This window comes from Falco cherrug, chromosome 3 (genome assembly GCF_023634085.1).
Source record: "Falco cherrug isolate bFalChe1 chromosome 3, bFalChe1.pri, whole genome shotgun sequence".
Taxonomy (NCBI): Eukaryota; Metazoa; Chordata; class Aves; order Falconiformes; family Falconidae; genus Falco; species Falco cherrug.
Genome location: NC_073699.1, coordinates 43,925,523 through 44,213,880, shown reverse-complemented (window position 1 = coordinate 44,213,880; position 288,358 = coordinate 43,925,523). Strand labels below are relative to the sequence as shown.

Here is a 288,358-nt window from a genome sequence, read left to right as displayed (position 1 = left end):
TCTCATATTGTGATGAAAACATCTCTAGTGGCACTACACTTTAATTGGTATCAAAATATTTCGCAGCATAGTCAGTAACACCCACAACTTTCATTTATCGCTTCTCTCTCCATGGAGTATTTGTACCATCATCCACTTTCATACGGCAATATTCTATCCCTACTTTTTATTTCAGTGATGGGACTCCTAGTTTTCAGCAGTCCATTCTAGTAATATGTGTCAGATGCTTTCCAGAGAAGTGTCTAGAGACCCGAGAAGGGAATTTAATCCCACTGCAAGCATCAGTAGACTTTACACCAACATTTCCAATTGCACTTACAACCAGGGTCAGCAAGCCCAACACAAGACCAAGCAGGACCACAAGACAAAGGCATTCCTAAAATTACTGTACACTGGTCTTCTTCAGCAGCAGCTCTGCCCACACAGCAAGATGACTTCTGCTGGAAAAAGTCCCATGAGGGAAATAACATTAACCACGATCACATGCCCTGTGTACTACATGCTGCTAGAATATTAAAGAATTCACTGCTGTAGCAGCTTGATGAAATTTAACTTTTATATATATTACATAGGCTATGGCTGTTGAACACGCACAGGGGGCCAGGGAGAAGTCTATAAACAAATTGTAGTCTACTCAGGAAAGTCCAGGTAACAAGAAGAGTTCTTTGAACTAACACCTATAGCATTTCTCTCTCTCACACACACATGCACACACATCCACACAGTCAACAGATCTTCCAGTAAATCGTTATAAATAGGGCCTACAACAGGAAAAAGTATTTGTTTCCACTTGCTGTCTTTTGGAATAAAATGCATACAGGGCACTGCGAAAAAGATCAGTGCATCTCTTCTAGGTTCTAAATCGAAATATCTTTTTGGACTTCTTTTACGTTGATTGTCTCAATAACAGTGGGGTTAGTTCCCTCTAATTTCACAGTTCCTCTGTTTTCCAGAGGCTAAGCTCAATGAGTGGAAGGGCAGCACTTTCTAAAGAAGCAACTTGGATCTCACACTTAGGCTGTATTAGCCTGGGACTAACTTTACTTATACGAGCATAATTAAAGGGTGCAGGCCCTTACCCAGACCTCTCCTTTGCCACACTCGCCCTACCACTGGTCCACAGACCAGCCCCACAGCCACAGGAGCCGGGAGGCACTGGGGGTGCTGGCACCATCCTGTCAGGAGAATCGGCTCTCCCTGGGAAGGCTCAGGAACCAGGCTGCCCTCCCTGCTCCCAGTGCTGCATGAGGCACAGCGCAGCCCAAAATAAGAATAGACACACACAGACCAAACCTCAGCTGCTTTCAGGATACTTTTTTGTGCCTCTCACTAATTCCTCATTTACGGGGATGTTCTTCCAACATGCATTGCCATGAAAAACAGCAGAATAGGTGAAGAAGAGAGGCATTACTCACATTCCTGGATTTTAAAGGCAACTAGCAGCAAGGAGAATTGGGGCGCGTTGGGTGAAAACCTGTTGCAACAGACTTAGCGTGCAGTGCGGGTCTGGGAGCAGACCCCCACCTCGGGCAACACTGGGGGCCTGCGCGCAATTGCTGCTCTGGAGGTGGGAGCAAAAGCAATGTCCCTTGCTCTGAAACCAAAGTGCGACCTAGAAGGGGGCACTTTGCAAAAAGCCTGGGCTAAATCCTGATTTCAATTATACCAAGATCCCCTGCATTCAGGATAAAATATGATTAAGTCAGCCTGTGCATTGCTGTCAGGTAGGTCAGATTGGGACTTCTGTCACTCAAGCAGGTGATAAATAGAGCACAAATGTGCAGGTATTTACACACAAACACACAACCCCCGCTATCAATCCCATTTCATGGGTCACTAAGACTGTCTGTAGCATTTATGAATAAATGGATCGCAAAATAAAAACAGTGATCTTTAGTTAGAGGCAAAAAACTCACTTCTATAGGAAGTTTTTCTTAAAAAAAGAAAAGAAAAGAAAAGAAAAGAAAAGAAAAGAAAAGAAAAGAAAAGAAAAGAAAAGAAAAGAAAAGAAAAGAAAAGAAAAGAAAAGAAAAGAAAAGAAAAGAAAAGAAAAGAAAAGAAAAGAAAAGAAAAGAAAAGAAAAGAAAAGAAAAAAAAGGGTAAACTAACAGTGAGACCCATGTGAGAACAAAGGAAGTATCATACTCCGGCTCTGACAACCACACAAAACTGAGCTGAAAAGTGAAATAATGCATTTAAAAAAAGAAAGAAAGAAAGAAAAAATAGGAGCTGAAGATGGGGGGTGCTCTCTCGCCTTGTGTCCCCCCCGTCCCCGTCCCCCCCCACACACAGCCGGGAAGGCGTCCCGGGGCTCCGGCGGCAGCACCCGCGGCGGGCGGGCTCCCGCTCCCGCCTCCCGCCGCCCGCCGCCAACGGCACGTCCATGCTGCCATCTAGCGCGCCCGCCCCGCCGCACACGCCGCCGCCGCCGCCCGCGCCCCCCGCCCGCCCGGCCGGGCCCAGCGCCCCCCGCCGCCGCGCCCCGGCTGCGGGGCCTCCTGCCCGCGCCTGGGCACAGTGACCGCGGGAGCACGTTCCGTAGGGGTCGGTTAGCGCTCCTGCGCGCTTCATTTGCAGAGGGATTTTCAATAGAACGGTGAAACTGCGCCTTGAAGCAGGCGCGGCAGTGCTGCCCGTTGCTGAGGCCTGGGCCTACAGTCCCGCCGTCGGTACAGGACCCAGCAAACAGCCGTGGGGACGGGCGCAGGCCATGGCGGCCAAAGGGCACAGACCTGAGGTGCGGTAGAAGTGGAGCTTCCTCTTGTACAGCAGGAGATCTGCGTGGCCGGCCAGTCAATTAAAAGTATTTTAAAATAAGGCCAAAAAGACACATTAGGACTCCGAAGACTGAATTAGAAACTTGGCGTGAAATCACATCAGGGAAAGGTGGTGTTACGTCTGGTTATGAGGGAAATTTGCCCAGAGAGGCTGTGGAGTCTCCTCCTCTGGAGACATCCAAAACCTGCCTGGCCGTGGTCCTGTGCGACCTGCTCCAGGAGAACCTGCTTTAGCAGGGGGTTGGGCTAAATGATCTCCAGAGATCCCTTCCAACCCTGACCATTCAGCGAGTCTGTGATCCCATGAAATGAGCCAGTCCCACCTCCCTTTGCTCCTTCACACAGGCGGTGGAAGCACGGTGAGTGAAACAGAGACGGAGCCCCACACCGAGCCAGCACTGCGGGTCAGGGGCCTGGCAGAGGAGGAAAGCACCCTCACCCCACCACAGCCAGGGTGGGAGTCTCGCCTTTTCAAAATCAGAACTACAGAATTAGTCCGTAAAAAAGTGCCTTCTTAGAAACTTCATTTAAACAGTCATAAACCACTGAGTAGCAGCTTGGGGAACAAGGCCAGATCAGCAAGTACCAAAAATGTCTGGATTGGTAGTAACACAAGGCAAGAGTCCTTTCTGTCGGTGCTGGTGGGTTGCACTAGCAGCCACCTGGGTCCCTAGCAGGGAGAGATATCGATACTTTCAAAAAAAAACCACAGGAAAAAGGAGATTCCCAATATCCCCTCGTTTTAGCTTATACAAGAATCATCCAGGAGGGGGGGTGATACAGCCTCTCTTCATAATCTTCACATCTCAGAAACAACTTTTTGTAATTTCATATGATGTGTGGGGTAAGATTTGCTACCAGACCCCTTCACATCCAGCCTTTACATTGTGCTGCTCAGCCAACTATCTCCGACTTGAAACAAGCACTTCACGAAACCCCAAAAGAGCAGAGAAACTCTCGCCCTTTTATCCTGCTTTGCCTAGTTGAAAAGTGAGATGCAGAGTTACAGTGAGCAAAGCAAGCCAAAAAAAAAAAAAAACCAACCCCCAAAAAACCAAACCCACAACCCCGAGGACCTTGAATGTTTTACAAAACCACCAAGCCAGGGAAACGGGAAAAGGCAGCATGAAACAGCAGAATGATCACCAGAATAAAACAGGGGCCAGAGAGGAAACAAGTGAGTTAGCAAAGAAAGAAGGGTGGAAAGCTGTTTTAATCTTTTTACAGGGCTTGGGTTTTGGTTTTTTGCTTTGTTTTTCTGATGCTTGCTTTTGCAAAGCCCTAATTTGTAAGGAAGCAATTCGACAATATCGCAATTTTCATTCAAAAAACAAACATTTCTAATCCTCACAGCTGTGGAGATGATGCAAAAAAGCTTGGGACTGCACTCCAGAATACCCAAATGGCTGGAGAAAACGAGCAAGAAACCAAATGATTGGGTTTAAATCCTCTGTGGATCTAAGTCCAGTTCATGGTGGGACTTTGTTAACTACAGTTTCCTATTTACTACTGCCAGGACTGAACAAATGGAAGAGTACAATGATGACAACAACACAAGTATTATCATTAAAAGCACAAGAGAAGAATAAAGTGCACACTGGAAGAAGCACGTTTCCCCAAAAGAAAATGCCTACTTACTTGCCTGAGCATCTCACACTGTGCTGATAGGTGCTGAAGCAAGATGAGAAGTCTAGACGTACAGTCTTAGATTTATTTTGCTCTGTGAAGGGGTCTGTTAATTTTAAATGTCTGGAGTTAAGGTCCCAAAGACTGAGTAGCTCAGGTCCAGAAACCAAAACCAGTTTCCCTGCCTTAGTGCTGATGAAGCCGGTGTTTTACAGGATGGCCCAGCCACAAGCACTGCGCAATTTTGGTGAATGTCCAGTCTGCTGAACAGCTCTCCCCTTGGCAGGGGAGGGATTTAATTCTCAGTTTTTCATTTTGACATCTCACACAGCAACTTAGAACTTTGTGTAAACTTTATATTCTTTTATGACACTCGGGTATAGAGAGCGAAGGCCCCTGGTTATGCTGGGATTCAGTTATGTTGTAGGACAGTCCTAGCTATACTGCACTCTACTACAAGATAAAGAAGAGGGAAAACTCCTGGACAGAAGCCAGTAGTGGTCATTTCTGAAGAAAAGCTGGTGCAAGGAGCAATCACTAATGACCAAATGGTTTCTTCAGTATTGTAACTCTTTCCCTTGCCAGATTTAAGGGCCAGCCCCAGAAAGGCATGAGGGAAATACGTTCTTGCCAAGGTAACAAACTAATATTAGAAAAGACTACTCATGAGACACCAATTGCTTTGGGATATTACTGTGGCACTACAAACTGCTACTAACAATAAATATATAGCTTATAAGAGTTGAGTCTTAGAAAAGGGAGACTATATTACCCATTGACAAAGCCATTTTTGAAAGATTTATTTCTATTGAAAAACGTTTCTCACTAATAGCAGTGGAAGATGTTGATCAGCTCACAGACTTCTTTAAAATCAGCTTAAGGACAACATTGCAATCACAACAGCATTATGTGGGGGCATTTTTGTCAGCATTGACAATTTTTATCCTGTACAAATGGTGGTGTTTAACAAAGACATATGTTTACACAGATGGAGGAGGGAGGTTGTAGTAATCGTGTGATTGAAAGTAAATTGGATTGGTTGAGTTGCTGATGCCAGCTGCCGTTTCAGTCTAGGAGTAGGTGGGTACTCAAGATGGGCTGTAGTCACCAGGACCAGATATTGAAAGTTTGCTGGGTACCTGTTGTCATCCATTTAGGTGATCCCAAAACCATCACTCAGTGGCTGAGAGCTGGCTTGGGGCTCAGGGTTCAGTGGGGCACTTTGAGTTTGGGTGTTCTCATTCAGAAGGAAGGAAAGAAAATATTCAGTGGTGGCATTTAAGCACACATCTTTTTAGAGGCTGGCACACAGCACATAGGTGAAGGCCAAACTTCAGTATCCTTACCTTTCTCCAAATGGAGAATTTGTTTAAAGACTGCCCTCTGTCTCTTGCCCTGTGGTGGCTGACTATCCAACAAGCCAAACACAAAGACAACTGTAGCATTGTTTAGCCAGAATAGTATAGCATTGAACTTGCACAAGAAACACAGTTCTTGGAACACTAACACTTTGGCTGGTCAAAGAGGGGCTTCTAAAGACAAAAACTGATTTTCAGGGTTTGGGTCTTTATAAGCTCTCGTTACTGGAATATTAAAAGTAGTCTAGAGCTAGTGGAAACGCCACCTGTGGGCCCACCTTTTTTCACTTCATGCTATTCTCACATAAGCACTCCTCCCCACATCTCAGTTTACAGGCACTGCTGCAGTCTGGTGGTGACAGTGTCAGGACAAGGAGCAGAAAAGGACTACGTGTAGCTGGGCTACATTCAAGCTTTCACTTCGTTTTGTAGCATTAGGTTCTTTTCTTCTCATCCTCCTGCTCCAATTAATTTAAATAATGCAGGGAACTTCTACACATTAAGGGTCTTCACAAGTAATGGTCAGGTCTAGCTCTTACTGTAGTTTACCAGATTTCAATCCACTCTACAGAGAGATCAGCATCATGCTTCCTTATGTATTACCATGTATATTATGAACAGTGTCTCAATAAAGCTTTTTTTTTTTTTAATTTAGATACATTACAATTTTTTAAAGTTCTAAAGTTATTTTTCGTGGTTTCCCCTAATAACTACCATTTCCTTTTCATAATTTATAGACCCCTGATTGAATTGTGCCTGACTATTTAGCTATAGCACTAGTTACACCTGCATCAGGGTTCATTATACTGAGGGTGGTATGCGTATAGTATATGGAAGGCTGAAGGAAAAAGAAAAGAGAGTACAACATGACATTCTTAACTTATCTTGCCAGACACACAAATATAAACTGCAAACATAATATTAAAGATGTGGTGACTTTTGAGACATCCCAGGTGAAGAACTAGCCATCACCAGCTTTCATTTACAGTGTCCTAGCTTTGAAATAGGGAACATGCACCTCTGATAATATAACTGCAAAGTTATGTTTGAAGAAGCTGTTTTCACAGTGAAGGCTTATATACAAAAGCACTTTTTTTTTTCTTAGAACGAAATTTTGCAGGATAGCACAGAGCATTTTCATTGTTGAAACTACTACAATGAAAAAGATTTCAAAACCAGTTGTTATTTATCTTTGCTTATTCTGTTGAAGGGTCCAGATATAACTTCATTTAAATAGCAAGAATAGCCTTGGAGCACATGTAATTTACTGTTACAAACAGCAATGCATTTTATACACCAGAACATCTACACATATGGAGAAACAAAACCAGCTACACTGACTATAATAATAAGATTGCTTCAGCAGCCTAAATGACAGAGTTAATGCTCAACTATGTTAAATGGCCGCTATTTCCCTATTATAGTGGGTGATATATCTTCATTGTTTCAGTAATGTAGCCAACAATTGAGAGCTAAGTAGTAGCCACTCTTCACCTTCAGTAAGCTTTACAGGTATTTTATATGCAAAGAAATAGACTCCTTAAAATATGCCATTTACTACATCCCACTGAATTACAGTGTATAAACAATAATGGCTATTTGCTAAAACATTACAGCACGTATTTGTTGTAGCAAAGGAGGTAAAGCCATGAAAACCAAGGGCAACATACAAGCTTTTAGTTTTATATCAAGATAATGAATGTGAATAGCTTTGTCAATATTAAACATGGGACTTCCATATTAACAATATAGGGCTTTATAATCAAAAATCTATTATGGTAGTTTAAGTTTTTATTCAGAAAAAAATTAATCTTGCAATAATACAAATTAAACCATCACCTTTAGACAGTTTCATGTAACGTTAAATTAGTGCTGTTCCTCTAGCCAGGAGGAGCAGCCTTTTGCAAATGGAAACCGTTTCTCTGGGAACCAGCTTCCAGCTTCCCTCCCCTGCCTCCCTCCCTCCATCTCTCTCCCTCCTTCCCCCCTACTCCCCTCCCCGCATTCCCCCCCCCTCCCCCCCCCCCCCCCCAAAAAAAAAAAAAAAAAAAGGGTGTCCCCATGCTGGATCTTTTGCATGCCCTTCAAAGTTTAATACAAACCAATCAAGGTGGATTCTTCCCCAATGAAGCGTGGCCAAAAGGCCACATGACAAACAGGACACCTTGTTCTATCATTTTCGACCTGCATGATCAGGGAAGGAGGGGAGTTTAACCAAAACACACTCTTGAAAAGTAATTAAAAAGAAACATCATGTTTGTATCAGCTATATGATGGTGTGTATATGGGGAATCTGTAAGAGATCAGACATTCTTACAGAAGCTTTAGGGATTGAAGAACACTAATGACATCGATTGCTAGAAAGGGTGTAAACACCACCGTCCGGTTGGATGCTTTAACCTGCATGAAGACAGCAGATGCCTTGGGCATGTTGGCATGCAGGTGGCACTGCTGAAGTAAATCATGTTACGCAAAGCTTTTGAAATATACCATAACATATGCAAAGATAGCTAAATATTTTTGGGGAAACTAACTAGAAAGAGTATTTGTCACCAAAAGTTCTTCCCTACCCAGAACTTCAACAAATCAGTAAGGACTATTTTGAGAAGAAAATTGGCTTTCAACCATGCCTGGCTCGCAATGCGATCTTGTGTATAACTCAGTAAGGAAAGTTGCTTATGACAGGTTTGACTTTTCTACTCTAGGCCAGTCATTCAGACAGTACAAAGGCCTCAAAATGGAAGGCATTTCAGCTTATTTTTGTAACAAAGTATGAACTAAGAATCAGACACAGCTCACAAAATTTCATACTTCCCAGGATTCCTGAGCAATTTGGGTAAACAGATGCAGTTCTGCAGTCCGTAAAGTAAGGCTAGTAGAAAAACACCTTTGTAAAGACCTTGTGTTACAGATGTTCTTGTTTCTGTGGGATGTTAGGTGTGAACAGCGTGCCAGCTGCTCCCTGCCAGCTCACCATGGGCTCATATGATAGTTTGCCCTCCCCTTGCATCAGCAAACATCCAGAGGGGCAGTTCCTATGGAGAAGCTGACACGGCAATTCCCTGCATGGGTAGGTTAGCATGCCTGCATCCCTGAAGGACCTCAACGAGAAGAAGTATGAAACAGCAAGGCATTATTTCAAACTAGCAGTACTCCCTTATTCTCAGTACTTACATTTAACTTGGTGCTCCGACAGGAAATGAAAGCATCAGTCTTGCCATATGGTGGTTTTATGGTATCCTTTTTTTATACCTGCTACTTAAGAGACCCTTTTCATGCCAATCAGACATATTGCCGTACACTGCTGGCATAGAAGTGCTTTTTACATACGTTTGGTTTCATTTGTGATTTCATCCAGCTCCTTGGAAATGGTCAGATCACTGCAAGCACTGCTGGCTAACCATCCTGAACTGCAGGCACTGGGCAAGTATTAAACACTGCTGGAAATTATGTAGCTACCAGGTTCTGTGCAGTCTTCATGCCATGAAGAGAGAGAACTGCCGGGAACTTGATCCAGATAGCAGCCTTCAGATGCTAACACAACAAACAACTTCTACCATGACAACTGGCACAAAAATGTGGTAAGTGTGCATCTCCTCTGAGATGTTTTTGTATCTCCAGACAACTTCAACTGCTTTAATGGATTTTAATTTATTCCACAAGGGAAGCTCTAACTCTCTCAGTCACTAATGAGCCTAGTGCAACATGCACATAAATGAACAGCAACATGAAGAAATTTTAAAATAATGTAAATTCTGATGTGGCACATGCATCAGCTTACAGAGGTAGACCTCACTCTCCATGTTTTAACCAATATACATGCAAAGTACTGCAAATTTAAACCAGCTTTTTCAACCCTAATCAAAACCCGCATGTAAAGCAGGCTAAACAAGCAGAGCATTGCCTGCTCCACATAAACTACAATAGGAAAATTTCTTTAACAGCTTTATATTGAGCTTTAGAGCAGGAATCTTAACAGCCAGTCTCACCCCTGAGGCTAATTAGATGCCATAACTCATAGAAGAAGTCTCCAGTGACCCCACCACTCATCTCCTTTTACCAAATAATATGCCATCAACTTTTTCCCTGAAGAAACACAGTCAGAAACTGAGATGAGTTGAGAGGTTATTCTCTTCTCTACATTCATCTATTTTCAATCCTTTATTTTAACAAATAGATTGATTCACATTTTAGGAACTCAGAATAATCAGATACAGATGAAGAAACAGGAAAGACTATGGTTCAGCCTTCTGCAAAATGAATACAGTAAGGAATGCTGCTGCTAATTTTCATTAGGTGCATTTTTAAATTCCACTAGTTGACAGCTGGAGTGTTATTCACAAGCAAAAAGGAGCACCCACGTTTTATTTACATTGCAGGCAGTTACAGGAGTACTTCTCACCTGCCAGTTTGCATCTGCCTAGGTATTCAATGTTTTCTTCCAAATTAGCCCCACACAGTACTCTTCCTCGTCAGCTTGCAGGGCCTATGGCAAAAGTCAGCAACATCAGCTATTTTTGTACAGAATAAGCCATAGGTGGTTGTGGAGTGGGAAAGCTAGAGTATATTCTATTTCACAATACTGCAGAATGCTTACAGTGCTTTGACAGCTGTTCACAGAGGCACAGTTATAAGCCTCAATTTTGCCTCTACCCACCCCATCAGCATTTACTCCTACTATGAGGAAACATGGTAGTGATTACTCTATTATGGTATACACAGCTATAACCCTAGGAGAATTCAGGAGCTTAAACCATGATGTAGCCGTGGCTTCCTTGGCCATCGAGTACTCTGCAACTACTGCAATGCAATACCAGTGTTCCGTCTCCCAGTTCAGCTTCTTTTTGGATGCCTCTAATTTTACAGTAATTTTTTTATGGTCATCTTTGGCCAGAGTAGAAGGGCTTTCTCATCCTTAATCTGACCTCTGAAAAAGTACAGGCATAAAGTCAATGAATGACCGCATTGTGGGGCTGGGTTTTTTTTCCAAAAGGTTTCTCCAGCAATGTTGATTCTTCTTAATTTCCTTAATGAAATATGACCTATATATTTATTTAAAAAAAAAAGCCAACGTCCAAAATACCTCCCCAAGAATGAATTTGAGATTACATCTTCAAGTAGCTTCTACTTACCTACTTTTCACAAAAAAATTGTTTAAAATGCAAGCATGCTCTAAACATACGCAAAAGCCCCATTGTGATATGCAAAGATCTCGCTATGCCTAGACATTTGCATTCCTCTGTTAAAATGAGATGAATGAAAATAAAGATGAAAACGATATAAATCTAATACCAGAAAAAGGCACCAGCCTTTGTTTAGACATTTAAAAAGGCAACAGTCATATTTTGTTTAGTTATATTATCCTTTATTATTTTACAATATATTTCAAAAACTTTTACAGGTGCCTTAAACTGTTCTACAAGAGCTGCAATACTGTCATAAAAGCACACCTACAGACCAAATGCACAAACAAACTGTAATACCTATTGGTACTGAACCATTAATATCCAAAGGGTGTAGTCTTTTAGTAAATAGATGTGCAGTAATGCAAATGCAAACAGATGTTTATGCAGAAAAATAAAACTCTGCATTCATGGCTATAGAACAGAGGACTTTTCAAACACATTTGGTACTGTAACATTCTAGACAGCAGTATGAGTAGTATTACATATTTAAAGCAATACATGCCTTGAAAAGCCTGTATTTTCAATCTGTGCGTGTAAACCTGGATGAAAAATAAACTAGATATATTAAAAAACATGAGATATCTAGTCTGCCAACAAGCTTTTGTTTCTTTTTTACCCTAGAATGACAATTAACGGGTGGGTGAACTCTGACCTGCATTATTATTTTACATTACCATTTCCTCAGCATTTCTGTAGTATTATGACAGCCTGTGAATTTTGTTTTTCATTCCTTCCTTCTGCACAGGCACAGGGGAATAACTTCGATGCATTAATATTTTTTTTCTGAGTCTCCAAGTGGTAAATATAATTAATAGTATAGCAAATACATTACCACAAAAAAGCATTGTATAATGAGGTTTATAACATTATTTAAAAGTTGTCAGCTGTATTTCTCTGGTGCAACAAAGCAGTGGCACTGCAGTTTTCAAGCACTGTGTATTGAATCCTTTCAGGCACACAGTGTTTAGTAACAGTTCAGATATATATTATTCTCTACCTACAGAAGTTTTGCTTATATTATCACTTCCGGTCACAGAAATTACCAAGACATCTTTAAACCTAGACTGTCTGTTAAGTAACAAGGTAAAGCCAATTGTCTGCATATGTTTTTAAGCCTATCCAAGCTGATGTACTTTCATGGAAGCCTCATGAAAGACATTAGGATGGAACAGTAATTATGTATCAGATTTGTTAGGTAAAAAAATGAAAAGGTTTAAAGCCAAAATTTATGAGTGTGGCACTGTGGCAAAAGAGGCATTCAGTTCTGCTTTATTCTTCAAGTTTAAAGTTTCAGTTACCATTAAATATTTACTAACAGTGAACACCATTTCTTAACCAAATACAGCCTACAACCCTCTATTCTCTGCAGACAGAGCTGCACTGGGTCATCCCTACATTAGACCACAAATTTTTTTTTGCTAGTCTTCCCAGCTAGCCTAAACAGCAGTCAGTGGTATTTGTTAGTTTTATATATATATATATATATATATATATCTCAGTCAGTCACACCCATCATTACAAATATGTTCTACTTTACTTACTGTACAATGTATGTATATGTATTTGTGTTTATTCAATCCCTTATTTCTTAACCTCAAGCACTCCAATGGTTAAGGGCAGGCTGGAAAAAATTCAATATACATAAAAGGGTTATAAATTTCAAGTCTGTAGTGATAGCAAAAAGGGAACATCATTGTGCTCACACTGTGAACATGGTTGGCAAAAATAAAGGCAAAAAAAAAAGAGGCAGACTATTTTTTTCTGGAGTCAAAATCTAGAAAATTAAACAAAATAACATTAGTCCAAAGGGATGCAGAAATAAAAAGGGTATTTCATTTAATGCAGAACTAGAGCTGTTAAGAATTTTCTTTCGCAGAGGCCCTGAGACTTGAGTTAAATGGATTCTCCCCATCACGTGTTTCATGTGAAGCCAAACTTAAAGCTCTATACGCATAAACATTTGGTATATAACAGTGGACCCATTTTTAAAAAGTGAAGCAATAGAATCTAAATGAAAAACAAATTAAAGAGCAATTTGATTGGAGGCCTCTGGTTTTTGACCCCTGCCCTATCAGGCTAAATGTCCAATAAAATGTAAAATGCAGCATACATTTGCTTAATCTAAAATTTTTGTGATGATTTATTGCAAATTGCACTTGGCAGTTCACCACACCAATGGAAAACTGGCCCCCCTGTTGGTTCATTCACACAGTCTTTTAACACCAAATACAAGTCACCAGTAGAAAGATCTTGATAGAAAGTTTGCTGCTGTGCTGAGCCAGCTTGCTGCACCTTCTGGGTGCGACCCAACACGAGACACTGCTTTGTCCTGTTCCTTAGTAGGGCTTTCATCTTCTGGTAAATATTCAGGTAGATCTGTATTCTGCTCTACTTCTACTGGAGTATCTTGGAATGGAACTAGCATCTGATAAAACACAACAGATTAAAATTACATCAACTGTTGTAACTCAAAAGAATGAATGGAAGTTACATATATATATATATATTGAGGATGACAGACATGCATGTTGTGAGACTCCTTCCCCATTCCCCTATACATCAAGAATATAAATGGAACCTACTATATATCTGGAATCTACTATGATTAGGATATAAATAAAAAAAGCTTTGGCTTAACATGCAAGAAAAAAAAAATCAATAAAGACAGCCCTTTTACTGTAGTTGCAAAATAAAAACAGTGCAGCAACTGCAGCCAAAAAAACCCCAAAGGTTCTCTGTGATCCTTTTCATATCATTAAGGAGAGAAATATTTACAGTATTTTTGTCCTTCTTCCAAACACTTAAGTTTTGTAAAACTGTTCTACGGATACATGTCCTGACATCGGATACTCTTCATTCTCCTTCTACTGTATGTGTAGCACACTCACTTGAAAAATTTTGCCTGGCATCAGATGTCATGGGCACAGAGGTGCTGGTATTAAAGATAGAGCTGAGCTAGAACAACTGGTATTTTAAAAACATATCCTACCTCCTCGCCACTTTCACTTTTCACAACTTGCTGTGCCTTCATAACTTTGGTTGATGCTATTGCCGTTGCCAATGCCTACAAGTACACAGAAAAAAGCCAAGAGCTTAGTGTGACAGAATGCAATAACATGAGGATCTGGAGGCTTATCAAGCACTTACCTCTGCTTTTAAGTCTGAGCGAATTCGGACCACACACCTTTGAACAGCCATTTGAAAGGTAAAACTAATAACACCTTTAATTTTCAACAAGGCTTCTTCACAAAGATTCCTTCGAGACTGGAAAAGAAACAAACACCCCACAACTAAAGTACTTTCATAACACACCATGTGAAAATGCTCACAATTAATTGTTAAGGAATTCCTGTATGTCTGAGGGCAGGTTGTTACTCAACCACATTTTTGCAGAAGAAAATTGAGACTTACATTTTAGTGCACAAATATTAGGCTCTCTTGCCACAAAAAAAAAAAAAAAAGAGAAAAATTGCTTACACTTTAGAAGTCAAAGAAGGATGGAATCAACTGTAAATAATTAGAGAAAAGTGCTGAAAAGCAAAGAATGTTTTTTTCTGCCGTATGATCAGCTAAACAGTCCCCTCTGGTTAAGTTCTGATTGACTGAAGTGCTCATTGATGAATAGTTAGTGTTTAAGTTGGTATTTATCAGACACCTTGCCTCCATACTGACTGAATGCATCAAAGCAGCTGTTGTATCTTTCAGCTGCTTCATCTGTGGCAGCTCACAGACATCACTGCACAGCACAATTCTTATTTCAAAGGGAAAATATTTGGTTGATAACCCACAGAATGTTATGCTTAAAGCAAGTGACATTGCCTGCTGTGCTGTAACATTACATTGACCTGTACTAGTTGCATCTGCTCTACATTATCTCAGAATTTTCTGTCATTTATTTTTCCTTTTAATATTTGCACAGATTAGTTGTAACAAAACAGATTAAAATATACTTGGAGAGACTGCTAGCAGAAAAGGGGAAAAAAGAGGAGATGCACTGTACCAGAAATAAACAGCCTTACACAGGTTCAAAATAATGATGTATTTAACTTTTACTGCAAGTTTCTGCAAGGTTTTAAATAATAAGTTATTTCAAAGCATGTTACATTAGCTCTCAAATAATTGGTGGTCAGTATTTGGGATAGTTTCATGCACAACAAGTAAATAAAATTATTTTAATCTCTGAAAGAACTATGCAAATCAGGGGCGTTTTTTGGCAGTTTAGCATATATATTGAACTAATTTGTGTAAGTTTATGGATTTAAATAATGTTTTTGAGACTTTGAAAAATAACTTTATACCACTCATTCACAGCTTATTAGCCTAAACAAATATTTTATTCTTACATGGGTGTATAGCAATTCTGTGACAGAATTTGGCTTTTTACTCTGAGATCCCAGGTTAAATCACAGGCATATCAGTTTAATTCAAAATGAACGTTCAGTGATTAGATACCTGACAAATCACTTCTTAAAAGAAAAAGGTCCATACAGACCTTACCAAGGCCCATATAGACTCCCCAAACATCTGGAAGCTTGGCAGCACCGGTCTTGCTGCACAAATGTCCTTTACAAAGTATGTTTAACTATGGCAGTTAGGCACAAACCTCAATACACAGCTAGACATCTTTCTGCATGGTACTCCTGAAGCGTGGGCACAGGGTAGGACAGGTACAGTGTAGGACAGGTGAAGTTTAGATTATTTTCTTGCACATCAAACCCTGATCACCATACCCTAGACAAGTACTGCTAAAATGTATAGACTAGAAAACTTACTGAGGGGGGTGCCACAGACTCCTGAAATACTGCTTCATTCTTTCCTTTTTTTGTAAGCTTATAAGTAATTTTGATAATTAGATCTTAAAATAAAAACATCCAACCCCACACTAAACCACAAACGACCTTTCCCTCCTTGAAATAATCAGTATCTAATACTTGAGGTTTTAAAATCCACAGGCATTTTTAGGATTTGCAATCATTCCTAGCAGCAGCTTCTTGTTCCAAATCTAGAAGATAAAACACAGGTAAACTTAAAATATAGTGTTTATAACCCTGCGTTTACCTACTATGTTTTTTAACACTCATATGTGCCACTTTATAATCTTTGCTAGTTAAGTTGGGAATAGCGTTGAATGAAACTATGCTGTTTTTATTGTTCTCATCCTTCATTATCCTTCCAGTGCTAACTTACCGCAACGCTTAAAACAGCATTACAGGTATGTTTAACTGCTGGGTGAGCACCTGGAGTATCACTAACATTTCTTTAATCATCTGATGATGTACATAGAGCAATGTACACTAGCCATCTTCAGCCAGCGAACAGTCAGATTTTTCTTTTCTTTAACAGTGAGCTAGAAAAACATGCTGGTGCGCTCTAGGCAACTACAGGAGCCTGCAGTTTTGCTCTCTGGAGCTAAGCTTTTTCGGGATACCTTTGCCTCAGCTTTTAAGAGAGAAACTCCACAAATCTTGCTAAGTTACATTTGTTGAAAAACACAAATAAACACTTCTAAGATAGAATTAGACCATAGCCAGCATATCTAAACTCACAAAACATAGGTGGACGAAATTTCTTGCTTGGAGATACCTGTGAACAAACAAATCAACTAGAAGCTTGAAAACAAACCAAAGCAAACTTAACAGGAGACAACCAATAGGACTGAATTAAAAAAACCCCTTCAGAGCACAAAAGCCAATGGTGTTGACAAAGCACTGCCTTTTAGACATAGCAAGTGCTGGAAGGACAGAACTGTAAAAAATATTTACTTTGTATAAAGTGAGCTAGAGCAGCATGTTATTTCTAAAGGAATTAACTATGGTCTTATGAAAACAGTACGATGGGTATGCTGTTGGTAAACTGGGCCTGTGGACACGCTTACTTGGCAAAATATAAAGCAACAAAGCAAAGGATCAGGTCTGATCATTTAAAATGGGTACAAAACTGAAGATACAGAGTCCGGAGGGCACTTGTGGATAACATGCTTAAATAGTCTACATGCTGTTTGGCAGCCGTAAAAAGGCAAACATGGCCCTGGGGTGTTATCTACAGGGGTATGGTAGATAAATCCGTAGAAGTTATTCTGACATTACATAAAGACTCAGTGAGACCTCATTAACTCAAATGCCATTCTGGTCACTACAGTAGAAAAGATCTCACAGACAATGAAAAGATGTAGCAAAACCAGCTCAAAGAAAATGCAGCATTTCTAAATTAAGAGTAAGGGGGAAAAAAACCACCAAAACCAAAACCCAGTGTCTGAAATCTCCGTAACTAAAAGGAAACTTATTTTTTGTTTAACACACTGATACACTCACAAGATACCCTTAAGCAAAGCCGCTAAAGGTACCTTATTTATCCCCTTCTTTCTTGAAAAAGAAAATTAGGAAAGGCGAAAACAGAATAGTTTTTTAGAGTAATTAAAAAGCCATCAAGGAACTTACCTTAAAACATCTTCTTTAGATCTTCTGAGTAAGCTTGATTTATGCAAGATTTTATTACAGATCTTGCGATTCAAAATATAATTCATGGAAATTGCTGACAACTGATGATGCCACACAAGCAGCCTGAATACATTGTTTTTGTGGCAAAATACATCTCAGTATGGCATGCCTTATTTACATAAATGCTGAAGGTTTCCTTACCGAATCATCAAGGCCATCTATATGCAAAACCACTGTCTTGGCACGCTTATTTGTGCTGCCGAGGAAAAACTGTGCTTTCCGTCGACGATAATTCATCTCATTCACATTGTCTGTGTCTGACATGTTAGAAGACTGAAGGATATCATAGACTTCAGAAGCTAAAAGTTTAGTCTCTCCTGGTGTAGTGGTCCTTCAAGAAAAAAGGGATTAAGATTTGTAAATATTTCTTTTTACATTAGTACTCTGAACAGTTGCTCATTATGTCCTTGAAACTGGAATACTCCACGTGCTACAGAAATACAATTATACAGTCAACAAATAGCAAAGATTTTAAAAGAGGAGAAATTAGGCACAGCTATTTCCTTTCCAATACTCCAATTTTTAAGTCTGTAAATTCTAATATAATTGTAAACAAGTCTGTGTTCTCAAACAACCTGAATATAGTTTACATCAGTTTGACAACTACAAACCAAATGTTAGCAGATGCTCAGTGCACCAGTTACTTTGTCCATGTTGAGGTTTGGTTTTTTTACCAAAAGATCTCCAACTGCCTTGTGAGTTTAATTTCCCACTTTCCTTTTTACATAATAAAAATAACCTCTCTGTTCAACTGCAATCTTTCCAAATGTTTTCTTCTCTGAAGCTACTGAGCACAAACAGCTGAGCAGAATCCCAGTTCTTGAGGAATCCGAAGGTTATTTCTGATTAGACTAAAATTTATGGTACAAACTATATGTTAGCATTTTTTTAGACAGAAAAAATGTAGATAATTGAACATATATTAATTTCTTATGATTAAAGGTAATTTTAGTAAGGTACTAACATAAATCTGTTGTCTAAATTCAGGCATTTTAATTATGCCAGTGATTTAAAGCTATGTGCGGAAACAAAATTATTACTACATCAACTTGTAATTAATCTTAAAATGATGAATGACAGCTTTGCTGCTTTGTTTAGCAAACACTAAGTAACAAGTACCTTTAGACTTCTTTTTTCTTCCATTTGACTTCTTTAATTACCAGACATTAAACACATTTTCCATCCTACCATACAGACAAATAACACTGAAGCAAGAATGTTAGGAGTTCTCAGCTTGTGGAGGTCCCAGCTAGCTTCCCCCCTGCCCCTTCTCTGCACCTGGTTTTGAACCACACTCATTTGGAGACGAAAACATGAGTTCTGGTGATCATTCAGTACACTGACAGCATTCAACAAAAAAAAAAAAAGGTAATAAGCAAACCACCAAGACATAAAATAGTAAAGCATTTCAGCATACGTTCAATTTTAAATACATGCTTACATTCTACTTTCCTACAGTGAAAAAAAGAATATGTTAATTCACAGAAACAAGTGCTGGGAACTCACAAAGATTTCAACTTCAAGCTTCCACAATTTGTTAAAGTAATAGAACAAATGATAAAGCCATGCAAGCTGATGTCTTGAGATAGTAATAAATTAGCTTGTGCAAAAGTGACAACTTATCAAGATACTATGAAATTTACCTGACCATTAGTTTTAGCAAATTCTTTCAACAAAAATGACAAAATCCCTGGCCATTTCAACAGATTTACAATAGCAGACTTATTTTTTCGTAAGTTTAAATGCAGTTAACTAAGCACACTACTGAAAATATCATTATCCCACCTACAGCACCCACTATGCTGTTGGTAAGAGGGTTTTTTTGAATAAAATTTTACTACTGCATTCTAGAGTTAAAAAAAAATCAGCAAGACAAATACAAAATAAAATATACTTAATATTAGCCATAATACATAAATGCATATATACATACACAAAAGAAAGATAAAGTTATCAATATGTCTAAATATATAAAATATACAAGTACCTAAGAGCAAAAAAAAAATCAACAGTCACTTTCATACAAGTTTTGTGCTCACAACATTATAGTTGGCATAGATCTTGGAAAAATAATGAACCGAGATTAACTGTATTACTGAAACAACCTGTTGACTTGCAAACACAAATTTAAATCTCCTCTTATTCAATACAAGCATTCTAAGATATTCCCAAAACAAGTCTATACAAGTAAACGTTATGCATATGCATACACACACTCTTAAACTACTCTGATAATTTCCTGTATTTTTCCAAATAGAGGATTATTACTATCTACCACTAAGTTACAGATGGTAACTCTAGTTACCCCTTTCACATTTAAAAAAAACACAAAAGCCCAAACACAAGTCTTTAATCTTATATAAAGAGAATCTGTTGCAAAATAAGCAACTGACTGTGAATAAGCAGCAGCATGAAACTCAGACACTACACTACAAAGGCAAGAACAGTAGATGTCACATACGAATACCAGGTCGCAAAGCAATCCCCTAATAAAGGTATAAGCCAGTTTTTATTCTGCAGAAATGCAGTACTACACTTTCAGCAACTCAGTTAAAACAAAACTGCACAAAATTCCATACAGAAATTATTCTACAATTTCTAGTGCACTGGTAAAATGAGTGAATACAAGTTTTGCATCAATCTTATTTTTTAATGAAAGTGATTTATACAACAGCTACAAAAAGAATAGAAACCTTAGTATTTTAATATCAGGCTAAATCTAAGGAAGAATTTAGTGTTTTTTTTTTTTTTTTTTTTATAATGAGGGTGGTGAAACACTGACAGGTGGCAGATGCCCCATCCCTGGAAACACTGAAGGTCAGGTTGGACAGGGCTCTGAGCAGCCTCATCTAGTTGAAGATGCCCCTGCTTATTGCAGAGGGGTTGGACTAGATGCCCTTTAAAGGTCCCTTCCAACCCAGACTATTCCAAGATTCTATGATCTTTATGGATAATAACACCTGTCTAGAAGTAAGTATAATAAACCCTCTCTATTGTAAAACCAAGGTGATGTTCAATGCTGACTGTTTCTTTATACACTGTATTAGTAACAAGAAAACGAATACAATGAAACTACACATAAAATGAAAACAGAACAGTGGAAGTGTGGGTTTTTTTAAAAAATAAGGATAACACGCAGGCTCTGGTTTTGTGGCCCGAAATGAGAAAAAAAATGCAACTTTAAGAGGGTTCTGATGACACTGGCACAGGCCTTCCCAGCACCTGCACGTCAGCAGTTTGATACCGCTGCTCACAACTCTCTGACCCAGTCTCCTGCCACCACCACAGCAGTGGTGGCTCTTGCTCACCTGCCACCCCAATCACACTCTAGTATAGCACTTCATTCACCATCGAAGGTGCAGGTACATACTATAAAGTCACTGTGCAGTTAGAGATTGATTGAGAATAATCAATCACTGGAACAACCTCCCCAGAGATGTGACAGTCCTCATCACTGAAGGTTTTCAAGATGCGATTGGACAGGCTGCTAGATAGTCTCATCTAGTCCCCCTTTCCCAGAAAAGGTCAAACCAGATGATCTTTCGAGGTCCATTCCAACCTGGGCTGTTCTAATATTCCATGACTAGTGTTCTGCCACCCTGCTAGGGAAACTGTAGTCTCCAGTTAGAGCAGAGTAACAGTTGGTAAGAGTCGGTAACAATCTCTTTCAGAGGCGGTAACATCTCACATTACTTCAGCCTGCCAGAAACTCAGATCTTTATCTTTCACTGTTGTTTTGAATTCCTGTCATCCCAGAATGGTCAGTATTGGAAGGGACCTCTGGAGATCATCTAGTCCAACCCCCTGCTAAAGCAGGTTCACCCAGAGCAGGTTGCACAGAGCTGTGTCCAGGTGGGTTTTGACTGCCTCCAGAGGACAAGACTCCACAAACTCTCTGGGCAGCCTGTGCAGTGCTCTGTCACCCTCAAAGGAAGGACGTTCCTCCTCATTCAGACAGAACTACCTGTGCTGCATTTTGTGCCCATTGCCCCTTGTCCTGTTGCTTGGCACTACTGAAAAGTCTTGGCCCCATCATCTTGACACATGCCTTTAAGATATTTGTAGACATTGATAAGACCCCCTCTCAGTCTTCTTTCCTCCAGGCTAAACAGGGCCAGGTCTTTCAGCCCTTCCTCATAAGGGAGACATTCCAGTCTCTTAATCTCATAGCCCTCCACTGGACCTTCTCCAGTAGTTCTCTGTCTCTCTTGAACTGGGGAGCCAAGTTCAACTTAAACTGCTGCCAGTCCTTCCATTATGTTCACCCAAAGCTGACTGTATAACATGACCACAGAATCCAACATATTATGTATCTGTCAGAAGAGCATAAAAGAAATAGCTGTCTTTCTTCACAACTAAAAATAACTTTGTGAACACAGTCCAAGTGCTGCAGAGGTTTTATTAGCACAAGACATTTTTTAAAGTTTTAGCTAAGCTTAAAGGACACAAAAATTACTGGCTACAGCTCCAAAGGTGTATGGGATGTGGGTTGAGTACACATGCTTGAAAAGAATGCGTAAGCAGCATATAGCATTATGGCTGTACAACCACCATGTGACAAGTATACATGCAGCATTGTAAATGATAATAGAAGGGCCCCAACAGTCTTCCTAGCATAGCTGTATCTGATGTAAAAATAACATAGAAAGTTATGTTTCTTCCTTTAGAAAAAGCACAAAGTCTGAGAAAGACTAATACAGTGGATTAGGTGATAGATAGATTAGGTGAGAGCAGTGGATTTCTCGTGACATTGTCTCCTATACAATTCTCGTAGAGAAGCTGATGGAGTATGGACTGTGTGAACAGATAGCAAGGTAGACTGAAAACCAGCTAGATGGCCAGGCCCAAAAGGTGGTGATCAGGGCTGTGAAATCTAGCTGGAGTCCAGTATTTAGTGGTGTACCCCATGGGTCAATACCAGGTCCAATTCTGTTCAATATCTTCATGAACCATCTGGATGATGGGGCAGAGTGGACCCTCAGCAAGTCTGCAGATAACACAAAACCGAGAGGAGCAGCTGATACACCAGAGGGTTGTGCTGCCACCCAGGGGGACGTGGAAGTGCAACGCCTTGCCCCTGGGGAGGAACCAGCACCGGCTGGGGGCTGACCAGCTGGAAAGCAGCTTGGCTGAAAAGGCCCTGGGGGTCCTGGCAGACTCGAAGTTCAACATTAGCCAGCAACATACCCTTGCAGCCAAGCTGGTGAATGGCATCCTGGGTCGCATTAGGAGAAGGGCTGCCAGCAGGTGAGGGAGGTGATCCTGCTCCTCTGCTCAGCACTGGTGAGGCCACACCTCGAGTGCTGTGTCCAGCTCCGGGCTCCCCAGTACACAAGAGAGATGGGCATACTGGAGAGAATCCAATAAAGGGTCAGGAAGATAATTAAAGGGCTGATGAGGAAAGGCTGAGAGAGCTGGGACTGTTCAGCCTGCAGGTGAGAAGGCTCAGATCTTATCAATGTATATAACTACCGGAAGGGAGGGCGCAAAGACAGAGCCAGGATCTTTTCAGTAGTGCCCAGTGACAGGACAAGAGGCAATGCCACAAACCAAAACACAAGAGGTTCCCCGTGAACATCAGGGAACACTTCTTCACTGTGAGGGTGACTGAGCACTGGCATCACTTGCCCACTGGAGTTGTAGAGTCTCTATCCTTGAAGATATTCAAAAGCCACATGGTCCTGGGAAACTGGCTCTGGGTGGTCCTGCTTGAGCAGGGGAGTTGAACCAGATGACCTCCAGAGGTCCTTTCCAACCTCAACCATTCTGTGAGTCTGTGAATATATATTACAAATTGAGAGGTTGTTAAGCAAATTCAAACAGCAATGTACATGGAGCAGATCCATTTTTACCTACTTATGGATATCTATTTTTTCAGGTTAAGAGTATTTTAGAAGTTAGGCTTTTGTGTAAGTAAAGCAAAAATATTTTCCCCAACTACTTTCCTTACATACTGTTTTCCCTAAGAGTTTTGCATGACAGCTTAAATAACTAATGCTTCTGGTAATTAGACTAAAATATAAGCAGCTGTGTAATTTTATTTTGATTTCAGAAATTTTCTGCTCCCATATTTAGACTTATGGTTCACTGCTTAGTCCTAAATTGTTTTATATTAAGACATTATGAACTAAAGGCAAGGCTAGATGGAAAAGGAGAGGCTTTGTTCTCAAAGTCATTAAACTATTTGCTAACTGGTATTTCAAATGTTTTCACCTTAGCTTATAGCATGCTCTTACCAGCCACAGTGATCAAGGGAAAGTTATTGAGCTTATTATACCTTGTAATAACAATTTAGAAACTTCTAATACAAAACTTAAAATTCCAATAATTTACTAGATACATGGAGAAAAGCTACAGCTCATTCCCTGCACAAGGCTGAGAAACCTCTGTGAGAAGAGGGCAACCAGAGGTAGACTCTTTCTATCATAGAACAGCCCACTCCCTGAAACTGTTAAGATCTAAGCAAGCAAAATGATATACAGGAACAGCAAATTTGCAATACACCACTTATGCACATGTAATAGGCAATTTCACGTACAGAGTGTCTGTACTATATATATATTCAGTATGCATGGCCCCATAAGGGAGGGGGCATGGTATACAGCCTTACAATCAGTGGAGAAAGGCTGTGGTGCAGCCCATCAGAAAAGGCGGACATGCATTGTATGGCTCATCATTATGCTCTTGCTCATGAGTACTGGAAAACCAACACAGAAAAATTAGATTAAAAGCAAGTCTATAAAGGCAAAGAAAGCTAGTAGTGGTGAAGGGAAGATCAACTCAATCCACAAAACTAAGGAAATAGATCTCAACCTTTTAAAGCCAGTTCAGGTAACATTTCCCATACTTACATCTCAAGGAATTTACATACTAATGGAAAAACAGTACCCGAAAGCACAGATCTTTTAAAAAAAATCCACCACACAATTAAAATCTAACAAATATGAAGAGTTTGAAGAATAAAAAATGTCTTAAGTACCCAAGTTAAGGCTCATACTTGGCAAGACCTCAGCTGAATACCATACTAAATCTACTCATGAATGAAAAGTAAAACCAACTCTAGATTTAACTTAGTCTTACCACAGAAAAATCCCAAGCCAGTCAGTGAATGTAACAAAGGACTGGATGCATAATTTTTTCTTTAAAATGCCCGTTTGAGAGACTCCATTTCTAGAATGACCCAAGTACCTTTCCAACAAGTTTGAAAAAAACTTATGATCACATTAGAAGTAGACATTTTCACTTGATCCCAATCCTTTTCATACATGCAAGTACTGCTCCTATAAGGCAAACCTAGTATTTTTCCCTAGGATCCTAAGTAGTGACATTTTCAACCATCATTTTATTTCCATAATGAACCTCATTCACTGCAATAAATGTAGTATCCTGTATGACACAAAAAGCACAAGTAAGAGTTTAATGGATTGGCATGAATTCTATCTAAATACATTGTTAGGTAAATGCAGCTGTATTAGAAACCTTAAAGCATATACTTGGTAGAGATTTATCGTCTGATTTAATTACAGTTATAGAGTGGCTAACAAATTGATATTCCCATCAACTACACCTTAAGACCACTGATGTATTTGTTTCCAGGTGACCAATCTCTTTCAGAGCCCATTCTTTCTATATTTAAAAACAGAAATCATCTCTAGCAACTAACTAAAGGGAGCAGCAAGCTGCAAAGAATTGCTACATTCTGTAAGGGGCAGGAGGGGGTTGTGGGGAAAGCACTAATCCTTGATTCTAGAAATGAGACACAGTGATTGACATGGTTTTGATGAAAACTTTGAGCATGAATGACAAGCCTAAAGAAAGAGCATGGTATTAGAGAAAAAGCAATCTGTTTCAAGACAGTTATCTGATCTGGCTGTTTTTCTGGCTGTTTTGCTCCAGTGCTAGGGCAAGATTCTTTCTTATCTCTAAGAATGCTGCTCTTTCTTTGAGCTTTTAGTGCATCCCATGATACAGTGGGATCACAAGCATATAGCTGCTCTCCTGATGCATCCCAGGCAACATGCAAGTAATTTGAAAACAACTTGGAAAGGAGCATTACTTGAGCACATACTTGCTCACAGTCCCCGTCAGTGCTATTACTACGCTACCCACTACAGTACACCTCAGCTCCCTCTAGCCCCAAAACACCTAGAAAAGACCAGGTAACTTTATACAGCAGCTGACAAAAAGGATTACCACCTGCTTTCTTAAAAGAAAGAAGTCAAAATCCTCTAGAATATAGACAGCAGGATCCTTATGCTGGCCAACAACAACATATCAAGCATAGTAGTGGGTTAACAATAGGAAAAAAAAAATCATAGGCATAGAACAGGAAAAACAATAGAACCTGTAGGACTGGGCAAGTTCAAAGTGGCACAATGAGCTGCAGTGCTATGAATCTCCAATCAAAAACCAAGCAGCTGGACTGCCCAATGAATCTACATGCAGCCGCAGTGCTGTTGTGCTATGTGACTGCACTCCGATGATATCAACCCTGTGCTGACCACATATTACTTTTATTTACTTCTAGGTTGTTGTACCATGGAAACAAGACAAGGTCAGACAGACTTTCCTGCAATGCTTTCTAGACCTCCAAGATGCCTGCCACTTGGCAAATCTTCCAGACTCTGCTCACACCACTAGCTATGACAATTCGACCAGGAGACACCAAACCAAGAAAAGGTTGGAACAGGACAGGGAAACCTGATGTCTTGAAGTTGATTTTGTACTAAACAAAAGACAACTCACTGAAATTAGGAGTCAGGATTGGATTACCCAGTGCCACTTCCACGTCAATTTAAGACATATGCCTACTGACCCTGAAAATTTAGAGAAACCCTATGTAAATGTTGTGATGTTCTGAAGACTCCTGAAAAATAAAAAAAAGGCTAAATATTAAGTTGTAAATCTGAGTAAAATCACAGTACTATCCCATATCAACTGCTCTAAAATCAGTGACTGTGATACAATCTTAAACATTTAGCAAACTGAGTAATTATCCATGCTTAGAACATTTCCCTGATTCATTCTATTGTCCTCTGGTCACAAGAGGAGAACGAACTTTCAAGAATGGGATAACAGATTTGAACATGTGCCATATGTTTAAGCCAGCTATTCATCCAATTTTGTTTAACTCTTGCTATTTACATGCTAAATGGAAGATCAACGTTTGATCTTCCACAGCTTGGTATCTACCATATGGACATATTCACCATCTTAAAAAAGGAAGAAATCAAGTTTTGTTACTCAACTAAACTCAAAAGGCTTTAGAGTAGTGTTTGCTAGACAGGAGTCTGCACAACAGACACAAACTCCAAGTTGAATTTCACAGTAGCTATTTCCAACATCTTGCCTGCTAATGAACAGTAATCATTTCATGGGTTTATATGGCAGAAATCATGTTTATTATATGGCTTCAAGAAAATGCATCAGGTTTTAAAAAAATAATAATAATCTTAAGGGTAAGAACTGACTCTGATCCTTTCCAGTGGAAGACAGCAAATATTGGCATAAAAAAGCCAATCCTTCCTGGCAATAATGCCGTAGCAACCAGGTAGAAGTATCAGTAGTGCTGGAATTAGGCTCTGTACTACAGCATTTTAGGACCATCTTGAAAGAAGCCAAATATCACTTCTTGTATTATCAGCATGCTAACAGCATTAAGTAAATCATATAGTAATATATGATGATAGTAAATTATCTGGAAAATCCTTTTAAGGCTTAAAACCCCCACTGTTTATTTTGATTTTGAGAAACGGGCTTTATCTAGTTATTTCCCCGAAATTACTAGAGAAAGAAAAAAAGCTTGCAAACTTAGAGATAAAGGCTTCCCTAAACAAAACCTGTGTGAATAACAGGAATTAAACTACAGCACCAACCTGTTCCAGGGCAAAAAATAATGCAGGTTTAGTCTATGCAGGCATATCTGTGTATAAGCTTTGTATCTGACTCATTTGCTAATATAGTCAATACTAATCTATTCAGCAGATACTTGAAGTAGTAACTTTGAAAGCAACAACTATTGAAACATCTTATTTTGATATCTTGAACTACTTATTTGTTGGCAAAGGATTTTTTTTTAAAGCAAGCCAGTATTAGCAGCTTCACTGCTAGCCAAATGGACAGCGATCAAGCAAAATAGGTTGAAGCATCCGCCAAGGTTTAAAAAAAAAAACCTTTTGTGCAAACTTGATGATATACTGTGTAGTTACAGAATGCACTAACAATTTTAATTTGTTCCCAGTTATTACATAGGACTTCCTACCTGCAAAAATCAATGGAAATCTTGCAGAAAGTTACTTAGCATGTACTGCAAAACAATGAAGTATAAAAAGCCATTCCTGAATAGAAATACATCTAATTTAGAATAACATATTCACTTTGTATTAGTTGTTCCAGATAAAATCCACTTTCTTCTAAAACAACACCTCCATTCAGAAACTGCTAATGAAGACTGCTTAATCATTAATATTTTTTTGAGGCATCTCCCCCTGTGGCACTTATTGCCTGTAATACCCACAAGAAACAACACTTATGGTTTAATAGAAAAAAATCTGCCATTTTTTTGAGGTCAAAAAAAACCAGCGACAAGCATCACCTGCGCACAAGCGCACTGTAACTCAGAAGTAGACATACGATACTGGCAAGGCAAGATGAGGAACCTCACAGCACTAAGTATCCATCTACTACCATAAATGGCTCCAGCCCACAATACTGTCAATCTGCACCTGCACTAAGTATTAAATACTTCACAACTCGCTACTTTGATTTCAAAGCATCTTAAACCTTCTCTGCGCTTTATTTCAGTAAGCTGTCTGCAAAAGTCAGCATATCGAAGAACCTACATCAGCACTTTTTCTTGTAAACTCAATAGTAACTGGTAAAGGTCACTCTATTCCCAAAATGCTTCCGACACCAGCTGACAACAAGGCTTATTGAGTGTTAAAAGCACCCTGTGTTGCCATTACTATTCTTGACTCTTCTGCCAATCCACTTAAACCTCTTCCCTCCCACCTCAGCACTGAACCCCACTATAGAAACAGAAGACACATGTCAAGTCGGTCTTGAGGCACTGAGTTCAGCATGATGGTATTTTTTTCTCTACCACAGTCAGCAATTAGTTAAACATCAATTCAGATTCTGTTCCTTTTAGCATATCAGAACATTGTGCCACGCTCTAAACCATTTCATTTTTTATAATCAATGCTTCTCAGAGTTCCATACTTCTTTAAATATAAAATCTGCAGGAAAAAACAGGAAGTAAAAACACATTAAGCTTATACTGCTTTCTAAAATACCTAACTCCCTGCTCCAGCCAATTTCTAAATGAAGAAGAATGTGACTAAGACATAGAGCACACAGAAGGTTCTCTTAGATACGTATTTTTATTAAAGTTCCTTTATACTTCACACAGTTCCTGCCCCGGGTATTTCAAAGTTCTTTTTTCATTCTATAATACTCTTCACAACATTTCTTGCCTACAGTGAGAAGCTGCTAATTCATTTTCTAACTTCCCAACTGATTTCTTCACATTTAAATACAAAGCACTTAGCCATTATGATTGTGCCCCTGTCTCTGCCAGAAAAAGCAACACCAGAATAATGCTTATTCACTCAGTAACAGGTACTGAAAATACTTTTCCATGTTTAGGAACCTATGATTTGGTAACACAGCTTTTCAGATATTGTTATAAGTCACCATTGTAGAACTCAGGCACTTCAATGGTTAGTTAACAGGGCATTAAACTTGCTTAAGAATATGATGACAAGTAGTGCTAGTCATTGTAAACCAGCTGAAGGCCATGATTTTGCAGAACTTACAGGTAGTCTGTAGATCTTACATTACATAAATGACCAACCAAAACCACTGTGTTAATGGTTACTAACAAATAGTGAGATAACAATGTAATAGTTAAGTTGGAATTCACTAAAACCCGAGAAAACAAAACATTTAAATCTAAGGAAAGGGACAGAGAAACTGTTGAAATGCAAGTATTGTAACATCAGAGCTGTACCAAGAAAGCTGTGCATTAGCTGCAAGTCCTATGCAGAAGCCAGTAACACAAGTAGCTGGTCCGCTGTTTCACTGATGCATTGAACTAGTATACTAAAAGCTACTATATTGAACTAGTATTGTATTGAACTGGTATGCTAAGAAGTCTATGGATATATAGTATCTGAATTAAATTGAGACAGACATTAGATAATGAGAAGCCACACAACCAACAGTCCTGATGCAGATGCCAGATACCAAGTGGAACGTCGTAAGGTAAAAGTAGTAGCTTGGAGAGCAAAAAGTGAAACCAAACTGTATTCCTGAGCACAGTCAAAAACATTGTAATAGGAATTACACACAGATGACAGAACGAAAAAAATAACAGAAACACACAAAAGCCAAATCTAGAGGTTGACAACCACCTAAACTGCTGAGTACAGAATCAGTACTGATTGCGTAGAGCTCACTAAGCAAGTAAGTTGCATGCAAGAAGAAACAATGACTTTGTAATACCTCTGACTACAGAAAGGTCCCAAGATAAAAAACCCACAACCACCACCACAGAACATCAGAAGTACACTGAAAGAACATCAAGTACATCTTGTAGGGCACAGGGCAGAACTTCCATTTGGTCACACTTTCGTATTTTTCTCAGTGACCAATTCTACACTCATAAAACCAATAAGCCCAGCCTAAATTGCATCACTCACAATAAAGTTATATGACGACTAATTTCTATTTATCCCTGCAAAACATAAAACCACAGTAATATTTCAACATGTAAAATACTAGTTACATTTGAATTGTCAGCAGTCAGGTCTTGGACTATTCTTACAAATGACATCCATCTTTCCAAGCCTTTAAACCTTATTTTCTTATCTTACAAAAGCCCTAAGATCCTCCCAGAAAGCCCATTATCATGATCAAAGTCCAGGTTAACACCAATACTGTAAAACTAGTATTTTACATGATCAATACTTTGTGTTTTATTTATTGTTACCATTTGTCCCTCTGCCTCATCTCTGTGTTGAGATCATGATTTCCTATATCCTCCATAATGCTAAATATACTACTGGAGTACTGAAAAACAAAAACATTTTCAAAAACAATCACTGAACTGTGAGAAAGTCTGAACTCTGGTTAGTTTGCCACAACCCAACAGCAAAAAGAGTAACAACTTTTACCGGGTATATGCCTTACTGACCTAGGTAGCCCACACCATTGAACCCACCCTGTCCCCTATGCCTCCATTCCTTCTGATATATATGATCTCCTCCAAATACCTGGAAGCTGTAAAACAGACAAAAGGAGCATTCAGCCACTTGGAACAAATAACGTGGTATATTTAAACAGGACATACTGGCGTTTCCTACATTTCCTAATATTTCATTGGGAGGTTTTTGGGCAGAGGATGCTTTTTCAAAAATAACTTCAAAAACCCCCTGTTTCTGAAACTTAAGATTAACAAAATATACAATAAAAACACTGCTTAAAGAAACCAGGGGTGGGGGAGGGGGATATTAAGCCCTTTTGTTTAACAAGGCTGAATAAAGCAGCCTGCAGACTTCCTGCTGTGACCATCTATTATTAACAAGCCCATTGCTTCAGCACTGAATAGACTGGAGCCCCACAGCCCAAAGAGACATGCCAGGAACCAGCAGTGTAATTTTCTAGAAGCACTTACCTTCTAATAGACAAAATGTAACAAACGGGTAAAACAAGGAGGCTTGGGAAAATAACAGGAAAGGAAAGGCCAGGAAACTTAACATCGAACAGACAGAGAGATGTGTTTATTACTCTTGTTCCAGGCGATACACTGCAATTTACGAATAATTTCTAACACCAAAACTTTTGGAACCTCCTGCTCGCAGGAATATTTAAGACATAGGATAACCATGCTTTTCGTCAAAAACACAGCTTCTCAGTAGAGAAATACAAGTACGGTAGAGTACAAAAATAATCGTGCAACAGAATCATGCTTCCTATTACCCAATCTCAGCTATTTCTCAATTCTGATGCGTAAAAAAATGCCACATACCAAGGATTACTAAAATAACATTACTAAGCAATTGGGGTATAGAAAAATAAAATCTCTACAGTCTGTAAAAAGCTACTTCCTTCTCTTTTGCAGATCAGAATTTTAAGTATCCCAATCAATAGCATGAATGTATAAATGCAGTAAATGTGAAAAATATACAGAATTTTTTTAGGTGTGACTTCTCAAAGTATTACCTGTAAGCCAGTTATGATATGGCAACATCCCCTTTATCATCAGATAGCCCTTTAAATATGTAGTTTGCTTTCTTGCTACTTAATACATGGCCTTTGCCCTGTCTTCCTTCAACCACTCCTCCTTTCTCACAAAGGAGAAAAAGAAGTCCATAACAAAAATGGTAAAAGTAGATGCTACATCCCTATGATTTCAGGAAATACTACCTGAAATACTTGGCTTTTTTTTGTCAGACATCATAAATTTAAACTTTGCTGTTCCAATGAATAATTAAATTTTCAAAAAGTATAGGTAATTAAGACTACCAAAAATTAAAATTGAGTAAGAAGTCAGCAATTATAGACTGCATGTATTTTACCAGATCTGCAAGGGACTCTAATTAAACACATATTAATTGCCCTAATCTTCTTAGGCAAGTAATAAATTGGAAGAGCTGATTAATGCACTGGATTTAGTTCAGCTTGTTAAATCTGACACCCTGGCAAAGGAAGACTATCTTGAAAAGCTCTTTTAGCTAAGTAATTGGAATTTTACTCTCAGTAATTTGCCGTTCCATAATAAGAGCTATTCAGTATATTGACTCTTCATCAGGTTTTTTTTTTTAAATACATGTTAGTTATATTTAAACAGTACCATTATGCTGCTCATAAAGATTATGAAAAATTATGAACTTTGACCTTTACTGTCCATCAAAAGTCACTTTCACTCTGAACACAAATTAGTATATTTCCTTGTAGGCTATAAATCCTAATTAATTTTAATTCTAGAAGCTGCTATTAACATTTTATAAAGTCCATACGGACACATTAAGTCCTCCATGTAATTCATAAAGCCAGCAACTAAACCAGTTTTCAGTATTAAATAACTGCTGATGGCTGCCAGAATACAATGAAACACCATTCTCACAACGGGCCTCAATTTCTCCTCTCCTTTTTACCTATTTACACAAACACATCTACACATATGCTTACAGGTACTCAGTCACCTGGCAAAGGAGTGAGACATTTTTGTGATAGCAATAAAGCAGTATCAAGCATTTTAAAAAAAAAAAGTTGGGAAACCTGCAGGTAGAGATTTTAACTGATTTCTCTCCAACACAGTTACTACTCCTAGCTTATAACACGGAAAGATGCATCAAGCTTCACTTAAAAATAAGCAGATGTGAATTAACAAAAAAGAAACCTCCCCTGCTAAGGAAAAAACCAGCAAGTATAGAATAGGGCAAAAGAAACTTTTACATTTGAATAATGTTTTGAAGTATTCCATGCAATTTGAACAGCTTCTTGTATGTCCTAGAAAACGTGGAAATGTACAAAGCCTTTCACATGAAGTATCTCAGAAAGTCATACATGTTCCAAATCAAGTTCAGTCTGAAAAAAAATCCTAAATATATAAATATCTCACCGCCTTCAAATCTTTATTCTGTACTCCTCAGAACTGACATTTCAAATTTCTGCTCTAGAGGCTACAGGCTCTAGTCTCTACATCTAAAATCTGTTACTCTTCTGTTAACAAAAACTAGTGTTTATACATCTTGAAAAAAATCACTGTCACTGTGAACCTAAAACCTATCCTTTGTTCCTTAGGTGAAACGTAGCAACAACTAAGGACTCATCCAAACATTCATTTAAAGCAGCAAAATTATTTTCATAAATGACCATAATGCTGCTTATAAGCAAACAGCAAAAAGGTGACTAGATAATACTAGGGGACTGGTAAGTCATGAAATGAGACATGAAGGTACCTCAAAGAGCTACAGTTAAACTTGAATGTCTCTCAAATATTTCCTACTCATTTTCCATGATGCAGTACAAAGTATAATTTACTGCTTATCACTGGATAAGCAGGTGGCACTCAATTTCAACTCTCATCCTCAGTAGTCTTATGAAGGAAACAGTACTTTACCTTCATGATAAGTATAAACAAGTACTATATTCTTCTTCCATTGGTTGCGTATTACTTGCAACAAAAAAGTTTTGGCTTGGGTCTGAGGCTCCCATGTACTATTAGAAGAAGTCCTAAGTAGCAAATCAACTCCAACTATTTTCCAGTTGATGGCATCGACCATTTAAAGATCAGTTAAGACTAGTTAGCTGTAGGCAGGTCACAACAAGAAATCCCACACCTGAACTTGAGGTGTCTATTAGAGACCTTCAGGTCTTATAAAGAGACACTCACATGATGAGAAAAGCCCTCAAATTTCAGGATTTACATAACTGAAAGCAAAAGAGAATTGAATTCTAAACAAACTCTTGACTTCCTAAGCAGAATGTCAGCTCAGTGCAGATGGACATCAAGTCTGAAATGACATTCAGTTTGAGACTTGCGTGTACACGAGCTCCATTTCATTGCTTGAAAAGACGTAACACAGCTTTACCAGTGGCAGAATACAGCTTGTCATAATTCAGTACTGAACAGGGAAAGCCGCTGAATGTTATTTGGTTAAGTGAGAAGTCAAGGAAAGTAAACAATGAGTTACAAAATCCTTGATGAAAGGCAAAGATTCAGAACACAACATGTGCTGAACCTGTCAAAAGCAAAAAGCCAGTGACTAAAAGTTTGGTCCAGAAGATGATGGGTTCTGTCCTACTTGAAAGAACCGTGCAATAACTGGAAAACCAGAACATGGACAGAACGTCATATCTCTTTGTATGATTTGCTTGCATTTTTATAAACACATCACCAAAAAAAAATCTTAACCCCAAATTAAATTGATATAAATAAGTAACCAAAAGAGATTAGATGAGCTAGATACACAGAATCTAGAAAGTGAACTGGAACACACAGCATGAAGTCATTAAGACCAAAGCATTTATTACTGTGTTTATTAATGGTTAGTTTCAGTTTAGAAGACTACAGTATCTTCTGGTAAGCTGAAATCACATTAAAAGCTAGAATCTGCATTTTGTAAAGCAAATCTGAAGGTGGAGACCTTGTTTTCTCTCCTACAGACCTTCTAACAAAAAAAAAATACGATCCCAAAACCCTGGGGTTTTTTGTGAGAAACTTTTCCACCATCTTTCTTTATATTTCTGCAGGCAATACAAAACTTAGCTTCAGCATTTCCTGTCAACATTAAAGCCTAAAATCCTGACAAGTGCATGACAAAGTCTTGTGTCTGAAGATGCTATGTATTTAAATTTTCATGATATCACACTTTCCAAATGTTACAAGCATACAAATCAAATGCATGTTCTTACTCTTGCCAAAGAGCTTTCTAGAAAAAAAGAACACCTACAAGATTTCCAGTTCTTACTGACTGCTCTCTCCTTTTCTGCACATTTCTGAACTTCACATTCTTTTGGTCCTTGAAACTGAGGAGTAGAAAAAATGTTGTCGAAGAGATTTCCATAACATTCTTTAAACAAAAGTTTTAATTATGACTGTTTCCAGAGTAATATTTGTAAGCTGCAGAGACTGATAATGAACTATGATTCCCCTTTCAACAACTTAAGGATGTCTCTATGCTCTAAATAGACACATAATCTATACTAAAAGTAAGCCCTCCAGAAATACATGCTTCTGTTATTACCTAAATATTTCAGTTCCTACTGCTATTATAAAAGTACCAATCAAAGGCTTCTGTCTATTTTACTTTAATTATGCTTGTCCTTAAAAAAGGTGTATACTGTAAGACTTAATTCCATCTTTTCCCCATACATCCTATTAAAAACACCTATCATTTCAAAAAATTCTAATTACATTATTCAAAAAAATTGTGAATTATTATCTTCTGCATTCTAGTAATTTGGCTCAGCATCCAAATTAAGACATTTGTTTTAAATCCTTGTGTTTTGGGTAACTGCTGAATAATAAGATGATATTTGGGCATAATGCTAAATTTCATGTCAATACATAATGTTGCTAGTTTCAGCTTTAGAATTAATGTTTCTATATAACTGTAGAATTCAGTTTCAGAATTAATGAAGTACTTCAAGGAACACAGTTTTAATCTTTCTTAGATCACACAACATGTAGGATTGTGAACAGACCAGAATTTCCTCTCCAGTTCTTCAGGTTCACACCTTTAGATAAGCAGTGTCAGAAAGAGATATAACAAAGAAAGAAAGGAGGGGCTATGAGATAAAGGAACTACCAAAGCCTAGCCTTGTTTTTTTCTAAAAAAAACTTGTAACTTATACCACAAGTGATACATTAGAGATTCAACTAACATTATCAAAGATTCAAAAGCTTTCCATTTGAATCTTTAATATACAATTTTGCTTGTGTTTCATCCTTTTCTAAATATTTGTTTCAACCATTCATCTAAGATACATGCAGCAATATGACTTTTCGCCTCCCTCACAGTCTCTCACATCTGAAAAGTCCAGTTAACTAGAGCACTATCAAACTGTGTGTAAAATCACCACTTTTTGATAATGTGATGGCAAATTAATTTTTGCTATAGAAGACTAATCTTTGAAGGAGGTTAGGGTTGGGTTTTTTTGCTAATGATTCATCTTAGCTCATCATACTTTCTATTAATGATTAATCATATAAGATTATATATTATATTCTATATATTTTCTATTAATATTAATCATATAATTTCTATTGATAAGCACACGTGCATCTTCTTCAGGGTGCATACACCCACACAGCTTCCAGCATTCAAGACTCAACTGTCAGCAATCTTAACGAAATCCAACAGTCACAAATTTTAAGAGGCATAACCCAGCTGACATGGTCTACAAAGAAATTAGACCACTAGGAACCTCACTAACTTCAAGTCCACCTGCAAAATATTTCCTCCACACAGAACTGCAGATACATACCTTCAAAAATACATCAAAACGAACACACTACATATAAATTTCCCTTCCTGAAGGTGGGATTCAAAGAATAAATGTGGCAGATGCCAACCAATTTCATTAAATGCACTAGTACAAGGCAACCTTAAACAACGAGAACAATTGTAAAAGAAGCTAAAGGGAAGAGACAGTATTAATTATTAGTTAGGCAAATTACTTTCAAATGAAGATTTCTTGTAGACTACAGTCTATATAAACAGTCAGGGTTTTACTTTGCATCAGAATGTTATGTTTACACTGCTTTTGGATACAACCCATCATAAACTTACTTTTGTATTACATTCTGTAGGCTGAGCATCATACCCAATTCACTTTTCATCTTTTCTCTGTTGGCACGGCACTCTGCCAAATAGCGAAGAGCCTAAAAGAAAAGAGCACAGCAAATCAGCAGTAAGTCCACTACATTATCATTCATTTTTATTAGTGTACATCTGCAAAATATTCACAGTGTGAGTTCTAGTAAGAACATAAAGACTATTATCACCTACTGTGAACATTAAAAAATTGTTTTATTCTTATAAATGCACAGAAAGCATAGCATATCTAATCTATGAGAAAAAGTTGAGAGACTGGGTTTGACCAGCTAAGCAAGTCTAAGGGACAATCTAACAGCTGTTTACAACTACTCAAAAAGCCTTTACAAAGATTAAGCCAAACTTTCCTCTACAGCAGCAGGCAATGTAACCAGAGGGAGCAGCCACAAAATTATAGCTTGGGAAGTTCAAATCAGGTATTATGCAAGTTTTTTCACTCTGAAGGTAGTTCAACACTAGAACAGATGACCTAGTGGGACTGCACAATCAATGAGACAAAGCTACAACTGACCTGATTCAGTGCTGGTGATAGTCCCAATTCAAGCAGGAAGCTGAAGTGAATGACTTCCAGAAGTCCCTTCCAACAAACATTTAAGTGATCTGAGATCGAAAGTAATTTTTACATGCTATGCTTCTAGTTCCACCAATTCTATGGGCTCCCCCAGCACGAGAAAACTTACCACCACCAAGTTTCTACTGTCTGCAGAAAGAGGTCTACCACATTTATAAGCTTCTGAAGACCAACTGCAATATTCATCACTCCATGCAGGAATAAGGACACAAGCAGTGGAAAGCTGCTTAGGTTATTGTTGCCTAAACTGGGAATTTACACTTACTTGTTGCCAAAGGTTTTCCTTATTTGACCTTCAAGGTAGACTCTTTGTATGGCTTAACAATGCTGACCCCAGTCAGCAACTGTGCATTTGCACAATCACCCTAACATAATATTCTTAAATAATACAGTTAAACTGTCAGTCCTGCTTTTCATGACACATCTCTCTACTGTTAGACCTGACAAAGTTTTCTTAGAAGGAACCTCCAAAGGGGTACTGTGCTGCGTCATGCTCTAATCAATGTCTTACTGATGTAGGTACAAGAACTGCACTTGCAAAATTCTGCAATACATAAATACAATAGTTTATAAAATAGGGTTTGTGATAGCAAGGTTTAGAAGTGTTTACAATTCTTCGTTCTTTAAATACAGTCATATAATAGCTATGCTGCTCAATAGCTCCTTTAAAAATAATATGCTCCTTAATTCCTTCAGAGACAGAGAATTTATTAATTATCTGAGGGTTTTTTTTCTACATCATCTTCAGCACATTTGGTAAAATTCAAGACCATTTTATTGCCTTTTGAGAAAGTCCAGCTGCTGTCTGACATAAGAACTCTAAATGTAATTTTTGCTATTTCCTGATGTGGATCAGTAGTAATAATTGCTATTTATATAGGCTGTATATACATTTATTTTCTCACTTCTTGGCTATGGAAAAATACCTGAATGATAGCTCTGAATTACTAACTTTCATTAGTTAGGTGGAAAAAGTTTCTGATCTGTTCAGACAATTTAGTAAGGTTATAACATTGTTGGATGAAGAAAAACATGTTCTTTCAACAGCTAATTATTTGAGTCAAAATGTAGGCAGTCTCTTTCCATCTGTTACATACTCTACACACAAATGTGACCTCCATTAAAACAAAACCAAAGACAAAGTTATCAGAACAACTTAAGTGACCCGACTTTTCAGGTCTTAGTCCACCTGCAAAGGTCTACACTTTCTAAGAAGTACAATCATTTATGCTTATTAAATCACAGACTATTGAAGGCATAAGGAAGATTAGTATTACGGATTTTGGTTCAGCCTGTGTTCAGCAAAACACCTATGTTAGCTTTAAGGTCACACTGTAATTTCATGATAATCAATAGGACTATCTCCATATATATAAAAATACACTGTTGTCAATATTATTAACAAAAGACACCTTTGATGTTTTATAAGTGAAATGTTCATACAGTTTCTTAACGTGAGAGTTTTTTTTATTTTAGTCCAAACTTACGATGAAAAAAGTAGTATTGCCTGGGTTATTTCTGATTTTTTTTTTTATTTAAAATATTAAAAAATTTTCAGCATTTGAAGGGTACCATAAAGAATTCCTGGAATCAAAACTAAAAGAAAATTATAGAAAAACATACCACTTCTTGATCAGATAGAAGAAATTACTCAGCTGAAACTGTATATGGGGAAGAAAACATCCTCCATGAAAGATTCTAAAACATATTTTTAAAAGTTACATAGGGAACTATTGTGATGCATACAGATTATTTCCACTTTCAGCTATGGGAATCGCAGAACACAATAAGAGATTTAAAGTCAATGCTGTTCATCCTTCTATTATGTACAAACTTAATGGAAAATCATTGCATTTAATGATTCCCATTTAAATGGAAGCACCTTTTTGACCAATGGGATGGCTAGAAAAACAAAACAAGATGACCTTCCAGTATGGAAAAATACCAAAAGTGAAGACTAAAAAGTTATCAGCAAAGATATTAAAAGCTACAGAACCTAAGAGGTTTCAGAACTCATGAACACAGTGTCTGAGTAGCAGAACAAAAACACGTTTTCACAGTAAACAGACCTATTTGTGACTGCAGCCAGGATCCTGGAATATAGCATGGTCTCTAAATCCTGATTCTTAATCCACTCTAACTGCAGGTTATCACTAAATAGAACACAACTGTCTCCCATTCCCAGCCAACAAGATGCCCTTACACAACACAGCTTGAATAATATCTGAGGCTGTGGAACCACACTGCAAACTGGATTAGCCCTCATCATTCTGACAAAGTCAGTCCTTTTAACACAGTTAATTTTTGTAAAGATCACAGACCGATCACTGAATCTTGTGCAGGCAGTGAGAATACACAGCCGAAATGAGCAAAGAAAGGAAAATGAGTGAGACATCTAAACAAGATCCTTTTTTAAGAACGCAAGCTAAGGAAACTGCACTGGGAAGAAAACCAATGCAACATATTCTTAAGAACCATAAACTCAACTCAAAGTTCTTCCAGTGAAGAACATTATAGTCTAGCAAATGCTATGGCAAAGCTAACCTAAAAACCAATTAGCAGGACACAGGTCTCCTGAATTATGGGACCTCATTCCTTGAACCCAGAAGAGCATCAGACACACCAAAGTAATTCCAAGAAGTCCACTAATATCCACTATGAAAGTTAAACAAAAGAAAAATACATAATTATGGTATAGACAGGTCTTAATGGTATAGAGTATAACACGTGTGAAAGCCAGAGCTCTTTGTTCTTTAGTTTCACATTGTTCATAATTCAATAATGACAGGAAAATGGAAAAAACACCATCACATAAATTTCAGTAACTTAAAATCTTAGAGGAACTGAATTAGACTTAAAACAAAAATTTGTCTTTTGTTTGTCCTGCTTCTAAACAAGAAACATGCATTTTTTTAGTATTTAGATTCGGCATGAGAAGCACAGACTTGAGGATTTATGATTTAGAACAAGAAGAAACGGACAAACGCTGGAACAAGTTGTATTAGATACTAATAGATTTGGGGTTGGTTTTGGGGGTGTGTGGTTTGTTTTTTTTAAATACCATGAGGGCAGTCAAATGCTGGAACACAGTGCCAAAGAGGTTACGGAATCTCCATCCTTCAAGGTGCTCACAGATCAAGCAGATACAACCCTGAGCCATCACCTCAGCATGCTTAATTTGAGCATGGGACTGGACTACGTCACCTCTGGAGGTTGTTTCTAACCTTAATAATCCTAAAGGGGTTTTATTTTCGTTTTACAATATGAATGTGGAATCACTGTGTATATTTACCATGCTACATGACTTCATCTTAAGAAAGGGATTTAAGGGTGCTTAGCTCCCTCCACACAAAAAGTGACATAGCTGTATTAGGGGAAAAATGCAAAGTAAATTAATCTATTTCAAAAAACCAAAATTCCCCTGGAATAATCTGTCCTTGTTAAACAACTTCTGAAATACGTGGTTTTTTTAAAAAAGTATAACGAGTATCAATGTAACATAAAACCAGGTTTTGTTACATGTTTACTTGTTTAAAGACACATTAGCAAACTTACAAAATGTCCCACTGACATACAAATTTATCTCCAGCACTTACTAGTAAAGCTGAATGAACAACTGGAGGGTTGGGATGGTCCAAAAACAGAATAAGACCTGGCAGGCATCCTTGATCCTGAACAATGGCCCGTCTGTTCAATGGGTCAGCTGCTAGATCTCTGAGTTGGTTAACTACAGATAATGCGTCAGGCTCCTCACTCATAGTAGAATTCATTTTTTCTGCAGCATGCATACAAAGTACCTGCTGAAAAAAAATTTAAATCATTATTACTAATACTTATTTTTAATTGATAATAAATGGGGTAAGACAAAAGCACAAAGACACTGATCTGTTATAGCCACATAAGTATAAAAAACCAAGGACTAGGATTCACAGAATGTGGATCAAATTGATAAGGATGTGGATCTTGAAATTTGTAAACTGGAAATCTAAAATTCCTATTCAGAGAACAGGTAGGTTGGGTTAATGATATTTTTATTTGTTCCCTATAGATAATTTCAGACCGGTCAGCCTTTACAGGAGTGTATTTGTGTTGGGTTTTTACATTACTGACAAAATATTTCTGAGAAATCCATAGTTTTCTCACAAGGCACTAGAATTCTATAAACATTCTTCTGTATAAACATGTGTAAAATCAAAATACACATTTTCTGAGTACCTTTAGCAATAATCAGATTTGACACAAAAATGAACCAGAAAAGCCAGCGTAAGACTAACACTGCATCAAACACAGGGAACATGAAGTTTTAATCTGGACCTGTATGTCAAATAACTAGTGTAAGGCCATACTCATTTACTCATTCAAAGGCAAAAAGGGTTTTAGAGGCTGGGTTTTTGTTGGTGTGTTTGTGGGTTGTTTTTGGGGGGTTTGGGGGGTTTTGTTTTGTTTTTGGTTTTGGGGTTTTTTTTCACTAGCACCCTTCAGCAAAAAGAAAGCAGGTCACGCCTTGTTCAAGCCAAAGTCCAAGGCACCAGATCACTTTCAAAGGAGACACGTGTTAGCTTCAAAGTATCAGATTCCAGAGTTGTTTAACAAGGAATAACTACTTAATAGCCACAAAAAGCATACCTTTACTCAGAAAAAATACTACATCTTGGTAAAAAAACCTGGTTTCCTTCAAAAGGCTGATTATGTGCCTCTGAAACCATGAAATACTAACTGTGGTCCTGGCCCAGTTACCAACTCATGCAAGTAACTTTTCTTAAGGCACCAAAGTGTGAGCAAACACATAGTTAATTTGTGTTCCCTCACTTTTCCTCTGCATAAAAATAAAACAAATTAAATCCATAAGCTGTCACAGTCTTTCAACATCATTTCCCAAAACTATTCCACAAACATATTGTTTCCTTACTGAAGGCAAGCCTTTCAGCAACACAAAATAATCATATTCATCAAAAACAACAAACCACAAACACACATTTTGGCTGTGATAATTTCTCACATTTTCACATAGAATAAAATGCTGTTAATCTCCAAGTCACTGGTCCTTCCTTCAAGACAGAGCGCTAATGTTAAAAGTACATGCCAATGATTAGTCTCCAGGCTATTTTTCTTGACTATCACAAGCCAAAAGAGATCAACTGGGAAATAGAGCAGCTCAACCAATGAAAAATAATTTATATTTCCAAAACAGACAACTCTGGATAGGAAAAAAAAACGTAACTAACTTAATACTGCTTAACAGAGAAGTTAAATACTTTTCATAGGTGACAAAGGAACTTATTCAAAACTTAAAAATCAAGGCAGTTATAGAGTTGATGTTAACCAAAGTCTCTGACTTCCAGTTCTGCAACCTGAGCACCTGATCATTCCTACAACTCCCTCCATCCTGACATTTTGCCTTTTTTCTTTTAAGATCCCAAAAAAGCACTAAGCCAAATTTTACTCCCCTCCTACCCCACAAGGCCACTCATGTCCTCCCCAGACCCTTCTCATTCTCTCCTCAGCCACAACTGAATCCTTACCTTCTCTGTCACCTACAACAACCAATTTTATGCAAACTAGGACCTTAGGCAGCCTTTAACGTAAAAAACAATTAAGCTGTTTAAAAAGTTTTACGAAGTTATCTAGAATTTGGGGGCCTAGCAGAGAAGTTAGCCAAGTACCGACTCCTTTCTCCTCCCTGTAGCTTTGAGATCACATTACGGCATCTCCCTGCTTCGGTCTCCCGTTCCACTCTACGCCCTCACCGGGGAGGCCCAGGAGGGGCACGGCCACAGCTTCACACCTCCGCTGTCACATTAAGCGTTCCCTAAGCGGCGGAGCTCACAACCCGGCTGCGACAAGGCCCCGGGGCTCAGTTCCTGGGCCCATCGCCCGACGGAGGCACAACCCTCCAGCGTCCGGGTGACGTGAGCTCCGGGATGCGGTTAGGGAGGGCAGGAGGGACCCCAGACGGCCTCGCCGCCCCCCTCTCACAGCCATCCCCCGCTTCCCCAGTTCCCGCCCCCCAGCGCGGCCTGTTCCCCTCCCCGGCACCGTACCGCCGCAAAAGACGTCCCCAGCCGAGCAGCTCAGCCCCGCGTCCCCATCGCCCGCGGGGGCGGCACGGCCTGCGGAGGGCAGCGGGAGGAGACCGGCAGCCGGGCCCGCCGCACACGCACCACCCGCCAGGGCCCGCTCTGACCCCGGCACCGTCCACCACCCCGCAACCCGATTGGCGGGGGCCGCCCGCGCTTCTCCGCCACTCGCGGCGCGCTTTGTTCCTGCCGAGGTACGATTGGCTGCCGGCGGCCGCCCCGCTGTGCACGCCGGGAGCTGCAGTTCGGGCCGGGCCGCAGGACCGCTACTGGGAGGGAGCGGCGGAGGGAACGTGGCCCCTTAGTCCTATTTATTTATAGTAACTTTTTTTCCCCGCCCCATAGATGGCCACCACCAGAACTTACTGCTCAAGTGAAGCGTATTGTAAAACAATATAGTGCGAAATACGCCTAATTCCGCATGGAGACCCAGCGCCTACGCCCGTTTTGAACCCCCACGCGGGTAGTCCCCGCCCCACGACGCCCAGACAATTAACATTTCTTTTAGCATAAGCACACCTTAACCCTATCTGAAGCTTTGGGTTCCTCCCCGCCCCAAGCGGCAAAGGCTTTCTCGTTTTCGCATTCCTCTGCTCCACTCACGGCAGTTGGTCTTTGAAACGTTCGAGTACAGCTTCCAGGAAAGTTTTTAAAATCTGAAATGCCGCCTCAATAATCCTTAAACCTAAATGCAGCACGGGGGAACTTCTGCGGTGCCCTTCGCCCCGGCACCGTCCTCCGGCTGTCCGGGCGTCCCCCGGCCGGCCCCACAGAACCGCCTCTCGCCTCGTGGGCGCGCCGCCACTCGCTGCCCTTCCTTGCCCGTTTGCGCGGGACACAGCCGGTGCTACCCACAGAGACAACGGCGGCACCGCCGCCGTACCCCCGCGCCCCAGTGCGCCATTAGTCGGCAGCAGCCACCTGCCAGAGCCGTTAGCCACCGCCGGGGCTGCGGAGGAACGCTAGGAAAAGCCCTCCCTTCCCCGGCCGGACCCCAAGCACGTCCGACACCGTCAACTCCCCCACGCCACCGGATCGATAACGCCCCGGTAGCCCCGCTATCCGCGGTGCCGCGCTGGAGAGACCCCGCCCCCTTCCACCGACCAACGACCGGCAGCTCCGCCTACTGGAGAGGCCCCACTTTATTGGAGACGCCATGTCACGTGATCCGGTGGAGGGGTGGGGCGGTTTCACCTAGCTCCTCTGGGCCCAGTGGCTGCCGGGTAGGTCACCGCGCCGTAGCTGTACCGAGGGCACTCGAGGTCCTGCCTCCACGAGCGCGGCTGCTATTGGTCGGGGTGGCGCCTGGGAGGCCGCGGGTTGGCTGCTGGGGAGGGAGTCGCGAGCCACGGCGGAAGAAGCGGGTCAGAGAGCGCGGCCGTGGCGGACGGCGGGTGAGGCGCGGGTGGTGAGGCGGCTGGCGCTTCTTCCCTGAGGCGGCCCCTTCCCTGAGGCGGCCCCTTGCCCCTTGCCTGGGGTGGCCCTTGGGTCTCCACTTCCTCCTGGGCAACGCCTCTCCTCGCCTTGGTCCTGGGTGACGGGTGGTGCGTGAGGGGGAGCGCGACCCGGACCCGGAGGCTGCTGCGCTTAGCGCGGCTCTCCCCGTTTGCTGCAGGCCGCTGCCGCCGCTGGGCTGGGCGGGGCTCGCTCCGCTCCTGCGGCTCAGCTCTGGCCCCTCAGACCGGGAACCCTGTGCCTGGGTGGCGGGGTGGGGTGGGTTGCGGGGGGTGTCCTGCTGTGAGGGGCCGTAGGGGTGCTGCTCGGCTGTAAGTGTGTAGCCGAGGGCCGACCCGGGGCAGGGCAGGTAGCGGCCTTGCGAAGGTGCCGTACTTGCGCTGCTTTTCCAGGGAAGCAGAGCAGCGTGGAAACGGCTCGGGGTGTTGGGCTCGGAGCTGTCGTTTCTGCAGGCAAGCTCACCGAAACTGAAACCCTCGTAGGTTGCTGTGATGGGTTGGAATGACAGGTCACGGGAAATCACGTAAATAAAAGATGAACTTTGAAGGAAGTTTTTTTAGGAGGCTTTAAAATACAGAGGCATATAGAGGGAAAAGGAGGCTAATCTTAAGGGGTTTGCTTGCCATCAAAAGTGGTTCCAAAGAATGTTTATCAATATGATGATAGGCACTTTATACATATACATATAAATATAAATATTTTCTGTAAACTTTTGATGCTTACTTTGTGTACCCTTAGTGATACTGCTGCAGTGCTCAGGTTCTTCTGCAATTGTTATAAATAAGTAACTTGCTAGATACTTGGGTTTATTTTCCTTTGTAAGCTGTCAAAATTCCAAATACTGAGTGTGAGTACGGTTTGAATGCTGATATCAACTGTAGTGCATTGATCTCTGGCTGATAGTGTCAGCAAGACTTTGTTAACTTTTACATGCTGTCCTCAAGACAGCTGTAGTCCTGTAGCTCTTGTGAAGGCAGGACTTACAAAGACTAAATGAAAAGGAAGTAATTGTCTTCTAATACCCACCGTGGTTTACCTAGGTGATAAAGAAAAAAGAAGGGAGCTGAGTTTTCTGCACATCACTTCTAAAATCTCCAGTTAATTGTTGCTGAATCAAAATGATTTTTTTTCATAGAGGTTGCTAGCTGAAATAAGATCAGTATGTGTAGAAACTCAACATTGTTAGAAAGAGGGATTTGGGGAGGGGAGGAATCAAACGTTTTAAATGTTTTTTAGACAGATACACCCTTTTGTTAATAAAATTTGCGTGCTCTTGTTTCTCAAAGATACAGCTGAAGTACTGGCATTCATAGCAATGACTAGGATGGTCTATGTGTCTGGCAGGAAAGCACAGGTATATGGTTATGTCTGTATAGTATAATACTGTATGGGTTAGAGATGCTGAAAGATTTCACTTACCTCTCCATTGTTATCATAGTGCACCATGTAGGTATAATCTCTTCTGAGCAAAGGCTTTTGATTAAACTAGTCTTGAAACTTGGATGTTTTGTTCTCTGTCCTTAGTTGGCAAGATGTGGTAGCATGGGTAAGATGTGATGAATACAGTTTTGCACTTTGAGGTATATATGATTTGGCTATACTTTTAAGAAAGCTTTAGCAGCTTGTATCACAAGTGTGTGTTATTTTCAATTCTTGCTTTAGATTTCATGCTGATACTAGTTTAGATAAGCCCTTGATTGTCTCTGTAGCGTTCACTGACTTTTATCTCTCTTTGCGTGTCTTTCCAAACAGGTGTTTCTGATAGTAGGGTACTTCATTATTTGTGGCTTCCAAGCCAAAAAATAGACCTCTGTATTTGGCTGTGTGATCTTTGCCAAGTACTTATGTTACTTGTAACTTGTCTATGTTGATTTGGGAGGGGGTCTGGTTCTTTATCAGAAGATTCTTCTTGCCTGTTTGGCTTGCTTTTGCTGTGATAATTTTTTTTTTTTGCTTTGTCTTTCTTTATTACTTTTTTAATATGATTCCTTATGGATGTAATTTCATGAGATGAGCTTGAGTCATGTGTCTGTCTCTTTAAAGACTGTGAAGATACGCATGCCCTGTTTTCCTGCTAAAATAAGGAGGAACCTGCTTTTTTTGCATGTGGTTTTTGATGTGGTTGGTATTCCTTTGAAACCATGCTGCTTTGAAAATTCTATACTCTATGTTATACATAACCTTTTGATTTAGAGACTAGACCTTTCATTTTTCAGATTTCATGCATTTGTTTATGCTTTGTTAAGACTGATCTGCTGCATCAAGCCCATTAAGTCATTCTCTTATTTTTGTGTAGATCTTACATGAATGCAGGAAACTTCCTTCACTAAGAAAAATATGAATATCATATTTCTTTTTAAGAGCGAAAACTCATAATTTGAAAGGGACTTGGACAAATACAACATTGGAAAATACATATAGAAGAATTTCAATTCAAAAGCAGTTCTATCTGATTTTTCTTTCTTCTCAACTTTCATGTGTAGGACTCGCTAGAAAGTCTGGCAGAGGGCTCCATTTTGTGTTTACCTAGTATTATGCCTTACATCTACAGCCTCCAAAGCCCTTATATTTATTTAATTAACAGTTTGTAATTTACAAGTGGTATTATCTCTCAGCTTTGTAGACTGATACTTGATATGACAACATTGAATGAAACCTGCAAGAGTGGTTAGGAAAGTAGAGTCAAAAGAGAGTTCAGGGAGGCTAAAGTAAGAATCCTGATACTCAGAAATATAGACCTCCTCACTTCTGAACCAAGGAATTCCTGCATATTTCCATATCAGAAAGAAAGTTCTTCAGCATTGCTAATTTCTGTTTAAGTAGAGTTTTATAATTGAAGAACCTATGAAATTCCAACTCCCATGTGCTTTATGCAGTGAAATTTTGCAGTAATTCTTTGTGTTACTACTCTTCTAACCTCTTTTGGTAATCTTGCCTATGACTACTGCTTATTGTTGTAAGAGTTTTGCTTAAGAACAGCAAAAGGACCATATTTTGTAGCAATATTACTATCACTCAGGGCATTGTATTGTAGTAACTGAGTTGTGGAAATTTTAGGGTAGTTTACTACTATTTTTAGTTTAGGTAGCATAAAGAAGGTAGAGAATAAATAAAATAACCATCAACATTTTAAAGGATGTATTCTAGCTTAATAAAAACAATAAACATGTAACTCCTGCATCTGAAATTGGCATGTATACAGAGCCTTACAGAAGAATTTGCTAATGTTTTCATTCTTGCTGTCCAGCAGTTTCTTTTGGAATGAACCCTTTCTGTTCTTGGCACATAAAATAATTGTGAAATAACTGAGATTAATGAAGAAGGGTATAGTGCAATATAGTCTGGAAGAGGTGGGCATGAAGTTTGCCTGGGGATAATTCTGGAGAACTAATAGATCTCATAAAAATACCAAGCTGTTATACTTCGAAGCATTTTCCTTTCAGATCTCCTTTTAGATAACAAATTAACTGGAATCTCTTAAAACTTGGTAGTTTTCCTTCGTGCCAGGAACTAAGGAAACTAATCCAGGAACTGGTTGGTACTCTGTACTCTTAGAGATTGACTTCGGTCACTTTCTTTTGCAAAAGCAGAGAACAAGTAATTGACAAGAGCAAGGAGTTGATGGACCCCAGTCTTAGGTACTTTAAGCATTTAGACTACAGAAGAAACAAGTGATTTATAATATGAACTATATTCATATAGATCTTTTTTCCTGAAGTAGTTGTTTTGTTAAATGAATGCTTTTTGATGTCAAGTCATCTAAGTCTTGGAACCTGGAATTATAAAAGGTCACCTAAATGTTTTAGGACAGGGTAAGTATTTTGGACTATTCCTGATGCTTTGTGTCATCACACTCCTTTCATTCCTGGGTCACTGAACAAGTTTCTAAAAGTAATCACTAATCTTTCAGAAATTGCTTTGGCTAATTTCAGAGATGTTCAAGGTGAATTTCATTTGACACTGTTATCCTGGATGTTTATAACTTTTCAGTTATCTGTAACCTGTTCTAACATCTGTCTCTCTCTTTTCTACCATATTCAAGTGAAAACAGAGAATATACTGACTATCTGTATCACTGGTTGAATTCTTTTGTCTTCAGTTACATTGTGCCTGTTATCTCTTGTCTCCTGCTTACTCCTGATACATGTGTAGGATTTTTTTCTTACGCCTGTAAGCTGGAACCAGTTTTGTACCTTAGCCTTTTTTAACTTAACTACTTCATATTCACACTATTCCATCATCCTAATATTATGCTAATTTTTTCCTGCATCTACTTTTGGGCCTTTACCTGGTTATCTCGTCAGTTTTTGTCTCATTCTTTTACCTCCTTGCCTCTCAGTTTCTTGAGCTCATGGAAACTTTTCAGGCCAGCTCGAATTCCCTTAGAAGAAGTTCTAACACTCTTCACTTCTGTCCAGGTTGTCTCTGTTTAATTAAAGACTCTGTCCTCCTTGTTGATCAGAAACAAAGTAATACCTTTTCTTCATTTCCTGAAAAAAAGTGACTGACTGCATCTGGGGATTTTTAAACTAATGACCTGGCTATCTACTGAAAGAGCAATGTATCAGGATGTAGTCATCACTTTATAGTCCTATCATATGTCTTTTCCTGCCAGCCCTGTCCTTGCAGTAGCTCAGCAATACAGTCTTTACCCTTTTTTCTCTGTCATTCGAATGTCTAGACATGGCTTTCAGTTTTCTTCTCTTTGATTTCTACACTACATGTTCAACAAGTCTGAACTTTGGAATGAGGCGGAGTGTATCACATGTATTGCACTTTTGGAACAGGTTTCCCCTTTTAAAGGAGCATTCTTATCTCTTTTATGTCACTGATAGTCTACAGTGCCAGATATGATGCCAGATCTAATATGGGGCACATAGAAAGACTTGTATTCTTCCTGTTTTAAAAATACAGCAGGTGCAATGTGATCAAAGATCCGTACAGTCCATAGAGTAGCTTGCCTACGGGAAGGGTAACAGATGCCTAAAGGAAGAATAGATCATGTAGATAGCAATGATTCCTTGACAGGCTTTTCCATCTTTCCATAAAGAAGTCTATGGCATATTTATTGTGTATGACTGTACCTTATATTCATGGCTATCTGATAGATAGCTCATTATTCTTCCCTATTGTTTTTCTTATAATAGTTGGAGTTTCCATTCTAATCTCTTGGTGATTGTTTCAATTTTTTATTATTATTTTTAATTACTTTTTTAATCTTACATTTCTATTAGTCCTCCTTTAGGTGATAGATTAGTACTTTCTTCCTGGTTTATTCAGAAACAAAAGTAAGTCCTGTTAGGAAATGTCTTTTACTTTCTGTGGGCATGAGAAACTAGTATCAACTTTTTTTAAGTCTGTCTTAAAAAAAACCACAACTGTAGAGCTGCACTGTTCCTGCCAAGTTTCCACTAAAAGCAGGTTATTACTAAGGAACTGTAAACTTGAAAAAAACATTTGTAATAGAAACGGTGATGGTTTAACTGTAATGCTTGTGGGCACTTCTGAACAGCTTAGCTTTTCCATTGCCTGACGAGTACCTCCTTGCTGCTACATTGTTTTAGTCATCACTGTATGTACATATATAGTGGCTTCAGCAGCACTGTTGTTCATACTACAAATACGTTGCTCAGGGTGGTTCAACAGTGTGTTGTTTATATCCTGATAAACAAAACAAACAAACCTAAATCTATGGCTTCCCTTTTGGTTTTGGTGGCATATGTATCTCGGTGGCATCCAAGTTATGACTGCTGTAGAACACAGTTGAAGAGCTACACTATTTTCACTGGAGGAGCAATAAAACCATCTTGATTTAAGTAAATGGTAGTACATAGACACAATTTGAAATCTGGCCAATTTTATAAATCACTTGAATATTTTCAGGTCCCACATCACTACTTATTGTCATTTTCTTGCATTAGTCATTTTTCCTTTCCTCAGTTGTGGGAAAAAGGAGGGAACAACAAAGCTGTCGGAGAATGTGAATGAATAGAGGTGATCAGCTTTCTCTAGTTTGTTCCTGCATGGAAATGAGTTTTAGGTAGGAGTATGGCCCTTTAATCTTAGTGCTAGTCTCCAGCTGCAGGCATTCCATAGGGTTCAGTGCTCACTTAGAGTTGTTGAACACCATCACATGTCTTAAGTTCCAGTGAGCAATCATTTCCCCAGCTTTTTAATTGTTAACTTTGCAACAGCTTTGATGTCTTGAAAATGACACTACTAAAAAAACATTGACACCTGTATGTAAGAAAATTCCTTCTGAATGCTTGTGCTTTGCAGTACTAGCAATTGTTGACACCTAACGTGTCTTGGTTTTGTAACTGTTTCTAAAGGTTGGGGCTTTTTCAGGACTGCTTGCAGCAGTTTACTTCTATATATGTTTGACAACATGCATTTAAAATTCTTATGTTTCTCTTTTCAGAAGTACTATGGAACCTCTGCAGTCTTGTAGGTTTGGAAGGATTAAATCCAAGTTTGGAAAGGCTTTTTCCATTCCAAATGATTTGCTGGCTTAAGCGCTTAATTAGGATGGCTTTTGAACAAGTTGGATTAAACATGGAATCAGTAAGTGTTTCAAACTTGTTTGATGTTTTCAGAAGATCGGGTGTAGAAACCACTTTGTCTATTTTAGCTTGTGCTTAGCTATTCCATGAGAACACTTTAAGTATACGCAACCTGCGTATGATTCTGTGATGCTGAAAAAGTAGAAGCTTACTACTTGGGCTACTTGGACACTGGCGTATTGAGTAATATATGTGTTAAAAATACCATGCGGTTCCTTCTAGCTCTAATAAAAAACCGTTTACTTTGTAAACACCGTTTTTCATGTTGAACTTCTATGTGTTTTTTGAAGCTGAAGGAAAACTTTCAACTCTTTTTTTAACAGTGATATTAATTCTTAAATAGTCTTACTGCTTTGCTCTCACCTTGGAGATATGAAAAGCCCCCTGAAACTGAGAAGATTATGATAATTGTGCTATATTTACCTCTCCTGAAAGTGTTACAGTGTTACAGAAAGCAAGATGGCTGTATTCTTTACTGGGGAAACAGAAGAATGTGCATGCATAGCTCTCCTCTTGGAGGAAAGTGTATACAGAGTTTTCTTTGAATGCTTAGAAGAGAGTGAGATCTGCTACGTATTGACTCCTTTGTCACTGAGACCTTTAGGAAGCTATTTTGGGTACAAGTATTGATCTCAATGCAGTAATCCCTATGAACTGTCAAAATATTTTAATGTTTTAACAATGGAGAAATCCTTAACAGCTGTGTGTGGTACTTAGAAGGGCAGTTCTTACCCTGCGTTGTTGTGGTAGAACCTTTTATAAATCATGGGAATCTATGGAAAGCAACATGTTTATATGTTGTGAATTAAAATTAGCAATAAGAATCTGTATTTTAGGATTTTATTCAAACTTTGATCTGAGATTTCATGCAGTATAACTTTAAAATTCAGAGTATGAGAATATGCTGGACTACCATGGGTGTTGCTGTGGTCATTGTCAGCAACATCTTCCAACCTAAATGAATGGGGGAAACAAGTTTTTAATCTGTTTACCTCCATTCTTTACTTGTATCAAGCTTGTGATAATGCAGTTACATTTAAAATGTCAGCTGTTTTGGACAAGAGCTGAACACTGATGCAATAAGAGGGTATGACTAAGTAGTATTCTGCAGACTTGCTCTGCCAGTGCGTCAAGTCAACAAGAACTTGGTAGAGCAGTACTGAGACTTACTAGCTCAGCTGAGCAGTATGCTGACTTCATTTGCCTACCTTGTGACACAGCTTGCATGCAGTTTTCTGAAAATATTGTCCCGGCATATCTTGAATTACCAAAACTGAGTCATTAAAGTTTTGGTGCACCAAACCACTGTTGTTGAACAACCCCGAGGGCATTTGAGCACCAAATATTTTTGAGGATCTGGATGCTAGTCAACATCTTGTCTGTGGTCAATCTCTAAACAAGTTTTGCCACTTGTTTATAATATGCTGCACTTATGTTGGTAATACAGCATCTAGTCTAGGCTCTTTTGCTGTTGTGGAAGTAATTCCATAATTAACTAAGCCTTCTCTTGGCTAGTAGTATTTTTTTCCAATGCAGCATCACTTTGAGGCTATTGCCAACAGTGCTGCTTCTAACATCAGAATCTGGTGTGTAATAGTGATGCTGTGTTACTGCAATACTGTTTGATCAGTAGCCTTCAAGAAAAAGTCACTGACTACCTGCTATTTGCTCAGGCATATAGACAAACATTAACATGGTAGGCACAAATGTGAGGTGTTTGTTTGAGGCATCAAAAATGCAGAATCAATAGGGTACTCTATTGAAAAAAATTGTGTCCAAACTTAGCAGCATATTAAACAAGAGAAAGTATGTTTCATGGAATGGAAAAAATGGGTCCGAGTGGATTAATGACAAAGTCACAACTCTGATGCCAGGATCTAGCATAGCATACATGCTAGATATTTTGTCATACACATTTATTTTGTCAAAATTTATACATTCCAGTAAAGCCAGAGGGAGGAAAGATACTTAGAAACAGGCAATGTGTTTGTGTAACGTTTCTGAGAGAACATAATCTGGGGATTCATACCATGGAGCATAAATTTTTGGTTTTAATGGAACCTTCAAAATCTAAGAGTAGTGACCTTTGCGTAGTATATCAAAATGTTATTCAGCTTTGTGTTGTGAAACTCCCACAGCTGCACTACACTAATCACACGGGCAATATTGCCATGCCAGATGAGGGTTGTTCCGGTATTAATAACCTGGATTTTATCTAAGTTTTCCTTGTTGGGCAACCTTCAAACAGGATGTTGAGTTTTCTTGAAGCTATGAGCCTTTAAAAACTAAGGTCTGAGTAGTAAATTTATATCTACAGCCATAAGTAAACACTAGCAAAGTTTTTGAAATTACCATGGAGTGTTCTAGTTGTTTACTAACTACATACTCTGAGTTAGTCTTCCCATTATGCTTTTTCTTCTTTGTGCTGTTTTTGTTGCCTTTTCCTATGCTGAAATCTTTCTTGCTTTCTGGGGGGTGGGGGGATGGTTTGTTTTGTTTTTTTTCTTCTGTCTCATTTTGCAGTATTCTTTAATACTCATTTGCAGTATTCTTTAATAGGATTAAAGTCTCGTTTTATTTCATACAACTATGGTAAATATTACAGTAAACATTCCCATCGTTAAGTACAACAAAAGAAAGCACATTCAAATCCCTGTTGAAACAACGTAGAAGAAACCTGAATTGCAGTAGAAACAATTTTTATGAAGCCAGGTGTGTTGAGGTGCTGTGGGTGGTTTTCTCTAGGTGAATGTATATGTTTATTTTTAGGACAAAGTTTCATTTTTACATATTTATTTGCCCCCTTTTCTTTGCTCTTTAATTTTACAGTTATATTTTTATGCTTTTGCTAGCTTATAGTTATTTTTATTAAGATTTTTAGATACTGTTCCAGAGTTAGAAGAGCTCTTAATTAGAAAAAAGATACTTCAGGAGATGTAAAATTACATAACTTCATGGATTTTTCATTATTGAGTGGCTTTTCTTGAAGCCCATTAAAAAGAGGTGCCTGACCCTATGCAGATTCTTTATTGTCTTAAAAATGGACAAATTATGCTTTTGAAGATGCTTCCAACTCTTGAATCCTTCTGTGTTACCTGATCTACTGCTTTGAATTTAAATTTAATACAAAGGCTGTCTTGAACTTAAACGGCCTTAGCTAAATTGTAATGACAGAACCAAATTTTGTGCCAGTTTGGGTATAGTATGTAAGGAGTTCACTGATAGAAATTTCATGTATGTAGATTCTATTCTAGCATGAAAGGAATAACTTTATTTATATTTATATATCAATTTAAATATATATATTTGTAGATAAATATAAATATATTTAGCACAAGCATAGTATGGAAGGATAAGGGAAAACTATTCCAATACGATATAAAAATCAGTTACCTAACAGCCGGCTTCTTTTTCATTCCCATCTAGGTGCTTTGGTCCAGCAAGCCTTATGGTTCATCTCGGAGTATTGTAAGAAAAATTGGTACTAACCTCTCTCTCATACAGTGTCCAAGAGTTCAGTTTCAGGTAGGTGTTCTCAACAGTTTAGAATATGTATTTCACTATACTAATAAAGGGATTTGCTCTTGCATCAAGAGATTTTAATCAAATATGCAGTTCATTTAAATAAATGACCATAGAGGGTTTGTAAAAGCAGAATATGATAAACCAGGCGTGTAGGAGAATTAGCTTACTTCAGTTCTTCCCACTTGCAGTTCACGTTTTTTCCACATATGGATTCTTCAGCTTCTGTACTGCCTGAAGCCTGAATCCATGTTGCTGTAACACATATAATGAAACCTGAAAAAAAATTTTCCCTAAGGAACTTAAGAAACTCTAAAATGAGGCAATACAGTATTAAAAAGTTATTCTTGTAAAAAAAAATACATTCATAAAAGTGAAGAGTTTGAAACTTATTTCTATGAACAGTATTTACAAGCTAGGCTTACAGTGTTACTTAAAAATATTTGGGAAAATAAATAAACTTTATCAGAAAGTAAAAAATTAGTAACAAGATAACATGAGTACCTTGTTTGCTTTTGGTTTAAATACAAGGCTAACGCTGTGTGGTGATAGGGGAACATCAGTTCTGTGCAGCTTTCTGACTTCTTTGCTTTTAACTTCAACTGCATATAGTGGGACGGTAAAGAGTGAGGGTAAAAGCTTAAGGAGGAGAAAACCCCTGTTCTTTCTAACAAGTCTTTCAGGAACAGATGGGAAAGTGGAAGCTGTTACACATAATCTCTGTGTGTGTTAGGGATAGGGGGTGGGTGTAGAATTGGAAAAATCTAGTGTTTGAAACTCGAGCTGAGAGAGGAACGTTTCTTGGGCTGAGCAAGGGTGGGGAACATAAAGATGAATGGTGGGAATCATCACCCACACTAAGACAAGGTAATTTCCACATAGCTAATTTTTTCACTGTTTAAATTAATTTCTTTGTTTTACATGAAATGTATGAACAATATGTAGACTTGAAATTACGGTAGCAAAATCACATAGTTCAGATTACTATAAGAAGCCTTTTTGGTGTGATAGTAAAAGTCATCCTGACATTATGCCTCTCTTTAAATAATTACATTGAGAAACGAGAGGTGCAACCATCTCCCACTACTAGTGGCTTGGTGAAACTTAAAAAATAAGTATATACATTGTGGGGGTAGGGATTTGTGCAGGTAAGAAGGGCAACAAAATGACACACTGGATTTAAACTTCTCAGTATATGATCAATAGTAGCTATGGCAGCAATAAGGCTCCGTGTGCCTCAGGTTTGAATGGAAGTGAAGTCCTCCCATAACGTGTCTGATTTTCTGTACTGTAAAGGCCATACAAGGGAAGATGATGCTTATTTGCAGATAGTTAGCCAAATACTACCTTCTCTTAATATGGAACATAAAACAAGACATTTCTGTTTTGCGTTCTTGTAAAGAGCTGTAAGATACATCTGGGGAGTCTGTTACTGGGTATTTTTGGTGTTGAAATAAAAATATGTGTATGTCTTCGTCTGAATTCTGTGTTACAATAAATAAAATATTTATCTTTTTTCCTCTTAAAGAGATGTTCAGTCAGTTTTGTGTAGATTTTATGCACATTGAGTATAAACATTCCTCTTCTATTAGATGAAAGGAAAGGATCCTAAAAATAGAAGTACAATTGTCGGTTGACGGAATTAGAAATACAAATTTCAAAATACGAACCTTGAAACACATTAACTATTGAAACAAATTAACATTTATATGGTTTATGCAGGCTTTAAACACATATATAAACTGCTGAACATGTAGAAGTGTGATGCTAACATCTGTTTTTTATGTCTTTATCTCAGCACTAAGATTCTATAGTGAAGTTCAATACTGGTCTCGATCGTTTTTATGCTGTTGCAACTGACGCTTTCCTATAGCTGTCTCTTCCTCTTTCTTTCTTGCCAGCTTTAGCTATATTATGAAAGGACCATGCACAACCTTGCTGTAAGTCATTTTATTTAAAAACCAAAGCAAATCTTATTTGCCTCATCTGAGGATGCATGTATATAATCAGTGTTTCTGACTTTATCTAAGAGCAATAAACTTTCCACAGATCTTCATTTTCCTTATTATACATAGATAAGAGATACTGAAAAAAAATCTCTGTTATGTTCATTCTCTTCTAGCATGCTTTATTTCAGCTAGTGTGGAAAAAAAGAGTAGTAGCTTAACATTTTGATTTTTGAGGTCTACTGACTGTTGTAGTATCTATCTCTATGGATCTCGCCATAGTCAACATCTAAATTAATTGGTAAATGCTGTTTATTCAACAAGTGATGGCAGAGCTTACCTTTATATACTGTATATGGCATGAACAAATGAAAATAGTTCATACAGTTCTTTTGTATGTCATATTTTTTAGGTTTATCTGTAGTTTTTCGGAGAAAATAAAGTTAAACTTACCAATATAGCCTAGGTAGATTCAACCTAACCTACAATACTGTCTCTCAAGATAGTATCCTCCGGCTAGAGCATCTCTGTTCTGTTCCTGTGCTTCTCCTATTTGTCTGATGGAAACCTGGCAACTCAAAAGAAGTCTTCTAAGGAATTGGTGTGCATGTAGGAAACATCAGAATTTACTGGGCTAATTGGAAAAATCATAGCAAGTTTTCTTACTTGAAGAAGTATTTCCAAATGTTTAATATCTAACTGTATTAGTAATTTGAAATGAGTTTTTATTCTATCCTTAAATGTATATATAAAGGAATGTTTGCTCTACTTTGTATTTCCTGGAGTCAACAAAAAGTAGAGATCCTGCTTTGATGTCCTGTTAAGCAGTGTTTCTCTAGTGTAGTGGTTATTATGTTTGCCTGACATATGAAAGGTCCCCAGTTTGAAACCAGGCAGAAACACGGGGCAAGACTGACTCTTTGGGTGTTGAACTTATTTATGGGTCCTTTCCAACTCGAGATACGATTCTATGGCATCAGCCAAAATTGTACTGTATGTGTAGTCTTTTCTTCAGAAATTCATGGATTAATGGGTCTGAAACCCATAGGTGTGCATGTGTGTGTTTGCAAAACAGAGGCACACTAAAATAGGCCAAAAAGCCTCTGACGCAAGAAGTGGGGGAAGCAACTACATAGTTTCCAGAGAAGGAAAAGCGGGCTGCTTTCACTGCCATCCAGTAGAACTGGGCCTCTGTTTTCAGCTCTCTGTTCTCCATGTAGGTGCTGGCAGAGCAGTTATCCAAGTTTTCTTTAGCTGAAATTGACTGGAGGAATAGGGTAATCACAGAGTTGTTTAAGCATCAGTCTACAGACAGGCAAAGATTTTAAGAGTTTGATGTTGGCTTTTAACCTTTAAATTAAAGTAAAAAACTAGCATTAACTTGAAATTCAAAATCTGCTGCTGTGGAAGGCTTTGTTGTTTTTAGGGATAGAGAAAAGAAACATCTGTATATGGGGTAACAAAAAGATTCTGTTTACATATAAATACTAATAGAAAAGGAAGAAGAAACTTGCATCACAATATAACAGAAGGCTTGCTACTAAGTATTGGATTGGAACTTACTTGTCTCATAATGCAGGAAACCTGGCAGTGGTAAATGCATTCCTTACTGTTGATTTATAAATTAATTTTTTTTATGCAGTTATGTGTAGTGCCTTTATTTAAATATGGCTTCAGTTTTTCATGGTAATAGTTCCTCATGTGGCCATTACCGTCAGGAAAATCTGTATCATCTATAAGAAGTAGCTAATGTACTACAGATTTTTAAAATTGCCATTAGTATTAATACAGATGCTGTGGTCATGAAGATGACATTTTATTTTAAAAAAGAAAAAATCCAAGGAAACCTCAAACAATGGAAATCCTAACATGCAATAGAGTATTCTCTAGACTGTTTTAAAGAGAGGCAGAATGTGATGGTATTAGCCACAACTGTTAATGTGATAAACATATTACCATCTGTGCTGATGCTACCTGGAAAAAACCCTGTTGTTTCCAAATTATCTGATGGTGCCAATACACACTCCTGGGAGCTGTGATAAAGGCTTGCATACAAGTTGCAAGAGTGTGAGGTGAAGATGACTAATCTCAATTTCCAAAGCTGTTTGTAACAACTCCTGGGGAAAAAACAACCCCACACCCACAACTCTGGACTGGTGTATCAAAGGCTACAACTAAAATATTTGTGGCTGTTCTTCAGAAATGGTTTCACCTCATCCAGACTGCAGTCCTACTGTGATAGGTCTGCTGCAAATTCAGATTAATGATAACATTTCACAGTTGCTACTACCTAACAGTTTCCTCTGACAGAGGTGAGTTGCCTTGAAAATTGACAGAAGGGCTAACGGGCTGGATCCCGGCTGTCTTCACAAACTGTTATATACTACCACCGTGCTTGTCAGTATCTTGGCCACTACCAGCAGCAGGCAGCACTTAAACAGCTGCAGTGGCTCGTGCAAGTTTGGCCTGTGGATTGTACATAATACAAGCAAAAGAGGTGGCATAGTTGCACTGGAGATAAGTAACTCAAGGTGACAGACTGAGCAGAAGAAATTACCGGAAGATGTTTCAGTAGCTTTTATCTGCTAAAATACTGAGCCCAGGCTGACACCGAGTCCAGTGTCTTGAGTACACATGCTCTTGTCTAACCTGGAGAAGCGCCCAGTATTTCAAAGCAGGTCTGAAACCATTTTGTATAGTTGTGGCTATGGAGCATGTATTGATGGTCCAAACAGTTTTTCAAATCTCCATTCAGGTCAATTAACTGTAAATCAAAGACGCGTTCCAGCCTCTGGAGCTCTGCTCACCTTTGGCTTCAAACAGCTATGAAGCTAATGGCAGAACCATGCTGGAAAACGGTCAACTTGTTTGGCATGCTGTAAATAAGATTGTTAGCAAATGGTGTGTTCTGTTACGACTGCATCCTACCTCTCACTCTAAGTCTTTGTGAATAGTGAACTAGTGGAAATGGCTTTTTGTCATATTTTTTTTTTCCCTGTGTGTAATGTGCACACGTTTATTCTTGTACAGAAATTCTGGCAGGGTAGGGGAAGAGAAACACACTTCAACAGAATTTCACCTTCAAAATAATACTAAATCAGAGCAAAAGACTTAAGAAGTAGTAGTAGCCTTAATGTCTTTTTTTAACTATTGGTCATGCATATAATTTAAAAACATATTATTTGAGTTAATATAGCAAAGTGCTTGAGAATGTTGATGTTTGTTTTTCTTTAAGGTAACGATTTGCATTGGCATTCACTAGTGTCATGTGATAGTATATGTAATTAGCTGTGAACCTCTGTAAAGTGTTCAGCTGACTAGATTGAATAGTTTGAAGTCAGTGAAATTGTTCTGGACTAAGTCCAGGACAGAAATAAGTGTGCTGCACCTACAGATGCGTTTCATGCATGTATGTGTTAGTAGTTACATGTAACCTCACTAAAAGTGTTGGATAAAATAACTGTGGCTTGAGCTGGGAATAGTGATGCTAAAACCTTTAATCTTGTCTTTAAAATTTAGCTTACTTCTCATGCCACAGAAGGAAACCATCCTAATCAACTTAGAGAAGATGCAGTGGCGTCCTTTGCAGACGTGGGATGGGTTGCTCAAGAAGAAGGTGAAGTCTCTACAAGGCTCAGGTATGCTCCTCAAGTCTCTTTGAACTTCTGAACTGAGAGGAAGAAACCTAGCCTCTTTCCAGTGAGAATCTACTGTGGATTGCTGTTAATGGAGAGCACTTGAATGCTGGGGGAAGAGAGAGGGAAGAGTGACAGAAAAGGTAGGATCTTGAAGTAGTAGGTGTTAGACTAACAAGATTTTGGATGAAAGGCAGGTTTGAGAACATATACAGGGAAGACTGGTTTATTTGCTTATTTATTGCAAAGAATTGTATGTGGCAGTTTCAGGCAACCTTGTCCCCACAGAAATGTCTGCTGTGGTATGGAACAATCGATAACATTGATTCTCCAGTTCTCCTGAGATTTTCATTAATATGGGGTGGTGTACTGTACAGCTTCCTAATTAGCAGCAATGGTCATTCTGACAATCCAATAATTGGCATGCCTGCTAAAGACAGTTAAAAACTTAGGGGTTATATTTGGTCTTTAATCTTCATAACAAAAACTGGCAGGGAAGCCTGTGAACAACTCTGTCCAGAATGATGGGATTGATACTGTTGTGTTGGACCAAGAGTACTGCACAGCACTGTAACTGCATGAAACAGGTTGGCTGAAGTAATGAAGTTCTCTACTCCAACTTACCCAAATTGCTGCTCAAACTAGCCAGAAACAAAGGTACGGTTCTGTAGTGCAGAGGAAGTTTTTCTTCTAAACAAACTGATCTTCCAGAGAAAGGCACAGATTGTTGGCTTCAGAGATTACTGGAGGATACTGTTCTTAATTTGAAAGCACAAAATAGGTTAGTAATGACCTAGATACCCTCCAACATGACTTGCCACAGTGAAGCTTTGCATAACAAACATTCTGGCACTGCCACGTTAATTTCACAAACTCAGAGGGGAGTCACAGAAATCAGTGCTCGTTGGGAAAACACTATTGGTAAAGTCTGTTTGATGTGAAGGAAATTAGCCGGCCAATACTACTTTTGTTTGCACAGAAACATTTTGTTTAAGGATTGAACTGTAAAGCTATTATGTTTAATGAAGATGACAGAGAGAGTAGCTCTTTGTTGCTTCAAAGAACCTGTTACAAAAGATGTAGGACTTACATATTTGCTGAGAAGACTGCATGTGAAGGGGGGAAGGGGGACAGATGGATGTGGGATGGGACTAAAATAATCCTGCAGATACATGGTGACCTTAAGGCAAACAGCTTATAGTGGAGCATGGTAAGTGAATTACTTAGCAAATATGAGTATTTTGATGTGCACTGGTTTATTACACTGTGCATGGTATTATGTAGTTGAGCTAGTGTGCATTAGGTGTTTTCCAGACATTGGAAATTCTCTGTTTCGACAAGATCACAGAGGTGTTACTGTTAAATGTATATTCACTGTATAATTCAGTAAACAGTCTTGCATAGTTTTTTCTGCGAATGCAGTTTTATAGAGGAAGCAACAAAATGACAAGCCGTTTCACCCTTACCCCTAGTCAGAGCCTTAGGGGTCTGTCTAGAGCAGTAGGGCGGTCACACCAGACAGCTCAGGCATATTTTTCCAAAATGTTAGATTCCAATCAAGGCATTTCCTTAAAACATCATTACTACTCTCAGCAGAAAATACTCTTTGTTGTTTAGCTATTCTGTTCCTTTAAAGAGTTTCTAGAAGGCAGGTTTTAAAGAGTGAAGTGACCACTGGTGCCTTCCACCTTACTTATTTAGGGAGAGCAGGGAGATGGCTGCCATAGGAGGTATCCTGTTCTTTTCTCAGCTGTAGTTGCTCTCTATTTCTACCTAGATAACAATACCTGAATTTTAACATCCTTGATAATAGTAAATTCTGCTTGATCAAATTTCTGCAAGTTGTGCTGATGTGTTCTGTCAGTGTCATGGGAGACTCACATGTGTATCTGGTCCTGGATTGAGGTGGTCAATATCGGGCTTGTTTTAGCCTTAAATCTTGGCTCTTGCTCTGAGTCTAGTACAACTGCAGATCTGACGTGGTGCACATTCAGAGTACTTAACCCATGCATCCAGAGCGATGGGGCTCTTAAGCTGTATTAGTCTGGAGCCACTCTACACATTTTGAGGAGTTGTACCACTAGCCACAGTTCTTGCTCTCATGTTTGAATAAATAATGGAATCCTGATGTGCCTGAGAAGTTTTGGGATTGAAGTTAAGGAAGATTGAGGAGCTAAGTATGTGGTCATACATTGCAGTTATAATGTTTGTGATAATCTGTTGTCATTTATACTTATCTGTATTCTACTTATAGAGTAATGAAATAGTTTGGGGTTGGAAGGGACCTTTAAAAGTCATTTAGTCCAACCCCCCCTGCAATGAGCAGGGACATCTTCAACTAGATCAGGTTGCTTAGGTACTAAATAAACAGATAAATTCCAACAAAAAATACAGTAGGTGTGAGGCAGACAAATAGATTGGGAGTGAGAGGGACTGTATTCCCTTTTTCTCCTGAAATCAAGGATTCCAGAAAAAGCTGGCTAGGGGAAGAGAAAAAATACAGCTAGTGATGCAAACGGAAAGGATATGAAGCTCTTACTTACTTCAAGCTATATAATGTCTTGGTGGAAGTGATTTGTGTAAAGACAATTTTGAAGTCAGGCCTTTAACTTGTATGCCTGGTTTGTACGTAATGTTGCTTTAGTTTTACCTATTACAAAGCCTTTAGAAAAAGGAATATTATGATATTTTTGTTACAGGTCAGAAGTTTGGTCAAAAACAGCCCAGCCTTTTTCAGGTGAACTACATCATTCTGGAAAGTCCCCGTGCAGACAGAAGCTGTTACCAAACCCATTGGTAGAAGAACCAGTGTCCAGGAGCACAGTGACTGCAAATGAAGAAGCTCTGCAGAAGATCAGCGCTCTCGAAAATGAACTAGCCACTTTAAGAGCACAAATAGCCAAAATTGTCATCTTGCAAGAACAACAGAACCTGACAGCAGGTATTAAACTTGCTTTACTTTTAGCAAAAATTAGTTAATGAATTTGTCCCTTCTATAATTAATAATATTCTAAATTGTTTTTGTGAGATACTGCAATGCTGAACTTCTCCATATTGTTTTGGTCAGTTTGATAGACAGACGTAGCATACTAACCAAGGGATACATCATAGGTCTTGAAGACGAGAGACCTGCCAGATTTTCTGTATTTTCTAGTATTCCAGAAGTTTGTCACGTTTGTGTGGAAATCTGCCAGAATTCTGAATCTAAGGATGCGTAAAGAAAGTATTAAACAGCTTTCACATCAAAGCTCATGATAAACATGATGGCTTAAACCAACTAGAAGAATGGAACTTAATTACTAACACTTAAGTCCTCCCATCTAGTAGTGAAATAGACTCTGATATCATGAAGTAATCATACAAGATGCTGATTACGCTTTTGGAATATGTATCATACATCTCAACGTTTATGAAATAAATAACCAGAAGGGAGAGTAACTGCTTACTGGAATCATCTCTGGGATCAGACACATTGTCCAGATGGAACCAAAAGTGGTGCGCTGTTTCTGGTGGTAAACGGAATAATTCTTCTTTTTCTGACTTTCTTCTTTCCATCACCTTTGACTGCCTTCCAGTTCTAAGTCTACCATCTCCAAAGATTAGTGGGAGATGTCTCTTGTTGACTGCTGATGACAACCATTGTTATTCACCCTTTCCCAAGGTCACTTAGCAAGTACAGTTTTGCCTATGTTTACATATAAAACCATATCCTGATCTTCAGATGATTTTCTTTAGTTTTTGTCTGTGAACTGACAGCAGTTACTTTATTTCCTTAACTGTTTGTGTTCAAAAACTATTAAATAGATCACATGGTTTCTTTCCTGAATTATAATTCTTCTGTGAGTTTTGTGAAGTCACTAATAACTTTGTTTTTCATCATTTTCCCTTTACCTTTATTTATTAGGAAAATTAATTTGGTGTTTGATTTTATCATCTTTACCTCCCTCTTCTGGTAGAATATGGTAATGACACTGCGCGTACGCCTGCATGTACACAGGCTCCTATATATTACCTATAGATATATGTTTACACACTTTATACTCTAAGCCTCAAAACTCTGGTTTTGATCTGGTTCTGGTGGTTTCTTTAAAGGTGCATTTGAGCAGGGGTTTCTTTATTTGTCAAGTTATTGCTGCTATTATAACATCGGTTTTTACCTAAAAGAGTACAAGGAACTTGAAATCAAGATTATTGTGAGAATATCTGTCTTCAGACAGATGAATTAGCAGGCCTAAAAATCCGTAACGCCAGAGAGCTGGAATAAGCTTCAATTTAAGCAGTATTTGAGTGCTGAAATTTACACTTAAAAATCTTGTATGGAAATTTCTTATTTGTGATAAATAGGAAGAAACACTGTTCACATGGCATATTGTATGTGACTTCCAGCTCAGTACCTGCCTCTCAGAAGAAAGTGAAATACTGGTAACATTAGGAAGAGAATATAACTGAAAGACATCATGACATCTGTCCCGTTGCAGTAAAGATGTGAATGCACCTAGAATATGAACTGGAAATTTAAAGAACACTTCTCACTCTTTGAGAAGGACTTTTATGTGGCTTTTCAGTTGAGTCTACGTAGGCGGTTTAGGAATGAAGAAGTTAATGGGATAATGTAAAGTAGGCAGAGGGGAGGAAATTGAAGCTGTTTTAGTCATATTCTTACCTGACCATTTGTGAGCTATAAGGCGAATTTACAAGTAAACTGATGTGTAATGCATGTTTTATTTGTAGTTGGGTCAAGTCCAGTTGCTTCAGCTGCTGCCCCTATTGCACCGCCGCCGCCACCACCACCTCCTCTGCCACCCCTCCCTCCCCCGGGCCTACAACAGAGTATGTCTGCAATTGAGCTCATTAAAGAAAGGAAAAACAAAAAAATGAACTCTGGCCAGAATCTGACAGAAAATGGGCCAAAGAAGTCTGAAATACCAAACATGCTAGAAATCCTCAAAGACATGAACAGTGTGAAACTACGCTCGGTGAAAAGGTAATAAATATAAATAAATATCAGTGTATTAACATTTGCATTAATGATTTGTTTTTATGGCTCAGAACTATTTTAGGGTGAGATGGATGCTGACGCAACACCTGACAAACAATGCAAAATCATTCACAACTTCCAAAGCTCTGTTTTGGACTATGTTAATGCTTCTCATTTTGTTTTCTAGATCATCAGAAGGTACAAAAGCTAAAGTGGCTGACCCTACAGATCCTGCAACATTAATAGCAGAAGCGCTCAAAAAGAAATTTGCTTATCGATACCGAGATGATAGCCAAAGTGAAACAGAAAAAGTGATTCCAAAGACTGAAACAAAGACTGAGGTGGTGCTGGTGAGTATTGTAATTGTGGACACATGCTCAGCCTACGTAATAGTTGCCATGAAAGCCAACGTGTGTCTTTCTGCCAGCATATGCAGATACCTGCAAGTTAGCATCCCTGTCCACCAAACCCTATGATATGCTATGATTTGTGGGTATCATATGTTTTTAGTATCGAGTCTTACGATTGTGTGCTCTTTTGGCCCCAGGTTTAAAAAGCCCTGTCGTGTATTTTCTAAAGAAAAAATCTTTTCTGTTGCCATGAGCATGCAGTATTTTCTAAACTCAGTTCTTAAGGGCTCACAGCAGAATAAAATCTGAACTGAGTTTCCTGTTATTACCAACATTAACCATTCAGATAGTGCACGTGAAATTTTGAAGCAAGATCCTGAAACGCATCAGCCATTCTTATGAATGCAAAAAGCAAACTGTTCAGAATGCCTGCTGGATCTTGGTATAGGGAGTTTCTTCTAATAATTGAAAATGCTAAGTAAATAAAAGCAGTTTCTTTATAGTGAAATTAGGAGATTGTATTTAAGATCTATGTCATGGTACAATTTAATGGCTTCTAGTTTATTTCAGATTTATTTGAAACTGAAGTAAAGGGCGGGTTTAAGTAGTGAATGTTCAAGATGCAGAAGCTTCTAGCAATATACACTTAAAAAGCGGTAGTTTAGATCAGTCCTTGAATCCTTGTGCTGTAGAACCAGAGATGAAGAGTAAAGTTACTTTTTCCTTTGTGCATTTGGAAAAATGCGCATAAAACTCCGAAAGCTGGCTCCACTCTGAATTAAGTTCTGAGGAAAATAAGCTTCCCAAGCCACAAGTCTCAGGACTTCTGAGTAGTACTTCCGCTTATTAATGTTGACTCACTTGCCTTCTGGTTTAAGTTTTTAAGGTATATTCCTGTAACATTCAGGCTGTTCTTCATAACTAAAAGGCTAGATACTCCCCAAGAATCAGCCACTTCTTTGCAAGTATTGCTGGGGCTTCACGGGAAAGAACATGAGCTGGCAATGTTTTATTCACACATAGGTTTTCCGTGACTTTCCAATTTTAAAATTTACAGTCCATCTTTTGAGATTAAAGATCATCAAGTCCTCAAAAAGCTAAGAAAATTGAAGGTTTGGATTTGTTGAATGCTAGAATGTTGATTAATAAACATTATCAGATGTGTATCGATATGTAACTTTTTTGCTAGATCAGTCCTCGTATGATACCCTTGTATGATACAGTTTTTAAAAGGACTTGCACAAAAATGCAGGAAAAGGTTAAACTGCTGTTAGAGCAACTAGTTGTCAGCCTCTGAAGGTAACTGCATCTATCTTACTTTGCTGAGGCAGAGTGAACTATCTCTAGTCAGAGCTGCTCCAGCAGGTGGTTACCTGCCTCATCTGAGCAATTTCAGCCGATTGCTGACACAACTTTCCCTTCACTTTGTGGCTATGAAGTGGGTAAATCCACACGCAGAGAGGCGGGTTGATAAAGGAATTCATCTCCGCCCAAGTTCTAGTTTTACTTACAACTCGGACGGATACTAGTTCAACCAGGTTTCTGTTGAAAGCAATCTGAACATGTTTCTGGTTTCCTTCTCAGTTCGGACCGCACATGCTGAAGTCGACAGGAAAAATGAAGACTTTAATTGAAAAATCTTAATACATTAAGATCACTATGTGAAAGATCTAAGCTGTTTTGTCTGAAATTTTTTATATTGCAGATAGCACTAGTGCCGAGTGGTCTCTTACAACACAGGAAAAAAAAACTAATGTGAAATGTACAATTGGGACACTAAATATGTGATTTATCAAGGGCAGTAAATTTGACCGTTATACTCAGGTATTAATTCTGTATTCAAACCTGGCTTTCTACTCAGACTTACGTGGTGGTCTTAATTTAACACTAAGTTATATGTACACAACATCCTTTGTGCATAACTGATCCCTTAAAAATTTATGTACATGTTAATAATGATAGTGATACACCTTTAAGTTAATATCAGTTATTTGAGCTCTAACTATGACTTGCACTACAGTTTATAGTTTGATACTGAACTTTTCATGTGAAAGTCTTTCTTTTAAACTTAACGAATTTTTAGCCCAAAGAAAACCTGAATGCATTCTGCTTCCTCCTGAAAGAAAGTTGAAAACTTAAATCTGCTGCAAAGGTCACCTGGTATGAGATATTTTTAGTAGTAGCACATTTTTGTGGGGAGTTGGTTGTTTGGTTTTTATGTGTTCTGGTTTCTTTTGGGGGTTTTTTTGTTTAAATGAGCTCGCAAGGGTAAGAGAGGAAAATCTACTTGTATCATCTTGTGACTAATGTAAAGAGTGCGTGACAAGTGAGTAAATCATGCTGTGGGAGCCTCTGAATAGGTAGTCCAGTGACTTTGAGATAACCAGTAGATAGCAGCAGAGTCAAATAATTAATGTCAGTGTACGTGTTAACTAGCGTAGAAGCGATGCAGGTAAGAAAAAAAAGGTATAAAGTACTGTGAGTGCAAATTGCCAAAAGTATATTGATCATCAGCTGTGCTAAGAGATGTTCACGGATACCTTTTTATCCCCAGTTGTCTTGGGTCCCTGGGTAGGTTTCTAGCAGCTGCGGACTGCACAAGCCCTCGTGGCCCTGTTTGCAGGGAACAGATAGTCATGAGCTGTTCCACAGAACCCGTTTGCCGGGGAGGCCCTTCCGGGGACTTCCCAGAGCAGCCATTTGCTGCCAGACCTGCACATCTTTGTCTGTTCATTCATCAGCCACCTGACTGAGCTGATGTCTCCAGCCATAGTTGTATAAAAGGCTCAAGTTAAAAATAATTCAGGTTTAGGCATCAGAAAGCTACACCCTGGCTGCACACTTGAATGAAGCCAAGGTTTGCTCCGACTGTAGATGAGGGTGGAAAAAGCCGAGTCCGGCTATGTCAGTGTTCTAAGCTGACCGGCTGCTTAGCCTCCAGCGAGACCCGGAACAAGTACAAGTGCCTCTTGGAGCTTCTGTTTTCTAGGAAAAGAAAAAGGCAGCACTTCTTAAATAAAGATAGCTAAATGGCTCCGACAAGGTTACCGAAGATGACCGAAGCTTTGCTGCTTGTGACTGGAACATAGAGCGTACAACCGAGGAGGATGTTTTCTGGTGGGAAACTTGAAAGGGTGTTGATATGTACACAATGTAACTTCATGCCAAAATGCTCTGCTATCAGCTAGCCTTACTGATAGGCTATTAAATCTTTGGCGGGTTTTTTAAATGCCTTTAAAACACCTTTTTGAAAGTTTATTTTGGTTTCAAGTTTTATATTTAATGCTTTATTGCCACTATATAAAATTAAAGGCTGTTTAAAAATAAACATTGTGTATGTGATCTGTGGTACTCTACGTGATAGCAGCCGCAATAAAGTATGGTTTACATTCTGTTATAGTGACTATAAATCAGCGGAGTGACAACTTGCATCTCCTTCAGGACTGGAGCATTTACCTTGCTGTGCAGCAGAAGTAACAGTAGAATTAGTCATAGAACAGCACAGCGCTGTTAATTCAGTTACATTTGGGTAAAAAAAAAACATCAGGAACCAGGGAGAAGTTTATGCCTCACCACAAATGTAACAGGAAGGTAGTTGGACAGCCTCTCTGTCCCCTGGTGCTCTGGGGTCCCTTGATAGGCCCTTGGTGTGGCACAACCACCACTACCCACCCCCACTCCCCAAAGGCCACAGCTTCAGAACAGCTGGCCCAAAAAACCCTCTGCTGTTTCTCTTTCAGAGACAAAGCCTCTGTTGAAAGTGTTTCAGCTTACGTTGTGTCAGGAGTTCAAATGAAGTAACTCGGTGCAATTGTATCATTAACTCGTAAACTTGAGAGGGTCGCTTGACCTATTAAACTAGGCTCAAGCATGAGAAAACCCCACACCAAACATGGTCCGTTTGAACTGCGTATGTGAGGTGCAGACATCCATCACCCCAGAAATATAAAAACATGTGGCAAAGCTTATTAGTGATGTAAAGTGATAGCAAAAGAAATGTCATCTGCGCAAGGAAATGGAATCACAAAGCTGCCGTCTACTAATTCTATTTCATACTTTTCTGTACCTTCATTTGTATCTGTCTGCTTGAAGTCTGTCACCCACACAGTGCTACCAACCATGGAAAACCACCTCAGGCAGAAGTACTCAAACTACGGACACGGACGTGCACTGGGCAGAGACCTGGGGCCTGCTTGTATCTGTCCATGTGTGCAAGCGAGTAGTGCAGCCCGCTGGGACCAGATCTGTAGATTTAAAAAAAACGATGGCGAGGACCTGGCCTCCATCCTGTAACACATTTCTGGACTCACACAGGCTGGCTGGCAGCAGCTGTAGCACATCAGGCACGCTGCTGGCGTACCTGTGCTCCCAGCTCTCACATGAAACTTCTAAGCTGTAGGAATGCTGAAGTTCAGTGTAGATTTGCAGAAGGCTAGCATGTGCAAGAAGAGGCTTAGTCTTTTCTAAATCCAGTCTAGCAGGAAAAGACAGAAGCCCGTTTCCAGGAAGGGTGGCTTAAAACAAAACTACTAGTGTTTTACTCTAGCGCTTTGATGAGCTGTACTGGTTCCTATCAGAGCAGATGACATCAAGATTGCAGCATGTTAAAGCATCACAGGTTGCTTATAAATATTAATTGGAATATTGCTATTTACATGTTTTTAAATTCATTAATTTTCATTTTCATTAAAATTACCTATTCAAATATGCTAATAGCCTGTAACAAGTAGCAGAATTTATATTGCTGTTGAGGCCCTAGCTTTAACCAAGTCACATTTTTAAAAAAATGTGAGTCACAGAAGACATGAGGAGATACTGGTTTTAGTGATTGTTTTGAAAATAGCTGCAGGCTTGGCATATGTTTTATTCAAAAATTGGGATGAATCAGTACTTTTCCACACTTAACCCTACAAACCTGTACAGGCCGTAAGGAAGCTTAGCTGCAGTTCTGTAGCGAGGTACAGCCGTTACCTCTGTGTTCTGACAGCTCCAACCACCACTGGCGCTGGCAAGTATCACCCTTGTGGAGACAACCTGTTGGAATAAGGCTTTTTTGTTACTGCAAATTATAACCAAGGCTCCTTACCCCATCTGATCCTTCTCTGTTGAAGTCAGACAACGGCAAGAACTTGCACTGACAGCAAAGGAAGGAAGTTCACGCACGTTCAAAAAAATGGTTTAATTATAAATTTATTTCTCTAAACATGGCCACTCTGAGATTAATGATACTACTCCAGGGAACATGAAAGAATAGTAAACAATTTTTAGAAGGGAAACAATTGGGGAAGTCGGGATTTGTTTTTCAAAACAGTAAAAGGCCAAGCTCCGAGAGGCAATAAATCTTGGCATACGAGGACTAGTATTTTCAAATCCAGAAGTTGGCTTAGTTTTACAGTGGAAGCTGACTGCAGCCTTAGCTACCTTCCCATAATGCTGGACTCAGTCATAACTTAAATGTACAGGAGCATGATGTGAAAAGATTTTTTTTTTATTAATTAAAAGTTAACAGCAACAGGCACATATTAAAATGAATATGGCAAAGCCTTTACAAATGGCTTTACGCTGAAGCTCTCTCCCAAAAATGGCTGTTGCAACAAACTGTAAACAGAATTAATAAACAGTCTTTTACAATAATAACAGGGAAATACAAATGAACTAAAAGAAAGCACCAGTTTCTCAAACTAGATTACAGTTGTGCTTACTGTACTTAAAACAATGTAAAACAAATTACAAAAATGGAATGTTTTAAGTTTAAAATTAGTCCTTTAATTTTGTCCTAAAAAACATTTTCTCCTTTTCCCATCAAATACCCATCAGTGGGTAATGTTTCAGTAGAGGGAGGAATACGTAAACAATGCACTTTTTTATTATTATTATTTTTCAAATCAAAAACAAATTTGGTCACTTAGCTTTGTGCATAGTTTAAGGCATCTGTAGCAATTTGTTACAGTTTCCTCCCCAGTGTGGCTGTTCATGAAATTGTCACATTCTAAAAGAATAAATTAAAAAAAAAAAGTTGCCGTTCAAACCCTTCCCTGTACCCTCCCGCCCTCCCCTATCCCAAACATACTCACACACCCACACATACACACACGCTGCAGCGAAAGGGGCATTTGTACCCTTGTTCTGAAGGACACGCTTCCCATCCCACTTTATTTCAGATTGGCAAATACCCTGAGCTGATTATGGTGTTTAGACATTCCACCTTTTTCTTGCATGTGCAGTTCAAGTGTACAATAGTGAAAACAACATGCGATGTTTCCACTGCAGAATCGCAATGCAGTTCGGACACTTCCCCCCCACCCCCACCCCTTCCCTTCCCAAATTCGGAAGTGTTTTCCGCCATTAAAAAATTGCATTCCCATATAGCACTGGAGTAAAGCTTGGCTGTGCTCTATGATGAATGCTCAGTTCCCAGTGCACAAACAAAATTATGGCAAATGGGAGGCTTTTCTGGCATCCAAAGAAACAAGAGCTGCGGTCTCAGATTTGATCTTTTTCTTTTAAAAAAGCAAAAAACCAAGTTAGTGGTTCCTTCACAGCCATGCGCAAAGGTTAAGTCTAGAACCAATAGTTTCAGAGTACATTTGTAAACATCAAGTCTTGCCAGAGGCAGCAGAGGATGGGCACTTCACATTTCCGTATTAAAACAGGGACTGAGTGGAAGGTATGCTTTGAACACATTTATGCAAGTCTTGCTGAATTCCGAGGAAGTGGAACAATCCATCTCAAGTCTTAGATTTGAAGACTGTATTCCAAATTCCACCAAAAAACCAAAGCCATGTGGCACGGTGAAGCTTTCGTACTGTTCCTCCAAGGCTCAGTCACTGCTGTGCTTTGCATATTCAAGGTTCCGAACGAAAACCAACTGAGGCGTATGCATATTGCTCTATGTTCAGATCTTGCAGTTAAAAAAAATTCTGGTTCAAATGGTCTGTGTCAAAGGAAAACTTGGAAATAAATAATGCTGGCATCATTTTACCATTTTACCAAAACCTTGGGCTGGCAAGTATCTCCTTTAATCCAACCATGCAGATACCAAGAGAAGAGGCAGTTTTGTCATGAAGATTGAGGTCAGGACAGTCGAGGTTCCTGAGGTAATATGTCTGAGTCCATTTCCTCAAAAGCGGGGTCAACGTCGTCACCACTGCCAGACTGTTCCCTCTGCACCCCCTTCCAGCTAGCCTTGTTCAGTCCCAGGTGGCCAAGCATTGTCTGTGACAGCCTGGTGTTTGAAAACCGGGCCCATTCCCCAAACAGAGGTTCCACTAAGTAGGTCATAAAACCTTCAAAAAAAGGCAAACAAACATCCAGGTGAAAAAAAAAAATAAACCAAATGGACGGACACCCACACCCCACCCCCCCCGATACTCCGATATTTTAAATAAAATTCAGTAGCAAAAGATAAACTGCATCAGACTACTCTTCTCCAACATGCACTTAAACATTCATTTCAGTATTTAGGGCATCTTTACAAAATAATCTCTCAAAATGCAAAAGATTTTACTAGTCACTCAAAAGAACAGCATTATATTGGATAACAAATTAACCTGTCTTTCACAACGATGACCAAATAAAGGAAAATACTGGAGAACATGGGGTGGGGGGAGAATCTAAACATCAGCAACTAATTACTTTAGAAAACCTACATTTCTAAAAGAAAGATTTCATGACAAAATATCCCACAGACAGTCTGAACTATACTACAGGAGGGGAATAAAAGGAAGGTATTCTTTTCACGATATTAAGTTGACTAAGAATACTTAAAAATGTAAGTGATAGAAATTTTTAAACAAAAAGGCCACAAAACATCAGCACACAAACATTTATATACGTATTTGTGTGTATGTGCAAGTGCACTTATTTATAGTGTCTATTTCCATGAACCAAAAAGTCAATTTAATTCTGTCAATTACAGAAATGTATGATTTTCTAACATTCTAAATTAAACGGTGCATCTGATTTAACAGATCAGGTTTTGTCTCTTAATTTAAAGCACCAGTTCGTACTGTGCTTGTGGTTAAATGTATCCTTTACTGTGTTTTTAACTGAGCCCCACTCAATCTACATAAGCAACTTTATTAAAAATAACTATAAAAAGTAACTTTACTATTTAAAATCCAATCCAGTTAGGATTAAAATCCAACAAGAACAACAATAAAAAAGGCCATTCACCATTCCCCATCAAATCTCTGCCCACTACCCTTCTTACGGCTGCATTTAAAAGGAACGCTAACATTCCAGAAAGCTTAACCCAGAGAGCTGGAGCCCTGTTGTGGCAACCTCGCTGCAAAAGGCACCCGAGATTGCACTGGCAAGGGCAATGAACATGCCTCCTCCCGAAGTGGCCACTTCAGGTGAGGAAAGTTCTGGGCAGCAGCACAAAAAGTCAGGAGCTGCTTCCCATGCTGTACCTGCTCTGTGAGGAAACAGAAGGGCTTCGGTCGCCAGGACTGCCAGTGCAGCACCTTTCATGAACACTGAAACTCCTCAAATTCAAGGGAGGACTGTTACCAAGCACATTGAAAAAAAAACGCTGCCACACATACACACAGAGCAGGTACAAGCTCTAGGAAATGTATCTAAAAGGTAGTGTTTTCAAATTGCATCCTGAAAGAAATCTACTACAATAAATTGAAATGCAGTTACCAATCTGAATGTTGGCAATAGTTTCCGTCTGTCGGTCACAAAGCGGACTCACACCCAAGTGATACTTCTTTTCAATATCTCCTACAGAAATAAAAGTATATTACAACTGTTAAGTCATCAAGTCCAGACCCAAATGGAGCGACCAAATACCAAGACTGGCAAGCTGTGGAAGCTGGTTAACAAGGACAGTATCCTGCAGTTGGTTGAATGCGTTTACTTCTCTCCCCCATCTCCCAAAAAACCCAAGTAGGTCTCTCAGTGAGACTAACAGTACTTTGTATTTTTCATCAAAAAATAATGAAAGAAAAAACATAAAATCACAGGTTTCCTGAGCGACTAACATACTTCCTTGCAAAACCTCCTAGGCTGCCATAGAACGACAAATTAAAATCCCCGCCCTTAGCAATATGGAAGTGAACAGCTTCGCCTTCAGCAATTTCTCACCAAAGCCAATTTGTTGTTCTGCTTCCCTCTCACCTTTATCTAAGAGTAAGCTTCACATGACTATCACCAAATAAAGCAGTCTGTTCCCCATTTATCATATCCACACACAAATTAGCAAGTCTCAAGTCAGCTAAACTAGCCTTAAGAAACGAGAAGCATACTTTATTATTAAAACAATAGCAATGGAGAAAATTCACTCCATTTGTCAATTAAAAGCTTTATTAACTGCTTACGTAAGCAGCCTTAACTATGTGGTAATTAAAAATCTCCTCCCTAGCTCTTACCTGCTTACCAACAGGCCTCACGGCTAAAGTTTAAAAACTACAGATACATGATGAATATGTTTCATAATTTATTGAAACCACTAGGTAAATTTAAAGTGAGCATATTTATTCATCTGAGGCACCTTTCAGGCTGATGGATCTATTGCACCAGCCATTCCAGGTTCAGATTCTAAGATTCTTTATTGGGTTTTCGTAACATCTACCTTTTGCAAGTACATCCCATGAAAGTAAAAAATTTCGCATACTGTACTGTAAATCTCTATTAGCCCTAAATATAAATCCCTTTATTCGCCAGAAGCTATGACTCATGGTTGCTCTCTCCACAGTAAATACATTATGGACCAACAGATAGGTCTACCCGTACTTGCCTTGATGGAAGAACTCCTCTGTTACTTTTTCACTCCACTGCTTACTCAGTTCCCACGTCCGACATGGATTACAAATATCAGCACACTTCAAAGCCATCTAGTAAGTTAACACACAGTGTTAGATCACCTCTCCCTCCAACAGAAGCATCTGCGATTATTTATTTCCTGACAGCAGATTATTTTAAGTTTTGTGAATAACAAACCTACCTACTATTTGTGCTTCTCTCTAAAGTCACGTTCTGTAATCGTTTTTAAAAAATGCCCAGGGAACTATCAGATCTCATGATCATCTCTGAATAATATGGAAATTCAGTGAAGTCAAAGTATTTCAGTATATTAATAATATAAAAATATTCAGTATATTCACTAGTACAGGAGACAACAATAAATACAGAAAAAGAAACATCAAAGTAAACAGCATTTTCCATTTCTGGCTCTGAAGGTCACGTTTTTAGTAATGGTTTGCATTCTGGTCTCATCTGTCCACTTTCTTCTATTGTCCACAATATGAACCTAATAATAGGGATTTCTATAAACCTAAAGAGATTCTCAAGGCTTTTGTTTTGAAAGCTTGCTAAACCTCTCCCTAGCACAGCTGCAAACTGATTCACAACAGTATGCTTTCCCAAAATATGTTCTGACAAAGCATTTCACAGTTCTGAGACTGCACTGGAGTCATCAGAAGAACTAAGCCTTGTCTTGGAAACACATCTCTCCTTGCTGTAGCAGCTCTAAGTTATCAGACTTACCAAAACACGACATCACTCGGGAGAAGTGCTGAGAGCGGGGGATATTGAAGTAGAGGGAACAAACTTGTAATGAAACAAAATGACTAAAAATTATTTCTACTTCACTTTGAAAGGAGGAGATAGCCTGGCAGAAGTAGTATTTAGCATTTTAAGTAAACTACTTTTAACACTAAAATGATGTTTTAAAAAATATTACCAAAAAGATCACCTGTAAAATGAAGTGACGATGGTTTGCATTCTCCAGACATAGGTCTCCTCTATCCAAATGGGATCGAAACATGGACAGATACTCATTTTGCTGACTGATGTCTGTGGCAAGAATGAGATCACCTATCTGGCTTTCCATCAGCTGCCTGAAATCAGTGATACCACACATTCAAAGAGCATAACAATTAAGAACAACAGCCTTCACTAGAATTACGTCTTTTTATCACATTCATTCTTACACAAAAACAAGCTTTATAATCAGTGTTTTAACTGCACTGTTTCTTTTATTCGTTTTCCCTCTCTGAAAAATTCCTACAATATCCATAGAAATACCAGGATGTTTCATTGGCAGCTTTCAGGAAGACTAATAATTTTTCTTCTGTGCTGTTTTTTCCCCCATTTAAAAATGCACAAACTAATTGTTTAAAGCTTATTTCTTGTTAAAGGAGGTGAAAAGGGTCTGTTTCAAACTACAGTTGTGATGGCAGAATGGGAAAAGGCTGCCAAGTTTAATCTGAACGGGTGCTTGACTAGACGAATACACTTCTGCAGTGTGCTCACAGTAAATGTTATGTTCCGAATATCACATTGCACCATGAACTGCTCTACTCCAATAGCACAGTAACCAGGAACTCTTAAAATAGACAGTAATCTACATTTTGTATTCAGAACTGCCATGCAATAATTTAGTTTGTTTTGCAAGGCTGCCTTACTTAAGTAACAGTTTGCAAACATCTCATACTAATATATAAAAATAGTTTAGATATATTCTATGTATAGAATACACATATTCTGTGATTCTATACCTAGAATATAAATATTCTATGATACTATGATTTTGTGTGAACATACCTGTTTTCTAATGACATATGTGCAAATAAACCAGACTCTCTCAGCAATCCCACTGCTGATCTCCAGTGATGGTTCTCTAATACTGAGGTATTCTGTGAATGGAAAGGGTATTACAGGTATCAATTACTTTTTCTTAAACTGAATAGCTACATACTAAGAGCGGTACCAGACAGTTTTGATGTGTTTTGGGAATGGTGTTTTCCTTTCTTCTTTACTATTTTTTTTTTCCAAGGAGGTTAAAACTCACAAGTCCTGAATACTTTGTTAGTTTGCACAGGTTTTTTATCCCAGTGACAGGGAAGCAATGTCTGGATTGACACCCACCACTAACTAAACACATCACAATTTATACTCCTTTTCTGTACTCCTCAGGCATTCCCCAAACCTGGTTTTCACAAACAAACCAATTTTGTCCTTACCTTATACAAAGTTGCTAAGTAATGATTTGTTTTAATTAGGAAAGGTTGGTTAACGCCTGGGTGATCCAAATCATGTGTGGCAGCTGCTATTAAACTGAGCAGAACGTCCCATGGAGTTAAAGATTTGGAAAGCTGTAAGATAGTAACAACAAATGTAATTCTGTAAGCAATACAAGTATGCCCTCAGAAAAGGGCACAGATAACTATTAAAAAAGACAAAAAAGTGACAACAGCCAATAGAAACTCAGAGAAAATTTTAGTAACATAAAACTAATATTCCTCTGACTTCTCACAGTATTTCCCCCTCAAAAGCTACAAAATTTCAACAATGGTTTAAGCACTATTCTTACTTAATGGGAAGGTTCAGTCCTAAAAAATGCTGGCACACAAAACGCTCCTTTATGGCTACTATTCCTAACCAGATCCTGTAAAAGCAGCAAATTCTTAAAATTAGCTCTCCATCTCATTTACCAAGCTTATCTGTATGTGTCAATTGTGCTTTAAATACTGACTACATTTTAAAAAACATAAAAACCTTTCATCTTAACAGGAAGAAAGCAATGCTCTGGAACACTTTAGAACTGTTCAGAATGGATTTCTACTCTTAGGCAAAATTGTATTTCAAAGTTGACCAGGAAAAGAACCAAATCTGCCAAAAAGAAATATTTTCAAGTATGTGCATGTAGATTAACTCATCATGAAACTGTATGGACTTATTTTCACTGCTCATAGCTGCTACTACTTTTGGTTGGAGGTCTGTGAGTTAAATTCAGTAATACAGTCTAGCTTGCGCTAAAACAGAGAGGACAGTTCTGCCCACAAATGCAGCAAACACCCTGCAAGGACAGAAGTTCGTATTTCCTGTTGCATTTGCCACATATCATGCCTCGCATGTTTATAAAGCACTTTGGTGCAACAGAACCAGTAGCTGTATACGTTACTAAAAATACGTCGTCTATACTTGTATCCGAAGCATTACAAAACTTCCATCACCGGTATTAAATATAAAATGCTCATAGCTTCCAAACTGCATGCATAAAAAAGCTCATCGTGTACAGCTCCGATTTGGCTCACTGCATCAACAATTGATCAGAGAGCAGCACTGAGAAACCGTGTGGGAAGAGCGGGCAAAGAACCTCTGAAAAACACCCATGGAGCCAGATCTTCTTTGTTGTTACCTCAGAAGCAGAATAAAGAGCTATTCTTTCCACGGGAATACCAGATGGGTGATAATCTGCATCAAGGCAGATAACTTGTCTCACCTAGCTAGAGAGGACTACAGTTCTCAATTTAATACAGAAGGACAGGATGTAGCCCTGAAATTGTCTAAGACATCACTTACAGCAGACTGCCAGCAGTCCAAGTAGTAAAAAACACTCAACTAGCTCAACTCCTTAAGGTCTGTCACACTGCCCTTTTTAAGAAAGGCCAAAGACAATTCCTGATGTCTTGCTATAAGGTGCCTCTAGCAGAAGCACACCATTCATTAACATCAGATGAGCAAAGCAAGCGTAACAGCAGTTTCTGGGGGGGGGGGAAACCACCAAACAAAACTACCCTACCCCAAGCAACACACACACAGGTTTGTTATTGTCGGCTCTGACTCAGGCTGCAATTCTATGTAAATGTCTCTGGGCACAGCACTATGTTAAACAGCTGCAATCTTAATTCCCTATTCTGGTTCAACACGAAATCACACAAAAGACAATGCCAGCTCGGAAGGGGAAAAAAGAAAAGCATAGTGCCAAGTGTGAACCCACAGCCTCAGCAACATGGGGAATCACTGCCTGACTTTTTGTGTTCAAGAGTGGGTTTTGCTGGGTTTTTAGGTTTGTTTGCTTTTAATTAAGAGTGCGTGTATGTGCATACACATATATTTATATATGTGCACACACACAAATACATGTATTTCTGCATGTGATGTAAAAGTGAGATCGCTCCCTTACCTTGGGCTCTTTTAAGTAACAGTGCATGGCCTGAGTCACATCAGCAGCATGAACTGCATTATGGTAAGGGTTTTGACTGTGATAATCTTCTTGAACCATAACTGCAGGAAAATAACAAATACCCAAAATCAAATAAAACAGCAAGGTTTCAAGTACCATTTTATATGCCCTTTTTAGGCACAGAAATATGCAATATCACAAGTTACATACGCGTAAAAGTGTCAAAGTCAATAAATTGTCAGCTGAACGATGACACAGATATAAAAGATTTTTATATGAAGAAACAGTATTTTCTAAAGAAAATCAACTACACGTAAAATCATCTCAGAGCAAAAATTAAACAACTTGAAATCAATATATAATCTGAGATACTTTGACTTTGAGAACTTCCCCGGAAAGGCTTCCTTGGTTAATTTAGCCTGCCTGAATGTTGAGGCAACCTGGAATACAAAATGAAGATAATACTATTTACCAAAGCATCAGGATGACCTTCATATCATGCCTCGAAAACAGACAGGATTAGGTATTGCTTTCCTGCCACATGAAGTGCTTTCCTTTCCCCTTCAGGAGAGTGGTCATGGAAAGCCACCTCTACATAGTTTAGGGATCTTCTCATACTTGTACTCAGGCAAATGTAAGCCTATACGCAATTTCGAAAAGAATCTCATTTAGATGATGGTCTGACTAACCACTCCTAGATTTAATTTTCCCTATTTAACTTCTTCCTTGCTCTCCTCCATCTTCCTGGTTGTCTAAACATTATAGGTAGAATACTTTAAAGGGCATCAACATTAGCTCAAGTATGTAGAGTGAAAGAACTATAATGTTAAAAAAGATGTAGGGGGAGAAGATCTGAAGCACAGCAATCAAACTATATTCTAAAGTTTTGCCTGACATGACACATCAGCTCTTTCAAGCAAACCTCAAAAGAGCATTTTCCTGGCTGACTACAGTCTGTCAATCCCATTCAAACAACTATACTCACAACCTCTTTTTCTACTCAGTTTACAATCCAGTACCCTCCACCAGGCAACTGTGACTGTAATGCTACAGCATAACTGCCATGGCATTTGTGAAGAGCTGTGGTGCATGAAAAGTTAAAATACTGTAACCATCATGGAATCTAAATAGTTCTCAATGCACAGCTGACATCTCATGTGGAAAATAATGAAAATAAGCATCTTTGGGCTCTATGAACCTGCAGTAGAACTCCCTTTCACCTATTCCTCACATCCAGTGCATGAACGAGGATTTCCTTGGCTTACTCAATTTTTTTGTGGCTTCGTAGGCTGGTCCAGCTACCTGAAGTCTGGAATTTTCTTGATTTATTTATTTTAATAAAGCAGACCCAGGAAATATTTTGATCACTCTGCCAGAACCAGAATGGAACAACCATCCCATGTTTCCAGGAACGCACTGTTTAGTATTTTCTCTCTCCCTGTTCAGGTCTGGAATAAGGAATTGAAAACACACAGTAGGAAGAGACAGATCTCCAAGTAACCTTTAGAAATCACAGGAAGACTCTGTATGTGTATAAACAAACATTATATATATATATACACACACACACATATGTGAGATTTTATATATATATATACACACACACAAAAAAAAATAAATGGCTAAAATGAGATTTCTCTCCTTAAAAATATTCCAGTAAGTTCTCAAAAAAGTGAATTTTGTGTGGCACTATGGACCACTTGAGCTTTCCTAGTTTTCTGGAATTTGATCTTCAGATTACTTTGGATTAGGGTATAAGAGGTAGCAAAAGAAAAGAATTAATTTGGTTTATGCTAAGAAGCTGTATTTGGAAGAAAGGTTCCTTGATTGGACAGACGGGCTAGGACAGAGCTAAGAAATGTTCTTCTCACTGCTAGTAAGGCATTAATGAAAAGGGAAAGGGTGGTGAATTGCAAAGCCAAAATAAAATTTTGCCTTCTTCCAGGTCTAATCTAACTTTAGTGACTTATGTCTTTGAGTAGCCACATGTAGTTAAGAGTACCATTATCTTTTGATAATTGATTAACTAATTCAGTCATTCGTAACTGGTCTTTCATTCATTTCAAGTACTGCCATGTGCTAAATCTCAACTAACCAGGAAATAAGCATGAAGGGAAAGACAAAACACTCAGTTACAGCTTGAGTAGCCAAAGACCAGATTTCTGTAATTATTTGCTTCACATTCCAATGCATCAGGTATCACCAAGGTCAGCCAATCTACCTCTTTGAAACTGGAAAGAATTGAGACCACTTTAAAACAACACGAAATGCAAGACAGAACTGAATTTTTTTAAAGCTGAAGGAGAACTAAATGATGAAAACAAAAACATTCCTCTATTTGAAAGGGGAGAAAGGCCTTCCAAATGCGATTTCTCCTGTTAAATGGCAAGCTTTGTAACCACAAAATTGTTTCCTCTGAAACTGTGACAGCCTGGTAACAGGGACTAGAAACTTGTTGCTCCTGCTCAGTTAAAAAAAAAAAAAAAAAAAAGCTTCCCAGTCCACAAAATTAAAGGTTCTGTCACACAAGAACCAAAGGAAGGAAATCTCACACCAGCATCTGTGCCTACAGTACAGGGATGCAGAAAGACAGCTCTTTCAGCTGTTAAGTGTAAGTACCATTTGGTTTGAATATTATGCATCATATTTACAGCTCTTTCTGTTGAAGCATTCCAGTGCCATGGGCCCAAACATTCAAGCAAAATTGCTGTGCACTCTGTCTATACGTCCACAGTACAGTGCTTATTTGTAGGAGAGTTTGAGCAAGCAAGGGATAGCATCAAATTGACACCATTAAATATGGTCAAGCTGGCATGTTCAACACAGGAAACTATATCATGAACTTCAGAAATTAAGAATAAAACAGAACTGAAAATCAAAACAAAGAAAAGAGCTGTCTAGCCTTTCCCAATAAAAATGTCATGCAGTCTCACATATATTCCCGATTATTTAGATTTAATAAATACAATACATCATCTGCTACAAAAATACTAAACTTGTTAATACTTGCTTGGATTTAACATGGAGATTTCCATATTCATAGAAACTTTGAGAGATTTTTTCAATCAGTATAATTTAAATCACTGCACAATCTTGACTGCATCAGTACTCTTCAAACCTTATTGCTAAACTCTAACCAGCACTTCAGTTAAGGTATAAAAATGCGGATAAACAGCAATATTCATCATAATAAAAAGCTGTATTTACCCAAAAATCTACGAAGTTTCATCGTATCTAACTGGAAGTGTTCAATTAGTCCATGAAGATTAAACAGATGAAAGGTTAAGCTGACTAGACTGTTTCCTAAAAATAAGATGAAAATACTAATTCATTGGAAGCCATAAAATCAGTGACACTTTCATAAGAAATCTATTATTTCAAACAAATTGGTCACAAAAATAATACAAGCAAATTTCACTACACCAATTTATGATAAATATTTAAATCTTACTGCACGACAAGATTCATTAGCTATCTCCGCTAGTAATCACCAGTGGTTTTGCATAATTATAATGCATTCACCAATTGTCCACTGTCAACTGATAGGAGGAAAATGTTACTGAACATTAAAAAAGGAACAGGTTTCACAACATGCAAACCTGTTACAATGGCATTCAATTTTATAAATATCATGGTGGAACATATCACAGACAGACATACAGCTTAAAACCAAACACAAAAATAATCAGGTGAAGAAAAAAGCTAACCAACACTATCAATTAGCATACATTGTATGTATGCTCTCATTTTCATGTATTTTGCTAAACTACTCCTTATTTCACCCAGAACGCAAAGAAAAAGCTTGAAGTTTTTCTAGAAAATGTATACTGTTACAAGCTTACAATATACTTCACCTACTTATAGCTATAATATTATAATCTCTTGCAGTGGTAAAACAACTAAGAGGCAGAAATACTCTGCAAATGTTTACTTGAAACAGCTTGCCTGTTACTTGCTCTGCAAACAATAGGTACTGGCAGATAACTTTCCATACACTGACTGACAATCTTCATTTAGCAGGAATTAAAGAACCTAGCACAGACAGAAACTGAAGTACAAAAGGACAAAAATTTCTGCTAAATCTAGCTTATTACTAGGGTTAACGTATTTACATGTGCATGCCACTTCCTCACAATAAGATACACAATTCTTTGAACAACATTTACTGAGTAATTTGTTTCTTACAGGCTTGTCCAGGGCAGCTCATCAAGCAGAGTATTTTATGTACAGCATTTTCCCCTTACAAATTTCCAAGAGCTAAACTGCCTGTTCAAAATGTCCTCCCAAAATGACTAAATACCAGCAAATCAGCTGGTATAGGAAGGCTACCACAATAGAAGCTGTTCTGGTATTATCTAAAATTTATTTGAAAAAAGCATATTTAAGAGGTAGATAAGGCCTCTTATAAAAAGATTATTTCAGATTACTCCAATCTGATAAACTAATCCAAAATAAACTGTGCTTACAAAGAAGTTAACTTTGCACACATAGTTTTTTCTCAATTCAGTTATCTAATCCAAAGTTTATAATTAGCTATATAAATGTTCTCTTTTTAAAAATCCTCATTGTTTTCATTTTTTCTATCCATTTTCTCTATTAAATCAAACTCTGAGGATACTACTTTTACACTAGATTAAGCCAAGCGTCTCTTCAACAAAACAGGAGAAAATTATCTTTTGACATCACATTTTCCTTTCTGAACTTCATTTCTCTTTCTGCCAACTTTAAACACTCCAACTGCATCTCTGCTACCAACTCCATTTGACTGATGTAAAACCTGCAAGTGCTGCCCTCTGTTCACTTTCCACACTGGCACAAATGTCACCATGATGCTGGACTGACTCACCTCCTCTTTCCATTCTATTCAAAACTCAGCTTCCATTCCTGTGATTATAATATGAAACTTCACTCTGCCCACTGCAGCAGCCCTCCCTCCTCCTTTCCAGCACATTTACACATCTTTTTTCTAACTGCCTGTCCCTAACTTAAACTATACTTTTTTTTTTTAATCAACTACTTATGTAGTTACCTGTTTGTAATGGGTGCACAAAACTAACCACAGTATTCCCTTCCTTTTTGTGTTTTGTAGAAGCTATGCATATGGCAGCTTCTGTCTGCTCAACTTCTAACTCTCTAGGTATTCTATTCTATGTCGTAATTATAATGCATTCATACCAACATGCCTTCTTATTGCACTATGAAGTAACAGAACTGTTTTATCTAATATTAAATTTATCAGAAAAATACTTGTTCAACATAAATGACCATTTAGACACAACATAAATTACCAGCACTCCATAATTTAAAAAAAAAAAAAAAAAAAAAGACTGTTAGCAAAATTATTTGGTAATTTCTATCCAATTACTTCTTCAAATTACTGAGAGAGAATAGCAACCTACAAAGTACAAGAATGGCCTCTTCTACAAATCAATTATTATTATCAGTACTGACAGTAATGGCATTTTAACAGAGTGATCAGGCAAACTAGAACTTCGATTAAAGACTATTAAATCAAAAGTACTACCTGAGGAAACTTGTGCTTTTTAGTGAACAAGCAATCACATACCGCAACATAAATGCAATAGTTAAGTTATGCAAAGAGATCAAACACAAAATATCAAAAGTAAACTCACCATTTGTCAGTCTATCAAAAAGAAAAATATCAAAATTCCAGTTTCCAACCTTCTCCAGCATACACTGAAAGGAAACACAAAAGCTGTCAATTTTTTCTCAGTATGCGCCTATTTTCCTGTAGCCCAGAGGACTATTTAAGATTTCAGAGACAGATGAAAGTCTTAGGATTTCTACATACAAAAACAGTATTAAAAGAATAATTAAATTTGTCTGATAACTGAAAACTTTAATACATGTTACAAATTAAAAAACTGGAAAAAATGATAAGTGCCTTGACAGAATTGGTTGCAGATTTTCCTTTCATCCTTTAGTCAATTTCTTAAAAGAACTAAGACATAATTTAAAACAATTAGGTTAAAACCAGAAACAGTATGACAGAATGACTCTGTATTCAGACTTCTTCCACTTTTAACTTTTGCAATGACCTAGTAAATTAATCTCTGTGTAGTCTTTCATCTTGTTTTCTCTCTTTCCCCTGTTGTTTATAGGAGAAATAGTATCTAGATGCTTTACTAGACATATGAGCTTTTTTTAAGAAACTTTTGACTTTCTACCTGAATTTGCACTTCTTCACAGCTGCTCCACGTGAACTGTTCTTCCAGCAACAGGGATAAACAAGAACAGCAAACAGCACTGGAGGCCTCAACAGAGTTCAGCAGTCACAATCTTTGCCTCCCCTACCACTATCACAAAGACCTGTCCAGCACATTTTACAGCAAATACTTGCCTTCTCCTATTCTCATTAGGTTGGTAGAGCTGTTTTGTGATCCAATTACATATTCTAGCTTTTCTTTACCAGCCACTAAAACTCCACTACCAGAACAAACAAGAGCATTAAGAAGGTCTTTTTACTATTAAATTACATGTACATTTTTAAAATCCATCCTCCAGGTTATCAGATTCTTCCTACAGCGCAGCCTGACCATATTCAGCATGGACACAATCATTGTATTACAAGTGTATTCCTCTTCTGCATCAAGATAACAAACAAAAAGCACTACATGCAATCAGTGAGACAACAGCGCCTTTGGGATCTTGAATAACCTAAATAATCTTTGTCTGCTCACTCCCCTCTTCAGCACCATGCACCCTCCGTCCCCAGTACACTAGCCTTTCATCCAACTAACTGTTCCCTTAGAACTGCCCATCATTCCAGCACTTGCTCTCCCTGCTTTACTGCAGCACAGGCGTATTATAGCTATCGCCCTTTTCTCTTCTAGGATTGCCTACCAGAGAAAAAGTTGGTTTGGTATAATAATATTCTGATAAATCCATTTACTGCATATTATTGAGTTTTCAGTTGGTAGGTACTCACTCTTCCACATTTTCAGTAGTGAGGTTAGACTAAAAATGAAAAGAAATGAAGCAGGGGTTGTGGTGTGTAGACCCAGTTGTCCAAATTGTTCCATTACATTTCTTAGATACATTTTCCTTTCCTTGTTATCTTCAGTTATGAAAGTGCATCTTGTATTCATTAGTTATTAAAGAACCTACACCAGCCACATAAGCTCTAAAAATCATTCCAGTAAACTTGTGGGTAGTAAAGGAGTCTGTTAGAAACCATGTAATTTTGGCTGAACTTATTAAGACAAATACATATATGTACACACAGGGAAAAACACATACATATATATAAAGAATATGTGCTTAAAATTTGTATTTGTTTGCACTTTTAACATGAGATAGTTATATATTAGCAAACTTTTTTAAAAACATACTTAAACAAAAATCAAGCAACCAACCTTTGCTTGTCCATTATAATCATCATCTAAAATGTTTGAAGAATTTGGAACAGTGATACCACGGAAAAACCGGGAAGATCTCAGGTATCGCTGGAAACTAAGCAACCTTCTCACATTTCTCGCAGACACAGACACCTCGATTTCAGAATTTGCTACAAAAAACAAGAAAATAAACACTCTCTCTAAAAAACCTTTACCGAAAAGAAAACTGTTCAAGAAAGTCTGGTACAACAAGGGCAACGCAATTTTTTTGCGTATCAAATGTTACTCTTAATAAAAATATGGGTTTTTTTGGAGAAAGTAAAGAGACATGGCTTAGAAAAGAAAGTTTTCCTTGTAAGTACCCTGTAAAGAAAAACAAATATTTAAATCACAGCTGAGACTTATCTTTTTAAGGAACTCTGTTATTGAAAGGACAAAAATATTATGGAAATTGTGTAAACACACACACAGTACTGCAAACAATTTCTTTTTGGAAAACTGCTCTCATGTGCACACATCAAATCCATGTCCCTAGCAAATCACATAAGATATGTACGCCAGCAAGAGAATATTAATAATTGTGTGTTGATACAGCAATTACAAGTAGGTTTTGAGTACACAAGTAGCCTTTACATATACTTTAAAGCTCAGAAATTCTCCTAACTTTACTGGCAAAGTTTTGAAACAAGTGATTTTGGTGCTTTTGCAGATAATTATGCTCAGAGCCTCTCCTGTGCCAAACAAGCACCACGTTTATTTTCACAGCATATGTAATTCCCTTTCCCAGTACAGTGCAAACAATACAGAAAATAGATTTAATCTGTTTTCAAAGATTAATCCAAATACTTTTGCTTTACTCTTCTTAGGTTACCTGGTTTATTCAAATGACTGATGCTAGCTTATATTCAATTCCACTTGATATGATTAAAGTGTCTTAGAAACCTAAAGATCAAACTATACATAGCTACAGTTTCTTTGCAACGGGCCTGGTAATTCAATTCTGAAATATATAAAGCCAAACTTAGCCTTTAGGTTCTTTTCAGCAGTTTTATATAACCAATGAACAGTCAAAAATCTTCATATTCCCTTATTATGCCCAAAATTACTTCAGTTTAAAAAAAAAAGAGAAAAAGAAAGAAAGATAAGTAAGCAAGTCAATGCAAACATGCTCTTCTCCAAAAACATAGATCCTCAAAACCAACATGAGTCCAACTCTGTAGTATAGACCTTATGTCCTCCCAAGAACAAGGCACACTAGAAACTGGTGAAGTAAGTTCTTAAAGTCAGTCTAAAATACTGTACAGGGGAAGGTGTGGCCTTAACAACCTCAGTTAAAAACCTCAGTGACTTCTAGTGAAAGCAGTTATCTACGTAAGATAAATCTTTGTCCATATAAACTCTTCTCCCTGCAGAAGTTTCAACGTATTTTCTGTTCTAAAGTAACTTGTTAATATATAATTTCCAATCTACATTAATGAAACTCCTCTGAACAGAATTGACAAATGCACGAACATACAGTATCTAATCAAATGCAGCAGCATTTCACATCAACAGTCTGCGCTAACAGACGTTAAATTGACAAAACCTGAACGTTCTTTTGGACATGCCTGAAATACTCCATCAAGACACTGAAGTTCCCATCAAAGGTCTAACACAGACAACTTCACATGAAAAATCCTTCTTCAAGCCATCACAATGAAGGCCAAGGGCACTTCCTCTGAAGACACTGGTACCCATGTGCCCCAGTTACGCAAGCAGTTGTACTACATATGATAAAGGCTGCTTATAAAGCAACATTCACATGTACAGCAGGCAAATAAATAGATTCTGTCATACTGCACTACTCTACCAATATTTCTAACCACATTAACATGGGGTTACAGTCCGAGTACTGCCAGCCTGTGGAACAGAGAAGCGGGACGCCACAAAGCTACTCCAGGGCATGGGCTTCAGCTAAGTTTTCCCCCCTCCCCAATCTTCATTTAGTTCCTTAAACCCCAAATTTCAGAACAGAAGTCATCAGGTTGGAAATAATAAAATGTCCACGGTCACATACAAAATCCAGGAACTCCACTAAATCTCAATGAAACGAAACATTAAGTAGGAGAAACCAGCACTCTTCTGGAAGTACAGATAATTTTCTTGATCGTAAGTACTCTTTTACAGATCTATAGTTAACAAAAACCTACTTTTTTGCTGTCACAGATGCCACCCATTAATCTTTGACAGAACAGTATCACATAGGTAATACAAGGAAAACAAGCTTCTGTCAGCAAAAGGCACTACAGAACAGCTATGCAATAATTCAGCAGCATAGGCCTGCGTTCCACCTATATTTGCGTTCATAAGTCATTTGCGGGGGGGTGGTGCATATATTTTTGCTTCAGTATTTTTTTCTGATGATAATGTGGGTACAGAGGCAAATGAATTACTCAGTTTTCTGTGAAGCTGAACAGTCATTACTCTTTGCAATATGCTATTGAGACATTAATCTTAAAAATATTTTTAAATTCTCTATAAATTATCATCCATTTGTATAGTTCATAAACTGCTACTCTTACACATCAATCCTACTTTTTCTCCCTCATTTAAAAAGAAAGAAGAAAAAAAAAGAAAAGATCACTGATCCAGCTCACGTAATTCAAACAAACAACAAAACCCACTTCATTTCAGCCTTCTTTGTAGCAATGCTGCTATTACAGAATCACACAACAGCTGAGGCAGGGAAGGATCTCTGGAGGTCATGTGGTCCAACTCCTCTACTCAGGCAGGGCCATCTAGACCACACGGCCCAGGACCATGTCCAGGTGATTTCTGAATACCTCCAGGGACGGAGACTCCACAACTCCACTGGGCAACTGATGCCACCGCTCAGTCACCCTCACAGTGAAAAAGTGTTCCCTGATGTTCACGGGGAACAACCTGTGTTTCAGTTTGTGCCGGTCGCCTCTGGTCCTGCACTGGAGACTGGCTCCATCCTCTTCGTTCCCTCCCTTCAGGAATTTACACATATAGATAAGATCTGAGCCTTCTCACCTGCAGGCTGAACAGTCCCAGCTCTCTCAGCCTTTCCTCATCAGCCCTTTAATTATCTTCCTGACCCTTTATTGGACTCTCTCCAGTATGCCCATCTCTCTTGTGTACTGGGGAGCCCGGAGCTGGACACAGCACTCGAGGTGTGGCCTCACCAGTGCTGAGCAGAGGAGCAGGATCACCTCCCTCACCTGCTGGCAGCCCTTCTCCTAATGCGACCCAGGATGCCATTCACCACCTTGGCTGCAAGGGTATGTTGCTGGCTAATGTTGAACTTCGCGTCTGCCAGGACCCCCAGGGCCTTTTCAGCCAAGCTGCTTTCCAGCTGGTCAGCCCCCAGCCGGTGCTGGTTCCTCCCCAGGGGCAGGGCATTGCACTTCCCCTTGAACTACCATTTATTGCACCTGTATAGCCCAGGTTAGGTAATAACAGCTTGACCAAATGTCTTATCATTTGGATCTGCAATGGTAAGAATCACTTCCAAATGAGAAAAGAGATCTGGAGCCCTACCAGCCCTCTACAGTTCCAGAACACCTAATTCAGGGGGACTCCAGCAACCCAAAAAGTAAATTGTTCTCTCTCTTTAACAGCTAAAGATTTGCTACAGGACAATTCAGAATAGGTGAGTCAGATGTGGAGGTTTGACAGGTAATTAATTTAAAAGGGAGGCTAAAAAAGAAAATTGCTAGCTTTCGGCGGCAGGGGAGGGGGGGAGCGGGGGACGACACCAAAAAGATAGGTTCTTCAGCTTCAGGAGCACTGATAGCACCCATGCTTGCAGTTTACTTTTCCCCACAGATAAATTATGAAGGATACAAAAATAAACTGCTTTATGGTTCTGGCAGACAAGCAAAGACAAGTTCATGGGAAGGACTGGTAAACTGAAAGACATAGTTGTGCAATGGAAACCTGGTTTCTCCCTCCTGGAACAAGAGGAAAACTCATTCCCTTTATAATGCATGATTAATATGAGAATGTCAGCCTACCCTCTTCTGTCATGAGTCACAAAATGAGATACTAATTTCAGACACCCTACCAAAGTAAGGTTCAATAACGTACTTATGATGGAAAGAACAAGGTGAAGAGCAAAAAGAACATCACATTTGCTCAAGAAAAAGCATACTGCAAAACCATTCCTCCTCCCAGCCCAGATGTCCTTCATTTGATTTGGAGCTTTCAGTGTCCTAAATGCTGTTCTAATAACCAACAGTGACCATTTGCTCTTAAGTGATAAGGACAGTTTAAGGACAAATTAGAATGAGAAAATAAATGTATGTGTCATTTACAGCCTTGAGAACTGAAACAGAACGAAAGCAAAATCAGTATGCTGGGCATGTTAAGAAGGAATCTACAGCATTCAGAAGTACCTTCGATGCAAGGAACCAGAAGACTCAAATTATAGACCTTTGTGCCTAATCAACAGCAGCTCTATGACATTCTTCTTCCCTTCTTAACTCTTCATGCCCTACTTTAACTTCAAATATCACCCAAGATATTTATTACTTCCAAGTTATTTTTTCATTAAAATGATCATATTCTTGTTTCTAAGCATCTTATGCGAGATGCTGGTATAATAAAAAATGCCTTTCTCTAAAAGAAAAAAGGAATAATTCTGTTTAGTAACATCAGTTATTTTGCTAGTGTTATGCACATACACCAAGAAAATAAAGCAAGTTGCCTTCATGCAACAGATTTCATCTGTATTCCAAGACACTTATTTTAATCTCTCTTCCCACTCCCAATCTTGTGTTGTACTTCATGAAAATCTAAAAAAAATAATTTATCATATTTCACAGTGATATTAAATATTTTTCTCATACTGAAATAAAACCACAAAGTAAGTACAGAAGAGACCAGTGACAATCACTTACAAAATCATAATATACTGATGTATTTATTCACAGAATTTTTGCATCTTCCATACAGTAAGGACAGGCAACAAAAGGAAGAATGACAACTTAATTATGGTTTGGTTTATTTTTTTATTAATAGAAACTTTATATCCTAGCAAAATGCTTCAACTTTATTTTAATGCAAAAGACGACGACTCACACCCTCTGATGGAGTCCTGGTCGAAACAAGGCTATCCAGCATAGGAGCTATACCTCCATTTCTTCCCTGCTGCGGGCCCAGAAGGTAAACAGGAAATCATCATGATAAAAATAATTGAATTTTACTATTACTAATAGAAAGAGCTTAACTAAGGATCTCAGGTATCACTGCCACTAACAAAAAGGAATTTTAAAAAAATATTTGAGAGGATGGATCTTTCTTATGTTTGAACATGAAAGCTGAAATGTAAGGTGTGTAGGGCCACCAGACGAGTTTTTTTCCTAAAAAAATCATGGAAACCTCTTATTTCTTGGAATTTATCTCTCACAATTCTTCCATATTAAACCCAACTACACATTAATAATTTTTACGTAACAGATACTATCACCAAACCTGACAATATCTGAAGTTTTTCACTACCTGTAAATAAGTTTGAAAGAAAATTCAATTTCACAAGCCAATTATAATTGTATTTCTAAGGCCTGCCAGAACACAAATGATTTTCTATTTGTGAGTAATTGTTAAGTATTGTCTAGGATTTCACACCACTAGAGGGACCCATAAGCATTCCAATGTCACATCTATTCCCATTAAACCATTAAGAAACTGATTAGATCCATGTAGATTTAAAAAAAAAAAAATGTTTAAGTCCTGTTATTTAGCTTCCCAAACTTCCCACTCATGATTTGCATTCTAAAGTACTTTTAAGACATTTATATACATAAAGCTATCTATAAAGCTATGATTTCATTTGGAAGATATAAATTTAGCAAGGATTTAAAAATTACATATGAAGACTACTGGTGTCTAAATCACCTCATTATACTTCCTGGCTTCTTTAGAACCATTCTGAAGCCCTGTGTAGCATCACTGTAAGACACTCTAGCCTGCCTTTTGCTTAAAAGAAAGAAAAAAAAAATCAAGCCAGACTGTTTTTAATGTATCATATACATGTATTTACATAGACATTCATAATTTTTTTTCAAAATAATGATCACCAGAAAATATTATGTGGATTAAGGATCAGTTAAACATGGCTTTGAAAGCGTCTTCTGACTGACTGGAATCAGAAAAAATTGTTAAGTTTCAAGGAACTCTGGTAGAACCATAGAATCATTTAGGTTGGAAAAGACCTTTAAGGTCATTGAGTCCAACCGTATCACAGCTCTCAAGAAAAACTCCAGTATTCAGCAGATCCTCTCTGATGGAGGGAGGGCAGCTGCTAGGCATCACTAGCACCAAAGATAACTCCTGAAGGGTCTTACAGACTGAAATACTGCCTTAGCGAAGCATAGGGCCACAGAACAGTAGAATAATTCAGGTTGAAAGGGACAGAAGAGAGTTCTAAAAGTCCTTTGATCCAATTCTCTGCTCAAAGCAGAGCTAACTTGAGAGAAATTACTTAAAGTGCAGGAATTACGCTACTTCAGCATGAATTAAATGCAAGTTCTCCAGTTGCACTAAGCCATTACACAGCAGCAAAAGTACACAGAAAACACTGTGAAAAGGTGCCTAAAGGAAAACCCTTGAATTTTGGCTCTTCTTCTGTAAACATCTCAGGAAGGATATAAAATTAAGTAAATTGAACAATGTCATTCCTGTGCTGGACTGCATAACATTCTGCAGTTATTTTAGGACTACGAAGCAGTATATACAAGGTATATTCCTTCCCTACCGGTTCACTGAATCATAACCCCAGCCATCCTGTGCTTGTGCACTTATATAATCAGAATATGCATATATCCTTTAGAAAAATGGGTTACACTGTGTTAATTAATTTGCTGATGCTCCTGAAGAACAACTATACAATACATGATGGTTCAGCTCTCTTCCCAAAAGAAAGATAATATATTCCAAAACATCACCAAATCCTTTTCTTGAAGTCTTCCAAGAAAACACCATTCTCTGGTGTTCTAGAAATCTTCAGTTCTAAAAAAGAACCATTAAGTAATCTATTTTGGCTATTTTTCACCCCCAGAAATGAAAGAATTCAGAAGTAACACATTATGGTTGACAGAAAAAGAATATCACTTAAGAGTCTCTTATGACTTAACATCACTTATGACTATTAGGACAAAAGTCAAACTGGGACCAGAGATGAAAACAAAAGAATTCTCACATACTTTATCCTACAATGTGGCTGTGTCTAAGGTCAAACTTACCTCAGCAATAGAGTGAGTTGTACCAGTGCAAGGCTCCAGAGCACACACGCTGTTTTACAGAGATTTGAAAAGAAGAAATTGTAGGTAAAACAACAATCTAAGACAGGAAAAGGGGGGGGGGGGGGGGGTAAGAAAGAAAAAAAAAAAGAAAATCTGTCCTATATTCTCAGTTGGAAGCTCTTACCCTGAAATCTTCCTTAACCAAAGTCACTTCAAGCTCACTTTTCACTTCAAGTTTATAATCACTGTTTTCTTTTGGCCAAAGCTGTACGTCCTAAAGGACATTTTCTGTGACTTCCCCTTGTGTGACTGCATACTCCACACTCAAAGTCAAAATTTCTCTCGCATTGAGGGAAACTATTTACTTGAATAACCTGGATTGTGAATAACTAGGTCACAATTTCAGAATGCATCCTTCACAGAGAGGCAGCTTTTAGAGAAATCTCTGGAGTACAAGCTTTTCACTCTTCAGTGCTGGTATTTTCACAGGGAAACAAATACTTCATTCAACCTATGACCACACAGAAATCTTCTTGCATGACTTCATTGTGAAACTCACCCTTCTTCACAATAGACTGTTGAACAAGACAATTACTCTTAACCAGATTCAGCTAGGTAATTCCTCATTTTCTTGAAACAAAAAAGGGCATTCAGCTTCATCTGGACTATGCTCATTTTATTGCAACCTCTAGATAGCATTGTTAAAAGTGTGATCAGGTGCTTTTACACAAAGATTTCCAAAACTGTTTAAGGCAATCAATGTGGATTTGAACTCTTCTCTCTTCTTTGACTTCTGGCCTCTTACCCAAGGGAAGTCTAAATTCACTGTCCAAAGTAAACTTTTTCCAATGATTTGTGAGCAAAAAAATGGAAAGTTCAAAACAACATTGTTAATAGTAGATGCTGATATCTTTGCCACATCTCAAAATTAGCATTTAAATGTTCTGTGAACTGCAATTTCCACATAAACAGTCTGAATGTTTACCAAAGAAACTCTGGAACTTACTTACCTGTTTGCACTCTTAAAAGAAGAGAATTAGGTTTATCCATCACCTATAAAAGTCACTTGAACTCTTCTTTTATTTCCTTTCCCTACTAAAAAGCCTCCATATACAACTAAGGAAAAGAACCATCTAAGTCTCAATGAAGTTTTGAAGTTCCCATCACATCGTCTTCTCTCCTATGTGAAGCACTTTAGTGTATGCAAGCATCATTTTGATTCAAAATTGAGTCATTACTAAATGTTTACAGAAACATACAAAATAACTCAAAAAGCCCTTTCTTCTAAGATATCTTAACTCAGACATGACATATTTCAGTTATCTATGAAACACAAAATAGAGCCACGCATGTTGGCAAGATCACCATCTCTCCACAGAAGCATGCTCAGACTAACACAAGAGACTCCCAAAAACCTTTTAACAAGATCTTATCTATTCTGGTGCAGATACAACAGGAAAAGCAAGAAGAAAGAATGTTTCCCCTCCACAAAACTGAAGTATTTGGTTTTTATCAGGTTCTTCCAGACTACATGCAATAACTGTTTCCTAAAAAGGAAGTTTGAAAGCATTAATTTAAGCTGTATCTGCATAAGACACTTCCCAGTATTTTTGCAGTTACCTTAATTATTCATTTCAGCTTCACTTAATTCACTTCGGCTTCACTTCCTCACTATAATATACTATACACATCACCGAGCACATTCACCAACTTCTTATATTTTCTTCTTTTTTTTAACCAGGTGAAACAGTGATTGGGTTACATTATATATTATTTTGTTTGAGCATGCCAGAAAACCCTCACAAACATAATAAAAGTTTAAGTGTATACGTGTGTTTATATATACACACATACAGACACATGCATATAAAAAACAATAGACATTAACTACTTCTCAATAGCAAGAAAACAAAACTAAAAATTTTATTATTGCTTTGCTATTTTGGAGAAAGGGAGTATTTTTATATTGTCATTTACCAATTCTTCTACCAAGGATTTTGTTTTGCATTAGTTTTTATCAACGTGTTCTGCCAACACTGCAGACTGAATTACTATCCATGTCTTCAGTAATGTAAAAAAAATTAAAAAGTAATGACACTAACTGTAGTCTATTTGTAAACCAGCAACAAGAGTAGTTACAACCACTGCGATCACTTTTTCAATAACTTCCCTGAAAACCAAACAGTACATGCTGGATTGTCAGACAGTAAACTGCCGAACTCCTTCCTTGTTACCCAAGGAGCAAAAAGTAGATCCCATGCTCTTTATTCAATTCAGTGAAATAATTTTTTTTTTTACCATGCAACTATGAATTACGTACATCCACTGAACAAAACCAAACCATTATATTTAAGATAAGAAGTTACTTCTGAGGAAGAAAGCTTTGCAGCTGCTCTCTCCTCTCCAGAAATGGTAGCTTTGAGCTGCTAATTTGAGTTTATGCCCATAGTCCCACACGGACATAACCAACAGACCATAGTAACAGGAAAACTACTAATGGATTTGTACATTGGTCCCAATATTAACCAATTACCAACCAACATGAAGAACACAATCTCGACTTTCCCCATGCATCAGGAAGCAGTCTTGTCAAAACAAAAATTTATTGAGCTACTTCTCCTGGCTAGTTCCTGCAATCAGCTATAAAAATGTGACTTCTGGAATAACAGAAGGAAAATACCCCAAACTTAGTTTGATCGTCAGTCAAATCTTGCATTTAGTAATCCTCAGATATGACTCTTATACCACGTTCTCTAGCAACAACAGTAAATTTTTCCAACCATCATTTTAAGATCAATTTTCCTAGGAAGAAGTTACCACTGAGAATACTTCTAGACAATTTAGAAACTTGAATATTCACGTGCCAATTACAGAACTCTGGAATGAAGATGCAAACACTGAGCTTAAAAACCTTAACAAGAAACAGAAGTGGTCTTAAGAACCAAATACTAATAAACTTGACTTTGGTAACACTAGTTGAAGTTGTAAGTAATAATAGCATTATAAAACAGAAGTGATTATTAAAAAAACAAAACCCAACAACAAAAAAACTGTAGCCTCCTGAAGATACAGTAATGCATTTAAAATTCAGTACTCTTCAAACCTACCCATAAAATACTGGGTAGAGAGCCTATTAATAAAATATTGTAAAAGAGCAGCAGTCAGCAAATTATTAGCTGGACTTCCTGAAAGATATTCAACTTCTTCACAAAACATTGTTGAAAAAAAAAAAGAAAATAATGCTAAACAACAGAAGTTAGCAAAGCAAAATACAAAATGGCATGAATACTTCAACACTATGAATGATAGCCTATTGTACTGGGTTTGCATGGCCAGGTTTTGATAGCTGAGGGGCTACAGAGGGTGGCTTCTGTGAGAGGCTGCTAGAAACTTCCACTACGTCTGACAGAGCCAATGCCAGCCGGCTCCAAGATGGACCCACTGCTGGCCAAGCCCAAGCCCATCAGCAATGGTGGTAGCACCTCTGGGACAACTTATTTAAGGCAGCGGGGGGGAGGGGGGGCGAAGGAAACAGCAATTGCAGCTGGAGAGAGGAGCAAGAATGTGTGAGAGCAACAACACCGCAGACACCAAGGTCAGTGAAGAAAGAAGCAGAGGAGATCCTCTGCTCTGGGGCCTGGAGCTTCCCCGGCAGCCCATGGTGAAGCCCGTGGTGAAGCCCCTGGCGAGGCAGGCTGTGCCCCTCAGCCCGTGGAGGGCCGTGGTGGAGCAGATCCCCACCTGCAGCCCACGGGGACCCCAGGCCGGGGCAGGGCGATGCCCCGAGGAGGCTGTGCCCCACGGGCAGCCGGCGCTGGAGCAGCTCCTGGCAGGGCCTGTGGCCCCGTGCAGAGGAGCCCAGGCGGGAGCAGGTTTGCTGGGCCCACGCTGGAGCCGGCTGTGCCCATGGGGGGGACACAACTGGGGCAGCGTGTGAAGAGCTGCAGCCCACAGGAAGGATTCACATGGAAGAAGTTCAGGGAGGACTGTCTCCTGGGGGAGGGATGCCATGCTGGAGCCGGGGGAGAGTGTGAGGAGTCCTCCCCCTGGGGAAGAAAGAGCCGCAGAGACAATGTTCGATAAACTGACCACAACCCCCATTTTCCATCCCCCATCCCTGCTTGGGGGGAGGAAGTAGTGAAAATCAAGAGTGAAGTTGTGCCTGGGAAAAAGAGAGGGGTGGGGGGAAGGTGTTTTAGGATTTTTTTTCTATTTTTTTATTACCCTACTCTGATTTAATAAATTATTTTTTCCCCAAGACCAGTACGTTTTGCCCGTGACTGTAATCGCAGAGTGATCTGCCTATGCTTATCTCAACCCACAAGCCTTTCATTGCATTCTCTCTCCCCTGTCCAGCTGAGGGGAGCAATAGAGTTTTGGTGGGCACCTGACATCCAGCCAGGGTCAACCCACCACACCACTAAGTCATCTGCAAAACAGTTAAGCAATGATCACTGCAAAACATTTAGAACCACAGAGTAAAGTTAGTGGATAGCAGGAGAAAGTTACAGTGAAACTTTACAAACACCATGAAGGACACATATTCATGCATTACTGATGCTCAGTGTGTAGCTGTGGTGCAGAAAAAAGAGCCAACATTCAGATGTTTAGTCTGCTTCAGCTGCAGAAAATACCCTTTTTAGTCTCGTTTTTGCACCAAGCAAAGAAGAACCGGCTGGCTCCTCTCACATGCTGTCTTCCACTCGTATGGGTGAATATTTTTCAGCCATGTAGCTCTACTTGAAAAGTCCTTCTAGAGGTACCAGGGGAGGGCAGGGAAAATATCCTAAAAATGAGGTCAAACCTGATGCCCACAACTTCTCTCTACCCACAGTCTGACAGGAAGATACTAAAAAGTCTTTTGCTTAAAACAATTAAGGAAACACTGATCAAGACTCAATTAGCATTGCAGAGCAAAAGAAAAACATTTTACTGATTTTTAAAAAAATAAATCTGTAAATTAATGGATGATCTAGTGAGAGATGCAGCTGAATTCCTTACTGACTTTGAAAGAGTCAAAGAGCAACGCTGCAGCAGGCCACAATCCTGAAGTGGAAAAAAATCTGACTATAATATGGCAACTCTGAAAACTGCCACAGCAGCTGACTCAAGAGGGAAGTTAGAGCCAAAGAATTTTTTTTTGGCCTCCTAGCAACATTCTTTTCTGTCATCAGACACCACAGTTGATGTTGCTAAAAGTTGGTGCCTGCGCCTGAACAAGTAGTGGCAAGAATAAAGGGTGTGAAACTCCTTTTCCCGATTAGTCCAGATCTGCCTGATGCACAATCAGGATGGAAAGGAACAGCATGATGAATACCACAGAAAATACAGTTAATTTGACAATAGCCGTAACACCGTGTTGATGGCCTTTTAACCGGTAGCTCTTTTTAATACTTCTGTTAATATCTTCCTGTTATCAGCATGAAATGCCACATACATACAAACAAAAAGACACAGTTATGTAATTCATCAATCATATGCTGCTTCTAAAGGATTATTACACTCAACAGAATTATCAGTACTTGAAATCGAATTCTTACCATCTTTATTGAAAAGAATTAATATAGCATACTCTTCAAACTTTGTTTTCTCACCTATGATACAAACTTTTGAATGAAACTAAGAGTTTAATAGTTTTAAATTTAAGTAGCGATCTACTTTTAAAAGCAATAACTTCAGTTAAGATCAGAATTAGACCAGTTTCTGCCACTCATTTTTATTAATAAGGTAATTACAACAACCACACTTGTTACCATGAAATAAGCTTTTCTAAATCTCTCCATTGCATTCAGAATACTTGGAATTGTGCCGATACAATGTTGGTATAGATACTTTATGACACTTAATACACTAATACTATTGGCATAATTTAATTAAGACTTAAATCCCCTGCACTCTTGCTGCATATTGGTTTGATGGTTATTGAAGTTTTTATATTACAACAACTACTGACATTTAGTAACAACAATATAGATGTAGAGAAAAAAAAGTGAAATTGTTCAAAAAATATTCCTGTAACATTTCTCAGAAAAGTTTCCTAAAACATGTAATCAAAAAAATTAGTTTGCCATTTTCTTATAACACTTTATTCTTTATTTAAGATTTGTCTATGTGTAAAAATTTTAAGTTCTAGCTACATTTTGAGTAGATGTAATGTTAATTGATTATTATGAGGTCAAAAATATTGACATATACTGTAATTCTCTTCAAACATCACCCTGCACCAGGCTCTTTTGCTGCTTTATAAAAGCAGTAAAGTATTCTTTCTCAACTCTTTGTGTCTGCCAGCCAAGAACTCAGCGCACACATCAGTAGCTGTACATAAGATAGTCTTCATTACCATAGGGATTCAGGTCCAAATTCAATACTCAAACTATGTTTTTAAAAACAAAAATTTAGCAGTGAAGTTTTTACTCTTCTGTTTTTGGTAATGAAGTACCATGAAAGATTTTCTTAAGTAGTATATAAAATGGTCTTGCTACGTAAGCCGCTAATTTTATTTTTAGAGGTTCAGTAGTTAAAACTATTGGAAGCCTTTGTTTATTTGTTAATTATCTGCTTTTAAATACTTACAGTGAAAAATACGGAAATCAATGTATGGATGAGAACCTCTTCTCTCTGTTTCAAATCCTGCCCGACTTCTTACTCGCACATCTCCTAGAAACAGGGTCAAGAGTGAAATAAAAGTGTGGAAGAGTGGCAGAGATAAAATGCAAATGAACATAGCCTGGAGGGGTAAAGATTCATGTACTTAATGGAGGAGGATTATTCAAACAATAGGCCTACTTCAATGCTTTTTGTTTTAAAGGTGAAATTCAAAACAAAGTTTGAAGACTTGTTAAACATGCAATTGCATGCTTTCTTGTCAAAATCTCTCCTGCCTAAGCATACGTTGCCAGAAGCATGTGATAAGCATTCAGATGAAATTAGGAACAGCTTGCTACACCAGTATGGTAAAAATGCACCTTAATGTGACAGGAAACAAGAACATTAAAAGTTGATTTGTTCTTCAGTAACACACATAAAACGATAACATTTTGTATAATACAAAAAAGATTCAACTTCTAGAAATGGTAGCTTTTAGCAAATAAGCTTGTTACAATATGGGTTTAATATTACATAATAGAATATTTTCCCACTAGCATTTACTTACTTGTGCTCAGCTGTTTGAATATTACACAAGAGCCTATTAAAATACCAAAACTCAGTATTAAAATTTTATCAAACTGGTTTGTACTGCAATTAGCTTCAACCTGAATCTTTTAGCATGCTAGTTGATTTATACTTATGCATTTTACCAACTGAAAGCTGATCAGTATTCCTTCATTAGGTATTTGTATTCATTTAAGTAGCTCTCTGACTAAAAGCTTTCACTTAAAATCCTTTAGCACTTACAAATTTAGGCAAACCTTTGAGGATCAAATGCAATAGTGTTTGCCTCCCCAAATACTAACAAAAAAGTGAAATGTAAGATGCGAAAATGTTCTGGTTTCTAATTATGGAAATCTTTCAAATGTAGTATACTCCTCTCCTCAAACACAATGATTTTCATATGAATCAAAACTAAGTATTTAGCACAAGGAACCAAGACTGATTTTATAACAAAGTAATAATATAGCTATTTAATTTCCAGCAACTTATATATTGAGAGTGTTTTTTCCTTTTCCCTTCCAACCTGCTAATTAGTAATGCTGAAGCAGGCAGCTTGTCAGAAAGTAGCTAAAGATACTGACTAAAACTTCAGTAATACACTTTTAATACACAAAAGGTATCTTTCTAGAGATACTTATCTAAAAACACTCTTATATCTGTAGTGACACACTTCACCTGTATGTTATCTTCTGAGACATGCTTGTAAGACCACAAAAAAACAAGGCGGCCCAGGGCTCCCCAAATAATGAGTCTAGTATTTTCTATCAGTAAAAACATACCAAAATACATGTGGTTATTACTCCTTTTGAGTTTTTCAAACTGAAAATGTTAAGAGAGATGCAAGGGAAAGTAACCCAATTACTACCTGTAAATAACATTTTTCAGACCACTGACAATATATTACTTATAAAGTGTTCAAGCATTCATCTAAGCAGAGTGCAAGAGGCTTGTCTTGTTCCAGGCAATACAGAGGCAGCAAATTGTAGAACTCTTCTGTTAGGCACAAGCAACTGGTGAATTTATTTATAAAATAAATTAATAAAAAGAAAAAAATGGAGGAAATTTTGGAAAGGAGGAGGTGAATGCATTAGTAGCTGTGTATGAAAATACCAGTTTACACCAAGGAAAATGCAGCTTTCATTACCTTTCACTCATCTTTAACTGGGAAATCAGCCATAGCTACTACAGCTGTGTGAATGAGTTCACCAGCTGAATTAAAAGAAAAATAAGAGGTTCAGCTTTTTTGTTTGTTTTGGTTTTTTTTACAGAAGAGGTGATATACTTTTGTGAATTATATTTAGTTTTCAAGGCAGTCTTAACTTTCAAAATTTACCAAACGTAACATGAATTAGAAATAGTTTCAGTAAGCATACAACTAAGTTTTGGTCAACGATTTACTTGCTCAAAGTGTCAAGAACATAAAAAGTTCACAGAAGAATACCTGAAGACTAACGTGGAATTCTGCACATAACAAAACAAGAAGGTTCATAGGATAAATGATATCCAGAAAATTTCTCTGTGCTTTGGGTTTTTTTATTACTAGTGCCTAGTCTAACAGCATAGATAAAAGTAAAAGCATCCTTGTTACCCCTGAAATGCCCGCAATGTTGTGAATGTTAAGTAGGAAAATGAGAAAAACTGTGTACAAGTGAAATACAGAAGTGCAACTAACTACTTTGCTTTTAACAGGAATTATCAACATGTCTTATCTACAGGAATAATTAGCCAAAGGAAGAAGCAATATACTAAAAATACACATGACAAACTATTAAAAAGGCAATTATAATAAGATAAAGGTAAAATGAGGGTATTTACTTGTATACATATGAAACAAGAAATCCCCCACACGGAAAGCAAAATATTTTCATTAAATAGTTAAAGAAATTTCTCCTTGATCTTCTAGAAGCAGAGGATATTTTGTTAAGAATCAAGATCTCTACAATGAATGATTTATTTTTTTTAGAATACGTTTGGATTTATTCTGGAAAAAGATACCACTTCTACAAGACTGGAATTTGTTGCAGTAAACAAAGCAGAAATTCCTATTTGGCCAAAACAAAGGCAGAAGAGCTGTCTACATTATTATTCTACAGAACTACTGCAATTTTCAAGATTTCAGACAATAGATGTGCTTGGGAAAAAAGTGGAATTCAAAGATGCCACGCATCCATCTAAAGTTTCTATGTATATAGAAGCATAAAAAGAAATAGCATCAAACTGGCTGCACATTAGCACATTAGGAAATGATGTGCTATTAGCATAGTGAAACTAATCCCTACTGCGTATGTATAGTTAGTCCCAAAACATCCAGAAATACTGGACCATCATTATACATTCACTGTTCAGTTAATCTGACCTGCAAAGATCAATAGAATCCAAATGCACCCACTTCATTGTGCTAGCACACAACATAATATTCACATAATTTTGCTTGGGAAATCTTCCACGAGGTTTTTGTAACCCTAAGACTCTGAAATGATACAAATTTAATTTTAAAGAGAAGACATGTTTATCATCATAGGCAACTTAAAAAAATGCACAAGACACTTCAAATTTAAGATTACTTCTATCAGACAGAAGGACACTGTTACATAATTCCTTCAAACAGCAACAGAAGTCCAAACTCAGAGCCAATCATCATTATGGCAGCTGAAAGATAACAAAATTTCAACACCTAAAGCAAAATAATTTATTAAGTTTTAATTTATGCAGGCCTTAAAAAAAATACTGAAGTGGTTACAAAATGTTTTGAAACCACCATATCACACCATTTGCTTATAGGTAAATTTCCTTAGGAGAGGCAGAAGTGGTAGCAAGCGGATGTTTTTTATCTTAAGTGTCTCTTCTTTACCCACTTTAGACAGCCTGAAAAGAACTCCTCTGTTTCCTTAGGGGAATACATTCAAGTCCAGCATCTTAATGACAGTGGGCTTCCAGGAACAATTTTTTTTCCTCTTTGAGAGTTTCTGTGAATCCAAAGAATGAAGAGAGATATAACAAACATGAAGGTTTCCTTTCAAAATCTGATTTTATGCACGAGCATGAAAAACATCTGTTGGCTGAGTATTTAACTAATTTTTTTTCCAGAATACTTCTATGTCAGCAGGATTGCTTGTATTTTTAAAAGCCATGCAGGCAGAAACTCAACCGAAGACCGAATGAACAGTGGAAGAAGGAATGCAAGAGGGAGATTTGCAGCTACAACCAAAAACCGAGAAGGAATCAGGGCTGTAACAAAACTTACCTTGAGACATACCGTTTTGTTCCTACCCCTCTCAGATTCCTGCTCACACCCGCAAGGACAGCTCCAGTACTTACGAGGCAGCTGAAATGCCATAGCTGACATCCCTGTGTGTTAGGGTTACACCGCACATACTTTATGCTACCCTAGTACTCCAGTGTGGCACAGTAACAATGCAGCAGCTGCTTGGTGAGCTGCAGCCTTCTGGAGCAAGGGCAGAAATCTCAGAGATCACGGAGGACAGCTGGGAGCAGGAATTATGGCAGCCACCTCAAGGTAAACCACCCAAGTCAAAGCCATGAAGCTGTGAAGAGCAGGATTTCCAGAAAGAATTACTAGCTTCACAAATTAAAGTTCTATTAAATTTGTTTGAGAAATAGATGACAGGTCAGCTGAATATGCTGAAATTAAAGCAAAAGGAATACAACCTAATAACCACTACCTAAAAAGAGTGTGGCACCTGCATTACACTAGCTTGCCTTCACTGTTTCCTATTTGAAGTGATCAAGACCTTTAAAGAAAGGTAAAATGCTCCAGTTTTAGTTAAGAGCTGCATGCTCCCCAACACAAGCAGTCAGTGTCCCGTGTCCCCCCAGCCTCTTTCTACCCCATGCACAGCATCAAAACTTTCAGGCAATATAAAACAACAAGAAAAAGAAACCAGAAAAGCAAACAGAAATCAAGAAAGTATCAAGATTATGCAAAAGCACTTACAAGAAATTCTGAGAATTCCTCATAGCTGCAGAGAGAAGTGGCTGACAGAGGCGATACATCAGCCCTTCCAAGGTCTTAAAAGAAAAATTCTACAATGCTGCATCTGTATCTATATTTTAACATAGTAAATAAGCCACTGCCGAGTGGCTTAGTGTATATTTTGGGAATGGGGTATGACAGATGAGTCATTACAGTCAACACTGTTTGTTTATATCAACACTGATGAAGACAGTTAAGAGTTAGGTGTTTATTCTGTGTGCTCCTAAAATTTGATTTTTTTAATTGAACCTGGAAACACTGCCATAACACAGGAATCTCTATTTATTTTATGCAAACAAGTTTCCATTGGATTCCCATTGGAACAGCCTGAAAAGGTTAAAGGAAACAACTCCACAACCAGCACAGCTAAACAGAGGGAGGTGTCCTAGACACTCTTAGCTTTACATTTTTTGGTCTTCTAAAATAAACACCTTACCAAGTTACATTTTATTAGTAGATATAGTCTGTTTGGAACAATAACCAACGAAGTAAAAGGGAAAACCTCTCATGACTGTGCTTAACTTCCCATTAAGTTACACCTGAGAATTCCTTACAGCTTACTCTGCTGAAGTGTACCAAGAAAAACAAAAAAACAAACCCCTCACAATACTGTATGGGAAATGCAATACTTCACATTTATTTCAAAAAATTCTATTGAATATATTCATTATTGAATCTACTCTGATATGAATGTTTCTACACACTGATGCATCCAACTGTTCAGCTTTCAGGCTGGTCTTTTTTACAGTCCATTTACAAATACAACAGTAATAAGTCTATAAATAGTTGCTACCTTGTACAGTATAGCATACATAATATTCAGGAAAACAAAGTGATCACCAGCAACTGTGAAACTAATATAAATTTAACACACTGATTCAAACATCCAATGAGCAATTCTTTGTTTGCTTGCTGGTACCCTCCTCCCCCCAACCAAAGTTAAAGAGGTCAATCCTTTAAAAGCCTTACTACCTCTGAATAGAAAACATCACTGAACAGCAACAAATGCCAGCAAGAGTTACACTATTCATAACAAGCACCAATCAGGTAGTCAAATAATTAATTCCAATGAGAGAACAAGTGAAAATTTAATTTATCTAACATCACATCCTGAATATATTCCAATTCTGCCTATGAGAATAGTCAAAGAAAGATTTCAAACTAAAATAGGTTTTCCCCCTCAGTTCACGTGTCTATACCAAGAACTACAGGAAGTCATGCTTTGCTTTCCTCCCGATTTACATGAACATTATCACAAATCCTTTGCAGAAATGACGGGCCTAACCATTTCATGTTACAGTTACACTTCTGAAGTAGCAAAAGAAATCAGACTATCCGCCCCAGAAATTAAGAATTATTTTTTTACAAGGTAAGCTTCTATCACTAGCAGATTAATTTTAAAAAGATGAAACACAGGCGTATAACTTAAAAGTACCTCTAAATCAAATGTATCAGTGCACTTTTAAAATAAGTTAATACATATTTCCCCATTGTGGAATTAAAAGCACTCAATTTGTAGGACTTTGAGGTAGAAAAAAAAAGTATCTCTTCAATTACAAGACAAAATAAATGTAGTTTAAAAAGTATTACAAAAATTAAGAAAAGGAAACTACCCCAGGCCTGAATTTACTTTCTTATGACTAGAGCAGAAAAATCACATTTTGAATAATTCTAGTGCTCATCCTGCAAAAAGGATGATTAAAAATGAGAGTTATTTTATGTTTTGGAAGTGAAATAAACCTGTTTACAACAACAAAAACCCTAGCAATTTTTTCTATAAACATTTAGAAGCCAGCAACTTCTGCTCCCCTCCTAACAAATCTCCAAAGTAATTACATTCTCTTATCAAAAATCCTTCAGTAGACAGTCAGTGCTATAGTATTAACAGCTTCACAAACCTAAAAAAAAAATCAAAATAACTGAAAAACAAAAAGGCAAAGATGCTAAATCAAAATTGGATTTATACACATATGCACACGTACGCCTACATGTGTACGTTATGACTGAATTCATATATACACGCATGCGTACAGATGCATATAGTTTACAAATGTAAATTCATAGACAACACAGTTATGCATTTCTGGGGACTAACACGTACAGTATACAACTAAATTGAAGAGACTCAGGGCAAAAAAGACATTTTGGCTGACTTAGTTGGAGCTGGTTAAGTATTTATAATCATTACCTGTTGATGTTCATTGAGCCATGCAAGACATCATGCAAGCATTCATAGTCCATTTCAACATAAAATCATAGCTCAAGATGGCTTAAATTAAGTGTCATAACTTTGCAGTGAAACAGACTTAAGAGTGTATATACACAGTCCCCATGCCATCTGCACCACCAGCAGCCTCCAGACGAGGTGCAGGAAGTACTGAATCCAGCAGCTAGATCTGCACAAGCCTTGTACCTTTCTCCTCTCAACAACTGACCTCAAGTCCTTCCATGCACTATCACTGAGGGTCTCCCCTGGATGCCTGCCCCTCCCAATACCGTGAAATACAAATTTCACTTCTGCTCTACCCTTTTTCTAGTTGCTACTCTGGAAACATTCTTCAGTAAGTTGACTGAACTACTAGCCCTGCCAGGCACCCTTTCCCTTCTCAAGTCATCTTCTAGGGTAAAAGAAGTATTGGTTAAAATCATATCATTCTTTTTAGAATACCTTGAGCATTTCATAGCCTCAGTACTGAGGTTTTTAAAAGCGTGTGATATCTCTCACACAAATGTACTCTAAGCAACGATTTTAAGCAGAAGGATACCATGCAGAGGTGATAAATTCCAACACAGAAATAAAGATCAATCATGAGTCATTTGGAAAACTTAGCTTCTACCAAACACATTAGGTTAATTATAAGAACTTTTTATTTTTAACATAGGAGTAAAACAACCAAAACAATGCTTAACTCAAGAAAAAAAAGAGAAAAAGAGGCAAACAACCAAAAAAACCAAGTCAACACAAAAGAACACAAATTATTCTAAAGAATGTAACCAGAATATTAATCCAGGAGAAAGGGAATAACTTCGAGAATTCAGCATTTAAACATTAAAAAAGTAATTATTTTATATTATTCACAAACATTAGAACTTCACAATATAGAAACTGGTATGCTTACCTAGCATACGAATGTACAATGCAGTCTGATCAGAGCTGTCATAGGAAATTGCTCCACGTCTCTGAAAAAAAAACAAAACAAAACAACAACCAAAATATACCTTGGTGTTTATGCAAGTTACAACTGAGTAATTTTTAATTCTAAATGAAAATAAAGTATCAATTGTCCACTTCCAATTTAACTCAAAATTAATTTTGGACATTTGAGCAAATATATATATATATATATATAGCGCGTTCATTTTAGGAAGGGACAAAAGAAGGACAGGAATTGGTAGTTAGGAGATTATGAAAAACAGGTCTAGAGCATGGAAAAAACAATTGCCCCTAAATTTCTTTCCAGATGCTCCTCAATAATTCATCACAATAAAAGACACAGAACAAGATCAAGCTGACAAAACCACGCTCCTTAGCCTTCTAGATTTACTTGCATCTATGGGGTATTTCCATCTTTCAAAGCCAAAAGTGGTTTTAAAAGAAGTAAAAGAACTCAAATGACACCATTACTGCAGTCCTAGGAATTCAACCTATATTCTGCAAAGGCAGGACTCTGCTGTCTCATGCTACTTGCATTCCACCCAGTACTTTCTGTAGGCAAATCAAGGTACCACTGAAGCAGGATGTAACACAAAGGTATTTTAAAGAAAACAAGCAAGTGGTATTTCACATTTGATGATAGAAGCCTGAAAGAGTCATCACACCATCTATGCATGACAGTGAGATACACCCATACAGGCTGTATTTCTTAGCTACACAAAATACGCATGTTCCACACACACTCAGCTAATGCGATAGTTATAATCCAGGAAGTCTCGCACAAGTGTGGTGAACTGGTCCTTTAACAGCTAAAAACTGGAGGAATGTTGTCAGACACAACGCTGGCATCACAGAGTCTTAAAAGCTTGGCACAACCTAGCACCCAGCCTCACGCCTTGCCTTTACTGTACTTTCAACATCTGCCACTTCCTAGGGCCTTCACTAATGCTATTTTTTAACCCTAGGATCAGAGAATCACCCTCACAATCAGACTTCAACTTGACAGTTCACAACACTTGTTTTTTTAAAGAAACAAGATTTCTTGTGTGCATTAAAAACTCCGAAGACCTTTCCTTATCCACCACGCTTATTTACGATGAGGACAGTGAAGTCCTCAGTGTCACAAAGGGTTATCACATCCCTTTGAGAGCTTCAGATAAAAGCCAACCTGAAGGTGAACATAGTCACCCATTTTTTACCCTCTGTGTAGCAGGAGCAACACTACACCAGGGACACACAACAAAAATGTGCAAGTTCAAAAGATGGGAAACCAAACCATGTTAGGAAATGGGACATAAACACAGATGTTGGCTATTGAAAAGAAGGAATTCTAGAAGAAAAGAGATAAATTACTTGGAAGGGTAAAAAAGTAAAATTGCTTCTACGCATCTATCTACACAACAAATTGAATGTATGCAAAAAGACTAAAGATTAATAACCTCCATCAGCATGATTTGTACAACTGATGTGCGAAGACTCCAAAACCAGAAGTTACACTGAATTGTTTTAATATTTTTCATGTTAAAACAAAAAAGAAAACCTTACACTTGAAGTCTGAGAAGTTTTTCTGAAGGTAAGCTTAATATTTAACTACAGAAATGACCAAAGACCTAGCTTCAAATGGGGTCCGATTACAGTAGCTGTTGTAAAGACTACAAGTTCCGAGCTCCCTGTACAGCACTTCTATGTTATCTTGGCTTTTGTTCTGTATTTCCTTGGAAGATCATAAACCATGTAAATAAACCTTTCCTCAAAATATGTTCGTACAGTATTTCTCTCAGCAATACGCCTGTCCTGATGGGAAAGGCAGCAATACAACTCATCAGCCAGAAAGCGATGTTGATTTCCCAGTAATATTTTCAAATTTCTTCATATAACCTACCTTTGAATTTCAGCAAGTCTCAGCTGAATGTATTTTCAGTAGCTTGGAACATTTCATATCACTGGCTAGGCAAAATCAGTGATGTAATTTAGTGCTAACTTGCAATTTGCACCTGTCTATCACAGATTTCTGGACATGTCCAGTACAGTTCTGTAACCTAATACAGGAGAAAGCCAAGCACACATGCAGCTAGAAGAACCATGCCCAACTGGAGCATTAGTCTCCGAGAAGGAAAACAATATGTAAAAATTTACTGAAAAATAAATCCTTTTGATATGTTGATTCTAAAATATTACTTGGGTCTCTAAAATCTAAAATATTCTTTACTAGATAAAGCAGTATGTTCATGTACGATATGAAACAGAAAGCACATTTTTAAAAACATTAACTGGTTGCTTATACAAGTAAGTGATTTCGTTCTGCAAGGACTCTGGAAGATCTCACAGGTATCTCTGAACAAGTAAATCTTTTAAAACTGCCATTCAAAATTTGGTTTCCTAAAGAAAGAGAGACAATTTGTTGTGTAAACCTTACTAATACTTCACTAGGAGGAAGACAGTTTCAGCTAATTTTGCTAAAAGGGTAGAGGTCTTAAAGATACTTCATTCCTTGAAATTTGTTAAATAAAACAGGTAAGAGGAAGACACTTCTTTGCAAGCTCCACCAAGGGACAGATACAGGCTAGGTGATGAGCGGTCAGACCTCATACCTTTAGACCAGGCAAATAAGTGAGATATAGATAGTTAGGAGCCCTGTAGTGGACAGAGACAGGAGGGAGCTAATGGTACAGAGGTTTTTAGCAACATGTGATAGGTAGGTAAATTAAATAATAATAATATGCTCATCCAGCCACAGATTGCTTTGTGTCAGCTTATGTTGCAAATGGGTAACAGACTGTGTACCACAGGTTGAGGTATATCACCTATTTTTCCACTCCAAATAATACTGTCAGAGTACTTGTTATACAACCCCCTACACTATTCCAGAAAAATGCAAGGAAAAAAGCAACAACAACAACAACAACAAAAAAAGAAGTAATCTCATCTACCCTGCATGTAGCTCTTTAAGATACTCTGCCCAGGTTCCACTTTTTAAATACAGCAAACAAAGACCAGATCTAATGCATGGGCTTCTACTGAAATGTGAACTGTCACGTGCAGCAAATTTGCAAGTAGAAAGGCAAATGGGTCTTGAACTAAAGTTTCTGTAAAGCACTCAACAGTTCAAACAATTTAATCACCAGGATTCTACCCTTGTTGACCACCAAGAACACCTCCTCCCTCATTGCTAATCGGAGGCCCACTCTCTTTAGCCTATGCTAAGACATCAAGACTATACCCACACTAAAAATTTACCTTAATTACACAGTTCAGATGACTGTAGCATACACTGTATCAGCCTACAGAAACATTGGCTAAAATCTTCACAGACAGAGCCTGACTTCCGGCACTTCAAAATATCATGTTATTGTTAATATTTTTAACTCATTTAGCATAAAATTTTATTTCTAGATCTCTGCCACCTCTTTGGTTCACCTGAAGCTTTGTATCTGTTAATAACCACGAAGCACTGAACAGATAAAATAGAGCATTTAATAACCAGAAGCCAAAGAACTCCTTGACCCTCTGTACAAGTCTCAAACAAACAAGCATCGTTCCAACAGAACTACTAGTGCTCAAACCAAAGACAATCCTGATGTCTTTAGGCAGGTTACCTTTTTAAGCACAAGGACAGCTTGGTCCAGTGGGAATGTCTGCTGGACTCCAAGTAATTCAACAAATTCCACAAATTATCAAGTGATGTTCTCAACTGCTCCACTCCTTTACAGACATGATCACAGCCATTTGAACTGGGTGGGCTGTTTTGCTTCAGCAGTGAAGACAGATGTTAAAAAGGTAACTGAGAAGGATTCTGCCCTGCCCCCCCCACTGGATTTCAACTTTGAAAACCTCACCTTAAATTTCAGTTTCATATTAGTATCATTTACTCTTCCAATGGGCAATAAAGAAAAGCTTCCACTTCTCCTCTCGTCACATCTTTGTAGAGTTAATGGAAGAAGTTCAAAGTAAAGTGAAAGATCCATTAATCCTTCAAGAACACCACCACCACAAGAACTCCCTAAAATCAGGTGAAGGGAGTATCTACCAGAAAATAGATTTAAATCAGATCTTTCTGAAAATCTTTTCACAAGAGTACAGGAAGTTAAAAGCCATGCCATGAGAATGACACGCCAAAACAGCACAGACACATCTTCAAAGGGAAACTGCTTCAGTGATGCTGGGGAGTACAGCATACACATGTACACTTGGAAACACAGCACCTGCTGCTGTTTGTGCCAAACAAATGTTTCCATTGATGTATCAGTTTTATCACAAGGACTTCCCAATCCTATTCAGAGCAGAGCACCAGCATTAGCGTTGGGCACTTCATTGTGGGGAGTGCCAGCTAGCCAGCTTTCTGACTGTCAAGAGAAACAACTGCTGGTCTCATTCTGTAACAACAGAAAGAAACCGGTAGAACTGTTGGCCTTCCAAATTCGGTACCTCCCATGAGAAATAACTATCTATGCTTTCTGATGGAGTACACAGCCTTCATTTTGCAAATCAGCTGTTTATTTAAGCAGCTGGGAAATAAAAGCCAGAGGACAGCAACACAGATGGCCAGGTATTTTTACCTACTTGGTGTTCCTGCCCAAGTTACTTGCCCAACAATCAGAGGACTATTTTCAGAAAGAGAAATTGAGAACAAGTTTGGAGAAGTTGTTATATCATGGCAAGTGCAATTTACTGGTTATGCCTGCCTCAAATACACACACTTGGAAACTAAGATTCTAAGACAGTTTAACAACTAGAACGACAAACTAATTAGACTGGATTATTGATTTCAAAAGAGAGACTATCACGTATCATAATTCTTAGAATTATTTCAAGTAATTAAATAAAAATCCATGCTAATATAAGATTTTCAGTTTTCCACAAGGCATCACTAAGTTTTTAACTACTAAAGCACTGGAAAATGTTCTTTTGAAGCACTTAAACTGTCACTGAACTCTGGCAAGCCACTGCAAAATGGTCCTACTACTATTTTCTAAACATTTCACTGGACTTCAAAGTAGTATTTTGAAAGTTTATCAAACCATTGATAAGAAAATGTAATTTCAGGAAGGCAATACTAATTAGCAATAACACACACACCCCCTTCAAATACCCGCACTTAGTATTTTCTTCCATATTAGCTGTTTCACATGATCATCTCCCAAGACAGCAATCATTTATAAACTTGGACGCTGTTTGAATGACAGTTATCGATGTTAGCAATACATACATCTAACAAGCATCTGTAAGGTATTTTCTCTTATACATCTCAGATGTATATCAAGTGGCAACATAAGATTTACTTAAAAACTTCAAGATTTAACAAAAATATACAAAAGCTTGAAAATTGATCAGAAAAGAAAGTATAGTAAAAAAACCATAAATGATTGACTTCAGCAAAGAGAAATACACAGGGGTATTGCCTTTAGAAACTAAATCAGATGGCAGAGAACACAAAACCAATAGAAAAATAGGATAATTGGATGTACACACAAAAAGTAATTCTTCAAAAGTAACAACCATTACCACATTTAAAAAGACAACCATAAATAGCAAGAGGTTTTTATGCTTAACCATGTTCCAGCTACCTGGAATTCCTATTTCTCCCACCTTAACAGAATCTTTGACCAAGCTGAATTACAGACTTAAGCAGGCTTTTCATGTCAAATTTCAGAAAATCAGCAATTCAACAGTTATCTGTAAAATGTGGATGATGTACTAAGCCGGCACACTGGCCATACAACTTTGGTATTTAGGATCTCCCTTGAATCACAAACAAACATCCATTCCAGGGTATCCTGGTCTTTTTCTTGACATGACAAAAGTTATCACAAGTGCTAGCAACTACACTGACCATTTTTGTTTTTATTAATTTAGAACTGTGTTACTGACAATAACCAAACAGTACAGGCATGAATACCTGATGAAGCTTGTTTTCACAAGTTCAGATTCATATGTGTTAATACGTAAATTAGTAAGTAATTAATTAATAACATACAAAAATGTTAAAACTGTTTATTAATAAGAAATATCTATCTATAGATAAAGGCATGAACTCTGATTTCCCCCTCTCCCCCAATTCCCCCTCGTTCTCTCCAATGATTCTGGCCCTCCTTTACAATCCTAAACTTATTTATTCCTCCTTTTGATATTAATTCCAGGTTAGGCAGTGAGCCATAGTGAGAAGAGCCTGGTCTCATCTCCAGCCACCAATCCCACCCATATTTACTACTACAATAAACATTATGGGGATATTACATTCTTTAGAATGAGAGCACAGGAACTCCTAATTTTGTCTAACATTAGCATACATTTCCAAAACACAGGCATCTATAATGGAAAGGTTACACAGCAAGTGAAGTAGCCAGTATTTCACCTAAGCAAACAAAACTGGTATTTCCACTCCCTTAACCCTGAAATCAACAATACAAAAAGGATATACTGTCCAGGAAGCAAAATACGCTAATTTGTATTATTTTCACTATGTTTAAAATTGTTTTTCCTTATTTTCACAAAGCCTTTAAAGCACTACAAAATTGAAGACCTGTTAGTAAAGGAGGCAAGTAAGCCCCTGCCATTCAGAAGCCATTTCAGATTACTTTTCCCGTCTCCTAACTGGCACTGCTACAAACACAGTCTTCCCACTTCAAGGCAGACAAAAGTCGAAAGCTATGAAATCATGTATGAACACTTAACAAACACAATCTTAAACGATGAATGATGTGTTTCCAAAACAGATTAGATTTTAAAAAGAAAAATAAGTACTCATGAAGTTCTTAATAACTTGTTTTCTCCCAGGCTACTTATAAACCCAGTTAGTCAAAACAGAATAAGATGGCCTACCTTAGCAGTAATCCATTTGATAAGGATCAGAGCTAAACACCAGATCAATGCAATTCCCATTGGATCACCCCGAAGACCTGAAGCATAATCTCCTCCCCGATCCCCGCCAGTGCTGAAAGCTGTGTGAGGAGGGTTTAACAGCCTGAGAAGTAGCGCGCAGTGGTAAGGCACAAGGCAGGCAGGCAGGGGCTGCCCGCACTGCCAACAGCTGCGCCAAGGCTGCAGTCACCTGACAGCCCCAGCAATTTGCTCCGCGTGAGCAACACTGCCCTGTACGCCTTGCTGCCAACTACATACTCAACGAGAAAGTTTTACAACTAGAGGACACAGCAAGCAGTAAAATCTTACCAAACCCTACAGACACACTAAAGAAAATGAAAAACCACGATTACGTGCTTTTATAACACATACTGTAATACAGCAAAGCATGCCGCTCTACAGGATCAAACTCCAGCACCCAAACCACCTGAGCTAATTCAAGATACTGCCTTGCCTTTAAATGCTATGAAGAGGTGGTTTCCAGCGGATTTCACCACAGCTGATATTCACAAATTCCTTTTATCTCTGCCACCTGGAGAACTGCTATGAACTAACTTCAAAATCGTGTATCAAGGTTGCTTTTATAGCAACATACTATAAATAATGCTAATGTAAGAAAAATAACACACTGAATACATGCAATTGCTGAAATCAATCATGGCTCTCTGATCTCTTCTTTTGTCCAGTAAATACTAAGCCATCCTTCATGCTACCTTTCTAGCCACACACACTCATGCCTGAACTGGCATGTTGCTTCGGTTTATTGCTCCAGGGTTGAACTTGCCTACAATCCCCCTCGAACCGCCTCCGGCACTTTTCAGAGTTGGAAAGCAGACTAACTTCCTCTAAGAGCACTGATTATGCAGCCAATCTTATATACTTGGTGCAGCTTTGAGATTCATTTTAAATTTTGTCATTTTAAGCTGACAAAGATGTTTCATTTCAGAAATACAAAGGAATCTCAAATAGTTTGTAAAGCAAGTAGCTACAGAGGGGGGGAAAGGAACAGAGTGTGGGATATGGATGAGTTTTCAAAGCATGAAATTTAATAATTGAAAACTATATGAAGATTCTGCTCTTCCTGTAATTATTATAAGATCATATTGCAAATTCCAGTATGTGCTCAAAATACAAAAGTTCGCACAGATTACCGAAGGAGTAACTTTAGCACTGAGAAATTAATTTCCTCCTATCTACAACAAAAGGGGACGCATACCACAGTGGATGTTTACTGAATAAAGACGACTAACTGGGACAGGGCTTTTTTTTATAATAGGGCCCTTTTTATATTGATTCCCAATATCTGTGTTGGCTTTTAAGCTATAATCATGGTCTCTGCACCAGCTGCAGGTTGCTACATCACCATTCCATTCCAAACACTTACCTCCTGCTCTCTCCCCTCCCCAGGCCCCTGAAAACCAATCAGATCAAAAACAGAGGCAGGAACATTCAGAATAGACCTTTTGGTACCTCACTTAATGAATACAGCGCTTATCTAAAGGTCTGTCAAGTTCCACCCGAAATACAAACTGTCACACAGTCAGACCTAAAAACATTACCGTCTCCAAACACTTGACAAGGTTAAGACATCCTGACAATTAGTCATCACCAGTCTGATACTACTTTAAAAACAAACCAACCCACAATAAATGGCATTAGGCTATATGTGCATTAACAGTTTGGCACAACTGGAGCAGATGAACACACAGCTGCTGCTTCTAAGGTCTTTACACCTATTCTCTATAAAGCCCAGGAGGGTTTTTTTGGAGGCTGTACTTACTCAAACTTCCTGAAACAGACCCTACCACAGGAGGTTCAAAGCTGCCAAAAATGACTGATAACTAGTCAAACCTCTACAACCCTATCAAGGATTAGAGTACATTTGGTGAGTGCAAGGGGTAGAGTGGCTTAGTTTCTTTTGAAAGGAGTCTAGTTAGCACATACCGAAACCACTCTGGAAAACAAACAAATGGGCATGATAAACTGGGACAACGAGGTGATTTGCTTCAAGACTGAAGTCTCCTCCACATAAAACTAACACAAATAGCCTTATGCTCTTTGAAAGGTCAAGCGTTTCTCTGTCACCATTATTTTCAATCCTTGATCAGTCTTCTCTGTTTTCCTGTCTCAAAACACATAAAGTGTGTGGATGGTCTTAGCTCAAGTGCATGGAGCAAGTCTTTCTTCCACCCACCGATATCAGAAACACATTATCTTAGAAAACACAGGAATACAAAGTAATCACCCTTTCCTCTTTTGTCTTCCAATACTAAGTGGTTTCATTAATTAGCCACCCCTCTTCCTCAAAGTTTTCCTTAGAACTATTGTCTCATACATAATTTAATACCAGAACACAGGAATAAAAATATTTGCCCATCTGTTAAGCACTACTACAGCATTATTTGTTTTAACTATGGCTTGGAAATGGAAGGACTGTTTCAGATACAGGATTCTGAATTTGGAGACAGAGGAAGACCAAAAAGCACACTAGTTTGTATGATAGTGTAAGAAATCAACAAAGAAACTAAGCTGCTTCTTTTGCAGAAAGTACTGCTTTGAATAACCCCATTAACAATTTTAAGGTAAAGGTGAAGTGTTGTTTTATAAGCATATGAAAGAAATCATTCAAGGTCATAAACCCTCCAATACAAGACTCCATAAAAATGAGTAGTACTAAATTTGCTGTGTGATAACATACCACCTATTATACTACCTAAGTTCTGGAAGTGCAGTCAGTGGGCCTTGGGCTGTGGTCATTACCACCCATTTCAGCTTCATCTTAACGTGAAGGAACACAGCAAAAAGAACAGCTATCATACACTGCATTTTTTGTCTTTAGAAATTATGGAAGTTCCTCAGGTTGTTTTTCTTCCCTGGTTTTTAGCAGAATCTTTTTCAGTTTTTCTCAAATTCATTTTCTCAATGCTGCAGAGATATTATGTTTGATAAGGCAAGTTTTCCAGTATTTAACACTCATACACGCAAGTCATAGCATACAAGTCATCATCTTAGTTCCTCTGTTACCATCAGCTCAAGTGTACAAGTGCAATTGCTGTCTCTATTTCCAAAGAAACAAATATCCCAATGACTTCAACGTAAACTTAGTGATATGCAGCATTGTAGATGCATCTAAGCAGTCAAAGGCATGTTCTGCTACAATTTTTGTATTTGCCGAGTCAACCTTTCTGTGTAGCTAATAAGACAAGAACTCATTATCAATACAGCAGAAAGTACCTGGGGTCTTGCAACAGTTATTACAAAGATTCCACTATGGAATTTGCTAATGATACCAGTTTGCTTTCATTGTGAAACTGGCATCACATGGGACCAGCTCCTACTGATTCAAAGTAGCTCTCCATTAATATGCCATGACGATTTGCAAGGTTTCAATTACTTCCATATACACTCCTAGAGATCTGCAAGGCTCCACACGGAAACCCATTATTTCCTGTTAGCATATACTCTGTTATTTGCAGTACCAACTACAGGATTCTAGTTCTACTTGTATATTTCTCAATACCCATCTGTTCCAATCCTCCTTTTTTTTTTTTTTAAATAAATTTCAGCAGCCCTGAATAATGACTCAGTGTTGCTTACAGACCTCAGTAACTACTACATGTACAGAAGTGTCTTAAAAAGCTCCACCCACCCCCCAACAAGAATTTAAACACCACCTACAGGAAATCCAAAGCTGAAGCAACAGCACCGTATTTCACAGACATTATGATGCTCCTGTTCAAATGCAGCCAGACTTCACAAATCTCCATCACCACATGAGTTTTTATACAGATGTTTGAGGCCTGTTGCTAATCACTCCTACTTGCCAGAATGACCCGATTTCACATGCATGCACTTGCACACCTGGCCCAGAAATGAGATATCCATGGAGTCTTCTTTGCCCCTTCAAACAACCCCCTTCCAGAACAGGCACAGAACAGTGGCTTGTGGCACGCTGATTTCTAGGATATGCTCCTGACTGACATATTACTTGTTACGGACCATTCAGGAACTTAACCATATTTATATTAACTACATATAAAGACGGCAGAGGAATAAGCGTATCATTTACCAATTCGTCAGCACATAGTAAAGCAAAAAAAGCCCAAAAAATAAACACCAAAAAAAGCAGTAAGCAAACATGAAAAGTTAGACAGCAAAATTCACCTTCCTTAGCACACAAATAAACATTACTACCTAACTCATTGCAACTAAACTCAAAAGGCTGGCTGTTCTAAAACTAAGGGCTCAGAACTCCAGAACATGAACTTCCAAAGCCAAGGACTGCTATAAATCCAGAAGGCAGAATTTAACAATTTCCTTATAAGACCACTTTTAATTATTAGAAATCTTCCATTTCAGTCTTCAATAAGACAGAAAAAGAACAAACCTTGCTTCGAAAAGAAAAGGATCCAATCTCAATGAATGAAAGGAAGCCAATAGTCTATATTTCCATACCACCACTCATTCACCAGCTACACTAATGCAGCAATAGAAAACTATCAGGATCATCCTATATGCACTGCATTTCCAAAAGGGGTAAGAGGCATTCTATATTTTATAAACAAATCACATAAATCTTTGCCAAAGCAAGCACATTACTAAATGTAGCATTTTCCCGATGACTGTTTTTAACCTTTCATCTCATTTGCTCAACATCATGTTTATGCAGGTTAATAGAAATGGCCATGTAACACCGAAAAAGTGATTTGGCAAAAAAGCATTTATCTTAGTTGGGGAGGTGGATAAGAAGGCATTTTTAATTTCCTTGCACAAATTAAGCATCTAGAAATAGATTACTGCTTTCTAAAATGCTTCTTTTGCAATACAAATTAAAATACTCTCAGTGCCTCTGTCATATCCTGAGCTTTAGTTAATCTGGTGATTTGTTTTACCTAACATAGTAAATTTCAGAGTTTCTACAAAGAACATGCCATTATACACTTAAAGGATCTATACTGGATCATTTGTCAGTGTGCCAGTTTGCACCAGATAAAACTTGTTCTTATGAAAATGTATCTAGCCAAAGAAGAAGTTCTACAACGCAGTATTTTGTCTCAGTTTTTTCCAGACACCCATTTTCTGAGACTGCTTACTTACTATTGCATTTTAGGGCTTTGTTTAAATCCACAGAACATAGATTTCTGCTTCTCTCCAGAGAAGAGATGTTGGCAAGAAGCTATACTCCACTTCTACCAAATCCTCTTTAAAGAAAGAAAAAAAACATTAAAAAGCGAGGATGGCAGTCTACAAACACATATTTGTCATTTGTTATTTAGGAAATATTTATTTTTCAACTTTCAGTCAGAGTGAAGCTTATTACCTTTGACGGAGAACCATTTTAACATGGTTGTACATGTTTCAACCAGGGCTGGTCTACATCAGCCTCTGTCTGTCCACACCTATTTGCAGATACTGCCATCTGCTCATTCACAATAGGTCTGTAGCACAGCAAGAAAGTGGACCAGCTTTAGATTCATCATGAATGCCTTCATCCATGATTTTGAAGAGTTAAAAAGTGGTACCATTGTTATAAGACAGAGCACCATCAGGGCCTCAGACTGCAATCCATTCAGTAAAGATAAACTGTTCTGAAGGTGAGATGCAAGAAGTTGAGGTTTACAAGTTACTGTATTTCACTTATTAAACACACTTTCAACAAAGATTGAATGGTATACTGGAAGCAAATAAAGAGTAATTTCAATTCCCACATACTTCACATGTTGCAAGTAACCTGGCTATGTAAGTAAGAACAGATGAACAGTAACGTGTGACAAGAAAAGCTACCAATGTTTTAGACTTCGTAATAAAACATTGATGTTCTATTTCTAAAGCATACCCTTTGAACAGTAAACGACTGTCTTACGATTAACTGGAAACCTAAGTAAAAACCATTGAGGTTCAATCTCACAGAAAGACATGACAAAACTGTCAGCTAATCACCATATCCAGAAAAGGAAGTTACAGGAATTTGTCACAGTAGTTGCATCTTCTAATTCTCCATAAATTATCTACAGAAGATATAAAGGATGCAAGAAGTTTGTCCTCTAAATTCAAGGCTTACGCTTTTTTCCTTGGAGAGAAGCTTCTCCAGTAACTTTCATTCTTATACGAACATAATAGCTCACCTTCGCAGCTTCACAGCTCCTAGAAGCTTGTGTGGGGAAAGGGGAGCACAGGAATCAATCGGGGCCTCCCCAGACAGCAGCTGTATATATGAATTTTCAGATGTGCCTGTCTAGCTCATGAATCCAAAGACAAGAGCAACGCAGTGCAATGAATGAAGGCTAAAAAGCATGGGGGCAGGGTACAATGTGAGCTGTTCCTTTTCACTTGCTCCCTGGCTTATCTCTATTCAGACATGAAAATGGATCAGAAATTACTAGATTGAATAAATAAATAAACTAAGAGTTTCTGTTTGGCTCCTAAGTGATGGGTAATCCCCCATAAATATAATGGCTCACCTCCCTCTAAGCCTAAAAAACATACGACTGCCTGGTTCTTGACTAGCAAGTCTTCCCTACTCCAGCACTGCTAAAGATACATTTAACCCCTTCTTAAAGAGTAGTTTACACAAAATTTAAAAATTTACATCTATTGAGACTCCCCAGGCAACACAGCTTCCATTTATTATAAGCAGGTATTTATGCAAGGATTTTAGATGTAATTGTCAAATTCTATTTAAAAAAAAAATAATTAAGAGTTCCCACAGAAAAAACACATTTCAGCATTTCCCTAGGCACACAGGCATATGCTGAAGCACCAAAAATATGCTCAACATTAAAAAGGCAGTAATAAAATCATCTTTGTTTCTGGCTCCTTGCTAGCCATCACATGAAAATACTATGTTGTCAAAAAAGGTTAAATTTCAAGGGAAGAGCCAGAAGTTTCACGTTAATAAATTAAGCAGAGATGGCAACAGAACATCTGAAATAAATCAAACCTAGCTTTTGTTTTCCTACTCTGTGATCACTTCCACTAAACTAACTGAAGCATCTGCTGTCAAATCCAGAAATCAATATAGCATTTTATTGATAATATATTGGCATTACAAATGTGAATAATTAACTTAAATAGTCATCACAGAGTTTATAATGGTTAAAGAGATTCAAACAAAGATCACATTGGCTGTGCATTTCACAGAAAAGCAAAGCACAAAACTAAGCAGCAACACAGCATCTGAAATACAAAAAAAGGTTGAGAGAAGTTACATTGGCCAACTACACTCAACTTCTTTCCCCTAAATAATCTAATGTTTCAAGCTTCACCACCACCACCACCTAAAAAAACAAACAAAAAAACCCACCCACAAACAAACATTATCAGACCTACACTTTCTGCTACAACATTCTTTCCAGAGAAGATTCATCTGGACACTAATCTGCAGTAAAGACTTATTTCAGAACTTGCTTATGCACCATACACAAAAATGCTTGTAGTCTCCCATGCGTTTTCACAAGAACTAATTAAACCTATACCCATTAAGGTTAAGCTGACCAATTTCAACTGAACTGGTTAAGCAGACCAATGTCAGCTGAACTACTTAAACTTGGAAAGGCTCTAATGAGATGGCAAACTGAAAACCCTGGCCTTCCAAATGCCACCATTCAATACGTGCCATTGCAACACCTTCCCTCACTTTCCAGGTGTATAACTATCAGCTTTCCACCTTTTATTGAGCTACCAATACAACCCTGTCTTACGCACTTTCAAATTCTCCTTCTCTGACCTGTAGCAGATGCAAATTCCTTATAGCTAATGCTTTAAAAACTTACTACTGAAGTTTAACAGAATTATTTTCATGCAAAATTGGTATTTTAGACACACATTTTTAAAACATGCAGTTATTGCCTTCCATTAATATTCTCTTAGCACATGGGTGCCAGCAAACGATGCATCCAAAAACTTTTCATCAAAAACCTAATTTATTTTTTTCAGCATCTCTCTCACTATAAAGCTGACCCAGTAACAGAGAGAGCTTTTCAGCAGCGTTGTGGCTTATGCCTGCAGGTGTTAAACTGAAAAAGCGAGCAGTGTTTGACACTGAAAAGGTTCAGCCTTCTATTACAGAGATATCAGCAATGGGTTTTTTCTTGGATACAAAGAAAGAGGTTGTTAGTTTTGTTTGTTGGGGTTTTTTTAAATACATCAGTACTAAGGAAGAGGTAGCTGACAAAGGAAAAGAATTACAAGCTCAAAACAAGTATAAAAAGATTCCCAGGCAAAAAATTCTATATGACTGCAATATCCTGTTAGGGGGAGTCTGGGAAGAAGGTATGGAAACAGGCATACAAAGAAAGTGTTCTATTAATGCATTAATACATTTTTTTTATACACTTCACAGCTGACACATTGACATAAAAAAAGGTGGAAAGCTAGCAGAAAAAAGTTTAGGGACTTTAACTGCAACTAATATCTTTCTACAGCCTTCTCAAGAATACAATTTCCCAGTAGAGACTTCTCATCATTCAACCTGAGTGCGCATTTTATCACATTTATAACATTCCGAGGCCTCCAACAATTAAAAACCCCTTTCAAGTAATTTTTCTTAGAGGGATTTCACAGCAGCATATCTCAAATTTAGTTACTTCAAAAATGGAATACAAGATGCTATTTTCATTGTCAAGCCTTAACATTAAACAGAAATTGAATTTAAGAATCTAGCATAAAGAAGTTGTATCAATAGGATTTAAAAGGTTTACATTTGTAAAATTAAGTTCTGTTTCCAGTTAACCTGCAGAGATGCTGAAAAAAGCCACACAATTATTACATTGTTTCTTAAAGAAGCAAGAATTGTAGCAGTACCAACAAGAATGTTTATCTCTGAAGCTCCTTGCCACCCACTGGACACCTGTCAGTCTTGGCACTGGCCTTTATGTGCCCATGTAAAGAAGATTTTGCATGGCATAGCCCTCTCTTGACCAAATTAGGCTAACCTCATCTGCATTGACATCAGTGCCTACAATTTTGGAATCTCATCGACAGAAATAGCTTTATCACAGGGCCCAGCATACAAATTAAGCATCTGTATAGGGCATGCTGAACTTGTGGAAGTGATGAAAAGCTGTAGTGGAAAAATCTTAGCATACACTTTGAAGCTCTATCTAATTAAGGCAACAGTTAGCTACTTCGGGTGAATTAATTATTTGAAATCTTGAGTTTAGTCCGTTTGCAGTATTCTCTACACACAAGCTAGCGTTAAAACCTTTCATTTTAACGAGAACCCTGAACAGTAGTAGTTCAGCTTAGTATATTTGAAATAATTTAGTATTTCGGGTATCTAGAAATCATACAAATTTTTATTACCAGATCCCAGTTTTGTCTTCAAATTCAGTGTTACTAATCATCCCATTGTTCTGTGAGAAGCAATTCTGGCTTGCTACAGGATTATTTCCAGTACTAAATTTGTGCTGTCTGTGCACAGCAAACTAAGAATACCAAGAGACAATTAATTTCATTAAAGTTATATGACTGAGGCAGTAAGAGAAAAGTCTAATATATTGGATCATCATTTCCTTATGAATGTAGTGATCTAATTTTATAGAGGGACTTTTGGAAAGAAGCAGAATGACAAAACAATTAAGCTACAAAAGCAACCTCTGAAACACATTTGGAAATGAGGGAAGAGAAAGAGGAATAACTTGCATGACTGTAGCATAATTCCAGGTTCCTCATCACACTGTCAGAGCTGGGAGTTTACAGATCAAAAGGCGTACAGCACTGCTTGCCCCATTCTCCAGGGAAAGGAGGATCTGCTGTCAGTTACTTCTCCCAATAAGATGGAAGACAGACGTGAGCCTCAATATAATTAAAGCCTTTCTCACCTTATAAAGGAATTTTAAGACTTATGGAAATATAGACTAGCACATAGAACTAAAGATCAGAACAAAAGAATAACAGAAAACACTAAAAACATTCTTTGCTTTAAAATAAGTTACTGAATATGGATGGCATTGCTCCTGAAGGGAACAGTACTGGAAGCGCTGAGCCTATGCCCAAAGACTTAGCTAGAATAAATAGAAAGAAATGCAACCCAGCCTGTAGTTCAAGATCCCTGTTTTTTGGGGGGAGTGATAGGAGAAGCCAACCTGCGACATATGCAGCGCAGCCTTGCTTCCCATGCTATAAATCAGTCTACCCCCCAACACAATTACCAATTTTTTCTTTATTGTTTCCTACACAAAATTACAAATTGCCCTCGTACTTCTAACCATAATATTCCACATGTAATTGAACAACTCACTTTCATCATACTGTCCTCTCTTTTGTATCATAGCCCACCAAATAATAGTGTAGAACAGGAAAAGAAAGGTAGCACATACTGTGGCTGACCCATCAGCCTGGTCAAGGTCTTCTTGCATGCCATGCCAGAGGACTTCTGGACATCACTGGTGAAAAGCTTAATTCTTGGTCTTTCATTTACTTTCCAAGTTATGAAGAGCAAAAACTTCTCAAATCCTGAAAACAGACTGGTTTTCAACACAACTTTAATTCTGCTTTGAGAGGTATGAGTATTACTATCGAGTAATTTCTATTTCTTTCAAGAAAGTTTCAGACATGTTCCTCTAGACAAGTGATAAGAGACATTTTGGAAAATATCCTGCACTGAAAGATATTCATAGTAATAAATTGTTAGCCAACAGTAAGCTGTTTATAGCCCATACTTATGATGTCCTTAATTTTAATCTCACCACAAAAAATTACAAAAAAAAAAAAAGAGTGAATGGGATGCATCTTAACTGAACTCTCTTACAGCATGTACTTTTTGGTTTTTTAATAGACCAGGAGTAAGATTCCATGCTGTTTTTTCACAGAGTTCCCAAGTCAATTTATGCACACAGGTTGTTGCTCCCATAATTAAGCCATAATTCTTTACTTGCAAAGAAAAGGGAAAGGTCTGAAATGGCAATAGGCTTCATGTATTGTCAAGTACTCAAACTCCAAAGGCAGAATTAATTTTCTCAGCGGCTTCTCTAAAGCACTCATCAAAAATACCAGGGCACTTCACAAGTACCCATCTTCAAAACCTCAGCCCAGCACAAAGAGATCAGAGCCCGAACACCAGTTTTTCTGGGCACCCAATTTAACGCTGCTAGAATTGTATTATTCTGGAGTTTTTTAACCACATACAGACCTCATGTAAGCATAGCTCCCTGGCCTGAGCTTTTTCCTATGTTGGGAGTGGGTGGAGGAGAGGAAGAGGGCAGGAAAGACAAATCAGGCTGCAAGATCTCACATCAAGCACTTAAGTGAGAAGCATACAGTCATGATCTAGGAAAAGCTTGATTTACGTGTCTGCACTAATAAGCAATTACAAGATGGAAGCATGAGAAAAATCTTTTTCTCCAGAATGGCATTTAACTGCCTTATATAAGTACACACAATCCTCCATTATTCTTAGACAAAAAAACACAAGGAATGGTTATAACACTTCTCATAACACAAGCAAGTACATTTTGTGCAATAGAGGCGGCAGAGATTTCCTGGAAAATATTAACAAAATTAAAACCTCACAATGGATCAATGTAAGGATGTTAACATGGAATGCACAGGCAATCCAAATGTGTATTTTCTAAATGCTGTGCTTGTCTATAGAATTACATCCATAAGGGAAGAACATTGTTGTGTCACAGTTTTTTTGTCTTCTTTAAAAAAAAAAAAAACAAAAAAAAAAACCCCAAAAAAACCAAACCCACACAAATAAAAACACAACAAACCAAAAAAAAAAAAAAGAAAGCAAACCAACCAAACTATGAAATTCTAGCAGGTCAGAACATACTTTACCCACATAACTTCCTAAAGAAGTTAAAACCTTTAGATTCAACTCAGAGGCCCCTTCTGCTATTTTAAGAAATAAATTACTTGCATAGCTCATCACTTTTAACAGTACAAAACAAATTACAAATCTACTTTAAAAATTAAAAAATTGAAAGTGTATCCCAAGCAACGGAGCATTAAATCTTTAGAGATATACAAATACACTCAGCATAAAAGCTGTATTTGGAAACAAATGCACAAATATAAAGCAATCATTCTTAAACAGCAAGTACCAACTTTTTACAGAAAGCAGTACAATGCAAAAAATAGTTATGTACTTTTTATCCTTCTAGATCTAAGCTACTTACACTTTTCCCTGAAGAACTGAACTTTCTACACTGTTTTGGCTGCTTCTACTACCTACAAACCCAAAAGTTCAATAAAAATTTTTAAACCCCCTGGGTTTAGGACTTGTCCAAAGTTGCTTCCTCAGGCAGGTTAGTTGAGCACACAATGCCTACTAGAGTTGTAAGTGGTATAGTAGTCAGGGCTAGGTGTGGACAGGGTGTTTGCCATAAAGCAATCTGTCCTTAGTGATAAGAATAAATTTTCAAACACACAGTTCAAGTCAAAATGCCTTTGAACCTGAAAATTTCATGTTGTAGAAAGCTTTGAACAGGTTAGCCACAAGAGCACAGCAGAGTGCTCAAGAGCCTCCTAAGAATCTTTGCAATAATTACAATGAGACTAAACATTGCTATAATTAAGTTTCCGTGTTTAATAAAAATAATTGTTTAATGTTTTAAACTGCTCTGTACCTGTGGATGTTATCTGAAAAACCGACGCCTCTCATCATCAGGTTATGGCTTGTGTTTAGTGGTACAAGACTACTATCACAAGTACTTCAAGGATCACCTAGAACCAAAGATTGCTATGCTTTCTGTTACAGTTTGCATGTGTGGCATACAACATCCAGAGCTGGCACTGACTTGAACCTCAATGTATTGACATTGTTAGATCTTTGTATTCCCTAATTTAGCAAAAGAGGTTTGAATACAACAACACTTGACATTCAAGGAATAGGGAGAAGTACAACTAAAGCTGAACTCCTTTCCTGGCTCCAGCCTCCCACATATCCATGGACATACAATACAGGAGGTTCACTACCCTTCAGATACACACCTTTCAGCCTTCTATCAAGGTATGGCTTGCCCTAAGGCAATATATATTATTCCACTTCTTCCTGATCCCATACGTGTCGTGAAGAAGTGGGATAAGCTCATACAAATACAGGCTCCTGAAATAAGACACTGGAGTCAAAAACTTAAATGTTTTGCAAGATGGCATCTATTATTATACGTTGGACTAGAACACAGAAAGACAGCTTTGAAATCAGAACTTTAACTTCTTCAAGGCTTAGAAAGGTAAGTCTCTTGTTGCATTGAAAAAAAACCATTTATGTTTAAAAAACAGTACACAGCTGTGAAGCACTCAGGATAAATCTGTTTGCATCAAAACAGTACATCTTCATGTTAATACTATAGCATTTTCCTTTTTTGTAGAAAAGGAATAGACACTTCTAGAAGCTAAAAAATTTCTTTGAACGCAAAATTATAAAGGTCACAAAAATACCCCCTCCCAAAACCAGCTGAAGGGACAATAAGCTATTTTCCACTGGCAGATAAGATTAGCTGGATATTCTCGTAATATTTTCACAGAAATCATTTCATATAAAATGGAATTCCATATGCAACAATAAGCAAGTAGCTTATCAGCCCTCAACCCCTTCCTCTCTCTAAGTCAGATCACAAACCCCTCAAAAGGGGAATTTAACTTTTATTCTATAACCAAATAAAATAAAAAAAGGTAAAATAAGGTAAAATATACTTTTTTTTTTTTTACTTTACTTATTTTACCTTAATTTTCATCCTGACAAACTCACCTGACTGATTACTTTGGCATTTCCCTTCCCCCCCCCCCCCCAACTTTTATGGTTGATTTCTGTGCAACAGTGAGATTCTTCTTTTAAAATTGAAAGGGTGGTGATTTCTATAACTGCCAGTATTTTTGTTATTTCAAGTATACAGAAGGGTTAAAATGTAAGAAACCCAATGAACAACTGAATTGAAAGCCCCCGTTGCACTTCAGATGAGACTAAAAATAGGTGAGAAAGTTCAACATCAGAGCAGTTTATCATACTTGCCTGCACTTAAGACAGAAAAAAAAAAATGGGAGGCGGGAAAGGTCTGAACAAATTTTTAAGATAGAAATAAAAATGTTCAAGGAACCATATTTGGGGTTGATTTTTTCCACTCACGTTACACCATCATTTCACAGAGGTTTGGTTACTCAGTTTCAACTTCAATAGGTTTCACTTCCTATCTTTTTCTTGCACTAGCCAAAGTACAACCAACCCACAAATTTCTGAAGCCCAAGGAGCAGGACCCATTCAGCAGTGCTACTTAGTTACTCTTACCTTTTAGCTTCCCTGCTGCAAGTGAAACTGGTTTTAAGAAGGTCTGGAAACTGTTCGGGAAACCAGACAGTAAGTTCATTAACCAAAAGTTTAAAAGATGGGAGGCTGGGGAAACCCGCCTCAGGCTTGGAAGGAGGCATAAAAGCTCTCCTGAAATAAGATAAGCAAACATTTTACAAGTCAGAAAAGTAATACAACTCTTTGCAGGAGCTGGGAGAAAAGAAGTGACTGAATTCACGAATCCATAAATGTACACAGTAAGTGTACCCTAAGAAAAGAGAAGACAACATCCACGGGTTTTTCTTTAACTGCCACTCGTGACAACTAACTGCAGGTAGGAGCTGAGCCTCACCACCACCAAATTAATCCAGAAGAAACCTGCGCTCCACTTCTGCTTCACAGTTCACACAGAGAGGGAACTAAAAGAGAGGCCAGGTATATTCTTGCCTCTCTCAACAAACAGCAAGTAGACTGTTTTTCCCCCCATTGCCTTACAGTTTCCATTTTGGACTGCATATGCAATAGCACATCTATGAACTACACCTGTTTGGATAAAGTAACCTATCCAATTCCCCTAATGCCAGATACCTGGAAATCCTTCAGAGAGCAACTTGGTATCACACATAGCATATCAGCACTTTCTGAGCACTGAGATCGTTTGGTATGATGAAGTCTAGAACAGACACAGTAAGGTTATGAATATGGGAACAGCCTACACATATGCACTAAATTTGTGCATGTCAAAGCATGCTACGCATGTGCAGAAGGCTCCTCAGATTCCTAACCACTTTCTCCAATAGAGAATACTAGGTGACTCATTTCCTTGATGCGTACATGCATCATTTTGCTGCAGGTAAGAGACCTTTTCTTTTTGAACTGCAGGTGTCAAACTCCATCAGACCAAATCAGCATCATAGCAGTGGTATCCCTTGAAATGATAACAGTGCTGCTAATAATTACTTGGCATATCTGATACCAATCCACACTCCTGAAACAAATTATTTTGAGAGGGAGAGGAAGACAATCTGGCTTTCTAGAATAACATTTTTCATTTCTGTACCTATGGTCAAAACTGACAAGGCAAGCTACCAAAAAGTATACAGCACCAAAAGCATCAAAACATCATCAGATCAGGAAAGAAAAGAAATTAGTAACTAGAAACAATGCACAATGTCAACCATTACAGACTCCTATCTTAAGCTTTACAAATAGCCAAAAACTGTAATACACCTAAAATGGCCTAACAATTCTGTAATTATCATCAATGAAGTAACAAGCCTATTATACCTGTTGATATAAAAGGCTAATTCACTTCCTATAAAGACAGTTTAATCTTTAACAGCATTGATAAAACCATCTTCACTACAGTGATAAAACTATATTTACTCCTTTGATACAGATGCCTTCTAAATCTACAAACCCTCCTCAGGTATGCCATGAATATTTTTTTTCCTTGTACCCCTATCCCGACTCCAGAGAGTATCAACAGCCTGCAACTTAATGTGTCTGTCACAATGAAGGTCTCTAGGATATCAAGGATGCCAGATTCTGGATCTGTGTGATGATTACTTTATATTAGCTTCTTTATTGTGCTGGTAGAACAGCCTGTCTGTTGATGGAACTAAAACCATTAATCTACACAAGAAGTTTTTCATAACAGTACAGAAGAAATGTACTCAGCATTAGCTGGTGAGGCTCTTTCCATCCCCCAGCCATCCCCAAAAGAGCAGATCCTCAAACTCTTAAAAATTCTCTATCAAGAGACTGCTTTCAGGAACAGCACCAACCCACCACGCCAAAATACTATCAGAACAATATACTTGTTTATAATATAACAGCCAAGATAAAAATCTATTTTAGAAAGCACAGAACACGTGAAAACATAATAATCACCCACCAATTTTATGATGCAACATCTATCAATGTCTATAATTTTAGAGACAGTAAATAAGACTTTCAATTTCACTTTTTCCACCAAGAGAAAAACACTAACCAAAGTTAATTGTTACAGAAATACTGAGAAATGGATCCAAAACGTTGAAGAGTTACTGAAAACATGAAATCCTTAAATGGAAGCTGAAAACCGAGGGGCAGAATAAAAAAAAAAAGCCTCCACTAATAAGAACAAAAGCCTGGGAACAAAAAATTTGTGTATTCCAATAGCTGTAATTATGATGCTTTGCCTATTGTACTTGAATGAAAAAACAGGATAGAAAAAAAATATTTGCAGTGATGCACAAAGCATTTTTCTAATCAGATTGTTTAAGTCAATACTCTCTGCAAATAATAATTAATGTATCGTACTTGTGTAACAGTTATGTGAACTTGGAAGCACTGAGAGAGTAAAAAAATATTCAAGTTGCAACTAGAGTTATTTGCATTTGTCAGTACAGATACAGCTTCTGGAGTGCCGCTCAGCAAGCTTTCAATGCCCAGCCATGCCTATATTCCAGGTAACACCAAGGCAGCTAGTATTGCCCATAAAATCAGTTACTTTGCTTTTGCAAACAAAAAACACAGACCCATCAAAAAAATGCCTAGCAGTTCACCTCAGAAGAAAATGACATATATTTTTCACTTCATCTGCATACCCTGAAACCTGTTTGCAGAAAAAGACCCAATACTGAAAACATTCTGTAGGTCTCACCTTCCAGAAGGGAACTTAATCACCAGCTTCTTCAGCTGTCATTCTTTCTGTTTAGTTTCTTATAACCACACTTTCCTTGCCAATATGTAAGGTACCACAAGTTAAGTAACTGACATCATTTCCAAAGACAAATCACCTAGATGGCTGGACAAAGCTGATTTAAGAAGATAAGAGTACAGCCATACCAACTTCATTTGAATGCGTGGGAAGAACTGACGTTGGTGCCAACACATTTGTGTAATGTGGTCCCGGCAGATGTTCAAATGCTTTGAGTTGTCAGCTGGCTTTGGAGATACATATCACAAAGCAGACTGGCAATTTAAAGAACCCTCCAGGTGGTGTTATGTGGATTTTAACATGGCAAGACACCTTGAGAAACATGCTGGGATATCCACCTTATAGAACAGAAAGTTTTAAAAACCTCAATGACACATTCCACCATGGGCTAATTAGAATTAATTTGTGCCCCATGGCCTCAAAAGCTGCTCTTAGAATACTTAAAACTCCTTAATCATCCTCAAGAAGGCATCCTTTTGCCATAATATGGTCTTTGATTGCAGGACAATTTAAAGTAGCAAATGTGAAAATTCTTAATTCCAAATCTTGCCCATCCACACATAACATTTTTAAATGACTATTTCTTGTTAAAGTGTGTGCCTGCATATGTGTGCCTGACCGAATGAATGCATGATCTAGTCTGTCCCTTTACTGGCAACCAAAAGCAGCAGAGGGCTACACTTGGGCCACCTTTTGTACCCTTACAAGGAATCAAAGGACAAGCCAAAAGCATGCATAGTTCTTAAATACCACTATATAGAACTCCTATCTCAAATATTTGAAAAATCTACACAAGAACACCACCACCCCCCATATTTTTTTTCCTTTTAAATTACAGGTTCTGCTATGCTTTTTACCTACTTTTCCTGCTAGTTTTACACATTCAAACAGCTTTTTTCTCCTTCACACTACTGTTGAAATATTTCACCTCTGTGTATTTAGCATCAAAAAGCACAGCTCACACTCCTCCTAAACACTACATATTTGCTTGATAACTTCTAGTTAAAGTTGTGAGGTTAAAAAAAAAAAGTACTCCATTTTGTGAGTATGAAGGACCAAACTGGAGTTTTCACATAGTATGATAAAGTCAGCATTACCAAGCACAGCTCTTACGCGTCCATCCACTGGTTACCTTCATTAAAACATTGCTTGAGAACTTAAAAAACAAGCAGCTTGGCAGTCCTTCAGTCTTCCCTTAGCACAATGCCTGTTAAAAACAGTCCAACAGAGTAATTTGATACTTTCACGTACTCAGGAAAGTGAAAATTCATGAAAGATAAATGCAGTTCCTTTAGCAGGCCAACAGCATTTTAACATCCATGGAATATTAAGATATTTTATTTTAAAGCCCACCAACCAAAGATTCTTTCTCCAGTCTGAAGAGGTATAAGTCATCATGTTGCTCTCTGTAGCAAAAAAACATGCCAAGTAATTGGAATAATCCAGTGCTCAGAATAACTGCTGCTGGAGGCTTAAATAAGTGTTGGAGACCTAACATAAAGTTATTATGAAAGACATGCTCTTGCCTCACAGTAATTTTTCACAAGTAAGCATAAATGCGTTAATTTCATTTAGTGAAAAAGGAATATACTACTACCAGAGTATACCGCGTTAAAAAGTGGAAGCAACACCGAAGAGTCTAGCTCTAATGCCTACTACAGTATCGGCACCAGTAATTCTGTATTGCTTACGGGTCCTGAGCCCCAGCTTGCATCATCAGACCCCAGCATATTTACCTATGTGTTCACTCTCAACTCTCTTCTATCTCAAACAGCAGTTTGAAGGATTACAGACTGACCAGACCCTTTTCCCTAAGCATGAGTCCCTCTTCCTCTCAAAAGTATAGGAGCAGAACTGCCATATTTTATGGTAGACAGAAGAGCCTGTAATACTTGGAAGGGGCAATTATGAAGGAGGAAAGATTTCAAAACCAGCTAAGTGAAGGGATACACTTCCGATCATCTGCATAGCTGAGACAGGACCACAGATGGCAGAGGAGATGGACACTTCAGCAGTGCCTTTCAACCAGATCACACAGGACACAAGAGGTCACTGCTGTTAAGGACTTTGTCGTCTGTGTCCTATCTCACCTACAGTCCTTGTACAATTCTTCAAGCCCTAGAGCGAAGGATTAACAGTAATTTGATTCCGATTTTATTGTAACATTATTTTTCATAGCAGTACTGAGGAAGATTTAAAATGCAGACAACTCTTGCACATTTCAGCCAAGTAACTAGCTAGAACACACACATTAGCTCAAAACTGCAAACTGGAAAGAAAAAATTATTTAAGTAGGGTATAACTTACATAATATTTAGACCTGCACACTACAAAACTAAAGAACATAATGACTTCACTAAATACTACAACATTTCATCTGCCTTGAGAACTGCAAATCTCCTATCTTTGTTGAACCCAAACATTACACTGTGAATGTACCAATGAATTTTCACTAATCCTGAACTAGAAAATGTAGTACCATGGACTGATAAAACAGTAAAAACCTGCAGGATGCCTGGGATTGAATATATATAAAAAAAAAAGGTATTAAAAAAAAAAGTGCTGCAATGATAGGACATTAATTCCTTTGCCCGCATATAAGATTTTTTTGCCAGGTCAGTTTGTTCATAATATGAAACCTGACTTTGAATCATTTTGGTTCATTATGGGTCTAATTAACCCACATTAGTAGCTTCCTTGTTAGTCCTCTGGGTATCGTTGCTCTGGCGCTTTTACTGAACACTTTCCAATCACTAAATTATGGACTAAGGACAAAAGCACATTTCACATTCCCCCTTTATAAACTATTTCAGGCCCATACTTTCTACTGGTTGACTTCGGTGTTCAGAAGACTCACAGAATTCAGAGGAAGAGTAGGGTTTCAGAAAAAAACCTACAGAAACTAGAAACTGTAACCATACTGTCCACCTGAACACTCAGCAGAATCAGGCTCATTTCCAAAACCAAGATACTCTCTCTTTCCCTGTTTCCATCCTTTTTCAAGTTAAGTCATTCCATCTGTAACTAACAACTACCTCTCTCCCTCAATTACTGAGCACTTTAACAACTATGCTCTAAAAGACACTGTCACTCCATAGTAGGAGCAAAAGTTCTTACACCTAGTATTGCATCCTGCACCCAAAGTCAGCCCACAACCCAGAAGCAGGGCTGCTGAAACTGCTGGTGAATTACATGCTAGGCACACCTCAAATGCAGCCCCTTTATCCCAGTTGCGTGCAGACATCAGTCCTGGCTCTGCTGGAATCATGAGGTAAAGCAGCAGCACAGGGGGCCCAAACTCGGAGCACAGATAATTATATCATCTATGAGACAATACCACTGACCAGATGGATGTGAAGCAGTTCACATCCTTGTGAGGCCCCAAGAGAGGCTTAAAAGACCACTGCAACAAAAGAGCAAGAGCTGTTTCACTGCTCTAGCAGTGCTAAAGCCCACTATATGGTTTCAACAAGGGTAAGAAAATTGATACAGAGACACTGAAGCAGCAATTGAGAAGCAAGCTCAACGCTGGCAACGGTAACTCAGCAACTATTGCCTCACTGGAGGCCTCTCTGTATTGTGTAGGCGCTGCCATACTCTCTGCAGCGTGATCTTTTTTTCATCCCCTGCAGAGACTCAGTGGCACAGCCCATAGCCAGCAAAGAGCATTGCTTATGGGAAGCAGGGATGAAGTTATACACAACCACATAACACCACACACAAGCCTAGGTATCTATGGAAGCCCCGTAAGTCCACAGCTTTCTCCTCCTGACCAGAGCTACTTCCCTCTTTTTCCCAAAGCAATGAAATCAGTGGAATTCATAAAAAGCAGAGGTCTGCTTAAAACTGTATTATATATTACTATAATAAATAATACATGTTTTTGCAACAGATCCATTTCCTTTATTTACCAAACTTGTTTTCATTGGCACTTTTGGAGTAAAGTGAAGTACTGGGCCTGATAAAGACACCTGAAAACTTCAACAGGGTTTTGAGAGGCTGTAGCTGGGTCCAGGCCACCATGTAGGAACATGACGAAAGCAATGCCACAAACCAGGCAGTAGAGGTGAGAAAATACAACTTATGAAACAGATGGGGATCAATGTGTGAATGCAACAAAACCATACTGCTTTCAAAACAATCTCACAAAATGCAAAGGTAATATTCTGCCATCAAGCACTCCACACAAATTGTCTGATCTTCACCTTCACACAAGGGGCACAAACCCCAGAAGGCACTGATGGTACAACTTTTGTACGCTGCCTTTAGTCAGTCCTCATTCTTTGCACTCACAATTATTACAAAGGAAACTTCAGACAAGACCTTCACACAGCAGCATCTACAGCAAACATGAAGAGCTACTAAGAAAGGATTCCCATGCACACCACTTTTTCCATCCTCAAGTTTTACTTCATCTGCAGAACAATCATCTGCTACAGATCAATTCTCTTCTCACAAATGCCAGCACACGTAAAACGGAAGCCAATATATTTCTTGCCACAACTTCTTCTCTTCTATCATGACCCAGCAAATGCATCAGCAGTACAGCTATCTAATCTCCTATATGATGACAGTTCCCAGGAACATCCTCATGGTGCTGCACTGGGTAGGCTGGCATACGGCATCCAAACTCCCTCAAGGCACTTCTCCTAGGACAGAGGTTGGGTTCCATACAGGCCCCAAACAAACCCACCCACAAATACCTCCACAAAACTGGATGTACTTCAGGCTGCGATTCAAAATAATTCTGCCAATCAACATAATCAGCATACTGTGTGCTCTACTAAATTCAGCAGAAACGGATGGCTGAACAACTGTGCACACATGTACTCAGTCAATCCAATTTGTTTGACTTGGCAACTCAGTAACATAGAGAAAGCTATTACGGTATGACTGTCCTTGGCCTAAGACACGCTTCAGGGCAGGCTCTACAGAGTTTGAAGGAGATATCTAACAACTAGAAAATCTGGAGAAGGGAGAGAAAGAAAAAAAAAATTACTGAAAAGAACAATCCCAGCAGTTACCTAACATCACCCTGAACCACTTACAAGTATAAAACTAACATGTCTGTCTATTGTTCACTCTCACCAAGTGCTTCTAAAACCTTACTGTAAATGATAAAGGCAAGTATAAACTTTTTGATTAGAAAGATCAAGTGAAAGCAACAGATATTCCAGAAATTGATATAATTTAGTTATGATTTGCCCTGTGACTTGCCAGACACAGGACAACATAGTATCAAGTAGTACAAGGAATACTGGGGTTTTTTTTCCTCTTTTCTGAACATATGCAACACCCCCATACCCTTATTCAGTTGCCACATTTTCATATGTATCTATGTATTTTCATATATATACACATACATACACACACGAGCCTTTGAAGTATTCTAAGCAGTTCTCCAAAGACAAGACAGGATGGATCCTCATATTCTTGACACATTTCATTTGTAAACTGTAACAACCATAGCTATTTTTCAGTAAAAAAATGCAGAAAGACAACACACTTTCAGTTTCACACGAAAATAACCTTTCATTTGTACCTTATTTCTAAATGTACTATTCATATACATAAGAAAAACAAAAACTATTTCTATTTTCAAGTATATTAATCCAAATTTCTAAACAGATGTTTTATGGTTAGAAAAAGAGGAAGAAAGATTCTTTTGACTTGATGTACTTTATACAGCATTTTACAAGGACTGTTGTAAACCTTTGAAAAAATGTTTTTTTCACCAAGTTAAACCTATTCAATATCTGAAAAATACAGAAGCATGAACTCATCTAATTAAGATGAAATTAGAAATTTTGAAGTTATATGAATACTAATATATAGAAGACATGGGGTGCACGATACTTTTTCAAGAACACTAAATAGCAGAACACAGTGCATTTGAATAACACCAGGGAATTATTCAGCCCACTCTTGTTTGGGGAGAAAGCGAAACAATTCCACACAGTTGTCAGCTGCTCTGGACATTCCTCCAACTGCAATGGAAACAACTTGAGTCAGTGTTGTCACACATTGTGCTGCCTCTGACTGCACGTCCCTGCGCCTTCCCTTGCACCAACGCTCCTCAGATCCTGCAAGAACACCAGGGAAATCCAAATCAGCAGAAAATTACTGCTACAAAAAAGGAATGGGCTTTCTGCTGCTGTAGCTTGGTAAACTAGCTTTCTGCAGGGTCAGAGGAGTGCAAATGTCAGCATAAGAGGAGAAGTAAACATATGCAGCTAAAAGCAATTACTGTGCAAGCAATACAGCTTACATTTAACACCAAAAGCACCTTGGAACTATGACTGCAAATGTTAAATAAAATTCTTATCTGACAAAGAATAATTTCTGTTTAAAATAATACTAGTAATAAAAACTATGGCTCCAGCCAACAATAATCATCAACCACCACGCCTCACCAAGCACAGCATCATGAAGTGTCAAACAAGGTAGCATTAAAGAAACTGCCCTCCTGTTTTTCATGACACATTAAACCCCAAAACCATTGTACTTAACTTTAACAATCTCAGCTTGAGGAGTGTCAGAAACAAAAGCCTTCTGTAACATGTATTATTACATTAAGAAATGAGCTTAAGATGTATTCTTTAATTTATCAATCTTTGCCTCCTCCCACCCCAACCAGACCCTCTGCCACATTCATCCTGAGAATTTGACCTCCTAGTTCCCAAATCAGTGTCAAAATAATCAGATTTTTCAGTATATAGCCTCTTCCCTATAGTGTCATATGAATACAACAGTATTAAGAATAAAGAAAAAAAAAAGTCTTAAACTTCATTAGTCATAATAGTCTTTCCTACTTAGTCAACCAATCATGAATAATAACTTCTTGTCTAATCCCATCAAATCATCTTTCCTAAAAAGCTCGTGAAAATGGATTAGCCTTTCAGTGCACAGCAGATTATTTCACTTAGGACCTACTGTATCTAAAGGTGGTAGGTGAAGAATTTTAACCAAGGGCCTTTTATTAAGACACAAAGCATCCCTTCGGGCCTCAACTTAAGCTGGAGGTCACTGGCAAAAATAATGCCGTAATAGCACATGAAAAAGAAAAACTCCAAGGTAACCATAGCTTTAACCACTCAACACTTCCAGGGAAATCAAGCCTTTCTCCTCCTTACAGGAGCCTAAAACTCAATACAGATCACAGAGTACAAGTCCAACACATCCCATGCAAGCAAAACTTAAGGAATTTAGTACCTGCAATTTGCTATGTTTAACATCTAGTCTTCATTTATGGTAGGCTGCAAAATTATCACAATAATCCAAGCAACAAAGATATAAACAAAGTGATTACATTCAGAAGAGAACCAGTATCCTTTTTGAAAGAAGGGAAAAAAACTGGGGGGACAGGCCATAAAGTCCTACCATCTCCTCTGTCAATTTGTGGGCTAAATACTAGATATTTTATCTGGACAAAGATGTAATCAGTCCAAATGAAAACAAGCTAGGAAGAGCTTATTAAACATTGTTTAAGTCCAGTGAAAAGTGCAGAAATTCCTATTATCACCATGCTAAAGGAAATGGAGCTCAGACTTTACAACAGAAGAAATTACAGAATGGAACTCCATAAAGTTATTCTCTAGATCTCTCATAATAAGCAAGAACATCAAAGAAAACTCCCTGCCTTTACTTCCATTCATAGACATTTTTTATTTAACAGTTTCACACCACATTTGCAACTGTAAAAGAAACTGTATGGATTTCTCTTTGCCCAACAACAGGAAGAGCTCAATTATTGCAGCTGCTGAAATCTAAAATTCCACAGATAATCAAGGAAATTTAAGTACTCCAGACTTTACTGACAAGACCCCCACCACCACACATACGCATTCAGAAGATTACTCTTGCACAGGAACTTTAATGAAAAGTTTAAGAAAATGGAAGTGTGAGTTTATGTCTGACTAAATATGAAACCTCCACAGCACACTGTCAACTGCAATATCAATATACTGCATGTTTTAGCTACAAACATAAAGCAAGAACTAACACAGGGCAGTATCGCTCCTGCCATGACAGCTACCGCCCCTCCACTACCAGACTATACTATTAAAAAATAGAGTATTTTTTGTAAAAGCATTAACTTTTTCTCATCTAGATGTATAACCGAGTCCCTCAAGAAATCACTTGCTTGTCAGCATCTCAATACCGTATGTACCTCATTTTCTAATACAACGAAGAACCACCACATCAGACAGAGACTGCACACAAAGATGCTGTACCTTTCCTGTTCCAAGGCTGATCAGAATACTGAAGTCTCAAGCTTCCCATTATAATCTTTTCCCTCAGTCCTGGAATAGGTTCCTGTACCTTTTCCTTTTGATTTTTTTTTTCCCCCTTTGGGATAGAATTGACCTCTTGCCCTAAAGTGGGCAACAGGCTGTATTTTGCATGTATTAAATATCCAGTTTTACTCATCAGAGTAGCCTCCAGCTAGGTCTGCTATGAGGGAGGATTAAATAAATAAAAAAAAAATCACTGGTAGAGGAAACTGCCACTTTCTCTCCACATACCTCATCTGGCAGCAAGGAGTGGGACAAATAATAAAAACTTCCGCTAATACAGAACTATCTTCATTATTCTCCTTGAAGCATACTCTTTCTTATGCTCAGGCAGGCAGAGAAGGAAGGCCTGCTGCAAATTTTGGCTCCTTAATGTTTTCAGCTAGGAGTAGAGAAAAGAATTTGCTTTCTACCTTGCAATGAAAAGCAGACTCCAGGAATCTCTTTAATTATAATTACTGTGGGAGTGTGGTCAGGAAGATAATAAATCAGATTGCTGTATCACAGGTGTACAAAGCGAGGGGAAGTGGGAGGAAAACAGGAGTTAGACTGCTGTAATAGAAATAAAAAATTCTCAGGGTATGGAAGGGAGGAGGGCAGGGAAGGTAAGATAACAGCCACAAACTTATTTTTGACCCAGAAGAAAACAAAATATTTGGCTACAAATTCCTTACAATACACCTAGGACGCAAACATACAAATAAACAGTTTCCCAGCTAATCCTTACGTCCAGCTTTCCAGAACTGCATTTTTTACAATAAAATATTTTGTCTTTGGCAGGCTGCCTTGCTGGATTACATGGACTGCTTATTTACACTGCAGTTACTTGTTAGTGACATAATCAGAACAAACAGAGGAAAACTTCGCATCTAATGAAACACAAACTCTTCCAAGTTTTCCTATGAGGACTTCTGTGCATAAGACTGAACTGGAATTTGAGAGATCTAGGTTCAATTCCTGGTCCCAGACACATGCTTCCTGTAAGATCCTACATGCGTGTGCCTGCACACACCAAACATTTGTATTTGCTTATGCAAAAGAATTTTCTCAAGTAGAATTGAACATTTCATTTAGCTGTGAATGCACAAAGGACTATTTGCACTAAATGTATTAATCAGTATGATTTCCAAGATTAAGATTAAACCTCAAGTTTTTAGCATGGCCATCCTCAGTCCTTCACTTACAAGGAAAGGACATTCTAACTAACAGAACACACTACATTCTTTTAATCATATCACAAGATACATTAATTTGTGTCTTAGACACCCAACTGTACAAATTCACATGTTGAAAGTACTGATGCATGTTAAAGATTTTCACAATAAAGGACAACTTAGTTACTTGAATTTCACACTTGGGGGGAGAGGAGGGGGGCAATAATCTAATTTGAGCTGCCAGGTTACTCATTATTTCCATGTAGATTCAGTGCATTTAAGAAAGGCAAATACAACAGGTTTAGTCCAATCCAAAAGGTATTCCTTATACATGAGCCATAACCTGGCAGGACCTGAAAATACAGTCATGAATTCAAGATCCTCTATGATAGAAAATGACCGAGTACTTTCAGACACCTACAATTTTAGCAGAAAACCAGTGGAAATTTGTAGATACTGAGTGATGAGGGAAACACAAGAAAACAATAAGCCAATGGTCACTGACATGACTGCAAACTGTTCTAACAAATCATTCTATTACCAGGGCTTTTGTCCCCCGTAGGCTTTGCAGAAAATAAAAGAACTGAAGAAAGAAGGATTCAAGTGCAGATGTCCTCAAAGTTATTTTCCACATGCCAAAACAGTAGAAGAACAGAAATATAATAAAAATCATGTAATTTTCTGACACTTTAATTCATAATTCAGCATATTACCATATTGACTCAGAATTAACCCAATTTGATACTGCTGCTTTTCTCAAGCAAACTAAAAACACCCAGACATACTTAGCAAATACAAGGGTTTTTTTAAAGAAAAGCTGCGGAAACAGACATTCCATACAGAATGCTTCTAATTCCAACCAACAACCTGTATTTGTGTTACATTACTACATAGTTCATTTAGAATATTGAATATTCATATACTAATGCCAAGTTCTTGTAAAATTGTTTTACAGTTAAAATTCACGATTTCACAGCTTAAGGGGCACATAGCTACAATCTCTCTTTTCAAACAAACTTCTCTTTAAAGACAGCATCAGAAAATTGAGATTCATACAAAGCACAAAACACACTATTACACAATCTGGACAACAAAGAATTGACTTCTGGTGATTTAAGACAATTTAATTAATGGGGACTTTAAAGAATTATTCTGCTTAGATATTACATAGGCAACTATAGGCCATGAAATAAGCTGCTATGACCTTTTGCAGAATGAAAGTACCAATGTTGCATTACACTACAGCATATGAAAAGTTAATTGGTCATAAAACTCAAGAGAGCATTTTAAAAATGAACTGCCACAAAAAATTACATAGTGCATGAAATGCCCATCAGAACTTGTCCATGCTATGCATAGCCGGAGTCAGTCTCTGCCTCTCATATTAATAGATGCAATCTCAGCAACCAGACACAATAAATACAAGACGAAGGGTATGGCAAGCATAGCAGCAACACACAGAATTAATTCGAGTCTAGGAATCACAGCATGAAAATTATTTCATTATTTTAACTTGTTAATTATTCATGCAGCAAAGATACAGGAAACAGAAGGAGAAAGGTAATAAAAGACCATGCAACTGAGAAATGCTGATTAGAAAGGTACAGAAGAGTTGTGCAAAACAGCAGATGAGCAAGAAAGGAGTTTAAGGTAACGTTCCACAATCAATAGCAGGCCCATCCTAAGGCATTCCTTCTGTCTCCCTGCTGCTCGTTACTCCTGGTCTTCTAGCATGGTGGCATACTGCTTCCTCCTTACTAACAGGCACAATCATTTGTGAAACTGTACTATGAGTCAGCCAGGGCTGAAAAATAACCTGACTGGAAAAAAAAAGTTGACACAACTATGAAGAAAATGCAGGAGCAAAAATGAGCAGCTGCAAGGGAAAAACAGGTCATGCCAACACTTCTCCCAGCAAAAAGGTGCAACTGTGGGATTAAAGACGAATGCCTATGTTCAGATCATAAAAATATACCTCCCAACTATGTCTTGTAACTTACAATGTTACATGAAGAGCAAAACATGTTTGGATCACATCAGGTGACAAAAACTGAAAAAAAAAGAGGAGTTGCACAGCAAAGGGTGGCCAAAACACCTGGCTCACATTCAGAATACATTTTTTAGAGGAAGCATGTACCTTTCACTGAAGAATCCACCAGTGCAGTATACTACCAGCTGCTCTTAGTGACTTTTTCCCCACTACATCATCGTTAAGTCAAATCTAGGATTCCGTGTGCACAATCTAGTCCACTGCTCAGGTATATATCACACACAGAGTCACAAAGCATGATGCTATATTGCTTAAATGCATGAAATGGAGATGCAGTAGAGGGATCATGAACTAGGTAATCAAATACCAGGTAGCAGTACATGGTACTACCTGGTACACAGTAATACTTGGTACTTCAGTTAGAGACTTAGTACCTACATTTCTCAGATTCAAATGGAGTCTTCTGTTATCTGTTCCATTCCCTCTTCATGCAATTTCATCCCTAGAAGATAACTTCCTTTACCACCACCAAAGTCAAACATTTAAGGACAGAATGGCCAAAACTACATCTTTACTTCTATTCAGACACAGCTACTAGGTATCACTGATGCCATTTTTGGAGGCACTGAAGAGAGCGTAGAACCAGTTACAAGGTAGACTGATAGAAATGAGTCAAAAATAGCAGGTTAGGCCAAAGCTTTCTTACTTGTTTGTGGTATGTGTGTCAACTGAACTTGGGGGGGGGGGGGGGGGGTAAAGGCAGAGGGTGCAACACAGGACACAGTCTAAAAGTGCTCACAGCCACTTTTGTAAAGTGGTTTTCATTATAAACCCTTATTCATTAAAAATAATCGGACTAAAAATTTTCATATAAAGCACAATTTTAGAAACACTTTTTTACTTCTATTAACAACAGGAGTTAAAAACCAAATAAGGCAAAGTATCCCAAAATTTTCTTCTGAAAGCCCAGCTTTAATTTTAAAAATGTCATTTTGTAACATTTGGAACGAACACCCTGAACTTATGATCCAAGGTACTACTTAACATCCACTTGATCTCACAGCGAACTTATCCCATGAGTGTGAAATGTCCTACTTGCTTCAACAGTTACCCATTCAAGTGCCCTTAAAAACAGCTTTTCACACTAGCATTTAAAATTATTTCATGTTGAAAGACAATTATTAACCCAAACAATTCTATAAACCCATACAATAGCACCTTTTCGCTTGACTGGACTTGAACAATAAATATCACAAATAACCTCTAGGTAACCAATGTCACTTTTACTATTTTTTGTTGTTAATACTTTGAAATTCAAGACAACTACAAAGAAATAATTCATACATAAAAAGAAAATTTCAAAGAGAAAAGAAATAAGCTTTTCTCTACATTTACTGGGGATGGTAAAAGGTGTACAACACCACAAGGAAGATCTAAACTCAGTACTAGGAAAGAACTCTCCTATGGCAGGAACAGTTAAGCACTAAGCCAAGAACTGTTGTCTAGTGACATTGCATAATTTCTATTATTTGAGGCTTTTATGGGTTTCAAAAGCTTAGCAGTACCATCCTTTCCTTTAAATCAGTTCTGCCAAAACTTCAATAAGCCTATTTTATTCAATGAGATGGCAGGCAGCTGCCCAGTTTCCTGCTTGTGTTAGTTTTCTGCTGTTTTGGTTAACTGAATCAGCAAACACCTGACAAGCATCAGAGATGGCATAAAGGAAGTAGTAGTAACACATGCCCAATGTCAGGACTTTAACCTTCAGCAATAATGAGTTATGTCAGCTCACCACATCTCATAAGACTGTATCTTAAAAAACAGATTAAGTAAACAGATTAGACAAACATCTGCTAATAATACTGTAAGTACAATTTATCCTTCCTGAGGCTGAGAGGAATAGACCAGAATTCTTTAGACGATTTCCAGCACCACTCTATTCAAGCTTTAAAAAGCAACACATAGCCCATTTTGAATCCATTTAGTGAAACTTTAAGTGAAATTTCAGTTTGATGATTTGTTAATACATTAAAAGAGATCGATATTTGCCCATTTAGCATTGTCACAATTAAATGCTATGTTTAATGTAGCATGCCTTTGTCTCAAATCAAAAATGTCTTATGCCTCATCATTTCACTTTCAATCTATAAGTGGTAATTCAATTTGCAAGGCCTTACATTTTTTAAGGAAATCTGCCAAATGTGTATTAACTGTAAAATGCTGGCTGTACATACCAGCTTCTTGAGTCTGCTGATACACATGTCCAGTTTTACTCCTATTGCTCAAAGCTAGCCTGAGCAGAAGACTGAAAATGACAGACTGGTAAGGGTGCAGACTTTGCACAGCAATGGAACTGGAATACTAGGGAGTCTTACAGGAGACCTGCAAGGTGAAGTTAAGTTCAGAAGTTACGCAGAATCATTAATCTCACTGGTGATGCTTCCTAGTCCATCATTTACACTGGCTTGTGATTACATGTCTGGTAAACATTCACAACCTGTTTGCAAGAGACTTTACCTTTTTTTTTCCTCCTTTCCCTAAAGACAGCAAAGCATAGCTGTACTCTAATCAGCTGGCTGATATTAGCGAAGACTTCCTCACTTAAATATCCTAATTCCCTTTTATTAATGCATAAACTTACTTCTCTGCTTTACTCAAACAAAATACTTGGCCAAGCATACATATAGTTTTCATTTTCTTACAAGTTCTTGAAGAACCTCTCCCTGTGATCTACTAATATACCTGCAGCAAATGGTCAGAAAACAAGGAATTCATTGAGAACCTTGAAAGTTGGAAAAAAATACTTAAATGTCAACACCATATTTAATTTGATAAGCTTATATACACTTCATGCATCACCTGCTGTGGTGACCACGCAGAAAAGAATAAATAAAATACATCACCTTGACCATTTCGTCTATTTCTTTTCCCAGAAGACTGTTTCAAACAAGAGACACTCTTACTTGCACAGGACAAAACGTGCCACGTTAGGTTGGACTTTCAAGAAGCCTTATATATATGGAAAATTCACCATCACTAAGTACAACTCAGATCAAGCAGTACAAATGGAAAACATCCTAATCTAGCTGCTACACAGAAAACTAATTTCTCATAAAAATAAAGTTTTTGTCAATTAGTACATTCTTATTTGGGGAAGGGAGGGTTGTCAACATATGTTCATCTTCATTTGCTTACTAATAATTATTTCCATATGCATTCAAACTCCTGGTCATTAGCACAGTATTTTGCTGATTCTTCCTTCCTAAATATACACATGCCTAACGCTCACACAGAGACACACAGCTTCACTGCTACCAAACCAGGGGCAAAGCCAAAAGAGACTGGTAACTCTGTATTTTCTATACATGCATAAATGAAACAGAGCAAGTCATGAAAAAGCAGAATAACTTAGTAAGACACCCCAAGAACATAAATAACAAGAAATGACCATTACTCCTGTAAAGAGCAAACACAACATCTTCTGTAAAGGACAACATACATCAGAGCACTGAAACAGACCTTTCAATCTAAAGGCTATAGGAAATACCTAGAAGCCAAAACCAGCTGACTTTCCACCAAAACACATGCTTTCCACCATAATTCCAAATTTTCTCCAGAGACTTCAGCCAGAATAGAATTTTATCACAGTTTGCTGGGAAATCATGCTAATGCATATTCAGAAATTTAGGGCAGCGTTCACCCCTCCCTTTCTGTCCTGATATTTATAACGACCCTTTTTGTAACATTTCCAACACGATCTGAGGAAACAAAATCCAGCATAGTTCATCTTGTGACTGATGTAATGTGGGCAGGGAACAATACCGTGGAAATGAAAAAGCCAAGGATCTTTGTCTCTTTCTAGATGGATTGCCAAGTCTTAATAGTTGGAGGGAGAAATGGCTTAGCATCCCAAATAAAACACTGCAGTGCATGTTCATTATTACAGTAAAGTCACTGCAGCTTTTGGCAACCCCGCAGGAAACTTAGACCCTTCAAAGAAAGCCAAAGCTAAAAAGCTAGAAAACAGCCCCAGTTTAAAAATTACAGAAGAAACAAATAGTTGACTGGCTCTGGAAATAAACCCCAAGGAGTCCAGCGCTCGCATTGCAACCAATGCCAAAAAGATAACCTCGACAACAACTAGCCATAAACCTATAAAACGCTGCATTTTCTCGTCATCGCCACCGGTATGTGGTAGCGGGCAGGGAAGGCACGACCGGCGGCTCCGCCGGGGAGGCAGGCAGGCCGCTCGCCCCTGCCACCGCAGCCCCCCGGCCGCCCGCGGGGACAGCCCCACCGCCCCGCGCCGCCACACCAGCTCCCCGCCGCCACCGAAGCAGGCCCTGGCGCCCGGCAGCGGCACGGCGCGGTCTGGCCGGGGCCGCCCGCCCAGGCGGGGACCCGCGGGACGCCGAGCCGGCGCAGACCCCCCAGCCGCGGAAAGGCGGGAGCCGGAGGGCCCGGTGGCCATGCCTACCTGCGAGAGCTGCCGGGGGTTGGGGCAGCCGAAGAGCGCGGAGCTGGAGCTGAAGCTGATGGCCCCTCTGCGGCTGAGGACGTGCTGCGGCACCGGCCTGTCCAGCGGCAGCACCGGTAGCTGGTAACATACTTCCATCGAAGAAGCCTCCGTGCGCCGACCCGCCGCAGGGCAGCGGCCTCGCCCGCCGCCGCACCTGCCCGCGCAGGGCTCGCCGCAGCGGGGCGGCGGGGGGAAGCCCGCGGCAAAAGCCCCGCGGGGCCCGGCGCCTCCTCACCGCCCCCGCACCCCCCGGGGGGTCGGGCCGGGCCGCGCCGGGCCCCGGACCTTTGTCCTCCGCCGCCAAAGCCTGGCGGGAACCGCCGCCGGGAGCGAGGGGGAGGCGGCGAAGCGGGACGCCTCTGTCAGCGCCCGAGGCGGCGAGTCCCGGCCCGGAGCCCGGGGCCGTCACCGCTCCCTCGGCCTCGCTGCCGCCGGCGTGAGCCGCTGTCAGCCCCGCTGCCAGGCGCCGCGCATGGAGGCGAGGCCGGCCAGGGGGGGCCGCTTTGGGTGAGACACACGCCGCGCTCGCCCCTATTGTCCGGCACGGCCGGGAGGAGGAGGAGGAGGCGCCGCTGCCGCACGGCCCTACTCCGCCGGGGGGAAGGGGCAGGGCCCTCAGCGAGGGGACCCAGGGGGGAGGAGGAGGAGGAGGAGGGGGAGGAGGAGGGAGAGGGAGACGAGGAGGAGGAGGAGGGAGGGAGGAAGCCTTCGCCCCGCCCGCCCCCACTCGGAACAGCCCCGAGCGCACTGGCCCAGGAGGAGGCACAAGCCCGACGGACTCTGCGTGGGTCGTGCGAGTGGCGACACGCAGAGCGTCATCACGTAACTACCCACTCTCCCCTGCCGCCCGCCCGCCCGTGCGCAGCAGCAGGGTGGCTCGGCGGCGCCAGCGGGCCCCGCGCGCCGCGGCGGGCGCATGCGCGGTCCTTTTCGCGCCTTCGGTGACGGGCGAGGCCGGGGCTGAAGCCGGCGGGGGGACGGGCGGGCTGGGTTGCGCCGCGCCACGCCCCGGGCCGGCCGCGCTGACCGCGCCGGGGCCGGAGGTGCAGCCGCCTCGCTGCCTCCCTGCGCCTGCCTGCCTGCCCGCCCGCCTGCCTGCCTGCCCCCGGCTGCCGGCGGGCTGAGCACGTGCCGTGCCCGGCGCTGCTCGGGCGAGGCCTGCGGGGACCGTGGCCGGAGCCTCTTGGCGGAGAAGGCGGTCGTGGGGGGATTGGCTCGGTGCCCTCGTTCTCTGCCAGCCCTCGGTTCCCCCCCGCCCCCAGGGCCGAGGGAGCCTTGCTGAGGGCGCTGCGGGTTTCCCCGAGCGGGAGCTGCCTCTGCCGGGCGGTATGGCCAGCCTCGAACGCCCGGCTACTGGAAAATCAAGCACAGAAAGACAGTTTCGTTTAAAATGCTTTATCTGTCGAAAGAAATACACAGAGGAGTTTGCTTTTGAATTATTGCTGTTCATTTAAGAGTGTGGAGGGGTGAGTTTATGCAAGATGCAGAAGCAAAACCGTGCAATTTTTCTTAAGTTAAAAACCAGGGTTCCTGGAAAACCACACAATTTGGGAATTGGACGTCAAATAATTCATGAGATTATCTGGTCCATAGCTATGTGCATCACATTAGCTGGGACACTCAGAACTAAACTTTGTTTTTTAGGACTAAGCCTCCCTTTGTCTCTTCCTGCAGCTGCTTTTTTTCCATCCTTTCATATTTTTTATTTCTCTGTCACACAAAAAATCCTAAATATAGCATGATAGGTAAGGGAACATTTCTGTTCTTTGAATAATATATGAAGTACCTGTACCCACTTAAAAATCAGATTTTGCAAAATGATTCATATGCTTTAATTTTGCATAATACATTGTTCTTTTAAGTGCTTGCTTACTGGCAGAAAGGTTTAGATTTCACATGATAACGGTTATTTATAGGTAATGACACAGCTTTGGAGGAACCCATTTGGAAAGAATAGGTGGTTTGTATGGAGGATTTTCATCTGAACTAGTTGTTGAAGCAAGAAGTTTTATACATGTGAACTGATGGCCATTTTACTCTGAGCTCTGAAGTGAAATGAACCTCATTCTTCTGCAGAACTGCAGTCCCACATTGTCTCATGGATAGCCACAAGGATATCTGTACACATGAGAGAGGACGTTGGATCAACTGCCTCATCCTAAAGGCTTTCTTCAGCTTTTTTTCTCCCATTTCTTGAAATAAAAATGTCACAAGCATTCACAATATGATTTTATAATGTTTGCATGAAATAATTCAAAATATAATAAGCAAATAATAATTCAAAGTAAAATAACGTACTCAGCCTTTTATTTTTTCCAGCAACTAAGGTATGTCAGGTTTTCTTCCACATTCTTTGACAGTTTACTTATATTTGGCCTGCTTACATTAAGTCAACAGTGCATTTAAGTTACTGATAGAACTCCACCAGTTTCACTGGAGGCAGGATTTCCCTCCCTCATTCATTTTTCAAAATTACTTTTGGTTCTTTCATACTAATACAGGATTAGTTTTCTGTACTCGGGTAAGATGGATTTTTACTCTAGTCAATCTAAAATTCATTATATGAACAACAGATCATGTTTTGTGGGGGGAAAAAAAGAATACTTTCACTGAACATACATAGTATACATTTCAATCCTACAAGGTCAAACTATAAATAAAGATTATCAATAATAGGTTTCATGGTTTCTATCAGCTTGATGTACTTTACATCTGACTGGTTGAAACTAATTATTTAAGGTCTTATTAGCATTTGGTGTGAGCCAGTATATTCTTAAAATAATGTAATCAGCATTTTCCCTCGCTAATAATCAAGTTATCTTTGATCTTTAATTAATGTTTATGTAACATTTTTAAGGAATCTGAAATACATTATTACAAAGTAAGCATATATTTTCCAGGCAGTGACTGATTCCATAGGTGTTCTGCTTTCAGGACACAAATTACTACTTTTAGTAAATACAGAAGTTATTAAAATTAGCCAAGTGATGATTTCTTGTACAAGTTTATAAGGAAGAATCCTACCTCAGAATGACAGACAAAGCCTTAGAGTTACAGCATAAGTGACATATTTTCAGCCTAAATAATGTTTCAGCCTAAATAACGTTTGTTACAAAAAGAATACACATGCCATGGCCGTTCTGTCTGCTCTCTTGTCTTTCTGCAAGTTATCATACAGTCATCATAGAATCACAGAATGGTTTGGGTTGGAATATGACCTTGAAGATCATCTAGTTCCAAACCTCCTGCCATGGGCCGGGATGCCTTCCACCAGACTGGGTTGCTCAAAGCCCCATCCAACCTGGCCTTGAACACCTCCAGGGATGGTGCATCCACAGCTTCTCTGGGCAACCTGTTCCAGTGTCTCACCACCCTCATAGTGAAGGATTTCTTCCCAATAGCTAATCTAAAAATACCCTCTCTCAGTTTAACGCCATTAGCCCTTGTTCTATCACTACGTGCCCTTGTAAGGCCTGTAGGCCCCTTTAGGCACTGGAAGGCTGCTATAAAGTCTCCCTGGAGCCTTCTCTTCAGGCTGAACAACCCCAACTCTCTCAGCCTGTCTTCACAGGAGAGGACCTTATAGTACAGGAAAGAGGATTCTATTTATTTTAATTTTATTTTTGTTTAGAGTTTTTTCAGAAGTACAGCAGCACCAAAGTGTTCATCTAGAGCATTTTGTTTGAATTGTTTTCCTTGTGAACCATGGAGTTTTTTGAGCACCACATTGCTGCACTTCTTAAATGCATTATATGACATCATGAGGTGCCATAGGTCATCCATGTAAGCCCTGTGGCTTCTTTATCATGGCAGATACAGAACAGATTACACATCAGAATGTATTCCAATTTAGGGAGCATTAATAAAGTTTCAATGATTCTTTTCCCATTTACACTTAATGTCTTTTACACATCATTATTTTCAGGGTGTTGTCTACCAAGAAAGAAGCGTTACTGATGGCCAGATTTATTACGAAGAGGGGAATTCAAGTGAAACAGGGGAGATGGAAGATCAAAAAGTCGGAGTTAGTTTACTTTCCTGGTTACTGTGAAAAGAGGATGAAATCGCATGAGTACTCCAGCAAAACATTCTGCTGGGCTCACCAAACGGCACGGAGTGCCACTCTGGGGCACAGCCAGCAGAACTGAACAGTCTGAACAGAAAGGGATGCTTTTCCCATGTTCTTGTACAAAATGGAAAATAAGGATCCTCAAAGGCGTAACATACTTGTACTTTGAAAACACTCTGAGAACACAGAAAATATTTATTTGTACAGGTACACAATCAAGGCAAGCACAAGAGAGATTTTAGCTTCTTACCTGGAGAAGTTACATGGTATAAAAGGCAGGGTTATTTCTATAGAAAGGAAAAAGGTCTTTTCATTTCTTACATCCTCAGTAGCTGCGTTTTTAAACATTGTTCTCTGGCACACGATCAGATAAATCCTTTTTTTCCATCCAGAGTTTCTGTCTGACTACTATATATTTCCACAGGACTTCTAGTCATCTGACAGAGTGGTTGAAGCGTAGTCCTGTCCCCATTTGGTGTGTCCCTTCCCTCTGCCTTGCCCTGGATCTGTGTTGGACTTGTTTGAATTTTTGTGGTAATATGACAGTCTTGACTTGCCATCCCCTGCACCCCCAGATCATTTTCTGCAGAACTTTAAGCCATCCTCTCAGTATGTTTGTCTTTGCTGAGTGGGATAATTTGCATTTGCCTTTACCCAAATGCATTGTGATTTCCTCAATCCATTTTTTTCAGTCAGTCAAGACTGAATACTAGTCCTGTTCTTCAATATACTTGCAGTCTTTTCTGGCTCTTTGTCATCTGTAAATTTCATAAGCATGCTCTGAAAAATAGTCAGGTCAACAGTGAAAATTCTATGAATGAGAGAGTCCAAGATCTTGAAGAGACCGGAAGAATGGAATTTGGTATATCCTGTCAACCGTTGCTAACTCCTCTGGTAATGGTTTCCAATAATTTTTGCACCCATATTGCAGTAGCTTTATCTACTCTATGTCCCAAGTTCATCATTCTGACTTTAGAGGTTTAACCTAGAGAGTAGTTGCCTAAGGCTAATTTCATAGTCAATAATTAAGGGAAAGACAGCAGGGCATTCAAGTAGTTCCCTGAAGTAGCCTTTCTCTTCACTGAAAAGAGGGAACACAGCACAGCCTTTGTCATAATTTAGATGTTTCAGTTTGTGTCTGTGAAGTCGATCAGGTGAAGTGGGATACGTGATTTTGTTTATGGTAGTATTGGGGTGGACCACGTAGAAGGGCAGCGTCGGTGAAGAGGAGCTGTCATGTGTACCATGTTCCCATTAGCTGCAGGTTTTGTCACTCTGCTGGAGAGGCAGATTAAGTTCGTTTGACTTGCCTGGGCAGACTGCTTGTTTGCTTTTGCTTCAATTTCTGGTGTTTTGAATATCATATTGAAAACTATTTAGAATATTTTCAATATTTGTAATGACTTCAATTTCACTAAACTGACATTGGCTAATGGACACATACCAATTCTGTGCCAAAACCAGCAAGCTGGAACAGAAGTTTTTAACTTTTCAAGAGTGCTCCCAGAGGATTTCAGTTTTTCTTTGCTTCCAGCCCTAAGAATCCCCCTCCATGCTTAATTTAAGACTAGCGTTTTACTGACAAGTTATAGCCTCCAGGAACAGGGACTGACTGTGGAAACAGGCTACCAAAAGTCAGTTCTGCACCCAGCTGCAGACTATCAAAGTTGTAATATTGGTTCAAACACAGGTTTTTCTGACTCCACTGAAGATATTACAGGGAAAAAACAGCATGAAAAGGTGAATCTTTTCACACTGTTATTTTTTCTTAAATGCATGTCTAGAAAACTTGTTACAGTGCACACAGCTTAAATGGTCTCAGCCATTGAAGTTCTGGATTTCTCAGTGAGTACAGTTGTCTGGACAAAAATCCTCATACTACAGTAGCATTAAAGAGACTAAGGGCATTGGTGTCAGCATAAGCCTGTACAGAAAGCTTATCTTTGTGCCATTTTTACAAGCCTAATAACAGCTGATGAGGAGAATATTTTTAATATCAGAGTGGGAGGATATGAGAACCCCAGGTGCAGTTTCAGAGGTGCAGCTTACAAGTTTAATGGTGTTATTAGAAGCTGAAAATTCACAGCTTTTTATCTTGGTAATGGAAGTGGGTTTGGACCCCTATGAACAGATGTTACACACATTTGCCAGCTGAATCATTTTTTAATGTACCGTTCAACTTACAGAACCTGGTAGCCTCCATGATAAGCTGTAGATCATCAATCACCCATTCTGCCTTTAGAAAATGTAGTGGTTTATTTTGGCTTGGTTTTGTAACGTTTTTTTAATGTTTTATGTGTTGCCCCAATACCTCATTAAAATTGCACATCCTTTCTAGATTTCTTTAAATGAAGGTGTAATTTTCAGCACAGTCTTAACCAGGATATTTTAAAGCAATTTTGACTTGTATTTTTTTTAAAAAATAAGCCGTCCATAATTAGAGCCTGAGAGTTAGGTTTGAATTTGGAAGTTGTATTTAGGTTCAAAAGTTTGCTGGTGTCCCACCTGATTCTTTATTAGTCTATTGGCATATGGTAAGGGTGTCTTGTAATATTAAAACTGAGAATATCAAATAGTGCTAGAAACGGAATAATGAGCTAAAGTTCCTGAAGCAACAGTGTCTTATTAATCTCGCTGTGTTGTGTTGCCAGAAAATAAAGGAAAGCAGTTTGTTGTTTAAAGGTCAAAAATGAGATCTTATTAACACTAGAATTTTTCAGACAAAGACCATTTTAATTTATTTCTGGTTATATTAAAGATGAGTGCATTGCCTTGTCACAGAAGCTTATTTGTATGAGAATGCAGAATAGTTGCATTTTTATATATGCTAAAATTAGTGGAAAGTTTCTAAAACCAAAAAGGACACATCAACAACAGTCTCCCTTTGGTGGATGAAGAAAATCAGAAATGCAAACTTGAGCGACTTGCAGCATTTGCGCGTCTGATAATCTGGATGACTACATGCAGGAGCCTGGCAGTCTTTCTCTTACACCTACCTTCCTCTTGCACGCTGGCTTTTTAACTATTCAATCTTATTTTTATTGAACTGCCATTTTTTCTGCAATTATTCCCTCACAGAAATACTTATTTTGAAATAAATATTAACTACAATTAGAATTAACACTTATATTCAGAGGATCACATTAGTAGTAAAAAATGTATACTAATTAGTATTCAAATTAAATTACTCCATTATAGTCCAAGTAGTTATTTTTTCAGCCTTTTCAAAAGATGCTCAAATATACTACTTCAGTTTCTCCATTACATTTGAGCTTGCATCAAAAATTAATCAGGCGTTTCATCTTTTTCTGGTTGCTTTTTAGCTAACTGATGGGACTGCTTGTCTATCAAAACCTATAGCAGTAGAAATTAATCCTATTCATATGAATAGAAGTGAGAGGATTAAATATTTTCAGGAACTCATGTTTTTCTACGATGTAGCATCTTGACATTTCTTTGTGAAGGAAAGAATGTGCCGGGGTTAGCATTAGCATGACTTCTTCTTGAAAGTCTGGAAAAAACATCTGTCATTCTGCCAGTCTTCCCATTAACTACCTGAGCAAATGCAGCGAGAAGATTTCATTACTTTCAAGAGACTACCTCTGGTTTTATTTAGGTGTATTCTTTGCAGACCTTTTGTTTTTAACAATAGCAATAAGGTAGCTGGAATCTTGTCTGTTTTACAACTCACTAGATTTCTATGTGCTTAATCCAATTAAAACTGGAAGGAATGTTGCCAATATGTCAACAAAAATGCAACAAAGGATGGGAGGGTTAGTTTACAGAAATTCCTGAATTCCTTTGTCTTGACCAAATGAAAGAAAATTGTTCTTGTAAGACAAGTGCATACTAAAAGGATTAACCCTGATAAACTGACTTTTATGTTCAGATAAAAGCCAGTCTGAGTACTAGGAGAACATTTTTTCGATCAATTTCTTAAAAGCAGCTTTGCATTTAGTTAGAGACAAGTCCCTTGTTTAAAAGCTGAGAGTGTGTGTGTGTGTGTGTGTGCATTAAAACACAGGGCCTGAGCCTCTTAATGGTGTGGAGTGCACTGGAAATGCGGTTTTAAAATACATCTGTGCTAAGCTAGATGCTGCTGTGCAGGGGGCCATGCCCCTACATCACACTCCTCCTGGCTCTTCACTCCTACCGGTACTGATGCTCAGCTCTAGGGTAAGCCAAGAGAGTTCAGGGAGTTAAGCTTGCAGAAAATGAACCTTACCCCCCCCCCCCCCCCCCCCCCCCCCCCCGCCAAAAAAAAAAAAAAGTGGGACCAGCCAAACAGCACAGCTGGTACAAGGTGCCGGTATGTAACTGGTGATGGGAGTGCAACTTTTTGAGTCAGCCCACAGTTAGACCACATCATCTGTATCATAAAAACTCACCTACATGGTGTAAATCAGGATTATGCAAGAGATTAGTCAGATACTATATCATTCAAAAGTATTTCATTTTAGAAAATCTAGTTTTAAAATATCACATAAAGATATTCTTTGAAATATATGTGTAACATTGAAATATATAACACATGTGGAATATATAACATATCTATGGAATATATATGTGGAACATATATAACATATTTTTCATATAAGACAGGCATAGCAGAATTTCTGGCAGAAATATGAGTTAGTTGGCATAAAGTGTTAGTGGTACAAAGTATATACTTAATTTTATGCATGTTCTTACATGCTTTGCTGAGTTGGGATTATGTAGAACACCCTCTAGTCATGTGTCAGAACATCAGTTAAATCTACATAAATCAATACCACATCAGCAGTTTTCTAGGTTAAACTGCATGAATAGAAGTTTCTAGACTACATTTTACAAGCGTAGGCCTAAGAAAATAAGCAACTTTTATACTGTTTAGTCTCACCTTGGACTATGAATATTTGTTAATACAATTCTTTATGAAGCAATTTCATTCCAAAATGTATAAAATCTGAATAAATATACCAGTTCGCAAAATTCAGTATACTAGTTTGCAAATTCAATTCTTGCAGTTCAAAACCTGCAAGACAGTGGGTTTTATAGAATATCAAAAACCAGGGAAAACCATGACATCTGCTTAGCTGTATGCAGGAGGTTTTAGTTATACACTCACAAAATAAGTAGAAAAAACACATTCTGCAGTACCTGTAATTTGTCAAAAAAGGCAAAAAGAGTGTAAAGCCTCTAGAGAAAGATCCTGATACTTCACTGCGGAGCCCAAAGCTTTGAGAACCAATAGACCCAAGCAGCTTAATTTGGTGAAAGATTGCGTATATTGCTGCTGGTGTTGAATTGGATGATCTGTGTGCCAACTACACATCATTGCATCTGCAGCCAAGATAATCAATTCCTCAATAGTGGCAGAATTTACTTTAATTTGTTAGAAGTCAGAACTAATACTAATATACCCCAAGTCAATACAATTTGCATTGCAAGTGACTGGTTTATTGCAGGATATGGGAAAAAATATGCAGCATGAAGCTATGCTTCCTAAACCACATATGAATTCAATGCATAATTGCTTTGTAATTCAGTTTTCAGATATATTTTTGTTTTCTTGTCCCTTTATTATGTCTATGTGCATGAATGTCCATCTGTGGAAACAACTGATGAAATAGATGAACAAAAAAAGATGAACAAATGTTCATCATGCAAACTTATTTATAATTGCCACTTATCAAATGTAGGAATAAACATTGTTTTGTATGTAATTCATAATACCTATAATACAAATTGTGTATGTAATCCATAACAATACATCAATTTAAACTGCATGTGACACTTAAATAACATGAAAAGAGGAAAAGGAAGAACTGGTGAAATCTGTTATTGCAAATTGTCTGTTTTGAATTGCGACCTCAAAAGCTGGCAAATGTCAGATGCTTAGCACCAGCAGAGGAGATTTCAATATGAATGAACAGGAGTAGCACGTACTGACTGTTACCAAGTAATACAGAAAACGGATTCTGTTCTACTCTGGTATGACATACATACTGCAGCAAGTAATTTCCCCTTTCTATGGTATAGACTGCATGCACACACTAGAAGTCTTTATAACACTGCCACATTCCAGCCAGAGGCTGCTGGTGGCCAGTTTCTACTTGCTTTTGCCCTGCTTCCCAAGAAAAGCTTCACATCTCCAGGTTTGTGATTTTGGGAGAGAATAGACACATTACAGTGCAAATTTGGAGAGTTAGCTGTTATTCGGTATTCTAGTTTCCATTTGTTAGAACTGTACGAAGCTTTATGCATTAGCTGACACAGGGTTGACCTTGGCTGGGGACTGGTGGTGCAGCAGGGCAGCAGTAGCTCCCAAGGGACTGCACATGCCTTCTCAAGTAGCTTAGGTAGTCCGGAGCTAGGATACCACGGTTTGGGAACCCCTGTCTAGTATTTGTAAATTGTTTTGAAATAATATTTTGAGATAACATTAAACTTAAAGTTTGAAGAGCTGGTTTTCAAGGAAAGCAAGAAAGTAAAGTAGCTTGCTTCCCCTGAAGTGAATCATCTTCCCCCCAGCTTTTGGAAAAACAACAACAACCCCCCTGTGGAATTTAATGTGAGTAAAAGCCATAAGGTTCCCCAGCCGCATGGAGTAATGTATGGAAAAATTTATAAATAAGAGCTGCAAATGATTGGGTGCTCATTTTCCATCAGTCTCAATTGGGAGTTCTGTCACTGATTTATAGGGGGCTGGGATCTCACCTTCTGAATCAAAAGGACATTGAACATTATCTTGTAGGGTTTATAGCAGCCATGCAATTCTTTATTGAATTCTGTATGATTTCCATAAAGTCCATAGGACTCTTTGATATAAATAAATGGCTTGTACTCAATTTTCCTGAACTAAGTAATATGACTTCTGCTAAGGCCTGTGAGTATTTACCCCCAAAGATTGTTTCCTGGTAAAGCATAATTCTTCATTTATTGATAACAATTACCACTGAATTTTGTGGCCTGAATTTTCTATTGCAATCAATAGATACATCATAAGGTTGAAAAGCGCATGATGTTCTTTAGCAGGGAATAAATGCTAGCGCTCTATACCTTTACAATTATATTGACCTTATTATGGACAAATCAGGCAGCTTGGAAATAAACAACTACTAAGCAGTGGCCGTAATTTTAATACTGGTTTCTTGCTCGGAAAGACAGCCTGCAGTCTGTTGTTACAGCTGGCTAATTGAAGTTTGATCACACAGCTGGATCATGCACCAATGACCGCTCCGTGGCTTTGGCAAATCATTGCTCTTACACTAGCTTTTTTGTTTCTCAATCATAAGCAAATTAAAGCAGGCAGCTGCAAAATCATCAATAGGTTAAATTCATTAGCTGTTCTCCATATGAAATAAACAGGAAAATGAAGCTTTCCTTGGTCTTATAAAAGTTGGCAGGGAAACAAAGACATTTGTACACTCCTTTATTTTTGTAAGAGACTTGCCCGAAAGAAAAACCTCAGACATGTAATTTCCTTTTTTTTTCTTCCCCCTCCCCTGCTTAATGCTCTCAGTCAGAGGCCAATGCAGCACCCTCCCTCTAAGCATAGAAAAAAAGGTGGTTTGGCAAGGGGTTATGCTATGTCTCTTTTGTGCGCATCGGGGCATGTTCTAGGGAGCCCGCACAAGCTGTTTCCACAGCGACAGGCCACATTCTGTATTTACAGTCTCCCATACGGGTAATTCATCTGCAGGAGAAGCCTTCACCGAGCACTGTGGTTCCACAATCATTATCGCTGGCTCTGGGCCATGCCACATCACCCAGCAGTACAAATTTGATCTGGATCAGGTGTGGGCACATGATTACATTTTTGTCAAATTAGCAGAGCACTTCGTGAGGATTTTATGCTGCCTGTCTGCTTTCATCCTGGTTGCAGAGGAACATGCGGTGCTGGAACCACAGAGGGTTAGGGCTGTGTGGGCAACCGATGCCTGTTGTAGCAGTCATCCTGCCGGGGCAAAGTTAGCCTGTCAAAGTTTTGTTTGAACAAATTGAATTGGCAGAGAGCATTTCAACTGGAACAGCACATCGTGTCGTGCAAACCATAGCACTGTAAAGCTGACAGCAAAGCCTCCAAAATATTTAATATGCTGTCAAACATTGCCCTGTCCTATAGCCGCAGACTAGTCTGGAGGAGTCTTAATTCTCCTAATCTGTGCCATTTTCCACATAGTTTACTTGCGCTTCACACTTGTATGGTATTCTGCCCCCTATATACTCTTTAAGCTGCAGTTTTGTGGTGAGCTGGAAACAGTGTAAGACTTAACTGATGCTGAAAAGGTGTGATGTCACCACTTCCATTGCATCAGCTCTAGTAACGATGCCAGTCACAGGGTGAGTCAGACTAGCAAGTTGATTTAGCTGAAAACTAAGAAAAAAAAATCAGTGAAAGTTTGGACCGCCCCTTTGCTGGCAGCCCTCAGATTGACTTGAGTCAACTGTAAACCCACAGGTTTACTTTGAGTTTCAACTCTGAGTATTTTCCAGCTGAAAAGTCTTGTTATAAGGGGGGGGGAAAACCCTAAGAACAATTGTGAAAAATGGTTAACAGCGAAGCTACTAGTTTACTGAGATATTAGTCTGCTGAATTATTGGGAAATATTGCCAGTGGCTTTTTCTACACCTAGTGCATGGATAATAGCATTCATGTTTATGATTTTGCTTCTTTATTGGTGAAATATTTTTGCTAATTAAATACATTTTTAGGATTTTTTTACTTTCTCCCAGTAAATGACATTCAGAAAAAAAAGTATCTGAGACTTCTGTCTTCTCATCCCTTAATCTGTAATTCCCCTAGTCCTGGGATTGCTTATTGCTTTAATTCTTTGATTTTTAACTTGATCACTGAACAGACATTCCTTTCTGGATCTAGATAAGATAGTTACTCATCAGCACTTTACAAAGAGTTTACCTTCTCAGCCATCAATTAAGTGAGCATTTCTATGACAGGGTAATAAATCCTACATGAGGATTAATGAAGCTTTGAAAAGAAATGGCTACTGGCTGCCATCTCCCCTGCTGCATGCTCTCCCTCGTGGGAGCTATATAGGTGAGGAGCCAGCTTGTAGGAATTTGGGAGAGAATAGTTGGGGGGTAGGTGCAGAATGGAAATGAGGACTATGTTGGGGGTTTTAGGAAAGAGCCTGCTTAGACAAAGACTGCAGGAGATACCAAAGGGTGGTTGTTTAATGAGAAGGAGGAACCAGTGGAGAGAACTGTTAGGTACTGGAGAAAGCTTGTACCTGCTGGGGAGGACTGAAAGCAGCTGTTGATTCCCAAGGAGCAAGTACCAAGAAGATGTGGTACTGCTGTTTCCTAATCTGTTTCTAGTAAAATAACCTGAGAAATAGGTCAAAGCACTTATTATACTATTCAAGCTAATATTCCTCATTCTTAGCTGTAGCTGATTAGGCTGTGCTCAAAGAAATAACCCTGCTAGCAGAACTGTGAGTTTCTTAACTTACAATAAGAAGTGGTAGAATACAGTCTTAAAGTGCTACAGCTGTTTGCAAAATAAATTACCAAGGCACTACCTAAATAAGGGATTAGGAGACTCTTTCTTCACTTTTACTTGAAGTCCTAGATAACTCACTTCTAACTTGTCAAAGCTATATAAACTAAGGACTTCCTATTCTTTGCTTTTCAGAAAGAAACTGAAATTAAAGCCAGAGAGATTATTATGATTTACATCATACTTATGGCTACCTCCATGACCCACTTTAAATTAGGGACAATAGAAGAACTTTCTTTAAACCACAGATGAAAATAAGATTTCCAGTGTTCCACTGACTATCTCATTAAAAAAGTTAAGTATAGTACTATTGCTGAAAAAAAAATAATTAAGTCTCTAATTTAATTCTGAGGGAAAAAATGTTTATATCATGTCACTTAAGCAGTCCACCAAACCTTTGAATTGGTTTTACTGGAATGACCTAGGAAGGTAAAGTTCTGGATTGCTTCTCTGTGTCAAACTGACCATGTAAATGCATGAGCAACTTGGATATGCAGCTGACTGTTCATTTAAGGTTCATACTTCTTGAGTTTGCTACTTTTTTCCAATACTGCAGTTGTTGAAAGATATTAAAAACTCAACATATATTTAAATTGAGATATTCTATGTGAATAGTAACAGAAGGTCACAATATGTTCAGAGAATTCAAATATATGAATGTTCTCTTATGAATACTTCTTGTATAGATGGAGTTGCAGATGGGTTACCAGATGGAATACCTTCCTTCCAATATAGTTATATGTATTTAAAAACGGATGCAATGCAATCATATTATTTAAATCAATTCTGTTATTACTTTTGAAGCCATAATGACAGTAGCTATTCTGTAACAGAGAAATGTGGCAAAAGGAATGTAATTTCTTGCCGCAGAATTGTTGGGCTTGTGTGAGATCTAAAAAGGCTCACGCTGAAGAAAGGACCTTAAACCAATACTCTTTTCTTTAGAAGACTGAGTATCTCACAGGTGGCATGCAGTATAGTTCAGACAGGGCACTAGATATCCAGGAGCATGTGAAGCAGAACTGGCTAAAAAGAAATTACAAGAACAATATTTTGGGACATAGCTGCCTCAGAAGTACTCTTCCCTTCTTAACAAAAATCAGTCCCTGTGCCAGAGCCAGGGGTCCAGCATATCTTAGCAGCAGCATCCTTTTCCACTTGCTTAGTCTTTTGCCATTTGATTAGCTTGCTCAGCTGGGTGTTATGAATGTTGACATCACCATAGCACAACATTAAAAAATTAAACAAAAGGTAGATCCTGCCCAAAGAGTGAAAAAACAGCACACACTGCCGCTGTATACACTCTTTATTGTTGTACATACTCTCTCATTTCATCAGTCTACTGTACTTTACTCATATCCTCATGTTTTACTTGGGTTGGGTCATCTTTTTCAGACTGCCATTCATGTGCCTGTGAAAAGTCGTCAGCTAGCAAGAGCTCTTGTTTCAGTCTGCTCAGCTGCCTTCTTTCTCTGGTCACTTCTGGTCAGTCACCAATATAAATTCCAACATCCTCACTAATGTTCTTACCACCTGTTTGGCAGAACAAGGCACAGTAATTAGTGATAATAGTAATCACAGTAGGAAAGTTTTGGTGAAAGGAAGCAGGGCCACTTAGAGCTGGTTGCCCAGGGCCATGTCCAGGCGGCTTTTGAAGACTCCAAGGATGGAGACTCTACCACATCCCTGGGCAACTGATGCCACCGCTCAGTCACCCTCACAGTGAAAAAGTGTTCCCTGATGTTCAGGGGGAACAACCTGTGTTTCAGTTTGTGTCGGTCGCCTCTGGTCCTGCACTGGAGACTGGCTCCATCCTCTTCATTCCCTCCCTTCAGGAATTTATATATATATTGATAAGATCTGAGCCTTCTCATCTCCAGTTCTCTCAGCCTTTCCTCATCAGCCCTTTAATCATCTTCCTAACCCTTTGTTGGACTCTCTCCAGTATGCCCATCTCTCCTGTGTACTGGGGAGCCCGGAGCTGGACACAGCACTCTAGGTGCGGCCTCACCAGTGCTGAGCAGAGGGGCAGGGTCACCTCCCTCCACCTGCCGGCTTTACTAAAGCATGTCAGCAAGATAATTTATTTCAGTCCACAAATTCCTCTGAGTAAAATCAGAGATTTTCTTTCCTTGTCACTATAGGAAGATAGAGTCAGAAGCCATAGGCTCTCCATGAAGGTCAGGAGTGCTCTATCTGACCACTTGTGTCTCCTACATGCTTTGATGATGTCATTATTAACTCTGCCAGCTTCAACAAACTAAGAAAGCAATTCAGCTTTTAAAAATTGTCTTTCCTTGCCTTGGAAGCTAGAAATTCACACCATGGTTGAGCAATGCTGCCAGTCCTTTCATGCATGTCTGTCTTTCAGCTCCAGGCTCTTAGTTCCTGAACTTGCTATGAGCCAGGAAAAGGAGGGAGTGGTAGGAGTAAGGACTGGAGTGACTCAGAGTTCTTCAACCCTTAGCTCTGGTTGTGTGTAACTGGAGGCTTCTGAAGCAGCCCCAGACCTCCTGCTCTGTCTGGCCCATATTTCAAATCTTTTACAGGCTGATACGCAACTTTGCATTTCCAGACATGTTCTGATTTGTCTGTTTTGAAATGTATGCAACATATAAATGAAATGTAAAGTGTAAGTAAGACTTTTTAGATATAAGTTCCTTTGGGACTAGGACTGTCTTTTCGTTTTGCATCTGGCACAGTGGTGTTGGGGTGCACTATCAGTTGTTATGATATGAAAAATAAAAATCAATTAGAAGAGTGAACAGGTATTAAATGCTATGTTTTACTCTTCTAAATTACGTAGCTCATCTGATGAAAGAGTTATGCCAATTTATTAAAGTCTGAGTCTTTTAAAGATTTATTAGAATGTGCTTAGGATATAGAATCCTCAAAGGAAAAAACTAGGTTTGCAGAGATTGTGTTCCTTCAAACAAAACAAGAGTGCTTATAAGAAGCAACTCAGGTTACAGAGCAGTGTCGGCTCAGCACAGCAGAGGGAGCTGTATTCACACAGAAATGCAAGTCTAGGTCTGTGACGGGATTGCAGAACAGTGCTGCTTTCTAGGTAACAGGATGTATACCCGTACAGAGGATTCGGGTAAACCCAAAGTGATTTTATTTTCTTCCTTTTATATTTTTTCCCTTTAATTTCTTCTAACCATTAAAAAGTGTATTTTTGTTTTGGTTTGCTTTGCAAGAATGGCAAAGGCATTTCAAAAACTGAGATCAAGCAAGTTGATTGAATAATCTGGTTTATTGTGTTCATACAACGTAATAGAATTAGCTGTACCTACCCTCTTGTTAATGTCCTGGGAAAGGTATTTTGACTTCTCATAACTATGAAAAACACATTTTGGGTTGAAATGTGGCTTGCCTTGTCCCCATCCAAAGCTGAAATTTAAGGGAATGTTTGAAATTAAAGAATATACCTAAGAACAAGAGAAATGTTAGAATCACATACTTCACCTTAAAAAAGCATCCACCTAACAAATTTTTATATCAGCTGTCACATTGTTGCTTCCTTTTTCATAAATGCTTGTTTTATATGATTGTAATTAGTTACACTTTTTTTTTTAAAAAAAAAAAATAATGCTGATTTCTAATTCCAATCTTGCAGTAGAATCCAAGAACAAACTCACTGACTCTTGCCAAAGCGGACTTTACTGGGTTATGGAACTCCATGAATCCATTTGCAGGACTACATAAAGCTGTACTGGTGTCCATGGCAAGATTTGGGTAGTGGGGCATTGCAGGGAGGCTTCTGTGGGAGGGTGTCAGGGACTGGGTACAGCTGGCTCCACCACAGACCCACCGCAGGACACAGATAAGCCCATCAGCCGAGCTGGTAGCACCTCTGGGGAAACACACTTAAGAGAGAGCAAAACACTGCATGGCAGTGAGGAAAGGGAAAAGTATGAGAAACAGCCCTGTGAACGCCTAGGTCAGAGAAGAAGGAGGAGAAGTAGGAGGTGCACTGGAGCAGAGATTCCCTTGCAGCCTGTGGTAAGGACCATGGTGGAGCAGGTATTTCCATTCAGTATGTGGAAAGGGCCATGGTGGAGCAGGTATTTTGCTGCATCCCATCCACCCCATGCCAGAGAAGGTGGATATTTTCTAAAGGAGCTGTGGTCCATGGAGAGGAGCCCACGCAGGAGCCGGTTCTCCTGACAGGAAATGTGGCCTGTGGAGGATTCCCACAGGAGCAGTTTGTGAAGGACTACAGCCTGTGGGAAGGACCCATGCTGGAGCAGGAGAAAAGTGTGAGGAGGAAGGAGCAGCAGGGAGGAGCTGTTGTGATCTCACCACAACCCACCATTCCCAATCCACCCCGTGCCACTCAGGGGTGAGGGGTAGACAAGCTGGAAATGAAGGAACGAATCTGAGTCTGGAAACAGGGTGATAAGGGGAAGGTGTTGGTTTAGGTTTTGTCTTTGTTTCTCACCATCCAAATCTATTTTAATTGGCAATAAATTAAGTCAGTTTTCTCCATATTGAGTCTGGTTTGCCCATGACAGTAATTCATAAGTGATCTGCCTATATTTATCTTGACCTATGAGTTTTTCATCTTACTTTCTTGTCCTGTTCTGTTGAGGAGGGGAAGTGAGAGTGGCTGGCTAGGGGTCTGGCAGCCAGCCGAGATCAATTTACTACAAAAACATGTATTTTGGAATTGGGTGATCTGGGAAGTGAACTTTTTGAGTTCAAAGGATGAACTATTTTGTTCTAAGGGTGACATATGAAGAGCAATTGGTTTTTTAAGTCTCTGGCATTTACAGTTTTTTTCTTTTCCAAATGGAAAAGAATGGCTCTCCAGACTTTTTCATGGTATAAGTTAGAGGAGAAGTTCCATCAGAATAAAAGAAGACACCCTACATCTTCTATTTTGATATAAAAGTTTACAAGAACTCAAGAGTCCTAAAAGGACTTCTTCAGTTAATCTTGTTCTGGAAGAGACTACATAGTAAACCTAATCCATGGCTGGTCTCAGAGAAGTGAACTTTAGAGCAAGACTGTTGCCTCTTTGAACAAATGTAATGTATTTGTGGGGGAAAAAAGACAAACTCAAGATCCCATCAAGAGTAAAGCACAGAAGAACAACTAACTAAATATTAAATACATAGTCGTCCCATATTTTTTGGTGTCATTAACTCTCGGATATATCAGCCTTTAGGCTTATGAATATTTTATTTGCTCTTTCATAGATCTTCCTGAAAGATAACCAATTGGATACTGGACAAACAAACAAAAGGAGTAATCAGACTCCACTGACCTGTTTAACCTTGACTGAGAAGGATGAAAAGCAGCAGCCACTTTCTGTGGCTTCTTTCCTTTTGGATTATATCGGCATAAAAACATCAAGACATTGAACTGATAATGTTGTGAGTTTATACATGCCAGGCTGTGGTCCATCACTTTTTGAAGCAGGTATGTTATTGGAATTACCTTGCCCTATTTTTCAGCACAAAGCAAAATGAATTATGGGTATTGTAGAAAAAAAGGCATATTATTACAACCTCTGAATAAGGTAGTTAAACCTGGATAGTATAAAATTTGTGCAGAAACAGATGAAGTTAACTGAGGTTCCATCCTCTTAGGAGATGTGGAATTGTTATCAGAATTCAGTTTGTCTTTTAATATGTTTTATTGTCATTCAAGGAAGGAAACTATTTTCTTGACTCTGTTCTACTGGAACAAAAATATGTAGATTGAAGATAGGATTCTAATGTAATTTCAGCCATCAGCAATGTATCTAGTACTCAAATTGTAACTCTTATATCTTCCTTAATAAAGAGAGCATAACTTTTTCTACAAAAGTGTCATCTCATTGTACTTTTTCTATTTTATAGGACTGCTTTAAATAAGTGAGAAATAATTTTGAATCCTTAGACCTTCAAGGTGATTAATCACTAGAAGACTGAATAGGCTAATGAGTTAGAATTTCCATATCTGACTAGGTTATTAGCATTATTTTATAAGAAATTAAAATTTACATGACTTTTTAGTTCTTCAGAATAAAAGCCATCGTAACTTTAATTTTGTTTTATGCTTCAGGGTTGCCATGTATCTTATCAGCATTATGTAATGGAATTTTAAAATAATGCTGTGCAACTGTGAGTTCACACGGTTGCCTACCATTATCTTGTACATTAACAGGCTTGATGTGCCTGGCATGATGCTGGTGTGATCGGGATAGATCCCAGGGTTATGTTAAATGTGCTCTGGACATACCATTGTTAACAAGTAGCATTGTAACTACTGTAGGTGGTAAAGTAATATCTAGATGCTTATATATAATCTAATTCTTAATTGTTAATTTAGAAACAAAAGTTTAGTCCATTTAGTTGATGGTTTGTGTACAACACTTAAAAATACAAAGGAATTTCTTTTTCAGCAGATCACAAAACCCTAAATTGTGTGTTAGCTTATTAGAAAAAGAAAACATTAAAGTAAATATTAATAAATTTAGGTCTTTTAGTAAATCAGACACTATGTCCCAGAATTACTCAGTGGATTGTATTTCTGTGTGTACTTACATGGTATTCGTTTTTCTTTTTGGTACTGAACAGAGCTGAAGAACTTAAAAGTTTTACGTGGCTGGTTCTGAACCAAAATGTGGCCTAGTAAATAATATATGAATAATGGCAAGATATCATTTCTAACTCAGCAATGAGAAAGGTGAAATAGCAGAGTGGGTAGTCTTATCTAACAGAACAACTTCTCAGAAATTTTTTTTATGGCTGGGCTTTCAGCTCACTTTTAGGCTTTTGCTGTGGTCACTTCTCAGCATTTGGAGAAGGGTATAACATAGAAATAAGGAGGCTATAGTGAGAGATTTGTTGCGGCAAGTCTGCCATCAAAGAGCTACAGCTTTATCTTATGAATGATAGGTATCCATGTCTGGTGTTTTAAATTATGGTTTATATGAGTTTCTTCATGTCATTGCCTAGCATAGCTAGGTCTGGTTTAAAAATGTTTGGTTCTTCAAATCCAGAAAGATGAACTATGAACTGTGAAAAGCGGAGAATCACTTGTTTGTCTGCCTTGCTTCTGTGATGAAGGAAGGAATAAACAATAGATCTGAAGAGGACTAAATCTGTCAGCCTGTGTTTAGCCTTTATTTGCACCATACTGTAAAGGCATTTTGTTAAACTTATCGGAAGCTCATGAATTCAGCCGAAAGTCTTGTATATCAAGTAAGATGGGACCTTGACTGATGTCAGTATTTCCCACATAAGTTTGCAATAAACAATTACTTTTATAATACTGAGGTCAATTCTTGCTATCTGGCCTTTTGCCTACATCCAGATTCATTCCATATGAGTTGAGAATGCGGTCATCCTGAGCACACTGTAGAGGTAATACAGAGAAAGTGCTTGGTCAGCTGTCCTCTGAGCATGTACCTCTGTCTGCTGGCAATATAAAGAGCCTAGTTTGACTAAGCTTCAAATTTAATCACTCAACTTAGGCACCTAAAAATGATTAGGCTGAATCTGAGACCTTGTGTTGAGAAAGCAGTAACTCACCACTGTGTTGCATTAGGTTATACAAAGAGGTAAAAAGCTCTTATCCCACTGCAAGAAGCCAATACAAATGGTACAATTAGAAATGGTAGAATTATTCTTCCAAGACTTAGAAAAAGTAGATGCAAACAAACACAAATAAAACTAGGTGGAAATACTATGTGCAAGCATTAATGCTGCAGGAAATTTAGCTGTTCATTGCAGTGAGAGCAACGCTGAGTCTTTAATATGAATGGTGATACCTAACACAAGAAGTTCTGTTTTATGGTTTTTGCTTTTCCATTTTCTCAAATAATTATAAAAAATCTTAAGGGACAGAGGATAATTTAGAGAAAATTTTATTCTAGTTTCACTTTCATGTATTTTTAACCTTTCACTACCTGATTAAAATCTAATAAAACAAACAATAACAAATACTATCCATATATACTTGCAGTCCCTGCAATTTTAAATTCTGTTCTACATTACCAGCTTTGGTAATGCACTGCTAACATGGCTGAACAAAGGCAACGTGCTTTGTCAACATCAGGGGAAGCATTATATGAAATCCTGGCTCTGGAGAAAGGAGCAACACGTGATGAGATTAAGAAGTCCTACAGGTATGTAAAATGTGTTTTGCAGCATGTCTAAAAATGCTTGTGTGTCTGGCATGATTATGGTGGTAAAACCTTTTGAGTTACCTGCATTGTAACATTCATTGTTACAGGGGTTTTTTGTGCCATGAGCCTGAAAAGAATCTGAGATGATGCACTGTGAATCTACTGATTTCATCCCACAAGCAATCTCTGTGCCTCATATAAAATGTTTTATTCTAGCTGAATGAGAGGTTAAACTGTTAGGGTAAAATAGCACAGACTATGCTTGTGAAGTGCAGTCTTCAAATACTGCACCCAGTTCTTGTGTTAACATTTTTTCCTGAAGTATGTTGAAAAGTAAAGTCAATGCAGAAAAGTGCTATAATAACAATTCATAAACTAGAGAAAGAGACATAAGGAGTTTGATCAGTTTTTCTTGTCATAAAGAAGATGACTGATAGATTATTTTATTATAGTGTGTAATATATTTGACAAGGAAAAATGCTAGGTGTGACACTGTTCCTCACTTTATGAAGGTAGGCATAAAAAACCCCAATACTTGGAATCCAAAAGCAATTTGAGCTGAAAAAAAGGTACATGGTTTTAACAGTGACCATAACCAACCACTGAAACATAATGGCACAGGAAATGGGAGGTTGTCTATTGAAAAAGAAGAGAGGACTTTAAGATAATTTTTACTTAAATGCAAGTTTATGGTGTAAAGTATTTTATTGTTGAAATGTAACAAGACCTAGAAGTAAGACTAGAAGATTTTATGGTTCATTTTGCTTTTAAGTCTGTTCTGCTGCTATTGAAAGAGAAAGAACTTTAAATGTCATGAGTGAAACAGACGTTCTTGACATCAAACCATGCCAGACATGTACTTGCAGGTTTAATGAATATGGTAAAATTTTTATTGCAGCATCATTCTGAGTGTTGGTGGTCACGCTGTATTACCAGCTGTATTGCTTTTTGTATCAAATGTAAGAATATTTTTGAACTGAAAAAGTGATTATGAAGTAGATCTACTTGTATCATTGTTTAGCTTAAACTTTGCTGGGACTCTGTCCTCTGTGTTTTTGAAGAAATTGCATCTCTCTCACCTTCTGTTCCTAAAGGCATATATGCTATGGAGGCAGAAGTAGTGGATGTTCAAACTCTTCACACACTGAAAGGAAAACTGTTGACATCTCATGGTTCTGTTGTCTTTAAAATTATAACACTGGGGGATAAACTTACTACAGTATCAAATTCAGTCATGACTTGTACCTTCTCTGTCCTTGTAGTATAGACTGGCTGCAGAAACAATCTTCAGTATCAAACCTCATGTTTTCCTGTTGCTTTTACATTTCATTTTCTGGAAAAGAGGCCTAATTTAATCCTCAAAGGAAAAAGTTGCCATGGAAGAATGTAGAATGGAATTAATTTCATCTAATGCTAAACATTAATATGGATGATTTACAGAGTGATCTATGGTAAAACAGACAGTGGTGCTTTATCCATCTTTATTAGTAATTACAGAAAAAAAAGGCTATTTCTGACTAAAGTGGAAATGTCAGAGGGATTCAATTTTAATGGAGTAGCTGTAAATATTTGCAAGATAAAATGATGAGTCAGGCTCATAGATTTGCTTTAATTATCTTTTAATTTATGCTAATCCAAAAATCTGCTGCTGAACTGGTATTCTGCAGTACAAGGTATAAAAGCAGTGATACTTGATTCTGAGTTTCCTGCCGCTATTAATTAAGTCAGTATTAATCATACTACCAGAGCCCAGGGCAAAATTTTCTTTTTAATAAACATGACAGAAATACCTTTCTGTGCTTTTATTTGGAGTTTGGCAAAATCAGATTTATCAAGGACTAAACCCAACAGGCTTCTAATCAGCAGAGTTTCAAAAGAGACCTGTTTATCTCCGTTACTATATAAAAGTGATATTTAGAAATATTTTTCGTGTACTAACTTAAGCTTTTCAGTCTGACAGTGAAGTAATATGCAGAGACACCAAATTTCTTATGTTTTCTTCAGAAGTTTGAAGACATCCAGTTTGATAGAGTATTTACACAAAAATAATTACGTTGACACCTCTGTGACCAAGAAGACATTGGAGACTGAGAATTTGATTGACAATGTGTGCAGTACTCTCAATGCCATTTAATGCTTACCAAACAAAAAATTATAATCATTCAAATATACTTATGATGATGGACTGTGCTACTCCTGATACATACAGGATGATATATCCTGTGAACATGCTATGATATTCCCAAAGCCCCTAGAAGACGGAGGCCGCCAGAAAAGGTCCTTGTCTCCAGGTAAGGAGAATGAAAAGCGTTGGAGAATGCGGGCATCGATCCCGCTGCCTCTCGCATGCTAAGCGAGCGCTCTACCACTTGAGCTAATTCCCCAGCCCATGGCCTCTGACTGAGGTCCTCTCCCCTCCCAGGCACCCACCCATGGCACGGGCTGCCCCGCACCCAAAGCCTGGGCCTGCCGCTGGCCTCACTCTCACACCACCAACAACGCACCCGCTCTTTGCCTTGCCGGAGGTGACCCCTGAAAAACACAGCGCCTCAGGACCACCATCCCCTGGCCCAGGCTTCACCGCAGGCAGCCTTGGCTGGTCGCCTGCCCCACCGGTGGCAAGAGCTCCAGCCTGGGCACACCTTCAAGGGCAGCCGCCCGGGCAGGGTCAAGAGATAGAGGTGCCACAAGGTCTGGGCCAGAGCCAAAAGGGCACTCCTTCGAGCCGGAGTTGAACCAGCGACCTAAGGATGGCCGTGCAAGGGAGCCTACAGTCCTCCGCTCTACCAGCTGAGCTATCGAAGGAAGCATGGGGCCCTGCCCAGTACCTCTGCCCATCACACACCCATCCACAACTTCCCTATCCACAGCGCAATGTGATGCCTCTATTCCAACATCCTGCTTCATCAACAGCCTCAGCTCCAGTGTCACGCTACCTTGCTCCAACCTTTAGTACCTGAAATCGTGCAAACCCCAAAACAGAAAATCTCCGCAAGCTACTTGAGCGTTATCTTCTACAGCTCTTCCCTTGATTCAGATTCACAGCCCAGTCCTCTGGTCAAGCACCAGACAAATGGGCAACCATTCAGCTACTACTCCGTAACATTCTCCTAGCAGCTGGAAGGTCATGCGTAAGCCCTTTGATCCTCGCTTTCTCCAAGCTGAACATGCCCACTTTCCTCAGCCCATCCGCACATATAAACCCCTCCATTCCCAGAGCTGTTTGGTGGCCCTGCACTGAGCTTGCTCCATTTCATTGATGTCTCTGCTCCACGGGGGAGCTCAAAGCTGGACATAGTACTGCAGATGACTTTTGACAACAGTCAAAGAGGGAGAAGATCAAGTCTTCTCTTGAACTGCCTGTCCCACTCTTGATATAGCCCAGGGTGGCATCCTCCTCTGTAAAGCCTGGGCACACCATGATCTCCCCACAGCCCCCAGAAGAGGTCCTTGTCTCCAGGTAAGGAGAATGAAAAGCGTTGGAGAATGCGGGCATCGATCCCGCTGCCTCTCGCATGCTAAGCGAGCGCTCTACCACTTGAGCTAATTCCCCAGCCCATGGCCTCTGACTGAGGTCCTCTCCCCTCCCAGGCACCCACCCATGGCACGGGCTGCCCCGCACCCAAAGCCTGGGCCTGCCGCTGGCCTCACTCTCACACCACCAGCAACGCACCCGCTCTTTGCCTTGCCGGAGGTGACCCCTGAAAAACACAGCGCCTCAGGACCACCATCCCCTGGCCCAGGCTTCACCGCAGGCAGCCTTGGCTGGTCGCCTGCCCCACCGGTGGCAAGAGCTCCAGCCTGGGCACACCTTCAAGGGCAGCCGCCCGGGCAGGGCCAAGAGATAGAGGTGCCACAGGGTCTGGGCCAGAGCCAAAAGGGCACTCCTTCGAGCCGGAGTCGAACCAGCGACCTAAGGATGGCTGTGCAAGGGAGCCTACAGTCCTCCGCTCTACCAGCTGAGCTATCGAAGGAAGCATGGGACCCTCACACCTCACAAGCTCATCACAGCCTCATAAAGACGTTCACTTCTCACACCACTCCCGCATACACGCATGACTCTCCTCACAGCAGGAAAAAAGAAACACTTGCCTTAGAGCACATTGCCCGCAACCTCTCACGCCCGTGGCACCAGTCCAGGGCAGACACAGCCATGGCAGCTCGCTCCAAGCCAGTGTCCAGAACAGAAGGCACTAGCATCCTGGTGAGGCAGGCACAACTCCATGGCAGGAAGTCACTGCATAGGCCAGCGTGGTGATCATGCCCAGTGAGCGCCAGGCAGGTCCAGGCTGCCAAGCCAGGGTTGAGGTCAGGACAGAACACCTGTCTGCATGTCAGCGTCTGGATCAAGCCTTGCTGTGGCTGGACATCTCCGTGGCTCTGGCCATGGCTCAGCTAGTGACCAGGACTCCTACTGCATTGCTCAAAAAGAGAGTGAAGGCCCACAGCTGAAAGCTAATAGAGCTCCTGGACCCCATGCGTGAAGTTGAATGCCCCACGTGAAGATGCTCAGGGCCATTTCGGCCTGTTAGGGAACTCAGGGCCCACACGAGACGTAATGGCAGCCATGCAAGGGACCCGGCATTCCACTGCTCAACCAGCAGAGCTACTGATGGACCGCCAGGGCCCTCTCCCAGCTCTGCCTCCCTGACAGAGTTCTCAAAGCAATCAGCTTGAATGAGGCCCAAGGGCATCTCTACACAAACCTCCCCGTCCAAGCACCCCAATCCCAGGGAATGCAGCAGCTTGCTGAAGGCTTCAGCCAGTCAGCCCATGCCAGTCTCCAAGCATGGAGACTGCACAGCCCCGCGGGCACCCTTCGTCTCCTGCCTGGCTGTCCTGAGGGAAGAAACAACTGAACCTGTCCCGCTTCTGTTCTGGCCTGTTGTTTCTCAGTCCTCCACCAATCATCACAGTAAAAGACCTTAACCACTGAACCAGTGAAAAGTGCTGCCCATCTCCCCCAAAACCCTCTCTCCTCCAGCCTCTGGACAAGCCCGCATTCACTGGCACCTCCTCACAGGGCAAACGCGCCTGCTCCCAAGTGTCCCAGTGGCCTTGTTCTGAGGTCGCGGCTCTTGGTCAATGTCTGTCTCCTACAGAGAGGCCCAAAGCTGGGCACGCTATTCTAGATGCCATCAGCCAAGTTTCAAGTAAAAGCAGAGACTCTGTCCCTCGATCCAGAGACTGTGCTGCCCTTGGTGCAGCCCTGGATTGCTCTCCTGTTCTGTGCAGCTCAGGTGCAAGGTGAGCTCCCCACAGCCCATGGAGGACCCGGGACCCAAGCAAAGGTCCCTGTTGTCCAGGTAAGGAGAATGAAAAGCGTTGGAGAATGCGGGCATCGATCCCGCTGCCTCTCGCATGCTAAGCGAGCGCTCTACCACTTGAGCTAATTCCCCAGCCCATGGCCTCTGACTGAGGTCCTCTCCCCTCCCAGGCACCCACCCATGGCACGGGCTGCCCCGCACCCAAAGCCTGGGCCTGCCGCTGGCCTCACTCTCACACCACCAGCAACGCACCCGCTCTTTGCCTTGCCGGAGGTGACCCCTGAAAAACACAGCGCCTCAGGACCACCATCCCCTGGCCCAGGCTTCACCGCAGGCAGCCTTGGCTGGTCGCCTGCCCCACCGGTGGCAAGAGCTCCAGCCTGGGCACACCTTCAAGGGCAGCCGCCCCGGCAGGGCCAAGAGATAGAGGTGCCACAAGGTCTGGGCCAGAGCCAAAAGGGCACTCCTTCGAGCCGGAGTTGAACCAGCGACCTAAGGATGGCCGTGCAAGGGAGCCTACAGTCCTCCGCTCTACCAGCTGAGCTATCGAAGGAAGCATGGGGCCCTGCCCAGTACCTCTGCCCATCACACACCCATCCACAACTTCCCTATCCACAGCGCAATGTGATGCCTCTATTCCAACATCCTGCTTCATCAACAACCTCGGCTCCAGTGTCACGCTACCTTGCTCCAACCTTTAGTACCTGAAATCGTGCAAACCCCAAAACAGAAAATCTCCGCAAGCTCCTTGAGCGTCATCTTCTACAGCTCTTCCCTTGATTCAGATTCACAGCCCAGTCCTCTGGTCAAGCACCAGACAAATGGGCAACCATTCAGCTACTACTCCGTAACATTCTCCTAGCAGCTGGAAGGTCATGCGTAAGCCCTTTGATCCTCGCTTTCTCCAAGCTGAACATGCCCACTTTCCTCAGCCCATCCGCACATATAAACCCCTCCATTCCCAGAGCTGTTTGGTGGCCCTGCACTGAGCTTGCTCCATTTCATTGATGTCTCCGCTCCACGGGGGAGCTCAAAGCTGGACATAGTACTGCAGATGACTTTTGACAACAGTCAAAGAGGGAGAAGATCAAGTCTTCTCTTAAACTGCCTGTCCCACTCTTGATATAGCCCAGGGTGGCATCCTCCTCTGTAAAGCCTGGGCACACCATGATCTCCCCACAGCCCCCAGAAGAGGTCCTTGTCTCCAGGTAAGGAGAATGAAAAGCGTTGGAGAATGCGGGCATCGATCCCGCTGCCTCTCGCATGCTAAGCGAGCGCTCTACCACTTGAGCTAATTCCCCAGCCCATGGCCTCTGACTGAGGTCCTCTCCCCTCCCAGGCACCCACCCATGGCACGGGCTGCCCCGCACCCAAAGCCTGGGCCTGCCGCTGGCCTCACTCTCACACCACCAACAACGCACCCGCTCTTTGCCTTGCCGGAGGTGACCCCTGAAAAACACAGCGCCTCAGGACCACCATCCCCTGGCCCAGGCTTCACCGCAGGCAGCCTTGGCTGGTCGCCTGCCCCACCGGTGGCAAGAGCTCCAGCCTGGGCACACCTTCAAGGGCAGCCGCCCCGGCAGGGCCAAGAGATAGAGGTGCCACAGGGTCTGGGCCAGAGCCAAAAGGGCACTCCTTCGAGCCGGAGTCGAACCAGCGACCTAAGGATGGCCGTGCAAGGGAGCCTACAGTCCTCCGCTCTACCAGCTGAGCTATCGAAGGAAGCATGGGACCCTCACACCTCACAAGCTCATCACAGCCTCATAAAGACGTTCACTTCTCACACCACTCCCGCATACACGCATGACTCTCCTCACAGCAGGAAAAAAGAAACACTTGCCTTAGAGCACATTGCCCGCAACCTCTCACGCCCGTGGCACCAGTCCAGGGCAGACACAGCCATGGCAGCTCGCTCCAAGCCAGTGTCCAGAACAGAAGGCACTAGCATCCTGGTGAGGCAGGCACAACTCCATGGCAGGAAGTCACTGCATAGGCCAGCGTGGTGATCATGCCCAGTGAGCGCCAGGCAGGTCCAGGCTGCCAAGCCAGGGTTGAGGTCAGGACAGAACACCTGTCTGCATGTCAGCGTCTGGATCAAGGCTTGCTGTGGCTGGACATCTCCGTGGCTCTGGCCATGGCTCAGCTAGTGACCAGGACTCCTACTGCATTGCTCAAAAAGAGAGTGAAGGCCCACAGCTGAAAGCTAATAGAGCTCCTGGACCCCATGCGTGAAGTTGAATGCCCCACGTGAGGATGCTCAGGGCCATTTCGGCCTGTTAGGGAACTCAGGGCCCACACGAGACGTAATGGCAGCCATGCAAGGGACCCGGCATTCCACTGCTCGACCAGCAGAGCTACTGATGGACCGCCAGGGCCCTCTCCCAGCTCTGCCTCCCTGACAGAGTTCTCAAAGCAATCAGCTTGAATGAGGCCCAAGGGCATCTCTACACAAACCTCCCCGTCCAAGCACCCCAATCCCAGGGAATGCAGCAGCTTGCTGAAGGCTTCAGCCAGTCAGCCCATGCCAGTCTCCAAGCATGGAGACTGCACAGCCCCGCGGGCACCCTTCGTCTCCTGCCTGGCTGTCCTGAGGGAAGAAACAACTGAACCTGTCCCGCTTCTGTTCTGGCCTGTTGTTTCTCAGTCCTCCACCAATCATCACAGTAAAAGACCTTAACCACTGAACCAGTGAAAAGTGCTGCCCATCTCCCCCAAAACCCTCTCTCCTCCAGCCTCTGGACAAGCCCGCATTCACTGGCACCTCCTCACAGGGCAAACGCGCCTGCTCCCAAGTGTCCCAGTGGCCTTGTTCTGAGGTCGCGGCTCTTGGTCAATGTCTGTCTCCTACAGAGAGGCCCAAAGCTGGGCACGCTATTCTAGATGCCATCAGCCAAGTTTCAAGTAAAAGCAGAGACTCTGTCCCTCGATCCAGAGACTGTGCTGCCCTTGGTGCAGCCCTGGATTGCTCTCCTCTTCTGTGCAGCTCAGGTGCAAGGTGAGCTCCCCACAGCCCATGGAGGACCCGGGACCCAAGCAAAGGTCCCTGTTGTCCAGGTAAGGAGAATGAAAAGCGTTGGAGAATGCGGGCATCGATCCCGCTGCCTCTCGCATGCTAAGCGAGCGCTCTACCACTTGAGCTAATTCCCCAGCCCATGGCCTCTGACTGAGGTCCTCTCCCCTCCCAGGCACCCACCCATGGCACGGGCTGCCCCGCACCCAAAGCCTGGGCCTGCCGCTGGCCTCACTCTCACACCACCAGCAACGCACCCGCTCTTTGCCTTGCCGGAGGTGACCCCTGAAAAACACAGCGCCTCAGGACCACCATCCCCTGGCCCAGGCTTCACCGCAGGCAGCCTTGGCTGGTCGCCTGCCCCACCGGTGGCAAGAGCTCCAGCCTGGGCACACCTTCAAGGGCAGCCGCCCCGGCAGGGCCAAGAGATAGAGGTGCCACAAGGTCTGGGCCAGAGCCAAAAGGGCACTCCTTCGAGCCGGAGTTGAACCAGCGACCTAAGGATGGCCGTGCAAGGGAGCCTACAGTCCTCCGCTCTACCAGCTGAGCTATCGAAGGAAGCATGGGGCCCTGCCCAGTACCTCTGCCCATCACACACCCATCCACAACTTCCCTATCCACAGCGCAATGTGATGCCTCTATTCCAACATCCTGCTTCATCAACAACCTCGGCTCCAGTGTCACGCTACCTTGCTCCAACCTTTAGTACCTGAAATCGTGCAAACCCCAAAACAGAAAATCTCCGCAAGCTCCTTGAGCGTCATCTTCTACAGCTCTTCCCTTGATTCAGATTCACAGCCCAGTCCTCTGGTCAAGCACCAGACAAATGGGCAACCATTCAGCTACTACTCCGTAACATTCTCCTAGCAGCTGGAAGGTCATGCGTAAGCCCTTTGATCCTCGCTTTCTCCAAGCTGAACATGCCCACTTTCCTCAGCCCATCCGCACATATAAACCCCTCCATTCCCAGAGCTGTTTGGTGGCCCTGCACTGAGCTTGCTCCATTTCATTGATGTCTCCGCTCCACGGGGGAGCTCAAAGCTGGACATAGTACTGCAGATGACTTTTGACAACAGTCAAAGAGGGAGAAGATCAAGTCTTCTCTTAAACTGCCTGTCCCACTCTTGATATAGCCCAGGGTGGCATCCTCCTCTGTAAAGCCTGGGCACACCATGATCTCCCCACAGCCCCCAGAAGAGGTCCTTGTCTCCAGGTAAGGAGAATGAAAAGCGTTGGAGAATGCGGGCATCGATCCCGCTGCCTCTCGCATGCTAAGCGAGCGCTCTACCACTTGAGCTAATTCCCCAGCCCATGGCCTCTGACTGAGGTCCTCTCCCCTCCCAGGCACCCACCCATGGCACGGGCTGCCCCGCACCCAAAGCCTGGGCCTGCCGCTGGCCTCACTCTCACACCACCAGCAACGCACCCGCTCTTTGCCTTGCCGGAGGTGACCCCTGAAAAACACAGCGCCTCAGGACCACCATCCCCTGGCCCAGGCTTCACCGCAGGCAGCCTTGGCTGGTCGCCTGCCCCACCGGTGGCAAGAGCTCCAGCCTGGGCACACCTTCAAGGGCAGCCGCCCGGGCAGGGTCAAGAGATAGAGGTGCCACAGGGTCTGGGCCAGAGCCAAAAGGGCACTCCTTCGAGCCGGAGTTGAACCAGCGACCTAAGGATGGCCGTGCAAGGGAGCCTACAGTCCTCCGCTCTACCAGCTGAGCTATCGAAGGAAGCATGGGGCCCTGCCCAGTACCTCTGCCCATCACACACCCATCCACAACTTCCCTATCCACAGCGCAATGTGATGCCTCTATTCCAACATCCTGCTTCATCAACAGCCTCAGCTCCAGTGTCACGCTACCTTGCTCCAACCTTTAGTACCTGAAATCGTGCAAACCCCAAAACAGAAAATCTCCACAAGCTCCTTGAGCGTCATCTTCTACAGCTCTTCCCTTGATTCAGATTCACAGCCCAGTCCTCTGGTCAAGCACCAGACAAATGGGCAACCATTCAGCTACTACTCCGTAACATTCTCCTAGCAGCTGGAAGGTCATGCGTAAGCCCTTTGATCCTCGCTTTCTCCAAGCTGAACATGCCCACTTTCCTCAGCCCATCCGCACATATAAACCCCTCCATTCCCAGAGCTGTTTGGTGGCCCTGCACTGAGCTTGCTCCATTTCATTGATGTCTCTGCTCCACGGGGGAGCTCAAAGCTGGACATAGTACTGCAGATGACTTTTGACAACAGTCAAAGAGGGAGAAGATCAAGTCTTCTCTTGAACTGCCTGTCCCACTCTTGATATAGCCCAGGGTGGCATCCTCCTCTGTAAAGCCTGGGCACACCATGATCTCCCCACAGCCCCCAGAAGAGGTCCTTGTCTCCAGGTAAGGAGAATGAAAAGCGTTGGAGAATGCGGGCATCGATCCCGCTGCCTCTCGCATGCTAAGCGAGCGCTCTACCACTTGAGCTAATTCCCCAGCCCATGGCCTCTGACTGAGGTCCTCTCCCCTCCCAGGCACCCACCCATGGCACGGGCTGCCCCGCACCCAAAGCCTGGGCCTGCCGCTGGCCTCACTCTCACACCACCAGCAACGCACCCGCTCTTTGCCTTGCCGGAGGTGACCCCTGAAAAACACAGCGCCTCAGGACCACCATCCCCTGGCCCAGGCTTCACCGCAGGCAGCCTTGGCTGGTCGCCTGCCCCACCGGTGGCAAGAGCTCCAGCCTGGGCACACCTTCAAGGGCAGCCGCCCCGGCAGGGCCAAGAGATAGAGGTGCCACAGGGTCTGGGCCAGAGCCAAAAGGGCACTCCTTCGAGCCGGAGTCGAACCAGCGACCTAAGGATGGCCGTGCAAGGGAGCCTACAGTCCTCCGCTCTACCAGCTGAGCTATCGAAGGAAGCATGGGACCCTCACATCTCACAAGCTCATCACAGCCTCATAAAGACGTTCACTTCTCACACCACTCCCGCATACACGCATGACTCTCCTCACAGCAGGAAAAAAGAAACACTTGCCTTAGAGCACATTGCCCGCAACCTCTCACGCCCGTGGCACCAGTCCAGGGCAGACACAGCCATGGCAGCTCGCTCCAAGCCAGTGTCCAGAACAGAAGGCACTAGCATCCTGGTGAGGCAGGCACAACTCCATGGCAGGAAGTCACTGCATAGGCCAGCGTGGTGATCATGCCCAGTGAGCGCCAGGCAGGTCCAGGCTGCCAAGCCAGGGTTGAGGTCAGGACAGAACACCTGTCTGCATGTCAGCGTCTGGATCAAGGCTTGCTGTGGCTGGACATCTCCGTGGCTCTGGCCATGGCTCAGCTAGTGACCAGGACTCCTACTGCATTGCTCAAAAAGAGAGTGAAGGCCCACAGCTGAAAGCTAATAGAGCTCCTGGACCCCATGCGTGAAGTTGAATGCCCCACGTGAGGATGCTCAGGGCCATTTCGGCCTGTTAGGGAACTCAGGGCCCACACGAGACGTAATGGCAGCCATGCAAGGGACCCGGCATTCCACTGCTCGACCAGCAGAGCTACTGATGGACCGCCAGGGCCCTCTCCCAGCTCTGCCTCCCTGACAGAGTTCTCAAAGCAATCAGCTTGAATGAGGCCCAAGGGCATCTCTACACAAACCTCCCCGTCCAAGCACCCCAATCCCAGGGAATGCAGCAGCTTGCTGAAGGCTTCAGCCAGTCAGCCCATGCCAGTCTCCAAGCATGGAGACTGCACAGCCCCGCGGGCACCCTTCGTCTCCTGCCTGGCTGTCCTGAGGGAAGAAACAACTGAACCTGTCCCGCTTCTGTTCTGGCCTGTTGTTTCTCAGTCCTCCACCAATCATCACAGTAAAAGACCTTAACCACTGAACCAGTGAAAAGTGCTGCCCATCTCCCCCAAAACCCTCTCTCCTCCAGCCTCTGGACAAGCCCGCATTCACTGGCACCTCCTCACAGGGCAAACGCGCCTGCTCCCAAGTGTCCCAGTGGCCTTGTTCTGAGGTCGCGGCTCTTGGTCAATGTCTGTCTCCTACAGAGAGGCCCAAAGCTGGGCACGCTATTCTAGATGCCATCAGCCAAGTTTCAAGTAAAAGCAGAGACTCTGTCCCTCGATCCAGAGACTGTGCTGCCCTTGGTGCAGCCCTGGATTGCTCTCCTCTTCTGTGCAGCTCAGGTGCAAGGTGAGCTCCCCACAGCCCATGGAGGACCCGGGACCCAAGCAAAGGTCCCTGTTGTCCAGGTAAGGAGAATGAAAAGCGTTGGAGAATGCGGGCATCGATCCCGCTGCCTCTCGCATGCTAAGCGAGCGCTCTACCACTTGAGCTAATTCCCCAGCCCATGGCCTCTGACTGAGGTCCTCTCCCCTCCCAGGCACCCACCCATGGCACGGGCTGCCCCGCACCCAAAGCCTGGGCCTGCCGCTGGCCTCACTCTCACACCACCAGCAACGCACCCGCTCTTTGCCTTGCCGGAGGTGACCCCTGAAAAACACAGCGCCTCAGGACCACCATCCCCTGGCCCAGGCTTCACCGCAGGCAGCCTTGGCTGGTCGCCTGCCCCACCGGTGGCAAGAGCTCCAGCCTGGGCACACCTTCAAGGGCAGCCGCCCGGGCAGGGTCAAGAGATAGAGGTGCCACAAGGTCTGGGCCAGAGCCAAAAGGGCACTCCTTCGAGCCGGAGTTGAACCAGCGACCTAAGGATGGCCGTGCAAGGGAGCCTACAGTCCTCCGCTCTACCAGCTGAGCTATCGAAGGAAGCATGGGGCCCTGCCCAGTACCTCTGCCCATCACACACCCATCCACAACTTCCCTATCCACAGCGCAATGTGATGCCTCTATTCCAACATCCTGCTTCATCAACAGCCTCAGCTCCAGTGTCACGCTACCTTGCTCCAACCTTTAGTACCTGAAATCGTGCAAACCCCAAAACAGAAAATCTCCACAAGCTCCTTGAGCGTCATCTTCTACAGCTCTTCCCTTGATTCAGATTCACAGCCCAGTCCTCTGGTCAAGCACCAGACAAATGGGCAACCATTCAGCTACTACTCCGTAACATTCTCCTAGCAGCTGGAAGGTCATGCGTAAGCCCTTTGATCCTCGCTTTCTCCAAGCTGAACTTGCCCACTTTCCTCAGCCCATCCGCACATATAAACCCCTCCATTCCCAGAGCTGTTTGGTGGCCCTGCACTGAGCTTGCTCCATTTCATTGATGTCTCCGCTCCACGGGGGAGCTCAAAGCTGGACATAGTACTGCAGATGACTTTTGACAACAGTCAAAGAGGGAGAAGATCAAGTCTTCTCTTAAACTGCCTGTCCCACTCTTGATATAGCCCAGGGTGGCATCCTCCTCTGTAAAGCCTGGGCACACCATGATCTCCCCACAGCCCCCAGAAGAGGTCCTTGTCTCCAGGTAAGGAGAATGAAAAGCGTTGGAGAATGCGGGCATCGATCCCGCTGCCTCTCGCATGCTAAGCGAGCGCTCTACCACTTGAGCTAATTCCCCAGCCCATGGCCTCTGACTGAGGTCCTCTCCCCTCCCAGGCACCCACCCATGGCACGGGCTGCCCCGCACCCAAAGCCTGGGCCTGCCGCTGGCCTCACTCTCACACCACCAGCAACGCACCCGCTCTTTGCCTTGCCGGAGGTGACCCCTGAAAAACACAGCGCCTCAGGACCACCATCCCCTGGCCCAGGCTTCACCGCAGGCAGCCTTGGCTGGTCGCCTGCCCCACCGGTGGCAAGAGCTCCAGCCTGGGCACACCTTCAAGGGCAGCCGCCCGGGCAGGGTCAAGAGATAGAGGTGCCACAGGGTCTGGGCCAGAGCCAAAAGGGCATGGCTTGTCTCTATATGGCACTTCTCATTATTCCATAGCATATATGTGTTTCACTGCATACTATGTACTTTCTTCCTTTCAGAATGTTGATCAGTCCACATAGATGTACTTTTGTCATACCCACTTCTGCAGCACAGTCTGTCCTGATCTCGGCTTTCACCCTAAGCCTCCCGCTGACAGAGATTCTGACCATATTTCTTGACTTAATTTCCATGAATCCATCTTGTATGATAGCTGTTTCTCTGCTTTTTGTCACTTTTCTCTCCCAAACATGTTACATAGCTTGCTGCTGGTAAGGGCTGCAGAGTTCCATTGTCCCAAGGTGTTGAAGAATGCCATGCATCATGAAAAAATTGTTATGGACATAAATCCTTCTGTATGTTATGGGAAGTACTCAAGAATCTCCTATATTCATTTCAGTGTCCATTTTTTGGCTTTTTCCTTTTTCTCTACTCATACCGAACCACAATTATCACAATACAGGGAGTGTCAGTTTTCCAGGGACCCACAGGGAAGATTCCATGTAACTGATACTTCATGTTATGTCACATAATTCTTCTCCTTACCTTTTTTGTTTCTTTGATTAGGCCTAATGGAGTCATTTTTCTCAGTCAAATGAATTGTACTATTACTATATATATCTGTTTCCCATTACTAAATCATCTCCCATTAATATATGTCACCTTCATGTGCAGGAAGGTTTTTTGTTAATGTAGTGTTTTTTGTGAGGACAGTTTTCCCAAAATCAATATAAGAACATATCTCATCTTTGGTTAGCTGTACTTCTTGAAATTAATTCTGTTAGTATTCTAAAACAATACTGAGTGAAGTGAGTGTGCAACTGATGTTTTTGACCTATTTGAAACTACATTGTGTTCAGTTTCTTATTTTTTCTGAGATTGTTTGGGATATGGAGAGGGCAGAAGATATTTTCAGGTCTGTGGGAAGAGAAAGAAAGGCTGGGAATAGATTGTCCAATACTTGCATCCACACATGGTTTTTGAATGTAATACCTCTCTTGTTTTTTAGAATTCTAATCACTGGGGTTTTTTTCAGCTAAGAAAAGGGATAGATTGCATAAGCTACTTAAATACTTGGATGGCATATAATGTCATTAGTCATGTAAGATTCTAGCTTGTTTTTCCAGTTCTCCTATTTCATCTTTTATTATGTCTAAGGTGCCACATATTAAATATGACTGAAAATTTATATTTAAGGTACTACATGCACGGTATATTAAATATGACTGAATGTGAACCCCTTTATGCTATTAGAGCCATGTTTAAAAAGTTATTTATGATCTGTGAGAAGATGACTTGAGTTCAGCATACAGAACTGAAGAAATCGTTGGCAGAGGTTGTTCCCAGGCCCATAACAGTCTTGATATTTGCAGAATGTTTCTAAGGCAGGAACTGTCATCAGGAGCAAGACAGTTATATTTTACTGGGGGAATAACCTGTACTGGGACTTTAGCGGAAAGTCAAGCAGCACTCCACTCTGAGGATACGTTTGGTAAAGGAAGTGTGGGCACACTGCCTTTGCACCACAAATAATATTTTTGAGCATAACGTTCATGGCTAGCTCCTGAAATGCTCAGAGAGAATATTTACAAACTGCAACATAGCTTGACTGAGGTGAGAATCACAGTATTTAATACAATACTAAATCATTTTTATGCCACTAGATGTCAGCACTAGTCATTAAATAAATGTCTTGGGAAAATATTGTCAGCTCTTCAAAAGGAGTGGTGATTTTTCAAATGATACACTTCTGTCTATGCTTGTTTGGCAAGTGCATGTGACCTCACACTGCCAATGCCTCAACTGGTTGGAAACAAACTCTTTCTTGAGTTGTTCTTCCCCAATGCTGTCCATGAGCCAACTGTACCACAGTGTTCCTTTCAAGCTGCACCTGTCCTTGGATGTTGTAGTGCTGAGTACAGCCAGGGAAAAAGGCAGTACTGGGCCCTCTCCTAGCAAAGGCTTCCCACCAGCATAAACAGCCCAAGCCAGCTGACAATCAGTTTCCACTGCTTCAAGGACTGTCTTGGAAGTGTGACTGTCGGGAATTAGGCCCACAGACAGGCCCATAGACAGTTGAAACTGCAACTAACTCACTATGCTTTTCCACCTTGTGCTTCAGGAGGATGTTTTTTTTCTATCGCAGCTCCTGTGTTTTCTACTATCAATGTCTGGGTTTTTGCAAACACAGACACTGTTTACAAAATTTTAATATAGCAGCTATTGATAGGCAATTGAATATGGGATTTCCTTTGCTATAAAGAAGATAATGTTGATGGGATAAGCAGTGTGATAATCATGTTTTCAAACAACATTTAAAAAACCTTTATCTTTGTTGAGACCTGCTAAATGATGCAAATCAGTTGGCAATCATAATGCAACAAATGCCTGTGATTTATTATCATGCTGCAACCTGTGCTTTCAGCATATGTCACTGTCTCCTTTAACATGGAGGCTGACAAGGTATCAATACGCAAAGTAGATGCTCAGTGTAACAGGAACACCTCTTTTACCAAAACTTTCAAGTTCAGTCACTTTGTATTATTTTTCTTCCACTGAGTACAGCAGAGCTGAAAAAAAGAAGGCTGAACACAGTGATCAGAATTATTACCTCTGTCAAAATATTTTGTAATATTTTGTAAGTGTCCATATACATGCACACATACAGATGACCTATTTTTCTTCTGGGTTTTCTTTTTTTCATGTTTAAGAAAACTGGCTCTGAAATACCATCCCGACAAGAATCCAGACAATCCAGAGGCTGCGGAAAAATTTAAAGAGATCAACAATGCTCATGCAACTCTGACTGATCTGTCCAAGCGAAACATATATGACAAGTATGGATCATTAGGGCTTTATGTGGCAGAACAGTTTGGTGAGGAAAATGTTAACACATACTTCATGCTCTCAAGCTGGTGGGCAAAGGTAAGCCTTATTTTCTGTTGGAAATCAAATGTTACAATGCACACAGACAATTACATACACAAGGAACCCCCTGAAAAACACGGTCTCTCTACAGGCTTAACGAATCGTAGGATTTGAACCTAAACCACTACTAAAAGCTTATTTAAAAACCAACATTATCTGGAAAATTGACAGTGGCAGAATGTAACATAAGCTCAGAATAGTGCTAATATAGAATGTTTTCTTTTTGACTTGGTAAACAGTTAAATAGAACACGTTTTGTAACACTTTCAGACATTAATTAAATTAGAATCTAGTGCTCCAGGTTAATTTTTACTTTCTTTTCAGTAATGACTAAATAAAAATGACTCATTATTCAAAAACAAGAAGTCCCACTTATGTGACAAGCAGTTAATAAGTGTATTACAGTACAAACTTAGCTGTGTTCTTTGCTATGTACAGAACACAAAGTAAGTGATAATAATACCTAACTCTCTGTGATTATGGTGTCATATACGTGCCCTGGTGAAGGGATGAGAGAAAGGAAGTGGAAGAAAAGATGAGAAGGGTGGAGTGGAGGAAGAGTAGTAAAGGAAGACAATGAGACATCAAAAACTGGCATATTGCTCAGGGAAAAACACATCATGGACTGTTCTAGTCATAAAGGAGCTGTGTTTGTGTGCTCTTTTATGTCACTGGCATCCTCTGATGTTTGCATATGTCAAATTTGAGTGTTTCTGCAAATATTGAAATGTTACAGAAATGTAACAAACCAACAGAATTGTAAATGTGCAAAATCTATGCTGTCCTCACCCATTTCCAGAAACAGAAGTATGGGAAAGCAAGGACTCTGCTGGAATACACAGGAAAATGATCTGTACTGTGTGAAGCAAGCACACTATGACAGCTTTGATCTGAGAACTGTGGAACATGGATTCCTGTGTTCAGCATGTATCAGGCCAGTGCTTCACTGCCCTGCAGTCCCCCTTCAAATGGGGAAGTCACTTGGGCACTTTGTGGGTCTGAGAAACCATAATTGTTTCAGGATGAGGTGGAAGCTGCTTAAAATGTGGAGCAGTGAAATAAACTAATGAATAAAATACCGGTGCTTCAACTACACTTGCAAAGGCACAGTTGCACACTCAGAAGCAGGCTGGAGGCTGCCTGCTTGTAGCTGCTGTAGCTGACTCCTGCTGCAGGCTGGACTCCCCACCACAGCCACTGTCTTCTCCTACCGGATCGTTCCATTTTTTCTTTGGTGTCCACCCTCTTCTTCAGCCTCTTTGTCACAGTTCAGGTGCGGGGAAGCATTGCCTTACAGCTCAGAGAGCAGCAGTACTGACTCCTTTAACAGTCTTGGAAAACAAGGGGTTTTTAACCATTTGCTGCTTTTTTAGCTTTTATTTCCTCTCCTGCTTACTGATCTTTAATGGAGATTTTCTGGAGTATAAAATCCTCTGTGGTTAGAAAATCAGGAACAGAAATAACCACTGTGGCTTTGACTCATAAGAGCAGTGGAAAGCACAGACAGAAGTTACTTAAATTCCTAACAGCTAAAGGAGGAACGTGTGGATTGTTTCAAGGGACCTGTATCCCAGAGGTGAGATGAGGTATGCTGAATATCCTAGCAAAGGTAATCACTGCTTCCTGGTTTTTAAGAATTCGGTACAACCCCCCCCCCCCCCAAATACGCATATAGACTTATTTGAGGATTGTCACAGGCAGTCTCCCTATCCCTCCCCAATCCAAAATCTTGCCACCTCTAAAGCATTAATAGGACATCAAGTGGTTTGCTGAACCACCAAGTTGCAAGCTGAGCTCACTATTCCCCGTCTCTTTTTAACTCATGCACAAATACTGGGTCAGGCTCAGATTTTTACATTGTCCATCATAATACTATTTGAATCTGAGGCAGATGACCTCTGGACCCCTAATTTCCTTCATTCTGGTAGAAGGTGGTAGGGACCACAGCTTTCATTCGTTTTTTTCCCCTTCAACTACAAACATTCCTGGTAAATCCTTTTCCCTAGAACACTCATACTCACAAAATCTGACAGTTGTGAGGATGCATGTTATTAGAAGTGAGGAAATTCAAATGAAAGGTGAAATGCAAAGTGAAAAAAATATTTTTTTTGGAGTCCCAGGCTTCTTAGCAGGCATATTAAACTGGGAACATACTGACATAGGTAATGGGAACTTTAATTGCTTCTCCATTGGCAGGCATAGGGGTTGTTCCTTTAACTGTTATTGATCCCATCAACAAACTGATTCTTGATTTACCAACTATGACGATAAAAGCACAAGAAATCTTGAAACATTTAAGGTATCATGAATAAATTCAAGTATTTTTTCCCTCTATACACTTTTATTCTGTCTTTTATCATTCTATCTATTATGGTAATTTATTCTCCATTATGGCATAAATGATAAACAGTCAGATAATTTATTTTAGGGGTTCTATCATTTATTTAGAATGGTTTTGGGTGTCTGTTGGAAGCAAAACATTTTAAAACAAAAAGTTTGAGTCATTCTTTTCATTTAAAACCACCTTGCTCACTCTTGATACATGCCTATATTAATATTAGGCATGTACATAGTCTTATTACCTTCAAAGATGCTCCAGTCAGCCCCCACTAACACTGCCTGAGACATGCATACATAACAACGTTATTTACATAGCTTCATTGTCAAAGTTTGACAATATCCTGACGTTTGTGCTTGCTTTCTTTCTCAGCGGCATCTTTTCTTATGAATATACTGAATAGTATAATAAAGGGCAGACTGTATAACTGTAGTGTTAAAGCCTGGCTATACCTCCAACCCATACATAACCAGTGGCCACAAAGCTGTGCTGGCTTTACATACACATTCCACATATAAACTCTGATTCACTTTTCAGGAATGTCACTGGCCTTCCTTTGCTCTTACACCACTATGTCCATGAAGAGACACGAGGTTTCTCCTCTGCCACAAACATCTTGGTGCAGGCCTGGATCTGCCCCGGGTCACGAGCCAGGCTGCTGTCATGTCCCCATGGAGCACGGGGTGGCAATGGCAGCCTGAGGGCTCCCTGCTGCAGGTGCCCTGTCCCATTGCTGCAATGCAGCATGCAGTCTCCAGCGCAAGCAGCTGTGGAGCTGTGCTGTGAACCCAGGCAGTGACCTGGTCTGGAGAAAGAAAAGCTCTGTAAATTAAAGTTTTCTGGCTGTTGAATCTGGTTGAGATCTCTGGTCTTGGCCCCAGGCAGTTGTGCTGGCCCTGCTGAAGCCTCCTGCCTTGTGCCACTGGAACAGGAATGAGCAGAGGGCAAAGCAGGTGGGAACTTCTTGCCTTCTGAGTCCTCAGATCAAGAAACCACAGCCTGAGGAGTCTGATTTAGGAGATGTCACCTGTGTGCTCCTGCACAGGCTAAGAGGGAGATAAAGACACCCCCATGGGCAATTCAAATCCTCCTGGGGCTGAATCACCCTCTGGAAGGGCTTTTAACTTCCCATTGACTACGTGGGGAGCCCACAGGGGCTTAGAGACCTAATTTGGATGCCTTAGTTCAGTGCCCAAAGTTATGTGGGACGCATCTGGGACTTTGCTTCTTTTTCTCCTGGTTTTGTTATTGGCAAGAACCTGCCAGTAAATAAGTGTTTGTGAAAACAATCTTGGGCAAATGAGTCATTTTTAGGATGGAAATGAGTCATGTTAAGGTGGGTGGGGTTTTGCATGTCGTCTGGAAGTTTTTTCTGAGGGCCATCAGCTGCAGACAGACTTTGAAAAATCGGGCATGAGGGGGCCTGTTGGTTGGTGTTATCTTTGTGGACATGGTTCTGAGCAGCAAGTAGGAGCTCATGGGTGAGGAAGACTGTGGAAGACCTGGCCCTTGTTTAGGCACTTGGCCAGCAGCTGGACTCTTCTGAGTGCCAAACACTTGAGAACTCAAGTTCCTTTGATGATCTGCCTTCAGCTGTAAGAGGTTGCCACAAGTTTGAGGAAGGTCATTGCTCACTGGGTTTTCCTCCCACTGTGTTTAACCCAGGGCCTGTTTGTAGTCTGTGGCCTGCTGACGGGCTGCTACCTCTGCTGCTGCCTCTGCTGCTGCTTCAACTGCTGCTGTGGAAAGTGTAAACCCAAAGCACCTGAAAGGGAAGAGCAGGAGGTTTGTGTGTCTCCAGAAGATTTAGAAGAGCAAATAAAGAACGACATGGAAAGAGGTGTGTATTATGGGGGCTTACTGTGTGGCAAAACTGTTCAAAACAATCTTTAAAGCCTGTAGGCCAGATGTTCTGCTCACGATGCTGAGGCTGCTTCCAGACATCAGTGAAGATGTGCCAATCCACTGTGGCTAACATCATAACCTGATCAACTTCCCAAGTGGTATGTTAATGAAAAACTAAACTTAAGGCACTAACAGTTAAGTATCTCCTGTGTCTCTTATGAGACACTGAAACATTACAAGTCTCAGGGCCCCCATGCCCAGTAAGGCTGCACAGTAACCTAAGAGAGTTTGCATGGGAGCTGCCGTGGTCCTGCCCCTCTGCCATCCAGCCCCCAAGCTGCTCACTCTCTTCTGCACTGGCAGTAGCAATTGTGCTGCCTTACCAGGAGCAAGATTTTGGATACAATCCAGGTGAAAATTAATCCTCTCAGAAATGCATATAGTTCTCTGCCCGCTTAACTCCCTGCTGTGCTTCACGGTGGCACAGGCTGAGTGCTAATGCCAGCTCAAAGAAGGGAGAAAGAGCATCCACCCAGGAACACAGGCTGGGGGCAGTGGGACCCCCTTCACAGCAGGGTCACCCTCTTTTCTTGACTTTGCTGCATCCCCCCAGCTGCACACTCAGATTTTGGCTGTACCAAAGGATGATGGTGGTTATTTCCTGATTTGGCATTAGTGTGGGCTACATATTTTGAACAAAGAGCCCTGTCCGAATCTGCTCAGTGGGACAGAGTTTTGCCTTCATCTTCAGAGGAAGCAGAAACATCTCAAACGGGTTAGGCTGGACACTTACAGGACGGGCTGAGAGAGGCTATGACCCTTGCTCCAGCAATAAGAGGCCAAGATATCAGGGGAAGACATAGGCCATTTTTCAGTTGCAGATTTTTATAAACTATGGTTAGGATTACTCCTATTTTATGAGGAAGGACCTAAGCAGTCAGTTCACTCTTTTTCTCTTCCATTGTTATGGAAGGTCTTACGCTGTTATATTCTTACATTTATTATGCTTAAATTAGCACTGCCAGATTGCAAATGTCATGTTCCCTTAGCAGGAAGAATTTTTTCCCCCCAACTTTTCACACAAATTTACCCTTCCATAAATATGTAACAAAACACTTGTAGTAGTTGAAACAAATGCTATTTATATAACTGATATGCCAACGTATGGTGGTGTTTTTAAATTGGTTTCTCCTAAAGGCATATCAAGGTAAATACAGTCAGCTTTAAAAATGATCACACTTGCTCAGTCTCTGCAAAGGCAGAAAAACTATTAGTGAAAACTTCATAACCACAATACATTATTTGAAATAAATGTAATATACTCTACAACATTAGGCACCTGAAAAGTGCAAATCTAAAATAGATATTTAATGGGTCTATGACACCAAAGCCAAGTTTCAAGTTTGAAAAATGAAGATGGAACTTTGAAGGATAAAAATCTTTTAATTTTGCTTTTTTTCTAGTTTGGCAGGTATTTTGCTTTCTCTCATAATCCAGCACAGAATTCCCCAGTGGCATAAAAAATTTTCTCCCTCCTTCTGACACAGATGGTATTTATTGGTATTCCGTAATTTCAGGCCGCCTTCCCATCCCTTTACTCCCACCAAATCTCACTGAAATATCAATTTTTAAAAATAATTTTAAATGTTTAGCAAAGTACCAGTCTGAAACATTATGTGGAATTATGTCTTTTAAGTGTTTTGAGGACAATATTAAGTATATAGGAAGGGCCTGAAGAAAACTAGATATTTGTACCTTTCCTACCCTTCTCTTCAGTCTTGGTATATTTTCCTACCAATCAAATCCAGCTTGCCTAAGTAGAGAAGAATTCTCTGTATTTTAAAATAAGATGAAAAGAGAGCAACATATAATGAATAAAAGGAAAAACTTCATGACAGAGGACAATGTGAGCTTCTTTCCTCCACCTGAAAAGAAAATAGACACTGTATTTAGAAAAATAAGCAGTTCAAACTGCACTTACCCCCCCCTCCCACCTCCACAAATTTTAGGGATGCTGGCCAAAAAGATGCAGGTGACTTATAATGGCAAATATTGGGCTTTTCCACCAGACATTGTAAAATGTTGGGCCACAGAAGTGAATACTTGTGCCTTCCTTTATGTAAATAATAGAAATGCTCCTGTAGGTAATTCAGAAACAAACTGTAATCATCACTCCTGCAGCAGATTTCATTTTGGAAGAGGAAAACCTATTAGGATCCAAATTCTTTGCATGCCCTCTGCCCACAGACTGAGCATTCTAGCTTTAGCTGGTAATTAATTTCTTTGCTTCCTGCTGTCCCCAGTATCTATATTATTGCTAGCCAGAACTTTTTTGCTAAGGTCAAAATGTAGGTTCTTAAGCTAAGGCCATACTTAAATTTATCCAAATATTTTGTAGTTACTCCTTGCTTTTCTGAGGAGTTCAACATCAATAAAACATCACTATTCCTGATGCTAAAAAAATATGAGAGTCAGTCTCCAGCAGTTGTTGCTGCACTCAGTGGGAGCTGCCTAGAGCCAGCCATACTGCACAAAAGAGGCAATATGTGTATTGTGGGAGTCAACATTTAGACTTCAACTTTCAAATTGGCACAACAGTAATAATTTTCAGAATCCCTCACATTTCTCCTTAACAAAATTAAGGCGTTACACAATTGATTTCATTCCTCAAATTAACATACCATAAAATATAATTATTAGTGGAAAAAACCCATGTGAAGCCAAAAATTCAGTGATCCATTCCCTAAAATGTAAAAGCAAAGTGAGTTGTCACTGAAATCAACACAATCATGTCAAAGGCTTCAATTCTGTTGAAATGACATATTCCTCTAGAATAACATTTTAAACAAATACGTTTGAATAGTTCTAGTGCTCAGCTAGATGAGTATCTCCCATGAGAAATTTGTTTTACAGCATGTACTTCCATGGGTAGCATGATCATAAGAACTAAAGGAACTTAGGGGTTTGCAAGCCCTGGCCTGTACTTAGGTTCAGTGATTTCTTCTCATGACTGTTGGTTTGTACCACAAAGCACTGTGGCCTAATGTACAATGGAAGACCAAAAAACCAAAACCCAAAGAAACTACAAAAAAAAAAAAAACCAACAAAAAACCCCTTTTATTTGTATTATTACATTTTAAACATAACATTTTTAGGTTTCAGATCGACATGACATCAAAAACATGTGAAGTCAGGTAATCTGTGGTGTCATGCCACGATGTTACAGGTGACGTGCAAAAATATACTGGTATAAGGAAGTATCCCTCACTCGTCTGCAGCACAGACATGTGCAACAGTTCATCACTCACACATATGGGGCAGGCTTTCAGATTTTTCTTCCACTGAAGTTGATGGCAAACTTTTTGTTGACTTTTGTGGTCCCAGAGGAGGTGCCGTTGGAGTCTGGATTGCCTTGGTATTCTAGGATGTAATGATGCACTCAAAGCAGTTTGGCAAGTTTGTTCTCCTTTCCTGGTTGGTTATCATTGTAAGAACAAAGCAAGGCATTTTTAGACCAACTTTCACTTTACAGAAAATGAAATCTGGGAGAAAAAAAGAAAAAGAAAAAAGAAACTGAATAACAAAATACTTTCCCAACTCAGAAGCAATAAGCTTTTAGCACTTCATTGTCTCCTCCACACTCCATATGATACCAATGTAGGCGAACAGCAAGCAAAAGCTATCTATAGAAAGCAGTTTAAACTGTGAATTCTGCCACACCTCCATTCTGCAGCTCTCCATTAGCAGGCTATATTTGTACAGTTTATTATACCATAGGTCCCTTTTCTGATAAAAACCATCACAAATCTTAGAAGGGTGCAGGCAGCAAAATGCCTGGTGAAGGTGTCAGCTCAGAATTGTCTGCAGATCAGATGGAAGCAATGCAACAGATTTGCAGTGGGTCCTGTTCTCTTCTTGCACATCTGGGTATCAAAGCAAAATGAACTACTAGTCTCTGCCCTCCATCAACGATCTTCCAGAAAATGAACAACTTGGAGGCAGCAGAAGGTGGGAGGGAGTGCTGCTCAGAAATCTAGAAAATACACAGCAACTTAAAAATGGGTAGGAACTGCCAAACTAATCTGAGCCCGAGCAGAGCTCGAAGCATTAATTACTCATATACTTTTAGAAGTTATGAAACGTGTCTGTCTTTGACCTTGTGTCTAAATACAGAATTGCCCATACAGAGAAGCTGTTTGGCATTTCATCATTCTTGCCTTTCACCTTGACAGAGTAAAAATTGTTCTGCCCCCACTGAGGGGAAGCCGTATGGCATGCAATTAGATTCCTGCTCTGGGTTAAGTTACTCCTGTACGTTACATCTTTTGCCCATGATTCATCCCATCAACTGTCATGTAAACAGGAGGAAATGTCAGATGAGATTTTTTTTCTGAACATTTGGTCATTTGGCAAAAAATGCCATCATTTGTATTCAATTACTGTGAAGGCTGTGCTAGTATCAAGATATAGATAGTCCAAAATTTTTCATATGAAAACACTTCACTGATACGGCTGAACCTTTAGAAGTCAGTCTCTGAGTCTTGAGTCCCCTCCTCCCCCCACCCCCAAACGATGGGTTGGAAAGAGGCCCAAGAGAAGGGCAGCCAAACCTTTTTCATTATCAGAGGGAACACAACAGCCATCAGGGAACTCTATAAAGACTTCACTTTCCTCCACTCTAAAATCAAACACATTTTTTACAGATACATTGGGAAACCAAACACATAACTGCATGGAATAAGAAAGTACAAAGCAGTAAGGATTTATGTAGTGATAATATGAGGTTTTGGCAGTTCCAAACTCATTAAAACAGTAATTCTCAAAATCCTACTGTATATATATTACATAAGACTTCAAAATGCAATTTAACATTTTTATTTAACAAACTGCCTTTCAGGATATATGTGATTTCTTCCCTCTCAAGTATATTACTGATCACTATTTTTTTTCTTTTAACTCTATTCTTTCTATATTGTTAACTTTGCCTTCTTCAAGAGTAATTTCTGGCCCATTCTTACAAACATTGTCAAGGTTAGTGCTTGCTGACTCACAACAGCACTCATTATATTCAGACATTTATAGGAACAAGTACTTGCCATTGGGACATGAACCCTTATCCTGCAGTCTCTGCAAAGCACGAGGTACAGCTAATGTCCACTTTAATAACACCACCAATAGTCATCCAGAAATATGCCACTACACATGGACAAGGAGTAAGAGCATTTGTAGACTCGTTGTGGGCATTGCTGCTTCCTCAGTACGCACACAGCCATCTGCAAAGCCAAGGTTAAGTTGTAGCCAGAACAGCAGATGAAATGTGGTACTAACAAGAAAACTGATTTTGGTAGCAAGTAAAGGATTCTTAAAGTATTTTTTGTCCTCCTCCTCCCCAATTTAGATGGAGAAACTCCTATCATGCTTCAGCCGACTAACGCAACTGAGAAGACACAGCTAATAGGGGACAGCCGGCGCAGCTATTGCACAGACTCCTAGAGTTGGCAAACACGACCTGTTGGTGCTTCCCACTGAGTGTCACAGTGAGAAAAAAAAATAGAAGCTCTGCACCCTGTATTTGTAGTTGTGTTTAAGCTAATCACGAGTAACCTAAGAGTAACTGCCTGTCAAGGCAGAACCTCCTCCCTCTAGGTCACTTCCAGTAGGTTGATATCTGCACTCTGCGAGGAGATACCTATGGTCAGTACAGAACTCTACACACCAGCACACAGGTCTCTCACAGCTTCAAACTGCCAGGCTTGGCATGGTCTTTCCCTCTAATAATACTCCCTTGGGTATAGTTGCTCTCCTCCCTGCCTTCAGCTGTGGTTTTGCCTCCCAGACACAGTCTCAAGTCCTTTTCCGGACACACCGGCTCCATCTCTGCCTGCCCCAGGAACAGTCCTCACATGCAGCGTTTTGCTGGATCTGAAACGTTCCTGTGAGGGACCTCTGGAAACGCTCTTTAGCAGACCTCAGAAGGAAAGTTGGTGGCAAGATGGATGGGGTTGTCCTCCCCAGAGAGGAAACACTCTGGAAAGCAGCTAGCAGCTTGTTGGGGCCCAGCCCTGGCAATTATAAACATGAGCCAGGGCAAAGTGCTGGAGGATCATTCTGCCGGTGGTTACAATGCAGGTGACTCCAAATCCAGGAGCCTCATCCAGCACCAGAGGCACATGTAGCCTCTATGTCTTCCCCTGCACAAGTTACAAACCCAGGAGATGGTGGGCAAACACCCCACCAAGGGGGGGCTGCCCCTGGGCTGCCCCACAGCTTCTCTCCTCTCCCCATACCTTGTGATAGACCCTTGGCAAAGCTCCCCCGATGCTGCCTGGACGTGCCTGCTGCCCATGCCGGGCGGCCCCAGCTTCTCCAGCTGCAGCTGCAATGTGCTGAAAATTGGTCCTCAGCCAACAGCTTTCTGCCAGCTTCTTATTCCACCATGCCCCTGGCTGCCAGCCCCACTGCCCCGCTGGCACTGGGCTGAAAGCCATCACACCAGTGCTGGCACTGGGGCTGTGGGAGCAGCAAGGACTTGGCAAGGCAGGCAAGCAGCAGAGGAGTGACCGTCCTCACAGCCCAGCTCATTGGGTTGAGCCTGGGTCCTCACCTCTGCTACAGGCACAGGGCTTTAAGAGCACATGGTGTGATTTTAAATAAGGAGGTAGGGATGAGCTGTATGTTTAGGTGTACTGCTACACAAATCAGTGGAGACGTGTGTGTATGGCTAAAGCAAGCATGAAAAAACTAGGACCCTAATTTGTAAGAACTAAAGAAATACCTCTTAGATTTTAAACTTAGTACATCACTGGTTTGACATAGTTGTTTAAGCCTTAGACAGCTGAGTTTCTCCTTATTGATCATGTTACATCAATCACTGTAAATTCTGTGCATTTGCTATTCTTGCTTCTCTAATCACAGTGCTGTGGTCCAGAGGGGGACATAATGTTCCACTAAATTATATGGACCAGTGAACATACAGCTAGTCAAAAGTGTTATTCCCTTCCTTAAAATTGGATCTTGTGGTTGTGAAACACTATCTTCCTTCTATTCTCACCTTTCAGATCAAATGTCATTCAGTGGCAGCTAAATATATGGGAAAAGAATGCGTTTCATAGCACCAGTTATAACTCCAAAGACAAGAAATACTACTTTCAACATCACTTTAAAGTTCCCATAACACATGGACATTTTAAAAGCCATTAATTCCAGTTCATGTTATATATCTGTTCTCCAGGTGCAGGCACTGGGGCCAGCTAACGCTCCCATTGCCCTCAGAAATATCCTTATTTTTCTGCTTCAGAGAAGAGGGGAAGTCCTGGCACAGCTTGGGCTGTGCACAAGCACCCACTCCTCTCCTACCCATGGGCTTCTCTTTGTCCTCGTTTGTGCATTGCAAATAATTTCAAAGGCTACTCATATGTACATAAATCCAGACTGCCATCCTGCCTGCCCAGAGGTGCCAGAGGGATGTGCCCATCCATCCCGGTTGTCCCAGGGGAGAGGGGTTGGTGACACCATCCTGCCACTGAGGAGATGTAACCCCAGAAGGCACATTCCCAGTTGTAGCCAAGTGCTGCACATCTCCCTGCTGGCTGGCCAGATCAGGCAGCATGCGCTTTGGGGTGCTAGTGCTGTGAGACGGGCAGAGTGCAGCCCACTCAGTATGTGCTGGGGGACACCCGCACCCACTCGCCCCAGCACACACACACACATCTTTTGGCTTTCTTCACTATTGCACTTTGCACAGTGTTTGCTCTGGTGTAAGATGTTACCAACAAACAAAGGAGTAGGGAGAGCACATAACTCTGCAGGTGAGGTGATTTCCTAAATTTTACTGTCTGGGAGAGAAATTCACTGTGAAAGTGTGCAAATGCTATGTCGTGACTATTTCCAGCAGAGACCTGGAAAAGGCATTGAAAGAAAAGTCTAGTGTACAGCTGCACGTTATACGTGGAACCCTTTCCCATGTGAGTCACTGAGAATTGCACCCCTGAATTCAACAACGGCCACAGAGTAGGCCTAGAGCCAGGGAGGGAAAGGTAAATCACAGATTAACAAAAGCAGTTGGGGAATTTTTTCACATACCACACCTTCGATATCCCTCAGAACCCTACTCTATGGGCCAGAGCCAACATTTACTGAAATGGAGGAAACGATCTCCATGGGCTTGAGATGTACCCAAGTCATGTGGTTCTCACTTGCTCTTTCTAAATGAGAGATTTTTCTTGAGAAAGGTTTATGACTTGATCTCACAGTGTGATGCAAAGATGGACAAGCTGCTGCGTGTTTGCAAAGCCCTTTTACAGACATAAGGATCTGTACAGAAGAGGCAAAAAATACTCAGCCAAAAACCTCAGAACAAACCAGTGACCAAGCCTCTGAGTGGTTTCTCCAGGACGTGCAGCTTAAAAATCTGGGTGTCTGAACCCATGGTCTTACTCCAAAGAGGAAATGTAGTTTTCAGAATACAGGACATTTGCCCCAATCACTGCTGTCAGGATCAGCTGTTCTGAGCTGGTGAAAGGACGAATAAGGCTTTCAGGGCTTAGCTCTTCAATGTGATTTTATTCATTTGTTTGCTTTTCAGAAAAGTTCCTAAGGTGAACATAGCTGTGTTTACATGATCTGCTTCTGTGTAAAGTTCAGTTGCACACCCATTTCTCAAAATTTTCTCAAATCCCAAAGATCCTCAAATCTTTGTTCTGTTTTGCTGCATTCATTTATACATAAAGTACTATATATTCAAACCTACCTTTGCTGTCAACCACTCTAAGTAATAAAAGTCATATGCATGATTTGTAGCACTCCCTTTACTTTTCCGCTATCAACAACTTAATTCCAGTAACAGCTAGAGAAGTGTTGAGACAGCTGTCCAAAATTATGGCTTTGCACCCGGACAAATGGCAAGTGGCAACTCGGGTTTTCCCTGAAGAGGAACTAGGTCTCCGATTGCAGCAGATGCACCAACCTATGCAAAGCAGCCAGAGCTATAGCTGCACATTGCAAATCCTTAATATAATGCAGAATGATTACCTACATAAAAAAATATCAGCAGTGTGATGAAGTGAGTGATACGACACAGTAGTTTTAATGCATCATTTCCTGTATGGAACAATTTCCCCCAGCAAAGGGCGTGTGCAGAAAGTGAAACCGTGATGCTGCTGAGGGCAAAGGCAGCTGTCCTGTGAACTTCCCTGGGGCCTGCATCTCACTCGGGGGTTTTGCATCTGTCCAAGAGCCAGTGCAGAGTGTCAGATAATCTGGACCTGCTATGAGACAGGAATATTTCTCACTAGGATGGTATCCAGTCTCTGTGACCACAGAAGCACAAGCATTTGAAAAATGGACAAGGGCAGATGTATTCTCAAAGAGCTGTCCTTTTGCGCATTTATATATTAACTCATACCCAGATTCATTCAAAATACCAAATGGAAGAGGCATCGTAGAAGATTTAGGTCTACCATCAACATAACCAGTTATTTAGCTAGTTTGTGCACTTTCCTCCCCACAACAAGTTTGTGGGATAAACCACTCTGTTTAATCCAAAAAACATTAAACATAATTGTATGTCATTTAATTTAATTACCTAACCTTCCCTCAGAATGAATACCCAAGGTATGGGTATGATTTCAGTTGAAAAGAATTGTATTTCTACCTCTTCTTAGCATAAAATCACTAAAGAAAAATGATGAAGCATGCAAAACTGAGCACAATTAAAATTACTGATTTCTTTTTCTATGCTGTCATTGTCCATGGAGAAGGAAATGTTCATTGTGCTGTTACAAAGCAGAGAGAAAGACCACAGATGACAGTAAATCCCCTTTCTTCCCTCCATGAACTAAAGTGAGCTAAATCATCACATCCAGCATCTCCTTTCACTTTGAGAGAGATGAACAGGTACGGAGTTTCATACAAGAGGAGTCAGGGGTGGAAAAGCAGGAAGCTGCACAGCAGCCGACACCAGCAGGAAAACAGAGAGACACTGGTGAAGACACGAGATTTCCCGCTAGCGGAGGATGTTAACATGTGCCAAGTATCACCTGGCTGGGTTTGGAAATGTGTTGCTATTGTGGCTGCATGCAGGTGTATCGATACTTCCTCATTCTGGAAAAACAGCGTCTAGACATTTGAGGGAGAGGAGGTTTGGAAAAATGACCCTCGTAATTTCGACATCCTAATTAACTGCGACGAGACACAGGGTTCTCAACAGGTATCCTCCTGCACTAACTTGTTTTGTGAGCATTTGTGCTAAGTCGGGGTAAGAACACACATCTTGGTTTCCTTTAAAAATCAAAGCACTGTTGGCAGTCACGCAGCGGCCGCCGCTCCCGCAGCAACAGCTCCTCCTGGAATTCAGCGAGTCGCAGCAGAGAGACTTGGTTTGCGATGCAGCTGGATCTCTTAGACAAAAACAACCGCATCTGCAACCACTTAAAGACAAGCTCCTAAAAGCAGTTTGGACAGAAAAAAATACATGCGTCTCCTTCGAGCCGGAATCGAACCAGCGACCTAAGGATTCCCGTGAGCCAGTGCCTCTACAGTCCTCCGCTCTACCAGCTGAGCTATCGAAGGGACTTGAGCTACACTTCTCCGCCGGGCTACAAGAACGCAGCATGGCTCACGTAATCGCCGTGCACGAGCAGGGGCGTTAGCCCTGGCTGGGGGTGGCCGCCTGGCGAAGCAGGGGCGGCCGGGAGCGCCTCTTGCCGGCGTGCCGTGCCGTGCCGTGCCTTGCCGTGCCGTGCCGTGCCGTGCCGGCCCTGCAGCGGTGCGGAAGGGGGCGGTGCGGGGCTAGGCCTGGCGCGCCGGGGCGGGGCGGGGGAGCGGCCGGCGAGGCGGGGCGAGGTGCGGCGTGGCGCGGCGATCGGGTGCTGAGGTAGACAGCAGAGCGAGAGAGACATGGCCTGTAGTTGGGCCAGTGGCGCAATGGATAACGCGTCTGACTACGGATCAGAAGATTGTAGGTTCGACTCCTGCCTGGCTCGTATGTGTTTTTCGTTCCGTGCCTGTGACACACAGGGAGGGGATTGTTTTCATTTGAGCTCATCACTTTAGTGTTACAGCCGCACAGTATTGGATTTATTGCGTCTTCCAAACCAAAACACCATTATAGGCTTAAACTTTCGAGTGCATTAGCTGTGCCAGCAAATTAACCCCATTAATGCGCCAATAAACTATGTGGGGAAAAATCCTTTAGGCGCTGAGAGAGGAGCAGCATGCTCATCGTTGCCCTGACAGAGTACGGTTAGTCTTACAAATGACATCACAGTAAAATACCGTGAGGTCGTTGAAGGCAGCAAGCAACACTGCTGTAAGGAAGACTATTATTTTCACAGTGATTATCCATTAATCTGGAGAAGCACAAGAGCATCCTTGTGCAGTTGAGTGAAAAACGTGTGATTTTGCAAAACCCCATTTTCAACATAAGTAGCGGCTACGCCACATGTAAAGAACAGCTTGCAACTAGGCGAGGCAAGGAAGGCATCCCCGGTCATCAGATCTCAGAATACTCCACAGCTTCAGGGTAGCCACAGTCTGTGGATTCAGCGCAAGTTTACTATAAAAAGTGGTTCATGTCATTATGAATAAATAACCGAGGTAGCTTGTTAGTGCTGCCAACATGTGAAATTGCCATCCTTTATTTGCCCTGTCTGCGAGCGGCTCTGGTGGCGGTCACGGTGTGAGGGTGAGCGGAGAGGTGGCACAAGGAAAGGGCGTGCACTGTCCTTGACAGTGCTGTTTTTTCTGCTTGTTGCGCACAGTCGTGTAGGTCAGTGGGAGTCACACCTGGAATGCTTTCTGGAGCGCATACAACTTGGGAGATGTCTATTTAAAAGGAAGAAAGGGGCGTGCCCATGCTACCGCGCTGTGCTCTGCAGGTTTTTGTGTGTCATGGGGCTTGGCCCCCCGCCCCAGGATGTCTTCCGGGGAGTGAGGGAGGCCATGCCAGGCCTGTTTATTTTTTCTCTCAGCAGGCCACAGAAAACACCGTGGGGCGAGGCAAACCACGGGCCAAAAGCTACGCGAGCCAGGCAGGAGTCGAACCTACAATCTTCTGATCCGTAGTCAGACGCGTTATCCATTGCGCCACTGGCCCCAGACGCGAGGTACTGTTCGGCCGCCGCCCACTCAGCGAGGCTCACACCCGCGGCAGGCCCGCTGCGCGCATGCGCTGCGCAGCCCCCGACCGCTGCCCTCGCAAGGCGCACGCTCAGAACACCGCGTTTGGCGGCGCGACACCTTGGGCGCCACCTTGGGCGGCTGCTGGGCGGCGGCTACCGGCTCCCTTCGATAGCTCAGCTGGTAGAGCGGAGGACTGTAGAGGCGCTAACCTGCGGGAATCCTTAGGTCGCTGGTTCGATTCCGGCTCGAAGGAGAGGCTCTGTGTTTTCTTTCCCTCTTGGGTTAACGTGACTTTTACGCTCCTCGGTGATGGACGAGGGCGTGGCGGCCGCGCCGCCCAGGCGGAGGCTCCTAAAGCATTTTCAAACACTTGCACTATAGAAACAAACGTGGAGGAAGAAAAATAAAGCCGAAATACTGAAATGAGGTGGCAGCCCTACAGCAGACATTGAAATCCATGTTGCAGTGATGCTTTTGGAAGTTTTTAATTGTTTTCTGTAATAATAATAATTATTATTATATTTAATATCACTATAATTGATCTTTGTCATTAATATGATGTTAATAATATGTTATTAATAATGTGTTACACTAATAATATATATGTGGCATTCTCCTATATGAAGCCAAAAAATTAGGTGTTCCTAAGCTCAGTCTTGGCTAGTTTTATTAGGTCTTCTTTTCCACTGTGATCCATAGGGTGCTAGTTCAGCTCCTCATTTTGCACATTTCTTTGCGTGGTGCCAAATAATCCTTATTGATTTTGCTTTAAATTATACCAGACAATCCTTATGAATGAGAGCTTCAAGCATCCTGGCTGATGGGATGGGAGCTGATAAAGGTGCTCCACAATCTCTTGACTTGAGGTGACGGAACTTGATGTTTGGTCTTGGCCTTTGGCTGTGCCATAAACAGGTACGTCTAGGATGTACATCTGGGATGATCTAGGAGCAGTGGGAGAGGGCATAGAGGTCCTTTGTACAGAAGGACATAGGCTTGCTTGGGATGTACTAAATAACAGGGCCAGCACTCAGACTCTTGCCCCCCCCCCCCCCATTTTCTCTTCTGCTGTATTGCCATCCTCTCTCCTTTATCCTTCAAGTTTTCTTTTCCATTACTGGTGCTATGTGGTACGCAGGAAAACATGCTTGGCAATGACTCCTGGCTTGGAGAGAGCAAACATGTCTGAAGGTGGCCAAGTCTGTCCTCATAGAAAGGAAAGAATGGAAGTTTTCTCCTTCAAAAGAACCCAGAATGACTGTTCTCTGTGTGAGAGAGTGTTTCTCTGGGGTACATTTCAGATATAAGAGCAAGGAAGACCCACTATCTGTGGGAATATAGTACAAGCAAGATTATCAGCAGGGAAACAGATTTGTGAAGCTCAGCAGGAGTCAGGCATGCAAGCTTCTGCTCTGTAGTTAGATGCTTTATGCATTACGTTCCTGGGCCCAGCTACTTCTCTATTAATTAGTAAGCTCTTGTGTCCATACACACACCACCAACTTTTTATCCTTTCTCTTCCAGTGTGGTGCGGTGCATCCATCTCAGGTACTGTCTCAGGAGAAATCCAAATGTGAAAAGCCTGCCCAGCAGGGAACGGAGGCACCCCATTAAGCAGAAACTGGGGAAGACATCCATTTCCTTAGATGCCCGTTATCCATACATGTTTGCACTCACTAGCAGTCAAATCTGCATCCATAGTCCAAAAGTACATCCCTGTGCAGCTGCCCAGTGTGGGACAGAGCACAGACTCCATCCTGGGCCACAAGATTAATTTTTTTTTCTTGGTTAAGTTTCACCCCTTCCTATGTAAATGGTTCTGCTTCTGCTTTTGTAGAAGTTCAGGCAGACTCCTTCACTCCTGTTCACTCATTCAGCGACGCCCCTTTTTCCTTTTCCTAAAGGACAGCTCGCAAAACAAAAGCACACCCAGAGCTTTTTCTGCAGAAGGGACCACCTCCTTTTCCCCTCCATCTTCATCTCAGAGGCATTTTTTTTCTCTCCCACCCACCCAGAAAGTATTGACATGCATGCGTGTCTGTGTAGCTGTATTACCCATAAGGGAAAAGGAAGGCAGAGAAAAAGAGGATAAAAATACAACAGAATGAAAGCCAGGAAAGAAAAAAAAAAAAAACAACCAACCACCAGGACTTATTATATGCTAAGCAACTATCCTGCCTCTTGACCTATGGCCCTGTTACATTAATGTAACTGCTCTGCTCAGCTTCCCGCTCTTCCAGGACATGCTTGTGCATCTAAAAGTACTAAATGCTTTTTACTACAGTAGTAGCCTATTCAGTGCTTGGATGATAGTGTAGCTTGCTAAATGCTTCATTTAGGAGCAAACTATTAGTGACTGGTTACCTGCAAGTGTTTAATTACTTCTGTATCTGGTCTCCAGCAAGGGCCAGTAACAAGCGATGTGCACGTATCCTATTCAACCATTTGTATCACTTAATAACAAAAGATGCCAGAGGCTATAAAAGCCCCATTTATAAGGCAATTTACTCTGATACGCTGGGTCACCCGCGTGAGGCGAGCAGGCAAACAGATGGATCAGGTGTTGTTAAATAGCCTGACAGGTACAAGGGGGACACCTGCTCCAACAAAAAGAAATTTTCAGCTCCCGTGTTGTAAGAAAAGGTTTGCATTTCAAGCAAAAGCTATTTCTTCTTCTGGAAAAGGGGGAAATAGAATAAATCCCAGGGGAGTTAAGAGTATGAGGATTAAAATTTTCAGACTGCTTGGAGGATTTCAAAGGAGAAATAGTGAAAATGTTCCCACATAATGAGGTGCTGGCAGTTTGAGATATGTGGCATATGCACAGACAAGATGTTTAACTGATCACATAGGTGTGAAACCACTGGAAGTGAAAGAGCATCTTTCCTGATTTTGTTAATATCTGAAACTTTATTGTTTCTCGACTTAGGTACTCCTCTTACTGTATCTATTTTGAATATTGTAAACACATGCTTCTGTTTGTACCTACTTTTCACATGGCTTGAGTTAAGTGGGATTTCAGGGTCACCAGATCTATCTAATTATCACTCAGCTAACAACAGCTGTCTCAGCTGACACCCTGGGCACTTAGCCATCATTTTTAGCTCCCCAGGATGTTCCCCAGGGCAGCCAAACCTGCCCTCTTTCAGCAACAGGAGCCGGGTGAGTGAGCATCCTTTAGGGTCAGCCGAGTCAGAGTGTGACAGTAGAAAACTGGAAGATGCTGGGAATAGACTTGGGAGCTGGAGGTTCCCAGTGGGCTTGGGAAAGATCCATGTAAGATTTTTTAAAAATAAATATCTTTGGGGATAGGCTTGACCCAGCTGAAAACTCCCAAGGATGCTGAGCAGGATATGTGGGTACCAACTTAACTAAACGAAACCCATAGTGAGGAAGCTTGTATCTTCAGCTTTTCGACCGCTTGGGATTTTTTTTCTTCAAGCTTCCCAATTTTCCCTCTATCCGTGCATGGTTGGGTGGGAACCTCAAGTGAAACGCGGGAGAGGAAGAGTAAAGGCGATGTAAAAAAACGGTAAGAGCGAGCCAGGCAGGAGTCGAACCTACAATCTTCTGATCCGTAGTCAGACGCGTTATCCATTGCGCCACTGGCCCCTAGCTGCAGCGAGGCGCAGCGCGGGTGGTTGTGAGCTGGAGCAAAGCCCTGCACACACCGGCCCCGGGCGCTGGGCCCCCGATGCTGCTGCCATCCCTAACCTTGGCTGCGCTGTTGCTCTCGGCAGCGAGGCGGGGGGGGGGAACCAGAATTCCCTAGCAGCGGGTGGAGGTTGTGCAGTGGAAATCACGTTGTCCCACCAGCGTCCGGGTCCGGCTGTATACCTGATGTTGCTTCACCGCAAGGAAGAGCTATGCAACTACAAGCTGGGAACAAGTCACATCGTGTCACCTGCTGCAATACATGTGCTGAAAGGCGAAAAGAAAGATATCATAATATCCTCCAGTTCCCAAATGCTGGGAATTGTGTCATGCCCTTTTGCTCATAAACTCTGTTCCTCGGGCCCCCAGCCACCACCGGGGCCAGCAGAGCCTGCCTGCTCCAGTGGTGTCTGGAGGAGGAATCCCAGCCGCTAGGAGAAGGAGGTGGGATCTGCCTCTGCTTCCCCGATGCTGTAGCAGAAGAGCCTTGTAGCCTTCAGCCCATGCTTGGTCCTGCCTCCACAGAAGGACCCCAGAGCAGACAGACAGGGCCTGCAGGGCTGGGGCAGGCTGCCTGACATGGCGCAGAGCTGATCTGTCCAGAGGGATAAGGGCAGCTCTGAAGGCAGCAAGACAGCATCAGCACCTTCTCTTCCAGTTAACCCCCACTCCACTGTCACACTGATACCTCTCCTTTTATGATGGGCCTGACTCACATCTGCACGTTGGTTCCTGCCCCAACCTCTGAGTTACTTCTGGTCTGTGCCCCGTGGTTTCTCCCTGCAGCTCAGCTGTCAGAGACAGCGTTCTTTGACTATCAAGATGGGCTTTGCTTTTGTATCCATACAAAGCACCACGCTGGTGCTTCAGGAAGGAGACCAGCATCCTGGTAACTGTGGTCTTGGTCATTTGGTATGCTGTGTAAAGGCCACAGCATCCCAGAACCTGTTTTCCAGTTTTTCCTTGTCAGTCAGATGCAAAGTAAGTTTTGCTTTTCCAGGAAGAGCCAGGGAACACCTCACAGATTTGTAACATTTTGAATTCAGTCTCAGGATTTCTTGCTGCCTGAGCTTTTCTGACCTTACAGCAGCCAATCTTGTTGGCCCAACACTGATAATAACCTGAATGTCAGCGAGCTGCTGGGTTCTTTCCAGTGCTGCCCTTCAAGTGCTGTTGGATTTCTGGCCTGACATTTGTCTATTCAGGCTTTCACAAACAGGTCTGTACCAGAGGGAGCCCTCCTACTGAAAACAAACTCTGCATGTTTAGCCCTAGCTTCATTAGGAAAGAAAACAAAACAAAACAAAAACCAGTTAACCAAGCTGGACATTAGGGAGCATGAAAAAACCTGAATAGCTCTTTTTTTCCATTCCTTAGGAGTAGGATGGGATTCATGTAACCTGCTGCCAGGGAAAATGCTGGGAGCTGTTGGAGACAGACAATAACCCTATCTGAACATGCATTGCTGCTGTAGCTCCCTCAGCAGCAGTGATTTTGCCAGACTGCTGTGATAAGTGATGACTTTTGGCTTGACTTGCTTGTGAGCACTCCTTCAAGTCATGGACCATCTTATGGGGTACTGAATGTACTATGAATGAACAAGGATGTTGAGGGTGAAGTCTAAAAGGAGGATGAGACAATTTAGCAGCTCCTTGCTCCAGAGTAGAGAGGTCCTTCTCCACTGCACTTAGCTACACAACCTGCCTTGTCTGGTGTTCTGTGGTCATTCCAGGCAGGTGAGTCAACTTGATAATCCAACAAAGAAATGAGTAATTTTCTAGAGGTCAGGGAGGTGAATCAGCTCAGCTGGTGCAAACAAGGGGACCAGACCCTGCAGCCAGGGCCAGCACAAGGAAGGCGAGAGGCACAGGTTGCCCAGTCCCACTGGCCAGAGCAGCTCAGCCACCTGCAGCTGCTTGTCAAACTGCAGTCTGAAGGAGGAGTGTTGTACTGAAACAACAAAGCAGAAGACATGGAGTGGAAACAAGGTGTGAGAAGTATAGAAGGTATCCAGTAGGTGAGAGGTAGTGCTGCTGTCTGGCTCCACAGACACCTCACTTTTGATCAGTTATTTCCATCCTCTCTTCACTTTCTTTCTTTCTTGCTGTCTTTATTTTCCACAGGTGCTGGTAAGGTGGGCGGTGAAGATGAGGCCAAATTCCTCCTGGTTGCCTCAGGCCAGTGCAGTGGGGTAAGCACTGAGGGGAGTGGCTCCTTCATAAGCAGAGACTTGCAAATAGCTCCTCGTTTGCAAATGGGTTTTGGTTTTCTTCCCCTGAATTAATCATGAAAAACCACAAAGTGAATGAAAGAGGGTGAGCATGTCCAAATGGCTGGTGGGCATATAACAACAGGAAGAACGTAATTGCAAAGAGGAGTTTGCAGGGGTGGAGGTAGCGCCTTTTTCTAGTCGGGCAGCTTAGACTTGCACCTATTCCTCTAGTTGGCAGCCAGAGAGATGATCCACCACATGCCCAGGCCAGGCTGGGTAGAGGGCTCCCATGTATTTGCTCAGAGATCCCAGGGATGTTACCCCTGATGCCATGACAGGATGAAGGATGATGTTAGAAAAGGGTAGTTTCTCAGATTTCCGTGCACTTCTAACAGAATTGCTCTGAGCAAACAAGGCCACTCAGTTTTGCCTAACAGAGCACATACTGCAGGCAGGAACAGCTGTGTTGTGGTGCCCTGTGATTCGGGAAGCAGGTTCCAGTGAGATGGACTCTGCTTGAAACCAGGAGAGGGCTGCAGGAAAGAGTAATGATTTGACGGGAAACCTTGGTCAAGCAGGGAGCCATCCTCATGCCTGGAGGAGGCTGGACCCAGAGCAGGGAAATCAGGCTAGCGGCCTGGGAAGGGAGTGAATACAGGTAAAAGCTGGAAATGAGAAGGGGTGGTACATCTCTAGAAGACACTTCCCCCCTCCTGGCTATTGCCTGTCCAGGGCAGGCCTGCAGCTGAAGGGAGGCACGTTCAGTAATACTTTGGAAATTATGGAGAACAAGCTGGCAACCCAGAGTGCTTGTAAGCTGCCCAAGCTCTGCATGGAGATTTACCACATCCTTTGGCAAGGAACGAGTCATTAGTATCCAATTACACTGAAATCATGCTTAATTCAAGACAGGTTAAGACAAAAAGCAAATAAAAACATTTACTTACAGCTGCCAAGATAGATAAACTTATAAAAGGGGTAGGTGGAAAAATGAGAGAAAACCAGGCTCCAGTTACTGGCTTTGAAGATTAAATCAGCAGGGCCATTCCCTCATATCCAGGCATTTTGCCTCAGGCTCTCCTGCCACAGTGAAGAGCAGGGAGCCTATCTTCCTCCACACCTTACATCTTAGGCTGTGTTGACCAAGAAGTAGTTCCTCTTGGGGGAACAAAGCAATTCTCATGTCTAATTTCCTCCTAAAAACCCAAATTCTTCCCTTCCAGGGAGGTCCACCACTTTAGTGTGGAGCTCCTCCTATTTCTTCTCTATCCAGGAGACACACTGGCCTTTCCTCTTGGCAAAAATGAGAACTATTTCATTCCTTTGGCATTACCTGGCCAGCTAACAATACCTTAGCTCAAGTGTTAAGCCAGAGTGCCATCATGGGAAAGGCACTGGCTCAATGCCTGAATGCCACCATTTATTTCTTCTCTTTTTTTCTCTCTTTATTTTTTTTTTTTTCTGTAATAAGGTGAACACCTTCTTTGCCCTGTCTGATATCATTATTCTGGTGTGCATACGGCCAAGTGTGTGCACCTAGTCAGCCTTTGTTTGGAGGAGATATCTTGCTTCAAGCTGGTGCTGGGAGCAGGGGCAAGGGGAGCGGTTTCTGTCTGCTCAAGCGGAGGCTGCTCTTTGGTTGACAAGACTTGTCTTTTCAGGGAGAGGATGAGACAGTCCACTCCCTTCATGCAAGAGGAAAAAAGGAGCTGAAGGTTGATGCCAGAAGGAAAAGCAGGTTGCTGTCATGCTGCAAAGTAGAAGAGGAGGTGAGGGAGTTGCACTGGGCTTGAGGAATCACTTCAAAGGGCTTGTTCAGTGCAGAAGACATCCTGGGACTTACTGCTATGCATGCACACATGGTCTCCTTTCTTACCCCGTTGTTGTGTCTTTTTCCCTTCCTTTGCCTTTGCAAACTGTCTCCTTCCAGTTTTATGAAGCGGCCTCGCACAGGGACCACACGGAGATGCCCATTAGCCAGCTGGCAGCACAGTTTCCTCCCAAGACTGGAAGGATATGTCCCAGCACCCTTCTGCCATCCTGCATGGCTCCTACAGCACGTGGGGCCAAGGGAGGAGTGGGGACAATACCAGCCCAGGGCCGGAGAGCAGAGGCACTGATCCTGCTGCCTCCCACATGTTGGATGGGCACACTTCCCTCAGAAATGCTCCCTGACTATAGAGTGAGGGAAAGCATGAAAAAGAGATCACCAAGATAGAAAAAGGTGGACCTTCCTGCTTGACATGTTTGTCCCTTCAGGTGCTTTATTTCTCAATTGTCAGCTTGGTGCAACCTGTGAGGGTCCGGTGTAAAGAGCATTTCATGTGGGAACACATTAAGAAGTCACCAGAGAAAGGATGGGAGAGTTGCCAACTTCTTCATGCCTGACTGGGTGACACCTGGCTTGATAAAGAGGCATACTCCCCTGGAGGTGAATGATGGCTGACTTCAGTTACTGGGAATGAGTAGCCAGTCTGGACACATTTCAGATTAAAGTCTGCCAGAGGCCCAAGGAATTGACTATGAGACCTGATATATCAGGAGCATCCTAATGAATGCAACCTGAGCCATGACACACAGAGGAAGCTTTTAAGGAAGCACTGTACCTTCCTGGGGCAATCACCTGCACACCAGCCAGTGATGGGTGAGAGGTCTTGCTGATTTAGATGAGCAAGGGTATGAGTCTGTTTTGCTTTTTTAAGTATTCCGTAAATACTATGTATTTTGTATGGATATTAATGGATTTTTCATGGCTAATGATTTTATTTGCATTTTTGCTTCATCTCTTCTGGATTAAGTGGGATTTCAGAGTTACTGGTTGCCCACTGGCATTGCTTGCTGCAGGTTATGGTGAACTGTTATTCTGTGGCCACCTAACTCATGTCAGGCTCCTTGGCATGTTCTCCAGAGCACTAGACAGTGGTAGCCATGCCTGCCCCATTTTGGCTGCAGGAATGCAGAGGCAGAGGTAACTGGGGACACTGGTGTGGAATGAGAGACCGGCCCCAGGCTCAGCTCCTGAGGTTCATCAAGGTGTCTGTCAGAAGTCCAATAAGAAGCCCAGTGATGAACAGGAACCTTCCTCCCCACCCCAAAACCCTCTCCCTTTTGAGTTGGAATTGGAACCAGTGACTAAGAATTGCTCTGAAAGCACCCTCCACTCTGGGAGCTGAACTTCCAAAGGATGAGAGATGTGGTCCTGAGAGGGACTCCCATCAGGACCCTGCAGCAGCCCCAGGCCTGGCAGCATGATGGCAAGTGGCAGATGCATCACTCTGGGATATGGGGAACCAAGGCCTAAAAGGCACCTTGAACACAAATTTCTGTGCAAAGTGATGCTCTGCAAAGTTGTCACCTCACTGTGAAGTGCTTCGTAGCAATGATGAGGGATGGAAATAGCAGCAAGGCCATACTGCATGGGTAACTGGAACAGATGTGATTTGTAGTCTACTCATACATAAATCTATTATCACTCCTCTCATGTTTGCGTTACAGTCTTCGGGATTATCAGAAGCAGCAGAAACATGCTGTATACTGCTCCAGCTTGTCACCTCCCAAAGTTTCGCTGAAGTAAGAATCCTTGCACACCTGCAATGGGATAGAGATGAGGGAGATCCAGCCTCATGGCATTAGAAAAACAGCAACACAAGTGACAAGAGGAGGAAAAACCTGCAATAAGCAAACCCATCAGAGGACTGACTTTGCACCACCTCTTCTTTTTTGTAGACTGCATGCAGTTGGCCATGTGCTTCACTAACAGCTCAACTGTAAATGCTGTGATAATGGAAATGCACAGCAGCTCTGGCACCAAGCCTGTGCTCTACTTTGCCACCACATCCAGGCCCTCTCTGCACCCCGTGTATGCCTGTCCTCTCCCCCCGCTGCCTTCTCCTGATCCAAAGGGTGGCTGTGGCATGGGATATGGGGTCAGCGGTGCCCTGTTCTCCCAGCTTTCCAACCACAGTGGTAGTACAAGGGAGGTCAGGCATGTTCAGCTCACGGCAGCACGCCCTCCCTTGCACACCATGCCGGAGCAGTCTCCCTCACTGCTGGTGGCTGGGGTCACTGGGAGTCACCCTCCAGGATGGGGAAAATCTGTGCTTGGCTGGGTGAGGTGCAGGCAGGGAGGCAATTTAGGGTGGGGAAGAAGAAGTCACCAAACTCTTTGTCTTCTCCCCAGATTGTGGTATCAGATCACTATGATGCGGTTTACTGCCATGAACTGTTCTTTCATATTGCCCAACCCTGTCTGCAGAGGGGTAGGACTTCATGGTGAGTTATGTGCATCCTCAGGCAGCCCAGGCCAAACACAAATTTTACTGCAAAGCTGCTCCTTCCATGGGAAGGTCAAAGCCTTTGAAGAGGTGTCCAAAATCTGGTTTGTTTTGTGGCTAAAGGACTTGCTGTCTGCCCTTTCTTTCCTTGCATTCCCTAAACTCAGCCAGAATCAGAAAGGCTGACTTGTGGGAAACAGCCTGATGGGAGAGGGGGACGCAACACCACGCATGTGGACATGGGCCAGTGTGCTTGAGATGCTTGCTGAAGTGGTAATTCAAAAGGACGTTAATCTAATAGGCTGCTGCTTGCTACAATGAACACAATGTCACAGTGGAAGACATCCCAGATCATAGCTTGAAGTGCATTCATTCAACTCCTGCCTGGCTTGAAGGTGTTTCAAGCTGTTGACCTTGCAAACACCTGCATCTCTGTCTCATGCATTATGCTCCCCTACACTCATGTGAATCTCATGTCAGGGAGCAGAAGAAAACTTGGCTGGAAAATGGCCAAAAGACAAACTTGCTGCTCTGATCTGGCTTTCAAAAGAAAAAAGGTATTTGGATTCAGAAATGGATAGTCATGCTGGTTTTGCTATATGCCTAAAGAGCATTTGTAGGGCAAAGGAACACGTGAAAGGAAAACAGGAGTTGTTTGCAAAAAAGAGGTACCACCTCTGTCCCCAGTCACGTGCTAAGTAGGTGCTTGACCGGTTCAGGTAATGTCCTGCTGTGTGAAAACCTTCCTGTCCCCCCACACAGTATTTTTATTTAGCTGTAATACCATAAGGTTTGATCCTTTATCTTCCAGCAGTGAATATCTATTCTGTCCTGGAAGAATGACCCTCAAGATGGGCATGGATTAAAACATAACCTAGATCAGCCTAGGGAGCTCAGCAGGTCTCTGACGTGGTGTACAGACATGTGCTGAGTACATCCTTAAAAACAGTCTCTCCTTTGAACTACAGACCTCAGCATTGTACTGGAGAAAAAAAATATCCCCACTCCTCTGCTCTGCCAGCTGAGCTATGGAGGGGACATACTGAAATAGCATCAAGAGTGGCTTCTGTTGAGCAGACCAAAGCTGGGGAGAAACCTGACACTGGGACAGAGCTGTATCTCTGTGAAGCGATGAGCTGATGCCAGCTGGGAAGCCTGAGCTGGATCTGTGCAGTGAAAGGCAAGTCGCTTCTCTATTGAACATCACTGTCCTTTCCTAATGACAGAGCTGGGGTTGTGGCAGTGGGGTTTAAAGGGAAGTGCTAAGGCCTGTTAAGGCCAGAGCAGAAATCAAATCTGTCCTCGAGTCAAAATTCCTACTGCTAAAGCTCTTCAGTTGCCTTTTCATTAAATTCTGATATGCTCGGGAGGCCACCTAGCCCTACCCCAGCTGTGCCACCTGTGTCCAGGCCTGCTGCCAAAGGACCGACTCCTCGGCTGCTAACCCAGCAAACACCTGTCCTATTCCATAAAATGCAGGAACTCGGGAGGAGCATTCGTTCCTTCCTCCCTGCTAGCAGGGTAGCGATGATCTACAAACAGGGTCCCGTGGGACACTGTGGTAGCAAAGTAAAGTGGAAAGGGTTGGGGCTGCATGTAAAAAGTGGGGGGCTGTGTTAAAACAGTGAAGCATGTGGTCGCTTACTCTCCAATAGGAAGAAGGATTCTCCTACTTTTCTAACTGGTGTGTTCTCCCATTTTTCTAACTGATTTTGTTTTATTTATATCCTTTCTTCCTTCACATCTCATTATCACTGCAGGGCATATTTGGGGATGTGGAAAAGCAACCCTGTGCCTGTTATCTGTGAAACTTGTCCCGAGCCCTGGAGAGGACCTATTTTTAGGTAGGCAGGAGTGTGGTGCTGTTTCTTCCCCACATGCAGTACTTCCTCCGTGCAGTGCTTTGGACATACTTTTATGCCTTGCCTGTGAAATGTGCATCTCTTTCTAGCAGTAATGTGTTGAGACAATGAGGGTTTGGGAACCTCTGGGCTTGTTAAGTTCAGTATGGCTCAGGGAGATGCTGGACCACAAATCTCATGTTTGTTATTCCACAGCACCAGCAGCCTGTCTTTTCAGGCTCACTGATTTTGAGACAGATAATTGTAGGGAAAATGATAAACACCTCATCTTAATCACTGTTCAGGGTCACCCTGCCTCCCTGAAGAGTAATGCCCCACCACCATTTCTCATCCTGATCTTGAGCACTGTGAGGAAACCATGGCTTTCTGTTGGGAGGGCTTTCTCTTTCCCTGTGGCCCCTAAAGCTTGGTGGCATTCAGGTCCATGCTGGCCTGCTGGCATTGCTGGAGGGCAGCAGGAAGCCACAGGACCCTCCTTCTCCCAGGCAGGCAGAAGGGAGCAGCAACCCCATGGCTTGGTGTCCTACCAGAGGCAGAGATGGTGCATGGGAGTGACTCCCTAAGTTCATCCACAGACTCTCCCTGTTTAAGGGTCTTTTAATCCAAACCTCTGAGGTTTGTCTGCTATAATTTATGTTCGTACTGCTGATGAATCTGGAAGAGAAGTTATAATCTAGGTCATCTGCACTTTTATCCCATGTTTCTGTCTTTGCTGCAAACCATAGAAGATCCTTGAGTATGGATAAGCCCAGAGAATGCTGCTTTCCAGCATGATTTAGCTCAGGTCAGTGTCTATCCCCTATTTGAAAGAAAAGGGCAGGCATCATCCCTCTGACTGGTCTTTGTAGCTTGTCCCTGAAATCCTGTGCTCCTGCACGTTTGATGTGCTCCCAGTGACTCACCCTTAGAAATACTTTGAGCTTGCCCCTGCTGCTGTGATTTTGTATGTGCAAAACGAAATTTTAAAAGATATAATTTTCTTCTGCACTGGTCCTTGGTGGGTTTTTTTGGTTGGTTTTTTTTTTCCTGGAGATCTGAAACCGTTTCTCAGGTTGTTTTTAGAAGGTCTCCAAATACTGACTGCATATGGTCTACCATCATGTATGAGGTACACAAAGACAAATATATATGTCTTGAGTTGAAAAATGTCAGTCTCAAAAGGCAACTGTTTTGGAAAGCACTTGCCTCTGTTGCAAAGGCTCTCTTTGGCTGCATAAATTGAGTCATGTACAAGGGTAGTTTTGGTATTTATCGTAGGACGTTTAGTGATCACAATAAAATCATGAAAGGCAAGATACCGTTTGCAGTTTGTACTTGTATAGGTAGGAGGACTTCATCTTATAGCTGGCTCATCAGCTTAGTAAGTTGTAGCAAATGTAGGTGAAATCCGCATTTCTGCAACATGCTGGCTGTAGGTGGGAATGCCGGTGCTCACCATCCACTGATGAGTGACTGCTCACTACAGGGTAAATGGGCACAGACAAAAGGTGAGATGGATGGAAAGCCTCCCCTTTACAAATATTTTTGGTCAAAACAACAAGCAGAGTTTGCAGGATGGGGAGAGGGGAAGCCTGCATTGTCATTTTACTCCGAGTCCCACATTTGGGTGGGCAGAAATGCAGGCAGCAGCCTCATTTTTTTTAGAATGTGTTGCTCGGGCAGCCAGAACTTCTCGCCAGAGCTGAGCAAGGCAGGGCAAAGCTGGATGGGAGACAGGTGGTGTGGCTGGGGGTCCCCCCACGCAACAGTGGTGGTTGCTCCCCTCTCTTGCCCCACAAGGGCACCCACCAGCCCAGTCCTCTTCCAGCAGCTGAGCTGTTGTGCAAAGCCCTCAAATGAGCCCTGCCGACCCCAGGAGTGCAGCAAGCTGCTGGAGGCAGCCAGGTGCGGGCAGGTGTTGATCATTTCCCAGGGGATAATAGGCAGCTGCCCACCTGCTTCAGGCAGCTGCCAGTGGAGGGGTTTGCCTGCCCCTGGGCTGGGTGGCAGGGGTGCCAGGGTGCTTTCTCAACCCCGAGAGCAGGCTGGATGTGTGGGGGGGGCAGGCCAGGGGTCACCGTCACCCCATGGACTGGGATGCTCTATGCCACCCACCATGTCCGGGTGAGGATGCCTGGGCAAGGAGCCTGGTGCTTGCAGAGTAGGCTTTGTCTCTGATGGGCTGTGGGGAGATAAGTCACATGCGGGTTCTCCTCTGGCAAGAATACGCTTTTTCTCTTTGTTTTCCAGTCATGCAAGAGAACCACAGGGCAGATTTTCTGTGACTGACACACAAGAGCTTCACAGCACTAGTACAAGATAAGAGGTTGCAGAGGGGAATTCTGTGAATGCAGAACCCAGGGATGTCATTATGGCATTGAAACCTGAACCTGAACGTCGCTCAACCTCTCCTTCCTTCTCCAAATCCCTCTCCTAAACCCACTGCTTTGCAGCCAGCCTTCCAGGCTCTCCTGGCTGTCAGTTCACAGCCCACAAGCCATTACTTGCCTGCAAAAATAGAGGAGTTAAAGGCAAGTATATCTCTAGTAATTAGTGTTCTGGTTATGTCGTCAAAGCCAGGTAACATTCCCAGGCAAGCAATACCGAAAAACATTTTCATTAAGAAATGGTATTTCTTCTTGGTAATGTCTGGCATATATCCAGACTTTCTGTCCAGGAGTGGGGTTAAGGCAGGTCCTCTTGCCCTTTGTTAGTCCCTTGAGAGATGGCTTGGTGACTCTTTGGAGGTGGACAGCTGTGTGTGCTGGTGGTCTTCCCTTGTGGGTGTGGAAGGGAAGGAAAAGGACGGTGATGGGGCTGCCAGGGAGAGACAGGAGGGTGCCGGGCTCTTTCTCAGTGCAAGTTCTTTGAAATCCAGCCTAAGCAATCCCTGCTGAAGATTACCTGCGGGACCATCCCATGGCTCCACAGCCTCTTGGGCTTTGCTCTTCCCTCCTTGCCACAGTGAGGTCATAAAATGCACGGCTTTCCAGGCACTTCTCATTGAGCCTTCACGAGCACAGCTGAACCTCTGTGTTTCTTTACCTAGTAATCACTGCTGTGGTTCCTAATACTTTGACAGAAAAACCTGTACTAATTCTTCATGTGTCTGAACTACATATTCCTGCCAGAAAAATATTTCAGCTTAGGCCTGGCTGCAGAAGGTGGTTTTGTTTTTGTTTTGTCAGCTCCTTTTTGTGGCTGTGCTGTTTATTATCTGTTCCATGTTAGCGTGCTTCAGCACACAGAAAGGAGAAAACCAGCAGTAGGCTGTCCCTCATGTTGTTGCCATCAGATGTCCTCTGCAGATGCATCAGGTGTCACGCTCAGCCTGTTAACAGAAGCCTTCAGTGGGCTACCACAGGTAAGTTAAATTCACCACCTTTACACCCCAGTGGCACATTACACCCTGAGAGGTGTCTCAGTTCATTGTCCAAAGGTCAGCATGACCCCGAAGCTTTTTTCCATGCAGTGAACAACGCCTTCCATACATCACAGTATGCAGGTGTTTCTGTGCGCTGACTTTTCTAACCTTCAGCTTTTTCTCCCAGAATTTCTCTGTTTTTGTCTGTGAAGGGAGGCAGAAGTGCATTCCTCTTTCCCATGGGGATGGCTTTCCTCATCTAATTCAGAGCCCCTTAGTAAAGGTTTTGATGCGCAAGGGCCAGCTGACTCAGAGCTAGGAGGGTAGGAATGAGGCATTGAAATTCCTCCAGATGCGAAAGTCACCTCTGACCCAGCCACGAGGGGAGGGGAAGAAGAGAAATATCTTCTGGCTGCTGCCAGGAAAGGCTCCCTGCTGGCCCTGCCAAAGCCCCAGCTGTCTCTGGCTCAGCTGCTGAAGCAGCTTCTCCTGCTCGGCTCCAGGCTGTGGTCTGCACCAGGCAGTTGAAGCAAAGGTGTGATTTCAAACGGATTTAACTAAGCTGTCACAAATTTGCCTTGAATGCAAACGTTCAGAAAAATGTATTTCTTTCTATGTGAGTGCTGGCAAATGTGTATGTTTACACAGGGGAAATTCCAGCTCGGCATGCTGCAAATGGGTGAGCATTTCACCCAAGCAACTAAAAAGCAAGCAAGGCATTGAAAATAAAGTAGCCAATAATACATTTAATTTAATGTGATTCATTGCCATTGCATGGAGAGAACAGTATTCATTTTCATGTGGAAATCAATGAAAACCTTCAGTTTTGTGTTTTCCTGAAGTACACTGTTTCCAGACTGGTGCTGCATGCAGATAAAGGGCCCTGCACTGGAGGTGGGGTCTCCCCCAGGATGTGTAGGGGACTCACTCAGCCACTCTCCAGCATATTTCAGATGTAAGCCTATACAGTCATGAGGTAGAATAAACATGAAAGCTTTCTCCAAGACACTTAACAGAGAAAGTATTATATTTATTGATAGAAAGAGAAGACAATATTCTGATTACATGTACGGTACAGTAGCAAAGTGATTTTGTACAGTACAGTAGCGAAGTGATTTTATACAGTACATGCAGGGACTTTGGCTTAAATTTGAGGATGAGATATTTATTGCTTGTACAGTTGTGTGATAAATTATTGGCAAGTAGAAGCACAGATGGCTTTCCCTTAAGATCAGGCATCGCATGCCACAAATTATCTGGGAAATTGTAATTTTAAAAATAACTCTGGAACAAGTGCCAAGCTGAGAGGGATATCAGTGTCTAATAAACAGATATAAACACAGCAGTGCCCAAAACTGAAATATATTTGAATTAAACTATGCGGAGAGAGAGCATGTACAATTAGCACCTATTCTTTAGCAGTACAAATGAAAGCTTTTCATACTGTATTTCTTCTGTTGCTCTCTCATCAGGAAATTCAAATGAAGTTTTTCATGCATATTTAAGTTGCTGTGGAGTTAATAACGAGTATTTGTGTTAGATTCTTATGTTACAACTCCTAAAAAAAAAAAAAAATCACACCAAAAGAAACTTACGCACAGTAATAGGCAGGCAATTTTTTTTAACTGTTTTTCAGGGTGGTGATGTGTTTACACCCTGAAGTGTCTGAGCTCCCCTGCAGCCATCACTCCTATTGTCTTCTCCAGCAACCACGTGTACTTCCCACCTTGGAAAGGCAAGATCCTGGAGCCTGCTGAAGCACTTGGGCCAAATTGTGCCCTGCACCTCACCAGCATGGCTGCTTGCAAAAGAGGGCACTTGTCAGCTGCAGCATGTGGCTGGGCAGAGCGGGGCAGCCCTGTGCTCTCTGCCACCATGCAGAGATAAGGGGGGAGCGGATTGTGTTTGCTTATCACTTGGCCTCCTCCTCCTTAAGGGGTGAAAGCCACCATGTGAGGGTGAGGAGAGCCAGGGCCCTGCTGGCAACCGCCCCCCCCCATCTCCCCCCCCAAACCCACCCCCCCACCCCCAGCCGTCACCTGTCCCAGCCTGTCCTCCTCTCACGCGCTTATATGGGCACGGCAGGATGGTATCTTGTGACGCCACACTGCTAAAAACAGCCCCGGCTCCCTTCGGCCCCTTGTTTAAACAATGTCCTCTGCCGGGAGCAACCCAGAGAGCCTCTGATCGCAGCACAGCCTTGGACTTATTTCAAGGGAAATTAACCCGGAAACCCCTCCGTGAGGCCGTGATCCTGAGCGTATGCCCCTGGACAAGCTAGGAATGAGCACCTCCCTGAACTACAAGTCCTTCTCCAAAGAGCAGCAGACCATGGATAACCTGGAGAAACAGCTGATTTGCCCCATCTGCTTGGAGATGTTCACCAAGCCTGTGGTCATCCTGCCCTGCCAGCACAACCTCTGCCGGAAATGTGCCAGCGACATTTTCCAGGTAGGTTTCTTCCCACAGAAAGTTCTGCGTCCTGAGCAACACTGACTGAAATGAATGGAAAAGCAGATTTTTCACACATTTTGGTTGATTGCTTTTAACAGTTGGTAAGATGGGGTGGGGGAATCATTTAAAGCAGAAGTTGAGTGTCCCCAGGGGCTAGGGCTGAGCTCAGAGCAGATTAAAGTGTCACCTGTTAGCTGCAGGGACGTGGCCGTGAGTGCGAGCTGAGGAACGAACTGGTCCCTCAGCCAGCAGTCACCAAGTGGTGGTGACTTTCCTGGGGGTGGCTTGCTGGAGCTACCTTCTCCTTGGGCATGTTGACAAACAGTTTCCTACAAGCATGGTTTTGCACTGGTGCTTTTGAAAGAGGTTTTTGTGGTTTGGCATGGCCTTACTCATCTCTCCTTGTGCTGCTTGGCAAGCGCAGGCCTCCAACCCCTACCTGCCGACCCGGGGAGGCACAACCATGGCATCGGGAGGTCGCTTTCGCTGTCCCTCCTGCAGGCACGAAGTTGTCCTTGACCGGCATGGTGTCTATGGGCTGCAGAGGAACCTGCTGGTGGAGAACATCATCGACATCTACAAGCAGGAGTCTACAAGGTAAAGAGTGAATCTGTGCCCCTCAGAGGAGGTTTGCCACAAAAGCAGACGTGGCTTAGGAGACTGGTGGCCTTTGGTCTTTCTGCTTGGCTCACGTGATGTTGATTTAGTTTTATTTCTTGGAAATGCGGAAAGGGATCGTGCTGCCATGCATGCCTATCTGTGTGCTGTGCAATGAAGTCAGCTCTTGCTGAGCACAGAAAACCATAACCAAACAGATGCTGAATTTCCCTGCTTCCACTTACAGCAGAGGATTGTGCTGTGCTGATTCACATGAGCAACACTCACCCCTGCAAGCAAAGCCCTTGAGGTCAGCATGGCTACTCACGTGAATAAGGAAAAAGTAGCTAGGTTCACATAGTTTGTTTTAAAAAGAGTTCAGTCAATTCTTACTTGTCTTTAACCTGTCTGTTCTTATGCTAAAGAAGGGAAAGAAATTTCAAATCATGGTAGAAAATCCTGAGGGACAGACAGTGCAAACAAGAAGCAGCCTGAATTTCACAGAGAAAATACCCTGCATCACAATGTCAAATTAAAACTCAATAAAAAAAATATCTTCATTCCTGTCACCTTGGGATGTGAACTCATGAAATCAAGTCTTACTTAGGACTCCCTAAAAGAGAAGGAATTGTCAGAAATAATACGTATCAGTGCTGAGGAATGGGTTAATCCTGAAAAGTGAGATTACTCCTGAATGTTTTTTGCCTTAGTTGGATGGGTAATGGATCCAGCAATAGAAAAATGTTGCATTGTATTTTGTCCTTCTCTGGGATGGGTCAGAGGAATGGTATCACCATGGGGAACTTAGTAGGGGGAAGCTAAGCCTGGCCCCAGGCCACCAAGCAAGCAGCTCTCACCCAGGGAAGCTGCCTTTTGTCACCCGCCTGGATCTGTAGGGCCGGTTTTGCATGGCAAGGTGTTTTGTACACCTGAAAGAAGGTGTAATCCTGGTCATGCTCACTGACAGTCTCCCCATCCCAACCCAACAAGGAGCTGGGTTTTGCAGGGACACTGAGATGGTATTGCTAGAGCAGCTGGACACAAACTTTCGAGCCCAGTGCCTGGATTGGCTTAGGGCATTTCTCCCCCCTTCTGGCAGAGGAGGACAGTCACCAACAAAGACAACATTTCAGAGCCCGATGGTGGCTTTGGTTATTCCTCGTTGTTTGAATCCCTTTGGGGACAGCTGTAGCTGGGCATAGGTTGGAGCTCCAAAGCATCGGAGAGCACAAAGTTGGCTTAAAATTGTCCTTTCTGCTGTCCTTTGCGCTCAGTGCCAAGGGAAGGTCAGCTACCCTTGTGTGTGTCATTGATACCCAAATATTATTTTAGTCAGGAAAAGCTTGGAGGAAATTACTCAGCAAAGCTATGGTGGTGGACTTTGCTTTCACCAAATAAGCTGGACATGTGTGACCTCATGTCTTTCTTGGTCTGGGTTTGTTTTCAGCTCACAGTTAAATTTAACTTAAAAAACAAAGAAATGCAGCTCCTTTTCCCATGTAACTTCATGGGCAAGTGGAACAAAATTCAACAGAACTGTAAGAGATTTAGTAAATTTTTTTGGAATTCCATAGAAGTAAAACACATGATGAATAAAAAGGGAGAATAGGAAAAAATACAAATATGAACATATTTTTCCTTATATATTTGTCCAGAAGGTTTATTTAGTTTGTTAAGGTGTTTAATTAACTTTTTTATATGTCCTTAGAATGAAAGTTATCCTCAGGGTTACATAGCAGCAGCAATGCATAGCAACGTTATCTAAGCTATTTGCCACTTTGTAGGCCTCAGCTCCTTATCTCTCTCCACCTAACATACCTCAGGCTTCCATGAGAGCATGAGCAAGATCAGCCATGGTTTTACCCTGTGCTGTCCCACCAAAACCAAAAAGTCAAGGGAAATCAGGCCTTCTCCAACTCTTCCTTTTGTACCAGTCTCTACTAAACTGAGGGCTGGGGCCTGTCAGAGGCACGTAAGAGGAAGGGTGAGATGTGACCTTTGCCTCCTTGTTTCTTCCCAAGACAACCCTTCAAACTGGCAGTACCTGTGATTTCTAACTAGGAGCCTCTTCCCCTCAAGTCTTCCTGTGGGTATAATTTACCATAACAGTGTGTGCCAGAATGACGCCAGCTCCCCGCTGCATTTCACATGAACTAAGGAGATTGAGGGGAATTTAGCTAGGGAGCAAGCTTTGCCTCCTGCTTGGACAAAAATAATTTATTTCAAAAATATTTTTTTTAAATTTGAGTTTTTACATGTATTAAGGAATTGTGGTTTTAAAAATAAAAGCTGGGGCAGGAGCTGGGCCATGGGGTTGGGAGGCTCTGCCCAAGCCCTCACATGCCCTCCTATTACTAAAAAACCCACCATATAGTCACATCCATTGCTCATCAAATTCCAGCTGATGGCAACGTAGCCTGTTGCCCAATTTAGACTCTATTAGCAACACAAGGAAAGAAATCTTCAAGCAGGATGTGGCTCTGACAAAGCTTTGAAGGACTGAACCCAGTGAAAATAGAGTTGGCTAAAAAATTAAACCAGTCTTTGAAAGTCTCTAGGTCACTGATTACCTGAAATATCCAAGGCTCATCAGGGTGCCTGCTGCCACCAGGAAAGGGTAGCAGCAAGAGGCTGTGGCTTCTCACAAGTTCTGGCAGCCTCTAATGAGCTCGGCCAGCTATTTCTGATCAATAGGTGTTTTGGGCTTTGTTACCAGCTGAATCCAGATCAGGGCGGGTTGAGCATTCTTTCTGCCTTGCACCTACCAGGGAGAGCCCTGGGCACAGGCAATCCCTGCAGCCCAAGCACAGACAGAGCAGTGTGTGCAGCAGCACGCACAGCAGAGACCAGGTGATGTGCTGAGAGAAGTGTGCATGGGCTCTGCGACAGGGTAGCCAGCACTGCCAGGAGCAGCTATCCCTGACACCTCAGAAGCCTCAGCTGGAGCTCCCAAGGGAAGACCTGGCTCTCCAGGATGGGCTTCAGGTATGCCTGGGGATCTCAAATGAGCTGGCCAGGCAGATGGGATCCCTGCCCACATGTTGCAGAGCAAGGGAGCTGCAGGAGAAGCGCCACAGATTTTGCAGAAAAAGAGATGAGAGAGATCACCTGGATCTTCTCCAACTCCCCATGGAGACAAAGCCCCAAGCTCACCTGTACCAATGGCTTTCCTGGGCCAAGCATTCAAGATAGTACTAGTGTTAATGGAGCTGCGAGAATCTCTATGTCAATATGAACTGTTATGATCTTCTCATTTTTCAAGCCCCATTTCTACCCTGAGTGTTGATGGGTTTTTCACTGCTTTTGGGAGAGTACATCATTGTGGTTGATTTTCAAGGACCACCTCCTCCAAGCTCAAGAATGGTCTGTCCCCACATACAGGAACTCAAACAATGGTGGCAGGATATCTGAATTGATTAACAGGGGGCTCCTGATCAAAATAAAACATTAAAATAGAAGCAAAAAGAAGGTAGACAGGTGACTCAGGAATATTTTGAGACACTGTCCAAACATGTACAGATGGGGTTCAGGAAGTCAAAGCCCACCTGGAACTGAATCTGGTGAGGGACATGAAGGCTATTAAGAAGAGCTTCTACAGGTAAATCAGCAGCAAGAGAAAAATCAGGGAAAATGTCGGTCCACTGCTAAACAGAGCCGGGGCTCCTGTGACAAAGGGCAGAGAAAAGGCCAAGTACTCAATGCCTTCTTCACCTCAGTCTTTTCTGGAAAGATCAGTCCCAGGTCCCCAAGACCAATGGGAAAGTCTAAAGCAAGGAAAACTTACCCTCGGTGGAGAGGGATCAAGTTTAGAGAACATTAAAAAGAACTGGACACCCTGATGGGAGGCACCCATGAGTGGTGAGGGAGCTGCTGATGTCATTGCAAGGCCACTCAATAATCTCTGGAAAGCTGTGATAATCAGGATAGATTGCTGAGGACTGGACTGGAAGAAAGCAAATGTTACTCCAATCTTCAAGATGTGCAGGAAGGAGAATCCAGGGAACTAAGGGCTGGTCATCCTCACACTGGTCATCCTCACACTTGTCCCTGGGAGGCTGTTCAAGCAAACCCTCCTGGAAGACGTTTTCGAACGTATGAAAGATGAAAAGGTGATTAGAAATAGTCAGCATGGATTTATGAAGGGGAAATCAGCCTGAACAACCTGGTAGCCTTATATAATGAGACAACTCAGCAAATGAGAGGAGAGCAGTGGATGTTGTTTATCTAGATTTTCAACACTGTCTCCTGTAACATCTTTATTGACAAACTGATGAAATAAGGTCTAGAGTAGACAGTGTACAGTGGACTGAAAACTGGCTGAACTGCCAGACTCAAAGGGTCATAGTGAGCAGTGTGAAGGCAGGTGGAAGCCAGTCATCAGTGATGTATGCCCAAGATTGATACTGGGGCCAATACAGTTCAATATCTTCACTAATGATCTGACTGTGCCTTACACAGTCACACAGATTCTCTCTGACCAGATGCAGGCACTAGGTGATGTGACGGTACAGGAAGGGCTACAGCTATATTAGGGTCCTCAGTAAAAACACTATCAAAGTTGGATATATTATTTCAGTAGACACTTTTTGGATTTGTAAAAATCCTAAGGAAAACATGCCTTCTAACTAAACAGCAGTTTTCCTAAGGTCTTACTTTTTCATTAATTAAAGTGTGCTCCTTTATGTGCCCAGCAACTTTGCATTTCATCACTAAATCACAGAATCACAGAATGGGTGAGATTGGATGGGAACTCTGGAGGTCATCTGGTCCAACACCACTGTTCAAGCAGGGTCACCCAGAGCTGGTTGCCCAGGAGCATGTCCAGATGGCTTTTGAGTATCTCCAAGAAAGGAGACTCCACAACCTCTCTGGGCAACCTGTACCAGTGCTCGCTCAGTCATGCTCACAGCGAAAAAACGTTTCCTGATATTGAAGGAACCTCCTCTGTTTTAACCTATGCCCATTGCCTCTGATTATGTCACCGGGCACCATTGAAAAGAGCCTGGCACCATCCTCATTACACCCTCCATTCAGGTACTTAGATACCTGAAGGTACTGAGAAGATCAAGGTCATTGTTAAGATCTCTCTGAACCTTCTCTTACCCAGGATGAAAGTCCCAGCTCCCTCAGCTTTTCTCCACAGGACAGATGCTCTAGACCCTTAATCGTCTTCAGAGTCCTTTGCTGGGCTCTTTCCAGTATGTCCATGTCTCTCTTGTACTGCTGAGCCCAGAACTGAACCCAGTACTCCAGGTGTGGCCTCACCAGTGCTGAGAATCCTCCTCTCCATAAAACATGCACAACACACTGCACATTGAGGTCCAAACCTGGCTTTAACACAAAAGAATAAGCCTGTAGCAGTCAAACACAGGCTTAGCATCTCAAAAAGCAGTCAGACAATGAGAGCACAAAGCTGTTAGGCCATTTCAGCAACCTGCTGCTTCTTTGGTCACAAGCACATCTGTGATCAATGTTTTCTTCTACTAAAGCCATACTGCCATTTTCCTATCGGCTGCTCTTTAATATCCTGTTTCAGGAGCAGCCGCCGTTTTGAACTTAGTGGTTGTATTTTGGCCTTTGCTACACCAATATAGACCCAGAGGATTGCTTCTAAAGTCAGGGAATGTTGTGCTAAAAACCTCTCCTTTTGCACAGCCTAGAAAGGAGGCTGTAGATCTGTTTACTTCTAGTCTTCTGTCGCTGTCTCCAGGGCCCCACTAGTTCAAGGAGTTCTGCCAGGTTTCTTCCAGCTCTTTGCGGCACCTTTGAAGGTTGGCTGCTTCTGGCTGAACTTGCTTGACACTGTCGCCTTTTTGCCCTGCACAATGTGTTTTTCATGCTAGCAGCACCATTCCAGTGTCAAATAACATCCTCGTAGTTTCTAGTTCTGGTCTTGTAAATATTTGCATAAAGAGCAGCTATTTCAAGCTTAATTAATCACTTTGACATTCATTGTCTGTTACTGCCTTCACATGTAGGCCCTCCCAACGGTGCACTATCACATGAATGTATTAGGGGCTGTTTGCAGTCATCTGCAAACAACGTAAAGCTTTTTTTACAATGGAGACACACCTCTTTTGACTACCATTGGAGTCCCTTATGTAAATGTGTGTTAGAAATCTGACCTGTATGACACAAGCTTCCTTCAGAAGTGTCCGTCTTGTTTTATTCCAGTATATTGTGTTATATTGCAGACTACAGATTTTCATTATGATCCCTTTAAATTCCAGTGCCCTCTTGAAATTAAAAAATATGAATGCATGAGACATTTTGTTTGTTGCTTGATCTTTCTTTAAATGCATCTAATTGATCACATTCCATTCCTTTCAGAAGAGAAAACCTGTACTTTGTTATTAAAAAGTAAACACCATGTCCACTCTACCAAACTGTATGGAAAAATTCTACTGTAACGTAATCTAAGATAAGGACTTTTTCATACATTTTAAAACCTGAATAGAATGACTCCTTACTACAGAGCTCTGTAGAACGGCTTTTAATAAAATATTTCCATGTAATTCTATTAAATTCTGTAGTTTTGGAAAATATTTTCTAATGATAAAAAGATATATTTCTATGATGCCACTGCCCCACTTGCTACAGGTAAGTCATAGTTCTCCTTCCAAACGGTAGCAGAAGGGGATAATGGCTTACATTGGAAATATTTAATGTTGCTACAGTAGGAGTGTGTAGGAGTAAAAAAAAACATAGTAGGAATAAAAAAAACAATCTACTGACCCTGTCATCTGGCACCACATCCTCACCAGTCATGTGCTTGCCACAGATGTGCTCAGGGTGCTAAGCCTGAAGTGTGGGCTCAGAAAAGCATCAGCCTGCCTATGCGGACTGGATCAGAGCTTTCACTTACACCAGGAATGTCACTTAAGTAACTGTCTCATTTAAAGGAAGCTACAACTAAATTAGTTCCTAAAATAGCAGGGATTGACTTGTGTGTGTATGGCTAAGTCATTTTGGTGAAGATATCAGGACCGAACTACAGTCTAGTGATAGCTCCTGGCTTTGCATAGGAGAGGAGCGCTTCTTGTGCAACCCATGCTTTTTGTGGTAGGTGCAATCAAGTCATCTACTGTTAAAAAGTCTGACACTGTGCAAGCTACACACATGCCACCCAGCTAAAGTTAATTCATGTGAGACCTTGTTTTGGTTGCTGGCCTAGTGTCAAAGCCATAAAGACCTCGTCCTGTTTGATATTGACAGTCCTGACTTGGGCCTCACAAAGCTCGTCAGCAGAGATACAGAGTTAAGGGCATAAAGGTCCATCAATACCTACAACTCTTGCTTCAAATTAGGCCCCTGCATAAGAGCTTGGCTACATTAAAGCCAGGTGCCTCAGTGGTGAACCTGAAAGAAATTACATATGTTTCCTATTTCAGACAGATGTTAGATAACATGCTAATTAAAGCACACAAGTAGCCTGAGATGAATCTTAGTGAGGTTATTTACATTTTAAAATATGAGCAAGAGTTCAGTCACACTGCTAGCTGGAATCCCCATATGAAGTCATGTTGCTATACTGTCTTCACACCCTGTTGTGTCAGGACACTAAGTGGTGCCGCTGTCTATTTAGTCACTCTTTGGCAGGTTTAAGTCTGTGCTGCGTATTCAGGTCAGCCACGGACACTGCTATACGAACGTGCTGTATTTCACGCTGATACCCTACATGTTGTCATCAGGAACCCATGAGCACCAAGTCTGTTTTAAAAACTCATTTTCTTTTGCAGGCCTGAAAGGAAGTGTGACCAGCCAATGTGCGAAGAGCACGAAGATGAGAGAATTAATATCTATTGTTTGAACTGTGAAATGCCCACCTGCTCCTTGTGCAAAGTCTTTGGTGCCCACAAAGACTGTCAAGTCGCTCCTCTTACAAACGTTTACCAGCAACAGAAGGTAAATATTTTTTGTTTTTCATGGTCTTCCCAGCAACGGACAGGACCATCAGCAGGAGAGTATTCCCATGGGCTTCCTGCAGGTTTCCAAAGGGGCCTGGGGTGCCTTTGCCATTCCTGCGTGTGAGTGAAAGGCCCACATGAATCTGTAGGAACTGTTTAGAAACATGGGAAAATAAATTTATGAGAGATCACACAGAGACCTATTACAGAGAACAGAACTATTACCCAATTTTTGTTAGTATAGTGAGTAAATATTTTAGATGATTTGATGTGAAGCTGAGGATCTCTCTTTTGAGGTTCCTAATCTCCTTTTTTTCAGTACTTTTAGGTCAGAAAAACAAATGTGATTTTCAACACATGAAATGGAAAGACAACAGATCATTACAAATCAAATAGTTATCTATCAGACACTTTTGCTTTTAAGCATCCCATTTTTAAGAAAAGTTAAGTGAAAAACCTCCTCTTCCAAGTGAATGCAGGAATATTCAATAGCTGGCAGCACAGGATGTACCTAACATCCTCTGCCCTTGCTGTCACCAGTAAAAGACTTGTTTATTTTTAATACAGTATTAATTTAAAGCCTGACTCACTGGGTTATCCTCCTGAGATAAACAGCTCATTTTTCTGGAGGGCCCCAGTGGGGCAAGCAATCAGACAGGCCAAGTTTGCAATCCCAGCCTCCAACGTTGTCACACAGATGCTTGTGTGTGGAAACTACAAATGAGAAGTCGCTTTAGGAAAGTGGTTACAAACATCCTTTTCAATCAGAAAAGGAGGGAGAAGGGGGAGAATTTTCTTGCACTGAATCCATGCCCCTCCATCACTCCCTTTGCATGGAGATTTGTAAGCAGTGATTTCCTTCCCAGAGGACCTTGGAAAGGGGATGTCACACCCAAGACTGGAGGTGTAACCTGGAGGCTGCAGGATGCGTGCTTCAAAGAATCCTTTACAAAGCTGTGGAGGCCACAGACATGGTTGCTTCTGTCACTACAGCAGTGTGCCAAGGGCACCTCGCCCTCCCCAGCACCCTCACCAAGTTCCCTAGGGACTAGCTTCTCTGTCTCTCATCTTCTAAGGATACCTCACAGTCATGCCCATTCCCACACTCAGGCTGTTCCCTTCTTCCACTCATTTCTCTCATGGCAATGGCTCAGCCTCCATCTTCTCCTTTTCTCCCTTTCCCTCTCACCACAGCCCCAGCCCCACTGCCCTCACTCCAGGAGCTCTGCAGTGCCCTGGTACCTCCAGGTCCATGGGCCACCTCTTCCCCATTCCAAGGCCAAAAGCTACAGTCCTCAGGGAAATATCACAGTGGCATGGCTAGACCCAGACACTAAAAAAAAAATCCTCCAGAGATAGTGTCTTTTCTCTCAAGAAATCCAAAGTGAATATTTTGGGGCTATTGAAACAGCACTTCAGACAAAAGCACCTAGAAAAGCCTCCTAGAGCAAAGTGTTTCCTCCTTTCCAAACTACCGTTTCTTCTCCATTAAAAGTTTCAAAAATGTCAGTGTTGTCATAGTGTTTTGGGAGAAGAAACAAATGCTAAAGTACTAGCAAGCAGGTGGTTTGGGGACAGGTAAAGCTCCGATTCTCCTTGGTTCTGGTGGAAAGAAGAGCTAATACCCTGGTACGGCTCATTCACCTCCTGCTCCTCACTGTTAGATGTGCCACCCTGAAAGTGGGATGGTGTCTAACACTAACACCCTCCTGCTTACTCTCTCATTACGTCTAGTCCGAGCTGAGTGATGGCATTGCAGTCCTGGTGGGGAGCAATGACAGAGTGCAAGGGATAGTCACACAGCTGGAGGAGACCTGCAAGACAGTTGAGGTAGGTACCACCTCTTTCAATGCAGTTATTTCAGTGTGAAGTCGCATCTTTGGACTGCTGGTAATAATCATTCTTTAACAGACCTCACTTTACCCAAATGCATTCCTACATCATTTAGCGCTAAACCATTACCTGTGGCTTTGTACAATATCAGCTGTACAGCCTCAACCAAAGAATATGTCCTGCTTGGCACCGTGCCTCTAACATTGGCCATGTGGTTGAGAACAAAGAGTAAGGATAACCCGTGTCAGCACATCTTGCTAAGCATTCTTAGTAACATAGGATATCACTGAAATTAAAGCAAATCCAACAAAATGCCATCAACTCCCAGCTCATTTAACATCTAAGATCAGGTTCTAGAGCTGTAAAAGACCAGTACTTGTCTAAAGCCTGACTGGTCCTGTGTGCAGAGCCTTAGTCTCAGCCACAGCGTAGCCACAGTGCAGCTCCCAGGTATGTCAGCGAGCTCTGTATTTGGTTGTTTTGCCTTGTGCACAAGAAGTAATTTTTTAATGTACTTATGTTGTCCTTTAAGGAGTCTTGTTTGGTGCTTACTGGATTGTCTGGTAAAGTTCTTGCTCTGACAAAGCTGGTATTAGTTTTGTGGCATTCGATAGCAGAAGTGGCTTTCGTTTCTTTCAAGAGGCTTGTACCAGCAAAGCAAATATAAATACCATCTCTGACCAATTTGAACCTCACAGAGCAATAGGCTGAAAGGAGCTCATATGAATTGATTTTATGATCAGAGTTTGATGAAGCATCTAGTGAAGGAGTCGCATCCCTTTCAGCCCAATTAGAATTATATTGACCCTTCAGAGCCGGAGCAGAAAAGAGAAACAGCACAGAAAAAGACATTAATCCAAGATGTATATATTCTAATTGGTAAGGAAAATTGATTCCACAGTCTACGTACACAATTGCCTAAGGCTCCTATTTCCTCAGAGCAAGAAAAAGCAGAAAATGTCCAAATTTGGCTTAAAGAACATAAAACCATTATCCCAAGTAAATGAGAGAGCATGTTAGTAGCAGTCAGAACTTTGTAGTCAGGAAGCCTTCACATTGCAATGATGAAATTGGCTGCTATCAGGGCTTTGCAGACAGAAACAAGCCTTTCAAGTAGGTTAACTGCAGAAATTTGAATGATACAAAAGCAAAAGCTTCTACTCATTTAAGTTGAACTAGCTGAACCAGAAACAAAACTTCAAACGTCTAGTCTGAAGTATGAAGAAAACATTGTGCTAAAAATACCTTCACAAATACAACGGTTTCTGAAACTAGCTTGCTTCCTCAGTCATCCACTCAGTTTAAAGTCCAACCTTTAAACTCAAAAGCCAAAGAAAGTGCAGCCATTTTACCTTCAGATGTTTTAATGGGCTTTTCACCTTTTAAGTCAAAGAATGCAGAAAATAGATCTTAGACCATACCTTGGCACTTCCATGTTACATTTCAAGCAATTTGACACATTTCCTACCATTCAAGAGCTTTGTATGAATTGGCATCAGTTTGTCCTTGAAGATGAAAAGCTGCAGCTGGAGCTGAGAAATGTGCACACATGGAAATAACACTTATAACCTAGGATGGTCTCTTCTCTCTGCTTAACACTTTGCAGAGAACAATAAATATCTGCTTTAGTAGAAAATAACATGATCGTTTTCCTTTGAGCTGGAATAAACAATAGCCTACAGTTCTAAATGTAGCTATTGCTCCTATCCAACCCTAAAAAGCAGAAAACCAAACAAAAAAATTGATTAATAATCGTATGGCTTTTAACTGATTGAAAGGTAGACAAAATTCACATATTATACTGAAAATAAGAAAAGGAATATAAAACGCGAAATACTGGAAAACGATAATAAATCACTAAGTACTGTTTAGTCTTGTAAACAATGTGAGTCAAATAATGAAGGAAAAGAAATTACAATGTTTCTTTCAAATGCTAATAACGTAGGCCAGTCAATACAGATACTTCAGAACAAGCAGCAAAACTCATGCTCAGTGGCAAGGCCTCCTCTTTTTTTTTTTTTTTTCTGTAGCAGTGCTTTAAAAAAAACAAAAAGACTGAGAACTTTTTAGAATGAAAACTCATGTATTTATTAACCTTTCTCATTATGCAGAATCTGATTAGGGTAATTCCATCAGGCAGAGACCTTGTATGGGAACATTTTATACAGAAGGAGAATATTTCAGAAATATTTCATCATTTGCAATTAGGAACCTGTTTTGCACTCTCACTCTTGAGGTTTACAGCTCTGTAATACCTGCTGGTGGCAGGAAATATTATATATTAGAGCACAAAGATAGGGAAGGATCTCTCAGGGCACCCTGCTGTCACTCTTTTGGCCCTTCTTCTACTAATGCTTGTCCTGTGTCAAATAGCAAAGATAGCACACACCTGTCTTGAAATTAAGACTGTTTTACAAGTGATCTGAATGATATTTTAGAGGAGGTCATTGTAGACTAAACTGCAGAGGAGTCCGGAGCAAGCAGGAGTGCAGGAAACACTGGGAGAAAGCTAGGAGAAAAGGTGAAAAAGGAAGAAAAGAGTGGAAGAGGAGAGCTAGATAGGTGAAAGAGGAGAGGAAGATAATTTGAGATCTGAACAACAGAAAGACACCCAGGAACTGTGACTCAGTTTGTGTGAAAGCTTCCTTATCCCCACCCTATAATTCACTAATCAGGAATTTCTGGGAAGTGGCAAGGACCTCCAGAAAAGCAGGACAAGCCTGCTCCATTGCAAGGAGTTTTAAATTAGGAGTGCCTGTTTAGCCTAGTCTTCCTCATCGGGAAGCAGAGGTGGATACTTGAGACAGTGCAACAAGATCTGTATTTGCTCCCCACCTCTCAACACAGTGATTTTTGGCCACACATCCATCTCTGAAAGGCTTTCTCCTTTGTATGATACAGAGCAGACTGTCACCACTGGGAGGAAAAAAATCTGGCTGAAAGTCAAGAAAAAAGTGGGATTCTCTCTGGCCAAGTGCTATGAATAATCAGTCTTATCACTTCCAAAAGTACTGTGAGACTGTTAATAATCCTGTGCTGCCAGGATCTCAGCATCATGCCTCCAGGGATGAAGATGAGGAATTGATTCAGCCTCAGTTCCTAGGAAAGAGATTTAAATAATCACGACTATCCACAAGCAGATATAACCACAATAAGGTTATGCCCATCTGTGTGCCCTGGGGCACACAGATGACTCAGGTACTTCTGTTTGGTAGACCTCAGACATTATAGATAACCTATCTCAAATTTCCTCTTCATAAATCCTCTCTTGCAAACGCAATGTGTTCTTGTTAGAGAGCGCTCAATGAAGCAGTCATCAAACCCATCCTCCTTACCTAGTGAAATATGCTGTGTTATCTGGTTGGAAGGACAATAAAAGTGTCTCAAAAATGATGTGAAAACCATTGCCTGAAGGTAGGGGTTGGAACCTGATTCCTCCTTCTTGTCTTTGTGCTTTTGTCACACACCATTTTGTTTGTGGTACCTCTACCTCCTTCAGTGCACAGTAAATGGAATATAATGGACGCCGACTGTCAAAATAGAGTCTAAGAGGGCATATGTGAAAATCAAGCCCATCCAGGACAGTTCCAGGTTCTCTGGTAGAAAAAAGAAATTTCTCCAGAGCCAGTTTGAGATGATTGCTCCATTAAAAACCATTCTGTTCATGTAAATGAACGCAGCTGCTAATATGTGGGGGTTTTTACTTTTTCTGCAGACTTCAATGTATCACTACAGACATCATAAATACCTTTTAAAATTTTTTATCAGACTGACAAATTATACAATGACCTGTTTGGGAGCTTTCTGTGGCTTGAAACTCAGTCTGAGAGCAGTTTTTAAACTTTTGTTTGAAAGTTATAAAAGTCTCCAGGGTCATTCAGAATCCTTTGCACTGTTCAGAAAGAGGAATTTCTCTGACGAAAATGCTTCCAAGTAACTGTGAAAATCAAATCTCTTTTTAAGAACACAACATGTTTAACATAAACCAAATGTTTCACAGGAATGCTGCAGACGACAGAAAGAGCAGCTGTGTGAAAAATTTGATTATCTGTATTCTGTACTGGAAGAAAGAAAAAATGAGATGACACAAATAATTACTAGAACCCAAGAGGAGAAACTGGAACATGTCCGCTCCCTGATAAAGAAGTATGCAGACCATTTGGAAGCTGTGTCAAAGCTTGTTGAATCAGGAATTCAGTTCATGGAAGAACCAGAAATGGCTGTGTTTTTGCAGGTATGAAGTCTATAAGCAGAGATAGAAAAAAGAATGATGGGTTTATTGAAATACTATTTAAGCATTTCTTAATTTTAGGCACATTCAGAGTTTGGTCATCTTTGAGTGAACATTTATACAAACTCATTTTTTAAACACTTGCATCAGCACAGACAAATGGCTAGTCTTCTTGTGAATAGTATCCAAACCATGAATGTGAGTATATGCTATTTGCACCAAAGTATACTATTCTGTGAATGAATTTCTAGTCCCCAAAGAAGAAACAGGAATTTTAACATTTTCCTACATATCTTTATTTTCCCACCACTATAATACATATATGTATATGAACTTCTGTGAGTTATAGGTTTCATTTGCATATTGACAGAGTGATTAACTTTCCAAGAATTAAATATGTATGTTCTAAGTCAGATTTTTATGCCTTTACTTTATTTTTTGTTATTTCTGCTTTCTTTCTGTAAACTTAGGAGAACTGATTAGGAAACCATTAACAGCCCATCCAGTGAATTCACTGGTGTAGAATTTCTGTCCTGCAGGTTTACAATTCCTCTATAGTAAAGGCTGAAACAGTGTTTTGTACAAAAAAAAAAAAAAATCCCTCAAATAATTGCCTTTGAAGAGCACAATATTCTTTCCAGACAAATAAAATTTTGTGGCTCCAGAAGTATACCCTTATGGATAGTCAAAGATGTAGTTACTGTGACTAAAGATGGTAACGGAACAATTGCTTTTCACCACAAACACACACAAAAAAGAGCAAAAATATTTCCATTTCATTTTTGTAGAAATTGTACGTATTTCTCATCATATTCAGATTTTAATTAAAAAGTCTTCAGTGAACTAAAAGGTTTACCCAGCTGTATTCTAATTACCATCCAAATTTGATCTCATTCATAGATCTCATGGCTGTCATTTCTGAGATCCATTATTAGTGCGTTTAGAAGCAGCCAGTGTAAGAATTAGATCTCAATGTATAAAATCTCTGAAAAAAATGGAACCATTTAAGAAGTCAGTTATTTCCTTTTTGTTTTCACAGAATGCCAAAACATTACTACAAAAGTAAGTATTTAAACATGAGACTCTTGATCTTTATAATGAATTACAAATTATAAATTTATCTGGAAATTCAAATGCCAATAACCAATCTGTCTGTTTTAGAATTACTGAAGCATCTAAAGGATTCCAAATGGAAAAAATAGAGGATGGGTATGAAAACATGAACCAATTCACAGTAAACCTAAGTAGAGAAGAAAAAATAATACGAGCAATTGATTTTGACAGAGGTACGTAATTTATTTCACATGAATTGCAATCTTAAATTGCAGCTGTGTGTGATTTACATGATGATACTGTGTAGGAAAACTTGAATCAGATATTTATCTCCATCCCAAAGTGTAACTAGACTATTTTGATTCAATTGTAATCAAAAGCAAAAATCTATCACAGTTAAAAAATCACATAACCTGTTTCCACCATTAATCTTACCTTTTACGTGGCCTCACCTCAACACTTTCCTAAGCTCATGGATTTTTACTGACTCCTCATGTGAAAGGACCACAAAATTAATTTTTTATCTCTTTCTATAAAGTCCTTTTTTCCCTAAAAGATATCATTATTGTATGACCTGTCTGCTCTACAAAGTCATTAAAAAAATAGAATGTTTATTACTAAAAGAAGTACTAACAAAAGATACATTTTTAAGCTATTATAAAAATTGAGAACTATAACAGAAATATAATCAAAATTGAAGATCACAGAGTTATAGAGGGAAGAAAAAATTGTCATCATCTTTCATACATTTAACATCTCGTGTCATGTCATTAGTCATGATGTCATGACATTAGTCATGATGTCATGACTAAACATGCTTAATATGTCTTTATAATAATGTGAAGTTGTAATTCTGCATTTATCAAAGTAGCCTGAAATCTAGGTTCACCTATGCTTTACCTTACAAAAGAAGCCACAAGAAGTTAATGAAAATAAATGTTTCAAATCAGATGTCTCCTATTAACAGGCACCAGTAATAGTCATCTGGATGTCTCTAATTTTCTTGCTAGCATTGGATCCTGCTGATACACTTACATTGACCTTTATCAGCCCAGTTAAGTCTCATGCAGATGCCACGCATCATGTAACCCCCTGCCACGACTTGCACTAACTTCAGAGTGCGTGGCTGCTCCCTGCATGGGACCCTGTGTACCTGCTGTGCAGATCTTGGTCTGTAGGTTAGAATCCATGGACTAGCTGTACTTGGCACAGGGGTCCATGTAGCAGGACAGCAGCTGTTGCACCAGTCAGCAGCAGAGGAGCAGGTGCCATCTTGCATGGCCATGAACTTCCAGGGATTTGTCCTGGGAGGAACAATCCCTACTCACAGCCTCATGCCCAGTTCATCCCTCTGATCAGCCACAGCTGCCACATCCCTGCCACACACATGCATCTGCCAAGGTCACGACCTCATGCTCTGGACACACCACCACCACCACCACCATGTGACAGGGAATGTGACCCCCACCTCTTGGGGACAAGGCATTAGCAAGAGCTTTGGTAATCAGGAGTTCAGTCCTGCATTTGAAACTCCTACTACAGTCAATGAGGTCCTCTCCAGCCAGGGGACATGGAAGCAGAGGTTCAGCACTCTGTTTATAGGAGTGGATTTGCCTGCAAAAACATCTCTCCATTATGAGGGTGTTTCTTAATTTGCAGATCTACATTCATTCTACATACTCAGGCAGAGCCATAACCTGTGCAAAACGCGCAGACAATTTGGAGCTTGGGTTAATGCATCCATCTAAGTTTATTTCTTTGTAGTGCTAGGATGGCTTTGAACAACATCTGATGTTTGTGAGGATGAATAGTATGATTATGCAAAAGAAAATGCATTGTTAGAGAGCTCCCTCTGGAAAAGAGCCGAGCCATGAATGCTGTCAACAGCATGTGTCAGATAATGCAAAAGCGACAGTTTGACAAAGTTGGACAGTCTGGTGTTAGGGAGGTTGGTATCCCAAACCTCCAGTCATGTATTGCAAAGCACAGACCTGGTAAAGATTGATTATGATGACTTCAATGGTGTTTGAAACAAACATACAACCTAAAATTGCAAGAGGGACCTTTCTCTGGCAGATTGTGCCAGAGCAGGTATCCTCTCCCCCAAAAGTGCAGGGTCATGCTGCACATCCCTGAGGAGAACTTTCTGTCCTCCTTCCCATGGAAAGGGTCAGCTTAAGATTTTAACAAGCCTGTGTGTTTGGTGACCTCCTTGCTGTGAAGCACCTGCTGGCAGCTCCATAGCAGTGCCCAAGCCAGGCTGGTGAGATCAGGCTCCTCACCAACGCTCCCCCCCCGCCTGCATCCTCTGCCAGGCAGCAGATTAGCAGTAGCTTTGCCATGCAATTGTAAATGACTTTTTAATTACATAAAACTGCAGCCATCTTCACATGGCACTCAGCCCTGTCCTTTTATGTGTGTCCTATCAGAGGAGGAGGGTGAAGAGGAAGAGGAGGAGACAGTGGATGGTGAAGATTTGGATGAAGTCCACACAGAGTCATCAGGAGAGGAGGAGGAGGAAGAGGTGGAGGAGGAAGGTGCTGAGAGAGCACCACAGCCACCTCAGCAGGACCCTGAACCACAGAGCACAGCGGGAGACCCCTCTGCTGAACCTGCTCCGGTGCCACTACCCACCACCCTGGCTGGTCAGGTAGGTGCCCCCCATGGCCCCCTGCCCTGCCAGCTATGGCTATGCTGGTCATTTCCTGGCAGAGCAGCAAAATGCTCTCCATGACCTGTAGGCACCATATGTCAGGAGCACAGCTAAGGGAGTCGATGCACTGGAGAGCAAAATTGTGTATTGCCCTTGTACCTATATATACAACTGTACCCTGTCCTCTTGAGTTGTGTATATATCACTTGATAGGCAAAAAATTATGCTGCTAGATAAATTGAGATATATATGGGACCCATAAGATATAAATAAAAGAGATTCAGTTTGGGAGTTAAACATGTTATGATGGATGTTGTGCTTGCTGTGATTTAACTCAGACTAATTACTATGAATGAAATGGTTTTTGAAATATTTATACTAAGAGAATTTGGAATTCCCTCTGAATTTAGTGAGCTTTCCACCACCAATTTTTAGATCATACTTCTAATCTGTGAATGGTGTTTTCCTTCTTCTGCTCTGATCATCCTAGGGACATCATCTAGGTGGATGCAGGAATATCATACACCAAACAGGAGAAGAAGCTGCTTCTTACAGCCTAGCAGCAAGCAGATGCAGGGTATGAATAATTTAGGCCAGCACTTTTTCTTAAGGAATGTGGTTAGCATGAGACCATAATTGCCGTATATTCTAAAAGACCTACATAGAAAATATGCTTCATGTGCTACTTAGCTGGCCTTACGTATAATTAACTTAGAAAATTTCTCCTCTTATGCAATTGAGTCCTTTTACACACTGAGGTTGCTGAGTGCCTAAAGGCTAATGTGAAGATATTTGGGGAGGCCAGTATGAAAACAAGAGAGTACATAAAGTATTATTGATTGTCGCAAGCTCACCACCTGAAACAAGGGAAAACAAATACTATAGATTCATTCTTGCTTTGATTTAAAAGCATAGGTGAGTTTGTACCAGTTGTGTGGAGATGCTCTTAAATCAGGCTTTATTAATTTAACCAAAGTTTGTCTTTTAGGGTTTGCAGTGACTTAACCAAACTTATCTAAACTGATGTAGTTTTTTATGCAAACAAGAACTAGACATAAGCAATCTGGCCCACTAACATGAAGTCCCTCACTTCTAAGGCTAAAATGGGAGGTGTACAACATGCTGCTGTAGCCGTTGTAAAATGCCATTAGGAGGTGGTCAGATTGGAGTCAGACATGGCATGTGGGTGTGGCAGTGTGTGGGATAGCTGTATTTCAGCTTTTGCCTTCTGGTGTAAGAAAAGCAAAGCCAAAATGCTGTGGTGGTAGCAAGCACCTTGTGGGTGAGCCATGAAAGCCTGACGCAGGCAGAGAGGTGCAGTTCAGGTGGCTGCTCCTCTTCCTGGCAGAGCATCTATCTGTGTTTGGCTTGTAGCATCGATAGGAATGCTGGTGGGCAAATGTTTCTCTCCAGTGTCTTTGTATTCCCCATATTCTGACTGCTTATATCAACAGACTCATTGGCAAATGCGTTGTTCTTAACCCAAAACCCAACAAGCCATTTGAAGGTACCTACACCTATCGTTCATAGCTGGTATCAGTTCATGAGGGTCTTATGCAGAATTTCTTATGTTTTTAGGATTGAATTCGCTGTTTATCTGAACTAAGAAACCGCTTGCTCACTCCTTTCTTAGTCAGCATTCCCTTCCTAGATAATTCTACCCTCCTATTCCATTTTTTGGGTAACTTAATTTCTTTCCCATATCTGTGTTATCCAAATGATACTTGCTTTTTCTTCACATTTTGATTGTAATTCTTTTGGACCATATATTAGGACAAATCTACTCCTTGCTGTGAGATATAGCAAACATGGTATGCAGAGCAACGTGGCTATGGCAGGAAGGTAACGTAGTGCACTCTGCTTGTTCTTCTTTTTATCTGTCCTAATTAAGGATGATGTTGTGACACCAAGTGGTTCTCCACAGACCCCAGAGTCTGACACTCAAGTGCCGGCCACAGCAGAAACCATCGACCCCTTGCTTTACCCTAGCTGGTATAAGGCTCAGTCGCGGCAATCAAGCAATCTGAGCTCAACCCCGGTGAGTGGGTTGGGGAAAGTAGGGCCTCCTGTTTCTCTGGAAACAAGTGCAAAGAAGGCGGAAGCCCCATCAGCGGCAGCAACTGAGGAGAGTGCACTGGGGAGTGGTAAGGAAAGTAATGCCACTGCAGCAACGTCCAAGGTCAGTGCTACCGAAGTCACCGCAGAGGGCTGTGATGCACAGCAAGGCGGGATCAGCAACTGTTAAGGGAAATGTGTCTTAATTTTCCTCTGCATGCTAAAGAATAAGAATAATTTCAGAAATACGGAAACAGCATAAAATGTCATTTCAACAAATCCACTGGATTTAGAAATAGTTTCAATATGTGACAGGCTGACTTTTTGGCTTCAGAGTTAGCATGCTGACGGTGGCTTGTGCTTAACTGCCAGTGCACCTCGCTTGTGCGAGCTGTTGTGCAAGTTGCTCACACACATGCTCAGGAGCTGTTGGAGAGGCTGGCAATGTCTCTGCACATCAGACATTTGCATGCATTAGTTGCAGACAAATCCCGTGCATGAGATTGTTCTTATCACCTGTTGAAAGCCTGTGTACATCACATGCCATCCTATCATTGCTGGTTGAGCAGCTATGGCTTGGCTTTGCCTTCTGCAGCTCCGTGACTGTATCTGGAGTGTAGCGCTTCCCCGTGTGAACATGAAGTTATGCAAACAGCCAGAACCTTCTTATGTGTTTGACTGGTTCTCAGTAGGCAATGTGATTTCCTGGGTTCAGAAATGTTGCAGAGAGTTTCCTCCAAGGATTCTTGGGACTTGATTAAAGGACAGTGTGAAGATAATATATCCCAGTCCTGTGATAGAGTACCAGCATCATGATGGGATAACAGACTGAAGTGTTGAGTATGGGAGAGTGTTTTCCTTAAAATTACAATGTTAGAGTTCATATAACGTGAATTTGAATATCCCTTCTTCTGCATATGTGTACAAACTCCACATGGGTCAAAGATCCAAGGAACACAGCTGGGGTTGCTGTGTCTGGAGGATTTGCAGACTACACCAGCTCTTGCTCTAGTGCCTGGCTACCAGCCCATGAGCAGCATTCTCTAAATTAAAACAACCTGATTTACAGGCTAAAGCCGTATGTTTTAACAGAGCAATTACCTGTATGTGTGCGATGAGAGGAGATTATGTATGTGTGTGAGAAAAAGCACAAGTGGGTAGTAAGTATTTCATGACGGTTCCTTTAAAGTTGGAGTTGACCATTTAGCATACATAAGCAGCCCTACCATGATAAACCATCACATGGCGTGGAAAAAGTTCAGGAGAAAGAGTTTGTACAGATATGATAGAAGGAGCACTTACTTTTTAGCTGGAGGCTGTAGTCAGTGACGCTGGAATTTGGTGGTGAAAGGATTCTTGTTGACTTCAGTCTCAACAAAAGTAACATTTGACCCCAAATTTCAGTAGCTGTTTTTCAAGTCAGGGTTTGATTTGAGAATATTTGAGTGGAATTTAAAAAATACTTTAAAATTATCAAATCTGCTATAACCTTGTCTTCTTAAGTATATTCCAAATGAGCTGGCAAAAAGAATAAATTCACAGTGAAATTTATTGCTGCTGTTTCTTCCTGTCAGTTCCATTGATGACTGGGCAGCCAAACCTCACTATAGGCAGGTAAAATCTGTATTGGGTTGGTTTCCTGGGAGCTTGCCTGACTGTGCTCTGCTTCCTTGGGTCCTAATTAAAGAAGAAAAACTAACATTTGATGTGGGCAACTGTGTGAAAAACAGCAGCGGTCTTCTGCTCTCTTCATTGTTGGGTACCAGGAGTAAAACCAGGCACATGGAAAAGATGTCGGTTCCTGTTGGCATGTGAGTTGGAGGGTGCTAGGTTTTAATGTTTTCCCAGATCACAAGCGACACTGACATTTTGGGAGGAGGAGGATGCTGGGAAGAGTAGCATGTGGCTCTGGGGATGCAGGGAGGAAGGATCAGGGGCCGCAGCTGAGTATGGGGTTTCCCCTTAGCTGGAAACAAAGGAAGGGATAGGAAAGCTCAGGAAGCAGAAAGGTGTAGAGTATACTGAAAAACAGAAAAAGCAGAGTGACCAAGCTTGGAAGGGTGATCCTGTGAGATGATGCTATGGTCAGATTTACGGATCTGAGCTGAAATGTGTCTGTGTCACAAGCAAAATGACTGCTGTCATGTGGCAGTGATCATTTTTAAGTCTGTGAACATCAATTTTGTTTTTTCCTGCATGTGATTTGACACAACCCATTCTGAAATGCCGTATTTGTTTATTTTTTCTAAAACCCCGGCTGATGTTCTTCACACCACTGTTTTTACTCCCTTCCTCCAATTAAAGAATATTATGGAAAAGTGCTGTGGAAACAGCTTTTTCACTGAACATAGTGATAATGACTAGTTCATGTTATGACAACACTGGTGAAGCACTCTTCTTATTTTCTCACAGGAGTTAGCATTCTGCATATCACTTTTGGCATTTCTTATCATACTACATCGTCTTTGGAATCTGATTCAATACATGATTTGTACTTTCATGGGTAGGAAATATTTCATTTTACCGTTAACTAACAGTTCAAATAGTGTCTCTGGTGATGTTCCTACATGGTTTTAAAGGACTTTTTCCCTTTCTTCCCATCCAAAGACATCATGCTAGTTCACAATTACAATCTGCCTAAAACATCTCTTTCTCGCACCTTCGAAATGCCACCCTTCAGCTTACCCCTGCATGGTTAAATATTGCATCTCCCTGGTTCAAAATGAAAAGAGACATTTACTCCCTCAGATATATGGGCTTATATTTCAGTTGCTGATCAGATGACCAGCAGGATGGAGAACCTGTGGGTTGACAGTAGATGTGAAGAGTCCCAAGTTTGTTCAGTCCAAGAAATGGGGGAGGAAGATCTGGAGAGTAATGGTTGCCATCAGGAAGAAAAATCCACTGAATAATCCTTCTGCCTGGATTCCCACCATGAGCAAATCACTGGTGGTCCCTCAGGAGGATGGCTTGAGCCCTGCTCCTCGGAGGTCCCCATGGAGAGAATGGAGAGAGTCCCCTCACACCCCAGCCCACATAGCACACCCCACATTCTGGGGACTGCTTTTCAGGTTCTTTTCACACCAAAGGCATCTCCCACATTCCCAGTGAGCATGGAGTACGAAACATGGCCCTGAAATGCATCACCATGCAGCTGGGGGGGGATCCCAACCCTTTAGACACACAAGGTTGTGTGTGCACTTTTAAATATCTATGCTTTAAAAGTTTTTTCAGTAGGCAAAGGCTTTTTTTGTGTCACCTTAAGTGACACTAATTAAGAGCTGAAATACCTACAAGATCAAGGATTAAGAACTTCACTACCTGGCAAAATTGTCCCAAATGCAAATACTGTAAATTAAACCTTAATTATTCTATAACATCTCTTCTGGAGTAGCTCCTTTTTGGTAGACACTGTCCATGATTTAGTTCTTCCAGCTCCAAATTCACACCCGTCTTAGTTAAAATATATGTATATATTCAATTTCCAAAGTTATATGGCTGATCTGCAGAGAATTCTGCATTAACATTGGGGCATTTAATCTTATTTATTGAAGACCAAAGACCATGATGCAAAACAATTGTAGTTACCTTTGGGTGTTTGCTCTAATGACAGAAGAATTCGATTTTGCTCTATTCTTCAACACAAAAATGGGGATTTTCCCCCTACTCACTTTCTGTACTGCATTCTAAGCACTGTCCGTGATATAGTGCATTTATGAAAAATAAAAAATTATTATTCAGCTTTTTTGTGCTAAAACTCCAGCACTATGACTGAAGTCTATCTCTCCATTTAAAAAAGGGAAAGGAAAGAAGCTATCACCTATGCTTTAGCTACATAAGTTATGCAAAAAGATGCACTGTCTGGTGGTAATTTGAGTTTGAAAATCATTGGACACTGTGATTCTCAATTAAATTTATGGTTCATAGTTTAATTTTAATTTATTTGTGTTTGGTTTTGAAAGTTCGTTGTATTATTACAAGAGGACATGGAGCTTGTTTGTACTCCTGGGAAACATGCGAATAGCATTATGCTCTTTTTTCTTTTTTCTTTTCTATTTCTATGAAATAGAAAAATGCAGAAAGATCTCATTTCTACAGTTTGAGACCTCTTTCTATGTGGTCTCTAGTGACAGCTTTATGATTTATTTAATCATGAAATAGAAAGGAGGTGAGGGAGAAAGGCATTTTGGTCTGAAACTCTATTTGCATAAAAATTATTTTCTTCTCCATGTGTATTGAGGTGGCCGTTTAGACAGTTTACATGTCTTTATCTTTCTTGTAAGGTATTGGGTCACTGCCTTTTTTTCTTTTTGTGTGATAAGCCCCTAAAAGCCAAATAACAAAATTACTTGCAATAACTGTAATAATAATTCATAATAATAATATTTCTGCATGACTGTCATCAGCAGTCATGTAGTGACAGTATATACTTTAATTTTTATATAAATAAAAATATAATTTGTTTTCAGGCTATTTTAAGAGAGTGCACTGATAGGGATTTCCTTGTATTTCAGCAGCAAAGAGAGGTCATTTCCACCTAGTAATTCCCCAAATTTACTTTGTTTAAGCACCACTGCACTCTAAGAACTCTAAGAAAGTGTATTGATGCATCAAGAAATATCATTCAGAGTGTGGGAGGGTGTATCAACAGGGATACGGCAACAGGAGGTGCAGCCCACAGGTGTACTGATTTCTTGGTCTGAGAAGGGATGGAAGGAGATGATTCAGCATGAACAAAATAGATAACTCCACAGCAGAAAGCCTTACCCCGCCTCAGGGAGTGCCTGAGCCAGAAGCATAGTCACCACAGGCTGCTTCTGTGTCTGACAGAGGACAAGAGGCATCTCCAGTAAGAGAGACAGTCTGCCAACTGCTGCTGGTTCACACTTGGCACGTCTTCACATCTGCCTGCTGAGTGTAAGGTGACATTGCTCTTAATTCAGATGATTCTGTTCAGTTTCTAAAGTTGGGGGGGGTCTCCTGAAGTGAATCTGAGCCTCTGCGGGTGACAACCAGGAGTGAACGATTAAAACACAGGGAGCGAGAATAGCATTAGCGAGCTGCCTTGCCACCATGAGGTGTAATGTATTACTGAGGGGTGACGCAGACCTTAATAAGCAGCCCTTTCCAGTACATGGGAGAAACAGATCTTGGAGTCCAAACCAAAAACTTAGAGGGCTTAGAGACAGCCTGTGTAATGGGTTACGGAAGGAGGTGAAGCAAGCCTTCACCAAGTACTAAGCTGTCTTCTTGTGTTCCGTCTCAGAAGACAGACTAGGTGAGCTAGGAAGAAGTTGTGTTTTGTGCATTAGAGTTCAGAAACTCGTTCACCTATTTGGCATTTCGGGACTCAGGCATGTGGTTTTGTGCTTTTTATACCTGAAGGATGTTACCAATGGCATATAGGTGTGGAGCTTTAGGCATATGAGCAATGTTGTGTGTGTTTTGTAAACGCTCACGTGGCATCTAACTGTTAGACTGATACACCTGAAGGGCCATGTGGCCCTTCACGCTATTGGAAATCTGACTTCTAAATATGCATTAAGTCATCTTTAGTAGTAAGATTAGTCTGCAGGAGTGCTCAACATCTATCACGTTTAACAGTGCAAATGCTCAATACTCCCAGCTAACAAACTGGTTATGTGAGCCCCTCTGGCTGCCCAGCTTTAAGCAACCGAATGTGAAAAGCTGGCCTTAAGTTCTGCCCTTTGATTCCCTTGTGCAGACCTCACTCTAGAGAAAGCTAGGCACATCAAGAACAGTAAAACCACTTTCCAGGAATATGTAGCCCTTAGAAATGTCTTCACATGCAGAACCACTCTATCCTTTGGCTTGTAATAGAAGAATCCCAAAAATCAGCAGTGACAGTTATTTTATAATAAAACTTACTGGTGTTGTCACTGGAAGAAGGCAGATCCTAAAATACCTTGTATCTGCTCAAATGATTTCAGTCTGGTTAAAATACAGAGGGCAATGGATGCATAAGGAAAAGTTTGTTCAGTTTTTACCCTAATCAGATTTTTGTAGGCAGCATTTCTCATGCAGTGACACCATATACATTTGTGAGAGTTTATTAACGTCTTGTATTCACCTGGGTCTCTGGCTGTCCAGTTTATTTCACCTAAGATGAAGTACTGGACCCTATATTCTGTTGCTCAAATTTGCCTTCAGAGAATTGGCTGTCTGTAGACTCCAAAGGACTCAAGCAGATAGATTTAGTTTAAAAAGAAATGCAAGTTAATCATCCACAAACAGTATTCTGATCTAATTTCCCTTTGCTGCCAGTAAGTACAATGCTTTAATTCCATGAGGATATAAAATATAATCAGGACTGAGCTGTTTGGGAGGAGAAATACTAATGGAGTGGCCTATGTTAATCTTGTTTCATTAGTTTTAAAATTTTCTATTACTTGCTTGCAACCTTATGCCATCTGCCAGAATTACCATAGGGACAGTCCTCTCTGTATTCATGTACTGTAGTTCTCTTTGCCCTGCTGCTGAATACTTCAATTTCAGCTGGTGATCCTTCAAATATTTTTCCATGAGACAGTTAAATCACATGTCAGAGAGGTCAGTACTTACCTAAGTTTTAGCCAGTTGGTTGTCAAGTCGATATGCAGACAACACAGACAAAATAAGATCATTTAAAACCAAAATAAGCACAAGATGGATCATGGAGATTGGCTCACTGCCAATGTATCTCTATTTTTTCCTCGGCTCTGTAAAAGCAGGGTCCCACATTTTAGCGCAGCACTGCTCTGGACTGATTTCACGAGCGTGGCGGTGGGACACGAATAGTTTCCTTTCTTTTTTCTGAATTGGAAACTCAGTCTTGCCCATTTGTTGGGGCAAGGAATCTAAGTCCCCACTTCAAGCCAACTGTTTCAAGCAAGGGGATCGCTTGCTTAAGAGAAAGCAGTCTTGCAAGGCTAGATCTTGCAGCAATGATACTAAGCGAGGGTCTCTTTCCTCTCTGGCCCACCCGACACAGCCTTTCCACAGTTTGCCCCCAGAGCAGGATGAGAAATTTATTAGCATCAGCACCAGACACAGCCCAGGCAGCTCTCTCCTAGGAAGCCAGCTGCTGCTCCAAAAACTCTCTGCTCCCTGCAACAACTGTGTTTAGTGCTAGTGAAGGGTCTGGGAATGCAGAGAGCAAAAGTCAGCTTGTTGTTTACCATCCAGGACTTGATATACTTGCACTGTGTCTTTCCTTAGGTAGAAAACTGGATGGGTTTATTTCTGTACAGTTAAAAATTCTGCAAGGTTTGACTGAATGAAAAATGGGTCATCTATCCTCTGAGAAGCCAAGCCTTTTGTAGGAGACCCATGAATCAGCTAGTATACAAGCCCAAATTAAACTCTGAAGCTACTTCCTAAATGTCTCTTAAATTTCACTTAGGGAAAAAAAAAAAAAAGTGTTCAGCCTGTAGCTGAAACACAAGGCAAACACTAGATGCAAGGAACTCGGTTAACAGTCCAAAAATTCTGCCTTTGCTTCTCTGTAAATTGACTTAATGAGTTGGCAGTCTGTTATAGCAGCTGGGTCTGAGGCCACTCAAGCTGATGTTCAGCTGGCGGCAAATTCTACCTGTAAATTTCTGTTTTGTATCTTGACTTGTGCTTCAGGTGAGACTTTTTTTCCCCTCTCAGTTTAGCAAATACATGCAGAGAAAATCAGGGAAGTCTTGATTGTTCCTTTTCTACAACCTCTCTCTCCTTTGCTTCTGAGAATTATCTGGGTGATTCAGAGGCAGCAGTGGCAAGTCATGAGGGCAATGCATTAAGATCAGCTTTCGACAACAGTTTCTCATAATTAATATGAGTGGCAAATACTTCACCTGAAGTTTTACCTCAAATAGTCTGCTCCATGATTTGTCTGGTGAGTCACAGATACCATCTGATTTATGTATATTTCATTTTTTTCAGTCCATTACTAACAAAAGGACTCCACAATGACAACGTGGACAGAATTATTTCTCCTGTTCAAATTAATACAAAGCCAGGCTCACCTAGACTTTGGCTTTCTGCGACTAGCTCATTCAAATACTGAATTCTACTTCTACTTGGCCTTCTCCTCCAAGCATTGCTACTACTGCTCTTTGTTAAGGCATTCAGAAAGGAAAAAAGAGTGTACAAAACCCATATTTCTTCATCATGGATGGACTGTTGCTGTTTCACTTCACATTATGGTAGATTTATGTCACAATAACACAAGCCATCCGTTTGTGAAATATTGGGTTAATTGTCATCCTACTGCCTTGAGACAGTTCAGGCTTTCAGAGTAGCCATACGCTCATCTACGGAAAGCAGTGCTTGTAGTCTGAAAGCACTGAAGATGAATCAATATTTAAATACCAACCTATGTGACTGAAAATCCCACTGATAGTAATTAGTAAACTGGACCTGAGAGTCCTTGTGGTTGGATATTGTATTATGCCACTTCCAGGCTTTCCTGACTTGTGAGCAGCTGAGGAGCTGGACTGCAGCACCCTGCAGGATTCAGTGCCCACCTGCCTGGAGTTTGAAAAGGAGATAAAGGTTGGGGGGCTGCATATACAGCCAAAATGAAATGGGTAAAAAGGAGAGGCAGTGTTGATTCGGTCTTAGATCCCTGTTCAGGTGATATATATTTCTGGCATCTTTACAATAATCTTCAGGTCACTGAGTAAGAGACCAGTGACTACTTCAGAAAACCTGTTATTCCAGGCTACTGGCCAATGATGTTCAAATCATGCCACAGATGTTGAGTAGATGTCACACCTTTGACTGAGCAGAGAATGAGGATCTCACAATCCCAGAGAATAAGTGAACTGAATTTCTCATTGCTCTTTTTAATTTAGGGAGCACCCCATGAAATCTGAGTCTATCTCAACCACCAAAGGTCGTGATTAAAATACAGACCCAGTCTTTTACAGCACTCCTGGCTCAGTACTTCTGCACACAGAAGAAGTAGCTTTTTTTCGTGATGAAACACTTGCTGTATGACTTACTCTATTAAAAAATGCCTTACTGAGGAAAGGTAGCTGTGATTTTCCCCATCAGTGCTGGTGAGCCTTTTCAACGTCTGGCACCAGACCTATTTTTTAAAGTACATTGATTTTTATATTTATGCACAATTTCATAATTAAATTTTATAAAAATAAATAGATTTATTTTTTTAAAAAATGGGGCTGGTGTCTGCCCAGGTGCAGGTCAGTTGCAAGCTTGTCTCTGGTGACAGTTGCCCGTGATCTATGCTTTATATTCCATAATAACTTGGTCAATAACCATCTCTGAATCCAAGGCTTCAAGAGCATTTATCACAGCTTCCTTGGACTTCACCTGGGAACAGTGTGAGATGGGCAGAAGGGAGCTTGATTTAATATCTTGCACATCAGCTGGCCAAGTGCTGTAAAGCAAGCCAGCATCACTAATGGGCAAGCAGAGATTACAATGTGAGGTGTGACAGGACAGGTTCTGTCAAGGAAGTCACGGTGCTGCTCACTGAACAATGTGGTGTTGGAGTAGAGTCAAGTCTTGGCTACCAGCTTCAGTTGCTGTGGTTGTAGTAAGGAGAAGATTCAAGCAACTGAAGACGGGGACAAACGAGCACACAAAGGGAAAGGAGCAGGAGCAACAGGTGATGAGGCAAAAAATGTTTTAACTGTGGGCAAGACTTTGTTTTTTCTGTAATGTGGTGGCTTTGAAGAATGGCAACTGGTTGCTTTAGCTGACGTTCCAGCTTTTCTTCTTGCATCTCCATCAGTGTGGTTTTGTCTCTCAGAGAAGGTGTGCTGTGTCCACAGCTCACTTATACCACCCCCTGCATACATGCAGACCCAGTCAGTCAGTTACTCGCAATGTAAGCAGTGCTCCAACCTCAAAGCTTGCTGTGTCCACATCACCTCACAGCTATGCTGGCTCCGTTACCTGATCCCGTGAATGGAGCTCCATGGTGAGTCACAATCTGAACTGGTGCTCTGTCTCATTCACTAGATTTACAAAAGCACCATTTGCAGAGGAAGAAAAAGCTTTCATATACAACAGTTCATATTACTCAAAGGAAAGACTACCTGACAGAGACAGACACAATGTTAAACCATTACTAGGTTTGGCTATGTTTCCCTGAAAGCTAATATTTTTTCTCTGACATGGATTGGATGGGTTACTGCCACAGAGGAGTTCTTGGAAAGCCTTCACCTCACATTTAGCTTAATCTGAAGCCACATCTACTTGTCCAATGAAGCAGCAGTAGGAGGAAAAAGGAAGAACTGGTAGCTGTGAGTAGTGGTGGCACTGGTGGCCAGTGCATACCACTTACTCCTACAGCCTCTCAAGATGATCCCTCCTTTGCTAGACAGTTCTTCAGCAGGGCTGGAAGGGCACAAAAATGATAGATGGCTGATGGATCAGGAGGTCCTCAAAAACTTCACTCCAAGAGGATCAGAGAATGATGTGTGGATAGATCCAGGAAAAACTGTTCTGGTGATGCAGCCTGAGCAATCATGTGTGTGTAAGACTCTCCTCTTGGGTTTCCCTCATTTTCCTGGACAGCGGCAGGACTAGGTTTTATGCATATCTGTAGGACTAGGTTTAATGCACATCTGTAATTAATCGCTCTCAACAAAAAGTTGTGGGGTTTTTTTGCAGTGACGTGCGGCAGTGGGTGAAATATTACACAAGTATGTTATTTCTGGCTTTTTTATTCAAGTCATGGAAAAATTAGGTGACATAAACAAGGGAATTGTATTTCCTTTGTCCCGAGTAACAGTTAGAAGAAAGCTGCTCTCTCACACCGTTCTGTAAAACTGCTTCTACCACTGGTTCAAGTGTCTGGACCTCCATATCCCATGGGAGATGTGTGGATCCTATACCAAAATAAGCTAGCCAGGCTGTTTTCTTCTGAAATATATTTGGTCTCTTTCAGGTCGTTATGTAAGAGACATTGCATTAGACATTATCCACATAATGTTAATTGTAATATAATGAAAATCTATTGAAGGAAGACATTTCCTCCCAACGGGCTTTTCAAATTCATTGCTGACCACTGTTAAGAGAGTGACATATCTAGTCCTGTGGCTGATGGAGCTTGTCTGCGCATATTATTTTGTCTGCTAACATATGTATTTCTGTGGCAGGTAATCGTAGCAATTATTTTAGAGAATATTTTGTTGTTTCCCACTATTAAAATAGAAAAGATCCATACAAAATAAGCAGCCTCTTAGCTTGAAACAATATTGTTGTGATACATGTGACAGCTGCCAGGTGTTACACTGAAGGAGCTAGACTGCATAAAAATATGAAAACAAAATGCTTGAGCTAAAGTTTAAACTATTTAAAAATAACCTGTTGTGCTCCCTTTGTTTCTGCTGACTGGAAGTGCTGAGTGCCAGAAGTGTAACACTTGACATTTGAGGCAGACAAACATAGCCTACAGATTTTGTGATTGCTTTGCGACCAGCTAGCATTTTTTAATCATGCCTGTTCTTGTCAACACTAGGGGTTGTTTCCAAACAAACCAGCTAAAATATGGGAATTATCTTTAATTTCTCACTCATTTTCTGAAGCAACAGAAACTGTAGAAGCAAGAAGCTTGTATTTTCACTGCTTCTCTCTCTAAGACCCTCATTTTCCGACAAATTCACACTCGCTCTCCTACTGGATCAACAGGAGGCAGCAAAGGGATTGGGTAGTTCACATGCCTCTAAGGGTGTAGATCCATTTTTTTCTCTGGCAGCAAAGGTGATTTAGGAGTTTCTTGCCAAATGGCCCTGCTTCTTATTCCTGCCCCGATCCCAGATGCCACCACTCACATGGCATTTGTGCTGAGTCAGCAGTTTGTTGGGCTGTGTTGAAATCAAATCATTCAAATGGTCCAGGTTTACCTTCCTTCACCTGCAGAAACAACAAAAAATTGATGTCATTCCAGTGACATTCCCATTCTTAGCACAGCCCTGCAAACAGCTGCAGCAAAGCAAATGGACAGCGAACCATGGAGGCAGAGCTGGAAGAGGCGAATGAGGAGCCAAGGGGCAAGACCTACTTTGGTTAGCATTGTTGCTCCAGAAGACATTCATATAGGTTGTAATCAACCATCCCACCCCTCTGCATAGTTGTAAGAAATAACCCCCTATAGTAGAGCAAACTGATTTCTAATAAGCCACATGCATTCTTTTCTCGCTCATTTCACTGTAAATCTAGACCTTTCTAATTAATTTGGTCAGAACTGACACCATGACTCCATGAGATGGTAAATATAGTTTTGGAGAACTCAGCAATAGGTCAGAAATAACATACTCATGTGATCCAAAGTGTTCAATTATTACAAAATCACTCGGTAGAATTACATTTTCATTGTTCAAAAACATTGTTCAAAAAATGTGAAGAGGTCATTTTTGCTTTGCCGGCAAAGGTATTATCTAGTCTCCTGTGGCCGGCATAAAACCAGCAATCATTTTTGTTTTCTGATTAATTACAAAACGTTGTGATCATTTACTTATGCTCAATCCAGATAAAATACACTACTGCGTGATCTACAGCCCTGGAAGAAATGACCATTTCAGTCTTCATTTCTCTTATTTGTCACATCTCCTTGCAAGCTGGTGTGATATAACCTCTGAGACAGACATTATAATAACGGTTCGTCCAGATCCTACCTTATCAGAAGTCATCAAAATAAGCAAAAAATTGCCAAAACAAAAACCAAATTAAAGAAGACTATGAAGACCCTTCACCTTTCCTCCCCACTTCCTAAACGTAAGAGTTACTGATCTTGTAAAAGTAATAGTGCAGTCAAAGTTCTCAATTCCTATCAAGTAGTTTTCTGATATCCCGAAGTATTTGGCTGGAATCTTTCTTGTGTAATTACCTAAAAGCCAGATCTAGTCTAATCCAGCCACCAACAGCATCTCTAGAGTAGAAAGAAACAGGTACCTCCAGAGGGCAACCCCCCCTACAGACACTTCTTTTAGGATGGGATAAATCACCCTCTGGTTGTGCCTTTCTCTAATCATTCCTATTAGAGGGGATGAATACAATTTGCTTGAGTGGATATCTCATTTCTGGATGACTCAAGTTTGGTAATATGGATCGCAGTCTTTGTACCTAAAGGCTATGGAGATTAGTGGTGGTAAAGCAGAAAACAATGTGTAGTCTTCACTGTGTTTCAAATACCTAGAAGGCCTTGACTGCCTATTTTGCCCCAGCATAGACAGGATGACTGACGGGCATTAATAAAGGAAAACGTTATGACAAAGCCATCCCACTCACCCCTTTCCTCCCCTCCACACCCTTGACAAGAACCTTACACAGATTTAAATAGTGCTTTGGTTAAGGTAGCAAATGTTGAAAGACGCTGAAGACCTGCAACTTTGATACAACTCATCAGGTTAAACTCTGAGATCCTTATACTGTTTATTCATGCAAATTCTGGCCTGCCAGATGCTGAGGAGTGCTGAATGTTGCTCAGTGGGAGTTGTGGTTACTCAGCACCTCCAAAGAATTGGCGTGTGAACTCCAGCCTGGACTTTACTTATGGGAAAAACAAATCCAACCATCAGTCATGCAGGGTGTGCTTCCCTCCCTGCTTCATGAGCTGGCCTGGTGAAAATTCCTGGTGCTTATTGAAGGCATCATCTGATGTCACTCGACACCACAGGGGAAAACATAAATCAAAGTGTAAGTATTCAGCACTCTCTCAGCATTGGCCTAATGTGATTAATGTAATCTGAGATAAACACTTTAGTTATTCTTTATTAGTGTTAGGGACCCAAATCAAGGGTTGGGACTTGTTATTCCAGGTAATGTGAAAAACAAGCCCTACCCATGAGATCTCCAAGACTAAGATAAAGCTTGGGTAGAAGCTTGACAAAAGTTACCTAATAGCAATGGATAGACACAATGAAGTGTTGAATCTGAACCGTCTGAAAGGCATGTGGCAAGGGCTGTGCCCTGCTCAGCAGAAAGCTTTTCTCTGGCAGCAGAGTAGGGCTGTGGTAACAGGGAGAGCGAGGTGATCTGGGGTGAGATCGCAAGGGCCTAAAAAGGGTCAGATGCCCAGATCCCATTGACCTGACAACACCCGCTTCTGCTTTCTGCCTTTCAGAATCACCCCTTGGTTCAAAAAAGTTGTTTTCTGTGAAAGTCTACAGCTGAAATCTTTGTCTTAGACAATCACAGCACACTGTATAACTAAGTTGTGTGGGCTGCTGTTTAAAGGGTGGAACAGACTTAATAGCATGAACAGAGTTTCTCCTGACACCTTTTGATGGTCTCTCACCTCACATGAGGATAGCGTACCTCAGTCACTGTATGACTCAGAGAACAAATACAAGTGTCAGGTGTGAAAACACAAGTCTAAATGCCCAGGAATGGCCCTATTGCCAGTTTTGTGCTTGCTTCACTCCTGGCTGGGTGTGATGGCAAATGATTGCTCTTGGAAAGGCACATCGAGGTATTGCAGACTGGCAGCCTGCTGAATCCAGTGAGGTGCGGGAACTAAATGCTTCATCCAGCCAAACCCAGTGGGAATATGTTGGAGCTCCAACATTGTTTTGCTGACACAGGACGATGTCATCACAGCAGAATATGAAGGAGTTAACACATTATGAAATGCAGTTTTGGCAGCGATGCAGACAAAGATTGTTTTGTTTGAAATGCAGTACCAGCAGTGTTGGTTAACAAGGTAATGCAGTCACCTTGCCAGTCTAAGTCATTACGTTGTGGTTTTTTCCTTCCAACGTGTTAGGTCCAAATCCTAAGACACAAGCTGCTTAGGTAGTTCTTCCCTTCCAAGTTAACTTTGGTTTAATGTATATTTCTGGGTAGTGGCTGGTTGGAATAGCAAGTGGAATAGATAAAGGAAGCCTGTCTTGCACAGGAAAAGAAACGGCAAGGTATGAGTATGATTTTAGGTAAAAAAATAAGAATGCAAAAAATAATTTTTTAAACCTCTTGCCAGTCTTATGCAAGGTGAGAAGTGAGGAGGGCTGTCCCATGCCTGCTTACACACACTGCTGAGGGACTGGTGCACAAAATTGCACAACCAATTTCAAAATTACTTTTAGCTAGTCCAGGCACTCCAGTTGTCCTTCCAAAAATGAAGGGCAAAATTTTCAACATCACAGAAGACTAATAAACCACCTACGCTTCTGTGTCTACCAAGATCAAGAGAGTGCAGAAACCCTTACAACTCAAAAAAGTCTAGCCATGTATTTACTGCTGATACGTGACTTCTATAATCAGGCTGAATAGTTTGCACTCAGCACTTTCCACGGCTGAGAGGCAGGTCTTCTATAATCGGGACTCAATTAGCTACCTGCCTTTTCAGCTGAAGATCTGGCCCTGTGGGCCCAATTCTTTACAATACTTTTGCATAAGCCTGGGAGATGACCCTTCTCACCAGCACTGCTGAAAATGGACTTTTGTGTTCAAGGAGGCATCTGTTTCTCCCAGATTTTTCACCGTGCTTGTGCTCTCATTAAAGTAAATGGTAAAGTTAAGAAGCAAAAGTTATATTCTCCTGCAAGATCCTTGTCCATAAAATCCTTTCTGAGACCTGTATTCTGCAGTGAGTAGCAGTGAGTGCCTTGCTTTGAAAATATGAATCTAAGTCAAAGAACAGTCCACATTTAAAATGTTATAGCCTGTTCTCAGATAGTATTTCACTGGAACAAGTAGGGCTGTTCCAGTCTAGAGCAACTGAGGATCTGGGTCTAAAAAAGGAGCTACAAACTCTAATTAGATATAAATAAAGAATTAGGGAGCTACTTTTTTCATACCTCCATGCTGTCTTGTTTGTTGGAGTCACGACACTTAAATAGGTAGTAACTGGAATGAAGCCCAGTAGCCAATTTATGCTTAACATACCATTAGTTCTTACTAACTCCTGTGGTACACTTTAACATTAAGCGCTTACAAAAATGCTTAGGAAAATCATCAACCCCATGCTTCAGTTCCTCACAAGCATCCCTGTGTCATTGTTTGTTTCTGGATATGTGTGTTAGCATCATTGCTTTGGTAACTTTCCATTTTAGGACAATGCTATAAATGATAGAGACATTAAAATTCAGAAGACACCTCTATTGTTTTCCCTCTGTCAGGTAGTACCTTGACACCAAATAATTCTCCTGAGATCATGCTGAAGTTCCCAAAGTAAGGTGAAATCCTGCACAGAGAAGGTTGGGAGTATGACTATTTTGATTTTAAGATTGTACAATAATGTATGTGGCATATCTAGGAACATAGAGGGGAAAAAATAATCCCGTATATTGCAAGTTAAATTGTGGGTTTAGTGATGAAGACACGAGGCATCCCTCAACTACCAAACTGCACATTTTTATATATTTTATCTTTTATAGGATTTCTGATACTAACACAAAGCCAATCTTCATTCTCTGGCAAAGGGATCTGAAAACACTGGAGCTAGTAAAATATTTCTACATATTATACTGGTCTGTTAAATATTCAGCTAATTTTAAAATAGTAATAATTCCTGTAATTAGCATCTATAGCATATCATGTCCAGATTCCTTTTTTTACAGTAAGTATAGGATATCTGTGGAAACAAAAGCAGAGTTTAGCCTGGGATATAAGCAGAAGCTTTATCTCTGTATTATTTATTTCCTGTTCCTGGGCTGAGTGAAATTGAAGTGAAATGAATCTCAAAAGACTTTAAAGAAAAAAAACAAAACACACCACCACCAAACATCCAAGGCAGATTTCATGACAGCAGAACAAGTATCATTTTGAGTGGCAATGCACTGACAATAACTTTTGGCATTGGTCTGCATCAATCTGGAGGCCCAGCTACACAAGCCAAGCTGGCTCAGGATTGCTTCTAAACAGGCAGTTATCACCTTCAGTGCAGTAATATTCCAGAGGTCCAAATCAGGACTAAGCCCTTTGCACAGATGCGACACGCTCACCTGACATGCTCCTTCCTCTGCCCTTGTCCATGGCAAAAGTCCCTCCAGCTTCTCTGGCGTTAGAAGTCTGGCTGGCCTCCCCAAATTGCCATGCTCCCTGCCTTTTCCCCTCTTTCCCACTTCATTCTGGTTTTCTGCGTGTTGTGAAATCTTAAGGATTTTAATGCAGTTCATCTTTTCCTCTTCCATTTGTCAACCTCTCCTTCCTTTACAGACTGGTTCTGAACCAACCCCTCAAGGACGAGTGGAGGAAACTCTTGTGAGCAACGAGAGGGGTGACGAGCCGGCTCGTCATGTCTTCTCCTTCTCCTGGTTGAACTCACTGAATGAATGATGACTCACTCTGGCTGGCTTCTGGCATGCTTCTCCTGGGAGGGACCATGAGCGCAGGCAGCCTGGCTGCATTCAACAAAGAAACTGGCCTGGAAAGGGACATCCAAGCAGGCTTTGTTCCCAGGAACTCAGCTGACCTCCACATCGTACCCAGCCCTTGAGACGACAGTCCTGAGAGGGGTGGGAGCATGAGGACAAATTACTATACTGTCTTGTAGTCAGAGTGTTTTCCAATAATTTCTTGTTTCCAAGGGGAAAATAGCATCACTACAGCTGTAGGCTGAGCACTGCTAGTGTTTTGTTACTTTTTGGCACGTCCTTGTGTAGGTGTAAATGCTTCACCAATGTTGTTAGCTAAAATGCTGGTATGATATTCACTGGTAGCATCCTTTGCCAAAACAGCATTTCTCCTCAGTACCCTCCTGCGTCACCGCTTGTCCGTGCTGGTGACTTCAGTGACACTATCGCACCCTTGGCAGCCCCAAGTCAGGGCTGTGTCTAAGCAACTCCCTGCAGTCCCTTGTAGTCCCCATAGCACCAGTGCCTCCTTAGCTGCAGAGGATGAACACAGGAGGGGAGAGGGAAGCTGCCATTTCTTCCTTTGTGCTTGCCCTTCCTCCTAAGCCACAACAGATGACATTCACATAAACAGATTATTTGTAGGGAAGGTGCCCAACAGCAGGGGTGAGGAAGATGCACACGCTGGAAGCACTGACCGTGTGGGGCAGATGCTGGAGTGCTGCTCACGTCTGTCCAGCTGTAATCTGTGTCTATTGTCTTCTCAGTCACCCACATGTGTAGGAAAAAGGGCATGTTCTTGCATGAAAGCAGAATGCCCTGGGATGGTATTCATTCAAGGTTTAATTTGAAGGCCCCGTGGTGCACTGCAGAAAAGGCAAATGCTGAGTGTCCTGTTCTGTGTTCATGCAGATGTTGAGCCGTCTAATGAAATCAAATTTATGTCTTAAAAGAAGCTCCACAAGTTGTACCGCAGATGACACTCTGCAAATTTTGTCACTGGGGACAGGGTGTCAGCACTCAGTAGTGTTTGAGAGCTTGGCAGGTCACTGGGAGTGCTCGGTGCCATAGGGGACCAGGTGTCAAGCTCTGCACTAGGGTTAAGTGTGGATCTTTCCCCGAGATCTGAGCCAGAGGCCCTGACCACACCATTTTGGCAGCGGGCTGTGCCGGGCCGTGGGGCTGTGCTGCACCCCAGCAGGACCTGTGAGCTGGCCGTGCAGAAGCAGCGCAGCACCTGGTTAGCAGGCTGCGAGGGGTCAGCCCCACTCCTGACCACCCCTCACTACAGGGCTGTCACCCCTCGCCTCACCTGTATCCGTTTCCCCTGGAAAATGCTCCCGCCGGCGCAGTTTTGGAGGGCTGCACGGGCGAGCTCGGCGCGAAGCTTTCAGGCTCGCACAGGCCAGAGCGAGTGCTCCTCTGCACCGCCGCTGCCACCGCATCGCCTCCGGCTGCTGGAACAGCTTTTCCCTGGGATTTGGTTTGAGGTGAGGGATTTCCTATTTTCTCCCGGTCGTCCTGGAGAATTTCCCCCAGTTCCTTCTGGGAAGTTTCTCCACGCCCACCGACGCCTCCCCAGCGACCCCCGGAGGGACCCGGGTCGGGCGCGGCCTCCGGGACGGGGGAAGACGAAGCGGGGGGAGCTGCCCGTTTGGGGTGCGGGCGGGTGAGCAGAGCTGGGAAGAAAACACAGAAGAGACGCGGGAGCGTCTCGCCCGTTTCCCATCGCGGCGCTCCGGCGGGAGGAGGCTGCCCGGCCGCGGCCGCAGCGGCAGGAGCCGGGGAGCACCCGCAGGGTGCTGCTGCGCTGGGAGCCGGCAGGGCTGGGGGCGACCGACCGGCCGCCCGCTCCCCCCGCCCCGTCCCCAGCTCCCGGGCGCAGCTGTGCCGAGGGCGGCGGCGTGGGGCAGCCCCTGCTGCGGACGGGGCTTCGCGGCGCCGGGGGACACCTCCCCGGGGGGAAGGGGGGGGGGGGGGGCGGGGGGAGGGCTCCCTGCGGCTCTGGGTGGCCGTGGCCGTGGGTGCCCCCCGGCCCGGTAAGCGCTGAGGGAGGCGGGGCAGCCCTCAGGCGTCTCGGCAAGAAAGTCTATCAAGCCATCTTTACTTTGCAGCTTTTATTAAAAATATAAATATTAAACATTCTCTTACACAACCAAATCGACCGAGCGCTGAAAAGATGTTTTATTGTGAAAATGTTTACAGGAAAAAAGTGGGTTTAAAGTAGCTTACAGAGATTCCCCCTCCCACCTCCCTGCCCCCAGCAGAAAAGTTATCTGTCTTCTGGGCACCATTTCTTCCAATGCTCACACATCCCTACGTAGCGATGGCACTAGAATAACTGGGAAATGGAGAAATAAATAAAGGTAGGGGAGGTTACCAACGACACTCGTGTTTCTGCACTTGGTACACGGTTGTGCATGCTAGTCAAGGGACAGAGGCTGTTCGGAGTACACCCTTCTAGGTTTAAAGCTATATAAAAATAAAGAGATGACATCAGAGCAGCACTATGGTACATCGGACGGTGTAATTATTCTTGTGCTAACTGCGGAATCTCTTTGGCAAGGCGGGGAGGGGCCGTTTCATTTCCCGATTATCTCCATCAGTTTCCTGTTGCTATGAGCTTGCTGCGCTAACTGCTCGGCTCGGGCCATCTCCAAGACTTCTCTCAGGAGGTGGAAAGTCAGATCCAGAGAAATAGGGGGCTCCTCGGACCGCTTCTCCCTCTCCACGGCCTCGCCCTCGGTTTCGCCCTCCTCAGGGCTCCCCAGAGAGCGCTCGGGCAGCTGCTGCAGCTGTTGCACCGCCGCCCCGAAAAAGTTGCTGGCGGAGGCTTCGGGATGTAGGTGGCTGGTGCTGCTGGAAGAGGCGGAGAAAGAGCCGACGGGTCTCTTGTTGAGGTTGCCCAGGCGCAGGAAATACTCTTCTCCCATGCGGAGCAGGACGGGCAGAGTTTGCTGCTGCTGCTGTTGCTGCTGCTGCTGCTGGAAGAAATCTGGCTGGCGCAGAGCCCCGTGGGCAGCTGCCGGGCTCTTGCTGAGAGCTCTGCACTCCTGGCAGGGCAGGAGGGCGACCAGCAGGATTCCCGTGGAGACCAGCAGCGGGATCTTCATGGTCGGGGCCCAGACCTGCGGGGGCAGACGGGGGCCGGGGAGGGGGGGTTACACAGCCGAGCCGCGGCGGCGGGGAGGGCATCGCGGGGCCGCGGGAGGGGCGCCCCCCGCCGCCGCTGTCCCGGTGCTGAAACGCGCTGCTCCGCGCCCCTCCGCGCCCCGCACACCGCGGCCCGGCCGCGCTCAGCCCCGGCCCGGCCGTCCCCCGCCGTCGAGGCGGCCGCCCCCCGCGGAACAGCCCCGGGGCACCCGGCTGGGCTGCGCGCCTGCGGACAGAGTCAAGGCGTGTGCGCGGACCCGCGCCCCTTCACGCACCCGAGGCGGAGGGGGGAGCGTGGGGTGCCTGCGGCGGGGCGGCTCTCCCCAGGAGCCGCGGGGTGCGAGCACCCGGCTCCCCGCGCCTCCCCGCTCCCTGCCCGGCCGGGGGAGCTCCCCACCTCCCGCGGGACGCCGTGCTCAGCCCCCCGCAGCGCAGCGCAGCGCAGCCTGCTCCGCACCCGGGCGCGGCCCCGCACCTACCCGGGGCGGCGGCGGCAGGGCAGGGCAGGGCAGGCGGCGGGACTCGGCGGTGCTCGGCGTCCCTTCCTCTCGGTCTGCCTCGGAGCCGGCTCCTGGCGAACTTGGGATCAGATTTGGTCCTAATCAGAGCCGGGGCGCGGGATTTTTATAGCTTAGACCCTCTCCTGGAATCACGCAGAACTTGCCTAATAAGCTGACGCTCTCCTGACAGCCCGATTGCGTGCCCCGATCCACTGCTGAATAAATCATGGGGGCCCGTCGGAGCGGCGATGGGCCGAGTTTCGCTATCGCAACCCCAAATCTCACGTCCAATTATATCAACAGATATTTATCGCCTCTGCAGTGACGTCAGCCGGGCCGGGGGCCGGGGAGCAGGGTGCCCCCCCCACCCCCACCCCATTGACAAAAATACTTGAATGAGATTTCCAGGCGGGCGCGTACTATCAGAGGTCACTCCGGGGAAACTTTCCACCGGCGGGCCGGCGCGCGGGGAGGGACGCGGCCCGCCCGGGACCAGGGCTGCTGCCCCGGCGGTCTCCTGCCCCCACCCCCGGGGTCCCCGGCACCGCGCCGCCCCCGGGCGCGCCCGCACGGGGCGGCCGGCGCGGGAGGCTCCGCGGGGCGCGGGTTTTGCGTGGAACCAGGCCGGGGCAGCGCTTCCCCCTGCAAAGCGGGTAGGCACGCAGCCGAGCCCCGCGGGGTAGGGCAGGGGCGGGCGCAGGGGGGACCCGCACGTCGCACGGGCTGCTCGGGGCCCCGCCAGCGGGAGAGGGGCGGGAAGCCCCCGGAGGCCGTGGGGAGGGCTGGGGGAGCCGCCACCTCCGGGGCCGCCCCGGGAGCATCTGCCGGGACCCGGACCGCAGCCCGGGCACCGCTCCGCCCGCTCCTCCGCTCCTGCCACCTCCGGCACCGCCGCCTTCTCGCCCCGGCCCTGCCTCCGCGCTGCCGGCTCCCGCTCCCTCGTTCTGCCCCTCGCCGCTCTCCCCTGTCCTGCCGCTGCTGGCGTGGCGGTAGCAGCTGCTCGCTCTTCCCTTCGCGGCTCCGCTAGCTGATCTTCCCCACCTCGTCAACCCCACTGCCACGTGCTTCCCTATTTGCTCTCCCAGCTAAGGCCCTAGCCTCCAGGGCATCCTAATCCCACCTTGAACTCCCTTTGAAGTGCTCTCCTGTCTCCATAAGGTCTTCAGGCTCCAGACGCTATTCCACCAACGTCTCCAGCTGGGTTGCTTACCTTCCGATCTTCTCTTCCAGGAGGTAGCGCTGCCTACAGAAACAGCTCCTGCCCGCTGCCTATTCTATACATAATCTGTGTTCTTCACTTTCTGCGTCCCATCGTCTTTGCCGCTGCATCTCGGTCCTGCTTCTCTACTGCCTCAGTTGCAACATCAATCATGTACATCCCTTTAAACTGGAAAATGTTACAGAAAATCTACTGGGTTTATCCTTCCTAGACTGTAAATGCTTGGTGTCATGCACTTGCATGTCTCCCATCATAGCGAGGAGTTGCAACAGACCACAGAAGGTGGTCATATGCTGTCGATGCTAAATCAGTGTTGAATCTGAAATCCATTTCCTTAATTAAATAACAAAGTTCAAACAACTTAATATATGAGGTTGGCCACAGCCCAATTCTGGGCATCTCCTTAGGAATGCTATACACTTCAAATTTTGTTATACCTACCTCCAGCCTCGCATGCTGTTGGTGAAGTGCCAAGGAATCAGATCTTGTGCATCATAAAGAAACAAATGGAAAAACAAGTAGTTATACCAGAGATTTATCTCCACATTACTTGTGTTAGCTCAGGCATTCATGAACTGAAATGCGTCTTACAAGAAAAACAGAACAGAATATATTGTGTAGATAGTGGCAGCAGAAGCTATTTGTATGCTTTTAAAGCATGTCAGCACGGCTTTCAGTGAGAACAACAAGAGGTTCAAAGGCACAGGAGGTAAGTTCAGTCAGTTGATGGAAAATATGAGAGGCACTTATTAAATCCTCTGAATGTGCTCTAGGGTGGGTTTTATCACAGTGTCTCCATTCTTAGGTTTAATATACCTTTTAAAGACATGAAACCTCTTAAAATAATGTGATCATAAATGTAAAGAAGGAAGCATTTTGATCCAAATAATTTTTTTTTAGTGTCGTGGGTGAGATCTGAATAAGACACAGAGCTGCATGTCTCCAAAAGATTGATGCCAGTGACAATTGGCTCAGATTATTTTGTGGTTTTCATCATCTACAATATTATTTAGGTTCCTTTAGGCAGTCAGTTTTGTCCCTTGAAGAAATCTGAGGAGAGCAAATACAGCATAAGAATGGGCTAGGAAAGCTCCTGCAATTTTCACAAGGGCTGTACAACCTGCCAGGTTCATGTCCCCTTCTTCCTGACCCCTGGCCCTGAGCAGAGTCTGCAATGCCTCACACATGCTTGTTTCTAATCCAACATAGTCATATTACCCCACTTCCCCACAGATCCTGGGTGATGTGTGAGAGGGCTCGCAAGAGTTTAAGTGCAGGGAAGACTGTGAGACACTTGGAGGCCTTGATAATGAGGAAGAGAAAATATTATAGATACACAAACCAAAAAGTACTCCCCTTAGCACTTCAAATGCAGAACTGACTGCCTAGGAACATTGACATCCTTTGTCCGGAGCCACCAGTTTCTGAGTGAAATCTCAGCTATTATTCCTGAAGGAGATTGCAACAGAAGAAATGCTGGGGTCTCACCACAGAGGAGTGAAAGAGAGACACAAAGCAGATATCAGGTATATTTGGATTAGAGTTTGATGTTTAGTGATATAGTTTGAGACCAGCATACCCTACATAAGAAAAATATTCATACTTGATTCATTCTGCAAACATCAGGGACAAGTGTAATTTTTGCAGTGAATCACATAATAATGTCTAGAAATGCAAAATGCTAGTGAGGCCCATCTCCTCTCTGCTGACTTGGGCTGGGTGTACCTGCCCTCCAGCCTTAGTGATCTCAAACCCAGGCACCTCAGGCAATTGTAGCTACTCTGAGATAGCTAATGAAAAACAAAAGCATGCCCAGAGCATGATATATCCTATCACAAAATAGTACCTTCAGGCTCCTGGAGAAGCTCACCTCGTTCCCTTGTCTATAAAGGGAGTGCAGACAACTACCTTAGCCTAGTCACTGAATTTTTATATAGCTAATGTGAGGCGAGAAGAATCTCTTCCTCACTGACTGACCATAGCAGAGAGATCACACAGTTCTAAAAATACCAACACAGAAGGGATGATTTTAAACTGAGGGCATGGCTCTTACCCCAGGTATTTTTGAAAACATCCAGATACAAACATAGAAGAACTCACACTAGATGTAGATCAGCTTTCTACCATGGTACAATACTCCATTTACCACTCCAGCCTTCGTCAGAAGGCAGCAAGGATTTCTGGTGTTGTTGCATTCAGCAGACATCACCACATCACCTCGCATAACCACTTCATGTGATCGCCATCACTACTTGATCCCTGTGATCAGCTCTCTAACATGCCATCCTACATTTTGTGACTATTTCAGGTGAACTCAGTGCATCTTGCCTTGCCCCCTGTGAGGTGCCAGCAATCATACACTGACACATGTATACATTACATTTCCATCTCACCTTCCAGTACTCCTGATAGTAAGAAATCTCAATCTGATGGTCATAAAGGTTATGGATTCCAGGGAAATCTAGAGAAAAAGATAAAAAAAAAAAACAGGGTATCTTACTATGCCTGAAGGTGATAAGTCATTTTAAGAAGAAAATACATTTGCCTGTTATTCCTCGTCAGACGGAATTTGCTAGAATAATCATAGAGAACTTGAATTCAAGTAAGTTATAAAAATAAATCAATTAAGTGCAACAGAGTATGTTCTAGGCTAGGACAAAGAACAAAACTGATAAGGAGCTCAGCTATGTGCCCTTTCTTCTGACCCCAGGAGTCTTCAAAATTCCCTCATTCAGTTTTAATTTCTCTTTCAATTTTTCAATGACCTCACCCCAGGAAGGAGGTCACATGCTCCTGTCGCAGGGATTTTCTGTGGTACATCTCACCGTCATAGCCGAGCTCCACTTATAGCTTATAACAGGTTTCCCTACAGTCCTGTGTGAGAGAGAGGAAAGCACTTTGATTTTCCAGACTTTCCAGTAAGGAAAAACAACACGAGATGGTGAAGAGATTTATCCAGCAACCCTCAAGGATTTGTGTACAAGGCAGGAGTGAATCTTATGTTTTTCCGAGACCAGGTTCATAAGCTCAACCAGAGGACTATTTTCATTCACAACTTGATGTTCATACTCTCAGTCCCAGATGGCTGCCCACAAGACACAATTTTATGGGCTAGGGGTGCCAGCAGAAGGAAAAATTCCTCAGGAATATCCTCTTGGTTCCACCATGTCTGGGAAGGACACAGCCATTCACAGCGGCTCGCACACGGGTGGATTTACAGGGACAGTTTTCCTCCCAGAGCATGACCTCCAGCTGAGCAGAGGCCAGTGCACGCTGCTCAGGAATCTCAGGCATGGACCTTCTGCCCAGGCAAGAGCCTTCCCCTTCCCTGTGCACAAAGCCCTCATGCCGGGGGCAGGGTGGGGGGTATTCCCACCAGTGCGTGTAATCTGGAGAGGAGCTGTGCCCATACCCTCTTGGACATCACCAAAAAGCACTTTTGGAGGCCTCACAGCCTCACTGGCTCCTTCTGAGCAGTGAAGGGAAGGTGCAGGCACAGGCTGGGAGAAGCACGCAGGCGGCAAGGGCTGTGCCTCACTCCTCCTGACAGCCCTTAGCCAGGGAGGCAACAGCTGACCTTTATATTTACCTCACAAGACTTGTCAGTTGCTATTCTTGCTCTCGAATAAGGGCTGTAGAAGGCTGCATGGGTAGGTGTGTGAGCCCTCTATGCTGTTAATGATAATGCTGCAGGAACTAATCTCACAATTATTGGTAACAACAAGGAAATCCATCAAACAAGCACTCCCTGAGAGTGCTGAGCGATCAGTAGTAGACCTGGTAGTCTGGGTGTCCAGGTACATTTGGCCATGAGAGAAATCTTGCTGGTTAGCTGAGCATCCAGACTGCCTGTCTGTCTGTGGCACAGACCAGGCTAAAGGACAAGGGTTTGGGTTTGCATCTCACGTGCATCTGGAACAACCCACTGGAATGACCAAGTTCACTTCAGTTGCAGTGGCAGAGAGAAGGACCCACACAGCCTGTACCGGCAGCTGGGTAGGGGCTCTGGTGGGCACGGGGCGTGTGTGAACCAGAGGAGGGCAGGAGGCAGGCACAAGGGCCAAGCTGCTGGCCAAGGGGAGGCAGGGGAGACCAGGGTGGCCCTGCAGGGACGGACAGGTGGGAATACCCGCGTTGCCTCTCCCCAGGCACATTCCTGCTCCTGGGAGGCTAAAGCCCAGAGCTGTCCCTTTACTCGGCGCTGAGAGAGGGGCACCGAGGGGAGCCCACAACGCTGTGACTGTACTGTGGATGGCTGCTTGCAGGCGTATTACAGGGAGACTGTGAGGAACCATCCACAGAAGGCCAGGAGCAGATGAGAGCCTGTCCGTCCAGCTAGCATGTCCCAGTGGGAAGGGCCACTGAGCTAGTGATGGCTTCAGCCATCAAACACACTGCTGACACCAGGGGCCCTGCCTTGCTCTCATCACATGGAACAGCAGGCCTGCTGTCAGCCGTTAGCACCAGCAGCAATATTCAGCTCGTTCAGCTCTGAAGTTGCAGCCATGTCACAAGCATGGGGAAACCTTGCTGCTAGGGTGATAGATCCAAGCGTCACTATGAAAATCAAGAGAAACATTTGAGCACAGCTGGGCTGGTGTGGCATTTTCCAGCATCCAGGGAGAAGCAATTCGAGCAAACTTCTGGGGCTATGTTTTTTCAGTGGCCAACCCACTGCTTTCCCACTGGAGGAGAAGATAATGGGATAAATCTTGGGAGTCTGAATTTGCAGAAAATTAAACCCTCATTCAGATGCAAAACATCCACCGTGTATGTTTGTTATGAACCAGGATTTCCTTGGTACTATAAGACACATGATACATTCACGTGTGAGAGCATATACAACATGAGGATAAGACTGAGAAATTGAAACTGAGTAGAGATGGAAAATGATCAGTGCAATTTAAAGAAGGTTTGTGATACCAAGGACAACTTCTGCTCCTGGAATCCTGTTACAACCTCAACTGTTGCAAAAAAGAAAAAAAAAATCTTAGCCTCCAAGCTTAAAGACATCACCCAGCTATACCATCAGGGCTGAGAGCCCCCAAATAAACATCAGAAGAGCTGAGAATGTAATCTTCTACAAAAATCTCATTATTCTGAAAACAATCTCAATATCTGGGGGAGAACAAGATGGGGGCAGCACAATTTTAGAATACTTGAGGCTAGAGATGTTGCAACTGCCTTCTCACTCCTTTCAAGTGAAGAAATATGGAAGAAATAAAAACACACTATCTGTCTTGAATGGCTGGGCAACGGGCTATATATAGAATCTGCTCTGTCCTACTTAAGTTATGACTAATGCTAAACAATTAGAAATTCAGATGGCTGCATATTTGAAGGAGCAAACATCTCTAATGCACCATTTGTTGTTCATTAAAAAAATGGAAGAATCAAAGTCTCTCTAAGCTCTAACTAGGCGGCACTTATAAACAGGTACGTGTTGCTGGAAATGGAGCCCCATGAGACTAATTGCAAGGGATAATGAACAAGATGAGGCATTTCTTGGAAAAAAAGATCGTTATCTTTATAATGACCACGCTCATGCCAAAGACTGCAAATTCTCTAGGGAAGGGACTTTCTTTTTGGTTCCACGGCTGCCTGGTGTCTAGCACAGTGGCGCCCTAGTCTGTGACTAGGAATTCTAAGTGCTACTGCAATTCAAGCAGTATATTATAGTAAATAGTAGTATTACATTAGCTGGGAACATGAAGGTGGTTTTCATCAGCATCTCTGATATATAGGATCAACAAACATTTCTCTAAGCCAGAGGTCAATGGAGTTTTATTTGGAAATACTTCATTTCTATGAGGAGAAGACAATGCTAATACAAAACTACAACTTGCTCTCAGGAATATGGCAGGACTTCTTGTCTGGTTCCTCTAATTCAGGGCTGCAGTGTCTGGACACACTGGAGTAGGTTTTGATATAGCCAAGACAAAAGACTGGGTGAAGGAATCAAAGTACAGAATAAAAACATGAATCATGCCAAGGCAAGAAATGGCAGCAATGATCAGTCCCCACCAGACAAAACCGATCGATTTCTCGACCATTCCCATTCTCGCTGTGGGTTACTGTTAATGCAAAGCACATACTTACTGGATGGTTTCCTTCATCTGTCTTCTGCTTTGTCATCATTACGGATGTATGGATGACAGGGGCTATGGATGGCGCTGCCACACACGCATCATCATATATTATTCTTTTAGCAAAAGAGAAAGGTTTTAGTCTGGAAGAAATTACTGGCTTTATTCTTAACTCCTGATGCTGGGAGAGCAAAGGTGAGTAACAATGGAGGTGTTGTAGCTGCTTCTCTACAACTAGGAGCTTCTAGTAAACTTAGAAGCAGGTATATCTTTGGCCTGAGGATGTAATTTAAAAACCCTCTATTCCAGGCTAGTGGATATGAAAATCAAGCAGCCTACGAATATTCCTAGGCACTACGTTTTTGATTTATCCTTCACCAGGAAACAGTGGCCTGACATCAGGTCACTCGATAAGAAGCAGATCTCAAACTGCTTTGCAAATATTACCACTGAAGTTAATGAATAGCCACATATAATTTTGTTTAGCACTGAAATGCATTCTGTACTGAGATAGTCCAACAGCACCAAGAATCAAGGCCCACAGACTGGGCTAAAACTAGCACCAGGACAGGTATGAATACTGCACCCAAACAAGGCTGCAGGATGGGGGTGTTACAGGCAAGCCTGCCTCATGTAGTGGGTGCAGAGTCGCCTGGACTACCCAAGCTTGCATCATACTGCTCTGGCAGTGCAATGTCACATCTCATGTAAGAGTCTTGCTGAGGGCTGGTGGCTCCTCACTTTTCTTTGCAAGAGCAGGCACATGGGTTTGGAGCAGCAGCAGCTCAGCGCTCTCTCACTGTGCTCTGCTGTACATGCCCTTGGATCAACAGTTAAACTGAAACTTGGCCAAAACCATCTGGGTAAATGCCAAGAGCTCTTCAGCACCCATCTCTGATGTAACCTGGCTCATCCAGATGAAGCTTTTACTAAATGACAGAGAAAGGACGAGATTTTAGTAGCGAATAACTAAGCAGAGAGCCATAGCATAGCCTCAGAGTCATTAGGAGCTACAAGTTCACAGCTCCTCCTAGGATACTTTCAAATGGGAGAAGACTGCGGCTACCAGAGGGGCCAAAGCATTTTTTGAACTTAAAAAATATCATCAGAACTGTAATCAGTAAATGAAGTCTAATTTTAAGCAATACTTGAGTTGATAGTGTGTCTTTTGAGGCAGCCACATATATGGGCATACAAAGGTTGGGAATGTCCCTATAAGGCTTTTTCAGTTTCCTTAGTGAAGGTTGTGTGAAAAATAATTTTAGAGCAGCCAAATTTAAGGTGCTAACAGTGAGTGCCATTGACCTTTGGGTGTTGCTGTAAGACAGCAACGTGAATAATAATAAACTCCCCGAGGTTGTCTCTCTACAGTTTCCTATGAGTATCTTGTGCTCAGGAAAGATTTTAAAAATCCTTTGCTCAACCAGACAGCTCATCTGAACCTCCAAGGGATGCCACCCCAGGAAGTCTGCTCAGCGATACCTCTACTATGAGACACAGATTTAGAGGAACCTGGAAACACAGCTAGTAAAAGGATTGACACAAAAGCACTTAGAGCTTACTCAGAATTGCTCTTAGGCTTCCGAATGAGAAAGGTCTCTCCCTCTGCTAGTAGGAGAAGGAAGAGGGTCCCCGGGCGTAATGTGGGGAGTATATCTCGGTCGCTTGCTTGTTGTACCTGTATTAATAATCCTGAGGGGGAAAATGTGCTGGTTTTGACTCAGAGGGGATGAAATTGTGCATCCTGAAATCTAGGGTTTTGACACTGACTGTAATTAAACTAGTTTTGGCCCCAAACTGAAAAGCATACGCTTTCCTCCTATTTGTCTTGGCAGAGCTTTTGGCAGAGCTGTGTGATGGAGTCTGGCTAACTGTTGCAGAACAGGAATGGAAAGGAGATGCCAATAACAGGAAATTGGAAACGAAGGGTAGCGGTAAATGAACTGGCTTCTACACGGCAATAGGTGATGGAACTGCACAGTCATATCTTTCTCATGTCAGCAAGAGCAATGACAGGTACATATGTGTGACTCAAGATACCCTCCAATTTCACTATTACAGTGACTGTGCCTTAGAGGTGGAAATCTCTCTGTATCCTTTTGCTGTTTCTGTTAACAAAGAAACTTCAAATGACAGAAAGGAGCCAAAAGGAACATTGTGTATTTTACAACCAACCAACATTTCCAGCATAGCTCTATCTAGATGCAGGAAACACACAAGTAGGTCCTTCAGGCAGCAAGGAAAGGAGGTATTAATCCACTCTGAGAATGAAAGAATTGTGCCATGTAGGGTTGGGGTTTTTTTTTGTAGCTGGGAACTATCTCTCCTGCTGCAGGAACAGGACTATCTTCCCTCCTTCAGCTGCTTAGTGACATGTGAGAATAAACTTCTAATAAACAACATGTTCTAGATACCTAGCTAAGGGGTAAATATCCCAGTTTTGTCCCCTCACAACAGGTCTTCATTTCAAAAAACTTGAGCTACCTGATAATCCCTTTAAAAATCTGTTACGAGTCTACACCAAGCAGAGACAAAATCTGCTGATGGAAAACAAGGCATTATTTGACTCTGCCTTTGTAGATAATGAAAACAAAGTCCCAGTTTGGGATCAAGGCCAGATTTCAAATCTTGAACACCATCCTGAAGTGCAGCTTTGTCTCTCTGCATGATTCTGCTTGAGATACTACACAGAGCTTGAGGCAGAGATGTCTCATGATCCAAAGAACAAATGCCATAGCTTAAATATCTTTACATGCTGTCATTATGACTGGAGCCACAATACGTTTTCCATCTGCGTGTATTTCCACCACAGCATCACAGAGGTCCTATTCAGCTTGCCTTCTGTCTTCTAAAAATTGGACATGAACAATGCCAACTGCAGAGGAGTCACAGACAACAGTCTGGTGAATCTCTTCACGCTCATTGACAACTACTGATAACCTGTCTCTGTTCATTACCAAAACCAAATAGTTTACTTATCCTTCAGCCTTCAATTATGGCTAGGATGTAGCTTGAGATAGACCAAGATGTTTTCAAGAATCTAAATTGAAGTAAATCTTCCAGTGACTTCTCTCTTTCAACAGTGAATGAACTGAGTTGTTGTGAACTCACTGCACATATAACTCCCGGTGGTTTTGGAGAAATAAAATAATATTTTGATAGCACAGTTTCAGATAGGGCACATACAGATTTCATACTCTAAATAACCTGTCCTTCTGCAATTTGCCAAGCACAGCATCAGTATCATGCCACTACCCAGGACGCCAGTCTCAGATTGTATCTCCCAACTGCACTCATCCCGAGTTCATTTTCCTTTGGAAACTAACAGATGCTGTACTTACTAGCCATAAACTAGCTGTGTCTTCACCCATACTATCCTTCTGAGTGCTGAAAAAGTAACAACTATTACAGTGCTTACCATACCTCACAAATACAGCATGGGTCTGTCATTCATTTGCCTGAGCCTTCTGTCAAATGGTGCTCTCTGCCCCTTGCTCCATGTGCTGGGGCCCAACCATGCAGCTCTGTGCACAGGGGCTCTGACGAGAAGGGGTTTGCAGCTTAGGGACTTTGATCTGGTGACAGGCTTTTTGTTTAATAAAATAGAATTTTAATAGCATAATATAGAATTTTCTTTCATTAATCTGTCTGAACAAAGATTGATTGAGAAGTGGTCTGTCTGTGAATGACATCTGCATTAAAAATAAACAAGTCCCATAGCGGATTCTAACAAGTAATGTGACTGTGATAGGAAAAAAAGAAATTCAGTTATACAACCCATTTGTAAAACTGGCGAGATCCTTCTTTTCCTAGGAAAGATATCTTTGCATCTGACATTGCCGCCCTTACACTGGAAAAGGAAGGAATTGCTTTTATAATTGATTGTAGAAATCCTGATTCTTCCACAGCATAACCAATGCAGATGATCACCCACAGCTCGTATTTCCAGTGGAAATACCAGAAATTCCAGCAGTGCTTTGTAAGGCTGGTAGATTGCTTGCTTTGTGCCTCTAGCTGAGGAAATAAGAGGAAAATCTCTCAGAAAAGAAGCGAAGAATTGAATGATCTTTATCCAAAGAGGCTAAGCTTCCAGATTCCCCATTATTCATTTATTTAGCGTGAATCATCCCATACCTACAGGTGGGAGCCAAGAGGTGGTGCTAGAACTCAGCTATCTTGTACCCAGAAAAAGTCTATTCCATCTGACTTTCAGGTGGAAAGATGTAAAAGATGGCTGCGCTCACTACGCTTTATAATATTTCCAGCCTACGTGGTCTAGGCTCTCTCAGCTGTCAGTGCTGTTAGGAAGGGTATAACCTGTTTTGTAGTTTTAGGGGCTAGCTGCTCTGGAAAGCAATCATCCTCAATTCTTCCTGATCGCTTCCTAGAGTTGTTGAAACTGTTTGCTCCTCGTTGACATCCAGAAGCACTCATTATCAATATAATGAGAACAACTATCTCAGATGCAAATATTCATGAGTTAATCTTGTCTCATTGTCCCTAAACCGAGCACTAGAGCAGCCCACTACCAAATACATGTGAGTCAAATCACGCTTAAAACTAACACCAGGCCTTTCATCAGTGACAAATGTCCTACTTTGGGGGTGAATTACCAGAAGCTCTTTCAGTGACAGTGAATTGTACATTTCAGGTTAAGGGCCTTGAGTAAGAAAGCAAGAAGAACACCAGAGATACTTACAGCATCACTGACAGGAGCATCTGCCATAGCTGAGGCTTTTCTTGTCCTGCTGGTGTACGACTGAACTGGGAAATGAATCTGCTGGGAATTGTTCCCTCTATGCAGCCATCTTCAAAGGGAAATTTTGGTGCTGCCAGTGGAAATCTGAGCAATGTCAGGAAGAGCCGGTACATCTCTGCTGAGCGAACAACACAGCAAGGTTTCAGTGGCAGTTTGGCAGCACAGACCTTTCCAAATCAAGCTAAGCAGAGACCAGAGAGCAGTGAATAACCATTCTTATTATCAGATAACAGTACTTATCACTTGTTACCTGCACCACCTTTAAAAGACCCACAAAAGAACCCTCCTCTTAGAGCCTTCCAGTGTGTTTTCTATTTTTATCTCCATTAAACTCTGGACAATTAAGCCTCCTTCATCAACGTCTATTCTATGAAAACAGCCCACTAAAGACTGTTACTTTAGAATCAACAAGAAGTAGCTAATAGATTGTAGCATCATGGTCAACGGTTAGGCAATTTCTTGAAGAGCTCCTAAGCAATTAGCTGATAGAGCACTTGAAAATTTTGTAAACTGCTCACGAATAAACCTGGCTTTATTTCATCATAAAAAAAGCATGCTGTGATAACAAATTCAAATGCAAATGCTAGGATATTATGAGATTTGTCATCATTTTATTCTTATAGAATCTGTATAACATTGCATTGTTATGCACTAGACACATTTTCTTTGGAACAAATGGATGTAACAGCCACCTTTCATTTTGGGATAAATGTAAGCATCAATTATAGTACTCTAGGGAATCAGACAACAAACAATACTATTCTCTGGCCCCAAAATGAGCACATGTCACCAATAAGGCCATACATCAGCATAACTAGCACAGGAAGTTTATTGAACATTGTTTTTGGAAGGCTATCCATCTGAAAGAGGCTGAGAAGACTAAAGTTGCTGAGAAAGAAAAGCAGAAAAGCCCATGACATGATCAGTGCAAGCTCTAGGCACACAGCTCCAAGTACTTGGGACTGCAAATCTGACCTGGTGCCTGCCAGTATTGGATCAGAAGTGCTGCAACCACCTGGTGCAAAGTGCTGCTGGATCAAAATTCTTCAAAAGCAAGTTAATTTTGTACCAGCGGGGTTTGTGCTGCTCTGGGTATCATCTGTTCCCCCTAAAACTGGCACAGAAGATGGAGGCAGTATAAATACCACAGCACGTGATACAAGTAATTTGACAGAAATGGGAGCATATATTCATGCTCCAGCTGGATTGGTGGGTGATCTGGTGGTGAGCAGCTCTACCAGCAATGAATGTGGCACCACCATCAAAAAAAAAAAAAAAAAAAAGGGCAATTTCAGGTTAAGAACTGACTGAAAAAGGAGTCCAAAGTATGAACAATTATCCTTTGTTGCTTGATTCTTTCACAAAGGTTTTGACAAAGAAACACCATTTTGTCAGCCTTTATGTTTCAGTGGCTACAGACTCATGTCCAAATGGGGAACAATAGTACATTTAGACTATAACAGAATATTTTGCTTAAAATAGCCCATTTGGCAACGTATACCCAAGTTTCATAATAAAACAGCAATAGCATAGTTATTTAGTATTTTTAATGAAGTGAGAAGACTAATGCATTTCAAATAAGATACAAACCAGCAGATAAAGTGTTTTGAGCTTTCATGGTCCCTCTCTCTGCCAGAGAACACAGGGATAAAACTAAATCACAAGATTAAAGATTATTTCTTTCCTTTTATTTTTTTCCTAAATCATTTCTGTTACCACACTATGTCCTAAAGGCATTATCCAGACATTACTTACTTCAGTAGAATATCCTTCACCATTTAGGGTTTTCCCATGACTCAGTGGAGACAACTGGTAGATGTGTTTATCCTATAGGAAATACCTGGAGCCAGCATTTCCAGGTAGGTTCCTTCATTAGCAATTGATGAATGCTTGCTAATGCAGTATCACAAGAATTACCACCACCAGAAAGAGCACTTGGGGTGATCTACAGGCAGTTTTGTAGCTCCTGGTCTTTCGACAATTGTGTGCTCACCATTGTCTTTTTTGAGTTTTATTTCCCACCTTTTTGTGGACAGCCACTTCCACCCTTGCATAAGGAACAAGAACTAGGATTAGGCTAAGACTTGGAAGACCAGTGTTCACTTCCTTTCTCTGGTACTGTCATCCTAGGTGACTCTGAGCAAGCCATGTACTGTTTCAGTGCCTGACTTCCTTAGCCCTGAAATATTCTTTCTGAAGATGCTTACAGTAAAGAATACAAGGTACACAGACACTACTGTCCTGGAAGCCCCTGTGACCCTACATGAGATATACATAGGCCAGTAGCCTCCCAGGTCATCTCAACCGCGCAGTCCCTCAGTGCTGTGATCTTTCTGTCCCTCCTACCAGGTTTGTTTTGGAGCTCACAGATGGATGTCTCAGTAGAATGCCTCTAATCAGGCACAATATTTTGCATGTAGTTAATCATTCATATGGGACTCTACATTTCAAACAGTTCAGATTTTCCTAATTAATGTTTTGCATCATGATTGTATTTACAGTAATTGGGACTGATATTTGAAGTACAGTAAAAGCTGTCATCTCATTCCCTCCTAAAGAACCCAATTACCTTCATTTGTTAGCAATTCATACTAACATTTGGGTTTATTACACTTGACAACATAAAGCCAGCTCCTCCCGTGACACAGTTCAGCAGAATACCGTCAGCCCAGGCCTAAAAGATGCTGCAGACCTCGCCTTGGAGGCTAGAGTTGGGAGTTCCTTCCTGACATATCCTGACAGCGAAATCAATCAAAAAGTGTATCTAGGACAAGAATTTCCCTTGTGCCCGTGCTAGACTTCAGCCCATCACTACTAAGGAAGATGACAGCTTTTGTAATCAGCCATTTCTCTGACGTTCATGTGCTACAGGAGACAGCTTGTGCCCGTGTTCACTCAGCCCAACTTCCACCTAATTCCTCATGCCTAGTGTTTTCAATTAGCACCTCTGAAGGCCTATAGCCAGCCAAGAGGAAAAATTAGGCACAGAAACTGGGGCAAAAGTCAGACCACATGAACCAGGGCATTAGCCTTTTCAGGTTTTCACATCTCTGGGTTATAGTCCTAAAGGATGGCTGCAGAGTGGCCTACACTACTCATGTCATTGAAACCCATAGCTGCCATTGCATCCAAAAGATAATTTCATGACCAGGTCTTCTAATGCACCTGTGTATTTGGCTATGTCATATAACCATATATGTCTCAGCAAGGTATTTACAAGTACGCCTTATGGGCACTTCAGAGCAAGCCAGCCGTTCCACAGACGAGAAAGAGGATGGAAGAGTGCCATACTTATTTCTCATTCTGGGAAGTCCTATTTCAGGTACTGATTATTACCTAATAACCTAATCAGAAGTAACAGCAATATTTGGCACTTTAAAACACTTTATATTCAAAGACCTACACAAGCAGATTAGGTAGAAAATTAATCCCTAACTAATTAGCAAAGGAAGCAAGCAAAAACAATATTTTGGGATCAGAAAACAGAGCTACAGAAACAAGGTCAGATCGTGAGAGCACAGTCATTCACTTGTTATGGCTTTCTGTAGGGAAACAGGTGTTTTTCAATAGGGAATTAAGGTAAATATGATTTTAACAGATGTTAGTGGGTCAAGGTCAGGCCTAGTGGGATGCTTTGAGTTGCCTAATTAATAAACATTTAAATACTAAGACAAAAAAATTTTTAGATCACACTCACACAGCTTACAGCAGAGGTTTGTACCAGTGTGTTAGTGAGCACCAAAGATGCCTCCCTGCCTGGGGTAAGCAAGATATGAATGAGAAAGAGAAATAAAGAGGTCCCACACTTCCCACCTACCTACTGAGAAAACCAAATCTATCTCTGCATGAAATTTCAGCACAAAGTTTTCTAACTGAAATCAGTTCCATGAATCAACAGTTCAATAAGCAGAAACCTCTCTCTCTTCTTGGTAGTTTTCCCAAGAGTTTCCTCTAACTATTTTAGCTTTTCATTTATATCTCTCTCTCTTTTCTTTTCTTCTTTTTTTTTTTTTTTTTGCTACCAACAACTTCTTCCCCAAGCACCTATCTACAATTGAATCCTACTCTAAATTCATGTCAAGATCAGCTTATGTATTCATTGCTGAATGAATTTCAAATATGTGCTCCTTGTGTTCCTTTCCCAACAGGATAGAGAGGCCTCTTGAGTTGCTTTAAATGTCTCATTACAAACGCTTCATTAGAAACTACGTCACAGATTGTGTCAATCTGGTCCACACTTTCATGCCAAAAAGTAAAGACTTTCAAGCTGTGCCTTTCTTACTATTAAGTTTCCAATCTGTTTTTAGAATCTCAATCAGTTCTTTAAGGAATGCAAATGTTACTTCTCCCTTTAGTGCTGAAACTAGCCATTGGGAAATGCACATGCATAATGCTTTCCTGTTCCTGCATGTATTGAAACAATAATCAATGCTGGAAGGGCAGGCTACTTTCTATATATTTTCTGAAGGACACACAGACCTTCTACCCTTGTAGGGACAGACCGCCTCCTTCATGTTGTGTAACAGAAATAATTCAGTTGAAATCAATATTACATGTGACGAGTTTAATCAAAACCAGTGTGAGAAGCTTAAGTGTATTGGGGCTGAAGCTGATCTTATGATAATGTAACATGAGTCAAGTTTCTTTGAGCTGGTTTCTCCCCTCAGCCAGACCTGGCTTACATGACTATCAGTGTGCGTACTTCAAGGGATTACTCTTAACTGCTACTTTCTGTGTAGTGCAACTTGGCTCCATTATTTTTTCCCACATATTCAGGAGCCTTACCTGCTTTACAGACACTATCAACCTCAGTTTTGTCACTAATTCTTACTATGCTCTCTAATATCTGAATGGTAGAGGCCTTCAGCTTCTGTGGCTTCTGAACCATGTGGTGAATTTTTTTTTTTTTTTTTTTTTTGCTACTACTTCAGCTTCAGAAGCTGAACTAAAAGCTCCTGTTTGGTGTGAAACCATAAAGACATAGTACAGAAAAGAGTTCTCAAGCAGATGATCAGCAGTTAAGATAGAGGCAACCCGTGAAAATGTGAGATGGAAACCCGCACTTTAGATATGGGAAGCTCAACCCAAGGGAAAATAGGAGGTAGAATATACAAAATACACCACCAGTTATTCCTTGTTGACTGTGGCAGAGCAGAAGGTGGATAGGACACCTACACTGCTGGCAGCTGTGCATCCCGACGGCCTCACCTGTCTGATGGTCCTGACTGAGATACACCAGATCATCGTCTTACCTCAGGGTAGGATCACAGAGACTCCACAGCCTCTCGTATCCATCTTCCCTTGTCATTGCCAAGGTTTCCTAAGACCTAGCAGCAGTATCAACATAGCCCATAAGTTTTCATCCTATCAAAGCATTATTTGGAGTCTGTGACTGTGTTTCACTCCACATTCTTTGTATTAACTCTTCTCAGTTGCTTTCATCTATTCACGTACACTTTGTTTCCTAGGACTGCATCACCCATACTAATCTCTAGACTCTACATTTGCTTTGCAGGGTGCTGGACACAAGACTAAAGTGAAGCCTTATCAGTAGTGAGTAAAGCACTCCTTGTAACACATCCTGGAGTGATATCTGCTTTTTTATCTAAACAGCGTGGCATAGCTGATGTAAGTTCAGTTGTGATCTGCTGTAATTCTGGGACTCCTTTCAGGAGATCTGTGTCTACTGAGGACTCTCATTTTAGGTTTGCACATTTTTCTTCCTGATAATAGAATTTTGCTTATTGGGCTGCAGCTTTTTAGCCCAGTGGGGTGTTTTTTTCAGTTTGTCAACAGACTTAAGTCCTTTGTCATTCATGCTGCCCCTCCCAGGTGGGTGTCATATGCAGGTTTAACAGGTATATTCTCTATTCCATCATCCAAATCATTAATGAAATACTGAATATCAAGCCCAGGTTATAACCCCTTGGACGCATCTCCTCACTTGGAAAGGTAACAATAACTATTCTCTGAACAAGGTTTTTACAACCAGATTTGCACCGGCTGTGTTGCATTTTCATCTAGAGCAATCTTCTTCAGCCTTATTCAACAAGAACCACTCAACCCTTTTGAAAAAAAAAAAATAATCCATGGACCATCTGTGCAATGACACCACACAAGATTTAGGTGTGGTGAAAACTAGATGAAAACTTTTTTCTCCTCCCTCCTTGTTTTGCATTCACAGCACGCATACAAGTGTGCACACATTTCTTTTTAACAGTTGTTGGTAACTATTTTGCAACTCACTTCTGATAACTTACAAAAGACTAGAGGTCAGTCCACAGACTGCCAGAAAGAAACTTGAACTAGACCAGGTTCCTCTATACTGCTTAGACAAATACTCCTGAGACAGTGTCAAAAGTCTCTTGAAGCCAAGTTTCATCTGTTGCTTCTTGATTAAACACCCTCTCCAGGTCCTGGAGTAAAGGGAGAGTTCCTACATTTTGTGTGCCAATGTCAGTATTTTGGCTAAGAGGCAGTAGGATCCTAACAACTATATGCGTTCTTAAGTTTATGTGATTTCAGGAATTGTTAGGAAAAACCACAACAGCTTAAAGAATGGGGTTAGGCATCGCTATGTGCTGGAAACTGTAAGATGGTGCTGTTCCCAAAGTTACACACACTGTCTTGCATCACTCTCAAGGATAAACTCCTACAACATCCAAAGCTGAGGCATGCTTTGCATTACTATAGCAATGGCTGTGCATGTCCATCTCACTTCCAGAGATTAAGTTTATCACAGATGCTCAGACCCTCAAGCCTTCAGCAGACATACCACCTTCTTTGGCTGGAAGAGTTAACCCCAATCTTGTGACCACAGATTCCATATTATATTATGCACCGTGCTGTCATGAACGTTTTAACACTTTTGTATGCCTGACATGAGCAGGAGGATCCTCAAGGAAAGCTGTAACCACAAATATATTGCATTTAATCTTGGAGGAGAGGCCATGCAATGTCTAATTAGATTTTCCTCATTTCTTCCTCACATTTGGCCAGTTGGGACGTTGTGAAGTTTCATAACATCTTAAATGAAAGCAAGGATTGTTTTTCATTGGTGTTATTTTCTCTCTAGCTGACTAAATGTCAATTAGGTAGTGGAAGAAATTTAATTGAGTTGTGCTGAGTTCTCCAATGACTAACAAGTTTGCTCCTGAGCTCTGGAAGCAAACATTATATCACCTGTGATGTATGCCATCCCGAGGATGAGGCAGCAGAGCTGAAGGAGCACTGGAACATGTACAGCTGGATTTCTCCTTTCCCAGATGAGGCCCAGGCACTATAGTTCATGTATACACTGTCTTAAAGAGAACAGGGTAGTAAAGGCCTCCAAAACAACATATCCCTATCTCACCACAGAAACTACAGACTGCCAACATTTACAAGTCCAAAAGTTTGAGCACAGGGCTTTGAACATACTGATTTAAATGCTTTGCTGAGGGTATGTAGACCCCTGGGATGGTGTTTACTGAGCTCGTTTGGGAACCAGCCACAGTCTGACCGCATCAGCTACACACTACACCCACATCTGCTAACCTTGTTGAGAGGTGGGACCTCAGCTCCCACAGAGGACACAGGCTAGTACTGCCCCACGGGTCTGTCCTGTACATTGTAGAGATACTAGTCAGGTCAGGGAACCTGACCCATGAATTTCTGCATTTTGTTCCTTTGCATAGCTTAGATGTATCCTCCAAAAGTGGTAGCTTGCAACCCAGTTATGGCCTTTTTTTGCTACTTTGACAATAAAAAGATTCCTTTAAGTGAATGTAAAATAAAGTGTTATTCACTATATGGTACTTCTGTGTTTCCACAGCAGCACTGAAACATCTTTATGTTACTGAAAAGAGGTAATTTAACTGTATAGTCTGGACCTAGACACATTTTACAGTTGCCATTAAGCTGTGGCTGAACCCTGCCCTTAGTCACAGGGCAGTGGGGGTGGAGGAGCAGTCTGCAGGCTGTGGAAGAGCACAGGCATGGTAGAGAGCACCCTGCTCTCCCTGAGGTACCAGATGCTAAAATGCTAAATCACCTTTGCACAATTTCAGTTTTACAATTGCAGAAGGTAATGCGGCCTCCTGGGAGCAGCGGAGCAGCCCTAGCCTACAGCACAGCCCTCGGTGCTCCGGCGAAGCTCCTCTCCTGGATCACCCATGCAGCTGGTGGTGTAATTAAGACATCTGGTCTGCTGAAAAGTAGTGTCTACTGCTCTGATACATTGAACTCTCTAATCCAGTGGGGAAACACGTGAGATGTGGGTGCTGGAGGTAAACATAGGCCACACAGCTCCAAGTCAGAGCAGGCACACACTTTTTGTTGTGAAACAGGGTAACCATGTCACAGACTGCCTAGTCAACAAAGAGTTAGGCTCTTCAGTTGTCAAGTGTTTTCAAAACAGGACTCAGTGCTTTTCTGGAAAGTCTCTCATCAAACATGTTATTGAATTCACCTTAGAGGTGACAATGACCTGCATGTATACAATGCACAAAGGGGTTTAGGCTAGGTGATCTAAAGATGTTTCCTGGCCTTAAACACCCCCCATCTTCATACTTATACCATCCTTGATGGTACATAACCAGCAGCAGGGACTGGCCTGGAGAGATACATCTACCATCTTTCTTCTGATGTTAGTCTTTCTAGAAACTGTTTCTTTTTTTTTTTAACTGGCGTCCTCTTCAACATATATGTTTTCTATCAAAGGTTCATAAGCAAGTATGTGCCCATTCTCAGCCTTTTCAAACTTGCTGCCATTGTTAATTCAGATTTTGTTTAAAAAACAATGTATTGATGCACTGAATTTTTGAATGACTCATCTAATTCTTTGAGTAGGTGGATTGTATGCCTTCATGCAGTAAAAGTATACTTTAATCTCAGCCATCCAATTCTTTTTCATCTTCAAAGGCAGAATGACACAATCCAGCAGTGCACGTGACTGCTGTTTGAATTTATGAGGAAGATCTCTGGGCCTGTACCTATGTCATAAAACAGAGCTTCAGTTACCCTAGTGCTTACCAGCATGGCTTTGCACTACTTCAGTTCACCTCTGAATCCAAGAAACTGATTTAAACCATGGAGTATTTCAGGCCAGTCTTGAATTCTGTTGGGTTCCATGTCCCTCTAGGGCTGCAGGAGCATGGTGAGGCCAATGGCTATGCTCCTCTTTCCCCTGGCTCAGACTCCCAGCTTCCCAGCATAGACTGGTTTGAATTTGACTCCACTTAATGGCACCAACTCAGAGCAAGAGCTTGAGGTGCATATACACATGTAGCCCCTACTGCCTTCAGACCATAAAGCTGGAGGCTGACGTGCAGCAAGGTTTACGGGTAGTCAAGCGATCTCAAAGAAATCAAATGCAAGGTTTACTGCTTCCTAGGTATGGCCATCAGACAGTAAGGACCTACAGGTAAAGAGTTAGGTCTTATCTGTCTTTTTTTAGAAGGACAAAACATGGAGATGGATGTTTCCTCCTCAATGCCACCTTGTGCCTCTGCTACATATTGCTTAGAGTTTTCTACTACAATTGAATAAAATCCAGCCTCAGAAGGGGGACATGAAAATTACCTCCTGTATTTAAGTTTCGTTTGAGCTGCCTTGTCCAGCTAACCCACCAGCTGGTCTATGTGCCAACATACATACCTGATTAAAGAAAAGAAGTCTGGCATTAAATTTGCAAACTAAACAGAGTAGATGGAATAGCTCCCCTGTCCCAACCTATATATCATTAATGTCCCTTTGGCTGAGTGTCAGGCTGTCTGAGCACATTTCTTCAGGCAAGAGGTGTGTTCTGCATCAGATTTGCTGGAGAGAGTCTTTAATAACTGTCCTTAATCTAAGATAAATTACATACAGTCAGCAACCCCAGCTTTGGAAAATAAATCAGAAGGAGTAAGAAAGTGGTATTAAATCAGCTAAATCAACTCAGCACAGGTAAATACAAGCCCTACATGCAGCTTTTGACTGATTTACAATTACTTAATTCCCTGAAATTAAAGAAAAATCAACTGCTTGATTGATCTTGTAATCCAGGGGCCACAAACTGCCCTTGTTAATAGAAGACCTGCTGGTTTGGATAATGGAGAGAATTGCTAATTTACTTGCTATTCACTATGCTATAATTTTTCCTCTGAACTGAATTGTTAAAAATAAACAATTTCTTTTCCTTCCCAAATAGGAAAAAAAGAGAGAATTTATTAACAAGAATGTTTTGTGGCTTTAGGGGGAAAGTTAAATATAGAACTTAGACTAGTTGCACAAAAGGCTTTATAAATATTTTAAGGAGCTAGCTTCCACTTTTTTCTGGATATAGATAGGAGCAGGGAAAAAACTGAAATAAGGGTTTGGGATGGAGTGTTATTCATGGAGCCTGATGTACCTCTGAAGACAAGTGAAGGTATTTTGCTTGGGATTTCACCTTTCTCAACTCTGTACCATGTCTTTATAAACTTGCAAAGCCCATGGTAGCCAGACTGGTCAGGTGGGAACCTGTTGGTGACTCAGTCTGTAGCCAGAGAACTCCCTGCCTCCTGCCCAGATGTGCCTGCACTGGTCCTTCTGCAAATAGAAGGGGGTACAGCTCTGGCTACTGTTCCCTGGGCATGGGCCCAGGTGCTTTCTCACTAAGAATGTGGTGTACGAACATGTCTATTTGTTGCACCTATTTAGTTTTAATTTAGCATGCCATGCCTACTCTGTGATGCCCAGTAGGCAGACTGGTCCCCCCCATTGTCACCGCCACTCTCATTCTGAGCCTCGCCTACCAGTTGTGACATGCTCTGCTGGTCCCTGTGCCTCTGCAGGGCCTGGCTTTCCCTTTCTGCACCTTTTCTGATTTAACTGGACCAAACCTGAGTGTCATTACAGTGAAATAGAGCCAGAACACCTCCGCCTTGCCTCAGCAAGCAGGAGGCAACTGGGAGCTAAGTAAAGCCAGTCACCTTCCTTGGGAAATGCGTGTCTGCTCAAGTTCAGCCTGGGGCACACTAGACACAGGCTCAGGCGGAGGTAGCTGATGGGCAGACAGGTTCTCCCATGAGCTAGTCCTTCAAGTGGCTCTATTTAAAGGGGTATTAAAGGACTCTGGGACACATTCCTATAACTCCTTAGCACCAAACTCTTTCTGAACTGATGCACCAGAATAGAAGTAAAGACACGTGCATGGATTGTGTGCAATAAAAAACAAAAACTTGGCCAGACCAGAGGTTTGGATCTGAGCCTGGAGCTGGTATCTGGGCACACTTTGCAGTGTATATACAGTATGTGTCAAGAGTGACATTTTAGAAGAGTTTAGGAGAAGAAGAAATGATGACTTGCATCTCCCTGAACGTAACTCCAATAGCAGTACTAGAAAAGAGCAATCAGCCCTTTTTAACCACACTTGTTCTTACAGAAGAGTCAGGAAATTAAAGATTTTTTCAGGCAAAGAGATCAAATTAATTTTGGTCCCACACTTCAAAAAACCTGGCACTTCTACCAAACAATGAAGATTTTCAATAGGAAAGGACAATTAATTACTCCAAAGAGGTTGCTAAATGTTAAAAAGTACAGAACTAGAGATAATAATTTTCATCTGACAACTATTTCCATTAACAGTTGCTGTGTTAAGGAATATTTAGAAATTCTGACTGAATTTTTTAAATATAAAGACAGTAATGCAGTATAGATCTATTGCTTGATAGATTCATGGCATGGACAAAGTACATAATTTTAATTGCCATGGTTCAGGTAAAGAGGAAAAAATATTGCACCAATGCAACACAACTGAGAGACAGAAGAGCTGCAATGGTTTATAGATGAGTAATTAGAAACAGTTAATTACCACATACAGAAACTAATCTGTAGCATGCATCAGGGCAGGCCTGGACTCAAGCAAAGACAAATGTTGTCCAGACTTTTGGGCAGTCAAAAATTTATCAGAATATGATATTGTAAAATGGATTCCTCTCTTTTGCAAGAGACTTTGGAATTAAATATTAAGCATAAACTCTCATTGATATGATGACTGTGACCACATTCATAAAATATAGAGAACTACGTGTCTATGTTCAGAAGAATAAAACTCAATTTTTTTATTAATTCATTAAATGCATGTATATACATGTGTTCATGGTTTCAGATGGAGAATAATTTAAATATTGTAATTGTCAGTCTATTTTAACCAAAACCTCTTTCTTGTCACTGGTGCCACTCTGTACAAAATCACGCTGAGAGCAGACAAACACATTGCTTAAAGCATTTGGGAAGTCACAGTAATAGGTATTTAACTGACCCAAGCATTGCACAGGTCTTCAAGTTGATCGTCATCAAAGAGAGTCTAAATCTTAAAAAAAAAAGTGTCTTTAGTTGCAGGCTCAGGATATGCTTGTAGCTGTGAGTCAGTGTACTGCTGCTGATTTCAAAGATTCACAGAATGGTCAAGGTTGGAAGGGACCTCTGGAGGGCATCTGGTCCAAACCCCTGCTCAGGGAGAGCCACCTAGAGCCAGCTGCCCAGGAATATGTCCAGACAGCTTTTGAACATCTCCAAGGAGAAAGATTCATAGATAGTACCTTTCTTTTCATGTTATTACTGAACCAAAACTCTAGGTATGACAGTACCACATCAAGTAAAATAAAAACTATAAACCTAAGGGTCTCAGTATTTCACAAGTTTTTTATGTTTTAGCCTCTATGTTTAAGCCTAGTGTTTAGGTAGGTCACTAAAATAAAGAGATTCAATTTCAGTCATTATTTCTTAAGGAGAAAAAATTTTTGTTAAACCATACTTAAGATAGAAAATTATTTGTTCCAGAGATGGTCACATCTCAGGATTAAAAGCGCTATACCAAAGCATAAGAGTTAATACTATTAACATCATGAGACAATGTTATAGCACTTTGCTGTTTGTCCTTAGATTTTAGGTGAATTTGAGAACTGTTTCTGTCACATTTCAGGCATGACCTCTCATGTGCTCTGACACATTCCACTGGGCTGTGTATGTGACATCATGTTTTCCTTAAAGAAAGAAGTCTGATGTGACCTATACAACTCCATGCCATGAGTCACAGCATGACGTATCGGGCAGACAGTTTTAAAAGACACTTTTGCAAAATCCAGCACTAAGAGAGTTAATTTTTCATCCTGGGAAACAAAAATGTTAAAAAATTAAAAAATACGTCTAAAAATGTCAGATTCTTCTTCATTCATTGTTTAGGTCTGGATTGGTAGTTGTAATATATGATTCTCTTTGAAAGACTTAAATTAGGTAGATAGCAATAGAAATGTTCCTTTCAAGTTGTTTTTCTTCTTTCTAAAAGACATCTCCAGTATGTTTTTATTCTCTAGATAAGATGAAGGTGAAATGAGCAAACTATGCAACATGCAATGAGACAATGAATGTTTATCCTGAAATTGTGAAAAAAAAGCTCTGTGCTGTGTCTTTTGAGCTGTGTTGTTATCGCTTTCATGATGATAACTGGTTGAGTTTCAAACTTACATCACTTACTGAGCTGTTACCTTCATAGCAGGAGTTTATCTTCTGTCTGAACTCTGTTGGGTCCCCTGAGCTCACAGCAGAGCCTGAGCAGCATGGAGTACACAGCTATTTCATCTAGCAGGTGGGTTCTGTGGAGCATCTCAGCATCTTTGAATCACAAAGGAAACACAAGGAGCTGGATTTTGGTCCCAGTTCAATGTCCCCTGAAGGCAGACACATAAGAAAGATGTATCATGCTCTTAAAAATAAGATCCTGGACCCTTTAAAGCCTACCACGAAATATC

At 41.4% G+C, this 288,358-nt stretch overlaps 6 protein-coding genes and 22 non-coding genes across 38 annotated transcripts; 5 read left to right on the top strand and 23 right to left on the bottom strand.

Moving 5' to 3' along the window:
• Nucleotides 1-11,345: 11,345 nt before the first annotated feature.
• Nucleotides 11,346-43,979, bottom strand: ARMC1 (armadillo repeat containing 1). 3 transcript variants are annotated; one of them, XM_014283248.3, is made up of 7 exons: nucleotides 43,958-43,979; nucleotides 40,958-41,158; nucleotides 36,746-36,837; nucleotides 17,586-17,775; nucleotides 14,095-14,211; nucleotides 13,937-14,011; nucleotides 11,346-13,372 (listed from the first exon to the last, which is right to left on the bottom strand). In XM_014283248.3, the coding sequence occupies exons 2-7, from the start codon at nucleotides 41,147-41,149 to the stop codon at nucleotides 13,181-13,183; spliced, it is 858 nt and encodes a 285-aa protein (XP_014138723.1). In that variant the 5' UTR covers nucleotides 41,150-41,158; nucleotides 43,958-43,979; the 3' UTR covers nucleotides 11,346-13,180. The 3 variants fall into 3 exon arrangements, with proteins under 3 accessions (XP_014138723.1, XP_027666915.1, XP_005443263.1); XM_027811114.2 differs by lacking the exon at nucleotides 43,958-43,979 and adding an exon at nucleotides 43,403-43,624; XM_005443206.3 differs by lacking the exon at nucleotides 43,958-43,979 and adding an exon at nucleotides 43,403-43,567 and having other exon boundaries at nucleotides 40,958-41,161.
• A 699-nt stretch (nucleotides 43,980-44,678) lies between these two features.
• MTFR1 (mitochondrial fission regulator 1) lies at nucleotides 44,679-69,215 on the top strand. Of its 5 annotated transcripts, none has more exons than XM_055703743.1 (8): nucleotides 44,679-44,832; nucleotides 51,315-51,457; nucleotides 54,883-54,981; nucleotides 60,444-60,562; nucleotides 63,259-63,500; nucleotides 65,291-65,543; nucleotides 65,725-65,887; nucleotides 67,219-67,554. In XM_055703743.1, exons 2-8 carry the CDS (start codon nucleotides 51,392-51,394, stop codon nucleotides 67,414-67,416), a joined length of 1,140 nt encoding a protein of 379 aa, XP_055559718.1. In that variant the 5' UTR covers nucleotides 44,679-44,832; nucleotides 51,315-51,391; the 3' UTR covers nucleotides 67,417-67,554. The 5 variants fall into 5 exon arrangements, with proteins under 5 accessions (XP_055559718.1, XP_055559719.1, XP_055559716.1 ...); XM_055703744.1 differs by having other exon boundaries at nucleotides 44,680-44,832; nucleotides 67,472-69,215; XM_055703740.1 differs by lacking the exon at nucleotides 44,679-44,832 and adding an exon at nucleotides 44,841-44,972.
• Nucleotides 69,216-71,051: 1,836 nt separating this feature from the next.
• On the bottom strand, nucleotides 71,052-149,448 carry PDE7A (phosphodiesterase 7A). 3 transcript variants are annotated; one of them, XM_055703736.1, is made up of 13 exons: nucleotides 148,418-149,447; nucleotides 108,676-108,736; nucleotides 100,984-101,067; nucleotides 87,182-87,333; nucleotides 85,439-85,502; nucleotides 83,013-83,108; nucleotides 79,806-79,906; nucleotides 77,860-77,991; nucleotides 77,441-77,532; nucleotides 76,590-76,734; nucleotides 75,633-75,729; nucleotides 74,537-74,617; nucleotides 71,052-73,173 (listed from the first exon to the last, which is right to left on the bottom strand). In XM_055703736.1, exons 1-13 carry the CDS (start codon nucleotides 148,553-148,555, stop codon nucleotides 72,962-72,964), a joined length of 1,455 nt encoding a protein of 484 aa, XP_055559711.1. In that variant the 5' UTR covers nucleotides 148,556-149,447; the 3' UTR covers nucleotides 71,052-72,961. The 3 variants fall into 3 exon arrangements, with proteins under 3 accessions (XP_055559711.1, XP_055559713.1, XP_055559712.1); XM_055703738.1 differs by lacking the exon at nucleotides 83,013-83,108 and having other exon boundaries at nucleotides 148,418-149,448; XM_055703737.1 differs by lacking the exon at nucleotides 100,984-101,067 and having other exon boundaries at nucleotides 148,418-149,445.
• Nucleotides 149,449-167,278: 17,830 nt separating this feature from the next.
• On the top strand, nucleotides 167,279-200,106 carry DNAJC5B (DnaJ heat shock protein family (Hsp40) member C5 beta). Of its 2 annotated transcripts, none has more exons than XM_005443203.3 (5): nucleotides 167,279-167,457; nucleotides 170,025-170,152; nucleotides 186,982-187,195; nucleotides 191,202-191,376; nucleotides 196,780-200,106. In XM_005443203.3, the coding sequence occupies exons 2-5, from the start codon at nucleotides 170,046-170,048 to the stop codon at nucleotides 196,872-196,874; spliced, it is 591 nt and encodes a 196-aa protein (XP_005443260.1). In that variant the 5' UTR covers nucleotides 167,279-167,457; nucleotides 170,025-170,045; the 3' UTR covers nucleotides 196,875-200,106. The 2 variants fall into 2 exon arrangements, with proteins under 2 accessions (XP_005443260.1, XP_027666861.1); XM_027811060.2 differs by having other exon boundaries at nucleotides 169,990-170,152.
• Nucleotides 172,464-172,536, bottom strand: TRNAA-AGC (transfer RNA alanine (anticodon AGC)). Its single transcript has one exon. It is a non-coding gene; the product is annotated as a tRNA-Ala (tRNA).
• On the bottom strand, nucleotides 172,869-172,957 carry TRNAY-GUA (transfer RNA tyrosine (anticodon GUA)). The gene is given in 2 exon segments: nucleotides 172,869-172,904; nucleotides 172,921-172,957. It is a non-coding gene; the product is annotated as a tRNA-Tyr (tRNA).
• Nucleotides 173,633-173,705, bottom strand: TRNAA-AGC (transfer RNA alanine (anticodon AGC)). Its single transcript has one exon. It is a non-coding gene; the product is annotated as a tRNA-Ala (tRNA).
• Nucleotides 174,038-174,126, bottom strand: TRNAY-GUA (transfer RNA tyrosine (anticodon GUA)). Its single transcript is given in 2 exon segments — nucleotides 174,038-174,073; nucleotides 174,090-174,126. It is a non-coding gene; the product is annotated as a tRNA-Tyr (tRNA).
• TRNAA-AGC (transfer RNA alanine (anticodon AGC)) lies at nucleotides 175,479-175,551 on the bottom strand. The gene has a single exon. It is a non-coding gene; the product is annotated as a tRNA-Ala (tRNA).
• On the bottom strand, nucleotides 175,884-175,972 carry TRNAY-GUA (transfer RNA tyrosine (anticodon GUA)). Its single transcript is given in 2 exon segments — nucleotides 175,884-175,919; nucleotides 175,936-175,972. It is a non-coding gene; the product is annotated as a tRNA-Tyr (tRNA).
• On the bottom strand, nucleotides 176,648-176,720 carry TRNAA-AGC (transfer RNA alanine (anticodon AGC)). Its single transcript has one exon. It is a non-coding gene; the product is annotated as a tRNA-Ala (tRNA).
• TRNAY-GUA (transfer RNA tyrosine (anticodon GUA)) lies at nucleotides 177,053-177,141 on the bottom strand. The gene is given in 2 exon segments: nucleotides 177,053-177,088; nucleotides 177,105-177,141. It is a non-coding gene; the product is annotated as a tRNA-Tyr (tRNA).
• Nucleotides 178,494-178,566, bottom strand: TRNAA-AGC (transfer RNA alanine (anticodon AGC)). The gene has a single exon. It is a non-coding gene; the product is annotated as a tRNA-Ala (tRNA).
• Nucleotides 178,899-178,987, bottom strand: TRNAY-GUA (transfer RNA tyrosine (anticodon GUA)). Its single transcript is given in 2 exon segments — nucleotides 178,899-178,934; nucleotides 178,951-178,987. It is a non-coding gene; the product is annotated as a tRNA-Tyr (tRNA).
• TRNAA-AGC (transfer RNA alanine (anticodon AGC)) lies at nucleotides 179,663-179,735 on the bottom strand. The gene has a single exon. It is a non-coding gene; the product is annotated as a tRNA-Ala (tRNA).
• TRNAY-GUA (transfer RNA tyrosine (anticodon GUA)) lies at nucleotides 180,068-180,156 on the bottom strand. Its single transcript is given in 2 exon segments — nucleotides 180,068-180,103; nucleotides 180,120-180,156. It is a non-coding gene; the product is annotated as a tRNA-Tyr (tRNA).
• On the bottom strand, nucleotides 180,832-180,904 carry TRNAA-AGC (transfer RNA alanine (anticodon AGC)). The gene has a single exon. It is a non-coding gene; the product is annotated as a tRNA-Ala (tRNA).
• On the bottom strand, nucleotides 181,237-181,325 carry TRNAY-GUA (transfer RNA tyrosine (anticodon GUA)). Its single transcript is given in 2 exon segments — nucleotides 181,237-181,272; nucleotides 181,289-181,325. It is a non-coding gene; the product is annotated as a tRNA-Tyr (tRNA).
• TRNAA-AGC (transfer RNA alanine (anticodon AGC)) lies at nucleotides 182,678-182,750 on the bottom strand. The gene has a single exon. It is a non-coding gene; the product is annotated as a tRNA-Ala (tRNA).
• TRNAY-GUA (transfer RNA tyrosine (anticodon GUA)) lies at nucleotides 183,083-183,171 on the bottom strand. Its single transcript is given in 2 exon segments — nucleotides 183,083-183,118; nucleotides 183,135-183,171. It is a non-coding gene; the product is annotated as a tRNA-Tyr (tRNA).
• TRNAA-AGC (transfer RNA alanine (anticodon AGC)) lies at nucleotides 183,847-183,919 on the bottom strand. Its single transcript has one exon. It is a non-coding gene; the product is annotated as a tRNA-Ala (tRNA).
• A 1,753-nt stretch (nucleotides 200,107-201,859) lies between the features above and the next one.
• On the bottom strand, nucleotides 201,860-201,950 carry TRNAY-GUA (transfer RNA tyrosine (anticodon GUA)). Its single transcript is given in 2 exon segments — nucleotides 201,860-201,895; nucleotides 201,914-201,950. It is a non-coding gene; the product is annotated as a tRNA-Tyr (tRNA).
• Nucleotides 201,951-202,290: 340 nt separating this feature from the next.
• On the top strand, nucleotides 202,291-202,363 carry TRNAR-ACG (transfer RNA arginine (anticodon ACG)). Its single transcript has one exon. It is a non-coding gene; the product is annotated as a tRNA-Arg (tRNA).
• Nucleotides 202,364-203,402: 1,039 nt separating this feature from the next.
• TRNAR-ACG (transfer RNA arginine (anticodon ACG)) lies at nucleotides 203,403-203,475 on the bottom strand. The gene has a single exon. It is a non-coding gene; the product is annotated as a tRNA-Arg (tRNA).
• A 188-nt stretch (nucleotides 203,476-203,663) lies between these two features.
• TRNAY-GUA (transfer RNA tyrosine (anticodon GUA)) lies at nucleotides 203,664-203,754 on the top strand. The gene is given in 2 exon segments: nucleotides 203,664-203,700; nucleotides 203,719-203,754. It is a non-coding gene; the product is annotated as a tRNA-Tyr (tRNA).
• A 3,286-nt stretch (nucleotides 203,755-207,040) lies between these two features.
• On the bottom strand, nucleotides 207,041-207,113 carry TRNAR-ACG (transfer RNA arginine (anticodon ACG)). Its single transcript has one exon. It is a non-coding gene; the product is annotated as a tRNA-Arg (tRNA).
• Nucleotides 207,114-220,931: 13,818 nt separating this feature from the next.
• On the top strand, nucleotides 220,932-260,788 carry TRIM55 (tripartite motif containing 55). Of its 2 annotated transcripts, XM_055706257.1 has the most exons (10): nucleotides 220,932-221,297; nucleotides 221,725-221,897; nucleotides 229,637-229,802; nucleotides 231,539-231,634; nucleotides 235,638-235,871; nucleotides 236,908-236,930; nucleotides 237,030-237,154; nucleotides 239,351-239,571; nucleotides 241,466-241,753; nucleotides 258,751-260,788. In XM_055706257.1, exons 1-10 carry the CDS (start codon nucleotides 221,109-221,111, stop codon nucleotides 258,868-258,870), a joined length of 1,635 nt encoding a protein of 544 aa, XP_055562232.1. In that variant the 5' UTR covers nucleotides 220,932-221,108; the 3' UTR covers nucleotides 258,871-260,788. The 2 variants fall into 2 exon arrangements, with proteins under 2 accessions (XP_055562232.1, XP_055562233.1); XM_055706258.1 differs by lacking the exon at nucleotides 241,466-241,753.
• A 139-nt stretch (nucleotides 260,789-260,927) lies between these two features.
• CRH (corticotropin releasing hormone) lies at nucleotides 260,928-262,006 on the bottom strand. Its single transcript, XM_005443202.4, has one exon. It carries the CDS (start codon nucleotides 261,998-262,000, stop codon nucleotides 261,470-261,472), a length of 531 nt encoding a protein of 176 aa, XP_005443259.1. The 5' UTR covers nucleotides 262,001-262,006; the 3' UTR covers nucleotides 260,928-261,469.
• Between the last annotated feature and the right edge of the window lie 26,352 nt (nucleotides 262,007-288,358).

Coding starts and splice junctions, on each gene's coding strand:
- MTFR1 (XM_055703743.1), top strand. CDS start 51,392: ATGATTTGCTGGCTTAAGCGCTTAATTAGGATGGCTTTTGAACAAGTT. Junction 51,458..54,882: donor TTGGATTAAACATGGAATCA/GTAAGTGTTTCA, acceptor ATTCCCATCTAG/GTGCTTTGGTCCAGCAAGCC. Junction 54,982..60,443: donor GTCCAAGAGTTCAGTTTCAG/GTAGGTGTTCTC, acceptor TTTAAAATTTAG/CTTACTTCTCATGCCACAGA.
- TRIM55 (XM_055706257.1), top strand. CDS start 221,109: ATGCCCCTGGACAAGCTAGGAATGAGCACCTCCCTGAACTACAAGTCC. Junction 229,803..231,538: donor ACGTTTACCAGCAACAGAAG/GTAAATATTTTT, acceptor CATTACGTCTAG/TCCGAGCTGAGTGATGGCAT. Junction 231,635..235,637: donor AGACCTGCAAGACAGTTGAG/GTAGGTACCACC, acceptor AATGTTTCACAG/GAATGCTGCAGACGACAGAA.
- ARMC1 (XM_014283248.3), bottom strand. CDS start 41,149: ATGCATGCTGCAGAAAAAATGAATTCTACTATGAGTGAGGAGCCTGAC. Junction 36,838..40,957: donor TTGTTCATTCAGCTTTACTA/GTAAGTGCTGGA, acceptor CTTTTCTTTTAG/GCTCTTCGCTATTTGGCAGA. Junction 14,012..14,094: donor GCTCAGACTTAAAAGCAGAG/GTAAGTGCTTGA, acceptor GTGTACTTGTAG/GCATTGGCAACGGCAATAGC.
- CRH (XM_005443202.4), bottom strand. CDS start 262,000: ATGAAGATCCCGCTGCTGGTCTCCACGGGAATCCTGCTGGTCGCCCTC.
- PDE7A (XM_055703736.1), bottom strand. CDS start 148,555: ATGGAAGTATGTTACCAGCTACCGGTGCTGCCGCTGGACAGGCCGGTG. Junction 87,334..100,983: donor TGATTTCCGTATTTTTCACT/GTAAGTATTTAA, acceptor TGTTTTTTGTAG/CAAATTCTGAAATCGAGGTG. Junction 85,503..87,181: donor ATTATAATGGACAAGCAAAG/GTTGGTTGCTTG, acceptor GTTTCCTTTCAG/TGTATGCTGGAGAAGGTTGG.
- DNAJC5B (XM_005443203.3), top strand. CDS start 170,046: ATGGCTGAACAAAGGCAACGTGCTTTGTCAACATCAGGGGAAGCATTA. Junction 170,153..186,981: donor GAGATTAAGAAGTCCTACAG/GTATGTAAAATG, acceptor TTCATGTTTAAG/AAAACTGGCTCTGAAATACC. Junction 187,196..191,201: donor TCTCAAGCTGGTGGGCAAAG/GTAAGCCTTATT, acceptor TGTTTAACCCAG/GGCCTGTTTGTAGTCTGTGG.